The sequence below is a fragment of the Pristiophorus japonicus genome, chromosome 5, assembly GCF_044704955.1.
Source record: "Pristiophorus japonicus isolate sPriJap1 chromosome 5, sPriJap1.hap1, whole genome shotgun sequence".
Lineage (NCBI taxonomy): Eukaryota > Metazoa > Chordata > Chondrichthyes > Pristiophoridae > Pristiophorus > Pristiophorus japonicus.
The window spans coordinates 111,946,285-112,234,642 of NC_091981.1; the positions used below are offsets into that span (position 1 = coordinate 111,946,285).

The 288,358-nt window shown below is 44.8% G+C and overlaps 1 protein-coding gene across 1 annotated transcript; it reads right to left on the reverse strand.

The window, feature by feature from the left end:
* Positions 1 to 41,568: 41,568 nt before the first annotated feature.
* cmc1 (C-x(9)-C motif containing 1) lies at positions 41,569 to 186,187 on the reverse strand. Its single transcript, XM_070879945.1, has 4 exons — positions 186,092 to 186,187; positions 152,670 to 152,762; positions 89,165 to 89,255; positions 41,569 to 41,854 (listed from the first exon to the last, which is right to left on the reverse strand). The coding sequence occupies exons 1-4, from the start codon at positions 186,108 to 186,110 to the stop codon at positions 41,734 to 41,736; spliced, it is 324 nt and encodes a 107-aa protein (XP_070736046.1). The 5' UTR covers positions 186,111 to 186,187; the 3' UTR covers positions 41,569 to 41,733.
* Between the last annotated feature and the right edge of the window lie 102,171 nt (positions 186,188 to 288,358).

Consider the following 288,358-nt stretch of genomic DNA (forward strand, 5'->3'; position numbering starts at 1 on the left):
GAAAGAACAAAATGGATGGTCTGTGATAGGATGGAAGGAAGGAGTGGTTAAATGCTGCAAATGGGAATAGTAGAATTATCAACAGCTGCCAACTGGAAAAAATATGGGCAGAGATTATGGTCTGAAATTGTTGAACTCGATGTTGAGTCCAGAAGGCTGTAAAGTGCCTGATCAAAAGATGAGGTGCTGTTCCTTGAGCTTACATTGAGCTTCATTGGACCAGTGTCAGAGGCTGAGGTCAGAGTGAGAGTGGGATGAAAGGTGAGAACAAAGAGAACCCTATCATGGTTCTGGGAGGGAGAGGAAGGCGTGACTGCAGAAGTGCAGGAAATAGAATGGACACGGTCAAGAGCCATGGTGAAGGAGAATCCTCAGTTGAGGAAAAAGGAAAACATATTGGAAGCAGTAGAGTGGAAGATGGCATCGTCAGAACAAGTACGGCTGAGACAGAGAAACTGGGAGAATGGAATAGAGTCCTGACAGGAAGCAAAGTGAGACGAAGTGTAGTCCAGGTAGCTCTGGGAGTCAGTGGGCTTATACTGGATGTTTGTCGATAGCCTATCCCTAGAAATGGAGACAGAGAATTAGAGGAAGGGAACAGTCAGAGGTGGACCATGTGAAGGTGAGGAAAGGGTGGAAATTGGAAGCAAAGTGAATGAAATTTTCTAGTTCAGTGCGAATTTATAATCTGGTGAATTTATAATGGGGAGCAAAGAAATGGCAGACCAATTGGACAAATACTTTGGTTCTGTCTTCACAAAGGAAGACACAAATAATGTTCCGGAAATACTAGGGAATGAGGGTCTAACGAGAAGGAAGAACTGAAGGAAATCCTTATTCGTAAGGAAATTGTGTTAGGGAAATTGATGGGATTGAAGGCCGATAAATCTGTAGGTCCTGATAGTCTGCATCCCAGAGTACTTAAGGAAGTGGCCCTAGAAATAGTGGATGCATTGGTGATCATTTTCCAACAGTCTATCGACTCTGGATCAGTTCCTATGGACTGGAGGGTAGCTAATGTAACACCACCTTTTAAAAAAGGAAGGAGAGAGAAAACAGGGAATTATAGACCGGTTAGCCTGACATCAGTAGTGGGAAAAATGTTGGAATCAATTGTTAAAGATGAGATAGCAGCGCTTATCGAAAACACTGACCAGATCAGTCCAAGTCAGCATGGATTTATGAAAGGGAAATCATGCTTGACAAATCGAGCATTTTTTTTGAGGATGTAACTCGTAGAGTGGACAAGAGAGAACCAGTAGATGTGGTGTATTTGGACTTTCAAAAGCCTTTTGACAAGGCCCCACACAAGAGATTAGTGTGCAAAATTAAAGCACATGGTATTGGGGGTAATGGATAGAGAACTGGTTGGCGGACAGGAAGCAGAGAGTCGGGATAAACGGGTCCTTTTCAGAATGGCAAGCAGTGACTAGTGGGGTGCTGCAGGGCTCAGTGCTGGGACCCCAGCTATTTTCAATATACATCAATGATTTAGATGAAGGAATTGAGAGTAATATCTCCAAGTTTGCAGATGACATTAAGCTGGGTGGCAGTGTAAGCTGTGAGGAGGATGCTAAGAGGCTGCAGGGTGATTGGACAGGTTAGGTAAGTGGGCAAATGCATGGCAGATGCAGTGTAATGTGGATAAATGTGAGGTTATCCACTTTGGTGGCAAAAACACAAAAGCAGAATTATTATCTGAATGCCGGCAGATTAGGAAAAGAGGAGGTGCAACGAGACCTGGGTGTCATGGTACATCAGTCATTGAAGGTTGGCATGCAGGTGCAGCATGCGGTGAAGAAGGCAAATGGCATGATGGCCTTCATAGCTAGGGGATTTGAGTATAGGAGCAGGGAGGTCTTGCTGCAACTGTACAGGGCCTTGCTGAGGCCTCACCTGGAATATTGTGTTCAGTTTTGGTCTCCTAATCTGAGGAAGGATGTTCTTGCTATTGAGGGAGTGCAGCGAAGGTTCACCAGATTGATTCCCGGGATGACAGGACTGACATATGAGGAGAGACTGGATCGACTGGGCCTGTATTTACTGGAGTTTAGAAGAATGAGAGGGGATCTCATAGAAACATAAAATTCTGACGGGACTGGACAGGTTCGATGCAGGAAGAATGTTCCCGATGTTGGGGGAGTCCAGAACCAGGGGTCATAGTCTAAGGATAAGGTGTAAGCTATTTAGGACAGAGATGAGGAGAAACTTCTTCACTCAGATTTGTTAACCTGTGGAATTCCCTGCCGCAGAGAGTTGTTGATGCCAGTTCATTGGATATATTCAAGAGGGAGTTAGATATGGCCCTTACGGCTAAAGGGATCAAGGCGTATGGAGAGAAAGCAGGAAAGGGGTACTGAAGTGAATGACCAGCCATGATCTTATTGAAGGGCTGAATAGCCTACTCCTACACCTATTTTCTATGGTTCAATGAAAGCAGGAAACTGCACCAATAAATGCAGTCATCAATGTACCGGAAAAAGAGGTGAGGGACCTGAGTAGGACTGCAACAATGAATGTTCCACATATCCCACGGAAGGCAGGCATAGCTATGACCCTTACGGGTTCCCATAGCTACACCTTTTATTTGGAGGAAGTGAGTGGAGTCAAAGGAGAAGTTATTCAATGTGAGAACATGTTCAGCCAGGCGGAGGAGGACTGTGGTGGTGGATGGGGACTGGTTGGATCTCGAATGCCCTCAGGCTATACTCATGGGGGATAGAAGTGTCGAGGGATTGAATGTCCGTAGTGAAAAGGAGACAGTTGGGGCCAGGAAACTGGAAACTATTAAAGTGGTGGAGGGCGTCGGAAGAGTCGCGAATGCAGGTGGGAAGAGTCAGGACAAGGGGAGAAAAGAGTCGAGATCAGAAGAAATCAGTTCTGTGAGGCAAGAACAATGAAAACAATGGGTCTACCAGGGAAGGAGCAGGCTCGAGGAGCCATATGGCCTACTCCTGCTCCTATTTCTTATGTCCTATTTCTTATGAAGACCTGTTTGTTGATTCTTGGGACAGAGGTAGAAACGGGCTGTGTGGTGTTGGGAACTGAGGTTGACAGCTGTGGAGGGAAGATCTCCAGAGGAGATGAGGTCAGTAACAGCCTTGGAAATGATGGCTTGATGTTCGGTAGTGGAGTCATGGTCAGGGGGATATAGGAGGAGGTGTCAGAGAGTTGGCATTCAGCCTCCACAAGGTAGAAGTCGGTTTGCTAAAAGACAACAGCGTCAGCAGGTTTAATGGCAATGTTGGGGTTGGATGTGAGAGAACAGAGTGCTGAACATTCAGAGGGAGGTAGGTTGGAGTGAGTGAAGGGAGCAGAGAAATTGAGATGGCCGATGTCACGTCAGCAGTTCACAATGAAAAGATGTAGAGAGGGTAAGAGGCCAGAGGGAGGGATCCAGGTAGAACAAGAATTTTGAAAGCGGGAGATAGGGTTCACTGTGGGTGGGGGTGAGAAGACTCCTGGCCTAACGTATTTTAGAAAAATCATTGTCTTGAGACTGTAAGGGCTAGAAATTCGTTATAGCCCTGATTATAATTGCTCAACCATTGGTGACTGTACCTTCTATTGCCTAGACCCCAAGCTCTGGAACTGTCTGCCTAATCCTCCTTCAAGAAGCTCCTTAAAACCTACCTTTGACAAAGCTGCACTAATTTCTACTTATGCGGCTCGGCGTCAAAGTTTTTATCTCAATATTCCTGTGAAGCACCTTGGGATGTTTCACTATGTTAAAGGCCCTATATAAATGCAAGTTGTTGTTAAATGGGCAGTGTTTAGACTAAAAATGGTGAATGCGCGCCAAGTGAAAATCGTCTAGACTGCACACACAATTCATCCTCACGTCTCATAAAGTGATTGGAATCATAAATCTTTTCTACATTGTTGGCTGTGCAGCTGCCTTAACAACTAAAAGAAGGACAAGGAGAAGGAACACTTCTTTACAAATCCTGATGGAAGGTCGCTGCCCCAGGGAGAGAGCCTGCAAGTTTTCCCAGGAAGCTTTGGAGGCTTTGGTTTTAGCAGTGGGGAGAAGGCAGCTGATCCTGTACCCACCAATTGGCAGGAGGCCCTCACCATAAGTCTGCTGCACTATGTGGAGGGAGGTGGCACACCATATCACGGACAGCACTGTGGTCCCCCAGGACCCACACCCAGTGCAGGGGGAAGTTGAACAAGCTCACATGGGTGGGCAGGGTGAGTGAAGGCTTCAACAAATACTTCATACCACCCTCTAGACCACAAGCTCACACACTGCTCAATGCACCACACCCCCAGCACTCACCCACCAACACTCACACCTACATCTCACACCTTGCATACAATGACAGCTATTCAACTATGGCTAGCACAAGGGTCATTAGTTATTAGAATATGTGTGATATGTTTATGCATAAATTTATTAAGAGTTTTGGAATATTTTCTGGTCTCTCTCATTTCATCTTTATGCCCAGTAGAATGCTGTGATATGGTTTGACACAGAGATAGTATGTTGGGGCTGTGGTGAGCAATGGGGATCTGGGGCTTCATTCATTCAAATCAGAGTCTGATGAGCTAGTCATGGACCGCCTATCTGGAAGCCCAACTCTTCGGCTGCCTCCTCCCTCCCTCCTGTTCCTCATCTTCTTCCTCCTCCCTCTGCGCACATGCCTTCCTCGTTGCCTCTGCTTCCTCGGCCGTAGATCCTGCAGGGTGAGGTGGACTGATGACCAGTATAGTCCCCATGACTTTTAGCAAGTGTTGTAGGTTGAATCTTTCTCGAATTCATGTTGCCCTTTTTTACTGGACGCAACACTCCTGATACCAAAGAACCTTTAAATCACTAAATTAAACTGTTGCAGTATCAGGAACTAACACACAGGCACTGAAACTTCACTAACCTGTCAGCTGCGAGTGATTGGGGCTGATACCTTTAAATAATGCGCCTGGAGCTGGCTTTCTGGTGCTGAATTTCAGTTCTCCCTGTTGTTGTTAACTCCAGGCGGTGACGTAAGTGGCAAGAAGCAATTTGGCAGATCGGGCGTTGAGTGAGCGTTACACACTAACTGACGTCACGATCTCCATGGCGTTGAAGCTCCCGGCGATCGCTGTTACCGGCAGCGCAATGGGGTTCCGATTTGGCATGCGACACTGGATCTGACGGGAGCTCTCAATGCTGCATTAGTGCCATCTATTGGTGCTAACGGGCAGTGCCAACGGGATGAATTTTTCCCCTTAAGGGCCTACATTTTCAACACTGCAATATCAGAGTCTTGACATTGGTAAAACATGCATAGAACTCAGAGCAATGCGTAGCTCTGGTGAATCCTGTGCATACCCCTATATTAGCTGAACCCCATTGATTATGCTGGTACCTTGTAAACATTTTTCTGGCATTAAATATGTAGCTTCCTTGGTGGTCTGGACGTTCCAGCTAGCAGATGGTCTGGATTGTACCAGTGCCCAGAGAGGTGTTGCTGCCAGTGGTTTTTGTCCCTTGTCTCCTCCTCAACTTGAGCGAAGCTAGGAAGAGTGTCACGTTTTGGCAATTTTTGATAATTTCTTTGGCCTTCACATTACAACAATGACTAGACTTCACAAGTACTTAATTGGCTGTAAAGTGCTTTGGGGCATCTGGTGGTCATGAAAGGCGCTATATAAATGCAAGTCTTTTCTTTCATGAACAGGATTTTAGAATAGATTATATTTAAGTATTGTGCTTTAGAAAAGTGATTTCACACAGTTTAAAAGGCGACGGCTGAAATCACTTAGGCCAAGCTTTATTTGTAATGGACTAGGTACTGAAGATGTGCATTAAAGTTAGAAGAGTGAGATTGTAGAAAGTCACAGCTCTCTATACGGCCAAACCAACTGTAACTGTACCCCAGTATCTAGAGGGAACACTTGTCTATGGTAACTGGAATAAAGAACCAAGGTGCTGATTAAATATGCAAGAGCCAACAAGATATGGTGCCGTCAAGGAGAAAAGACAATGTAACAAGAATTCAACTTTTACCTGTGTTTCAGTTGGTTAGCTTTGCTGTTTGTATCTATTATATGACGAATTGGAAATTTGATGTTTTCAAAGTCATTCAAAATGTTATCATATATTTTTTTTTATTAAGGCTTGTGAAAGTATCCACTTTAACTTGATTATTGCAGACTGGTTTGTGTGTGTTGGGAGAGAATCCACCTCACACTGCCTGAAGAGTAACAACTGTTTCAGGTGTGTCATCTGCTGGGGAAACTGGCTGGTCCCAACAATACAACAATGGTTACATAGCATATACAGAAACCGGCCAATTTGGCCCATGCTGGCATTTATGTTCCACTCGAGCCTCCTCCCATCCTTCCTCATCTAACTGTATCAGCAAACCCTCTATTCTCTTCCCCCGTACATCATCATCATGGGCAGTCCCTCGGAATCGAGGAAGACTTGCTTCCACTCTTAAAATGAGTCCTTAGGTGGCTGAACAGTCCAATACAAGAACCACAGTCCCTGTCACAGGTGGAACAGATAGTCTTTGAGGGTAAGGGAGGGTGGTTCAGGTTTGCTGCACGCTCTTTCCCCTGCCTGTGCTTCATTTCTGCATGCTCTCGCCGATGAGACATAGAAACATAGAAAATAGGTGCAGGAGTAGGCCATTCGGCCCTTCGAGCCTGCACCACCATTCAATAAGATCATGGCTGATCATTCCCTCAGTACCCCTTTCCTGCTTTCTCTCCATACACCTTGATCCCTTTAGCCGTAAGGGCCATATCTAACTCCCTCTTGAATATATCCAATGAACTGGCATCAACAACTCTCGGCGGCAGGGAATTCCACAGGTTAACAACTCTCTGAGTGAAGAAGTTTCTCCTCATCTCAGTCCTAAATGGCTTACCTCTTATCCTTAGACTGTGTCCCCTGGTTCTGGACTTCCCCAACATTGGGAACATTCTTCCTGCATCTAACCTGTCCAGTCCCATCAGAATTGTATATGTTTCTATGAGATCCCCTCTCATCCTTCTAAACACCAGTGAATAAAGGCTCAGTCAATCCAGTCTCTCCTCATATGTCAATCCAGCCATCCCGGGAAACAGTCTGGTGAACCATCGCTGCACTCCCTCAATAGCAAGAATGTCCTTCCTCAGATTAGGAGACCAAAACTGAACACAATATTCCAGGTGAGGCCTCACCAAGGCCCTGTACAACTGCAATAAGACCTCCCTGCTCCTATACTCAAAACCCTTAGCTATGAAGACCAACATACCATTTGCTTTCTTCATCGCCTGCTGTACCTGCATGCCAATTTTCAATGACTGTACTATGACACCCATGGTACAGTCATTGTACCATGACCTCCCCTTTTCCTAATCTGCCGGCATTCAGATAATATTCTGCCTTCGAGACTCAAGGTGCTCAGCGCCCTCCCGGATGCATTTCTTCCACTTCGGGCGGTCTTTGGCCAGGGACTCCCAGGTGTCAGTGGGGATGTTGCACTTTTTCAGGGAGGCTTTGAGGGTGTCCCTTGTAAGGAGGGGGCGGGTGTGTGGGTCTCTATGAGGGGGTCAGGTTCCCTTCTGACCAACTTGAGCAGTTTCAAATCGCTCCCCCTCCCTTGGGTTCTGTACGCTGGATTTATTTGGGGGGTGTGACAAAAGTGCAGAGGACGCTGGTTTGATGCAAAGAACTTCGGTTTTATTACAGTCAAAGTAATACAGACTTTTTACTCTAGTAAGAAAATACAAGGCCAAACTTATAATCACTCTAATAAAGAACAAGACAAGGAAAGATACAAGGTCAAACTTACAATCACTCTAATAAAGTACCATACACTACACATTCAAAGGGGATTGCAGTAAAATTACACCTCCCATCTCCCAATACCTAATTCTAGCTAGGTTAGACTCCAGGGCGGCAGAGATTTATGTTTACCAATGCTTTTGATAGTTAATGGGAGATGGTGATGTTCTTCCTTCCTTCGGGACTTCAAGACGTCGAGGCTGGAGAAGTTAGTTTTACAACTGTCATGTTGGTTTCTCTCCTTGTCTCTCTAACCTTGTCTCTTGTCTCCCCTCTGTTGAAAACAGTGGCCAGTTATACGATTTCCGTGTTCTAATCTCGCCACCAAATCTCTTCGCAATCCTTTGTCTAATTTTGCCAGGCTTGGTTCTTCTTTGTAATATTTTGTCGGGCTCGTTAAAGTTGATATGTCTTGTGTGGGTTGATCTTCGAAAAACTGTTTCCTGATAGAAAAATTAGTTTGGTAATTGCAATGTCCTTTTGTGCTTAGTCTTTCGCATACAGGCTGGATTGGGCCTCTTTGTGATGTATATGCTGAAAATGGTTTGTCCAGACCCATGTTGATGGGGAGCCACTCTGGGTGATTTGTGATGGTGATGTCTCTTGTGGAGGAAGATTTCCAAATACTCATTCTTCCAGACAGGTTACCTCATTCCTCACACCCAGACAGTTCCAATAATCAAGTGGGCTTCCTTTGTTCCCTAGGTCTGTCCACAGGCTTGAATTTGTCTTGTAAAAATTCATAATTCTATTAAAGTTCATAGTTTCTTCCATAAGCACTTTAGAGTTCCAAACTTTCGGTAGATCGTCCCAAATTAAATTTCCTTTCAAATGAGCCCAAGCATGGGGGAGGGGGGGGGGGGGTTCTGGTGAATTTTGCTCACTGCACCTGTAACGTTTCCTCTGCCTACCTTTGGCTCGTTTGCCATGAAGGAGTTCCGAGTAGAGCGCTTGCTTTGGGAGTCTCATGTCTGGCATGCGAACGATGTGACCTGCCCAGTGGAACTGATCAAGTGTGGTCAGTGCTACAATGCTGGGGATGTTGGCCTGGTCGAGGTATTTTTCCAGCGACTTGAGGTGTCTACTGTACATGGTCCATGTCTCTGAGCCATACAGGAGGGCGGGTATTACTACAACCCTGTAGACCATGAGCTTGGTGGCAGTTTTGACGGCCTGGTCTTCACTCTTTTCCTCAGGCGGCCGAAGGCTCCACTGGCGCACTGGAGGCAATGTTGAATCTTGTCGTCAATGTCTGCTCTTGTTGATAAGAGGATCCCGAGGTATGGGAAATGGTCCATGTTGTCTAGGGCCGCGCCGTGGATCTTGATGACTGGGGGGTAGTGCTGTACGGCGAGGACATGCTGGTGGAGGACCTTTGTCTTACAGATGTTTAGCATAAGGCCCATGTTTTCGTACATAAGAACATAATTAGGAACAGGAGTAGGCCATCTAGCCCCTCGAGCCTGCTACGCCTCAGTAAATACGTCAACTATGTCCTGGAGTTCAGTCTCTGTACTTGTGCAGATGCAGGCATCGTCCGCTTACTGTAGCTCGATGACAGAGGTTGGGGTGGTCTTGGACCTGGCCTGGAGACGGCGAAGGTTGAACAGTTTCCCATTGATTCTGTAGTTTAGTTTCACTCCAGCAGGGAGTTTGTTGACTGAGGTGGAGCATGGCAGCGAGGAAGATTGAGAAGAGGGTTGGGGCGATGACACAGCCCTGTTTGACCCCGGTCCGGATGTGGATTGGGTCTGTAATGGATCTGTTGGTAAGGATCACGGCCTGCATGTCATCGTAGAGCAGGCGGAGGATGGTGACGAACTTTTGGGGACATCCGAAACTGAGGAGGATGCACCATAGACCCTCGTGGTTGACAGTGTCAAAGGCCTTTGTAAGGTCAAAGAAGGCCATGTATAAGGGCTGGTGCTGTTCCCTGTATTTTTCCTGCAGCTGTTGCGCTGCAAAAATCCTGTCCGTTGTGCCCCATAAGGGACAAAATCCGCACTGTGTCTCCGGGAGGAACTCCTCAGCCACAGGGAGAAGACAGTTGAGAAGGACTCTAGCGACGACCTTCCCAGTGGCTGATAGGGAGATTCCTCTGTAGTTGCTGCAGTCGGACTTGTCCCCTTTTTTAAAGATGGTCATGATCACTGCATCTCTGAGGGCATTCTGCGTCTCGGGGTCACTAAGGTGCGCCAGGTTAGCTGTGAAGCGCTGGCTGTATAGGGCTCTCTTAGCTGCATCTTTAAATGCCCCGGCATTGACTTTTTTGCGGCACTGCTTCTGCTGCCCCCTCCGCTTTGGGACGATGTTGATGTCAATGATGCATCGGATTAGGCGGTTGTCTGTCCAGCAGTCGTCAGCTCCTGTCGTGGCGCGGGTGATCCTTCCATCCTCCCATCCTTCCTTATCTAACTGTATTAGCATAACCCTCTATTTTCTTCCCCCTCTAATGCTTATCTAACCTCCCCTTAAATGCATCTATACTATTCACTTCAACTACTCCCTATGGTAGTGAGTTCCACATTCTCACTATTCTCTGGGTAAAGAAGTTTCTTCTAAATTCCCTACTTGATTTCTTGTAACTATCTTACATTGATGGCTGTTCGGGTAAAAAGATTTCTCTTCCTCAAGGTGGACACCCTGATATAAGGAATCGACATCTGCCCTCTCGCATAGCGACCACGGAATCACTCAGCCTAAACCTTGCTTCAACCGGTTTTTATTCAAACATGCTCGGGAAGGTTCCGATCAACACTTCTCAGAACAAAGATTTTCAATTACAGTTATACAATTTTCGAGGTGTGCGACCCTCCTACAAAACCACCAATTGGCCGACTGCTTAGCCTGGCTCAGAGTGGTTCTCCCCCCACCTGTCCATCTCCCATCACATGTCACCCTTCTGGAATATGTCATTCAATTTGCCTCAGTTTCTCATGACGCGTTGATTAACTTTGTTTTCCAGGGTGGTGCCTCCCTATCCCTCTCCCAAGAACTCTAGTCAAATCTACCAGTCAATACCATTCTGTTCCCGTGCTGCTATAATCTATGTTCCCAAACATTTGTGTCCTTGTTCTGTACTGAATATGTACGCTTCCATGAGTCTGTATGGTTCATTAATCATCAGGCATTGCTGCTTCCCTCTTCTTAACCCAATGTAAGCAAGTGTATAAGTGTACTTTACATACATATGCGAGTTTTACATATAATCGGTCAATCACAATCCCTACCAGAATACAGAGGAACTCCTGATTCCTCAGAACCTCCTAATATTGATAAGCCCTTTTAATTTGGACCATTTTACGTGTCAGATCAATTCACTACCTTCAGTATCCACGTTCATGACCATCAGTCTGTCTCCACTCTAGTGACCATTTTTTATCCCCTTACAATGGCCTTTAGTTTTTTTCTTTGCCACAAGTGTTTACTCTATCAAAACCTTTCATGATTTTAGCAATCTCTATTAGGTCACCCCTCAGCCTTCTCATTCCAAAAGAAAAGAGACCCAGCCTGTTCATCCTTTCCTAATATGTATAACCTCGCATTTCTGTTATCATCCTTGTAAATCAATTTTGCAACCACCCGCCCTCCTATATGGCTCAGAGATGTGGACCATATACAGCAGACTCCTCAAAGAGCTGGAGAAGTACCACCAGCGCTGCCTCCGCAAGATCCTGCAAATCCACTGGGAGGATAGACGCACCAACATCAGTGTTCTCGATCGGGCCGTCATCCCCAGCATCGAAGCACTGACCACACTCGACCAGCTCCGTTGGGTGGGCTACATCATCTGAATGCCCGACACGAGACTCCCAAAGCAAACGCTCTACTCAGAACTCCTACACGGCAAGTGAGCCCTAGGTGGGCAGAGGAAACGTTTCAAGGACACCCTCAAAGCCTCCTTGATAAAGTGCAACATCCCCACCGGCACCTGGGGATCCCTGGTCCAAGACCGCCCTAATTGGAGGAAGAGCATTCAGGAGGGCGCTGAGCACCTCGAGTCTCGTCACTGAGAGCATGCAGAAATCAAACCGAGACAGCGGAAGGAGTGTGCGGCAAACCAGACTCATCACCCACTCTTTCCTTCAACCACTGTCTGTCCCACCTGTGACAAAGACTCTAATTCCCGATTTGGACTGTAGTCACCTGAGAACTCGCTTTTAGAGTGGAAGCAAGTCTTCCTCGATTTCGAGGGACTGCCTATGATGATGATGATTATCCTTTTTATAATATGGCAACCCGAACTGCACATAGTACTCCAAGTGTGGTCTAACCAAGGTTTGTTACAAGTTCAGCATAACTTCTACTTTTCAATTCTATCCCTTGAAATAACCCCTGGTGCTTGGTTTGCTTTTGTTATGGTCTTATTGACCCGTGTCACAACTTTGTGATTTGTGTATTTGTACTCCCTTTGCTCTTCAACCCCAATTAGATTCTTATTTTCTAAGTAATTTGAGACCTTCTTATTTTTCTTACCAAAATGTAATACATCACACTTATCCACGTTGAAATTCATTTGCCAATTATATGCCCATTCTGCAACTTTATTAAAGGTATTGTAATTTGTTGCAGTCCTCCTCAGTGTTGACTATCCCTCCCAATTTGGTGTCATCCTCAAATTTCGAAATTGTTTTCGATTCCAAAGTCCAAATTGTTAATACAAATTGTGATCAACAGTGGTCCCACCACTGATCCTTGTGGAACACCATTTCCCATCTTCTGCCACTCAGAATAGCTACCCTTAACCCATACTCTCTGCTTTTTGCCTTTCAACCAGCCAGCTATCCATTCTGCTACTTGTCCCCTGACTCCATATGCTCTGACCTTATTCATTAGTCTATGCAGTACCTTAAAAAAGACCTTTTCTAAATCCAGATATATTACATCTACTGCATTACCCTTGTCTACTCTCTGTGTTACCTCATTATCTTTCCTACCACCAATGTTAAGCTGACTGGAGTGTAGTTCCGTGGACATATCTCTCTTAAATATAGATATAACGGTAGCTATACGTCAGTCCTCTGGCACTACACCTTTTTCCAAGGAATTATAAAATACGTGTAATAGTGCGTTTGAAAGGATAGTGCTAAAATATACAAATATTATTAGATGATATCAATGATGCTCTCTCGGGCAGGAATTTGTCATTGTTTCAGCACCTGCTTACAGAGATTGAGCTAATTGCTGAACTGCTAGGGGAGGAAGAGTAGCTTTTGCGTCAGATGTTATTCTGGGTTAGAACTTCTAAGAGAGTTCTGTCAAACTCCCACAATTTCAGCAGAAATCCTAGAGAAATGGCATAAATTCCAGTTTCTCTGGCTTTCTGCTGAAGTTATGGCAGAAGATCGGGAGAACCCTCACGGATATTCTACCCTTGCATGTTTGATTCTTGAGGGACAACCTAAATAATTGCAAAACCAGTACATAAACAACAGGGGTCTTACTGCAGGGGATGTTCTACGAGTTGTCTCTGGGGGAAGTGATTAATATTTTAATTCATTCTTGGGATGTAGGCATTGTTAGCGAGGCCAGCATTTATTGCCTATCTCTAGATGCCCTTGAGAAGGTGGTGGTGAGCCGTTTTCTCAAACTGCTGCAGTCTGTGTGGTGAAGGTACTCTCACAGTGCTGTTAGGGAGGGAGTTCCAGGATTTTGACCCAGCGACAATGAAGGAATGCTGATGTATTTCCAAGTCAGGATGGTGTGTGACTTGGAGGGGAACTTTGCGGTGATGGTGGGCCCATGTGCCTGTTGTCCTTGTCCAAGGTTGATGGTTCTGATTGATGGTGCTGTATCTAGGCCAAGAAATACATGCTGCAGCTTTTAACCAGTTCACATGTTATTCCCATTCCAATGTACTGCAGATTTTGTAGAGGTTAGCATATAAGAAGGAATTGTCCTCACATACAAGTTTTGCGTTACAGATGCTCATCCAAGTTCAGTGTTGCTAAGAAAGTTAGTGAAATGTTGCATTTTTTTTAATTGTTTTTGCCACCAAGAACTGTAAGTTTTGTGTTGCAAGTTAATGAAACAGGCAGTTTCAACATTTTGCTATAGTTTAATTCTTATCTTTTAATTAACTTGATACCTAGATTGTAGTCTAATTCACAGGCTCTGATAGTAATTACTCTTCCATTGTCCAATGACCAGGAGGACACAAAGGAGCTGAAATTGACCCTCGCCAAAAATGCGGCTCACCTACCATGTTTCGACTGTTTTTACCACAGCGATAGATGTGGGGGCCTCTTGTGGGAAATTTCGTTCTGTGGCTTTTTTCCAAGCGGCCCGCAAGTTGGTCATAATGGGGACGGATGTATGGCAGAGAGCGAAAGTTCGGAAGTAGAGGGGCGGAGTGTCCGTCGCTGTCGCTCATGAGCGTAGCCCCGACGTGTCACCATGTCTCTCTCCTTCACTTAAAGGCCAGAGGCGCTGCGAGCTCTGCGATTCTTTAAGTTGGGTCCACTGGGCCACCGGGGAGGGTTTCGGCCAGACTAGCAGCCTGGCGCCCAAGTCGGGGTGCCAAACTGCCTGTTGGCGGCCTGGCCGAACCCGGGGGGTGTAATTGTCGGCCATACTTGGCAGTTGGCCGACAAAAAAAACAAGATGACGGCTGCGGCAGTAGGTACTCCCCTTTAATGGCAGCTACACCGCCATTTTACAAGCACTGCAAGCACAGTGCACCAACAGAAAAAGCTGTTGGTGGCACTGAGTGGCGGGAGCAAGATTTTCAGCAAGGAATTTCACGTTCGGGGTGGGGGGGGGGCCGGGGGACACATTGGTTGTGCGCGCTCTGATGACGCACTCAGGATGGATCGGCAGCAGCGGAGTGGTAGTGGGGGGAGTGGGTCACCGCCAGGGTACCACAGGAGGACAATTTTCAAAATGGCGGCCATTCCACGAAAAATCGGCGGCCACTCCATTCTGCTGTGTGGCCGCCGGTAACAGGCCCTAAGGGAAAGAGCAATCTCGGCCCCAAAGGGTTTAGGTAATGCTATATTATCAGATACTTACTTTTGGTCCTTGGTGCTGACCATGAGAGAAATACATACTACAGCCTGAAAATCATAACCATAAGTGTAGTCTCTATTTCATTGACATGACACGGTACTAGTCATGTGATTGCTTCAGTATAAAGTTGCAAATATTTTGTCTGAAAAGCATTTGTTTTATGACTTTCTTGTTATGTTTGTGTTTTTGTAATTTATTAGATTTTTTAAAGCTAAATAATAATTCTGTTTCTTATACAACTACCTTAATCATGCTGTTAGCTGGCTTTCTGAAAGTTAATGCAAATCATATTATACCCAGGAATTTATCATGACAACTGAATGCAATTGACTCAGGGGAATCCAGTCATCAGGCTCCATAATGGAACCAAACTTAATCTACATATATTTAAAGAAGTCAGAGGTTTGACTTACATAGTAATTTACATACCTGGAACAACAATTAACGCTTTACAGCCAGATTTCTGCACTGAAATGTTACATTTTAAAGCTTATTAAAAGAACATGATTGTTAAAGGGTTTAAAATCTCAATGCCATCATAATCTCTGTTGTATTGGACTAAAACAGAAGTCATATAAAAGAGTGGCAATAATCTACTTTTTATTTGGGTATTATAATCAGATAATATTCCCCAATACAAATGGGCAGCATGATCTCTACTATGTCTAACATTAGATGATGGGAACCATGTTTATTCTATAAACTGGAGCTATCACTGAGTATTCAGTAGGTCAACAAGCTGGTATTCTTTTCACAACCTTGAAATGCTGCAAAAAAAAATATCTACACAGTAACCACCTTTCACATACTCTCACTCAGAAAAGCCATTGCTTTCCCCAAAGAAGACCAGACCAGCTTATGTCTTATTATTCCACGGGCACAATTAGTAATTTCACTGCTCACAAGATTATTTGATGTATGAAAATCTAAAATAATTCGCACATGTGAAATAACAGTTGACAGAGGCAGCATATAGATCTCTAGATTTGAAAAGTTGCCCAGCATTGTACTAGACACTAACTACCTGTAGATTAAACTGAGTAGGGTGAAACTTCAGCTCAGGCCTCCAGTCAGGCAGGAAGTCAGGATTTGCATAATTAGCATTTACTCTCCCTTACTACTGCAGCTGGCCTAATTAGCATTTTGTAGCATTATGTCCTAATCCATGTTAAAACCATTACCCTCTCCCACCCTGACCGTTACTTTGGTACGGCCCTCATCTCCGCTCCCTTAAGTCCAAGGGAGATAGACTTGAAAGGAAATGGTGGGCAACTGGTTGAGCCATTCACCACCAGATCTGGCTGGACCACATAAAGCATTATCGGGTCCTGCTATCGTCTGGCAAAACTGCTCACTATTCCAGGATCACTCTGGAATGCAAATATAACCCCCGACCTCCTTTCTCTACAGCAAACCATCTTCTTAAACCCCTCTCCCCTGTTTCCTCCACCCTCACCTCCAACAAGTGCGAGGAGCTCATGGACATCTTTGTCTCTAAGATTGAGAACATCCGATCAGCTGCCTCTGCCATCTTCCTCACTTCCCTTGCCCACTGGGCCAAACTTCCTCTAAGGATCCCTCCTGCTCTAGCCCTGACCTCCCATCTTTCTCCAGTTTCTCTGATCTCCCCTCATGACCTCTCCGAGCTCATCTTGTTTATGAGACCCACTTCCTTCTTTCTCGACCTTATTCCCACTAAACTGCTGACCATCCAACTTCCCTTTCTGGCTCCCATGTTAGCTGAAACAGTCCTCTCTCCTCAGGTACTGTCCCCCTCTCCTTCAAAAATGTCGGCATCACACCTGTCAAAAAAAACAACTCTTGACCCTCTGTCCTTGCAAATTACTATCCCATCTCCAACCTCCCTTTCTTCTCCAAAGTCCTTGAACATTTTGTCGCCTCTCAAATCCATGCCCATCTTTCCTGGAACTCCATGTTTGAATCCCTCCAATCAGGTATCCCTCCTGTCACAGTACTGAAATGGCTCTCATCAAAATCAAAAGTGACATCCTATGTGAATGTGACAAAGGTAAACTATCCCTCCTCATCCTTCACAAATTCTCTGCAACCTTTGACACAGTTAATCACTCCATCCTCCTCCAATGCCTCTTCACCATCATCTGGCTGGGTGGGACCGCACTCGCCTGGTTCCATTCTTATCTATCTAACCGTAGCCAGAGAATTATCTGCAATGGCTTCTCTTCCCACACCCGCATTATTACCTCTGGTGCCCCCCTAGGATCTATCCTTGGCCCCCTCCTATTTCTCATCTATATGTTGACCTTTGGCGACATCATCTGAAAACACAGCGTTTGTTTCCACATGTACTCTGACAACACCCAGCTTTACCTCACCACCAATTCTCTCATCCTCTCGTGTCTCTAAAGTGTCAGACTGCTTGTCCGACAAACAGTACAGGATGAGCAGAAACTTCCTGCGACTAATTGTCTTTGGTCCCCGCCACAAACCCCATTCCCCAGCCATCGACGCCATCCCTCTCCTTAGCATCTGTCTGAGGCTGAACCAGACTGTTTGCAAACTTGGTGGCATATTTGACTCTGAAATGAAGTTCTGACCACATATCCGCACCATAACTAAGACTGCCTATTTCCACCTCCATAACATCATCCGACTCTGCCCCTGCCTCAACTTATCTGTTGCTGAAATCCTCATCCGTGCCTTTGTTACCTCTAGACTTGACTATTCCAACACAATCCTGGCTGGCCTCCCACATTCTGCCCAAGTTCATCCAAAAGTCTGCTGCCAGTGTCCTAACTTGCACCAAGTCTCGATCACCCATCACTCCTTGCTCGCTGACCTACATTGGCTTCCGGTTAAGCAATGCCTCGATTTCAAAATTCTTATCCTTTTTTCAAATCCCTCCCTGGCTTTGCCTCTCACTATCTCTGTAATCTCCACCAGCCCCACAATCCTCCGAGACGTCTACGCGCCTCTACTTCTGCCCTTCTGAGCAACTCTGATTATAATCATTTAACTATTGGTGGCCGTGCCTACAGCTGCCAAGACCCAAAGCTCTGGAATTCCCTTCCTAAACCTCTTTCCTCCTTTAAGGTGCTCATCTTTGACCAATCTGCCCTAATTTTTCCTATGTGGCTCAGTGTCAAATTTTGTTTTATAACGCTCCTGTGAAACGACTTGGGACATTTTACTATGATAAAGGCACTATATAAATACATGTTGTTGTGACCATCAATGTGCCGACAGTGATAACAGGAGCCGGTTCCTGTTTTCCGGGGGGTCAGCTCACCTCTGTCTTCAGCTAATGAGGACACGGATCCAAAACTAAGGAGACCTGTTTTGGCGGGAAAAAAGCTTTCTTGGCATCAAATACTGCTGCATTAATTGAAGACTGTGCCAAGCACCCGCAACAGATGGCGGTACTATGCATTACCCACATCTGTGCTGTGTTCACGCGGCGCAGGGCAATATCCGCCACATGGCAGAAAGGGGTCGTGCGAGGCGCTAAGGGGGTTACAGCGCATGGTGCTGACATCATCAGCGGTTGTGCGGCGGCCCGGGGCGCTACTGGCAGGGCGTGGCCTTGCCTCCGCACAACCAGCGATGACGCCATCACGTTGCGCGATGACCCCTTTCCGCCCTACGGCGGATATTGTCTTGTGCCACGCGAGACGGCTGTGAACGGTGTCTGCATGGGTCGCAAACCAAACCGACATCAGCTCGCGGAGCAGAAGTTAAATGGGAGGTCGGAAGCGCCTCGCGCCGCCATCTTGATGGTTTTGCCGACTCACCCCCTGGAGGCGCTACTGGGTGTCGCAAAAAGGAGCAATTTCGACCCCATAATCTTTTAGCATTTTAAGTGATAGAGCAAATGTGCGAGAAAGGGAAATCATAATCTTATTGCTATATATGAACAGCAGTTTGGAAATGCACAGATGGAGAATGAGAACATGTAGGTCTTGGGAGCAGGATGAACACTTACTGTATTGTAAATAAAGCATGTAGCCCAATGGCAAAGACTGAAAAGATTATAAACTGAGTAAACACCTAAAAATGCAGCCTAAGCTAAACGCGCAAAGTACGTACGCATATCTACGTATTACGAAAGCACAGGCCAAGCTTGTATTATAGTATAAGATAAGAACCAGATCCCCTTTAACTTCACTGTGTTTTTGGTGGGGGGATCAGGAGTAATACAGCCGTCTGGAGGGCAGGAGCTGGTCACTCCAGGACTTGTGTTGTTGTCTGACATCAGAGAGCGTTCTCGAGGTAGTCGGAGCCTGGGAACATTGCATGTCATTTAATATAAATGGAAGACCAAATCATCACTGTAATAAGATTTGTTATTATAAAAAACACTCATCCGTGAATCATAAGCAGAGTTGTTGTCATCGGACTAACAACCCTTTGTTGCAATGGTAACTGATATGCTCATAATAAATGATGAAACTGAGTACTGTGAGCAATGAGTAAGTGTGACCTTAGCTCCTTTAATAAGACTCCAGAGTGCAGGTACCTTGTGGGTGGTTTGCTTATATACCGTGCTCCCAAGGGATGCTGGGATCCCTTGGGACTCCAACAGGTAGGGCCTCTGGCGGTGGTGGTGTGATACAGGTTACCAAGGGTTAACTACATAACAGTAACCACTAAGAAATTTTCTAACAAATGGTTTCATAACTCTCTAGTGCACTGGAGCATATAGTATCTACAGTGGTAGAGGGCTGAAGTCCAATCATATTAGGGCTAGAATTTGATCAAAATCTGCCACCACCGGATTGCCGCCAAGATTGTTAAATTAACACCGGCGAAAAATTGATCAAAAAATGGAAAAAATTCCGCCTGGTGGGAAAAATCATTCTTACACATGGTTTCTCGACGGAAAATGTGATCCTGGTCAAATTGGGCGGTACTTACTCAAAATTTAGTCTGAGACTGTGAGTTGGGCCAAGGGAGGGGGGAAAACACAAAAAATATTTTTTCAAAAAATACTTTTTCAAAAAACAAACAAAAATCGGTAAACATTCACAGGGCCCTTCTACACTGAATCGCTGCAAAATAATTTTAAAAAAAATCTTTCTTACTTTTTTTGCAGGGTTTCTTATCTACCGTTGATCAAAGGGCTGCTCCGGCTGGTTTCTCGTGGTGGTATTTTTTCCCTCAGCTACGAACACCCCGACCACCAAACTCGGGCGGTGGCATTTTTTCAGTTTTCCACGCCGGCGGTCCGCTCCCCAGCAGTATTTTGAAACTGCTGGCAGATGACTTTAACGAAACTTACAACGGGCGGTTTTCAAGGAAAAAACAGGAATACTGCCGAGAAACCGGGCGGAAATGGTGACCAAATTCCAGCCCTATAGTGTTTCTTGTGAATGATAAGACTGCAAGTGTTGGGCTCCAATGTGCAAAAGTCTCTCTCCTCTAAGGTGGACAGAGTTGGGGATCGCATGCATTGATTGGGTTTCAACAACCTCATTGCTGCCAACTGTTTTGCTGTCGCGCAGATCAGTGGGACGTAGGGAAACAACATTAAGTAAAACAAGAACAGATTTCTCTCAGAACGTCAGGATATCTACGTTCTTCTGCCAGCTTCCTCTGATGATTGCACAAGTGCTAAGCTGTACCACAGCTGTGTCAGTGGTGGTTCGCAGCTGGGATATCTCAGGCACTGCTCACAATTTGAGGACCATATCAATCCCAAGAGACTTTTCACAGGCATACATGAACCGGTCACCTCATATGCTCTGGCCACTGGAGTGTTATGGATTGATTGTGGGCCACATCAGTCACATGCAGTCACTAAGGGGAACAATGGAGACACTAAACACTAGACAATCATCATATTTAGGGAAATAAAACATGGTTACACTGAAGTTGTACTGTGTTCAGTGTTGTTGACATGGTGGTCAATAATGTATCAGCAGGTAAGTAGCTGGCATAGTTGCTTCAAGCGGTGCCACTTCAATCTACACCTGCTCACCTAGGTCATCTCCTTCCTGTTGTTCATTGTATTCCTCCCCCTGGTTTTGCACATTGACACTGTGTTGGATGGCCTGGTTGTGAAACATGATGATCGTGGCCCCTAATCTGTCTGGACATCTCAAATTCTAACTTAACATGCTTATACAGTGTACTATAATGATTCTGGTCAATGCATTCAACTCATGCAAGAGAAGGATTGGGGACAGAGGGAAGAGAGACACATTGAAGGATTGGAGATCTGTAAATGTATTTCTAACACTGGCAGATTAAATTTGATGTGCATTGGAAGGAAAAATGAGTGACACATGTACTCCACAGATAGTTATTTTAGTACAAACGGTGAAGTTAAAAGAGACCTAGGAGTCTTAGTAGACTCGATTCTGAATGGGGTAGATTTTTAACATGCCGCCATTGTAGATTGCCCGAGCTTTATAGAAACTGCCTAAATTTTATAATGGGCAGCCAATCCGCAACGCTGGTTTCACCACCAGCGGCTCCAACCAATGTAGAGTAGGAATCAACAAAGCCAGTAGAATGTTGAACTACATAGCTAAAACAGTAGAATACAAATCAGAGGAAGTTGTGATCAAACTGTAGTTCTCTAATCAGACCACATCTTGTGTACTGTGCCCACTTAGGTCACTGAGACACAGAGACATTCACGTGTTGGATGCCATAGAGAAGAATAACAAGCCTGGTCCCCAGCATGAAAGATATGAATTACTAGGAAAGACTGGAGAAATGTGGGCTTTTCAGTCTTAAAAGGAGGCATCTGACAGTAATCTTATAGAGGTATGTCAGATTGTAAACCGTAAATCCACAAATTATTTTAAAGCAAATTGTGAGAATAGGACAAAGGGACACAGGTTCAAACTAAAGGTAAATTTAGGACTGATGTCAAGAAGTTTGTCATACTAAGTGAATAGACTTTTGGACAGAGCTGTGGGGTGGAAATCCTGGAATCATTTACAGGTCAACTGGATGCGGGAATGTGCAGGTGAGAGGGGGGACTTTCTGAATGGATGAACTGAAATGAGCTGACTGGCCTTCCTCATCTGTAATTATCTTGTAATAAGGGAGAAATGCATTGAAAAAGCGATGGAGGTACTGACCCTTGGGATGGACATTGGCAAGAAACTGGTAACCATATCCCTTGCCAAATTGTTCTTTCCTTTCACTGCTGAACATTACCTCTGGTGTATGGAGGGTAATGAAAACAGAGGGAGAGCCAGATTGATCAGAGACTGTGGGAGAAACTCTCTAAGAAAAAGGGCAGAGTTCTGTTCAATTCATTGTGGAATGCAGAAGATTGGTAGTAATATTAAAGCATTGCACTTTAGCATATTAATCAAACATGGAAATTGTTAAAATACACACTGTACAATTCTGTATTTCTAATCTATCTGATATAAGACACCTACTTAAAACAGAAGGTGAGGTAACTGCATTGTATTTGTTTGTTTTTAATCTTAGTTAATCATGTTTAAATTTCAGTGGTCACAATGGACTGGTTTCAGTGCCAGTGTACAGCTGGAGCTGAGACTGATTTTTTTATTTATGTTTTTGTCTAGTCTTTTACTTCCCTCTCAAGATTGTATTGTACATTGTGTATTATAACTTTAAACTTTTATACACTATTTATTTTTATTCATTCCTGGGATGTGCGTGTCGTTAGCAAGGCCAGCATTTATTGCCCATCCCTAATTGCCCTTGAGAAGATGGTGGTGAGCCGCCTTCTTGAACCGCTGCAGTCCACGTGGTGAAGGTACTCCCACAGTGCTGTTAGGGAGGGAGTTCCAGGATTTTGACCCAGTGACGATTAAGGAACGCCGATATATTTTCAAGTCAGGATGTTGTGTGACTTGGAGGGGAACTTGGAGATGATAGTGTTCCCATGTGCTGGCTGCCCTTGTCCTTCTAGGTGGTAGAGGTCGTGGGTTTGGGATGTGCTGTCAAAGAAGCCTTGGCGTGTTGCTGCAATGACTCTTGTAGATGGTACACACTGCAGCCATGGTGCGCCGATGGTAGATAGAGTGAATGTTTAAGGTCATGGATGAGGTGCCAATCAAGTGGGTTGCTTTGTCCTGGATGGTGTCGAGCTTCTTGAGTGTTGCCTGGATGAGTGCAGCTCCAACAAATGGAGAGTATTCCATCACACTCCTGACTTGTGCCTTGTAGATGGTGGAAAGGCTTTGGGGAGTCAGGAGGTGAAACGCTCATCTAGATGAGTCCAGAATACCCAGTCTCTGACTTACTCTTGTAGCCACAGTATTTATGTGGCTGGTCCAGTTACGTTTCTGATCAATGGCGACCACCAGGTTGTTGATGTTGGGGTATTTGCCAATGGTAATGCCATTGAATGTCAAGGGGCGGTGGTTAGACTCTTGCTTGTTCGAGATAACCATTGCCTGGCACATGTGTGGCTTGAATGTTATTTGCCACTTATCAACCTGGATGTTGTCCAGATCTTGCTGCATGTGGGCATGGACTGCTTCATTATCTGAGGAATTAAACTATTTTTATACATGAGTGAAGACAATAGTGAAGAGAAAGTGAAAGAGGGGGCAAGTAGATTTAGACAAAAACTTAGATCACCAATGATGAGACGTTGTTCAGTGCAGAAATGGAGGACAAAATGGAGAAGACTTTGGCTAGTAAGTTGTTGGTTACCACCCTCCCAAATCTCCCAAGAAATTGAGAGGGCAAAATGGGGAGGGAGAAGAAAGTGAGGTGCTCAAAGTAGAAAATGCCAGAGGTGTAAGGGAACAGGGTAAAGTGAAACCTGTATTGAGAGTCATACCATTGCCACAACAGTGATAATGAGTGAGGTGCTGGAATGAATAGCCAGTCAGGGCACCCTCAAGAGGGAGGAAAGACTCACCCATTTGGCAGCCAAGTTTCATGAAGGCTCAAGATATGGACTCATCTAGATGAGGTCATGGATTATGAGAGCCTTGTCTGTAAGGAAACAAGCACCTTGTAGGGCAATGCAGAATGGATGTGTAGTAGGAGACCTGCAGAGGTAGCCAGAGAGAAGGATGGGGACAGAGAAAAAATTGGGTTTGTTCCCGAGGTAGATGGACAAGCTTTGCACCAATATAGGGAATGAGGCAAATGTAGATTAGAGCTTTAGGAATCATGATGGTTGGGTGAGTGGATGCTAAGAGCAGAGTGAAGGAAAGCTATTGGGAAATTTAAGAAGCACTTGAGGTGTCAGTAAGAAAAGAAGTTAACAGGGGAATAGCAATGTGGATTGAGACATGCAGAAGTAGAGTGATAAATGGTAAGTGATTCATAACGGACCTAGAAAATAGGTGATGGGAGAAGAGGGGACCAGAGCAGCAGAAAAAGCGAGTTCCTCGTCCCTCCCTATCTTGTAACCTCCTCCAGCCCTACAAGCCTTTGAGATCTCTGCACTCCTCCATTCTGGCCTCTTGCGCAGCCTGATTTTAATTGCTCCACCATTTGCGGCTGTGCATTCAGCTGCTAATGCCCTAAGCTCTGGAATTCCCACCATAAACCTCTCTGCCTCTCTCTCCTCCTTTAAGATGCTCCTTAAAACCTACCACTATAACCAAGCTTTTGGTTTTCTGTCTTGATTATCTCTTTCTGTGGCTCGGTGTCAAAAATAATTTTTACATTGTTCATTAAGCACCTTGGAACGTTTTGCTACATTAAATGCGCTATATAAATGTAAGTTATTGTTATTGTTTTGATGCCAGCTAGAATATACATGCAGTGGACAGAGAACTGGCTATGGGTTTTGTACCAAAACTGAGTTTGCAACTAATTGTGCTTTAAAGAAACCCAACAAGGGCTAAGGCCCTATTAAAGGAATCCTAGATGAGTGGTGGTTGAGGAAATCTAGCTTGACGGAGAAAAGAAAAGAATTTGGAGCCTGCTGATGGTTGAAGAGAGTCCAAACTTGAAGCTGGCTGTAGAGTCCAAGCACCTAGTGGAAGTTGTGGAGGGTTCAACGGCTGGTGACAATCAAGGAAGCTCCAGAGTGTGGTTGGTTGGTTGGTTGACCGGTGGGGCTGGTGTCTGGCAGGCAGGCTGGAGTTCTTGACCTAAACCTGGTTGACAAGACTGTGGAATTCTGGCTGGTGCGGTCAGAGGCTGGCTGGCTAGAGATCGATGTCTGCCTGGAGTCTCCTGATAGACCTCTTAAACCATTTCCCCCATAGGAACTTTTTGTTACTTTTCTCTCATATTTAGCTACTCCTTCTTTTTTCCACACTCTCTCTTGGTATATGCAGAGCATCTTGTCCAGTAATCTAGCTGATTAGTGACATTTGCATTTCATGTAGGGAGGACTAGGCCATTAATAGGCCAAGAGTTTGGCCCCAGGATATAAATAAAACTTCAGCCCTCAGATACAATTAGACAGGGAATGAGCCTTGATCAACCTTTGCAACAACTTTAGTTTTCTGTTTGGGAGAGAGAGCAGGGCACCATACGTGTAGCAACTACATACAGGCAGGGAAGGGAGGAGAAATGGCAGGTGGGGGAGGCACTGGATCTACACAAGGTGACTGGAGACCAGATGAGCAAAGCAAATAAACAGGTAAATAGGAAACTCTGAAACTTGCTAGAACATGCAACACAACAAGGAGTTGCATTTATATATCGCCTTAAGTAGAAAAATATCCCGAGGCACTTCAGAGAGGTTTAATTAAAAGAAATACATGCTGAGTCAAAGTAGAAAAGATGATGAAGGATGATCAAAACCTAGTAGAAAGAGGTGTTTTTTTTAGAGGTTCCTAAAGGAGGAGAGGGTGATGGAGAGGTAGAGAGGTTTGGGGAGGGAATTCCAGGGTGTGGGGGCTAGACAGCTGAAGGCTGAATGGTGGGGTGAAGGGAGGGATGATTCAGAGAAGAATGGTTGGGGAGACCATGAAAGAACCTTCAAATGTCAAGGAGGCAACAGACCTTGGACTACTGTCAAGAGCCTCGAACAGCAGCTTGTTGCAGTGCTGCCACCTCTTAAATGTACCGTATAAGTAATCGTGTAATATATCACTTCACTGCATTACAGCAGTCTGTGAGCTGCTGTCATTTTAGGCTGCAGCAGGATCAGAAATTGCACTCCAAGTCCTGGATAACCCGTGAGCAATGTCCCAGGAGATCTATGCATGTATAATTTTCTTCAAAAATACATATTTACATGTGACAGGTACAAGACATAAATGGTTGGAAGTGGATTTTTTACATTAGATTTCCTAAACAATGTGCTGAAGGCTACAATAGTCGAACAATGTGCATGCTCTTTTCATTTGTAAGATTGAGGTCGATTGCAATACCCTTGTGTGTTTTCTTGCATTTGCCTTAAATTTTATGATTAATTAGATAGTGATGTGAACTATCGATAAGTATCCAGTATAACTCTGTTATTGATGTTTTAATTGATACTGATGTGGGCCAGCGCTGTGTAAGATTTAAGGAACCCTTTTGGATGGGGAGAGGGACAAGAAAAGGTTAATGTTTGATGGTGGTTACACCATTTGTCACAATGTTTTGATATTTTTAGCTTTCACGATTTTGCAATATTTAGAGACCATGTGTTATTGCCCGTTACTTAACACTTGTCCAGCCGCCAATGATTACATCACAATCATTAATCCTGCAGTGTAGATGTCATCATGTATCAGCCACATGACTGTTGTTGGCTGCCACAATACTTGTTAGCAGCAAAATAGGCCAAACAGGAAATGGAATAATAGTGTCCTCACAAACTTCACAGTATCACAGCTTTTCCTTAGTAACTACAAGGCAGAGCAAATTGCTAATCTCAATTGATGCTTGTAAACCATTTGATTTTTGATTGCACAGTTGTGCCCTCTCAACTTCTAGATGAGATTGAAGCCTCATAACCACAGTCACTTATCTATTATCCTCTTTCTAATCAGATATGTGGCATGCTTTGATATCAGAATGTTATGATATCATAATGATCACACGATTAAGTAAAAATATATTGTAAAGCTGTTTCATTATATTGATATATTGGGTTATTTATTGTATTGTATCCATGTACTCAAATTATACAGTTAGTAATCAGAATTTAGGTAGTTAATGGCTTCCATACAATGAATCATAATATCTGCATTTGTCATTCAACTCTCTAAATTAACATTCTACATTTATACATAATAAAACACCGCAAGGTGCTTTACAGGGGAACCAAAGAGGAAGTCGGAAATATTGGTGAGTTGACTAAAATTTAGTCTTTCGTCCAAGAACTTTTGCTTTTTCCAATTTCAAATGATTATTTCTATTGAAGGATATACCCAGTGTGAAAAGCACCCTCCCACATAGCTGAAAAACACATAATCTGACTCAATTTATCTCTCATTTTGAAACTACTTCAGATACATATTATTCACCAATAAGGTTGACCAAATTAGTCAATGCATGGGCTTTGTATTAATGATGAAAGTCTTAATTTAAGATTCTTCATAAATATTAAAAGAATGACTAAGAATATTTTCCACACAAATAGCAATGGCAAACATGCTGCACAAATCATAAATGGGGTTTTTAAAGGGAGTTTCTCTACTGTGGATAAAGAGCGACCAGTGTCAATAGTTTACTCACAAAGTGAATCCTCTGCTGACTACACAGGCTGCTGTGTAGAAATCCAATTTATAATATTTTAGATTTTTCACAGGAGGAGAAATACCACTCCTTCGCCTTGATGCTGATTTGGGGTAGGTCCGCATGCATATGGATGCAGTTTTTGATTTCTGAGCCATAAATCTATGGAATTGTATAGCACAATGGGTAACTGAACGTCTGGTATAGTACTGAGTCATACCGAATAGGAAGATCCCAGGTGTGTGCTGTATTGGCTGATCTCAGCCAAAGCAGCAGTAGAAATACTATAATTGCCCTTAGTACTCCTGGGCTTGGGAGGAGAGAAACTCCAGCTAGCGCTCTATGCTCCATTGAAGAGAGAAAAGGGGAAAAAACTGGACAAAAAAGCACAGTAAACTGGCAACTGAGAGGAGTACAGTAAATTTACACTGAACATTAAAAGATTTTTGTAATGTAATTACTATAAATTTGCCAGTAATTTCCCCCTTCCAACCTCTGACTTTCCTTCCCTGGAGCCACTGATTCTTAATGCGATATAATTCCATGACCACTGGATGCCTATCTGTCAACTGATCATTCTTCAATGTAAATCTGGACAATGAATGCCAGCAGACTATTTGACCATGGGAGGACAAAACAATTACTATATTCTATACGCACATTGCACTCTCTAGCAGGCATCACTGGATGGTGATCAGCAGTGGAAACTCTGGTGAATTCTCTCCTTCCTAACTCAGGGGAGCTGAAGTCAATTGTGTCCTTGCCACCACCCTGGACAAAATTGGCTAACTCAGGCTGTACAAGAATTGAACCTGATAATTCTGGTCCACATGGCTGCTATGGGCTGTTCATCAATTAAGCCATCAGGATCAATTTGAGCACAAAAATCTAGGCTGACACACCAGTGCAGTACTGAGGGAGTGCTGCACTGCCGGAGGTGCCATCTTTTGAATGAGACGTTAAACCGGGGCCCTGTCTGCTTTCTCAGGTGGACGTAAAAGATCCCATGGCACTATTTTGAAGAGCAGGGGAGTTATCCCCAGTGACCTGTCCAATATTGATCCCTCAATAAACATCACTAAAACAGATTATCTGGTCATTATCACATTGCTGTTTGTAGGAGCTTGCTTTGCGCAAACTGGCTGTTGACTGCACTTCAAAAGTACTTCATTGGCTGAAAAATGCTTTGGTACATCCGGAAGTTGTGAAAGGCACTATATGAATGCAAGTCTTTCTTTCTTCTTTCTTTCTTGAAGCTGATTAACATTTCAGCTGTCATTAAAGATCGTGCCTGTGTGGATAACAAGTTCAATCCATCACATACTTTAAAATAAACCTAAACAAATAAAAAAAAATAAACCGAAAGGGCTGGAAATTCCATTTTGGATCAAAGCGGTTTTTTGCCGCCAAAAAAATCCGCTATGACTTTGAGGCGGAAAATTCAGGAAAAAATGGGAAAAAATCCACTCTGTTGGAAAAATCGGCGTTGCACGAAAATTGCAATGTAAACCGGAAATTTTCTGCAACTTTTCTCCAAGGCTGATACCCCTGTGAGTTGGGCCTAGAGAGGGGGTAAAACACACAAAATATTTTTCCAAAAAACAAAAAAAATCATAAAACATTCACAAGACCCTTTTCTAGCGAATCGCTGCAAAAGAATTTAAAAATAAACTTGGTAACTTATCTTATTTGCAGGTTTTCATACCTACCATTGTTCCAAGGGCTGCACCGACAGGTTTTTCCTCGCCGTTTTATTTGACCCTAACTATGGGTCACCACTGTGGCCAAAATCAGGCCAATGTGCTATTGCACGCTGGCGGTCCGCTCTCCAGTGGTATTTCAAAACCGCTGGCGGAAGACTTCAGGGAATTTACCGCCAGGCCAATTTCCACCCAAAACAGCCAAATACCGCTGAAAAAAACAGCAGACGGTTGAGGAATTTCCAGCCCTTAGTAATTAATTTTACAAGACTTTTATATAAATAATTTTACCATACTCGTGGAATTACCTCAGTCCTAAAAGTAAAATTTAAAATACACATGGTGTAAAGTCAAATCAGCAATGAGACCAGACGAACAGCTGAAACTCACTTTACTCATGAGACCAATGTCTCATGAACGTAACTCCCGTGGTTACTGCTCAACTGATTCCTTACAGATTACTGAATGTTCCAGCATGTCTAACTCTGCATGTAGCTTCTGCCTACAAAGGAGAAAGTTCCACCTGACAACAATGTCTGAGGGAACCCACAGGCAGATGCAGTTTGTAACTTTGCCATTAGTATTTTATGATGACTTTTTGGATTGCTACTGATGTAGTTCTTTTGATCCTGGTATAAACATGGAGGTCTGGCTTTAAGAACTAGCAACTTTTAGTTGTGTTGCAGTCTTAACCTTGTAAGTTGTAGCTGTCCTCCACTTCTTTACATGCCATAGGAGTATACCAAGACCAGAAAGAAGCTATTTTCTCTGTGAACTACCAATATAGGCTACAAGATTCCATCACTGGAGACACAGATTTTGTAGGACTGCCAACATTAACAAGTAGAACTGTACTTGCTTGAGGATTGCTACATAACTACCTGTTTTTTCAGCCATCTTCACCACTCTGTTTGCCTCATCACAGCTCACAAATGATTCACAAGCCAAAAAGTTCTATGTTTGCAAAAGTTGCTTTATGGAGTAGAGGAGTGTGAGTATGGCCAATCTTTAACAGAATTAGACATTGTGTAATTCTGTCTGCAGTATGTCGTCAATGCTCATCATTCAAAGGGGCGTTAACCACTCTGCTGAAAACAGCAAAGTGAATGACATTACCTTTGATGAAATGCAACAGGCCACTGATGAAGACAAGAAACCAAATGTGGCCAAGCATATTTGTTCTCAGTCAAGACTGCCAATGACATATCCCTTAAAGCAGATGACGTAAAGAGGTATTGGGGTAGATTTATGTCTTCATGGTGGTATTCTGGCAGAGCAGATCACTCACCTGGTTTTCATCCCATTAAAATGAAAAGTAGTAATCTCAGGATTGCTACCAGTGCCACGTGCTAGTCAGAGTAGGAATCGCAGGATAGCTCAGATGAATACGTGGCTTCAGCAGTGGTGCAGAAGGAAGCGATTCAAATTCCTGGGACATTGGAACCGGTTCTGGGGGAGGTGGGACTAGTACAAACCGGACGGTCTGCACCTGGGCAGGACCGGAACCAATGTCCTAGGGGGAGTGTTTGCTTGTGTTGTTGGGGGGGAGTTAAACTAATGTGGCGGGGGATGGGAACTTATGCAGGGAGACAGAGGGAAATAAAATGGAGTCAGAAGCAAAAGATAGAAAGGAGAATAGTAAAAGTGGAGGGCAGAGAAACCTAAGGCAAAAAACAAAAAGGGTCACATTACAGCAAAATTCTAAAGGGGCAAAGTGTGTTAAAAAGACAAGCCTGAAGGCTCTGTGCCTCAATGCGAGGAGTATTCGTAATAAGGTGGACGAATTAACTGCGCAGATAGCAGTTAATGGGTATGATGTAAGTGGCATCACAGAGAGTTGGCTCCAGGGTGACCAAGGCTGGGAACTCAACATCCAAGGGTATTCAGCATTTAGGAAGGATAGACAGAAAGGAAAAGGAGGTGGGGTGGCGTTGCTGGTTAAAGAAGAAATTAATGCAATAGTAAGGAAGGACATTAGCCTGGATGATGTGGAATCGGTATGGGTGGAGCTGCGGAATTCCAAAGGGCAGAAAACGCTAGTGGGAGTTGTATATAGACCACCAAACAGTGGTAGTGAGGTTGGGGACAGCATCAAACAAGAAATAAGGGATGTGTGCAATAAAGGTACAGCAGTTATCATGGGCGACTTTAATCTACATATTGATTGGGCTAACCAAACTGATAGCAATGCGGTGGAGGAGGATTTCCTGGAGTGTATTGGGGATGGTTTTCTCGACCAATATGTCGAGGAACCAACTCGAGAGCTTGCCATCCTAGACTGGGTGATGTGTAATGAGAAGGGACTAATTAGCAATCTTGTTGTGCGAGGCCCCTTGCGGAAGAGTGACCATAATATGGTAGAATTCTTTATTAAGATGGAGAGTGACACAGTTAATTTGGAAACTAGGGTCCTGAACTTAAGGAAAGGTAACTTCGACGGTATGAGGCGTGAATTGGCTAGAATAGACTGGCAAAGGATACTTAAAGGGGTGATGGTGGATAGGCAATGGCAAACATTTAAAGATCACATGGATGAACTTCAGCAATTGCACATCCCTGTCTGGAGTAAAAATAAAACTGGGAAGGTGGCTCAACCGTGGCTAACAAGGGAAATTAAGGATAGTGTAAAAGCCAAGGAAAAGGCATATAATTTGGCTAGAAAAAGCAACAAACCTGAGGACTGGGAGAAGTTTAGAATTCAACAGATGAAGACTAAGGGTTTAATTAAGAGCGGGGAAAATAGAGTACGAAAGGAAGCTTGCAGGAAACATAAAAAATGACTGCAAAAGCTTCTATAAATATGTGAAGAGAAAAAGATTAGTGAAGACAAACGTAGGTCCCTTGCAGTCGGATTCAGGTGAATTTATAATGGGGAACAAAGAAATGGCAGACCAATTGACCAAATACTTCGGTTCTGTCTTCACGAAGGAAGACACAAATAACCTTCCGAATGTACTAGGGGACAGTAGGTCTAGTGAGAAGGAGGAACTGAAGGATATCCGTATCAGGTGGCAAATTATGTTAGGGAAATTGATGGGATTGAAGGCCGATACATCCCCAGGGCCTGATAGTCTGCATCCCAGAGTGCTTAAGGAAGTAGCCATAGAAATAGTGGATGCATTGGTGATCATTTTCCAACAGTCTATTGACTCTGGATCAGTTCCTATGGGCTGGAGGGTAGCTAATGTAACACCACTTTTTAAAAAGGGAGGGAGAGAGAAAACGGGTAGTTATAGACCGGTTAGCCTGACATCGGTAGTGGGGAAAATGTTGGAATCAATTATTAAGCATGAAATAGCAGCGCATTTGGAAAGCAGTGACAGGATTGGACCAAGTCAACATGGATTTATGAAAGGGAAATCATGCTTGACGAATCTTATGGAATTTTTTGAGGATGTAACTAGTAGAGTGGACAAGGGAGAACCAGTGGATGTGGTAATATTTGGACTTTCAAAAGGCTTTTGACAAGGTTCCACACAAGAGATTGGTGTACAAAATCAAACCGCATGGTATTGGGGGTAATGTACTGATGTGGATCGAGAACTGATTGGCAGACAGGAAACAGAGTCGGGATAAACGGGTCCTTTTCAGAATGGCAGGCAGTGACTAATGGAGTGCCGCAGGGCTCAGTGTTGGCACCTCAGCTCTTTACAATATACATTAATGATTTAGATGAAGGAATTGAGTGTAATATCTCCAAGTTTGCAGATGACACTAAGCTAGGTGGTGGTGTGAGCTGTGAGGAGGCCGCTAAGAGGCTGCAGGGTGACTTGGACAGGTTAGGTGAGTGGGCAAATGCATTGCAGATGCAGTATAATGTGGATAACATAGAAACATAGAAAATAGGTGCAGGAGTAGGCCATTCGGCCCTTCTAGCCTGCACACCATTCAATGAGTTCATGGCTGAACATGCAACTTCAGTACCCCATTTCTGCTTTCTCGCCATACCCCTTGATCCCCCTAGGAGTAAGGACTTCATCTAACTCCTTTTTGAATATATTTAGTGAATTGGCCTCAACAACTTTCCGTGGCAGAGAATTCCACAGGTTCACCACTCTCCTCATCTCCTCATCTGAAGTTTCTCCTCATCTCCATCCTAAATGGCTTACCCCTTATCCTCAGACTGTGACCCCTGGTTCTGGACTTCCCCAACATTAGGAACATTCTTCCTGCATTTAACCTGTCTAAACCCGTCAGAATTTTAAACGTTTCCATGAGATCTCCCCTCATTCTTCTGAACTCCAGTGAATACAAGCCCAGTTGATCCAGTCTTTCTTGATATGTCAGTTCCGCCATCCCGGGAATCAGTCTGGTGAACCTTTGCTGCACTCCCTCAATAGCAAGAATGTCCTTCCTCAAGTTAGGACACAATACTTCAGGTACACAATACTTCAGGTGTGGCCTCACCAAGGCCCTGTGCAACACCTCTCTGTACTCAAATCCCCTCGCTATGAAGGCCAACATGCCATTTGCTTTCTTAACCGCCTGCTGTACCTGCATGCCAACCTTCAATGACTGATGTACCATGACACCCAGGTCTTGTTGCACCTCCCCTAAAATGTGAGGTTATCCATTTTGGTGGCAAAAACACGAAGGCAGAATATTATCTGGATGGCGGCAGATTAGGAAAAGGGAAATATTGTGTTCAGTTTTGGTCTCCTAATCTGAGGAAGGACGTTCTTGCTATTGTGGGAGTGCAATGAAGGTTCACCAGACTGATTCCAGAGATGGCTGGGCTGTCATATGAGGAGAGACTGGATCAACTGGGCCTTTATTCACTGGAGTTTAGAAGGATGAGAGGGGATCTCATAGAAACGTATAAGATTCTGACGGGACTGGACAGGTTAGATGCGGTAAGAATGTTCCCGATGTTGGGGAAGTCCAGAACCAGGGGACATAGTCTTATGATAAGGGATAGGCTATTTAGGACTGAGATAAGGAGAAACTTCTTCACTCAGAGAGTTGTTAAATTATGGAATTCCATGCTGCAGAGAGTTGTTGATGCCAGTTCATTGGATATATTCGAGAGGGTATTAGATATGGCCTTTACGGCTAAGGGGATCAAGGGATATGGAGAGAAAGCAGGAAAGGGGAACTAAGGGAATGATCAGCCATGATCTTATTGAATGGCGGTGCAGGCTCGAAGGGCTGAATGGCCTACTCCTGCACCTATTTTCTATGTTTCTATGAATAGAATGAAAATGGGGAAGTTCTATAAAAGACAAGTGATGCACTATAGCAGATCATCGCACAAAACCTCACCTTTCAAAATTCTACATAAAACAGACTTCCATTTGTAACACACCTCATCACATCTTTCAGAAATGCCTCAGTGATTCGCATACAATGAATTACTGAGGTACAGTGACTCATGTAAACAAATGTACACAGACTGAATTGAAACATTTTCTGCCAAGATCTAATTAAAAAATATAGAATTCTGCATGTTTATATGTTGTAAGTAAAATTTGTGGGCAAATTTGGAAGCGTTTATCATGTCATTGCTTACCTCGAGTACATCTTGCAGAAAGCTGCTGAATGTTAAAAGGTTGTTTTGCAGATCTGACTTTTTACAGTTTTAATGTGCAATCTGCCTGGGCCAGCGCAAGCCATACTGTTGCTTTCTCACACTTAGTATGCAGTGGCATAGCTGTACATATTAAAGTTAGAAGCATAACTTGAGAAAGGAAAATTAAGCAGCTTGTAAGTCAATTAATCATCAAATTGTCAGCATTAATGACCAGAACAAATGCAAATACTTCAAAATAATTCACTATTTTTAGTATATTTGTGCCACTGATTCAACCTAGAGCTAGATTTATTAAAATAAAATTTGCATTAAAAAAAAATCAAATTTCACCTGTGAATACTTTTGGAAATGTTATCACGGGTGTTAGTGTGAAAGCTTAGACTTCACATGGAGGTGTTATTTAAGTGTAAATTTATCACTCAGAACAGACTGAACACTCCATGCAGCTGCCATCGATTGCAGAATTACTGTTGGGCTTTTAAGTCGCCCCCAGCACTTCCAGACAAGTAGACAAATGCAGATTTGTAACTTTTACACATACTGGACATGTCAACTTTAAAGTTGACTCATTTTCACTTGATCCTTATGAATTATTGTGATTTTGGCGACAAAAACGAATCATCTTTTTGGGATCTGCAACTTTCCCCATCCCTAAACCCACACTCAGATCAACTTCAGACGAGAGATGGCTGTCCCCATGGGCACACCACTCTATGCTATCATAACGGAGGAGGAGCTACAGTAGCAGTGTTGAGGCCAGGAGAATCAGGCAATATGGCGGAGAACAACAGCCCATCAGGTACCAGCCTCGCCAGCTTGTGTACAGGGCACACCAATCCTACGAGGACTTCTCTGTCTGACTCTTGGGCACTTTTGCCAACTTCATTATGAACATTTGCAGACTTGCTCCATGGCTACAACTGCTCTGTCTGTGCCAGTTAAAATAACAGCAGTCCTCAACTTTTACTGCTCCACATTCTTCAAGGCTGCCACAGGGCATCTGTGTAACATTATCCAGGGAGTGGCAGGGATGGACATCATGCAGATAGAAACATAGAATAGAGGTGCAGGAGTAGGCCATTCGAGCCTGCACCACCATTCAATAAGATCATGGCTGATCATTCACCTCAGTACCCCTTTCCTGCTTTCTCTCCATACTCCTTGATCCCTTTAGCCGTAAGGGCCATATCTAACTCCGTCTTGAATATATCCAATGAACAGGCATCAACAACTCTCTGAGTGAAGAAGTTTCTCCTCATCTCAGTCCTAAATGGCTTACCCCTTATCCTTAGACTATGTCCCCTGGTTCTGCACTTCCCCGGGAACATTCTTCCTGCATCTAACCTGTCCAGTTCCGTCAGAATTTTATATGTTTCTATGAGATCCCCTCTCATCCTTCTAAACTCCAGTGAATACAGGCCCAGTCGATCCAGTTTCTCCTCATATGTCAGTCCTGCCATCCCGGGAATCAGTCTGGTGAACCTTTGCTGCACTCCCTCAATAGCAAGAATGTCCTTCCTCAGATTAGGAGACCAAAACTGAACACAATATTCCAGGTGAGGCCTCACCAAGGCCTTGTACAACTACAGTAAGACCTCCCTTCTCCTATACTCAAATCCCCTAGCTATGAAGGTCAACATACCATTTGCCTTCTTCACCTCCTGCTATACCTGCATGCCAACTTTCAATGACTGACGTACCATGACACCCAGGTCTCGTTGCACCTCCCCTTTTCCTAATCTGCCGCCATTCAGATAATATTCTGCCTTCGTGTTTTTGCCACCAAAGTGGATAACCTCACATTTATCCACGTTATACTGCATCTGCCATGCGTTTGCCCACTCACCTAACCTGTCCAAGTCACCCTGTAGCCTCTTCGTGTCCTCCTCACAGCTCACACCGCCACCCAGCTTAGTGTCATCTGCAAACTTGGAGCTATTACACTCAATTCCTTCATCTAAGTCATTAATGTATATTGTAAATAGCTGGTGTCCCAGCACTGAGCCCTGTGGTACACCACTAGTCACTGCCTGCCATTCTGAAAAGGACCCATTTATCCCGACTCTCTGCTTCCTATCTGCCAACCAGTTATCTATCCACGTCAGTACATTACCCCCAATACCATGTGCTTTAATTTTGCAGACCAATCTCTAGTGTGGGGCCTTGTCAAAAGCCTTTTGAAATTCCAAATACGCCACATCCACTGGTTCTCCCTTGTCCACTCTACCAGTTACATCCTCAATAAATTCTAGAAGATTTGTCAAGCATGATTTCCCTTTCATAAATCCATGCTGACTTGGACCGATCCTGTCACTGCTTTCCAAATGCGCTGCTATTTCATGTTTAATAATTGATTCCAACATATTCCCCATTAATGATGTCAGGCTAACCGGTCTATAATTACCCGTTTTCTCTCTCCTTCCTTTCTTAAAAAGTGGTGTCACATTAGCTACCCTCCAGTCCATAGGAACTAATCCAGAGTCGATAGAAAATGATCACCAATGCATCCACTATTTCTAGGGCCATTTCCTTAAGTACTCTGGGATGCAGACTATCAGACCCCGGGGATTTATCAGCCTTCAATCCCATCAATTTCCCTAACACAATTTCCCGCCTAATAAGGATTTCCTCCAGTTCCTCTTTCTCAATAGACCCCCGGTCCCCTAGTATTTCCGGAAGGTTATTTGTGTCTTCCTTCATGAAGACAGAACCAAAGTATTTGTTCAACTGGTCTGCCATTTCTTTGTTCCCCCTTATAAGTTCACCTGAATCTGACTGCAAGGGACCTACGTTTGCCTTCACTAATCTTTTTCTCTTCACATATCTATAGAAGCTTTTGCAGTCAGTTTTTATGTTCCTGGCAAGCTTCCTCTCATCCTCTAACTCCCCCTCCTAATTAAACCCTTTCTCCCCCTCTGCTGAATTATAAAATACTCCCAGTCCTCAGGTTTGCTGCTTTTTCTAGCCAATTTATATGCCTCTTCCTTGGATTTAACGCTATCTTTAATTTCCCTTGTTAGCCACGGTTGAGCCATCTTTCTCATTTTATTTTTACGCCAGACAGGGATGTACAATTGTTGAAGTTCATCCATGTGATCTTTAAATGCTTGCCATTGCTAAGCACCGTCAACCCTTTAAGTACCATTTGCCAGTCTATTCTAACCAATTCACGCCTCATACCATCGAAGTTACCTTTCCTTAAGTTCAGGACCCTAGTCTCTGAATTAACTGTGTCATTCTCCATCTTAATAAGGAATTTTACCATATTATGGTCACTCTTCCCAAAGGGGCCTCGCACAACAAGATTGCTAATTATTCCTTTCTCATTATACATCACCCAGTCTAGGATGGCTAACTCTCTCGTTGGTTCCTCGACATATTGGTCCAGAAAACCATCCCTAATACACTCCAGGAAATCCTCCTTCAACGCATTGCTACCAGTTTGGTTAGCCCAATCTGTATGTAGATTAAAGTCGCCCATGATAACTGCTGTACCATTATTGCACGCATCCCTAATTTCTTTTTTGATGCTGTCCCCAACCTCACTACTACTGTTTGGTGGTTTGTACACAACTCCCACTAGCTTTTTCTGCCCTTTGGTATTCCGTAGCTCCACCCATACCGATTCCACATCATCCAAGCTAATGTCCTTCCTTACTATTGCGTTAATTTCCCCTTTAACCAGCAACACCACCCCACCTCCTTTTCCTTTCTGTCCATCCTTCCTGAATGTTGAATACCACTGGATGTTGAGTTTCTAGCCTTGGTCACCCTGGAGCCATGTCTGCGTGATGCCAATTATATCATATTTGTTACTTGCTGCCTGCTGAGTTAATTCGTCCACCTTATTACGAATACTCCTCGCATTGAGGCACAGAGCCTTCAGGCTTGTCTTTTTAACACACATGATCGATGCCCTCTTCCATAGAGCAGCCAAATTCCTCTATGTGGGCATTTCCTCCATGCAGCAGAGGCACGGAGCTGGATTCCCTCAGGGTACCGCGATGGCATGCACATGCCACTGAAGACACCAACAGAGCAGCCGCTGGCGAATGTGAATTGGAAGGGGTTCCATTTTCTGAGTGTCCAGCTTCTCTGTGAACAAACCAGGACGTGTCATCACTTGCCACTGAAAGGGGCATCAGAGGGCACATTCTGCAGGATGACTTCATTGACTGATCAACTGCAGCTGCAACACCTCAGCAGTACCACCTTCTAGCCACCCAACCGGATGACACGACAACAGACCTCTTTTGCCCAACATGACTTTGTCATGCAGCATCATCTGAGTTAAAGAATTCCTCACCAAATGAGTACTCCCTTTCCTGAAAAACTATCATGACCATAAGTAACAAAGCACAAGAAAACTGTAATTTCAAATAAAACATTTATTTTATTTACAGAAAATCAATATTTTTGTCCAAATGATGCATCTTCCTACTCTTTCTTAAACTGTGCCTTCCTAATTCCTATCTTAGGCTTTGTCGAAGTACTCTGAGTGCTAGTAACACAGGTGGTTGGCTGCTCAGGTTGTACAAAAGTGTCATGGGACTGAGGTGGCCCTCGGCTCATGGCAGCTAGCTCCTGAGAGGGAGCTGCTGCTAGCTTTATTTCTGGAGGGTGTCGTGGACAGCCTGGTCTCATCTGCACCATATGCTGACAGGGCACTCTGAAGGGGGCAGCTGGAGTCCTGAAATGTGCTGTTGTCGGGAGACACAGCAGTGTGAGAGAGATGGACTTAAGCTGTTGATATTCCACTGGGTCCTTGATGTGCAGCACCACTATCCCACTACAATTTCCCCCTTGCACCGCTGGAGTGAGGGAGCTTGTAATACAAATGCAAGCTTGGAGGGTGTGGTGGTTTAGGGGGAGGCGGCATAGGTAGACAAGGCAGCTACAATCTGGGTTGTTCTTTCTCATCCCCTTCTGCCTTGTTGTCCTCTGGCAGCAGTATGCCCTCAGCTCCTCCTCCTTTTCTTCCTCAGTATGGTACTGCCCAATTGTAGGAACCATTGTAGCAGATCTGCAGGAAAGGATGGCAGAAGGTAGGAAAGAATGAACCTAAGGGGATGGATAGTTGTGCTTATGAGGATAAGGCTGTCAGTTAAGGAGTGTATGGCAACTATGATGGGAGAGGTGAAGCGAGGCATGGGGGGTGGGGGGAGCAGAAGAGATGCTAAAGTGGAGGAAGGTGCTTTGGGTTTGTGTAGGGTAATTGGTGTGTGGTAGGGGAGTTGAAGGTGGCCTTACTCAGAGGGTAGTGTGATGGATTAGTAATGTGTGTGATGTTTTAAGAGGGTGAAAAGTTTGCTGGTACATAGGGTGGGCAGGGAGAGTAGGCAACATGGTACCCTTGTCTGCTTTCATGAATTGTTTAGAGTTCTTTCTGCATCAGTGCTGGCTGTGAGGGAGTTGGGAGTCAGTGCCAGCCCCTGCCGCTCTGCAGGCAGCATGATTGATGTTAGGGTCCAGTTTGGTGAAAGGAAAACCCAGCAGTGTGAGACTCCTGTTTTGTACCTCTTGTGCTTCATCTGCCTGCTACTTGGCATTGTTCCCAGTAGGCACAGCTGGCACCTAACCAGGCATGATGGTGCCAATCTGGACTGATGCTATGGGTGAGAGATGCCGTCAAATGATTTGGTGGAAATTGCCAGCAAAACCACTTGTCAGCTGTTTACCTTGCTGTCGGACAGTGCTCAGCTGGTGCCAGGCAATGTTTTTATAGTTACACCATTGCTGCATGGAAGCTTTCTGGAGGGGAATGTCAGCAAATAAGAGTATCTACACTCAAATTTCACCAGAGCTGCACCAAAAATATTTAAATTAACTTACTCCAGGGAACTTGTGTACTCCCCCCCCCCCCCCCCCCCACCCCACCTCCCTTGCTGGTGTATGGTGTAACTTTATGGTTCAACTATGGTGTAGCAACACCATAACTAACATCAAAGAAATTCAGGGCCAAATATTAAACCCTAATGCAAACTATGAGAACAGGCACAACAGCCTGGCCAGCATCAAAAATAAAAAGATATGCAAGGTGTAATCCTTCATCAGACTAGAAATGGGCTAATTTATATCCTATCTAATGGTTTACTTCTCTTCCTCTCAGATGCTATATTTACAGCTTCATGGACTTTTTGCTTAAAGTTCAGCTAGCGTATGGTACTAACATGATGCACCATTGAGTAACAGGTCAGTTTGTGTCGGTGGTTCTCAATGTGCCAAATTCTCAATCTCAGAGAAACCACTGGAGGAGGGTGGCTTGCTTTCCCACAGGAGGGAAAATTCATGGGGAAAATGAATGACCCACTCATGCTTCTGTGAGCAGTAGTAACATGGCAGTATTGACAAAGCTTTGGTACAGAAAGGCAGGCAATAGCTGGTTATATGTTTGCTGATATAATTGTTAAAAATAGAGGATCAAAGTTTAAAAAATGTAACACTACATCGAGATGGACTTTGACATGGTGTGCTGCAAGTGCATTGACAAGTTGACTCTCCTGTGGGTGGCGACCAATGTTTGACTAATTCAGGGGATCTTGGCAACCAATTGCTTAAAACTTATATTTCGTCGACAAAACTGAAATCTGCCCAGAACTCTGAAGTCAAAACTGTTCTGCAAAAACACAAAAGCAGCCGCCAATTTTGTAGTTGTAATCAGAGGATTCTCAAAATCTACCTTCTGTTCACGATGTTGTCATAGTACCAATTCACAATTTAATTCAAGATAACAAAATGTATCAGCGTAACTAAATACATACAAATCCAGAATTTATAGTTTTTCATTTATAGCTAGTGTATCTGATTAGATTAATAGATAAATAGATATACTTTATTCTGCAAAATATTTGGATCATCTGCTGATTAACATGTTCATTCATCTAACTGGCAGAATCACACTCCTAAGTCTATAATCAGGAGATACTGAATGCAAAAATACCAACATAAAATAAATGCAAGAGATTTTCATGCTGCACTCTATAAAATCTGAAAAAACACCGATTACTGCACAGTAAATAGTAATATGTTTAATTCCACAATTTACAAAGATGCGCATTTCAAACATGATGAATCACTCATCACCTCACGATTAGCAGGTTTCATGTAATTGTTCTCTCTGTTGGTTCCCGGTTCTTGAAGTGGCACCAGGTTTGTATTGAAGAAATTGCAGCCTTCAGCTACATGCTATTAGGCACTTTCTGCTGTCTTTTCTTAGAAGGAATGCCAGTTTGTCGGAATTCTTCCCTTTCCTTCAGATATTCTTGTTTACATTCTTCGTATAATGTTGAATCATTATAACTTAAGATTAAAAGAACAAGACAAATAGCGTTACTTTAGTGCATGATCAATTTATAGTAAAATGTCATAGAAAAAACAAACATTTGGAATATACTATTGTGTACAAGAATTAACTTTTTAAAAAAGCACTTTATATTCTCCCTGCACTAAACAGTTTTCTGTATTATATAAAAAGTAACACTTGCCAGGTATTTTGGAAATTCACACACAATTAAAAAAGATCACCAGTAATCTGACTGCGGAAACGATCGTAACACTCTGCTGTAAATCCGAACATATTTATCACAATCCAGAGGTCAATATCTTAGGAAATTATTTTTTCCTTTTAACAATTTACATGTGTATGCCAATAAGTAAAATATCAGACAGTTATGATGAAGTCGGGGGTACATGTTTTCATATCGCATTGCACAGTAACATAGAAACATAGAAACATAGAAACATAGAAAATAGGTGCAGGAGTAGGCCATTCGGCCCTTCTAGCCTGCACCGCCATTCAATGAGTTCATGGCTGAACATTCAACTTCAGTACCCCATTCCTGCTTTCTCGCCATACCCCTTGATCCCCCTAGCAGTAAGGACCTCATCTAACTCCTTTTTGAATATATTTAGTGAATTGGCCTCAACAACTTTCTGTGGTAGAGAATTCCACAGGTTCACCACTCTCTGGGTGAAGAAGTTCCTCCGCATCTCGGTCCTAAATGGCTTACCCCTTATCCTTAGACTGTGACCCCTGGTTCTGGACTTCCCCAACATTGGGAACATTCTTCCTGCATCTAACCTGTCTAACCCCGTCAGAATTTTATATGTTTCTATGAGGTCCCCTCTCATTCTTCTGAACTCCAGTGAATACAAGCCCAGTTGATCCAGTCTTTCTTGATAGGTCAGTCCCGCCATCCCGGGAATCAGTCTGGTGAACCTTCGCTGCACTCCCTCAATAGCAAGAATGTCCTTCCTCAGGTTAGGAGACCAAAACTGTACACAATACTCCAGGTGTGGCCTCACCAAGGCCCTGTACAACTGTAGCAACACCTCCCTGCCCCTGTACTCAAATCCCCTTGCTATGAAGGCCAACATGCCATTTGCTTTCTTAACCGCCTGCTGCACCTGCATGCCAACCTTCAATGACTGATGTACCATGACACCCAGGTCTCTTTGCACCTCCCCTTTTCCTAATCTGTCACCATTCAGATAATAGTCTGTCTCTCTGTTTTTACCACCAAAGTGGATAACCTCACATTTATCCACATTATACTTCATCTGCCATGCATTTGCCCACTCACCTAACCTATCCAAGTCGCTCTGCAGCCTCACAGCATCCTCCTCGCAGCTCACACTGCCACCCAACTTAGTGTCATCCGCAAACTTGGAGATACTACACTCAATCCCCTCATCTAAATCATTAATGTACAGTGTAAACAGCTGGGGCCCCAGCACAGAACCCTGCGGTACCCCACTAGTCACTGCCTGCCATTCTGAAAAGTACCCATTTACTCCTACTCTTTGCTTCCTGTCTGACAACCAGTTCTCAATCCATGTCAGTACACTACCCCCAATCCCATGTGCTCTAACTTTGCACATCAATCTCTTGTGTGGGACCTTGTCGAACGCCTTCTGAAAGTCCAAATATACCACATCAACTGGTTCTCCCTTATCCACTCTACTGGAAACATCCTCAAAAAATTCCAGAAGATTTGTCAAGCATGATTTCCCTTTCACAAATCCATGCTGACTTGGACCTATCATGTCACCTCTTTCCAAATGCACTGCTATGACATCCTTAATAATTGATTCCATCATTTTACCCACTACCGATGTCAGGCTGACCGGTCTATAATTCCCTGTTTTCTCTCTCCCTCCTTTTTTAAAAAGTGGGGTTACATTGGCTACCCTCCACTCCATAGGAACTGATCCAGAGTCAATGGAATGTTGGAAAATGACTGTCAACGCATCCACTATTTCCAAGGCCACCTCCTTAAGTACTCTGGGATGCAGTCCATCAGGCCCTGGGGATTTATCGGCCTTCAATCCCATCAATTTCCCCAACACAATTTCCCGGCTAATAAGGATTTCCCTCAGTTCCTCCTCCTTACTAGACCCCCCGACCCCTTTTATAACCGGAAGGTTGTTCGTGTCCTCCTTCGTGAATACCGAACCAAAGTACTTGTTCAATTGGTCCGCCATTTCTTTGTTCCCCGTTATGACTTCCCCTGATTCTGACTGCAGGGGACCTACGTTTGTCTTTACTAACCTTTTTCTCTTTACATATCTATAGAAACTTTTGCAATCCGTCTTAATGTTCCCTGCAAGCTTCTTCTCATACTCCATTTTCCCTGCCCTAATCAAACCCTTTGTCCTCCTCTGCTGAGTTCTAAATTTCTCCCAGTCCCCAGGTTCGCTGCTATTTCTGGCCAATTTGTATGCCACTTCCTTGGCTTTAATACTATCCCTGATTTCCCTTGATAGCCACGGTTGAGCCACCTTCCCTTTTTTATTTCTATGCCAGACAGGAATGTACAATTGTTGTAGTTCATCCATGCGGTCTCTAAATGTCTGCCATTGCCCATCCACAGTCAACCCCTTAAGTATCATTCGCCAATCCATCTCAGCCAATTCACGCCTCATACCTTCAAAGTTAGCCTTCTTTAAGTTCTGGACCATGGTCTCTGAATTAACTGTTTCATTCTCCATCCTAATGCAGAATTCCACCATATTATGGTCACTCTTCCCCAAGGGGCCTCGCACAACGAGATTGCTAATTAATCCTTTCTCATTACATAACACCCAGTCTAAGATGGCCTCCCCCCTAGTTGGTTCCTCGACATATTGGTCTAAAAAACCATCCCTTATGCACTCCAGAAAATCCTCCTCCACCGTATTGCTTCCAGTTTGGTTAGCCCAATCTATGTGCATATTAAAGTCACCCATTATAACTGCTGCACCTTTATTGCACGCACCCCTAATTTCCTGTTTGATGCCCTCCCCAACATCACTACTACTGTTTGGAGGTCTGTACACAACTCCCACTAACGTTTTTTGCCCTTTGGTGTTCTGCAGCTCTACCCATATAGATTCCACATCATCCAAGCTAATGTCCTTCCTAACTATTGCCTTAATCTCCTCCTTAACCAGCAATGCTACCCCACCTCCTTTTCCTTTTATTCTATCCTTCCTGAATGTTGAATACCCCTGGATGTTGAGTTCCCAGCCCTGCTCATCCTGGAGCCACGTCTCCGTAATCCCAATCACATCATATTTGTTAACATCTATTTGCACAGTTAATTCATCCACCTTATTGCGGATACTCCTTGCATTAAGACACAAAGCCTTTAGGCTTGTTTTTTTAACACCCTCTGTCCTTTTAGAATTTTGCTGTACAATGGCCCTTTTTGTTCTTTGCCTTGGGTTTCTCTGCCCTCCACTTTTCCTCATCTCCTTTCTGTCTTTTGTTTTTGCCTCCTTTTTGTTTCCCTCTATCTCCCTGCATTGGTTCCCATCCCCCTGCCATATTAGTTTAACTCCTCCCCAACAGCACTAGCAAACACTCCCCCGAGGACATTGGTTCCGATTCTGCCCAGGTGCAGACCGTCCGGATTGTACTGGTCCCACCTCCCCCAGAACCGGTTCCAATGCCCCAGGAATTTGAATCCCTCCCTGCTGCACCATTGCTCAAGCCACGTATTCATCTGAGCTATCCTGCGATTCCTACTCTGACTAGCACGTGGCACTGGTAGCAATCCCGAGATTACTACTTTTGAGGTCCTACTTTTTAATTTAGCTCCTAGCTCCTTAAATTCATTTCGTAGGAACTCATCCCTTTTTTTACCTATGTCATTGGTACCAACGTGCACCACGACAACTGGCTGTTCTCCCTCCCTTTTTAGAATGTCCTCCACCCGCTCCGAGACATCCTTGACCCTTGCACCAGGGAGGCAACATACCATCCTGGAGTCTCGGTTGCGGCCGCAGAAACGCCTATCTATTCCCCTTACAATTGAATCCCCTATCACTATCGCTCTTCCACTCTTTTTCCTGCCCTCCTGTGCAACAGAGCCAGCCACGGTGCCATGAACTTGGCTGCTGCTGCCCTCCCCTGATGAGTCATCCCCCTCAACAGTACTCAAAGCGGTGTATCTGTTTTGCAGGGGGATGACCACAGGGGACCCCTGCACTACCTTCCTTGCACATGCTATACCTTGAATGGCTGTAGTAGATACTATGGGAATGAATGGGTGTTATAAATGTCAGAGCATATTATATAAGAGTACCTGCAAATTAATAGTGTGCACTCATCATGAGCACCTATATTTGGACCCAATGTTGTGGGTTATATCGACAAATGGGCCAGATTTTGGTGTTAAATACTGATGAAGCTAATGGTTCCCGCCGTTATTTCTGAGCAAATGGTACAGCAATGTCAGGCGAGGGGCAGCGTGCGGTTAAATGCGGATATCCAAAAGTTGCTGTTTAAGTTGTGCCGCTCCGCTGTTAGCCTCGCAAAAACGGCATCTCACTGTCTGCCTCAACATTGACAGACACTGAATGGCGTGAAGTTGCTGTATTTGCGCAGCAGATACGAGCTAAACTCACCACAGAAAGTCAAGTCTTGTCATTTCAAGTGTAAGTACACTTTTAATGATGTGATTACTACCAATCAACCTCTCTGGCACTGAAAATTAACTATTACAAGTGTGGAGTCTCATTTCTTCAGGTTTTAATTGTTTTTGGAGATTTAAAAACTATAAAACTTTTCCTTTTTGTCTCTTTTCTCTCTCTTTCTTAATCCAATCTGTCTTTCCCTCCCTTTATTACTCTTTCTGTACTTGATTTGACATTGAATTCACCCACTTCAATTTACACTTCCTTCTCAGTTCTTGTGCTGTTTATTTCTCAATCCTTCAATCTGATTGGTTAACTCACTCAGGTTCCAGATGCCATTTCCCTTGCTGCGCCGTTATCAGCTCACACTTTCAGCAACTCGTCACGCAAATTTTTTAAAACCTAAATGTACATGGGCAGACACCATTAGATGCCCTAGTACAGAAAATTTGGTGCATTATAGTACACCTCTTTATTCACCTACCCATATTCGTAATTTACAATGTACCACATATTTATTGTGGACTCCAAGATGCATTAATACTTCATCACACAGAAAAGTGTGTACACTTTATGGATGAGTCACATGGATTTACTCAGTGGACCATAATATATTTGAGTTTGGCTTGTATTGGAAACAGAGTCCAACTAAACGAAGATTAATTTTCTAAAATTTCTATTTTATTAAACAATCATTATATTTTAAAGTATACATGAAGATTTTCTAAACCTTGAGTTTAATAATGTAACAGCCTTTTCTCTTAGTGGGGAAGAAATTAACAAAGAAAATTATCAACTTTCAAAATTATGGTGTTTACTACTTGCATAAAGTGAATGCGTCGTTTACTGAATCATCTTTGTGTGCATTACAATTTCCACTTACTGGGCCCAAGTTTCCACATGATTTGCGCCTGATTTTTAGGAGCAACTGGTGGAGAACGGACTATCTTAGAAATCGCAATTCTCCACATTTTTCTTTTCTGCAGTTCTAGTCAGGTAGAACAGTTCTACTTTGGAACAGAATTTTTTCTTCAAAAGGGGGCGTGTCCGGCCACTGACGCCTGATTTGAAAGTTTCCACAGTGAAAACGTACTCCAAACTAAGTTAGAATGGAGCAAGTGAAGATTTTTGTAGAACTGAAAAAACCTGTTCTACACATTAAAAAATCAGGCGCAGGTTACAAATTAGGCGTCCGGAACGAGGTGGGGGGGGGGGGGAAGGGAAGTCATTAAATTCTACAATAAATCCTTATTTATACTTCTACAAATATTATACAAATAAATCCAATCTGAATAAACATTTATAAGCAAAGAAAAGATTAAATAAACCATCTTCCTACCTGTGTGAAAGTGCTTCAGGCACAGAGAATGCTGCAGTCAGCCTGAGGCGCCCGTTCTTCCCACGGGGGGGGGGGGAAGGAGGAGGCGCCCGTTCTTCCCGCGGGGTGTGGGGGGGAGGAGAGGAGGCGCCTGTTCTTTCCCGCGGGGGGGGGGGGGGGGGGGGGGGGGGGGAGGTGCCCGTTCTTCCCGCGGGGGGGGGGGAGGGGAGAGGAGGCGCCGTTTCGTTCCCGCGGGGGAGGGGGGAAGGAGACAGTGAGAAGGCTGCAAGTGCTAATGTGCTTTTATTTTAAAAATGTTCAAAAATTAAACAGCTACAAAGAACTACAAAAATGGCCGAGTGCCAATGTTTCTTTCACACTGCGCATGCGCGAACGCTCCAACGCGCACGCGCAGCGTTGCCGGCAGGAAAAAAACTCATTTAAATAGTACCCGCCCCCTCCCACTTACAAAATCGGCGCGAGTGTAGGCTCCGCCCCCCTAGGCGCCGCACCAGGCAGACAAGGAGCTGCAGAACGCTCCAGAATCGCGATTTTTTTTTAGGCGCCGTTTTAGGCGCGAAAAACGGGCACCCAGCTCGGAGGGGCGCCCGTTTTTTATCGTGTGGAAACTTGGGCCCACTATGTTTGAAAAGTTACTTACTTTTAACCACTAAATTAAACTGGTTAAAGAAAACTATCCCCATGTAAGGAAAGTGTTACCACTTTTTAACACCCAACTCAACATTCTCCTAATAGAGAAGATATTGATATTTTAAGAAAATATGATCAAACAAGGCGACAGCTGTTGCATGGAAATTAACTTGAACCTTTATTTACAGTCCGATTAAATATGCATTTGCACAGAAATGGGAGACTTACGAAAACTGAGCATTTAATCCTTGCAGGGCCATATTTTGAACCATATTCAAAATAGTATAGCACAAGTAATGATTAGCAAAGATGACGTGACATAATTTAAAAACATGAAATGTGAGCATGGGGTCTGTTACTAAATGATGCTAGGACTATGGTATTTTCCTGATTTTTTTTTAACTTTTTGAATTGAAGCTAAGACGCATGACTAAATAAAGGGAAAAAATCCCTCATAAGACTTCAAAGCGCAACATTTTTCTGTTTTTATTAACTTTTTGCCCTTTCTCCCCTCTTCTGCTGAGACTAGACAAGCTGGTGTTGTTCTCCTTGGAGCAGAGAAGGTTCAGAGGAGTTTTGATAGAGGTGATTAAAATCATGAAGGATTTAGATAGAGTAAATAAAGAGAACTATTTCCAATGGCTGAAGGGTCGATAATGACAGGGCACAGACTTAAGGTGATTGGCAAAAGAATCATGAGGATAAATTTTTTTACGCAACTTGTGGTTCGGATTTGGAATGCTCAGCCTGATAGGGTGGTGGATACAGTAGCCTTCAAAAGGGAATTGGATAAATATTTGAAGGAGAAAAAACCACAGGGATATGGGAAAGAGCAGGGTAGTGGGAATAATTGGATTACTCTTCAAAAGAGCTAGCGTAGACTCAATGGGCCGAATGGCCTCCTTCTGTGCTGTATTATTGTATGATTCAATGATGTACTTAAAGTGCAAAAGTGTTTAAATCCCAATATTGATGTCTCTCACTCTCACTCTCACTCTCACTCCCACCAGGGCTTGAGGGTGGGAGAGTGCAAAGCCACCCTTCAAAAGGATTGTATGGAAATCCATGTTTCAAAACTCCAGCACATGAAAATTCCTCGAATAGAAAGGGGAAGAAAATCAAATTACAGTAGTTGCCTTTACCATAGCTGGTCCAGGAAGGCCAGGTGTGGGAGAGTGCATCTTTCTTCTGTATTTACACTTGCAAAGTGCAACCTGTCTCTGTGTGGATGGTCCTTGCGGGTCGGGCCGCTACGCCGAATGCCAAGTCAGGACTTTCAAAGGAGCAGCGTGCGGCCCAACGCGGGGCCTTCAAAGGATCATACCACTTCAAGTACAGCGCGTGCTGGGGAATGACAGCTATGAAGAGGGCGACTGGATTGGGCGTCACCAAGGTCCAGGTCACTGATTGGAGCATGGGCAGATACAGCAGGAGTAGCAAGGTTGGGGCGCAGGAGCGGCGACAGATTGGGGAGCGAAGTGATCGGGGCCCAGGAGAGGTGTGAGCACTAGGTCCGTGCAGCAGAGCTGGTCTCTAGTCATCTTGGTTAATCCTTGCCACTGGACCAAGACCTAGCTCTGTTAAGCCCGTGTGGTGGCTGGTGTGCAACGGCCACTACACGTTAAAAAAATTCATGCATAGGCATCTTCCACCCTTCAACATGTAGTTCGGGATCTGGAATATTAGGTCCTTCATTGAAACACCTGTGAACTCATCCTTTTTTGGCGTGGAAGCAAGTCATCTTCGATACGAGGGACACCCTATGATAATGATGATGATGATGTAAATCCAGCAAGAGATTATTTTGGGGTGTATATTTGGCTACACATACATATATACACACACACAAGTAAAAACCTAATGAGAAAACTTTCTCAATACAAAGGCTGGTTCTAGATGGGAAAATTTGATTTCAATAGAAACAAAGGTTTGACCAGAATAAGAGAAAAAACACATGTGCCTGGTTTCACACCATATCAAAGATGCATCACACTCTACGACTTTTTTGACACTAGCAATGCTCCTTTGCTAGGCTCTGTATGCAAAGTGAGAGTTACTCCTTTCTGACCATTTGCAGACAATAGAAATTTCATACATTTTTTATTTAGTGTCTCACACCTGGTTAACCCTTTTACCAGCCTTTATTGTTCATGTAATTGAAAGCGGTTACATTTCCCACCTCATTTTTCTTTTAAAATCTTCACAAAATTTCTGAATTACCCAAGATTTGCAAGTTCAATATTTTTAACCTTTAGCCTGCTGAATTGAACACACAGAAACAAGTATTTAGCAGGTTATACATGAATTAAATGTGCAATCTTATCAGCAAAATAACAGCACTACAGAAACCGAACACAGAAATTAAACATGGAAAAAAAATGTGTAAAAAAGTCTTAATGTAGAAAAAATCCTAATGGGGAACATTACTGTAGAGGGAAGTACTTGGGACTCAATTTTCCTCTTTGCTGATTTTTGGCGCCCAGAGTTTTGCACGGCCGATTTTCTTTGTTCCCGATTGCGCCGAAAAAAAAAGATGCAAATGGCGCTGCGGTACCCGAGGTTAAGTTTTGGGGTGGAGCTTCAAGTGTGTGCCAAAATAAAATCACTTTTTCCACGTGACGGGTGAGTCCGCGCATCCACAATAAAGTTCCTGGTCTGGATCAAGAGCTGTGAGAATCCATTCGGAAGGGAGCTGAATCTGGACATTTAAATTTTAGCTACAAAAGATGGATCCAAGGGAAGGAAAAGGAGAAGGGGAAGGGCCAAGAGATTTCTAGCAGAAGAAATTGAGCCCCTGGTAGACATAATTGAGAGGAGATCGGATGTGCTCGAGAACAAAGGAAGAATGGGACAAAAGAAATTGAAACCCTCTCTACTAGCAAAACTTTGGGACCAAGTTGCGAAGGTCCAAGAGCGGGAGAGTCCGTGAGGTTCGGAGGTCGGGAGGCCACAGAGGTCGGTGAGTACGGGAGGCCAGAGGTCAGTGAGGTGAGTTGGTGAGTAGCTCTCTTTTCTCTATTTCTTTTGAAGTAAATAAGGCTAAGTAGAGGGATGGCAGTACAGCTCAGTCCCGTGGAGTGCACATCCTGCGCCATGTGGGAAGTCCTGGACTTCCATGTGTGCAGGAGGTGTCTCCAGCTTCAACTGCTCGAGCTACACGTTTCGGAGCTGGAACAGCAGGTGGAGTCAATAAGGTGCATCCGTGAGGCTGAGAACTACGTGGATAGCACATTTCAGGAGGTGGTTACCCCGCAGCTTAAAGGCTTGCAGGTGGAGGGGAAGTGGGTGACCACTAGATGTAGTACGTGTGCTAGGCAGGTAGTGCAGAAGTCCCCCCGTTAGTCCATTTCGCTTTCAAACCAATATTTCAATTCTGAGTATCGGTAAGGACGATGGTGCCTCTGGGGAGTGCAGCCAGAGCCAATTCCAAGGCACCACGGGTGGCTCAGCTGCACAGAAGGGAAGGGAGGGGAAAAAAAACCCAGTGATGGGTGATTTTATAGTTAGGGGAACAGACAGGCGTTTCTGCAGCCGTAGACGTGATTCCCGAATGTGCCTCCCTGGTGCCAGAGTCAAAGATGCCACAGAGCGGACGCAGGGCCGCAGGGCATCCTGAGGGGAGGGTAAACAGCTAGAGATCGTGGTCCATATCGGGACCAACGACATAGGTAAAATGAGGGATGAGGTCCAACAGGAAGAATTTAGGGAGCTAGGAAGAAAATTAAAGGTTAGGAGCTCAAAGGTAGTAATCTCCGGGTTACTACCGGTGCCACGTGCTAATGAGTTATAAGAATAGAAGGATAGAGAGGATAAACACATGGCTAGAAAATTGGTGTAGGGGCTTTAAATTCTTAAGGCATTGGGACCGCTTCTGGGGGAGTGGTATCTGTTCAAATCGGACAGGTTGCACCTCAACAGCCCCGGGACTAATATCCTCGCGGGGAGTTTTGCTACTGGTGTTGGGGAGAGTTTAAACTAGCTTGGCAGGGGATGGGAACCTGAGAACAAATTCAAAAGGGAAGGAAGTAAAGCAGAAGTTAGATAGCAGGAATCTAGAAAACAAATCTGTAAGACAGAGGAAACAGGGCTTAGTAAGTAGTACGCAAGGAGGTCTTCCTGCTGAATGGTGTATACTTTAATGCAAGCAGTATAGCGAATAAAGCGGATGAGCTAAGAGCACAGGTAGACACTTGGGAGTGTGACATTATAGCCATTACAGAAACTTGGCTGAAAGAGGGGCAGGTTTGGCAGATCAATATTCCTGGCTACAGGATTTTTAGACACGATAGAGAAGGGGGTAAAAAGGGGGGGGGGGGTTGCGGTACTGATTAAAGAAACTATTACAGCAGTGAGGAGGGATGATATGGTAGCGACATCATCAAATGAGGCCATATGGGTCGAATTGATAAATAAAAAAGGGGTGATCACACTGCTGGGAGTGTATTATAGATCCCCAAACAGTGGGAGGGAGATAGAGGAGCAAATATGTAGGCAAATTGTTGGGAAGTCTATAAATCATAGGGTAGTAATAGTAGGGGATTTTAACTATCCAAATATTGATTGGGACAGATTTAGTGTGAAGGGTATAGAGGGTGTGGAATTCTTGAAATGCATTCAAGAGAACATTTTTAGTCAGTACGTGTAGCAAGCTCAACACGAGGGGCGGGGGGGGGGGGGGGGTGTTCCTGGATTTGGGGAATGAAGCTGGGCAGATTGAAGGGGTATTAGTGGGGGAGCATTTAGGTACCAGTGAACATAATTCAGTCAGATTCAAGTTGGCTATGGATAAGGACAAGTAAATAGGCCTGGAATAAAAGTTCCGAATTGAGGAAAAGCTAATTTTGCTAAGTTAAGGAGTGATTTGGCCATGGTGGACTGGAAACAGCTACTTGTGGGTAAATCAGTGTCGGAACAGTGGGAGGCATTCAAGGAGGAGATCCGGAACGTTCAGGCCAAACATGTGCTCTTAAAGAAAAAGGCTGGTAAAAATAATTCTAGAGCCCCCTGGATGTCTAGGGACTTACAGGGGAGGATTAAGAAAAAAAGGGACGTTTATGTCACATATCAACGGCTAAATACTTTAGAATCTTTAGAGGAATATAGAAAGTTAAGAGGCAAAATTAAAAAGGATATTAGGAATGCTAAGAGAGAGCACGAGAAATTCTTGGCCAGTAAAATTGAGGAAAACCCTAAGATGTTCTATAAATATATTAAGAGTAAGAGGGTACAGCCTATTAGAGACCATGTGGGTAATCTTTGTGTGGAGGCGGAAGATGTTGGAAGGTTTGTTAACGAATACTTCGCATCTGTTTTCACAAAGGAAAGAGGTAATGCAGATACTGCTGTAGAGGAGGAGTGTGATATTCTGGATGAAATAAATATAGTGAGAGAGGAAGTATTAAAGGGTTTAACAGCTTTGAAAGTAGATAAGTCTCTAGGCCCGGATGAAATGCATCCCAGGCTAGGCCGAGTAATTATAGGCCTGTCAGCCTAACCTCAGTGGTGGGAAAATTATTGGAAAAAATCCTGAAAGACAGGATCAATCTGCATTTGGAAAGGCAAGGATTAATTAGGGACAGTCAGCATGGATTTGTTAAGGGAAGATCGTGTTTGACTAACCTGATTGAATTTTTTGAGGAGGTAACCAAGAGGGTCGATGAGGGTAGCGCGTACGATGTAGTATATATGGACTTTAGCAAGGCTTTTGATAAGGTCCCGCATGGTAGACTGGTCATGAAGGTTAAAGCCCATGGGATCCAAGGTAGTGGCAAGTTGGATCCAAAATTGGCTTGGAGGTAGGAAGCAAAGGGTAATGATTGATGGACGCTTTTGTGACTGGAAGGATGTTTCCAGTGGGGTTCCGCAGGGCTCAGTACTGGGTCCCTTGCTTTTTGTGGTATATATCAACGATTTAGATTTGAATGTATGATTAAGAAGTTTGAGGCGACATTAAAATTGGCTGTGTGGTTGATAATAAAGAGGAAAGTCATGGGCTGCAGGAGGATATCAATCTACTGGTCAGGTAGGCAGAGCAGTCGCAAATGGAATTTAATTCAGAGAAGTGTGAGGTGATGCACTTTGGAAAGGCTAATAAGTGTATACACATTAAGCGGTAGACCACTTAATAGTGTAGATGAGCAAAGGGACCTTGTCCACAGATCCCTGAAAGTAGCAGGTCAGGTGGATAAGGTGGTTAAGAAGGCATACGGAATGCTTGCCTTTATCGGCCGAGGCACAGAATATAAGAGCAGGGAGGCTATGCTTAAATTGTACAACACTTTGGTTAGGCTACAGCTGGAATACTGCGTGCAGTTCTGGTCGCTGTATTATAGGAAAGACGTGATTACACTAGAGAGGGTGCAGAGGAGATTTATGAGGATGCTGCCTGGAATGTAGAATCTTAGTTATGAGGACAGACAGCATAGGCTGGGTTTGTTCTCATTGGAACAGAGGAGGTTGAGAGACCTCATCGAGGTGTACAAAATATTGAGGGACCTGGACATAATGGATAGTAAGGGTCTATTTCCATTGGTGGAGAGGTCTATTACGAGAGGGCATAGTTTTAAGGTGGTTGGTGGAAGGTTTAGAGGGGATTTGAGGGGGAGCTTCTTTACACAGAGGATTGTGGGGATCTGGAACTCGCTGCCTGGAAGAGTGGTGGATGCAGAAACCCTCACCACTTTTAAGAGATGGTTGGATGGGCACTTAAAGTGCCGTAACCTGCAGGGTTACGGACCTAGAGCTGGTAATTGGGATTAAATTGGATGACCTTTTGTTGGACAACGCAGATATAATGGTAAGTACTGCAGGGAATAGAATATGGCCAGGGTGATCTCCTGGACTAGTTTCGATCGCCTGGATGGGGTCGGAGAGGAATTTTCCCAGATTTTTCTCCCTAAATTGGCCTGGGTTTTTATCTGGTTTTTGTCTCTCCCAGGAGATCACATGGCTCCGGTTGGGGTGGAGTGTAGATGTTTTTAGTATAAGGGGTGTTGTAGTTGTGTGGGGCGGACTGGTTGGGCTGGGTGCTCTTTGCCTTTCCGTCATTGTTCATTGGTTTATATGTTATCTTTATGCCTGCTGACCAAGGGCCGTGTGGCTCGGTGTTGGCCGGCGCGGACACGATAGGCCGAAATGGCATCCTGCTGCGCTGTAAATTTCTATGTTTCTAAGAGTTCAATGCAGTGGCCATTACCCCGAGAAGCGGCATGCAGGTCAAAAAGAAATGGCAGGACCTTGGCCAAGCAGTTACTGTAAGTAATATTTTTATTTATACACTACAATTATATTTGTAAATGCGACTAATGTGTGTGTGTGTGTGTGTGTGTGTGTGTGGCAACCACAGCAGAAGGGCCCTCTCTTAAAAAGTTCTATTTTCATCTTTGCAGAGGAAGGTGTCACAGATCAACTGAGGTCAAAAACTGGAGGATGTGCGTCAAGTAGGCTGCAACTAACAGCCATGGAACAGAGGATCGCTGATATGATTAAATCTCACAAGAGAAGATCAACCACCAATGTGGACGCTAGGCCCAGGTTACCGAGAGAGGGTAAGCTCTGCAAATTGCACAGTCTGGGTTGGCATCGTGGTCTTTGAAAGGAGCCTGCGCTGTGTGACCCGCGTACACATGTCACCCTGCCCCTCTCCTGCTGCTAACCAAACACCTGCTCAATTATGTTTTGCAGATGTTGTGCATCAGGGAGAGACAGAAGCTGAAGCAGTAGTAAAAGCAGAGCATGATCAGGAAGCCATCAGTCTTTCTTCATCAACATCAGGATGAGGATGAGCTGGAGAATGAAGGGCAGCAGGAAAACTCCAATACTGAGATGGTTATATTGGAATTGGAGTTGGTGAACCCCGAGGGCACCAAGCCCTTTGCTGAGCGATACAACCGACGTGACATTTCATGGTGTACAGTCTGAGGCTGTGGGTCCCAGTGGGTTGCAGCAAGCCACACCTGGGAGACGACTGAGGAGGGTGGTATGGAGAGCTCAACCTAAAATTCAGGATGCAGGGGACATAGGACATCTCATGGGAATGAGTGGGGAGAACATTGAACTAACGAGATCACTCCTGGACACCATGAATGGGGTGAGGGTAAAATTAGCCGGACTGTCAATAGAAGTAGCAATACTGTCTGGAGGAATGGGAACACTATCGGGACAGATGAGGGAGGGGATGTCGGAGATTAAGGAGGGAATGTCGGAGACAGCTGCTGCAATAAATGGACACACCCAGCCTGTCATTGCCCAACAGCAATTGCCAGCATCAATTGCTGACACTCGCATTCCAATCCCCAGACCAACCTCAGGTAGTGTGCCGCGGGTTGGTCCACAGGCTGAAGAAGAGTCTGAAGAGGAACCCGGGCCTTCCACAATGCTGTCTGCTAGGTCTGTCCCTGTCTAAACCCACCAATAACAAATGCGCCTTCACGCAGTAAACAGAAAAGACCTTGTAGACTTCCTCCCCCTGACCCCAACAACAGGCACGGATAGGGGTAGAAGCAACAACAGGGGCAAGAGGGGCACAGAGTATCCTTAAATAAGGGGGAGGAGAGATGGCTGCAGCTAGAGTTTGTTTGTTGCTGCTACTTATTGTTTTATTCATTGAAAAGTTTAAAGTTTGATAGAAAATGTTTTATTAAAGTTAAGTACAACTGTACAATTGTTTAATAAACCTAATTATTTTTTAAATAATCCTGCACATTGTTTTTTAAATTAAAGCAACATAAACCAACATTACGTACATTATTCAGACCAACAGGAGCAGAGTCAACACTATTGGGCTGTTTAGCCTTCAGGCAGCAAAGCGATCACGGATTAGCCGCTGACAAAAGTCTCTAGCTATGGCTATAGGTGCACAAGGCCGCCTCCTCCGCCATTGTCCTGCGGGTTGAGGTGATGGCATGGGTTCATCCTCCTCCTTCTGCTCCTCTTCCTCGTTGCCGGCTGCAGCCTCCCCATCCTCCTCACCCCACCTCCTTCTTCCTTCAGAAGGATCTTCAATGTCCAATACCTGTCCCCTCATGATGGCCAAGTTGTGCAGCATAGAAACATAGAAAATAGGTGCAGGAGTAGGCAATTCGGCCCTTCGAGCCTGCACCAGCATTCGATAAAATCATGGCTGATCATTGCTCAGTACCCCTTTCCTGCTTTCTCTCCATACCCCTTGATCCCCTTAGCTGTAAGGGCCATATCTAACTCCCTCTTGAATATATCCAATGAACTGGCATCAACAACTCTCTGTGGCAGGGAATTCCACAGGTTAACAAATCTCTGAAAGAATAAGTTTCTCCTCATCTCAGTCCTAAATGGCCGACCCCATATCCTACGACTGTGTCCCCTGGTTCTGGACTTCCCCAACATCGGGAATGTAAAGTCCTGTCCCCTCAGTACAGATTCACACGAGGCATGTAGTGAAGTCAAGGTCACGCTGGACCTGCACCTTTTATTTCACAGCTATGGAATGCTGCACTTGCCTGAGACCTGTGCTTATATACCTGTCTCTTGCAAGTGCACCCCCGGTCGTAAGGTATGCTGGTGGTTACAGGTCATATCTTATTACAGTCATGTATAGCATTTTGGGATACAGTTATATATAATAATGTAAAATACATGACATCACCCTCCCCCAAGGTCTTATTGTCTTTATAAGTTCAGTCTCTCAGGTGGGCTACGCTCGCGCGTGGAGCGTCTGAGTTGTGGTTCAGTTGTTTGCCTTGGTTGTCTGTTTTTCTTTGGGTGTGGTTGCTGGTATCTCGCCTGGCCTGTCTGTTTTGATTGGTGTGATTATTGTTGACTCGCCTGGGCTATCTGTTGGAATTGACCTTTCCTCAGGTTGTTTCCTCTGTCTGTCCACCAGGTGTGGTGCGCGTTCCACATTGTAGTCTGCCTCTGGTTCCGCAGTGCTGTTGGTAAATCTGCTTTTGACTTGGTCTACATGCCTCCGGCAGGTTTTGCCATTGTCCATTTGTACTACCAGTAGCCTGTTTACTTCCTTGCCCGTTACTGTCCCTGCAAGCCATTTGGGACCCCTGCCATAGTTTAGTACAAACACTTGTCCCTTATCTCATTCCATCTCCCCCTCGAATTTCTGTCATGGTACTCAGTCAGCTTATGGCGCTTTGCCTCAACGACTTCGTGCATGTCAGGGAGGATTAATGTTTTTAAAGTCCTTTTCATCAACAGTTGCGCGGGGGGGGATCCCAGTCAGTGACAGGCGACCCTGCAGCGTGGGACCTTGGATTTTAAGCATGCCTTGTTTAATGATTTGCACTGCTCTCTCCGCCTGGCCGTTAGAGGCCGGCTTGAACGGTGCCGCCTTGACGTGATTTATGCCATGGTCAATTATAAAGTCTTGGAATTCTGCGCTGGTGAAGCACGGACCATTGTCACTGACTAATATGTCAGGGATTCCGTGCGTTGCAAACATGGTTGCGAGGCTCTCCACAGTGGTGGAGGTTGTGCTCGAGTTTAAAATGGTGCATTCGATCCGCTTTGAAAATGCATTTACGAGGAACATTTTGCCCATGAATGGGCCTGCATAGTTTACGTGCACTCGCGACCACGTTTTGGTAGGCCAGGGGCCCAGTGGAGCCTCCCTGGGGGCATTGCTGAGTTGGGCACAAATGGTGCACCTTCAGACGCAGAGCTCCAAGTCGCGTCAATACCAGGCCACCAGACGTGGGATCTGGCTATTGCCTTCATGAGAACGATCCCCGGGTGCTCGCGGTGGAGCTCCCGGACAAATGCCTCTCTGCCTCGCAGAGGCATGACTACTCGGCTGCCCCACATCAGGCAGTCTGCTTGTAGTGATAGCTCATGCATGTGCCTGTGAAAGGGTTTTAATTCCTCGGGGCAGGCATCGCGAGCCTCTGCCCAGTCACTGGTTTTACGAAGGATAACGTGGGGTCGCTGTCAGTCCAGGCTCTGATTTGGCGAGCCGTCATGGGCGAACCTGTGGACTCAAAGGCATTGATTGCCATAACCATCTCACAGTCCTGTTCGTTAGACCCTTCCGTGGTCGCCAGGGGTAGCCTGCTGAGCGCGTCGGCACAGTTGTCTGTGCCTGATCTGTGCCTTATGGTATTGTCGTAGGACGCCAGCATGAGTGCCTACCGTTGAATTCACGCCAAGGCGTTGCCGTTTATTGCCTTGCTCTCGGATAGGAGGGACGTGAGGGGCTTGTGGTTGGTTTCTAATTCGCGAACTTGGCCCCGAAAAGGTATTGGTGCATCTTTTTGACACCGTACACGCACGCGAGCGCCTCCTTCTCTACCATTCCGTACCCGCGCTCCGCCCGCGAAAGTGACCTGGAGGCATAAGCTATGGGTTGTAATTTGCCCGCACTGTTGACATGTTGCAAAACGCACCCGACCCCATACACAGACGCATCGCATGTGAGAACTAGCTTTTTACCTGGGTCAAAGAAAGTCAAAACACTGTTGGAACACAGAAGGTTGCGTGCCTTATTGAAGGCGCGTTCCTGGGCGTCCCCCCAAAAGCATTCGCACCCCTTCCTGAGTAACACGTGGAGAGGCTCCAGCAGCGTGGTTAAGTTCTGCATAAAGTTCCCAAAGTAATTGAGTAGCCCGAGAAAGGCGCGCAGTTCTGAGACATTCCGGGGCCTGGGTGCCAGGCGAATTGCTTCTGTTTTGGACTCTGTTGGGCGGATTCCATCAGCGGCAATCCTTCTGCCCAAAAATTCAACCTCGGGTGCGAGAAACAGGCACTTGGATTTCTTAACTCGTAGGCCTACCCGATCCAACCACTTTAGTACTTCCTCCAAATTACGGAGATGGGAGTCGGTGTCCCTGCCCGTGATAAGTATGTCGTCTTGAAATACAATCGTCCCCGGGATGGACTTGAGCAGATTCTCCATGTTGCGCTGGAATATGGCAGCTGCCGACCTGATGCTGAATGGGCATCGATTGTACCTGAAAAGGCCTCGATGTGTGTTGATGGTGGTGAGTAGCTTGGATTCTTCGGTCAATTCTTGCGTCATATATGCAGATGTGAGGTCTAATTTTGAGAAAAGTTTACCTCCAGCCAATGTGGCAAATAAGTCCTCCGCTCTGGGCAGCGGGTACTGGTCCTGCAGGAAAACTCTGTTTATGGTAGATTTGTAGTCCCCACAGATTCGTACGGATCCATCAGGCTTCATGACTGGGACGATGGGACTTGCCCAGTCGCTAAATTTCACAGGTGATATAATGCCTTCCCGCAGAAGCCTGTCTAGTTAGTGTTCAATCTTTTCCCTCATCACATAGGGTACAGCTCTGGCCTTGTGATGGACCTGTCGAGCATCCTGTGTGATGTAGATTTTGACTTTGGCCCCTTTGAAAGTGCCCACACCTGGCTGAAAGAGATGTTCAAATCGCTTTATAACTGTTGAGCAGGAGGTCCGTTCCTCTAATGACATGGCATGGACATCATCCCATTTCCAGTTTAGTTTTGCTCTCCGGGGACATTCCACAGGGGAAGTCGGTTCACTGTCCCTCTGTGTGTGACAGAGAGCATGGCGCTGCCGAGGACTGGTACGATTTCTTTGGTATAGGTCCTTAGTTTGGTGTCGACCCTTGTGAGTTTTGGTCTGTCTCTTTTATGCGGCCACAGTTTTCAAATTGTTGAGCGCCCATGAGAGATTGACTCGCTCCTGTATCCAGCTCCATGTTGACAGATATCCCGTTGAGTAGGACCCTCATTATTATAGGAGGCATCCTGTCGTAGGAGCAGCGGCCATTGATCGTGTTGACCCGCTGTACATCGGTGCCCCGGGTACTGTCCCCACCGTCTTCTGGTCCGCTTTCCGACCCATCCGATTCGTATACCAGCCGAGCTGCCGTTTTTTTGCACATGCGGGCCAAATCCGCTGTATATTCACAGTTCCTGCAAACAGCCTGCTGAAATTGATATTCCCTTGACGAGTGCCCACCCCCACACCTCCAGCACAGACTGCTTGCAAAGAATGAGCTGCGTCTGGCTGATCTCTCTTGAGCTTCTCTCAGTTTGTAGTTGATTGCTCGCATTGTGGGTTGATGAGGTGTGAACGGCCGTTCCTGTGGCCCTTGATGGCTTCTGTTGCCACTGCTTGCTGTTGAAAGCCTGTTCTGCCGGTTTTGTCTGTGTGTGGGGGTAGCAGCTTTTCTAATGCTGTGAACTCCTTGTTCCATTATTTCGTTAGTTGTCATACCTGCATTGTAAATCAACCTTGTTTCTTCTTCCCCTCCCAAGAATGTCTGTGCAACCAGTGCTGCTGCGTCTAAGGTCAGGTTCTTGGTCTCTATGAGCTTTCAGAATATGCCTGCGTGGCCTATTCCTTCAATGAAAAAGTCTCTCAGCATTTCTCTCCTCAGTTCATCGGAGAACTCACAAACTAGCCAACCTCTGAAGTTCCGCCACGAAGTCGGGTATGCTCTGGCCCAGCGTCTGTAGTTGTAGAACCTGTGTCTGGCCATGTGTAGGCTGCTCGCTGGCTTCAGGTGGTCTCTTACCAGTGTGCTCCATTCTTCAAACGACTTGCTTGCTGGTTTCTCAGGTGCCAACAGATCTTTCATTAAAGCGTATGTTTTCGAGCCACAGCTGGTCAAGAGATGGGCTCTTCTCTTGTTTGCTTATCGTCGCCTAACCAGTCTTTGGTTACAAAGCTTTGCTGGAGCCTTTCTATAAAGTCCTCCCAATTGTCTTCCGCATTGTACTTTTCATCTGATCCGTTCGCCATTCTGTGGATTCTGTAATCCCGTAACCTGTCGCCACTGTAAAGTCCTGTCCCCTCAGTACAGATTCACACGAGGCATGTAGTGAAGTCAAGGTCACTCTGGACCTGCACCTTTTATTTCACAGCTCTGGAATGCTGCACTTGCCTGAGACCTGTGCTTATATACCTGTCTCTTGCAAGTGCACCCCTAGTGGTAAGGTATGCTGGTGGTTACAGGTCATATCTTAATACAGTCATGTATAGCATGTTGGGATACAGTTATATATAATAATGTAAGATACATGACAGGGAACAATCTACCTGCATTTAACCTGTCCCGTCCTGTCAGAATCTTGTATGTTTCTATGAGATCCCCTCTCATCCTTCTAAACTCCAATGTATAAAGGCCCAGTTGATCCAGTCTCTTCTCATACGTCAGTCTGGCCATCCCGGGAATCAGTCTGGTGAACCTTCGCTGCACTCTCTCAATATCAAGAACGGCCTTCCTCAGATTAGGAGACCAAAACTGAACACAATATTCCAGGTGAGGCCTCACTAAGGCCCTGTAAAACTGCAGTAAGACCTCCCTGCTCCTATACTCAAATCTTCTAGCTATGAAGGCCAACATACCATTTGCCTTCTTTACTGCCTGCTGCACCTGTATGCCAACTTTCAATGACTAATGAACTATGACACCCAGGTCTCGTTGCACCTCTCTTTTCCTAATCTGCCACCATTCAGATAATATTTTGTCTTCGTGTTTTGGCCCCCCAAAGTGGATAACCTCACATTTATCCACATTATACTGCATCTGCCATGCATTTGCCCACTCACCTAATCTGTCTAAGTCACCCTGCAGCCTCTTAGCGTCCCCCTCACAGCTCACACCACCACCCTGTTTAGTATCATCTGCAAACTTGGAGATATTACACTCAATTCCCTCATGCAAATCATTGATGTATATTGTAAAGAGCTGGGGTCCCAGCACTGAGCCCTGTGGCACTCCACTAGTCAGTGCCTGCCATTCTGAAAAGGTCCCGTTTATCCCGACTCTCTGCTTCCTGTCTACCAACCAGTTCTCTATCCACGTCAGTATATTACCCCCAATACCATGTGCTTTGATTTTGCACACCAATCTCTTATGTAGGACCTTGTCAAAAGCTTTTTGAAAGTCCAAATACGCCACATCCACTGGTTCTCCCTTGTCCTCTCTACTAGTTACATCCTCAAAAAATTCCAGAAGATTTGTCAAGCATGATTTCCCCTTCATTAATCCACGCTGACTTGGACCGATCCTGTCGCTGCTTTCCAAATGCACTGCTATTTCATCCTTAATAATTGATTCCAACATTTTCCCCACCACTGATGTCAGGCTAACCGGTCTATAATTACCCGCTTTCTCTCTCTCTCCCTTTTTAAAAAGTGGTGTTACATTAGCGACCCTTCAGTCCATCGGAACTGATCCCGAGTCGATAAGACTGTTGGAAAATGATCACTAATGCATCCACTATTTCTAGGGCCACTTCCTTAAGTACTCTGGGATGCAGACTATCAGGACCCGGAGATTTATCAGCCTTCAATCCCATAAATTTCCCTAACACAATTTCCCGCCTAATAAGGATATCCTTCAGTTCCTCCTTCTCACTAGACCCTCGATCTCCTAATACTTTCGGAAGGTTATTTGTGTCTTCATTCGTTAAGACAGAACCAAAGTATTTGTTCAATTGGTCTGCCATTTCTTTGTTCCCCATTATAAATTCACCTGAATCCGACTGCAAGGGACCTACGTTTGTCTTCACATATCTATAGAAGCTTTTGCAGTCAGCATGCAGCACATGACAGTGAACTGACCGACGTGGAGAGTGGCATATTGCAGGTAGCCTGCAAAGTAGTTCGTTCTAGCATCAGAAACGCTGCTTCAGTATGCCAATTGTCCGCTCTATGATGCTCTGTGTCGTTATGTGCGACATGTTGTACCGATGCTCTGGCTCAGTGCGGGGATTGCGTGGGGAGGGGTCATAAGCCAGGTGGCGAGCCCATAACCTTTGGCCCCGAGCAACCAGCAGTGGCCTTCTAGCAGCTTCTGAAACATCATCTGTCATCTCTGCATGGCATGCATACAAATTAACGTTATGACATGAGGCATAGACAGAGTTGCACCCATAATTATTATTAATTTTGTTATTCTTGTTACTGTGAGACAGTACTTACTGAAGCACACACACCGTTGCTGGGTGACGCCCTAGTAGAACGGACCACACCCTGGTCTGCGCATGCCCAACACTAGGCTCTGTCTCTATGGAAACGCGATGCACAGTGATTTATGGCACTTTAAATGGAGCTTTTGCCAAAATGCGTATGTTTGCTGCTGTGCCGGCTCCGATGCACAGGTCGGAGTGCTGGCCGGCAAGCTCGCACCCTCAGCTGGACAGAAACACAGGAGATCGGCACTCAGCTTGGAAAGAAGCCAGGGTGGTGGAATCCAAGCGCCGAGCTCCTGTGCTTGTGTCCAGCCGAGGGAGCGATCCTGCCGCTGGCCGGCCGGCATTCCTCCGACCCGTGCCTGGAGCCCCGTGAGCAGAGATTCTGTGGTGGGGTAGAGTCGCATTTTGCCTTCTCACATAACATTCCCAAAAACATTCTGTGGGAAAAATTAACTTTGAGTTATTTTCCGAGTTCCCTCTGCAAAAATCATGAATTTGTGTTCTAAATTGTCTTCTTCCCTTGCTCCAAAAACTCAAAGGTACTCAGCAGCGATTTTCTTAAGTTACCGTAGGGTTTTTCTGACCGATACTTAAGGCCACTCTGCGCCGTCCCGAAGAAAATGCATTAATGGCCAAAAACGGCGCTAAAATCAGTTTTCAACCAGACCCGCATCAAAAATTCTGCCGTACAAAAAATCCAGCGCTGACAGTTGTCGCTGGCTTACAAACTTTGAGCAAAGTTGCAAATTCACAAATGCTCCAAAAAAAAAATCAGCGGATTCCAAAATAACGCCGCCCAATGGTGGTGAAAATTGAGCCCAATGAATGTGAAGTACCCTTCCATGGAACCGTACCGTACAGGAGGCCATTCGAACCATCGTGTCTGTGCTGACTCTTTGCTATAGCACTCCAAAACTAATCCTACTGACCTACTCTCCATTGCCTTGTATCTTCTTGTGCTTCAAATATTTATCTAACAGCGTGAGTTCGGGGTGCGTGGAGCGGCCTATAAAAGGCCCAACGTCGGAGGAGGAGCGGCAGTTCGAGCAGCACAAGTCCGGGGTGCGTGGAGCGGCCTATAAAAGGCGTGCTTGTGCAGCTGCAGCGGGGACAAAAGGCAAAAAAGTAGAAAGAAATTGAAAGGTGACGTCACAGCCAAGGGGGTAAGTGATTGGCAAGTAGTTTTTCTTTTTCTTTTCTATTTCAGTAAGTAACCTTTAGCATTGTTGTTGCCAAATTAAGTTAATCTAGGGGTTAAGTCATGGCAGGAGAGCTCGGACACGTGTTATGCTCCTCCCGTACCATGTGGGAAATCAAGGACGCCTCCGGTGTCCCTGACGACTACGTGTGCGGGAAGTGTATCCGCCTGCAGCTCCTGATGAACCACGTTGCGGAACTGGAGCTGCGGGTGGATTCACTCTGGAGCATCCACGATGCTGAAAATGATGTGAATAGCACATTTAGTGAGTTGGTCTTACCGCAGGTAAAGGGTCCACAGCCAGATAGGGAATAGCAGACCAACAGGAAGAGCAGTGCAAGGAAGGTAATGCAGGGGTCCCCTGCGGTCATCCCCTTGCAAAACAGATACACTGCTTTGGGTACTGTTGAGGGGGATGACTCATCAGGGGGGAGCAGCAGCAGCCAAGTTCATGGCACCGTGGCTGGCTCTGCTGCACAGGAGGGCAGAAAAAAAAGAGTGGGAGAGCAATAGTGATAGGGGATTCGATTTTAAGGGGAATAGATAGGCATTTCTGCGGCCGCAATCGAGACTCCAGGATGGTATGTTGCCTCCCTGGTGCAAGGGTCAAGGATGTCTCGGAGCGGGTGCAGGACATTCTGAAAAGGGAGGGTGAACAGCCAGTTGTCGTGGTGCATATAGGTACCAACGAAATAGGTAAAAAACGGGATGAGGTCCTACGAGACGAATTTAGGGAGCTAGGAGTTAAATTAAAAAGTAGGACCTCAAAAGTAGAAATCTCAGGATTGCTACCAGTGCCACGTGCTAGTCAGAGTAGAAATCGCAGGATAGCTCAGATGAATACGTGGCCTGAGCAGTGGTGCAGTAGGGAGGGATTCAAATTACTGGGACATTGGAACTGGTTCTGGGGGAGGTGGGACCAGTACAAACCGGATGGTCTGCACCTGGGCAACACCGGAACCAATGTCCGGTTTGCTAGTGCTGTTTGGGAGGAGTTAAACTAATATGGCAGGGGGATGGGAACCTATACAGGGAGACAGAGGGGAGTAAAATGGAGACAGAAACAAAAGATAGAAGGGAGAATAGTAAAAGTGGAGGGCAGAGAAACCCGAGGCAAAAAACAAAAAGGGCCATTTTACAGCAGAATTCTGAAGTGTCAAAGTGTGTTAAAAAGACAAGCCTGAAGGCTCTGTGCCTCAATGCGAGGAGTATTCGGAATAAGGTGGATGAACTAACTGCGCAGATAGCAGTTAACGGGTATGATGTGATTGGCATCACGGAGACATGGCTCTAGGATGACCAAGGCTGGGAACTCAACATCCAGGGGTATTCAGCATTTAGGAAGGATAGACAGAAAGGAAAAGGAGGCGGGGTGGCGTTGCTGGTTAAAGAGGAAATTAATGCAATTGTAAGGAAGGACATTAGCTTGGATGATGTGGAATCGGTATGGGTGGAGCTACGGAACATCAAAGGGCAGAAAACGCTAGTGGGAGTTGTGTACAGGCCACCAAATAGTGGTAGTGAGGTTGGGGACAGCATCAAACAAGAAATAAGGGATGTGTGCAATAAAGGTACAGCAGTAATCATGGGCGACTTTAATCTACATATTGATTGGGCTAACCTAACTGGTAGCAATGCGGTGGAGGAGGATTTCCTGGAGTGTATTAGGGATGGTTTTCCAGACCAATATGTCGAGGAACCAACCAGAGAGTTGGCCATCCTAGACTGGGTGATGTGTAATGAGAAGGGACTAATTAGCAATCTTGTTGTGCAAGGCCCCTTGGGGAAGAGTGATCATAATATGGTAGAATTCTTTATTAAGATGGAGAGTGACAAAGTTAATTCAGAAACTAGGGTCCTGAACTTAAGGAAAGGTAACTTTGATGGTATGAGGCGTTAATTGGCTGGATTAGACTGGCAAATGATACTTAAAGTGTTGACGGTGGATAGGCAATGGCAAACCTTTAAAGATCACATGGATAAACTTCAGCAATTGTACATCCCTGTCTGGAGTAAAAATGAAACGGGGAAGGTGGCTCAACCGTGGCTAACGAGGGAAATTAAGGATAGTGTTAAATCCATGGAAGAGGCAAATAAATTAGCCAGAAAAAGTAGCAAGCCGAAGGACTTGGAGAAATTTAGAATACAGCAGAGGAGGACAAAGGGTTTAATTAAGAGGGGGAAAATAGAGTACGAGAGGAAGCTTGCCGGAAACATAAAAAAATGACTGCAAAAGCTTCTATAGCTATGTGAAGAGAAAAAGATTAGTGAAGACAAATGTTGGTCCCTTGCAGTTGGATTTGGGGAACAAAGAAATGACGGATCAGTTAAAGAAATACTTTGGTTCTGTCTTCACGAAGGAAGACACAAACAACCTTCCTGATGCACTCTGGGTCCGAAGGTCTAATGAGAAGGAGGAACTGAGGGATATCCTTATTAGGCGGGAAATTGTGTTAGGGAAATTGACGGGATTGAAGGCCGATAAATCCCCAGGGCCTGAGAGTCCATATCCCAGAGTACTTAAGGAAGTGGCCCTAGAAATAGTGGATGCATTGGTGATAATTTTTGAACAGTCTGTCGACTCTGGATCAGTTCCTATGAACTGGACGGTTGCTAATGTAACACCACTTTTTAAAAAAGGAGGGAGCGAGGAATAGCAGCACATTTGGAAAGCAGTGATAGGATTGGTCCAAGTCAGCATGGATTTATGAAGGGGAAATCATCTGGAATTTTTTGAGAATGTAACTAGTAGAGTAGACAGGGGAGAACCAGTGGATGTGGTGTATTTGGACTTTCAAAAGGCTTTTGACAAGGTCCCACACAAGAGATTGGTGTGCAAAATCATAGCACATGGTATTGAGGGTAATGTACGGACGTGGATAGAGAACTGGTTGGCAGACAGGAAGCAGAGAGTCTGGATTAACGGGTCCTTTTCAGAATGGCAGGCAGTGACGAGTGGAGTGCTGCAGGGCTCAGTGCTGGGACCCCAGCTCTTTACAATATATATTAATGATTTGGATGATGGAATTGAGTGTAATAGCTCCAAGTTTGCAGATGACACTAAACTGGGTGGCGTAGTGAGCTGTGAGGAGGACGCTAAGAGGCTGCAGGGTGATTTGGACAGGTTAGGTGAGTGGGCAAGTACATGGCAGATGCAGTATAATGTGGATAAATGTGAGGTTATCCACTTTGGGGGCAAAAACACAAAGGCAGAATATTATCTTAATGGCGGCAGATTAGGAAAAGGGGAGGCGCAGGGAGACCTGGGTGTCATGATTCATCAGTCATTGAAGGTTGATTTCCAGGTACAGCAGGTGATGAAGGCGGCAAAAGGTATGTTGGCCTTCATAGCAAGGGGATTTGAGTATAGGAGCAGGGAAGTCTTACTGCAGTTGTACAGGGCCTAACCTGCAATATTGTGTTCAGTTTTGGTCTCCTAATCTGAGGAAGGACATTCTTGCTATTGAGGGAGTGCAGCGGAGGTTCACCAGACAGATTCCTGGGGTGGCAGGACTGGCATATGAGGAGAGACTGGATCGACTGGGCCTGTATTCACTGGAGTTTAGAAGGATGAGAGGGGATCTCATAGAAACATATAAAATTCTGATGGGACTGGACAAGTTTGATGCGGGAAGAATGTTCCTGATGTTGGGGAAGTCCAGAACCAGGGGACATAGTCTTAGGATAAGTGGTAAGCCATTTAGGACTGAGATGAGGAGGAACTTCTTTACTCAGAGAGTTGTTAACCTATGGAATTCCCTACCGCAGAGAGTTGTTGATGCCAGTGCATTGGATATATTCAAGACAGAGTTAAATATGGCCCTTGCGGCTAAAGGGACCAAGGGGTATGGAGAAAAAGCAGAAACAGGGTACTGAAGGAATGATCAGCCATGATCTTATTGAATGGTGGTGCAGGCTCGAAGGGCCAGATGGCCTACTCCTGCACCTATTTTCTATGTTTCAAAGGATGGACTGGTCTCTGTCTCAACCATTCTCTGTAGCAAAGCATTTCATATGCAGATACCAGTTAATGGATAGGATGTAATTGGCATCACAGAGACATGGCTCCAGGGTGACCCAAGGCTGGGTCAACATCCAGGAGTATTCAACATTTAGGAAGGATAGACAGAAAGGAAAAGAAGGCGGGGTGGCGATGCTGGTTAAAGAGGAAATGAATGCAATAGTAAGGAAGGACATTGGCTTGGATGATGTGGAATCGGTATGGGTGGAGCTACAGAATACCAAAGGGCAGAAAACGCTAGTGGGAGTTGTGTGCAGACCACCAAACAGTAATAGTGAGTTTGGGGACAGCATCAAACAAGAAATAAGGGATGTGTGCAATAAAGGTACAGCAGTTATCATGGGCGACTTTAATTTACATATAGATTGAGCTAACCAAACTGGTAGCAATGCGGTGGAGGAGGATTTCCTGGAGTGTATTAGGGATGGTTTTCTTGACCAATATGTCGAGGAACCAACTAGAGAGCTGGCCATCTTAGACTGGGTGATGTGGAATGAGAAGGGACTAATTAGCAATCTTGTTGTGCGAGGCCCCTTGGGGAAGAGTGACCATAATATGGTGCAGGACATTCTAAAAAGGGAGGGAGAACAGCCAGTTGGTACCAACGACATAGGTAAAAAAAGGGATGAGGTCCTACGAAACTAATTTAAGGAGCTAGGAGCTAAATTAAAAAGTAGGACCTCAAAAGTAGTAATCTCGGGATTGCTACCAGTGCCACGTGCTAGTCAGAGTAGGAATCGCAGGATAGCGCAGATGAATACGTGGCTTGAGCAGTGGTGCAGCAGGGAGGGATTCAAATTCCTGGGGCATTGGAACCGGTTCTGGGGGAGGTGGGACCAGTACAAACCAGATGGTCTGCACCTGGGCAGGACCGGAACCAATGTCCTAGGGGCAGTGTTTTCTAGTGCTGTTGGGGAGGAGTTAAACTAATATGGCAGGGGAATGGGAACCAATGCAGGGAGACAGAGGGAAACAAAAAGGAGACAAAAGCAAAAGACAGAAAGGAGATGAGGAAAAGTGGAGGGCAGAGAAACCCAAGGCAAAGAACAAAAAGGGCCACTGTACAGCAAAATTCTAAAAGGACAAAGGGTGTTGAAAAAACAAGCCTGAAGGCTTTGTGTCTTAATGCAAGGAGTATCCATAATAAGGTGGATGAATTAACTGTGCAAATAGATGTTAACAAATATGATGTGATTGGGATTACGGAGATGTGGCTCCAGGATGATCAGGGCTGGGAACTCAACATCCAGGGATATTCAACATTCAGGAAGGATAGAATAAAAGGAAAAGGAGGTGGGGTAGCGTTGCTGGTTAAAGAGGAGATTAATGCAATAGTTGGGAAGGACATTAGCTTGGATGATGTGGAATCTATATGGGTAGAGCTGCAGAACACCAAAGGGCAAAAAACGTTAGTGGGAGTTGTGTACAGACCTCCAAACAGTAGTAGTGATGTTGGGGAGGGCATCAAACAGGAAATTAGGGGTGCATGCAATCAAGGTGCAGCAGTTATAATGGGTGACTTTAATATGCACATAGATTGGGCTAACCAAACTTGAAGCAATAAGGTGGAGGAGGATTTCCTGGAATGCATAAGGGATGGTTTTCGAGACCAATATGGCGAGGAAACAACTAGGGGGGAGGCCATCTTAGACTGGGTGTTGTGTAATGAGAGACGATTAATTAGCAATCTCGTTGTGCGATGCCCCTTGGGGAAGAGTGACCATAATATGGTGGAATTCTGCATTTGGATGGAAAATGAAACAGTTAATTCAGAGACCATGGTCCAGAACTTAAAGAAGGGTAACTTTGAAGGTATGAGGCGTGAATTGGCTAGGATAGATTGGCGAATGATACTTAAGGGATTGACTTAGAGACCGCATGGATGAACTACAACAATTGTACATTCCTGTCTGGCGTAAAAATAAAAAAGGGAAGGTGGCTCAACCGTGGCTATCAAGGGAAATCAGGGATAGTATTAAAGCCAAGGAAGTGGCATACAAATTGGCCAGAAATAGCAGCGAACCCGGGGACTGGGAGAAATTTAGAACTCAGCAGAGGAGGACAAAGGGTTTGATTAGGGCAGGGAAAATGGAGTACGAGAAGAAGCTTGCAGGGAACATTAAGACGGATTGCAAAAGTTTCTATCGATATGTAAAGAGAAAAAAGGTTAGTAAAGACAAACGTAGGTCCCTTGCAGTCAGAATCAGGGGGAGTCATAACGGGGAACAAAGAAATGGCAGACCAATTGAACAAGTACTTTGGTTCGGTATTCACTGAGGACACAAACAACCTTCCGGATATAAAAGTGGTCAGAGGGTCTAGTAAGAAGGAGGAACTGAGGGAAATCCTTATTAGTCGGGAAATTGTGTTGGGGAAATTGATGGGATTGAAGGCTGATAAATCCCCAGGGCCTGATGGACTGCATCCCAGAGTACTTAGGAGGTGGCCTTGGAAATAGCGGATGCATTGACAGTCATTTTCCAACATTCCATTGACTCTGGATCAGTTCCTATCGAGTGGAGGTAGCCAATGTAACCCCACTTTTTAAAAAAGGAGGGAGAGAGAAAACAGGGAATTATCAGCCTGACCTCAGTAGTGGGTAAAATGATGGAATCAATTATTAAGGATGTCATAGCAGCGCATTTGGAAAGAGGTGACATGATAGGTCCAAGTCAGCATGGATTGTGAAAGGGAAATCATGCTTGACAAATCTTCTGGAATTTTTTGAGGATGTTTCCAGTAGAGTGGACAAGGGAGAACCAGTTGATGTGGTATATTTGGACTTTCAGAAGGCTTTCGACAAGGTCCCACACAAGAGATTAATGTGCAAAGTTAAAGCACATGGGATTGGGGGTAGTGTGCTGACATGGATTGAGAACTGGTTGTCAGACAGGAAGCAAAGAGTAGGAGTAAATGGGTACTTTTCAGAATGGCAGGCAGTGGCTAGTGGGGTACTGCAAGGTTCTGTGCTGGGACCCCAGCTGTTTACACTGTATATTAATGATTTAGACGAGGGGATTAAATGTAGTATCTCCAAATTTGAGGATGACACTAAGTTGGGTGGCAATGTGAGCTGCGAGGAGGATGCTATGAGGTTGCAGAGCGACTTGGATAGGTTAGGTGAGTGGGCAAATGCATGGCAGATGAAGTATAATGTGGATAAATGTGAGGTTATCCACTTTGATGGTAAAAACAGAGAGACAGACTATTATCTGAATGGTGACAGATTAGGAAAAGGGGAGGTGCAACAAGACCTGGGTGTCATGGTACATCAGTCATTGAAGGTTGGCATGCAGGTACAGCAGGCGGTTAAGAAAGCAAATGGCATGTTGGCCTTCATAGCGAGGGGATTTGAGTACAGGGGCAGGGAGGTGTTGCTACAGTTGTACAGGGCCTTGGTGAGGCCACACCTGGAGTATTGTGTACAGTTTTGGTCTCCTAACCTGAGGAAGGACATTCTTGCTTTTGAGGGAGTGCAGCGAAGGTTCACCAGACTGATTCCCGGGATGGCGGGACTGACCTATCAAGAAAGACTGGATCAACTGGGCTTGTATTCACTGGAGTTCAGAAGAATGAGAGGGGACCTCATAGAAACGTTTAAAATTCTGACGGGTTTAGACAGGTTAGATGCAGGAAAAATGTTCCCAATGTTGGGGAAGTCCAGAACCAGGGTCACAGTCTAAGGATAAGGGGTAAGCCATTTAGGACCGAGATGAGGAGAAACTTCTTCACCCAGAGAGTGGTGAATCTGTGGAATTCTCTACCACAAAGTTGTTGAGGCCAATTCACTAAATATGTTCAAAAAGGAGTTAGATGAAGTCCTTACTACTAGGGGGATCAAGGGGTATGGCGAGAAAGCAGGAATGGGGTACTGAAGTTGCATGTTCAGCCATGAACTCATTAAATGGCGGTGCAGGCTAGAAGGGCCGAATGGCCTACTCCTGCACCTATTTTCTATGTTTCTATGAATTCTTTATTAAGATGGAGAGTGACACAGTTAATTCAGAAACTGACGTCCTGAACTTAAGGAAAGCTAACTTCGACGGCATGAGGCGTGAATTGGCTGGAATAGACTGGCAAATGATACTTAAAGGGTTGACGGTGGATAGGCAAAAGCAAACATTGATAGATCACATGGATGAACTTCAACAATTGTACATCCCTGTCTGGAGTAAAAATAAAACAGGGAAGGTGGCTCAACCGTGGCTAACAAGGGAAATTAAAGATAGTATTAGATCCAAGGAAGAGACATATAAATTGGCCAGAAAAAGCAGAAAACCTGAGGACTGGGAGAAATTTAGAATTTAGCAGAGGACAAAGGGTTTAATTAGGAGGGGGAAAATAGAGTACGAGGAAGCTTGCCGGGAACATAAAAACTGACTGCAAAAGCTTCTATAGATATGTGAAGAGAAAAAGATTAGTTAAGACAAACATAGGTCCCTTGCAGTCGGACTCAGGTGAATTTATAATGGGGAACAAATTAATGGCAGACCAAGTGAACAAATACTTTGGTTCTGTCTTCACGAAGGAAGACACAAATAACCTTCCGGATGTACTCGGGACCGAGGGTCTCGTGAGAAGGAGGAACTGAAGGCCGATAAATCCCCGGGGCCTGGTTGTCTGCATCCCAGAGTACTTAAGGAAGTGGCCCTAGAAATGATGCATTGGTGATCATTTTCCAACAGTCTATCGACTCTGGATCAGTTCCTATGGACTGGAGGGTAGCTAATGTAACACCACTTTTTTTAAAAAGAAGGGAGAGAGAAAACGGGTAATTATAGACTGGTTAGCCTGACATCAGTAGTGGGGAAAATGTTGAAATCAATTATTAAGGATGAAATAGCAGCGCATTTGGAAAGCAGTGACAGGATTGGTCCAAGTCAGCATGGATTTATGATAGGGAAATCATGCTTGACAAATCCTCTGGAATTTTTTGAGGATGTAACTAGTAGAGTGGACAAGGGAGAACCAGTGGATGTGGTGTATTTGGACTTTCAAAAGGCCTTTGACAAGGTCCCACATAAGAGATCGGTATGCAAAATCAAAGCACATGGTATTGGGGGTAATGTACTGGTGTGGATAGAAAATTGGTTGGCAGACAGGAAGCAGGGAGTTGGGATAAACGGGTCCTTTTCGGAATGGGAGGCAGTGACTAGTGGAGTGCTGCAGGGCTCAGTGCTGGGACCCCAGCTCTTTACAATATACATTAATGATTTGGATGAAGGAATTGAGTGTAATATCTCCAAGTTTGCAGATGACACTCAACTGGGTGGCGGTGTGAGCTGTGAGGAGGATGCTAAGAGGCTGCAGGGTGATTTGGACAGGTTAGGTGAGTGGGCAAATGCATGGCAGATGCTGTATAATGTGGATAAATGTGATGTTATCCACTTTGGTGGCAAAAACACGAAGGCAGAATATTATCTGAATGGCAGCAGATTAGGAAAAGGGGAGGTGCAACGAGACCTGGGTGTCATGGTTCATCAGTCATTGAAAGTTGGCATGCAGGTACAGCAGGCGGTGAAGAAGGTAAATGGCATGTTGGCCTTCATAGCTAGGGGATTTGAGTATAGGAGCAGGGAGGTCTTACTGCAATTGTACAGGGCCTTAGTGAGGCCTCACCTGGAATATTGTGTTCAGTTTTTGTCTCCTAATCTGAGGAAGGACGTTCTTGCTATTGAGGGAGTGCAGCGAAGGTTCACCAGACTGATTCCAGGGATGGCTGGACTGACATATGAGGATAGACTGGGTCAGCTGGGCCTTTATACACTGGAGTTTAGAAGGATGAGAGGGAATCTCATAGAAATGTATAAGATTCTGACGGGACGGGACAGGTTAGATGCGGGAAGAATGTTCCCGATGTTGGGGAAGTCCAGAACCAGGGGACACAATCTTAGGATAAGGGGTAGGCCATTTAGGACTGAGATGAGGAGAAACTTCTTCACTCAGAGAGTTGTTAACCTGTGGAATTCTCTGCCGCAGAGAGTTGTTGATGCCAGTTCAGTGGATATATTCAAGAGTGAGTTAGATATGGCCCTTACGGATCGAGGAGAGAAAGCAGGAAAGGGGTACTGAGGTGAATAATCAGCCATGATCTTATTGAATGGTGGTGCAGGCTCTAAGGGCCGAATGGCCTACTCCTGCACCTATTTTCTATGTTTTTATGCTCAAACAACACACTCTGTAAAGAGACTTTCTCCTAACATTTGTCCTCACTCTTAATTCTAATTTTAAATTGATGACCAATCACCGACTCTACAAGCAGAGAAAATAGTCTTTCCGCTGTCAGTCTATCAAACCCATTTATAGTTTTAAAAACCTATACTAAATCTCTTCTAAACCTTCCAAGCTGTTCATTATGCTTACACTTGCCCACGTTCTGTGGGCTTTTACTGCGATTGCGGTTATCAGACAGTCAAAACAGCATGGCACCCTCTACAGGGGATCTGGGGCCCCTATGAACAGTGCAAGTAAAGGTGTAGTTCCGCAACCAATCAGATTGAAGAATCCTCACTGCGACACAGCCTAAACCTAGAAATGCAAGTCAGCATTTTTAATTCAATGTAAAATCATGTACAGAAAGCAAAAGAGAGAGAAAGATGGGTTAAGAGATTAAAAAAGGCAAAGGAAAAGTAAAATTTACATTTTTTAAAAAATATTCAGCAATAATTAAAATCTGAAGGAATGAGACTACACACTTGTAAAAGTTAATTTTCAGTGCCAGAGTTGTTGTATGGTAGTAATTAAGGGCTCAATTTTGCCCGAGCCGACTTTCTGGCATATTGGCAGAGTTACGCCCATTTTGCTAGGCCAGAAATGTGCCGGAAATATTTTGCCAAAGTTTCCCAGATCTAGAATTCAAATGCCTTGGGGGGGTGGAGCCTGCTGTCTGCGCCAAAAAAACGATGCCGCACCTTCTGCGAACTCGCGACAAAAAAAATTACGTTTTTGACGTCGTTATAATGGACGTGCATACACAATACAACTCCGAGTTGGCAATCGGCCATGTTTAAAGAGCCAGTTGTGTGTGTGAGAAGGAGTGCTGCGTGAGAGCATTGGAAAAATTGGAGCTGCAGCAGTACAAGATGCAATGCAGTGCAAGGACCAAAAATTTCTTGTAGAGGAGGCACTAGTTACTGTGATTGAGAACAGATGGCAGGAGCTGGACACTAGCAGAGGTCACATAAAAGTTCCACCCAAAGAAATGAAGAAACGCTGGAACCAAGTTGCAGAAGATTACTGCGCAATGGTGACCACCATGCGATCTGGAGGCCAGTGTAAAAAGTGGCAGGACCTTGGTCAAGTAATTAGTGTAAGTAATATTTTCATTTATCAATGCAATTGCAATTGTAAATGTGACCAGCTGTATATGTCCCACCCAGCAGAAAGGCACCCTCTCTAAAAAGTTATGTTTTCATCTTTGCAGAGGAAAGTGGCACACAACAAATGAGAAAGAACTCGAACAGGAGGAGGCCCGGCAAATCTGCAGCCACTGACACCCTTGAAAGAGAGGGTTGCCGGTTTGATGGGTCCTGCCTGGAGAAAAGCAATCACCACTGCACAAGCTGGGCCCACACTTGAGGAAAAGGGTAAGTCCTACAAATTCCACACTCTGGCTTTGCTAAATGTTAAGTACTGCACGGGCTAGCCATGCTTCGGTTCATGGGGATGTCTCATTCAGCTATGCTTCAGTTGATGCAATGTGCTATCATTCATCGTGGTCCTTCGAATCAGCCTGCTGCCTGGCCTGCTCTGTGTGAGCCTACTCATGACACCCATCCTGCCCCCTCCTCTGCTGCTTTTGTCTGTGTTCTGTTATATTTTGCAGAACTTGAGGCTGACCCTGACGATGTAGAAGAAAATTCAGAGAAGGACCAGCCTGAACAGGATAACATCTTCAAATCCAATCCTCCAGATCAAGAACATGGGGGTGAGGGGGAGGGGAAGGGGATGGAGCTGGATGAAGCCCCTACTGTTTTAGTGAATTTGGAGGAGGTGCCGCTCATTGCGGTGACTGCCCCTTCTGTGACGAGTGGTTTGAGTGGTGTGGGACATTCCATAGTTTCCGAATGTCTGAGGCTGCGGGTCCCAGTGGTGTGATGCAGCAGGGCACACCCAGGAACCCATCTTCCGAGGCTGCGGGTCCCAGTGGGGGGGCGGGTGGTGCAGTGAGGCACATGCAGGGCCCCACCGTCCCAGGCTGCAGGTCCCAGTGCTGGGGTGCGAGCCACACCCGTGAGGAGGAGGGGAAGGAGAGCTCGACTGTACTCTCCTGAGGTGCAGGATATAAGAGATGATGTGGTTCACATGATGCCATTGACTACAGAGAGCACTGACCTTTTACGATCACTCCTGGACACCATCAATGGGGCGAGTGATGAGGTAGCGAGACTGTGGGGAGAAGTAACAGCAATGACACGAGAAATGGGAACAATGTCCCAGACCATCAGTGAGGGAATAGTGACCATGAGGGAGGGAATGTCAGAGATAGCTGATGCGCTATCAGTGACCATCAGGGAGGGAATGTCAGAGTGCAAACATTGTCACTGACCATGAGGGAGGGAATGTTGCAGGTCGTTGAGACACTGTCAGGGCGCATGAGGGACGGCATGTTGGAGTTAGCTGCTGCAATAAGGGAACACGCCCAGACCCTGCGCCCAATGACAGAATCAACTGCCACTCCCACTCCAATCCCCAGACCAGCCTCTGAAGAGCCCCAAGCCCGGCCCTCTACATTGCCAAGCTGCCGCCCACCCCCCACTCAACAGGTGCGCACTACCCGAGATCTTACAAAGAATAAGCTTGGTACCAACCCCAGAAACACTGCGCCACCACCTGCGGCATGGGTGTTGGGAGTCACCAAAAACAAGTGCGGCAGGCGGTCTTAGAATAAGGTGGAGGAGAGATGGATGCAGCCTTTCTTTGCTGCTGTTATTATTGTTACTGTTGTAACTGTTCTCAAATTAAAAGTTTTTTTGTAAGTTATGTAAATTTACACATTTATTAGTCAATGATCTTAAAAGTTTTTAAGTGATCTTAAAGTTTGTAAGTGATCATAACAGAAAACATTAATGTTTGATACAAGAATAATTTTATTAAAGTTAAATACAAACTGTTTGTTAAACTTTTGAATAAAATATATTTTACATTAAAACTGAATCATTTCCATTATTTGTTCGATTATTAAAACTTCTCCTCTCTCCCCTCCTCCCCCCCCATCCCCCCAACTAATTGCAGTCTTGGGACTTCTCCCCTTCTCTCTCTCATCCGCCCCCCCCCCCCTCCCAAAAGAAACTTATTGCAGACTTCAGAAGCCTTCTGATCGGCACCTCGCTCCCCGGGCTCAGTACATAAGGCTGCTGATCGGTCGGCTCCTCCCTCTTCCCTCCCCCCCCCACCGGACTTGTTTTCCAGCCAAGCCTCAAACCCGTGTCCAGGCGCGGGGCCGATTCTGCCGGCCAAAGCTACGACCCTCCAGCCCTGCTTGAAGGTGTTCGGTGGTGGCATGTGAGTAAGAAAAAAAATTTTAACTTCTGAAGTCGAAAAAAAATCTATTTACTACATTGACAGGTAAAAAAAAGTTGAACTTTATTATTGATTGATTTTTAAGAGTGTTCTTGACTCCCTCTAAAGTCTTTGATTAAAAACAATGGCGTCTTTCAGCGCCGATTTGTCAATGTACACTGCTTTCTGCTAACTCACCAAAAGATTGTTTGGGAGTGGCCAGATACACCGACCTAGGAGGACATGTTTTTGGCCAAACTGCAAAAAATTATGAAAATCGGCGCAGACATGAGGGAACAACTCACCTAGAAAAATCGTAACTAACTCAGTTACGCCAGCGCAGATCGCAGGGGAAAATTTTGAAAAAAATAAATATGCCAGAAAAAAAGGCGTGTGCCAAAAAAACGGCGCAAATGACTGGGGAAAATTGAGCCCCAAGACTTATGCCTTTACAAAAACTTAAAAATGGACGAGCCCGAACTTTTTCTGGCCTGTGTAGTGAGTATCTAGTGGGTAAAGACCGCAACTTCACATCCTTCATGTGCTTCAATGCCAAGTCTCTCGGCCAGATACTGTTATAGAGTAGCTTGTGGAGCAGCAAGGCTACTGGGACAGCAACTTCCTGATTTCTGCGTTTAATTGCACATGTGGACGCTGGAAGTTGCTGTCTAATTTACTCATTATAAGTGAGTACTGATAGCCTCACCGTTATTCTTAATGTAAAATCTGGGCCAAGTTGTTTACCAACCTTACTGCTAGTCTACACTATTACATCAGATCTCATAGCTGAAAGAAACCCCTCAGCTGACAAATGTAACTAATCCCTGAGTTAGCAGTTCTCACAGCTCCAGTGGGTATGTGCGCACGTCCAGATCCTGGGAGCCGATTCTGGTGCTGTTAGCAATTTTTAAAAAATCAGTTCTAGCTAAGATTGCCTTTCCCTAAATCAGAGTTCTCTATCAGGAAAATTCCCTCACTCTAAGGCCATGTCTTCTTTTCCTAATTAAATATAGGAGGATTACAATCTTCATTCTTCAGAATTCTCATTTGTAATATTTCAATGACAAGTGTTAGTCACTATTTGAAATATAACAGCTGGGTAGTTATAGTAGATTCCTAACTAGGTTTGCAGAGTTTGAATCGCAGTAATGAACATCATCTATCTCAGTAAGGTTAGATGGGACAGCAGGGGGAGACAAAAGCCCCTTCTCACACTGGTGAGACTCACGTCTTCAGGAATTGACCCCAAATAATCTGTAGAAATCTTGGATTAGGGTGGGGAGAGGAGCAAAGGAGAGGTACACCCTAAATGTTACATATCTTCTTCTCGATTTAAAGTGAAATTACTCCTCAATTTCTTTTCCAATTGACATTAGTAGAATCCATCCCACATGAGGACTGGGTGTGTCACTGGATCAGAACAATCTCTTTACTCCTGGGACCTGGATGTGAATTCATGAAACCTTGATAGTTGGATGAAAGTCTACCTATGATGCTACGGTTGTATTTAAAATACGTGGTATTGTCTCAATTCATTTTTAGTCTACAGTACAAAGGTGGCCAAAATTCAGTAGTTCTTCTCACTAAGAGATTGCATAAGACTGGAGAATGATATAGTGGTGGAACAGGAAATGTGGAAATGCACAGAAATGGAAAAGACCAATGGGGTGCATCACTGCTCAGAAGAACCAACTTACTTTAATGCAATTCTCTGTTTCTAAAAAGAAAAGTCATATCTACCACCTACTTTTGGTCGATACAACTCAAAAATAAATACAACATACAAAATAGATGACTTTAGCCTGCTCTGTAAAAAACACAACTAGATCCAATTCATAAGGAATCAAGTGGAACACGTTGTTCCTATTAGCAAAAGATCAGGGGGCCGAAGTTGCCCCTTTCCTTAAGGCTTTTTAACAGCGGAAATCAGCGGTCATGCTGCGAAGTGCAATGGCCGCTTTTCGTGTAATGGCCGCCATTATCAAAATTCCGCTCCTGCGGTATCCCGGCGGTGACCCGCTCCTGCTCCACTGCTGCCAATCCGTGCTAAGTGCCTCGTCACAGTGCGCACCACTGATGTTCCCCGACAGCGAAATTCCGTTGCGAAAATCTTCCTCCCGCTGGGTGGTGCCAAAAGCTGCTTTTTCCTGACGGTGCAATGAGGTTGTGTACAGTGGCGGTGCGGCTCCCATTTAAGGGGAGGACGCACTGCCGCTGCATGTTTTTTTTTGTCGGCCGACTGCTATGTCGGGCCAACAATTATGCCCTCAGGTTCGGCCGGGCCGCGAACAGGTAGTCTGGCACCCCCTCGCGCAGGCTCTCCCCTTTAAGTGAACGGGAGAGCTGTGATGACGTGGAGCCGTGATGACTGACAGTGGCGGCCGCCCTGCACCACACCAACTTCTGCCCCTCGAGTGTACTCACCACCCCACTCCCGCCCCCATTATGAGCGACTTCCGGTCCTCCTGAAAAAAAAAGCCAAAGAGCGGAATTTCGCTCAAAAGGTCACCTCAACCACTGCGGAGGTAGAAATTGTAGAAACGCTGTGCGTTCAACCCATTTCGGATGAAAGGCACTTTCGGCCCCCTGATTTCTCTTAGCATGTAATTTCAGTTTGCTGCTACATAAAACCTTAAATCTGAAGACCCAAATTAGACCTGGTATCAATGAGCACCACCCCACCCCCGGACCAGGTTGATCTGTATGGCCCCCCAGTATACACTGGCAGAGCTTTCAAATTCAGCAGGGCGTAAAACTGGCAGTCTGTTATACACCATGCCCGCTTATAAATAGAACGTAAGACTCGCAAACAAACCATTCAGTCCAACCAGTATCTTTTTCTGTTCATCCTCCACACAACTAGTGGTTCCATGTGCCCGTATTGTTCCCATATCACTTTATTTCCCCTTTCCTTTAACCATCTATCTATACTATTCTTAAATGTTGACATCGTCCCTGCTTCAATTACCAACTCACATAATGTATTTTTACCTCCCTATGTAAAAAGATTTTCTTCTACTCTCTGTCCTAAATCTATTATATTTAATTTTATAATTACATCCCCTCGTTCTAGACCCCTCAATCACTGGAACAGTTTCTTTCCATTTATGTTGTATCATAATTTTAAACATCTCAATCAAATCACCCCATATCTCATTTGTTATAATTTTGTCTCCAATTCTTTTATTGTATTTTTATTTCCTTATATCAGGCAACACACTTGTAATTTTGCAATGTACCCTCTCTAAAGCCTCAACACCCTCCTAGTGTGGAGCCCAAAGCTTCACACAGTACTCCAACTCTTGTGAAGATTTTATATAGATTTACTATTATATCTCTACTTTTATATTCTATACCTCTTGCCATAAAACTCAATATTTAATTAGGCATATCGCGCGGGGTGTATAATAGGCGGCTGATTCAATACTTTTAGTTTTACACCCACGAAGTTGAAAGTTTTGCCCTTGGATTGCGCCTGCCCACTATTGTTTCTAAACTATAGGGAAGGGGAGGGAACCTTTGTATGTGCATAGAATTTTAAAAGTAGTACTGTTTGGAGCTGTTCACTTGCAGTTTTTTTTTAAAAAAGGTCTGGTCTAATTTGGGTCAAATCAAAATGACAAACCAAGATTACAGCACAAAGGCTCAACAAAAATATGCCATAAATCAGTTATAATTATTGTCGTAATTAAGGGAAGAGATGTCAATAATATGGAATGGAAACTTTTCTGCTGTTGAGCTGTCCTTACTTGCATTAAGTGTTCTTGGGTAACAACTTAGGCCAGATATGGAATAATGAACAGAATAAAGCTGACTGCTCTGTCCTGAAAATATGTCTTTATTCCTACTTCAATACATCCCAGATTACAATATTAATTTTTCAATTTCCCATCCTAGCTATCATACGGGTTTTCAAATGAGATTGCAAATTTTGTACCAATTTGTAGCCAGTTCTGTGCTATGTAGGGTGCCAAACTGGCAACTGGATTGAGACTGATCAAACTCAATTCACTTAGATTCCACACAGCTCGCCAAGCAAGGAGACTCTGATCTCAGACTGGCCTAGGCTCATCATCAAAAGCCAGTCACTCAGAATCGAGGAAGATTAGCTTCCACTCTTAACATGAGTTCTTAGGTGGCTGTACAGTCCAATACGAGAACCACAGTCTCTGTCACAGGTGGGACAGATAGTCGTTGAGGGAAGGGGTGGGTAGGACTGGTTTGCCACACGCTCTTTCCGCTGCCTGCACTTGATTTCTGTATGCTCTCGGCGACGAGACTCGAGGTGCTCAGCGTCCTCCCGGATGCACTTCCTCCACTTAGGGCGGTCTTTGGCCAGGGGCTCCCAGGTGTCAGTGGGGGTGTTGCACTTTATCAGGGAGGCTTTGAGGGTGTCCGTGTAACATTTCTGCTGCCCACCTTTGGCTCGTTTGCCGTGAAGGAGTTCCGAGTAGAGCGCTTGCTTTGGGAGTCTCGTGTCTGGCATGCGAACTATGTGACCTGCCCAGCGGAGCTGATCAAGTGTGATCAGTGCTTCAATGCTGGGGATGTTGGCCTGGTCGAGGACGCTAACGTTGGTGCATCTGTCCTCCCAGGAGATTTGTAGGATCTTGCGAAGACATCGTTAGTGGTATTTCTCCAGCGACTTGAGGTGTCCTACTGTACATGGTCCATGTTTTTGAGTCATTCAGGAGGGCAGGTATTACTACAGCCATGTAGACCACGTGGCAGTTTTGAGGGCCTGGTTTTCAAACACTCTTTTCCTCAAGCGGCCGAAGGCTGCACTGGCGCACTGGAGGCAGTGTTGGATCTCAACGTCAATGCCTACTCTTGTTGATAGGAGGCTCCCGAGATAGGGGAAGTGGTCCACGTTGGCCTAGGCTAAAACCCCTATCAAAGCCCTCAAATATTTTTCTTAAATTAAACTTTCCAGAGTTTACATTCATAGTTATGAAGCCATTTTACATTTTTATTATACTATGCTTATTGTTGGACTACATTGATGCATGGAGATTTCTTGGTATGGCTATCCTTGCACTGGGAGCAATGAAGGTTTATGGGTTTTGGCAATTTGCTTGTTCTTGACCTCTAGGGCTCAGTTGCATCATGGAACAAAGGGGAGGTCCTTCCAAATAGTCATTGTCTCTCTCTCTCTCTGAGTGGAACTCTATCCTTGGGGGTAAGGGATTTAAGTTAAGTGGGCTTCCAAGAATGGGTGCCATTCTTCAGTACCAGATGAAGGAAGAACATAATTTGTTCTGATCTGGATATGTCCCACATGCACGTCAGCCTTGGAGTTGCACTCCACCACAGATTAGTAACAGCTCTGCTAGCCTGCTTGCACTAGCACTTAGCCTCAGCAAGCAATATGTTGGCTCTTCCAGAATTGCAAGGTGAGTCATGGTTGTCAGGTTTCCCAGATCACTGTCTAGAATAGTTGAATCCAGAGGCATAACCAGAACATATGCAGAACATATCCAGCTTCTGGCCTTAGCTCCCACGGCACTGTTCTGGTATCTTGTACTTGTGTGGCATGTGTGATGCATGACCATAAGTTGAGCCTCTCGCTTTCTAATGCTGGTGGTGGTGTTGAGGGGCTCCGTTTCCATGCCTCTTGCTGTTGCTCCTCAACTAACTAACTGCCCAAGTTTCATTCCCAGATCCCCTTTGGGTTTGCTCTACTAGTGTACAGGGCCATGATCTATCTTGTTAGGTCTGTTGGGGAATGGAGGTAGGGATCTATGAGTGTTGGCTCATGCCAGAGTTTGCAAGCATTGCTGGTTTCTGGGGGAAATTATTGGCCAAGCTGATAAAAATCTGGTCTTTGTGCAAGATGGCCTAATTTGATCCCTTTTACATGCAAAGCTCGGAGCCCAACTGAGGTAAGTACTCACAGGAGTTCCCCATTAGAGAGAGGCCTGCTGGGGCCAAAGAGTTGTTCGGGGGATTGTAGATCGTTTTCTGAGCAACACTGTGACACTTCTGGATCCATGCAGTCTCTCCTGAGGACATATAAGGGCCAAAATTCGGTAGCACCGCGTTTGGAGTGCAAAGTTTTAAAAGATTGATCATTTAATGCCTGGCGAGATGGTCTGCATAAATGTGGGAAATTGGGCACTTTTCCCTCAGAAATGCAGCGGGGTGGTATCGGAGGCGCTAATGGCCTCAGTAGGGCGCTGCAGGAGGCAGCACTCAACTTCAGCTGACTTTCATTCATTGATAATAAGGCTGATTTTCATTCCAGTTCTTAAAGGGGATGTCGTTTCAGGCATTCTCATTCTCATCATTTCTTCAGTTGACTGAGCTGCAAGGAAGGTGTGCGAAGGCTGCTGCAAGACCTTATGCAAGGGCTACTCTGTTCAGCGACCTGACGTTGGAGACATTGGTGGGGGCAGTCAAGGGAAGGAGGGTGGTACTGTTCCCTCCATCTGGGTGAAAGCCAACTTCATAGATTTTTAGGGCCATTTAGTCAGAGCTGGCTGTGGAGGTGTCGGACAGCACGGTTGTGGATAGAACCCCTGCACAGTATCTCAAAAATTTCAATGACCTCACTCGGGTGGTCTAAGTGAGTACATGTTTCCACAACTCTTCAGTCTCTGAACCTCTGTCTGTACACACTCTGAAAACCAGCACTTAACCCAGCTGGTTAACCAACCATCTGTGCCTACTCACAGTCACAGCCATCTCCCCAGAAGTTCTGCTGCACAGGACTCAGGTGAGGAACTTGATGGGGAGGCATTCAGACAAAGGGTGGTGGCCATGCACTCCGACATGAAAAGTGCAATGGCAAGGGTGCCCGAAAGCCTGTCGCAAGTGGTAAGGAGCGTAGAGGAGTCCGCCTCCCGCATTGTTGACAGCTATGCACGCACCATGGAGCCCATCATCGCTAGTGTGCAGACGATGGACTCCCAGACAAACCGTACAGATCCAGACCTCATGACGCGTGTCATGGGCGATGTGGCAGCTTCCATTGCGGCACAGGTGGAAGCAATGCAACGTTTTGGTACTGCTATAGAGTCAATGGTTGCTTGCATGATGCTCAGATTGTCTTCATGCAGTCTCAACTGGATGCCACACAAGCCCTGACTGCTTCCATCACCGCTAGGTCCACCACAGTCGACCAGGGGTCACACGGTGTCACAGCAGCCCAGCAATCTGTGCTTCATCAGATTGGTGGGAATGCTGAGGTGCTGCCCTGGGGAAGTGGCACTGGGTCAGTGGAGTAGGAACCTGCTGTCCTCTCTCTGGATGATAGTATTGCTGATCCCACCACTGCCACTCCGCCATTGCACTTGTTCATGCCCGTCGCTCAGCCAGCCCAGACTGTTGCCTCCCAGCCTGAGGTGGTGCAGTCTGCGGCCGGGCCTTCCAGACCCAGAGCTAGTCGAGGGCGTCCTACAAGGCCATCTGTAGGCTCTGGCCCTGACACAGAGCAGCCTTCCACCAGCCATGCTGCAGCCACAGGGGAGACAAAGCAGAGAAGTTGTAGAATACGTTGCCGAAAAAGTGGCTGTAAGGAAATGCACAAGGGTGATAATTCAATGCACAGTTACAGATTTTATTGCTGTTTCATAAATGGTGATTGGAATGTTTAATGTTTGCTGTTGTCTCTCATTTCAGTTTTGGTGATTTGGTATGGAATGGCAAATGGATGTGGTGATAGGGTCGTCCACAGGAACCGGGAAGTGGGATGTAAATCACTGAGCTCTGATGAGATGGTCGCGGACCTCCCTTGCAGGATCGTGATGGACTCATTGCCACCTCCGTCGCGACTGTTGCTGCTCCTGCTCCTCCTCATCCTCCTCCTGGTCCTCCTCTTCCTCCTCCTGAGGTGGTACGGCTATGCCTGGTGACAATGGCTGTGCCCTCATGATGGCCAGATTGTGCAGCATGCAACAGACGAGGACAAATCGGGACAACCGATCAGGCGAGTACTGCAGGACTCCTCCCAAGCGGTCAAGGCAGCGGAACCGTTGCATCAGCACTCCGATTGTCTGCTCAATGATGGCAGGAGTGTTGGGGTTGCGGAGGTGAATCATGAGCCAGGTGCATAGACATATCCCTTGTCGCGAGCTTCATTTGGGGGCTGGAACAACGCTGGCGCAGGATGAAGGTATTGTGGCTGCTGCCAGGATAGCAGCTATCGACGGTCAGTATTTCCACGTATGTGGTCGCACACCAACTGGACATTCAGTGAGTGGTAGCCTTTGCGATTACGGAAGATCTCAGGATCGTAATGCGGTGCCCGCAAAGCGACGTGTGTGCAGTCAATGGCCCCCTGCACCATGGGGAAGCCCGCTATTCTGGCAAAGCCACATGCACAGTCATGCTGCTTCTCTCTGCTCATGGGGAAGGAGATCTAGTCCCTCCTCCTTCGTACAGAGCGTCTGTGACCTCGCGGATGGAGCAATGGACGCCAGACTGGGAGATGTTGAAGATGTCTTCTGTTGCTCCCTGGAAAGATCAATTGGCATACAAATTGAGAGCGGTTGTGACCTTGACTACCACTGAGAGGGCCGTCTTCACCCTGGTGAGAGTCGAGGTCTCATTGCAGCAGATGGTAGAGCTCTGTGACCAAGTCCTTCCCGAAATGCCTTCGCGCACACTGCTCCTCAGTGAAATTGATGCAGGAGAACTGCTGACGCAATACCCGGGGAGAGTAAGGCCTTCTGTTGCCACCCCTGTGGTGCCTTCTTCCTCTGGTAACACCTTGATGTGCTTCTCCCTGTGCTGCTGGATGTGGTTCTCTGTGTCTGACCCTGTGCCTCTCCTTTTCCTTCTCCCTGTGATGTGCTCCATGGGCCTCTCCAAATCATAGCCTTTCTCTCCCTCTCTCGAATCCTTTCCCTCTGCAGTTGTCTTCGGCGAAGCATCCTCGGACGGTGAAGTCAGAGTAGCCGATCGACTGCCAGCGCAGGCCCCATGAAGGGACAGAAATGGTACAACATCGAAAGTGCCGTGAGTGATACGGGGTAAAGGTAGGAGGCAGAGCAAAAAAAAAATCTCTGCTATGGTTCCACCAGCCACAATGACTAACTGTTGCAAACCAGAAATAAATAATGGGCGACAAAAAAAAACTTTGCAAGTTGGCGTCTTTAAATAGCGCTGGTGCATCCGGTTCCCGACTGCAACTCGACAGCTCAAGCTGTCGTTGTCATTGCCAGGCGCGAAGGTAGGTTGAGCAGAGCAATTTCACTTTCGGGGCGGTATGGGGGTGATGTGCATGCTGATGATGTCATCATCGCCACGTTCCACCGAGTGGTGAGCTCGCGCCAGGAGCGAGGCGTTAACGTGTAGGGCCTACGCAAAACCACTGCCCAATTCCATGCCGGGCAATTTTCTCACCGCGCCCGGGCAAAATCTATTTTGCGCACGTTAGCCCCTCCCGGAGGCGCTAACGGCCGTTGCTAAAGGGGGCAATTTCTGCCCCATAAAAGTATAAGCTGTATAGACATTAAGACAACCTGAATCTCTTGGATCTGGGATGCCCAGTAATGTCTGAAGTTTGGGAGGCCGAGTAACCTTTCTTACTTTGGAAGCTGGAAGTGCATCTGGTGTATTCTTATCCAGAAGAACTTAAGAGATGCAACTGTCCAGATCTTAGAATTTCTGGGCTATCAGTTCTGAAATCAAATGGCTTTTCAAGATTCTAACTGAAGATAACAAACAGTAATTTCTAAATAATTTCTGTTCCGCAACATTGTTTTGAGGAAGATTTATTTTTTAAAAGCTGATACTTCCAAATAGTATCACTAGAACAGTGATTTCTGGAGTCCTGCAGCCACTCAGCAGCATGTTAAGCACTAGGCTGTACGTCACCGTCATTTAAATTAACGGGCGGCACCAAGTTTGCATGCTGCCTGCCTTACTTTGAACGGGCACGGGATAGTTCGCATTGCTATTCCTGTGCTTGTTTTCGGGGGCTATCAAACTTTTATCCCATTGCCTTGTCTGGATTTGTTCTGCCCAGAGCATAATGCTGAATGGCTTCAAAAAGTTACAAAGACTTAGATGTAAATGCTAGAAATGCAGCATATATATTGACTATGATGGTAATTCACATTGAAACAGAGCTCTTGATATACTGTTTAACATTAATCCTTCATGGCACTGTACAATACTCACTGGTCAGTTAGACAGTCTTTTAGTGCAGCATTTTCTTCTCTGCATTTTATAACCATTAAAAAGCCACTTTTCTGGCAGCATTTGGAAAAGGCTGTAATGACAGAGATAGTTTTAGTCAGTCAAAAGTTATTAGTGCACTGGTTCTTGTGAATATCACAACAGAGGCAAATTAAGATATTTTACTTGCGCTTCACAATGTGTGTGGTTGGATCCCTTAAAGGGGTTGACTGATCAAAGGCATACATAAAAGTATTAAAATCAGGAGCAAGGGAACACATGGAAACCTTCTTCGCTATCTAAATGAACCCAGAAGGCAATTAAGTCCTTATTTAGGATAATAATTAATTCAGAGAAAGTATCCGTTTGGTTTAGCTATTTGACTATACAATTTAATTTTCTAAATAAAAAAACATAGGCTCACATATATTACTGCCACATTCTTCAGCCAGCAGCAGCGAGCAATGTCACATTATCTGGGGACCGTGATTTCAAAGAACTTTACCAAAGCAATAAATGGCTGTCATAGCTGTCACTAGGCCTGAAAATCTCGTCATAATTGGGCATCACTCAGTGCACTTCAGCACGATGCTATTATCTGTCATCTGTTAGTGCTGCAGGCTAAAGCTGTTTCACTGTAATGGAGCCAGCACATACCCATATTGCTCATCAAAACTGAAACTATTTTATAACCTATGTTGTCATTTGGCCAAATAAGGGAGAAAAGTGAGAAAGGAATAGGTAAAAGGGAAACAAAACAAGGGAAAAGAATCAAAGGGAATCAATGCAAGAAAAACAATCAAAATGAAAAAAGTAAATGGGAAACAAAGTACAATACACCCAACATTCCACTATTCAAATCCTAGTCTTCGGCAGCACCTCCCAAACCAGCGATCTTTACCACCTCGGAGGCCAAGGGCAGCAGGCACATGGGAACACCATCACCTCCAAGTTTCTCTCCAGACCATCCTGACTTGAAAATATAGCACCGTTCCTTCAAAGTCGCTGGGTCAAAATTCTGGAACTCTCTCCCTAACAACACTGTGGGAGTACTTCACCAAACGGACTGCAGCGACCTTGCCAGTGATGGATGCTCACATCGCTTGAACGAATAAAAAAAAAACTGGGCTGCTCTCAGCAAAATGAAAATATTCACTTTGAAACTGCTGTGTTGAAGAAATGATTAAAATAAATTACTGCTAGGAACTAGTGCTCTGCTCAAATGGGAGATACATACCTGGATTACAGTCTACTCAGCCTTATCTAGTCTAAGAATTCCTCCAATCTTCTAACTTTATCAAATCTGCTATTTAAATAAACTTATTGTGAACTGCTAAACATTTTAAAATTCTGGATATTGTAAACTACTGTAAAAAAATGTTACTTCCATTAACACAGTGCCAGCAAATCATGGAATCTAGTTGCTTTTTTGGGTCAAATTTTATGTGTTAAACACAGACTTTATACTTTCATTTTAAAATTCAAAGTTTACAAAGAAAGGATCATTAGTAACTTTATGAACTGAGAATGTAACTTTCCCATTGAAACGGGTTACTCCACAATTCCAACAAGCAGTTTCTGGAACTGGCTTTTTGTAATGGAAATTCTTAAAAGTGGCCAAAAACAATCTTAAATCACTCAGGTGAGTCCCTTATTCTTGAAGGTAGGAGGAAAATTAAGAATTCTGACATGATTTAATTGAATTTTTTTTTTAATGCTCTTTTTTTGTACCACTGAATGCTAAACAAAACTATCCTAGTGCTTCAAAGGACATTAGACTTAAAAAAAAAATGTTGCCTTCCCAAGTCACTTTTTAGCTCAGAGTACAAGCCTACTAAAATGGAGTGCAATTGGCTGCGATATGTAGAATTAAGGAATTCAAATTTACAGTTGCATCATACAGCTAAAATATTTACTACATTTCCACTATATGATTACAGACTGAGCTTGGAACTAATATAGTTTTACAACAATATAGTTTGAAGCTCCATTACATCTTTGTATTTTTAAATAAATGAAAGTATTAGTAATATTAGTGTTCAATCAAATGCAAAAACTGCATTAAGCGTTATATTTTATATATTTCTAATTCTCTATTATCTTGCTGGGAAAATGTATTAAGTCAATTCATGTGGTTAGTTAGAAAGTCACTAGTCACAGCTCATAAGTACAGAAGTTACATAATTTGAATTATCTGTTAACTCAAATTGGAATTGTGCAAAAAAAAGCTTCCTGTGCTGTTTTATCAAAATTGTTTAACTTGAACTACTGAATAATTCAAATTATTTTTCAAGCAAAAAACAACTTTGAATTAACAGGAATAGATTATATAATGTACCTCTAACTTCATTGCTTTAGTATATTTGTTCCCAATGTCATATTTGTGTTGCAAGTGTACCAGCATTAATTTACTAGTCTGATTCAATTTTCATACTCAAAAAGACAATATGGTAAAACTTTTAAATGACCTATTTAAAACTGTACTGTACATATGCCAACAGTAGGTTTTAAGCCTTAAATTAGCTATTATCAATGTTTTGTCACTTGTTTAACAACCAGGTTTTAATTAGATTTTTTTTCAGTAATCTGATAATTTGTTTGCTGAGAAGATGCAGCAATACTGCAAACCAATTACCAAGATCACACACCGCATGCTAATCCAATTTAAACTCCAGCAAATTAATTGCTGCCAAAACTGAATAATAAAGAATTTTAACAAATCCTGTAGCTCCATGTCATTTACGAAATTATTCTTCCTACTTCCTTCCTCCTTATGCTTCTCCTACCCCATCCAAATTTACCTGAACAAGAAGACGGACAACTTATTCTCGGCCCTTGGCATTGAAACTGGCGGATGGTGGAGTAATAAACATTGCAGAACTGTACTGACAAAAGGTCATCCACCTGAAACGTTTGCCTTGGTTTCTCTTTCCACAGATGCTGCCTCACCTGCTGAGTATTTCCAGCACTTTCTGTTTTTATTTTACTGTTCCCCCTATTTTTTTAGGGTGCGAAGTGCCTTTAAGGGGTTGCACAGGTCCTCCAGACAACTGCGTGGCTGCGCAGCTTAGCGAGTACCAGGGTAATGGGTGAATGGGACTACTGCATTGTTGGGATACGTGCAGTGGAGCTTTGGATCGGCTCAAGTTCATTCAGGGTGGAAGATGAGAGGCTGGCCAGGAAAACATTGGAATAGTCAAGTCCGGCAAATAACACATAATTGTAATGTTATGCTGAGGGCAGACGAGGTGCAAGTGTAAAGGAGATGAAGGTGGAAGAACATGATCCAGGCCTAACCAAGGGCAAGACAATAAGAACATAAGAAATAGGAGCAGGAGTAGGCCTTACAGCCCCTCGAGCCTGCTCCGCCATTCAATGGGCCCAAAATTGCCCAGGAGTTGCTCTTTTTTTTGGAGCAACTTGATTTTTCTGGAGTAGCTTAAAAATCCCCATTTTGCACAGTGTAAGTGAGTTAGTTAGGATTTTTTTTAGTTTGGTTTAGTTTTTTTCAAAAGGGGGCATTACCAGCCACCTACACCCGTTTTGGCCATTTAGGCCACTTTGGACAGCTAATAGTTACTCCAAACTAAGTTAGGCCAGCGCATGTGGCCACTTGTGGCTGCATAGAAAACCCTTGCAAAGAGTTAAGAAATCAGCGCAGGTAGGTACTAATGACTTGATTAAAGAATGTGAATAGGATCAAACAGTTATACAGGACATCATATGACAAACTTCGCAAAGTTAATTTACTATACAACAGAAGCGTTCATGGAAGCTTAAACTACAAAAATAAAAGTAGTAAAGAGACAAAGCATATTTACATAATTTTTTCAAAATATCCAAATAAAAAATAGAGGTACCTCCTGCTCATAATTCTTATGTTCCTATGTAGGAAAGTATTTTCATCAACAGGGTTAAGGAAAGTCTTGAGTAAGCTCATTAAAATTACTGGCTACACAGTTATCACCCCCCCCCACGCCCCCCACCCCCATCAAAACTCCCTCCTGGATCAAAACTCCCCTCCCCACCCCCCGATTTAACTTTTGAGATGGATTTTAAAATAGACAATTCTACCTGAACTTTTGCATGGCAATGTCCTCAAGTCTCCAAGTTGTGTGTAGAATATTGACATAAAGTGGCAATAATGCAGGCAGCCAATAAAAGAACCAAGTGCTTTAGAAGAAGGCAGGCTTCTCTCATTACTGAGCGTCAGGCCACTCAGCCCGGGATAGGGGCGGGATGCATCGGATCCCACGCTGCAGTACGCATCATCATCATCGGCAAGAGCTACTGCGCATGCGCGAACGCTCCAATGCGCATGTGCAGCGCTACCAGCACTCTTTCACGCGCAGGGGCCTAGCTCAGCCCCCAATCCACCTGCCATGCCGCACCAAGTCTCGGGAGAGTTAACAGAGAGGCCAGAATCCGGAGAGATCTTTTTGGTGCCGAAAAAACAGGCGGGCCAAATTTGGGCCCAATAAGATCATGTCTGATCATCGACCTCAACTCCACTTTCCCACACGATCTCCATATCCCTTTATTCCCCAAGACTCCAAAAATCTATCTATCTCAACCTTGAATATATTTAGAGACTCAGCATCCACAGTCCTCTGGGGCAGAGAATTCCAAAGATTCACAACCCTCTGAGTGAAGAAATTCCTCCTCATCTCTGTGTTAAATGGCATACCCCTTGTCCTGAGACTGTGTCCCCTAGTTCTAGACACTCCAGCCAGGGGAAACAACCTCTCAGCATCTACCCTGTCAAACCCCTTCAGAACCTTGTATGTTTCAATGAGATCACCCCTAATTCTTCTAAACTCCAGAGTATAGTCCCATTCTACACAATCTCTCATCATAAGACATTCCTCTCATCCCAGAAATCAATCTTGTGAACCTCTGTTGCACCGTCTCCAAGGCAAGTATATCCTTCCTTAGATAAGGAGACCAAAACTGTGCACAGTACTTCAGGTGTGGTCTCATCAAGGCCCTGTACAATTGTAGCAAAACTTCCTTATTCCTATACTTCAACCCCCTTGCATTAAAGGAAAACATGCCATTTGCCTTCCTTATTGCTTGCTGTACCTACATGCTAGCTTTCCGTGTTTCTTGCACAAGGACACCCAAATCTCTCTGAACACCAACATTTAAAAGTTTCTCACCATTTAAAAAATATTCTGTTTTTCTATTCTTGCTACCAAACCTCACATTTCCCCACATTATACTCCATCTGCCACCTGACTGCCCACTCACTATCTATATCCCTTTGCAGATAGTTTGTGTTCTCCTCATAGCTTACTGTCCCACCTAGCTTTGAATCATCCGCAAACTTGGATAAATTACACTCGGTCCCTTCATCTAAGTCATTAATATAGATTGTAAATAGCTGAGGCCCCAGCACTGATCCTTGCGGCACCCCACTAGTTACAGCTTGCCAACCTGAAAAAGACCCGTTTATCCCTACTCTCTGTTTTCTGTCCGTTAACCAATCCCCTATCCATGTTAATACATTACCTCCAATACCATGAGCCCTTATCTTGTGTAATAACCTTTTGTGTGGCATCTTATCGAATGCCTTTTGGAAATCCAAGTATACTATATCCACTGGTTCCCTTTTATGTACCCTGCTAGTTACATCCTCAAAAAACTCGAATAAATTTGTCAAACACAATTTCGCTTTCATAAAACCATGTTGACTCAGCTTGGTCATGTTATGATTATCTAAGTGCCCGGATATCACTTCCTTAACAATGGATTCCAGCATTTTCTCAACAACTGATGTCAGGCTAACTGGCCTGTAAGTTCCATGTTTTCTCTCCCTCCCGCTTTCTTGAATAGCGGTGTTAGATTTGCTACCTTTCAATCCGCTGGGACTGTTCTAGAACCTAGGGAATTTTGAAAGATCAAAACCAATGCACCCACGATCTCTGCAGCCACCTCTTTTAGAACTCTAGGATATAGGCCGTCAGGTCCAGGGGATTTGTCGGCTTTTAGTCCCATTAGTTTCTCTCATACTTTTTTTCTACTTACATTGATTACATTAAGTTCCTCACCCTCATTAGACCCTTGGTTCCCCACTATTTTAGGAATGCTTTTTGCATCTTCTACTGTAAAGACAGATACAAAATATTTGTTTAACATTTCTGCCATTTCCTTATTCCCCATCATTATTCCTCTTGCCTCAGTCTCTAGACCAATGTTTACTTTTGCTACTGTCTTTTTACATACTTGTAGAAACTCTTACAATCTGTTTTTATATTTCTTGCTAGTTTTCTCTCATTGTCTATTTTTTATCAATTTTTTGGTCATCCTTTGCTGGTTTCTGAAACTCTCCTAATCCTCAGGCTTACTACTATTTTTTGCAACATTATAAGCTTCTTCTTTCAATCTAATGCCATCCTTAACTTCTTTAATTAGCCACGGATGAATCACTTTTCCTGTGGAGTTTTTGTTTCTCAATGGAATGTATTTTTGTTGTGAAATATGAAATATTTCTTGATACGCTAGCTGCTGCTTATCTATTGCCATACCTTTTAATCTATTTTTCCAATCTACCTTAGCCAACTCGCCCTTCATAGCAATGTTTATTTAAGTTTAAGACTCTAGTTTCGGACTAAGGCAAGTCATTCTCAAATGTAATGTGAAATTCTATATTATGATCACTCTGCCCCAGAGGATCCTTTACTATGAGATTGCTAATTAACTCTGTCTCATTACACAATACGAGATCTAATATAGCCTGTTCCCTGGTTGATTCTATGACATATTGTTCTAGGAAACTGTCCCGAATGCATTCCATGAACTCGTCCTCCAGAATACCTTTACCAATTTGATTTGTCCAGTCTATATGAAGATTAAAGCTCCCACGATTATTGCACGACCTTTGTTACAAGCTCCTACTATTTCTTGATTACTATTCTATCCAACGGTATAGCCACTGTTAATATACTACTTCCACCAGTGTTTTCTGCCCCTTGTTATTCCTTATCTCCACCCATACTGATTCTACTTCCTGATCTTCTGAGCCAACATCCTTTCTCTCTACTGTCCTTATGTTATTTTTTAATATCAGGGCCAACCCCCTCATTTATCATTCAGCCTGTCTTTTCAAAACGTCAAGTACCCTGGAACATTTAGGTCCCAACCTTGGTCACCTTGCAACCACGTCTCTGTAATGGCTATTAGATCAAACCCTATTTATCTCCATTTGTGCCATTAGTTCATTTATCTTATTAAGAATGTTCCATGCATTCAGATAAAGAGCCTTTAATTTTTTATTACTATTATTCCTTGCTTTGACCTTATTATCTACTGCACTGTTACCATTTAACACTCTGTCCCTTTCTGTCACACTCTGCTTATGTTTACCCAAATCGCAATAGTGCTCTATTGCATTGATCTTTCTCTTTAGATATCTAAATTTCCCCTCACCTGACCTCTTCCCTGCCAACTCCCCCCCGCCATCTTTTAGTTTAAAGCCCTATCTACAGCCCTAGTTTTTCGATTCTCCAGGATGCTGGTCTCAGCCCGGTTTAAGTGAAGCCTGTCCCGACGGAACAGCTCCCTCTTTCCCCAGTACTGGTGCCAGTGCCCCATGAATTGAAACCCCTTCTTCCCCTTTCTCAATGCTAATTACAGAATGTGATCTATCTAATTACAGAAGGTGGCTCAACCGTGGCTATCTAGGGACATCAGGGATAGTATTAAAACCAAGGAAATGGCATACAAATTGGCCAGAAATAGCAGCGAACCCGGGGACTGGGAGAAATTTAGAACTCAGCAGAGGAGGACAAAGGGTTTGATTAGGGCAGGGAAAATGGAGTACGAGAAGAAGCTTGCAGGGAACATTAAGGCGCATTGCAAAAGTTTCTATAGGTATGTAAAGAGAAAAAGGTTAGTAAAGACAAACGTAGTTCCCCTGCAGTCAGAATCAGGGGAAGTCATAACGGGGTACAAAGAAATGGCAGACCAATTGAACAAGTACTTTGGTTCGTTATTCACTAAGGAGGATACAAACAACCTTCCGGATATAAAAGGGGTCAGATGGTCTAGTAAGGAGGGGGAACTGAGGGAAATCTTTATTAGTCGGGAAATTGTGTTGGGGAAATTGATGGGATTGAAGGCCGATAAATCCCCAGGGCCTGATGGACTGCATCCCAGAGTACTTAAGGAGGTGGCCTTGGAAATAGCGGATGCATTGACAGTCATTTTCCAACATTCCATTGACTCTGGATCAGTTCCTATGGAGTGGAGGGTAGCCAATGTAACCCCACTTTTTAAAAAAGGAGGGAGAGAGAAAACAGGGAATTATAGACCGGTCAGCCTGACCTCAGTAGTGGGTAAAATGATGGAATCAATTATTAAGGATGTCATAGCAGTGCATCTGGAAAATGGTGACATGATAGGTCCAAGTCAGCATGGATTTGTGAAAGGGAAATCATGCTTAACAAATCTTCTGGAATTTTTTGAGGATGTTTCCAGTAAAGTGGACAAAGGAGAACCAGTTGATGTGGTATATTTGGACTTTCAGAAGGCTTTCGACAAGGTCCCACACAAGAGATTAATGTGCAAAGTTAAAGCACATGGGATGGGGGTAGTGTGCTGACGTGGATTGAGAACTGGTTGTCAGACAGGAAGCAAAGAGTAGGAGTAAACGGGTACTTTTCAGAATGGCAGGCAGTGACTAGTGGGGTGCCGCAAGGTTCTGTGCTGGGGCCCCAGCTGTTTACATTGTACATTAATGATTTAGACGAGGGGATTAAATTTGCGGATGACACTAAGTTGGTTGGCAGTGTGAGCTGCGAGGAGGATGCTAGTAGGCTGCAGAGTGACTTGGATAGGTTAGGTGAGTGGGCAAATGCATGGCAGATGAGTATAATGTGGATAAATGTGAGGTTATCCACTTTGGTGGTAAAAACAGAGAGACAGACTATTATCTGAATGGTGACAGATTAGGAAAAGGGAAGGTGCAACGAGACCTGGGTGTCATGGTACATCAGTCATTGAAGATTGGCATGCAGGTACAGCAGGCGGTTAAGAAAGCAAATGGCATGTTGGCCTTCATAGCGAGGGGATTTGAATACAGGGGCAGGGAGGTATTGCTACAGTTGTACAGGGCCTTGGTGAGGCCACACCTGGAGTATTGTGTACAGTTTTGGTCTCCTAACTTGAGGAAGGACATTCTTGCTATTGAGGGAGTGCAGCAAAGATTCACCAGACTGATTCCCGGGATGGCGGGACTGACCTATCAAGAAAGACTGGATCAACTGGGCTTGTATTCACTGGAGTTCAGAAGAATGAGAGGGGACCTCATGGAAATGTTTAAAATTCTGACGGGTTTAGACAGGTTCGATGCAGGAAGAATGTTCCCAATGTTGGGGAAGTCCAGAACCAGGGGTCACAGTCTGAGGATAAGGGGTAAGCCATTTAGGACCGAGATGAGGAGAAACTTCTTCACCCAGAGAGTGGTGAACCTGTGGAATTCTCTACCACAGAAAGTAGTTGAGGCCAATTCACTAAATATATTCAAAAGGGAGTTAGATGAAGTCCTTACTACTCGGGGGGTCAAGGGTTATGGCGAGAAAGCAGGAAGGGGGTACTGAAGTTTCATGTTCAGCCATGAACTCATTGAATGGCGGTGCAGGCTAGAAGGGCTGAATGGCCTGCTCCTGCACCTATTTTCTATGTTTCTATGTTTCCCATCTGGATCACCTTCTTGCTCTCATCCCCCCTCATTTCGACCTGGATCATGTTTCCCCACCCCCCCCCCCACTGTTCTCACCGTGCTCCCCCCCACAAGTCCCTGACCATCTCTCCCTTCTCCGAGCTACTCTCCCCCACTCTGATCTCGTCTCTCTTCCCCGCCGCCCCCCCCCCCACCCGCCACCTCTGATCGCATCTCTCTCCCCAACCCCACCCCCTCCCCCCCATCTCCTCTTTCTCCCCTCCCCCCACTCCCCAGCCAATCCCCTGACCTTCTCTACGTGGAGCCTAGGTGCAGTATGGCCGCTGTACCGTTTGGTACTGCGCATGCACAACCAGATCGAGTGTGCATGCGTGGTACCAAACGGGCGCAGAGAGTCAAAAGTGCATTACAAATAATCACACTGTTCTTCTACCAACATTACTTACAAAAGGAAACTCAGTTCAATAAATACATCAGAGGAAAAAGTTCTCACATTGGGATACTGATGATGAACAGTCTTCAAATCTATTGTCCCCTGGTGACATTTATTGCTAATTACATTGCAGAATCGTGAAACTATATATATTTCTTAGAATACATTTCCCATTCTTTGTTTTAGGCCTCATCGGCAACTGATGATATTACACACCAAAATTATGAGTTGCAAGAACACCAGGTTGAGCAACTTGGTATTCAGAAAGTCTCAAATTTGGGAGATTTAATTAAAAAATCCACAAATCCCTAATTTAAAATACAATTTTTAACATACATGGGCCAGAAAAGTATACAATTTACATTTATTACTTTTAGTGTGCGAAATGTGGAATTTATTTCCATGGACGGTAACAACGTGACGAAAATTAATTTCCTGCATGACACTGACAGTTTAAAAATAACAGCTGCAAGTAAATTATTAACAATGGGGGGATGGGGGGAATCCTTGACCTTGAAAAGGTAAAACTTTATATTCTTCTTTTTGTACTTAGAGGGAACCAAATACTCCAGCAAATGCACTTATTTTCACGTGGTTTATTACTAAGGTGATCTGACAGAATATGAAAGTGAATAAAACCAAAGCTTTGTATCTATTAGATCGTATTGAAACCTTGGAAATCTGGGCTGAACTACTGGAAGTTCAGGTCCGGGACTAACATTATGTTAATTGCATTTCGGTTGACTCTAAATTATAGGATGCTGGTGAAAAGCCGACGGTATATTTAGTACTTCTCATGTGCGCAGACGCAAGCGTCGTCCACGTACTGTAGTTCGACGACAGAGGTTGGGACGGTCTTGGATCTGGCCTGGAAAGATGATGAAGGTTGATCAGGTTCCCACTGGTTCTGTAGTTTAGTTCCAATCCAGTGGCGAGCTTGTTGAGTGTGAGGTGGGGCATTGCAGCGAGGAAGATCGAGAAGGGGGTTGGCGCGATGACGCAGCCCTGCTTGACCCCGGTCCGGACGTGGATTGGGTCTGTGATGGATCCGTTGGTCAGGATCACGGCTTGCATGTCATCGTGGAGCAGGTGGAGGATGGCGACAAACTTTTGGGGGCAGCCGAAATGGAGGAGGACGCTCCATCGTCCCTTGCAGTTGACAGTAAAGTCTGCGCATATTCAGAGACTGAACTCCAAGCCATAATCAACATCTTCACTGAGGCGTACGAAAGTATGGGCCTTACACTAAACATCAGTAAGACAAAGGTCCTCCACCAACTTGACCCCGCCACATAGCACTACCCTCCAGTCATCAAGATCCACGGCGCGGTCCTGGACAACGTGGACCACTTTCCATACCTCGGGAGCTATTATCCGCTCATCATCATCATCATCATCATCATAGGCAGTCCTTCGGAATCAAGGAAGACTTGCTTCCACTCCTGAAGTGAGTTCTTTGGTGGCTGAACAGTCCAATACGAGAGCCACAGACTCTGTCACAGGTGGGACAGATAGTCATTGAGGGAAGGGATGGGTGGGACTGGTTTGCTGCACGCTCTTTCTGCTGTCTGTGCTTGATTTCTGCACGCTCTCGTTGTTGAGACTCGAGGTGCTCAGCGCCCTCTTGGATGCACTTTCTTCACTTAGGGAGGTCTTGGGCCAGGGACTCCCAGGTGTCAGTGGGGATGTTGCACTTAATCAGGGAGTCCTTGTAGCATTTCCGCTGCCCACCTCTGGCTCGTTATCAGTTAGGGCAGACATTGACAACGAGGGTTCAACACCGACTCCAGTGCGCCAGCACAGCCTTTGGTTGCCTGAGGAAGAGAGTGTTCGAAAATCAGGCCCTCAAATCTGCCACCAAGCTCATGGTCTACAGGGCTGTAGTGATACCCGGCCTCCTGTATGGCTCAGAGACATGGACCATATACAGTAGACACCTCAAATTGCTGTGGAAATATCATCAACGATGTCTCTGCAAGATCCTGCAAATCCCCTGGGAGGACAGACGCACCAACATTAGTGTCCTCGATCAGGCCAACATCCCCAGCATCGAAGCACTGACCACACTCGGCCAGCTCTGTTGGGTGGGCCACACTGTTCGCATGCCTGACACAAGACTCCCAAAACAAGCGCTCTACTCAGAATTCCTGCACGGCAAGCGAGCCCCAGGTGGGCAGAGGAAACGTTTCAAGGACACCCTCAAAGCCTCCTTGATGAAATGCAACATCCCCACTGACCCTGGCCAAAGACCGCCCTAAGTGGAGGAAGAGCATCCGGAGGGTGCTGAGCACCTCGAGTCTCGTCGCCGAGAGCATGCAGAAAACAAGCGCAGGCAGCGGAAGAAGCGTGTGGCAAACCAGTCCCACCCACCCTTTCCTTCAACCACTGTCTGTCCTACCTGTGACAGAGACTGTAATTCCCATATTGGACTGTTCAGTCACTTAAGAACTCACTTTTAGAGTGGAAGCAAGTCTTCCTCGATTTCGAGAGACTGCCTATGATGATGAGTACTTCTCATGTAAAAGCACATCAGAGAACTTTACAAGGGGGAAAGGTGAACACCAAACATTAAGTGAAGACATTTAGGAGAAGACATAAGGCACAATCAAAGAGATAGGTTTTTAGAAAGTTTTTAAGGAACAGAGGGAGAGGTTGTGTGTGGTTGGAAAAGACTATCAAAATGAGGCAGAGTGGAGAGATTTGAAAGCAAGGATCTTGAAGTTGATTCACTGGGACACAGACGCCGGCATAGACAAGATGGGTCGAATGGCCTTCTTCTGTGCTGTAAATTTCTATGATTCCATGACCCAATAGAGGTAGACAAGGATGGGTGTGTGGGACTTTAGGCAACAATGGGTATGCAGGACTTTATACACGAGACCCTGGATTATCTTACGTCTGTGAAGGGTGGAGGCTGACAAACAGTGTATTTCAGATCCTCAAGGTTAGTGAAGGCACAGTAAGGGTTTCAGCAGTCGAAGAAATGTTCCCCTTAATTTTCTTTTTTTGGGCGCGTGGTCCCTTTAATGGGCTGCACAGCCCAAAGTTTTGAGCATCGACAAAATTTCACGTTGGATAAGCCTGTCCCAGACAATATTTCAAAAGTGGAAAGAGGCAGTCTTGGTGTTGGACTGGATTAAGAGGTAGAAACCTTTACTCAGGGTTCAACACTCCATGCCACTGAAGCTAGCCCTCATGTGCACGAAGAAGGTTAATGGAGTTGATGCTAGAGGCACAAGGTTGGTGGCAGTAGCTTCAGCTTTTCCAGCTTTGAACTGTTGACAAAACTGCTTGTCGAAGTTTAGGTATGACGATTCAGTTCTAGTAATCCTTGCCTATCTATGCTCTTCAACCTAAATACGTGAAATATTTAGAATGGTTTACAAAAGTGACAAAAGACAGGATGATTATTTTAAAAAAATCGAAGAACTGATGGGCTCTAACAGCACTGAAGCTTCCTGGAAACAGAACAATTCTTAGATTATGTTCATACCCAGATGCAGACTCTGGGTATGAAGCATTTGCAGGCCCCAACGTTAGTTCATGTTTTGTGGAGTGGTTTCGCAAGCCACAAGAGTGAAAGAATAAAGTTACAGCCGTGCAAAAAAGGCTGTCACTCACTTGCTTGCTTCCTGCACACTGGAACTGAAGCTTCTGTTCTTATGATTGTAAATGTTAAAAAGTTAAGATAACAGAGAGAATTCAAAAATCATGGGTGCAATATGTGCAGCATGCAGTGACACCCATGAAAAAATTCAGTTTAATGACATGACAAGAGTGGCAGCATGGGCACACTTGGATGAACTCCAAGATTAAGTCAAACTTGAAACTAAAGAAGCATTTAGTGCTTACAGGAACAATAATAAAAATAAAATCCAGGACAAATATAAAAAATAAAGAAATGCTACAAAAAATAGAAAGATTAGGGAGCATGAGAAAAAGCTAGCAAAAACAGAAAGGGCAATAAAAAGGCACATTATGACAACAGTTTTAGTGTAAAAAAAACAAGGCATTTCACAGATAGGCCAAAGGAAAAGGAACACTAAGCCAGGAAAGGAAGATATTCAGAGTGATGACTGTAAGCTTGGCCAAGGAGATGGGTTTTGACAAAGTTTTTAAACAGAGAGAGAAGAGAGCGGTTGAGGGAGGGCATTACAGACAATAAGATCAAGGCAACAGAAGGATCTGCCACCAATGATGAGACAGTGAGAGGACTGAAGTACATGCTGGAGTCAGAGGAACAATGTATTTGAGAGCGATATATGGATGATGGAGATTGCAATGATAGGATGAGATAAGGTCGTAAACAGATTTTAAAATGAGAATGAGGATTTTAAAGTAATGGGTGAAGGATGTAATTCAGTGGGGAGGGAAGTGACAGTTGAAAGACACAATACATGTGGCAAAGTTTTAGACAAGTTGGAGCTTATGGAGAGTAGAAGTGGCATGAGAGGAGATAGGAGGGAAGCTAGAGGAAGATGCTAGGGCTGAGGGAAACTCTGGGGAGGTTTGGCTTGGTGGCCAAAGGGAAGGGGATGCAGCAACGACAATTGAACAGATGGTCTCAATTTTAGTGACAAAGTTGTTCATGAGCTCTTTACACTAGTTGCTGAAGGTAAGGAATTTAAGGAGACAATTTGTAGCAGAGAAAATAAGTTTATCTTTGCATTCAGGATTATCCTGGAGTAGGTTTTAGCAGAAGAGAACACGGCCCTACAGTGCTTGATGTGGCCAAACCAGATCTGGTGATGAATGGTTAAGCCAATTTTGCGGCAGATGAGTTTAGTCTACACTCCCTGGACATGACAGAGGCCATACTTGGGGAAGAACCAAAGTGGGAGAGAGTAAGAGTTTTGCTGGGGACAAGGGCATCAAAGGTGGAGTGAGGCAAATGTATTGTGGAAAATGAAGGACCAAAGGTTAGACAGTTGGGAGCTTGAAAGTGCAATTGCAAGTGACTTGGGGGAAAGTTTTTTCCAGGAGCGGACTTAGGTGGCAGTGAGGTTAGAAGGGAGAAGGGGTTGTGAGCGAGGAGGGATGCAAGGAAGTGATTGGAGATGGCCTTATCTGTGATCAAAACGATGGGAGTAGAGAGGTCTCATAAGATGGCAAGGTCGAGGAGTGGCCGTAAATATGGGTAGGAGAGTTAATATGGAAGAAGAGGGTGAGAGAGGACAGCAAAATTACAGGAGGGTAAAGTAAGTTGAGATGGAGATTGAAATCACGACAAAGGAGAACAGGGCGACTACATTCAACATCACAGGAAGGCAGGGAAGTGATTGGTTGGTGAGTTTTTCTCTCTTTTCTTGCTTTAAATTAATGGCCTTAAATTAGGGGTTGGGATTAATAACTAAAAACTAAATCTAATTAATTAACTACATTAGAAATGGCAGGGCAGACAATACATTACTGCTGCAACATGTGGAAGCTGGTGGATGTCATTGAGGTCCACAGCGACCACATCTGCAGCAAGTGTCTGCAGCTCGAGGAACTTCGGCTTTGTGTTGATGAGCTGGAGTCCGAGCTGCAGACACTACGACACATCAGGGAGGGGGAGAGTCACCTGGACACCGCGATCCAGGAGCTAGTCACACCAATTAGAGTAATGAATTCAAATTCAATCCATGGTCGGGGACAGGAGGGTGTGACTACGAGTGAGGAAGGTATAGGGACTCAGAATGGAGTGATTGAGGAGCCTGAGCGCTTGCTCTTGTCCAACAGGTACGAGGCTCTTACTCCCTGTGTGGACGAGAGCAGGGACTGCAGGGAGGATGAGCAAACTGACCACACACCTATGATACAGGGGGCCATTCAAGTGGGGGGAGTAAAAATAAATGTTGCAGTGGTAGGGGACAGTATAGTTAGAGGGATAGATACGGTTCTCTGCAGCCGAGAGCGTGAGTCCCGAAGGCTGTGTTGCCTGCCCGGTGCCAGGGTTAAGGACATTTCCTCAGGGCTAGAGAGAAACTTGGAATGGGAGGGGGAAGATCCAGTTGTCATGGTCCAATGACTTAGATAAGACAAAGAAAGAGGTTCTGCTGAGGGAGTATGAGCAGCTAGGGGCCAAATTAAAAAGCAGAACCACAAAGGTAATAATCTCTGGATTATTGCCACGAGCAAATTTGCATAGTGTAAATAAGATCAGAGACATGTGGCACAAAGACTGGTGTGGGAGAAATGGGTTTTGATTTGTGGGACACCGACACTAGTACTGGGGTAAGAGGGAGCTGTTCCATTTGGACGGGCTCCACTTAGACCGTGCTGGGTCTAGGGTTCTGATGAATCAAATACTAGGGCTGCAAAGAGGGCTTTAAACTAATTCGGGGGGGAGTGGATTCAGGCGAGTGAAAATTTAAAAAGTCAAAGAATAAGGAGAAGGCAATAGAGCAGGGTAGCACTGGGGGAAATGAAAACAGAACGTGCCAGGAAGGGACAATGTATCAACATAAAGATGAATCAGGAAGTGGGGTCAAAGCAGGAAAAAATGGTAAAAATACAAACTTAAAAGCTCTTTATCTAAATGCACGTAGCATTCGTAACAAAATAGATGAGCTGACGGCACAAATTGATACAAATGGGTATGATCATTACAGAGACGTGGTTGCATGGTGACCAGGATTGAAACTAAATATTCAGGTGTATTTGATAACTCAGTAGGACAGACAGAAAGGAAAAGGAGGTGGGGTAGCACTGTTAATAAAAGATGAGATTCAGTGTGTTGGTGAGAAACGATATTGGCTAAGATATTGAATCAGTTTGAATGGAGATAACGAATAATAAGGGGAAAAAGTCACTGGTGGGCATAGTCTAAAGGCCCCCTAGCAGTAGCTACACTGTTGGACAGAGTATAAATCAAGAAATAATGGAGGCTTGTAAAAAAGGAACAGCAATAATCCTGGGCGATTTTAACCTTCATATTGATTGGACAAAGCAAATTGTCCAAGGTAGCTTTGAGGAAGAGTTCAAAGAGTATATCTGGGATAGTTTCCTTGAACAGTTAAGTTTCCTTGAACAGTACGTTGCGGAACCAACCAGGGAGCAGGCTATCTTAGATCTGGTACTGTGTATTGCGACAGGATTAATAAATGATCTTCTAGCAAAGGATCCTCCAGGAATGAGTGACCATACGTGGTTGAATTTCAAATTCAGTTGGAGGGTGAGAAAGTTGGATCTCAAACCAGTGTCCTAAGCTTAAATAAAGGAGACTACAAAGGTATGAAGGCAGAGTTGGCTAAAGTGGACTGGGAAAATAAATTAAAGGATGGGACGGTTGATGAGCAGTGGCAGACATTTAAGAAGATATTTCATAACTCTCAATAAAAGTATATCCCAATGAGAAGGAAAGACTGTAAGAGAAGGGATAACCATCCGTGGATAACTAAGGAAATAAGGGATGGTATCAAATTGAAAACGGGGGCATACAATGTGGCCAAGACTAGTGTGAGGCCAGAGGATTGGGAAACTTTTAAAAGCTAGCAAAGAAAGACTAAAAAGTGATAAAGAGAGGGGAGATAGATTATGAAAGTAAACTAGCACGAAATATAAAAACAGATAGTAAAAGTTTCTACAGGAACATAAAAAGGAAAAGAGTGGCTAAAGTAAATGTTGGTCCCCTAGATGATGAGACTGGGGAATTAATAATGGAAAACAGGGAAATGGCAGAGACGCTGAACAAATATTTTGTATCGGTCTTCACGGTAGAAGACACAAAAAACATCCCAATAGTGGATAATCAATGGGCTATAAAGAGGAAGGAACTTAATACAATCACTATCACTAATGAAGTAGTACTTGGTAAAATAATGGGACAAAAGGCTGACAAGTTCCCTGGACCTGATGGCTTACATCCTACATTCTTAAGAGAAGTGGATGCATTGGTTGTAATCTACCAAATTCCCTGGATTCTGGGGCGGTCCCAGCGGATTGGAAAACACAAATGTAACGCCCCTACTTAAAAAAGGAGGCAGACAAAAGGCAGGAAAACTATAGACCATTTAGCCTAACACCTGTCGTTGGGAAAATGCTGGAGTCCATTATTAAGGAAGCAGTAGTGGGACATTTTGAAAAGCATAATTCAATCAAGCAGTCAGCATGGTTTTATGAAAGGGAAATCATGTTTGACAAATTTGCTGGAGTTCTTTGAGGATGTAATGAGCAGGGTGGATAAGGGGGAAATCCAGTGAATTTGGTGTATTTGGATTTTCAAAGGGCATTCGATAAGGTGCCACATTAAAGGTTACTGCACAAGATAAAAGTTCATGGGGTTAGGGGTAATACATTAGCATGGATAGAGGATTGGCTAACTAACAGAAAGCAGAGAGTCGGGATATATGGGTCATTTTCCGGTTGGCAAACAGTAACTAGTCGTGTGCTGCAGGGATTGGTGCTGGGTCCTCAACTATTTACAATCTATATTAATGACTTGGATGAAGGGACCGAGTGTAATGTAACCAAGTTTGCTGATGATACAAAGATGGGTGGGAAAGTAAATTGTGAGGAGAACACAAAAAATCTGCAAAGGAATATAGACAGGCTAAATGAGTGGGCAAAAATTTGGCAGATGGAGTATAATGTGAGAAAATGTGAGGTTATCCACTTTGGCAGAAAAAATAGAAAAGCAAATTATAATTTAAATGGAGAAAAATTGCAAAGTGCTGCAGTACAGACGGACCTGCGGGTCCTTGTGCATGAAACACAAAAAGTTAGTATGCAGGTACAGCAAGTAATCAGGAAGGAAAATGGAATGTTGCAAGGGGATAGAGTATAAAAGCAGAGAAGTCCAGCTACAAATGTACAGGGTATTGGTGAGGCCACACCTAGAGTACTGCATACAGTTTTGGTCTCTGTATTTAAGGATATACTTGCATTGGAGGCTGTGCAGAGAAGGTTCACTAGGTTGATTCCGGAGTTGAAGTGGTTGACTTATGAAGACAGGTTGAGTAGGTGGGCCTATACTCATTGGAGTTCAGAAGAAGTGATCTTATCGAAACATTTAAGATAATGAGGGGGCTCGACAAGGTGGATGCAGAGAGGATATTTCCACTCATAGGGGAAGCTAAAATTAGGGAACATAGTCTTAGAATAAGGGGCCGCCCATTTAAAACGGAGATGCGGAGGAATTTCTTCTCTCAGAGGGTTGTAAATCTATGGAATTCTCTGCCCCAGGAGGCTGGGTCATTGAATATATTTAAGGCGGAGATAGACAGAATTTTGAGCGATAAGGGAATAAAGCGTTATGTGGAGTGGGCAGGGAAGTGGAACTGAGTCCATGATCAGATCAGCCATGATCTTATTAAATGTCGGAGCAGGCTCGAGGGGCCAAATGGCCTACTCTTGCTTCTATTTCTTATGTTCTAAGATGAGGAGTCGACCAGTGCAGAGACTAAGGAGGAAAGGATGACATCTTGGTTAGAAACTCGTGGTGGAGCTTGGGGGGTGGGGGGTTCGTAGAGATTGAGGATTTTAAAGGAGAGGCGAGAGAGGTGGAACAATGTGAGGCGCTTGAAGGAAGAGACAATGCCAAAGAAATTGGGGGAGAGGCCAAAGTACGATTTGATGCTAAGGACCACAACGTTTCCAGTGGCTATAGGTGGTGGAGTGTACAGGAAGGCTTCAGTAAATGGCAAGGTGTCGCCACCTATGAGCCAGCTTCATTCCAAGACAGGATATCAATCCACAATAAGATTGTGGGTGGCAAGGGCTTGTTTGCAAGTGGATGGACATTCTTGAGGGAATTGCCGAGACGAAAGAAGAAAGACTTGCATTTATCTTGTGGCTTTCACGACCTCAGAATGTCCCAAAGAGCTTTACAGCCATTGAAGTACTTTTTGAAGTGTAGTAGCTGTTGTAATGTAGGAAACGTGGCAGCCAGTTTGCATACAGCAAGCTTCCACAAGCAGCAATGTGATAATGATCAGACAATCTGTTTTTATGATGGTGATTGAGGGCTAATTAATGGCCAGGACACCGGGGATAACTCCCTTGCTCTTCTTTAAAATAGTGCCATGGGACCTTTTACGTCCACCGTCGAAAGTAGACAGGGCCTCTGTTTAATGTTGCTTCTAAAAGACTGCATCTCCGACAATGCAGCACTCCCTCAGCACAGCACTAGAGTGGCAGCCTAGATTTTCGTGCTCTAGAGTGGGACTTGAACCCACAACCTTGTGACTCAGAGGCAAGAGTGTTACCACTGAGCCATGGCTGACACTCTAGATTGATTGTTGTTCCACATAGAGTCCAAGGCAGCAGTTGGGGAGTGGGGATGAGTGAGATGGGAAGAAACATAGAAAATAGGTAAAGAAGGAGGCCATTCGGCCCTTCAAGCCTGCACCACCATTCAATAAGATCATGGCTGATCATTCACCTCAGTACCCCTTTCCTGCTTTCTCTTCATACCCCTTGATCCCTTTAGCCGTAAGGGCCATATCTAACTCCCTCTTGAATATATCTAACGAACTGGCATCAACAACTTTCTGTGGCAGAGAATTCCACAGGTTCACAATTCTCTGAGTGAAGAAGTTTCTCCTCATCTCGGTCCTAAATGGCTTACCCCTTATCCTTAGACTGTGACCCCTGGTTCTGGACTTCCCCAACATCGGGAACATTCTTCCTACATCTAACCTGTCCAGTCCCGTCGGAATTTTGTTTCTATGAAATCCCCTCTCATTCTTTTAAACTCCAGTGATTAAGGCCTAATCAATCCAGTCTCTCCTCATATGTCAGTCCTACCATCCCGGGAGTCAGTCTGGTGAACCTTCGCTGCACTCACTCAATAACAAGAACGTCCTTACTCAGATTAGGAGACCAAAACTGAACACAATATTTCCAGGTGAGGCCTCACCAAGGCCCTGTAAAACTGCATTAAGACCTCCCTGCTCATATACTAAAATCCTCTAGCTATGAAGGCCAACATGCCATTTATCTTCTTCACCGCCTGCTGCACCTGCATGCCAACTTTCAATGACTGATGTACAAAGACATCCAAGTCTCGTTGCATCTCCCCTTTTCCTAATCTGACGCCATTCAGATAATATTCTGCCTTCATGTTTTGGCCACCAAAGTGGATAACCTCACATTTATCCACATTATATTGCATCTGCCATGCATTTGCCCACTCACCTAATCTGTCCAAGTCACCAATCAGCCTCTTAGCATCCTCCTCATAGCTCACACTGCCACCAAGCTTAGTGTCATCTGCAAACTTGGAGATATTACACTCAATTCCTTCATCTAAATCATTGATGTATATTGCAAGAAGGTTAGCCTCCGAGGACATGCTGGGTGGAAAGGTCAGCAAGAGAGGAGGATGGGGCAGTTTGGATTGCAGTTCGTAAAGAGATAGAGATGGCTGCCTTGCTGGGCACTTCGGAGAATGCCAAGAGAGGGATAGAGGGCAACTGTGGGTTTATCCAAGGGGAGTTTAAGCCAGGATCAACCGCAGGTGAGTAGGAAGGCAGAGGAGTAGTGATAGATTAGGATAGGGATTACCCCAAGAGGATCTTGAATCAGTTTAATTGACCATTTTAACCCTGATTACTATTTCTTTCACAAGAGTCTTGCAGCTGTTCTGCCTAAGTAGCCTCACAAGTCTAGAAATACATTTTTAGATCATGCTGTTTGATTCGCTAATCACAACTGCATGGGAGAAAATAAATGCTTGTCGTAGCAACTTAAATTCTACACATCTAACTGTAAACTACCATCTTAAAAAGCTTAAAGTAAATGAGTTGACGGTACAAATCATTACAAATGGGTACGATTTGGTGGCCATTACTGAAATGTGGTTGCAGGGTGGCCAAGACTGGGAATTAAACATACAGGGGTATCTGACAATTCGGAAAGATAGACAAGAAGGGAAAGGAGGCGGGGTAGCTCTGTTAATAAAGGATGATATCAGGGCAGTTGTGAGAGACGATATTGGCTCTAATGAACAAAATGTTGAATCATTGTGGGTGGAGATTCGAGATAGTATGGGTTAAAAGTCACTGGTGGGCGTAGTTTATAGGCCCCCAAATAATAACTTCACGGTGGGGCGGACAATAATCAAGGGAATAATGGAGGCATGTGAAAAAGGAATGGCAGTAATCATGAGGGAATTTAACTTACATATCGATTGGTCAAATCAAATCGCACGGGGTAGCCTTGAGGAGGAATTCATAGAATGCATACGGGATTGTTTCTTAGAACAGTATGTTACAGAACCTACAAGGGAGCAAGCTATCTTAGATCTGGTCCTGTGTAACGAGACAGGAATAATAAACGATCTCCTAGTAAAAGATCCTCTCAGAATGAGTGATCACAGTATGGTTGAATTTGTAATACAGATTGAGGGTGAGGAAGTAGTGTCTCAAACGAGCATACTATGCTTAAACAAAGGGGACTACAGTGGGATGAGGGCAGAATTGGCTAAAGTAGTCAGGGAACACAGACTAAACTGTGACACAATTGAGGAACAGTGGAGTACTTTTAAGGAGCTCTTTCATAGTGCTCAACAAAAATATATTCCAGTGAAAAAGGGCGGTAAGAGAAGGGATAACCAGCCATGGATAACCAAGGAAATAAAGGAGAGTATCAAATTAAAAACCAATGCGTATAAGGTGGCTAAGGTTAGTGGGAAACTAGAAGATTGGGAAAATTTTAAACGACAACAAAGAATGACTAAGAAAGCAATAAAGGAAAGATAGATTACGAAGGTAAACTTGCGCAAAACATAAAAACAGATAGTAAAAGCTTTTACCGAGATATAAAACGGAAAAGAGTGACTAAAGTAAATGTTGGTCCCTTAGAAGATGAGAAGGGGGATTTAACAATGAGAATTGTGGAAATGGCTGAGACCTTAAACAATTATTTTGCTTCGGTCTTCACAGTGGAAGACACAAAAACCATGCCAAAAATTGCTGGTCACGGGAATGTGGGAAGGGAGGACCTTGAGACAATCACTATCACTAGGGGGGGTAGTGCTGGACAGGCTAATGGATCTCAAGGTAGACAAGCCTCCTTGTCCTGATGAAATGCATCCCAGGGTATTAAAAGAGATGGCGGAAGTTATAGCAGATGCATTCGTTATAATCTACCAAAATTCTCTGGACTCTGGGGAGGTACCAGCGGATTGGAAAGCAGCTAATGTAACGCCTCTGTTTAAAAAAGGGAGCAGACAAAAGGCAGGTAACTATAGGCCGGTTAGTTTAACATCTGTAGTGGGGAAAATGCTTGAAGCTATCATTAAGGAAGAAATAGCGGGACATCTAGATAGGAATAGTGCAATCAAGCAGACGCAACATGGATTCATGAAGGGGAAATCATGTTTAATTAATTTACTGGAATTCTTTGAGGATATAACGAGCATGGTGGATAGAGGTGTACCGATGGATGTGGTGTATTTAGATTTCCAAAAGGCATTCGATAAGGTGCCACACAAAAGGTTACTGCAGAAGATAAAGGTACGCGGAGTCAGAGGAAATGTATTAGCATGGATAGAGAATTGGCTGGCTAACAGAAAGCAGAGAGTCGGGATAAATGGGTCCTTTTCGGGTTGGAATTCGGTGGTTAGTGGTGTGCCACAGGGATCGGTGCTGGGACCACAGCTGTTTACAATATAGATAGATGACCTGGAAGAGGGGACAGAATGTAGTGTAACAAAATTTGCAGATGATACAAAGATTAGTGGGAAAGCGGGTTGTGTAGAGGAGACAGAGGCTGCAAAGAGATTTAGATAGGTTAAGCGAATGGGCTAAGGTTTGGCAGATGGAATACAATGTCGGAAAATATGTGAGGTCATCCACCTTGGAAAAAAAAAACAGTAAAAGGGAATATTATTTGAATGGGGAGAAATTACAACATGCTGCGGTGCAGAGGGACCTGGGGGTCCTTGTGCATGAATCCCAAAAAGTTAGTTTGCAGGTGCAGCAGGTAATCAGGAAGGCAAATGGAATGTTGGCCTTCATTGCGAGAGGGATGGAGTACAAAATCAGGGAGGTCCTGCTGCAACTGTACAGGGTATTGGTGAGGCCGCACCTGGAGTACTGCTTGCAGTTTTGGTCACCTTACTTAAGGAAGGATATACTAGCTTTGGAGGGTGTACAGAGACGATTCACTAGGCTGATTCCGGAGATGAGGGGGTTACCTTATGATGACAGATTGAGTAGACTGGGTCTTTACTCATTGGAGTTCAGAAGGATGAGGGGTGATCTTATAGAAACATTTAAAATAATGAAAGGGATAGACAAGATAGAGGCAGAGAGCTTGTTTCCACTTGTCGGGGAGACTAGAATTAGGGGGCACAGCCACAAAATACGGGGGAGCCAATTTAAAACCGAGTTGAGAAGGAATTTCTTCTCCCAGAGGGTTGTGAATCTGTGGAATTCTCTGCCCAAGGAAGCAGTTGAGGCTAGCTCATTGAATGTATTCAAATCACAGATAGATAGATTTTTATCCAATAAGGGAATTAAGGGTTATGGGGAGCGGGCGGGTAAGTGGAGCTGAGTCCATGGCCAGATCAGCCATGATCTTGTTGAGTGGTGGAGCAGGCTCGAGGGGCTAGATGGCCTACTCCTGTTCTTAATGCTTATGTTCTTATGTTGAGCACACATCATTTGCACTTTTTAAAGTAAATTGTGAATTTCAGTACAATTAGCGAAATATGTTGCGCTGGAATACCTCACTTATCAGCAGTCTCATAAATTTACAAACATTCTATTTTGGTGTTGAAACCCTCCGAAACTACAAAGAGATATACTTCACTGAATTATGAACTCATTGGGGTTAAAACAATCCAAATTACAAAGACTACATTATGGGCCCAAGTTTCGAGCCGCGCCTAGAACAGCGGAGTCCTGACCTGGACGCCCATTTTTCGCACCACAAAGTGTGCCTAAAAAAAACCTCCGTATTTTCCACCTCCCTGCAGCTCCTCTGGCCCTCGGCGCAGCGCAGCAGAAGCTGTCGGGGGCAGAGCCAGGTCCTTGCGCTGGAAACAGTGCCGGGACCTCTGCACATGCGCGCTACAGTGGGCGCGCAAGTGCAGTAGCTCCTGGCGCCCGAAACTGTGTGGGAGGGGCCGAAGCACGCAGCCCCTAGCCCTGGCCCAATGGCCTCACTGGGGCTGCGTAAATAAGGCTCCTCCCACGGCCAGCTCCTGCTTCCTCCTGACCCGACTCGACTCCCGCTTCCCGCCTCTGGACCCGACCCGACTCCCGCTCCCCCCCGCCCCCGGACCGGACCCGACCCCCCGGACCGGACACCGACTCCCGCTCGCCCCCGCCCCCGGACTGGATCCGACCTGACCTCCCTCTCCCTCCCTCCCCCCGACCCGACCCAACGCCACCTACCTGTAAATCTGGTGCTGGAGACGGGCCCTGCCCGAGGTCTCGGGCCCGGCCCGTTCAGCCCCCCCCCCCCCCCCCCCCCCCCATCTCCTTCTCCCCCCCATATCTCCTTCCTTCCCCCCCATTTCCTTTCTCCCCTTCCCCTCCTCCCCTTCCCCTCCTCCCATCCCTCCACCTTCCCTCCCTCTGCTCCCTCTACCCCCCTCGCTGTCAGAAATACAGACACTGACAGACGGAGAATGAGACACACACACAGACAGAGAGATAGAGACACTGACGGAGACACACTGGGGGGGGGGGGGGGCATCCCAGCACGCTGTTGAAGGGCTCCCGGTGCTGCAGTCGGTAAGTAGAAAATGTTTTATTTATTGATTTTTAAAAAATAAAATTCTTTTTAATTTTTTTTGATTGATTTATTGGTTGATTTATTGATGTATTTATCATTTATTATTGATGATGGCTCTTTATTTGTAAAACTGAAGTGTTTAATGTTTGTAAACTTCCCTTTAAACCCCCCCCACCCCCCCATTCCCTTCGCCTGATTTGTAACCTACGCCTGATTTTCTAAAGTGTAGACAAGGTTTTTTCGAGCGTACAAAAATCTTCACTTACTCCATTCTAAGTTAGTTTGGAGTAAGTTTTCACTCACGAAACTTTGAAATCAGGCGTACGTGGCCGGACACGCCTCCTTTTGAAAAAAAAATTCCGTTCCAAAGTGAAACTGTTCTAACTGACTAGAACTGGAGGAAACTAAATGACGAGAATTCCGATTTCTAAGATACTCCATTCTACACCAGTTGCTCCTAAAAATCAGGAGCAAATCATGTGGAAACTTGGGGCCTACACTTCAAAAGTATTCCATTTGCTGTAAAGAGCTTTGGGATGTCCTGAGGTCATCAAAGATGCTATATAAATGCTAGCCATTCTTCTTTCTTGCATAGAAACATAGAAAATAGGTGCAGGAGCAGGCCATTCAGCCCTTCGAGCCTGCACCGCCATTCAATAAGATCATGGCTGATCATTCCCTCAGTGCCCCTTTCCTGTTTTCTCTCCATACCCCTTGATTCCCTTAGCCGTAAGGGTCATATCTAACTCCCTCTTGAATATATCCAATGAACTGGAATTAACAACTCTCTGTGGCAGGGAATTCCACAGGTTAACAACTCTCTGAGTGAAGAAGTTTCTCCTCATCTCAGTCCTAAATGACCTACCTCTTATCCTAAGACTATGTCCCTTGGTTCTGGACTTCCCCAACATCGGGAACATTCTTCCCGCATCTAACCTGTCCAGTCTCGTCAGAATTTTATACATTTCTATGAAATCCCCTCTCATCCTTCTCAACTCCAGTGAAATCTTATCAATCTTATCACTTGAAATCTTATCAATAGCAGCAAATGGAGCCAAATAAAAATACACCTGCATATTTTAAACTGCATAAAGCAATCTTTTGGGTGGTTACTGAATGTCCAAGACAACAGACACACCTTGAATTTTGCTTTTCCCCTCCACTGTAAACTACAGCTGTGTCAAAGGCAAAGGCTGCCAAAGAACATGGTTGCTGTCAGCAATTTATTGGCAGCCTCGCCTTGTCGACCGATACCAGCAGTGTTATGATTCTACTCGTGGACTGATATTATGTCTCGTCTATCACTGAGAAAAGTCTGGGGTCTGAGTGAAGGCTAAAAAAAGATTGAACTCCTGCCCCATTGGTAGCAATTTCACACATTGAGGGATAGGACATAGTACTAGTGAATGGATATATCTGTTGCATTATAGGGTGGGAGTACTAAATGGCTTTGCCCATCAGCCTGGCAGAAGCCACATTTATTATACTGTCATTCCCTACTGATTAAACCACCCACGATAAATGGGGTGGTTTTATCAGCAATAAATCAGATACCCCAAAAGTCCAGATACTTTTGAAAATATCTCTGTACTGTTTAGAGTGTTTGATATATACAGCGTTACACAAGTCCTTAAAATGACGTACCACTTTTAAACCAAATTAACAGTTATTTCAAAAATGGGGTTGCAGTATCTCGAAATGCAGTCTGTTCTTGAACTAACAACTTAATTCTTATTCCCATCAGTGACACCCGAATGCTGTGAAAGCTGCAGTAATGATCCTGTCTTTTGAAAGCTGTTTATAGCAAAACCTCCACATGACAGGAGGTCCCTTTTGCTTGTTAAGTGGAACTGGACCACCTCCCCAGATTTGATTGGTGATGGAAGCACGGTTCCTACAAACAAGGCTCAAGATACAATACATTGACTCTTCAGCTCCAGAAGGCACTGCCTGTTGGTACATAACCAAAACTGTATAGAAGCTGGTCACCCAATGAGCTTCAGATCATTAAAACATGATAAAATGGCTCCAAGCTATAAAGGAAAATAATAATCAATGTCTCCTTAAAAAAAAGGATGCATGCTGCAGCATATAAACACCCTGCTGCTTTAATTACTCATTTCATTTCTTCTCTGTTACGGGTCTGCTTAATCCATCAGATGGTGGCTTAGGAACAATCATTGTAAAACAAGCTCATTAACAAATGGTAATCAGTAAGAGGCTAGGGGCATCTCACCGAAATATCACATGGTAGAAGAGATTTTATCTAATATTTTTATATTTAATTAATAAACAAAATCATAACTGCTCACAATTTGAAATCTACCCAATGTCTTTTTACTCTGCTGATTCATCACCAAGTATGAATTTAAATGATACGGGGAGGGGAGGAGGGAAACCAAACTCTAGATCAAATTTTAAAATTCAGTTAATTCACTCTGCATTTAATTAAAATACTCATTCAGCAGTAAAATGTTTCCATTTGATGCCCTATATATAAAAAATATTGACACTTCATTCACCAAAATGCAATAAATGAATACTACTAGTTCATAACTTTGTCTGCATGCTTCCATTAAGTTATGTATTTCAACATTTCCTTACCCGCGAGAGTTTGTACTGCTATTGCGAATGCAATCAAATAGCGGTTAAACAAGTCAGAAATCATTTTCAGCACAATATTCCAATAGGGAGACATTAATTTACAATGCAAACCATTTATTTGGAGATCACCTGTTAGAGATTGAAAACCAAAGTTTTAAAATAAGAACTTATGCTCACAAGTCTCTAAATGTTAGATGCATTGGTGAAAAGATTTAAATTAACAATAACCTTTCAATGAAGTTCCAGAATATTTTTAAAGAAAAGTTTACCTGCTAATTTAAAAGTAACTTTGCACTTACTGAAGAAATACAATTGAAAAGAATTAGTGCTGGTCATATAGTACATGGAAGATTATTACATACTACACAGCACAAGCTATTTGACATTTATAGTGCAATCATACACTACAATCAGCTTTTAGATTGATCAAGGTTCACTTAACATCACTGAATATCTAATACTCCGAGTCTATTAATTCTTACCTGATGAAGAACAAGAAGATATTCAAACTAAATCAACTCTCCAGTCAAGCAGAAAAGGATATTTCTGATCTCGCTTTTAAATTAACAAATAATATAATATCTGCGTGTTTGGTATGGCTTAAGTGGTGTTTTCTATTCTAACTTATCATAGCATGCATAAAGCTTCTTATTACAAGACTCAAGATTAATTTAAAACAGAATGAAAGACCAGAACAGCAGATTAATTTGATTGAATACAAAAACAGAATTAAGTTATTACATTCATCCAACAAACAGCCAATGCAGAAAATTAATAATGAATTCAACACCATGCATATGAGAAATAAATTAAAACTACCACAGTATGTATATATACTGATTGTCGTTTAATATGTTTCTGAACAGAATTGAGTCAATGCTGACACTATTTTAAAAGTGCAATGTCATATAATAATTGCTTAAGAAATCAGTTTAATACTGAATCACAACCAAAATTAATATGGAGCCCTTCTGCTCCACGGGAGGTTTCTGTCCTCCCTGAGCTTGCCTTAGGACACCTGCGTTACAGTACTTTTTGCACCACTTTTTAGACATTTTTAAAGCATCTTTCGGTTACCTCAACCCAGCACAAGAGGGCAGGTGGGCACGTTGCTGCAATGCCTCTGCTGCTCGAACCAATTATACAAGATATGTGCAAATGTGCAAGGCTTGCACTGCTCAGATTTCACCTCAGTTTTTAATGGAAAACAACCTGTATATTCCCCCCTTGCAAAAACAAAGTTCAGCCAAGATTAGAAACTGGTCATATAAATAATCTGGGATGAATGCGGTCCTGCTACTTCCTTTCTTAAAAAGATTAATTTTACCTTCCTATATGTCATGTTCCTATTTCTTTTCATACTGCTTAAAATAATGTAATTTATTTTCTATCGAATCTTCACATCATGTGATTATTTCTCATCTTTTGCCAAAATGTCCAGTGGCATTTATGTAAAACAATAATGGATAATAAGCGGGCACATCATTATGATAACTTGTTATCTGGTTGCCTTTCAAATTCATTTATCTCAGAATCTTAGCATTTTTGGATTAAATCAATACACAGCACATTGCTTCATGTTGCAGCCTTCAAGACTTCTAGCGGTTTCAATAAAGTAGGACATAACTGATGAGCTGCTGCCTTAGATACACAACTTCATCTGAGGGCACAGACATCAAGTTATGATAAAAAGACATTTGGTCTCCTTACCAGAAAATCTATGCAGAGATTCCTGGGCCCTGACCCTGGTAGAAGCTAAGTTCCGCCCAAAGGACCGCTGAAATCCTGACGGTACTTTAGGTAGGAAGTTTCTTGAAAAAGTCCTGGAAAGATCGTCCGGTGGCAAAAAAGCGACTTACGCCCTGAATATGGGCGGCAGCGGGCAAGAGCTCCCAATCTCGGTGGCAAATGCAATCCACAGCAAAGTACCACCAAGGATTGAGTCGGGCCCAGGGAAGGGGAACTGATAAAAATAAAAATTTCCATTAAAAAAAACACTGGAAAACCTTCAGGGGACCCCATCCACCTGAATCGCTGGAAAAAAATAAAGAAAAGCAGTTTACTAACCTTTTTTTGCAGGTCTTCTTATTTACCGTTGAGGTTAGACCTGCCTCCACATGGCAGTCCTTTCCCCCCCTGCTGCAGCGGAGGACCGCCCAGACCAAACTAGCAGCTCGGCAAGCGGGAGGACACTTACGCGCGTTGCACGCCAGCAGATGTCAGCAGATGGTCCCCAGCGGTCTTCTCTCCCCGCTGGCGGGAGGCCTCCACCAAATTCGCTTGGAGGGGAGACCGCCCAGAAAACTCGGTGGCAGCAGGCACTGAGTCCACCAAGTTCGGCCCCCTTGAGTGTTTTGTTAAAGGAGCACGAGCAGTATGATGTGACTATAAGGACAGCTAACAGGGCTTTAGCTTGTGTTGCTGGGATCAGAGTATGAAACAAACAGTACTATACAAAGGATTTAAACAGCAGGGTACGTGGCCTGAGTATTGTACCCAATTTTGGCCCCGCACATGGTGAAGGATATCAAGGTCCGGAGAAGGTAGAGTACAGTGACCAGGAGGTTACCAAATCTGAGAGCCTTTAGTTGTGTGGATAGGCTCCAACAGTTTAGGTTATATCATAGGAAGAAACACAGGCTTAGAGGGAATATGATTATAAAATAGGGTGACCATACGGATGAGGTACTGTGTCCCCAGGCAAACAATATCCACGGAAGAGTCCACGGTTCACGAAACTTGTCCCCGAAGTGTACCCCTGGACAGAGAGTGTATACCCTCCGGCTGGCAGTTTGCAGCTCTAAGGCTAAATTAAACAACAACTTGCACAATGGCCAGTGAGTCATTGCACATGCGCGACCGGGCGGTCTTTCTTTGCATGTACCAGTTGTCGTTTCTGAGTGATTACATGTCTAAAGACCTAAGTCACTGAGGGGTAGGGGTCAGGTGTTACCTCAGTCATGGGGGGGGGGGGGGGGGGTGGTCCAGGTGTGACCTCAGTCGCGGAGGGGTCGTCAGATGTGACCTCAGTCACTTGGGTGGGGTCAGGTGTCTTAAATAGTGTGACAGTAATTATATGTACATTGGCATTGTATTTGTAGTATAGATGTGCAACTGTTAAAATATAGGCTGTCAAAATGTTTTGCCTCGCTACGTTGCGCAATCTACATTTTCCATCCTGGCTACTTTGTTGTGCTCCCACCCTGTGTGTCCCTGGATTCAGTTTAGAAAATATGGTCACTGAATTTTAAAATAAGCTAAAGGGATCAAGGGGTATGGAGAGAAAGCAGGAATGGGGTACTGAAGTTGCATGATCATATTGAATGGTGGTGCAGGCTCTAAGGGCTGAATGGCCTACTCCTGCACCTACTTTCTATGGCCCCAAGTTTCCGGCCGCGCCGAAAACGGCGCAGCCCCGAGCTGGACGCCTGTTCTTCGCGCCTAAAAGTGCACATGAAAAAAACTGCGACATTCTCCGGCTCCTCGGAGCTCGATCTCTGCTTGGCGCGGCGCGCTCTTCACAGCGGGGGGTGGAGCCAAACACTCGCGCCGATTCTGTCAGCAGTGGGGGGCGGGTCTAATTTAAATGAGCCAACGTCGTGCCGGCAACCCTGCGCGTGCGCGTTGGGAGTGTGCGCGCACACACAGTGTCAAACAAACATTGGCACTCGGCCATTTTTAAAGGGACTGGAGAAAAAGTGAAGATTTGTCTCTTGGACCCCTGGAAAGGCTTGTAATTTAATTTGTGTGATATTTTTGTGTGTGAGGGAGTGCTTTTAGCAGCACTGTTGAATAAATCACCTGCTGAAATCAGTGAGTTCAGCTTTTCACTGCTAAACTTGCAGAACCGGTGCTGCATTGGTGCATGCAAATTAAGGACTGTGTGTTTTGAGAAATGAGTGCCAATTCAACTTTGCAATGGATCAACGTCCACCAAGAACAAAGAATTTCTTGCATGAGGAAGTAGAGATATTAGTCAACGTAATTGAGCAGAGATGGCAGGAGCTAGATACCTGCAACAGAGGTCGCATAAAAATGCCACCAAAAGAAATGAAGAAACGGTGGAACCAAGTTGCAGAAGATTACTGCGCAGTGGTGCATACCAGGAGATCTGGAAGCCAGTGTAAAAAGAAATGGCACGACCTTGGTCAAGTAGTTAGTGTAAGTAATATTTCCCATTTTTAATTTAAATCGTAATTGTAACCTGGCTATCTGTATGTCCCACCTTGCAGACTGACACACTCTGTAAAAAGTTATATTTTACTCTTTGCAGAAGAAATTGGCCCACAACAAAAGGGAGGCAACTCGGACAGGAGGAGGCGTGCCCAATCTGCATCCACTGACACCCTTGGAACAAAGGGTAGCTGCTATGATGAGTTGTACATGGAGTAAAGCAATCGGTACAGCACAAACTTGGCCCGCACGCGAGGAAGAGGGCAAGTTCTGAAAATGCATCGTGGCCCTTTAAATCAACCTGCTGCCTAACCTGCTATGTGTGAGAGTACTCATGCTACCCACCCGGCCCCCTCCCTTGCTGTTAAGCATTTGACTGTTCTGATGTATTTTGCAGAACATGATGATGATGATGATGATGATGCTGCTGCTGCTGCCAACCCTGAGGATCCTGAGGGTACAGAACAAGAACCAGTACAACCAGCTGCGGACGAACCAGGCTGGATGATGGCGGTGATGACTGAAATGTCTGCAGGGGAGAGCTTCCAAATTAATGTTGATGAGCCCCCATCAAGGGGCATCAGAGTTTCAACCCCTAGCACAGGTTTTGGTTCCACCTTCCACGCTTTCGCTTCCGATGTTGCGGGTCCCAGTGGTGCTGCTGGTATAATGCAGCATTCTACAGTCAGTGCACTACCGTCCAAACCTGCACCTCCCTCTCGCATAGATTCTGGTTCCACCTACTATGGTTTTGATTCCAACACTGCGGGTCCCAGTGCTGCTGCTGATATCATGGAGCAGTTTACACCCATTCGTCCAACATCCCAGCCCACGGCTCGCACTCGAGTGCTGTCGTCTGGAACACCGAGCGCCCCACCATCCCAGCCCGAGCCTCTCCCTCTAGTTCTGCCGTCTGCAACACAGAGCATCCCACCGTTCCAGCCCGAGCCTCCCTGTGTAGTGATGCCGCTTGCAACACCGAGCGTCCCACCGTCCGTGCCCGCGCCTCCCAGTGTAGTGGTGCCACAAGGCAGACCCAGGCAGAGGAGAAGGAGATTGGAGACACACTCTCCTGAGATGCAGCGTGCAACAGATGCGGCTCAGGTTGTGGCATTGGGTATGGAGACCAATGAGCTTACCCGATCACTCATCGGTGGCGTCAGTGCAGTAGGCAAAGAGTTGACGGTCCTGATGGGAGAAATAGCAGTAATGACACGGGAACTTAGGGAGGGAATATCCGAGGGAGTGCAATCGAAGGCACAGGCAGTCAGGGAGGCATGCAAGTGTTGGCATAGGCCATCAGGGAGGGCCTGGTTGAGGTAGCTGCTGCAATAAGGGCACACAGCCCAGCCAATCAAATGACACCCCCATGAGGAAGTGAACATTCACTGAGATATGGATGAGACATGGTTGCAGCCTTTCTTTGCTGCTTTTGTTGTTCTTGATGTAGCTGTAATAGCGTTTTTCAAATTGAAATTGTTTTGTAACTTTACAACATATAAGTGATCTTAGGGTTTTCAAGTGATCTTATAGTGTAAATGCTCTCACATTCTGTAAGTTATTTAATTTTGCATCTAAAAAGTGATCTTGAAGTGTAAGTGATCTTAGAGTGTAAAATTTTTCACATAGAAATTGTTTTGTAACTTTACAAGTTTTTAAGTGATCTTCAAGAGTCATATTAAAAAGTATAGTTTGATACAAATATTTTATTACAGTGACGTTAACTTTTCAATAAAATATTTTTTCATTAAAACTGTTTCATATTCCATTAACACAACACAACGTAGGAACAACTGCAAAGAATAAACATGTCCATGCGCAAAAGTGCTCGCAGAGACCTCAGGCATCAGTAATTGAAGCATTCACGGATGAGCTGCTGGCGCAAGGCTCGAGCAATCGTTAAAGGGGCACGATGGACGGCCCTCCTCCGACCTCATGCTCCGGCATCAGGCACTTGCATGCTTTCCTGATTGTCGTTATCATCCACATCCTGCTCTTCCGTAATACTATCATGCACTGGACCCTCACGTAGGTCTTCTGGTTCCACTACCAGCTCCTGCTGCCTCATGATGGCTAAGTTATGAAGCATGCAGCACTCAACAGTGAAGCGACTGACAATCTGAGGAGAGTATAGCAACTGTCCTCCGGAATGGTCCAGGCATCGGAATCGCTGTTTCAATATGCCAATGGTCCTCTCAATGATGCTGTGCGTCGCAATGTGCGCCATGTTGTATTGACAGTCAGCTTCTGTCCGTGTCACGCGTAGGGGCGTCATGAGCCAGGTGGTCAGGCCGTATCCTTTGTCTCCCAGTAGCCAGCTCTGCCCTTCTGGCTGCTGCTCAAACATGTCAGATATAACGCTGTCGCGTAGGATGAACGCATCGTGGGTGCTGCCAGGGTATCTCGCATCGACTGACATGATGCGCTGCTTGTCGTCACACACGAGCTGCACATTGATAGAGTGGAAACCTTTCCTATTTCGGTACTGCTCAGAATCCTCCAGAGGTGCTCGCAAGGCTATGTGGGTACAATCAATGCAGCCCTGTACCTTTGGGAAGCCGGCAATCCTGAAGAAGCCCACAGCCCTCTCATGGATCGCTTGTGCGATTATTTGGAAATTGATGAAGTCATTCCTTCGCGCATACAGTGCACGCATGTATTGCACATTGAGAGATGGCACACACATCTCCAGTTGTAGCCTGAAACGATCCCGAGGCATAGAAAGAAAATGCAGCTGTTACCTTCACTGCAACAGACAGGGCACTTGGCGTTCTGCTTCTGGGCTGCAAATCTGCTCTCACCATATCACAGATCTGTGACAACTTCTCTGCGAAAACGCAGCCCTTTCACACAATCAGCCTCGCTCATGTCCAGGTACGAGCGCCTGGCTCGATATTGTCGACGTGGGTAAAGATCTCCTGCCCATCAACCTACGGGCTACAACGTTCCTGGTGCGGTGAGCTCTAATCTATTCTCTCCTATGCAGTGAATTGATGGCGAACCATTGCATAATATGTGGTGTTGACAATGCAGCACCCATTCTGCAAATTTAAGTATAAAACTGTCTATGTGGCTGCCTCTCCCTGTCCAAATGGCCTGAGTCCCCCTCACAGCTTGAAGGCTGCTGCTGTATCTTCGGCTGCCGTTGAGCCACTGACGCCACCCATCAAGCGTGGCCGAATGGCCTCAAGAACCTTAAAGAGCTGCGTGCGTCCGGTGTTGATTCTTCCACTGCCAGCCAGCCACTGACGCCACTGCTATCCCATGGCCGAATGGCCTCGCGTCCGTCCAGTGTTGATTCTTCGCGGCCAGCCACTAAGAGAATGACGGCCTGCCTGAAACACCGCAGCTCAGCTCGAAGACTGCTTGCTGCCGCTGTTGGGGCTGCCGCCGAGACACTGACGCCACACTCCTGCCTGTCTCCAACATGAAAGGCCTGCCTGAAGCACAGCAGCTCGAAGGCTGCTGCTGTTTCACACAGGTAGGAACATGGTTTATTTAATCTTTTCTTTGCTTATAAATTTTTATTCAGGTTGGATTTATTTGTATAATATTTGTATAAGTATAACTAAGGATTGATTGTAGAATTTAATGACTTCCCTCCCCCCCCCCCGCTCTCGTTCCCTACGCCTAATTTGTAACCTGCGCCTGATTTTCTAAAGTGTAGACAAGGTTTTTTCGAACGTACAAAAATCTTCACTTACTCCATTCCAAGTTAGCTTGGAGTAAGTTTTCACTGCCTAAACTTTGAAAACAGGCGTAAGTGGCCGGACACGCCCCCTTTTGAAAAAAAAATTATGTTCCAAAGTGAAACTGTTCTAACTGACTAGAACTGGAGCAAACTAAATGCCGAGAATTCAAATTTCTAAGATACTCCGTTCTAAACCAGTTGCTCCAAAAAAAACAGGAGCAAGTCAGGCCGAAACTTGGCCCCTATGTTTCTATGTTACTTGATAGATTCTGAACAGATCCAGCAGCTCAAAACTAGGCATTCAAGAGGCATTGTGGGTCATCAGCAGCAGCAGAATTGTATTCCACTACAATCTGTAACTTCATGGCCTGGCATATCCCTCACTCTATCATCACCATCAAGCCAAGGGACCAACCCTGGTTCAATGAGGAGGTTGGCAGGAGCAGCACCAGGTGTACCTAAAAATGAGGTGCCAACCTGGGGAAGCTGCAACACAAGACTACATGCAGGTTAAAAAGCAGAAGCTGCATGCTATAAGACAGAGCTAAGCGATCCCACAATCACCGGATCAGATCAAAGCTCTGCAGTCCTGCCACATCCAGTCGTAAATGGTGGTGCACCATTAAACAACTAACAGGAGGAGGCTCCATGAATATCCCCATGCTCAATGATGGCAGAGTCCAGCACGAATGCAAAAGACAAGGCTGAAACTCTTGCAACCATCTTCAGCCAGAAGTGCCGAGTGGATGATCCATTTCGGCCTCCTCCTGAATTCCCCACTATCACAGAAGCCAGTCTTCAGCCAATTCGATTCATTCCACGTGATATCAAGAAACGGCCGAGCGCACTGGATACAGCAAAGGCTATGGGCCTCAACAACATCCCAGCTGTCGTGCTGAAGACTTGCGCTCCAGAACTAGCTGCGCCTCTAGCCAAGCTGTTCCAGTACAACTACAACACTGGCATCTATCCGACAATGTGGAAAACTGCCCAGGTATGTCCTGTCCACAAAAAACAGGACAAATCCAATCTGACCAATTACCGCCCCATCAGTCTACAATCATCAGCAACGGTATAGTCGACAGTGCTATTAAGCGGCGCTTATTCACCAATAACTTGCTCACCGATGCCCAGGACCACTTGGCTCCAGACCTCATTACAGCCTTAGTCCAAACATGGGCAAAAGAGCTGAATGCCAGAGGTGAGGTGAGAGCGACTGCCTTGACATCAGGGCAGGATTTGACCAAGTATCAAGCAGCCCTAGTAAAACTGAAGTCAATAGGAATCAGGGGTAAAACTCTCCACTGGCTGGAGTCAACCTAGCACAAATGACGTTGGTTGTGGTGGTTGGAGGTCAATCATCACAGCCTCAAGACATCGCTGCAGGAGTTCCTCAGAGCAATGTCCTAGGCCCAACCATCTTCAGCTGCTTCATCAATGATCTTCACTCCATCATAAGGTCAGAAGTCGGGATGCTCGCTGATAATTGCACAGTGTTCAGTGCCATTCGCAACACCTCAGATAATGAAACAGTCCATTTCCGCATGCAGCAAGACCTGGACGATATTCAGGCTTGGGCTGATAAGTGGCACGTAACATTCGTGCCACAAAAATGCCAGGCCAAGACTATCTCCAACCAACGAGAGTTTAACCACTGCCCCGTGACATTCAACAGCATTACCATCACTGAATCCCCCACCATCAACATCCTGCGGGTCACCATTGACCAGAAACTTAACTGGACCAGCCACATAAATACTGGGGCAACCAGAGCAGGTCAGAGGCTGGGTATTCTACGGCAAGTGTCTCACCTCCTGACTCCCCAAAGCCTTTCCACCATCTACAAGGCACGAGTCAGGAGTGTGATGGAATACTGTACATTTGCTGGATGAGTGCAGCTCCAACAACATTCAAGAAGCTCGACACCATCCAGGACAAAGCAACCCGCTTGATTAGCACCCCATCCACCACCTTAAACAATCACTCCCTCCACCACCGGCGTACCGTGGCTGCAGTGTGTACCATCTACATGATGCACTGCAGCAACCCGCCAATGCTTTTTCGGTAGCATCTCCCAAACCCACGACCTTTACCACCTAGAATGACAAGGGCAGCAGGCACATGGGAACATCACCACCTCCACGTTCCCCTCCAAGTCACACCATCCTGACTTGGAAGTATATCGCTGTTCCTTCATCGTCACTGGGTCAAAATCCTGGAATTCTCTCCCTAACAGCACAGTGGGAGTACAGCAGTCCAAGAAGGCGGCTCACCTTCTTCTCAAGTGAAATTAGGGATGGGCAATAAATGCTGGCCTTGCCAGCGATGCCCACATCCCAGGAATTAATAAAATAAAACCATTGTCCAGCTCAGTGACTGCTCTCCCTTGGCTCCAGACTATCTATCCGATTGTAACTAGAAGATCTCCAATAATGACATGCTTCATTTAACGTCTCATCCAAAGGGGGCACTTCCTAAAATGCAACTCTTCTCAATCACTGCACTTCAAATGCCAACCTAATTAAATGCTCAAGTCCTTAGAGGGGCTTGAAAGCACATCTTTCTGACTCAGAAGAAGCTGTCCAACTGAGCCAAGCTGAATTAGTAGTGATTTAATCTGCATGGTTTACTGTGACCTCCTGTAGCTTGCTTGATTGCCTGAGGGAGCTGGAATAGAATTTTCCAGAGTTTTTCCTGAATTGGCTCCAGGCTTTTGCCTCGCTTTAGATATAGCAGAATATGGAAAGGTCTGAATGGTGCATGTAGTTACAGAATTCACTGGGTGGCGTAGACTTGATGGTCTTTTTTCACCCTTCTTTTCATATGCTCTTAAATGTTGACCAGGACACTGGATGAACTCTCCTGCTCTTCTTCGAATAGTGCCATGGGATCTTTTATGTCTACCCGAGAGAACAGGCAGGGGCCTCAGTTTAACATCGTCTCTGAAGGATAGTGCCTTTGACAGTGCAGCACTCTCTCAAGATTACACTGAAGTGTCAGTTTAGATTATGTGCTCAAGTCTCGAGTGCGGCTGGAACCCACGACCTTCTGACTCGAGGCAAAAGTGCTATCACTCTCACCAAAGACTGACAGTTACCTGGGTGAAATTAAGGGAGATAAGCAGGCCCTTCAGAGGAGTTTACCTGAAATCCTGGTCAACATTCATCCCTCAATCAGTCGTTATTCTGGTCATTTATCGTATTGCTGTTTGTGGGACCTTGGTGTCAAATTGGATGCTGTTTTTGCCTATACTTTAATATACTTTAAAGTACTTAATTTTACTGTGAAAGGCTTTGGATATCCCAAGGACATGAAAGGCATTATATAAATACAAATTATTTTCTTAAAATTATCTACACGGGTGCGTGCATCACAATCTGCATCAAATAGTTTGTGTAAACCACATTGTAAGTACTCATTTAGTGATAGATGCAGTTTGCCTGAAACCAGGAAAGCAAGTCTGCTGTGTATAGAAATGCTGTTTTAAATCCGAGACTAGCAGATGACTAGAAGCTTACTGTAGAGCTTTCCAAGTGATCAAATTAAATGATACAAAATAATGGATTATATTGACAGATACTTGAACAGCCACTTGGATCAGTTCCCAGGAATGTGAATAATTTTTCAACATGAGCAAATAGTAAGGGTTTCCGATCACTGGTTATACTGCCCTTAATTGACAATGACTTTGAAGGCCTAAAGAGCCTAATTTCAGCAAGTGCAGGTGGCCACAGATTGCACCACTTTAAGCGACTTGTGTGTTACGTTATCAACAGGAATTTGATAGGCGCTTAAGCATTCAACCCACTGCTCTGACACACATCCTTATCTCACAGCATTTGGCCCATCAAGTGTTTTCCTCCATATGACCCACCCAGTCTAATCCCACTTACCTGCTCGCATGTTCTTTTGTGGAGTGAAAGATAATTATTTGACTCTTATTCAGAATGAACGGAAGAGGCGAGAAGTTACTTCCCCACAGGGAGAAAAGCCAGTGGGATCACATCAACATTTAGTGTCCCTGAAACATGTGAATACTTGTGAGTTTGAGTAATGTGATGTGCAAGGGACTGTAATGGAGAGAATCTCAAATTCTTCACTACCACTAATGCTATTAAGAACATAAGAAATAAGAGCAGAAGTAGGCAATTTGGCTCTTCAAGCCTGCTCTGCCATTCAATAAGATCACGGCTGATCTTCGACCTCTTTGCTGCCCGATACCCATATCTCTTGATTCGCTTAGAGCCTTGAATATATTCAACGACTGGGCATCCAGAGGCCTTTGGGAAAGAGAATTCCCAAGATTTACAACCAATGTTCCCTCTAAGCTGCGTGGCCATGTCCTCTGCCAGTCCCGTGCAGCCCAGGACCAGCTTTTCCAATGTTAAGTTTCGCGATGCTCGAAACTGTGAATGGGCCGCACAGCCCCTTAAAGGGGCCACACACGCATTAGGGGAACATTGTTCACAACCCTCCTGAGTGAAGAAATTTCTCCTCATCTCAGTCCTAAATGGCCAACCCCTTATCCTGAGAATATGCCTCCTATTTCTAGACTCTCCAGCCAGGAGAAACAACCTCTCAGCATCTAGCCTGTCAAGCCTTCTCAGAATCTTATACGTTTCAAAGAGATCACCTCTCATTCTAAACTACAGAGAGCATAGGCCTATTTTACTCAATCTCTCCTCATAGGACAACCCTCTCATCCCAGGAATCAATCTAGTGAACCTTTGTTGCACCTCCTCCAAGGCAAGCATATTCTTCCTTAGGTACGGTTATCAAAACTGTATAGAGTACTCCAGCTGTAGTCTCACCTAAGCCCTGTACATTTGCAGCAAGACTTCCTTACTCTTGTACTCCAAACCCCTTGAAATAAAGGCCAACATACCTTCCTAACTGCTTGTTGTACCTACATGTTAACTTTGTGTTTCAAGTACAAGGACACCCATATCCCTCCAACACCAAAATTTAATAGTTTCTCACCATTTAAAAAATATTGTTTTGTTTTTCTATTCTTCCTACCAAAGTAAATAACCTCACAGTTCCCCACATTATACTCCATCTTCCACCTTACTGCCCATTCACTTAGTCTATCTATATCCCTTTGCAGATAGTTTGTGTTCTCCTCACAGCTTACTGTCCCACCTAGCTTTGTATCGTCCGCAAACTTGGATAAATTACACTCGGTCCCTTCATCTAAGTCATTAATATAGATTGTAAATAGTTGAGGCTATATCCTATCGCTGCCTCTTTGCATCCTCGTCACAGCTTACTTTCCCACCTAGCTTTGTATCGTCAGCAAACTTGGATACATTACACTCAGTCCCTTCATTATTATTTTTCCATCCGAAAATAGAATGCCTTTTATTATCGAAGCTGTCTAGAAATAGTAATTTAATGATGCCCATGAATGTACAATGAAAGCATTGCTCATTGATGGTGTGGCTCAAACCAACTAGTTGGGTGAGGAACCCAAAATCAAAGCCTTAGTAGGCCCAGAATCTGGGGACTACAAAGTAGAAGGAATAAAACTCTCAGTTATTGACCTTTCAGTTTCAATTGAAGCATCGAAAATTTCTCACTGTTTTTAAATAAACTGCTGACAATTTAAAATAAATTAAAGTACAATCCTCTTCAACTTGTGATACGACTCTTCAAAGCATAAAGAATATCCTCTACATTACCAATGGCAAAAAGTACCCAGAACTGAAGTAAGTTTTTTTATGATACTACACCTTCCCCACACATCAGTATAGATTACCTCAGAAGGATCCTTTTAATTGCTTTTGGTCTCAGCTAGTCATACAAATATAAAGGAATTGGTCACTGCATTTTTTTATTTTATGGTGGAAGACTGCATGGATTTTACATGAACCAGTGTTATAGTTAAAGAGATGGTACATGAAAAAACGTGATAGTCAGTACAAGAGGAAGGTTTCTATTCATCTCTACATCTGGCATGATCTAAAAAATGTTTAAACAATTCAAAATTTATAGCAACAGAGCGTGATCGACAAAGTGCTCATTATAGAGCAGTCAGTGCAATTAGTAATGATGGCAAGTGATAATGAATCTAAGACCATTCAGAGAACACTCTTTACAGTAAGATAAGGAAAAATGCACAAACCCATCAGTCTCCCTGGAAATTTTCCTAGTTGAATATAAAATACCTCTGAGCTAGGAGAGTAATGAAGGGAGAATAGTTTAAATTTAAATAGAAAACATGATTTTTAAATATATTTTATAGCTTTAAAAGGAATCACTGCTTTCTAGTCAGCAATTTTTCAAAGAAAAAAGTCTCAATAACCATGCATAGAGTTTATAAATAATAGTGCAGTCTCATGTACTTTGGGGGGAAACCAGGTACTGTACTGCACATTATAAAGGCTAAAATTTAAGTCCCTGTCTTCTCTGAGATAGCAGATTTTTTTAAATCTACAAAGAAAATCATATCCTGTAACTGTTATATGAAATAAAAAACTAAAATTTGGTATCTTTCCAAGTGTTTTTCTAAAATGACAATATACTGACACGAAAGAATTCTCATTATGACTTTCTGACATCAATGTTTTCTTCTGAGGTAAAGGGTGGAGATTTCCTGTATATCATAAATGCTTATGTCAATGACTGCACAACGTGCACATCAGTGCAAACTAGGTTTTAGGTTAACTTGATTTTATTCTTTGAACGGCTAGTGTTTAGTTTTCTCTTTCCCAGTACGTAATAACATTTTCTACGGTCATTTGCAGCTGCAGACATGCTATCTGTGATAAGTATAGGAACAGCAACAGACATAAGCTTCATTTTATCATTTTTTTCCCCTTTAGATTCCCCTACATGATCCACAATTGCCTAATCAAGAAGTCAGCAGTCAACCCATGTTCAAGCCTCTGTCAAATGTTTGAGCTGGCATCTCAAAGGGCATGGAAACATTCAGGGTTAACTCAACCTTCAACCATGTTTCCTAACTGGAAAAGCACCAAGTATCCACTTGCCAACTCCCCATAATTTCTCCCTCATCTTCCAAAAAACCAAATCTGAAATCACAACTTGTGTGTGCATATTTAAAAAATACTGCTGGACAAAATTCACATTGCGCACCAGTAAAACAAACACGCGAGAAGAAAACTAATGATGTCAGCACTGCAAAGTAATCAACAACAACTTGTATTTTAAGACAAAGCAAATAAATTTGACACCGAGCCACATAAGAAGAAATTACGGCAGATGACCAAAAGCTTGATCAAAGAGGTATGTTTTAAGGAGCGTCTTAAAGGAGGAAAGAGAGGTAGAGAGGCGGAGAGATTTAGGGAGGGAGTTCCGGAGCTTGGGGGCCTAGGCAGCTGAAAGCACGGCCACCAATGGTTCAGCAGTGACAATCAGGGATGCACAAAGGGCAGAATTTGAGGGGCACAGACATCTCGGGGTGGGGGGGGGGGGGGGGTTGTGAGGCTGAAGGAGATTACAGAGATAAGGAGGGGCAAGACCATGGAGGAATTTGTAAACAAGGATGAGAATTTTGAAATCGAGGCGTTGCTTAACCGGGAGTCAATGTAGGTCGGCGAGCAAGAGGTGAGGCGTGAGTGGGACTTGGTGCGAATTAGGACACGGGCTGCCAAGTTTTGGATGACCTCAAGTTTAGAGTAAAATGTGGGAAGCCAGCCAAGAGTGCATTGGAGTAGTCAAGTTTCAGCAGATGAGGGTTTCAGCAGATGAGCTGAAGCAGGGGTAGAGATGGAAAAAGGCGGTTTTAGTAATGCAGTGGATATGTGGCCGGAAGCTCATTTCAGTGTCAAATATGACACCTAGGTTGCGAACAGTCTGGTTCAGCCTCAGACAGATGCTAGGGAGGGGGATGGAGTCGGTGGCTAGGGAACGCAATTGTGGCGGGGATCAAACACAATGGCTTCTGTCTTCCCAACGTTTAATTGGAGAGAATTTCTGCTCATCCTGTATTCTATTTCGGACAAGCAGTCTGACAATTTAGAGACCATAGAGGGGTTGAGTGAAGTGGTGGGTGTCATCAGCATACATGTGGAAACTGATGCCATATTTTCGGATGATATCATCAAGGGGCAGCATATAGATGAGAAATAGGAGGGGGCCAAGGATAGATCCTTGGAGTCACCAGAGGTAACGATGCGGGGGCGGGAAGAGAAGCCATCGCAGGTGATTTTCTGGCTACAATTAGATAGATAAGAATGGAACCTGTTTTTGAATCACCTGTTTTTACACTAGCTGTTTTTATTTAATGCTAATAAAACAATGTATTCTTTTAAAATTAGCTCAAACTTAAATTTTTTAAAAGCAAATGATGATGTGCGAGTCAATAATCTAAAATATATCTGCAGCTGCACTTTGGCACAGCAAATGCTATTGCACCTCTGTGCCTCTAGGGGGCAATTGAGTTTCAACTGTTTGTGTTCTTCAGTTTCTCAAATTTTACTTCTGGACTGTACTGAGCCTTAGCTTCAGCAATTAAATGTTGCACGAGTTATTGAAATTAACATCTCTAATGTAAATTCTCGAACATTATAAACACCTTCCTGTAAGTGTGTATATGGTACCTTGCAGACAACCTTCTAATAAACAATACCCTACCTGCACACAGTCACACATCTATCTCAATCGACTGGCTAAAGACTGACAACATATTCAGTGTTTCTTCTGTTATTCAAAGATTACTGCCTTCTGGAGTATTTGGGGAGCAGAATCAAGTGTATGACATAGTACCATGCCTGTGCGAGATCTATCTGACAATTACAAATCAGAAAACTATCTTCTAAAATGCACTGCTCTCAATTACAGAAAATAAACATACAGGTTGAACCACACCCTCGGGACCTGACCGGTACCGGAACAGAGAATTTTCCGAACTATGGGAGGTCAAGTTTTTTTGGGGAGTTATCAATAATCGTCTCTTTATTTCCAGTTATGGTAGTTCAGTTTGTGCACACAAATCACCCAAATGGTAATTTGACAAATTCACGGAGTTGAGGAAATCTCTGGGGAGCCAGGCTGTGTACAGTGCTGGGAATTGCACCAAGTCCTCAAGGACCCTTTTAGCTCACCGTCCCCAAACTTGGCACCTGGGCTGCACCAGTTACCGTCCAACATCGTCGCGTGTATACTTTACTCTGTTGTCTTCAACTCAACTGCTCCATGATTTCGTACTCTTTCATTCCATGTTCGCCACCTTTCCACCTTTCCTTTTCTTGCCTCCGCCCTCCTCCACCTTGTCAGACGGCCGGATCCTCGATGGAGCAGGTTCAATGTCCATTACAGATCTCTCCCTCTGGCTGTGCTGGATCTGCTTCTGTAGCTTCCTCTTCTGCTTCCCTGAGAACGTGATATTCACTCTCTTACTCGAGCATCGCTCCTTCAGGTGATGGATGGTGGTCAGCCCCTCGACAATCATTAGGTGCTTTTTCCTTTTCTCTTTCCCCAGCACTCTGTCTTTTGAAAAGATTTCTCTGTAACTCGGTCTTGGGCCAATGCTGGTGATCGCTGAGTGAGGGAGGAGAGGTGGGGAATGTTGGCGATTGGTCATTTCTCTGTCTGTCTCAGGTCTGACGCCCCTTCACTGTGCCGTCAAGTCCCACAATTCCACAATGAGGAAGCAGAGTGAGATGCGGAGCTTTAAGGGAGCGCTTAACCTTGAGCTCCAAGCCCAGACCCAGGAAAGCGGCAGTTCTGCCACGGATGCCGAATCACGGATGTTTCCGGACCAGAGACCCGGACTAAAGAGGTTCAACTGTACTAAACTCTGTATTGTGGTCCGCATCACCTGGTTCAAAATCATTTAAGGAAATTCAAAGTACCCAGATTTAATTCCCCTACTTACAAATATAGAAATTCTAAAAATAGAAAACTAAGCCCTTTCAGCTCTCAGCATCAAAAACAAAAAACTATCCTTCAAACCAAGGAAGTCTGCACTTTATCAAGAATTTCTGTGGGTAGTTTTGATGCATTCCAGGGATTAATATTTCAACAATAGTAGAAAAAAAAGTGGAAAGTGCAATTCTGACCTCACTGCAGGTATAAGTACACTGAAGCAAACCATTACCAATGATCAGAGCCACTGGTTTATGGTAACTAAGTCAAATACCCTTGTAATAAATGGAATTTTTAAGTAATAGCATTCTCCAATTACACCCATTCCTTTTGTGAAAACTGAAAACCAATACGTAGTTGCAGTCTATGACAAAGTACCACCAGCACTGCCTCCGCAAGATCCTGCAAATCCACTGGAAGGATAGTCGCACCAACGTCAGTGTCCTCGCCCAGGCCAACATCCCCAGCATCGAAGTGCTGACCACACTTGACCAGCTCCGTTGGGCGGGCCACATCGTCCGCATGCCCGACACGAAACTCCCTAAGCAAGTGCTCTACTCGGAACTCCTACATGGCAAGCGAGCCCCAGGTGGGCAGAGGAAATGCTTCAAGGACACCCTCAAAGCCTCCTTGATAAAGTGTAACATCCCCACTGGCACCTGGGAATCCCTGGCCCAAGACTGCCCAAAGTGGAGGAAGAGCATCCGGGAGGGCGCTGAGCACCTCGAGTCTCGTCGGCGAGAGTGTGCAGAAAACAAGCGCAGACAGTGGAAGGAGCATGCAGCAAACCAGGCTCCCTACCCACCCTTTCCTTCAACCACTGTCTGCCCCACCTGTGACAGAAACTGTAATTCCCGCATTGGACTGTACAGCCACCTGAGAACTCACTTTTAGAGTGGAAGCAAGTCTTCTTCGATTTCAAGGGACTGCCTATGATGATGATGACATTCAAAACTATTGTTTCTCCCTACAGTTGCTGATGGACCTGCAGAATCAAAGTTGATTAGGTATGATGCTATGCAGGGCACATTTATATAATTGTCTTTCTTGGGGGCGATTTCCGGCAGCGTGTTCAGGCATAAAAGGTGGCCAAGATGGGGTCTTGAGCTGAAGCACCGGTTTAGCCCACGTTTAGTGCAAGATGCCATCTTAGGAACAGCCATCCAGAGACTCGTGAAGGGGCTGATTGCCACTTAAAATGCATGCTAGCATTCATTAAAGACGCTGTATAGAATTTTGGTGGCGAGCACTTGTTCTTTCGCCCTCTCCTAACAGCAACCAGCAGTTTGGGAGTAAACACGGCATTTGATGTAGATTTCAAGCACTACTTAAATGGATACACACCATTTCATGTTCCCTTGCAGCTGGAGCTCTGAAACACATCAGGAGTCTTTCTGGGACACTATCTCAAGATTTCACCAACACTCCAATAACATTTATTCTGGAAATTCTCTGAGGACTTCAGCTAAGAAGAGTAACTACTGTGCTACTCCACCTTATTGAATACCTTATAGGAGTCACCAGGAGAAAGGGTGTGCTTGCTCATGGGCATCTTGCTAGAGGACACATTGTCTGGACGAGGAATAGGAGGAGGACATGAGGCCAGGCAGAGCAGCACCAGCTGCTGCAGGAAAAAGGGATAGGAGGGCAAGGTGGCGGCTTTCCCTCTGCGGGTACATGACATCCCTCCTCCACCAGGGCCTCCAATGCCACGTCCGAGAATCTATGCGGCCTCTCACTTGGTCCCTGAGCCATCTTGCAATGTGCCACCGTGTGCCAGCCAGAGCACTTCACACCTTCAATGGAACCGGGTGCAAGGAGCCCACATATACTGATCCATGAAAATTGCATCTAATCAATTCTTTAGTGCTAAGCCTGCAGATGTCTGTTTTGGCACCTTCAGGCAAGTTCAAATTATGGCAATCAGCAATTAGGACCAAAAATTGTGTGCTAAATCTAGATTCTCAAACAGGCGGTCTTATTAGCACAGCACCCATTTAGCGTCTGTTTTCAACCTTTGGCAAAATAACCCCCATTGTGTAAACACAGAGCATAAAATTCTTAAAAGGCAGAGGTGCATAACTTCTGTTATTGTCAATTTTAATGTTTGATTCATGTTTGTATACAGCTGTGTTACAAATATTATTGTTTTGAAATGCAGAAGTCCAGATTGTTCGCAAAAAGTTCTCAATTTCCTAAACCTTGTGCCCAATTTCTGCTTGTTCATTTAGATAGATTAAAGCTATAAGGACTGCAGCCTTGGTTGTAAGGTGTAATTACTCTATAGATCCAACGGTACAGACAAGAGGTTTCAGAGTTAAATTTCTGTTCTGCGCAAGTTAGCTGATCTCAGCCAAGGCATTGCTGTGATTAGTTTCACCGTCCTTGGACCTGGGGTTCAGAAACAGCCATCGTTTTGCTCCTAATTGCCATCCAATGGCACCTGCAAGAAAGGTTTTTTTAAATTGAGAAACCAAGGAGAAGTGTCAAAATCCATAAAACAGGACAGCACTAGGGTTGAAAACAGTAAAGGACGACAGGTAAACTAGTTTATTAAGTTTTGAAGCCTGAAGATAGTAGTAAGCCAGAAAGACTGAGGGAAGTAAGGAGTTCCACAATTCTGAGGGAGAGAGTGTAGGATTGTATTTACTGTTTAGGAGAAATGAGAGGAAAGTTCCCAGGAGGAGAAAGAGAGAGAATGAGTGACAGAGAGGCTGGAATTTTCTGGGGTCCGTATGGACACAATCGGAGGCAGGTCGGGTGGGAAATTTGAAAAAGGTTGCAACGCATCCAGAACCCGCCATCATCCTGCCCCCACGCGCCTTTCCCTCGGGTGCGTTTGCCGGTGCGGCAGCAACCTGACCGGCAGAAGCAGACTATCTAATTCAAATAATTATCAGGTAGTTTACAAACACTTATGCCCCGCCACCTTTCAAATTTCTCTGCATGGCCACGGGATTCACGCAGCTCAGGAACCATGTCTGCCAAACTGAGGCGGGAGTTGAGTGGCCATTGATCCAGCATCAAATGTACTATAAAAGCTCCGACCTCACAGCTGATCACTTTCCTCAGGAAGAAGCTGTTACTGACTGCATTGCCAGCACACATTTCCATCCAGTGTCACCTCATTGACCTCACCTCGCTCACCGTTGACAGAATGCTTGTATCAACTCTACTTGACCTGCTATTCCATCAGCATGTGTGCTGTTTATACTCTCGCCTTGGTCCTCAGAACCTGACCACGATCAGCCCCAACACCAGCAGCACCAAGTACGTCAGCAGCACCAACAACATCATCAACTTTCTCCGCAACCACTTGATGCTGCACAGGACAGAGGGCATCAATACCTGGGCACATTGCTGCTGTACACCCATATGGCTGCCACATGCTGCGCCAGGTTGGCACTATCCCACAGAAACACTATAAACCATCCCTACAATACCCAAGCACTTCCTTTCACACAGATCACCATTGGTGGAGGTACTGTTATGTCTCACCATTCACTGCAACTCACTAAGCCACTTCCAAAGGTGGACAAAAATTTCTCCAAGACAAGTAGTAAAAATAAAGAATTTTATGGTTGACATCACATTAACGGAAACGTAACAAGTGGCTACCCTGGTGTGGTTCATCTTTCTCTTATGCATGCTTCGACGAGGTGCTACCTTTGTGGTTTCAGCAGAGGTAGAGGCAGCCTACTCACTTCCCTGCTGAGACTGCTTAGCAGACATCCTCTGAGTTTTGGAGCCTGTGATGGCCCCGCCAAAGTCTGCTCCTCCTGCGACAGTGCAGGGGCAGACTCAGCCATCACTGTCCAAGGAGGCATCTGGGGCTCTGAGTGAGAGGGTGGCAACGGGGGAGGTGTAAGCGCTTTGAGAGGAGTCCACACTTCACTTTCCCAGTCATCCCTCTCATGGGCTACCCGCACTTCCCTGCTAGCAAGGAGTCATGTGACATCCCTCCTAGAGAGGAGGTCTATGCGTGACTGCCATCTATTCTCCATAGATAGCATGTGCTCATGTGAGTGGCCATCCTTTCCGACAGTCGCCATCGCCTATGACACGGTGGTGCTCATGGTGGAGATCCTCCATTCTCTGAACATTTGCAGTCACTGCGGTCGCAAAACCTGTCCGAGCCTCCTGCACTTCTTCCTGCACCTCCAGGATCGTCCTCTTTCTTGATGGCGCCCGAGGCTCAGCATCTGCATGCAGCTGAACAGAGCTGGGAGCATCCAGTGAGGAGTCGCCACTGCTGTCCCTATCTCCATCATCTGCTCTTGCTCACTTGTGCCACACCGGGTAACAATACTATATCTCACGTGTGACCAACCGAGGTGTGCGTTTCAGCGCTGGTGCTGGGTGTGCATATGTCTACTGACGGTGCGCCCTCAGAGGTTAGAGACTCCTCGGAGCATTAGAAAAATCTAGAATTCCAAAAACACAATGCTAACATGCAAATTGGGAATCCCTTTTAAAATCTATGCACTTTTTTCATGTTTACTTTATCCTCTCTCTCCCCCACCCCGCACCCCCACTCTCACTCCCCGCCATTCCAATCCCATAGTCTCCCAGTTTCATTCATTTGCCAAAGCCATGAGGTCAGATAGGAGATCTAGGGGCCGAAATTCAGGCACGTCAGAAAACTGGCGCACCTATGATTTTTTATCTCGTTTTTCTGCCAGGAGCGATGAGGCAGCTGTCCAATCTTAGAAGATTTATTAACATTGGACCGGAAGTCTGTCATAGTGGGAGGGGAAGTGCGGCGGTAAGTCACACTAAGGGAGGAAGTTGGGACGGCATCGAGTCTCCGCCGCCGTCACTCAGCGGTGGAACGGTGGTGACGTCACAGTGGGTGTGTCACCACGCTCTCTCCCCTCCATTAAAGGGGAGAGAATTGGGGATTCTTTAGTTTCAGCCACTGGGCCACCAGGGAGAGTTTCAGCTGGGCCAGTGGCCTGGCACCCAAGAGGAGGTGCCAGGCTGTCTGTTAGCGGCCCGGCTGATCTCGGGAGAACAATAGTCCGGCCGACTGCAAAAAAAATAAAATGGCGGCCGCGGCATTCGGACCTCGCCTTTAATGGCCGCCGCACCGCCAGGGCAGAGAGAGAAGCAAAGATGCACCGTCAGAAAAAGCTATTGTGGCACCATCCAACGGCTCATGGATTTCTTCAACTAAATTTGGGACGGATTAAAATGGAGGTGCGTGCTTTGATGACTCGCTTACGGCGGTTGGCAGGAGCGGGGCGGAAGTGGGAACGGGACGAAAAACCCCCGACCTAAATTTGGGTCAGGGCGGCCATTGGATTGCAACATGGCAGCCACTCGATTCCACTGCATGGCTACTGCAAAACGGCGGAAACGGGCCTTAAAGGGACCCGGAATTTCAGCCCCCTACTCTCAGGTCTCTGACAATGACGCTTTTTAGCCAGTTATTAGAAAATCCAAAGAGTTGGGTTTCCTTCTCTGTGGAAGGACACTTGCTTGGCACCATTTTACTGCAATGCATTTAAGAATGTAAACTCGCCCATGTGGGGAATTGACAGTGTGAATGCCCTACCATCCAAAGCACAGCATGTCAGTGTTCTAATACATTGCACCATTCTGCCGCCAATTGAACGATACCATTTATTTTTCTGCACAAAGGTAGCATGTGCTTTTGTCCAATAATTGTATTAAGGTACTGTACAATTATTTTTCACGTCATTTCAAAAAAAAGGAGAAAATCTTATCACCAAGGTTAGAGTCTTTCATTAAAAAATAATACAAAGCGGGCAGATTGTTAAAATATGGCTAAAATCGTCACATATGTATTCATTAGGACACTCTCAGAGCGTGAAAGGGTTGCATTTGGTCTTTACCAGCTGGGGTTCTGTGAAGCAGTGAAGGTTAATGCTTTACCTAGTTTCGTCCTCCAAATTCAATCCTAATTAGTCTATCCCATCTATGACTGTGAGCACCAACAGTCTGGGTTACAAAGAAATGAATTAATGCTAACAAATTAGATCAAGTCAAAATCAACAGCAGCCAGAGTTAAATGTTCCTTGGTAACCAAAGGTTTGTGAAATAAGTAATTGCTGTTGAATACTGTAATGAGGCCTCCTTCCTTTGAATTAAAGTCATTTTACTTGCTTTTCCTGGGAAGCCCATTGTAGCTTCTGTAACAATGTAACATGAGAACTAGGATTGACATTTGTGTAATGCATAGGCTGTGAAAATATCCCAACTAAGTGTAGAAAGCTTTGGAAACTCGGGGCAGATGGGGTGAGAGTGGTAGCATTCGGGGGGGGCGGGGTGATATATGTGGGGGAGAGGGCAGAGAGGGAGAAAGGGTGCTAGGGGGCAGGGAAAGAGAGAGAGAGGGTGTTCGAGGGAGTTGGGGTGGGGGGACAAGAGAAACAGAACGGTCGGCAGGGGGAGGAAGGGTAGAGACAGCGCTTCGGTATCTCTGCAAATATCAAATTTAGTCTTTTTGATTGGTGCTTCAGTGTTTCTGTGCCTGTCTGTACGTCTCTCCCTCTGTCTTTGCAGATCCATAATGTTAACTTTTACATTTTCTATCACAAAACACACTTAATAATCCGGTGATTATTAAAGGCTGACGAAAGGTCATCGACCTGAAACGTTAACTCTGTTTCTCTCTCCACAGATGCTGCCTGACCTGCTGAGTATTTCCAGCATTTTCTGTTTTTATTTCAGATTTCCAACATCCGCAGAATTTGATGGTTTTTTAAAAATTGAGATTGAGGAAAGGCACACATACTCTGCTTAAAATACCTTCTGAATTTAATAGAGTATTAATAATTCAAAACCAAAAGAAGCAACAGGGGAGAGAGGCATGCGCATTTTTTTCAATTTGAAAGTCGGCTCACCGCCTACGTAGGACCCCTGGAGTGATGCGCAGCCACACAGCTTAAAGGGAAGATTGGTAAGCACACTATATGGTCTTGGAGAGGGGAGAGGGAAAAGAAAGAAAATTTCCATTCTCTGGGCCTGCGGCATGGCCGTCATAATCGAGATCCTATGTGACTCGCTCCTTCAATGTCTTCAGGCTGAATTAATAAAATAGCTATTTGTGTCACAATTTTCCCCATACCTCAGACTCAGAGCTTTATATTCATTGCCAAGTGCTTCTCTGACGGAAGGATAGGCCTAGTCTGGGTGCTGATTGTTAAAGGGTTGGGGAGGAAGAAAGCCACTAAAGGATTTATGGTAATGAGGTCGGGTGGGTGAAAATCACTCAGGGCCCTGTTTATTTCTCTCTTGTGCCATCCATCGCCACCATTACTGGTGCTGTTAATTCAAGTCGCTTTCACCGCCATGTTGGGGATTGGCCGGAGAGAAGCCGGAATAGCACATTTATCGAAGGTATAAGTGCACCTGTAAGTAGCTAGGACAAGGGGAGAATGTCACAAATAAGAACATACTGTAAGGGCAAACAGTTCAGGGCTACAAATAGAGCTGGAGCGCCGGGCCCTGGGACATAGTGGGTGAAGGTGCGGCGAATGAGGGTACGGGGTCCAGAAGAGTCGAGGGCCCAGAGGCAGCACAGGCCTGCCCACACTGCGATGTGTGTGTGCACTAGGCCCGTGCAGCAGAGCAAGTCTCCAGTCGTCCTGGTTCAAACCTTACCACTGGACAAAGGCCCGTGTTGTGGCTGGTGTGTACCGGTCATCACACGTTAAAAAATCCACGCACAGGCATCTTCCACCCCTCAATTGGAGTTCAGGACTGGAACATCAGGTCCTTCATTGAAACATCTGTGAACTCTCGTGGAAGCAAGTCATCCTCGTTCGAGGGACTGCCTATAATGATGATGATGTTGGGGGTTTGGTATCGAAATAAGAGGGAAGTTCTGTTTCTGAAATGGACCTGAAATTTTAGTCCAGTTTGAGTGAGTGTGCACAAAGCAATGCACTTGTTGCTCCTGGTTCAGTTCCTGTTAAGCAAATGGTTGATGGGGTGGAACAGACCTTGGGCAGCTAATCCGCACATAATGGAAATTTAGATAAAAACAGAAAATGCTGCAAATACTCAGCAGGTCAGCCAACAGCTGTGGAAAGAGAAACAAGAGTTAATGTTTCAGGTCGATGACATTTCATCATATCTAAAAAAGTTAACTCTGTTTCTCGTGCCACAGATGCTGCCTGATCTGCTGAGTATTTCCAGCATTTTGTATTTTTATTTCAGATTTTCAGCATCCGCAGTATTTTGCTTATGTAAATTTAGGACTTAAAATAAATTCTTTTTTTTTACATAGGTGTAAAAGAGCCAATAACTAATTTTTATATACAGAAAAAAAATACTTGTGTTGTGTTACAGGGTGACCTCAGAATTTTTATAATATGGAGGGGGACCACAGAAGCAAAAAGGTTGAGAATCCCTGCTCTAACTGTACGTAATAAAATACGTAAAAGTAATGTCCTGTACTGGGTGCTCTTGTTTCAGCACCGCAATTAACATGTACTGTTCAAAATTGGTGTTTGATCAAAATTTTAAAAGTGGATCAATGATTATGGCAGCATGTGATTGAAAGTATACACAGGTATTCTAAGCATAACGCCGAAAAGGTGGTGTGCAGAGTGGCTTTTTGCAGAGAGAGCTTAAGTAGCTTTTTCACTCTTTGTTTCATTTTGGTAGGTGTCGTTATCTTTAAGTTTGTTAGGAGAAAGGCTGCGATGGCATCTGCCAAGCCAGTGGAGCAGGTTCCAGGGTTTCCTGCTGGAGTGCAAGAAATACAGGTTTTCGGTGGTTTCTCACTCACGAGCTAATCGGCCTTTGCACAGAGAATCCATAAGTGCTGTTGCTGAGTCCAGGTCTTGAGCGACGTTGAATTGCGTCAGCAGTCTCTCGCTGTCCTCGAACCAGCATGGTACGTATTCTTTCCTGTAGCTGCACGGGATGCTTCTGACGGCCCCCACTTTTAGTAGTCGAGCAAAACTGTCAGTGTTGTTTGGGAACGGTAGTATTCTCTGGATTGTATCCTCGACAATGCTCGTGAAGGTGGGTCATGAAGCCTTACGGATGTTCCATCTTGGTATTGGGACTGAGGTGACGATCGACACCTCGATACCTACATGTACGATCCTGGGTCAGTGTTGTGAGCGGGGGAGGTACTTAAGAATCTTCCGGGAGCGGATGAGCGGCTGTGCTTTGCAGTCACCGGTCGTGAAGCAGAGGTCCGAAGAGCATTCCTTCTGCCAGTGGGCAAAAATAAAGATGCCTGGCTGTATAGCATCGTAAACGAGATGGATATTGGAGGCCAGTGCCCAGTCTTCTAGTTGTTCACCTGCTTGGTCTGCTTTTTGGTAGCCCCACATGTAGTGGTGGCCATTCAAATTGCTGATGCAGCTGGCTGGGTGGTTAGTGGTTGGTAGGGCGATGGAAGGTGGAAAGGCAGCCGGGATCGATGGCATCTACCCTGGATATCTCAAGAACCAGGGCTTAAATGGATCGATGTGGCTTGCCAAACTTGCCTCCAACAACCCTGACACTGGGATAATCCCAGAAGTTTAGCGCCATTCCAAGTCGGTAAGCACCTACCGCTCAGTCGGGGTGGAGGTGCTGACATTTGAGAAATTGCCCTCCTTTACATTTGTGGCGGTGCACGCTACCGCCTTGCCCATGTTCCCGCCCCGTCGGGCAGACGCAGACCCTTTACCAACCAGCAGCGACCCCCCTTCCACCCAGCGTGGGAAATTGCCCCGTGGGAGCAGATCAGCTGCCGCTCAGTGCCCCCGACAATTTCCCCCGGTGGGATGCTGCTAGTGGTTGGGCGGCGCGCCCACCCCTAAAAGGGAGGGTGCACTGCCGCGGCCGGCATTTTATTTTAATGGTCGTCCGACTCTGACAAGGATGGGTTCGACCAGGCCGCCGACAGGCCAAAACCCTCCCTGGTGGCTTTGTGCAAAGCTCGCAGCGGCCCTCCCCCTTTAACTTAAGGGGAGGGACGCTGACGTCATAGGCGTCGCCGCGCTGACCGCCCACCCCGCTACCGAACAACTTCTGCCCCTCATCTGCCCCAAACACCGCCCAGAGAAAAAAAAACTTTTAAGACCTCAATATCGTTCGACTCTGCACCCCATGGATTGGGGCGGAGAAAAATCATTTATATCGGTAGGTGCGCCCCGTTTCATTCAGGGAACAATTTTGGCCCCAGTATGCCATGCTTAACCTTCATCAACACATCTTCAAAATACATACCCTTAGTAAAATTTCTGCTGTGCATGTTCCTGGTGTATGCTTGGAGCACATATCACACAATATGTGCTCTCAGTACATGCCAAAAGCAGGCTCAGCATGTCTTATTCACATTATTTTATACATTTTGTATACAGTCTTCATTACATTCTATGCTTAATCCTCATTGACCTATAGGCCATAATATTATGACATAATTTCTTCCCTTTATAAACTTGAGCATTATTAATGCAGGTTGATAAGAAAGCCCTAACTTTTTATCGCATGGAAAATTATCATGGTACATAAATTAAACTATCTCCATCTATTGATCAAACCTAGCAATTGATTGAAGTGCATCTCTCTTTTAAATATCAGCCTCCTTGGAAGGCAAATCAGTCATTTGAGTTTTTCTTTAGATTAAACTATATAGCATTGTTCAGTCAGGTACCAGACACGGTTTTAATTTTAACTTACCACTAATTTGAAGGGTTCACACTAATGAAAGTATAGAATAATTATACAATATGATGAATGATAAAGGGAAATGACAATAGAAGAGCATTTCTCATCTCAGACCACTAAATCCTTCTCTCAATATTTTCCAGGCACAAGAAAATGTCTAACAGGAAAAAAGTGTCAAAAAATTGTATATTATTTTGCTAATGGATTACTACAATATACATGATCCACCATTATATAGTTATATTCTGTCCAACTATCTCACATGAAGTAGCAGATGTATTACAAAAGTAATGACAACAACTTACATTTCTATGGATGCATTTATTTGTACTAACCGAATTGCAGCCGTTTCTCTGATTGGCTCTCCATTATCATATGACCTATTGCTGATTGGTCCCCTTGGAGGATAAGTCACACCCTGAAGTTTCTTGGATATGGAACCGCCCAGCCTAACTTTTCACATTGTAGCATGATCCATTTGGACTACAGAAGTCAGAAAGGACACATCCCTCCCCCAGCCGAAGTCCCTCCTTACCCCAGCGCAAGTGCATCCTCCCCCAGCCAAAGTCCCATACCCCAGTGCAAGTGCATCCCTCCCCCAGCTGAAATCCCTTACCCCAAATAGCCACTGACCCAAATGAACGGAAATAATGTAAAAAAAAATGTCATGAAATTTACTGACAATAAAAGACAATCAAGTTGCATTGTACAAAACTCTCCAAACATGATTAACAGGTGGCTCGAGGCCCGGTCGAAGACTTGGGGCTCAGCGCTGCAGGTGGCTCGGGACTCAGGGCCTGATCGGAAGCTCGGGGCTGCTCAGGGCCTGATGGATCAGAGGCTTGGGGCCTGATGGATCAGAGGCTCGGGGCTGTCGACTGAGCGGAGGGTCGGGGCTTGGGGCCTGATGGATCGGAGACTCTGGGCTGCCGACTGAGCGGAGGGTCTGGACTCGGGGCTGCCGACTGAGTGGAGGGTCCGGACTCGGGGCTGCCGACTGAGCGGTGGGTCGGGGCTCGGGGCCGAATGGATCGGAGACTCGATGCTGCGGATGATCAGCGGCTCAGCCAACACAGTGGAGGATGCGTTCGGAGGCTCATTTGGCACAATGGAGGCAACATGGTGCTCGGGGCCAGTTCCGGTTTCAGTTTTTGTGAGGGAGGGGGGGAGTGGCAGAGGGAGGACGCATGCGCAAAAAATGGTTAGTGGAAATTGCACTCGGCGGGGGGGGGCGGGGGGGGAAACGGGGGGGGGGGGACGGAGTCTGAAGACGCATGCGCAGAAGCGAGTTAAGATAAATAGTCACTCTGCATTTATAATAACATTTTAATGTAGAAAAACCTCCCATGGCACTTCACAGAGGCATTATCAAACAAAATTTGATGGCAAGCCAAATAAGGAGATATTAGTATGAGTGACCAAAAGCTTAGCTAAAGAGATATGTTTTAAGGAGAGAGAGGTTAAGAGGCAGAGAGCCTTAGGGAGGGAATTCCAGAGCTTCGAGCCTATACGGCTGAAGACACGGCCACCAATGATGGCGTGATGGGAGTGGGGAATGCACTACAGGCCAGAATTGGAGGAGTGCATAGTTTTTCAAGGGCTGGAAGAGGTTCCAGAGATAAGGAGGGGCGAGAAGGGATTTCAGCACGTAGAGATGCTTGGAAGAACTGTGACATACGGAATTGGATTCCTTATAGAAGACCCCACGGTACAACCTGAAGGATCAAATAGTGAACAACCATCAACCGCCTCAGAACTGGTCATGGTAGATGCTGCCACCTTCTACATAGATGGAAGATTAAAGCATCCCCATCATGTGACTGTGAAGCTCCTAACCAGACCCGCTGCTCTCAAAGAAAATTCACAGGTAGCCTATAAGATATCCATGCTGGTATGTTGGAAGATTTGGCCTGGATATCCAACTTAGGTATTGACATTTGATTTGCTTTGCTACTACAATAGAAAAGAAGCAGCTCGTAGACGAGAATTTTTAAATCAAGGTGTTGGTGGACCTGAAGTCAATGTAGGCCAGCGAGCACAAGGGCGATAGGTGAACAGGACTTGCTGTAGGTTAGGAAATGGGCAGCAGCGTTTTGGATGAAGTCAAGTTTATGGAGGGTGCAAGATTGAAGTCCGGCCAGGAGGGCATTGAAATAGTCGAGCCTAGTGGTAACAAAAGCATGGATGTGGGTTTTAGCAGCTGATAAGCTGAGGCAGGAGCTGAGATAGGTCTTTATGATAGAGAGAATTTGGGATCGGAGGCTCAGCTCAGGTTCAAATAGGACGCCAAGGTTGAGAATTGTAAGAATAAAAGTGTTTAGTAATGATAAAATTGATATAAATAAATGTTAAAAGGGTAGATTATATGGAAAGGCTGTAGTGTTGAAAGAAACAAAATGGATGACTTCCCCAAGTTCATGTCAGCATGGCTTTGAAACTCACCAAACTAGAACAGGTGTTAATTGGAAAGCCAATAACCTAATCAAGAAATGGCACCGGCCCTCCAGACAGACACATGTATAAGGAGACGTCAATCAGGAATGGCCCTGGAACCAAGATCCAATCCTGAGGCTTTCTGAGAAACAATGGCCTTATGGGGTATAATAAGTCAAGTCAAAGATTGCTGGGTTTCCTCTTCTTCTCTCTTTTCTTAAGCACATGGCAAAAGCAGGACCTTCCTCTACAGACAAAGAAGCAGGCCAGAAGGAAGTGACGTATACATTTTTTATACCTTTTTATAAATCATTATTGTAACATCATTGTATCTGTTGTAACTAAGTAGATCCGTAGGATGGCTGGCGACTGATGATGGCTGTGCATGTGTGTGTGTTTAATCAACTATTCCAAATTGTTTTAAAAGAATCGGTCTTGCTGTCAATTTAATGCCAGAGATTTAGAAATCTTACAGAACAGTGATTTAGCCTGAGATAGTGGCAAGGGAATGGAGTTTGTGGCAGTGACTGAAAGTGATGATTTCAATCTTCTCGATGTTTAATTGGAGGAAATTTCTGCTCATGTAATACTGGATGTCAGACAACACCGAGAAAGTGGAGGGATAGAGAGAGGTGGTGATGCAGTAGAACTAAGTGTCGTCAGATTACATGTGGAACCTTACATCATGATGATGTCACTGAGGGGCAGCATGTAAATGAGAAATAAGACAGGCCACAGAATAGATGCTTGAGGAACTCCAGAGATAATGGTATGGGGCGAGAAGAGAAGCCATTGCAGGAGATTCCCTGGCTAGGATTGGCTAGGTGAGAGTGGAACCAGGTGTGGGTTGTACCACTCAGCTGGACAACGGAGAAGAAGCATTGGAGGAGGATGGTATGATCAGCTACATCAAAGACTGCACAGAGATCGAGAAGGATTAGTACAATACGGTCACAGACACAGAGAATGTCATTTAAGAGCTATAACAAGGGTGGAAAACCTGATTGGAGAGGTGCAAACATGGAATTGCAGGAAAGACGTGCATGGATTCGGGAGGCAACATGTCCAATAACTTTGGAAAGGAAAAAATGGTTGGAGAAGTGGTAGTAGTTTGCAAGGTAAAAGGGGGCAAGGGGGTGTATTTTGAGGAAGGGGGTGATGATAATAGATTTTAAAGAGAAGGGGACAGTACCGGAGGAGAGGGAACAGTTAGTGAACGCAAAGGAGAGTGGGCAAGGTGAGTTGAGATAGATGTTGAAACCACCGGGAATGAGAAGTCGCTCAGTGCCGAGGCTAAGAAAGGAAAGCAGTAAGGGTGTCTCAGTGAGAAACTGGGGTGGGGCTTGGTGGTCAGTAGAGAATGAGCATTTTAAACTGGAAGCGAGAGAGGTGGAACAAAGTAAGGTGCTCAAAGTAGAAGGTATCAGAGGAGTATTGGGACAGACCAAGGTGAGATTTGGTGATCATGGCCACACCATCACTGTGGCGGTTTAGGCAAGGTCATGTGATAGAAGGTAAAGCTGAGCGTGGAGGGTTCAGTAACGGCAAGATGTCATCACCCATGATTCAAGTTTGAGTCAGGCCGTGATCTCAGTGCACACATCCACAATAAGATCATGAATAACGAGGGCCTTGCTCGCAAGTTAATGGACATCCTGGAGGGAGTACAGAGTGGGTTAAAGATTGTTCATCACTGGTGAAGTCCATGGGGACAGCAATGGGGGGAGTGAACTGGACAGAAAAGGGGTATGCAAGATTAGCGCCACACCCCAAGCAGCGCATATATGTATGTAGAGAGAGAGAGAGAGAATCATATTTAAATATATCTTTATATGTCTAATCTGTTGGAAAATGCATTAATGTGCTAAAGATCTATATTTCCCAGCGAACATGCCCCTTAACCACTTAGAAAATGAAAGTAGTGCATGATGTGTGGAATACCCATTTATAAAATTGTTACCTGTCCACAAAATGGTTCCATGGATGCCAGCTGTACCCTGCAGTTGTGCAAGACAGTGATGTTCAGCAAGCTATTTTGTAACTCCAGAATTGTAGTCCAACATAAACTTCGAGCAGGGGTTACTGGTGATCAGGAAACAGAATCCTGTGTGATTTCCCTCCCGCTCCCTAATCGAAGGCTTGGGAGCAACACTGGGCGGGGGGCGGGGGGGTCAGTGAGGATCGGGGGCAGAGAGCGTCACGGGGCGGGGGTCAGTGAGGATCGGGGGCAGGGAGCAGCACTGGGCAGGGGTCAGTGAGGATCGGGGGCAGGGAGCGTCACGGGGCGGAGGTCAGTCAGGATCGGAGGCAGGGAGCGTCACAGGGCGGGGGTCAGTGAGTATCGGGAGCAGGGAGCAGCACGGGGCGGGGGTCAGTGAGTATTGGGGGCTGGGAGCGTCACGGGGCGGGGTTCAGTGAGGATCGGGGACAGGGAGCAGCACGGGGCGGGGGTCAGTGAGTATTGTGGGTCGGGAGCAGCACGGGGCGGGGGTCAGTTAGGATCGGGGACAGGGAGCGTCATGGGGCGGGGGTCAGTGAGTATTGGGGGCCGGGAGCAGCACGGGGCGGGGGTCAGTGAGGATCGGGGGCAGGGAGCAGCACGGGGCGGGGGTCAGTGAGTATTGGGGGCAGGGATCAGCACGGGGCGGGGGTCAGTGAGTATTGGGGGCTGGGAGCGTCACGGGGCGGGGTTCAGTGAGGATCGGGGACAGGGAGCAGCACGGGGTGGGGGTCAGTGAGGATCGGGGGCAGGGAGCAGCACGGGGCGGGGGTCAGTGAGTATTGGGGGCTGGGAGCGTCACGGGGCGGGGTTCAGTGAGGATCGGGGACAGGGAGCAGCACGGGGCGGGGGTCAGTGAGTATTGTGGGTCGGGAGCAGCACGGGGCGGGGGTCAGTGAGGATCGGGGGCAGGGAGCGTCACAGGGCGGGGGTCAGTGAGGATCGGGGGCAGGGATCAGCACGGGGCGAGGGTCAGTGAGTATTGGGGGCAGGGAGCAGCACGGGTCGGGGGTCAGTGAGGATTGGGGGCCGGGAGCAGCACGGGGTGGGGGTCAGTGAGTATTGGGGGCAGGGAGCAGCACGGGGCGGGGGTCAGTGAGGATCGGGGGCAGGGAGCAGCACGGGTCGGGGGTCAGTGAGGATTGGGGGCCGGGAGCAGCACGGGGCGGGGGTCAGTGAGGATCGGGGGCAGGGAGCAGCACGGGGCGGGGGTCAGTGAGTATTGGGGGCTGGGAGCGTCACGGGGTGGGGGTCAGTGAGGATCGGGGGCAGGGAGCAGCACGGGGTGGGGGTCAGTGAGGATCGGGGGCAGGGAGCAGCACGGGGCAGGGGTCAGTGAGGATCGGTGGCAGGGAGCAGCACGGGACGGGGGTCAGTGAGTATTGGGAGCTGGGAGCGTCACGGGGCGGGGGTCAGTGAGGATCGGGGGCAGGGAGCAGCACGGGGCGGGGGTCAGTGAGGATCGGGGGCAGGGAGCGTCACGGGGCGAGGGTCAGTGAGGATCGGGGGCAGGGAGCAGCACAGGGCGGGGGTCAGTAAGGATCGGGGGCAGGGAGCAGCACTGGTCAGGGGTCAGTGAGGATCGGGGGCAGGGAGCGTCACGGGGCGAGGTTCAGTGAGGATCGGGGGCAGGGCACAGCACGGGGTGGGGATTAAGGAATGATCGGCGGCCAGAGGAGCGGTGAGGGTGGTCAGAGGGGCAGATCCGAGGGCCGGAGGGGAAGGGGGGGCTCCGCATGGGTGGGGGGGTGGGGGGGGAAGGAAAGTGTAAAGGTGCTTAACTCCAGGATCCAGCAGTCCTCGTCTTACTTTAGCTGCTGGGTTTCACGAGGCCTGCAAAACCCTACCAGCTCAAGTTACATTCAGAATGGAATTTAAGTCAGAGCCTTCCAGCCTCATTATAATATTGAAATGGACGACCTGCCTGCCACCCGCTCACCCCATCCCGCCGCTGTTAAAACCGGAAATGGTGGGTTAGAGGCGGGTTCTGGTCGGGATTCAGATTTTTAACACTTTAGCTTTTCAACACTTTAGCTTTTCATACATCTCCTACCATTTTTTTAGGTTAAAATTCCCGCTATAGCGTCCCAGCTGTCACTCTGGTTGAGAGCAGCTCGCAGCACATACCAGGAACTGAATCTGCAACTTTTTAATCTGTGTGGTTCAGTACAACACAGTGTGCATTTATAAACTTGGTCATACAACTTTCTAATGTTCTTGTTGAATAATGTAGTGTTGAATTACAGTAATATAATGAATATTGCATCTTTCGTCACAAGCACTACTGCTTGAATGCACTGCATACATCTAACACTGCTGCAGAAATACTGCCACCAAAGAGTACATCATTACCTTCCACTTTATCTGAACAGAGTTCCTTGGCCTTCTCCCTCACCATTTTGGGGATAAGAACATCTTTCTCCACATGCCGAAGTAGATTCACCTCTGTAAGATATAAAAGTGGAAATGTTATTGCTAGCTTAGCAGAGAGCAGAAAGCAGAGAGTGGATGAATGTTAGGATCTTTCCCTTACACTCAGATTTGCTGATTAGGATAGTGTGTGACTCAGCGAATCATAGACCAGGTATTTACATATAGTGTCACCACCACTTTTTCAAAATAAAAGCCCTAACAATCCGTTACTGGATTGTTTTTCCAACCCACTCCCATTTCACCCACCAAAAAAAAACAACAACCTACGAGGAGCGCTTGTGCCCGAAAAGTGCAAAGTATTTTTTAAGTAAGTAGTCATCTGAACTCTAATTTACAGTTTTTACTATATAATACGTTCAGGTGTAGGACAAAGAGCGACTTTTAAAACATATTAAGTAAACATAATAAATTAAAGAGTAAATCATTCAATAAACAATAACTTTTACAAATCTGTCGGAGTCTGGAGCGTTGTATGTGGCATGCATGATGTGGAACTGCCTGGACTCGCGTATCAGGCAGGGGGAATACATAAGCATAAAGTGCATGAAGGATGCACTCCTCAAGCAGAAAGTTGCAAAGCTTGAGAGTCAACTAGATAGATATTCCGGAGGGAGAACGTTATCTCGAGCTGACATTCCAGAGCGTGGTTGCCCCACAGGTTACTTGGAGTAGAGAAGCTGCTAACCGAGGACAGTGCGGCTCTTTGTCGGCCGGCGCGGACACGATGGGCCGAAATGGCCTCCTTCTGTGCTGTAAATTTCTATGTTTCTAAGAGAGACTGGTGACTACCAGTAGATAAGGCAGGAAGTGGCAGATAAGGGTAGAAAGGGCATCATCTGTAGAGCTGGATTTGCCCAATATGTATACCTATTTATATACCAGTGATGTGGACAAAAAAGGTGACATAGAGGAGAGTTACCATGAGTTACTAAAAGGCACTGAGGAGCCAGTGGTTAGCTGTGGGGGAAAGAGTACGGGTGGCATGAATAGGAGTGGTGATTGTAGGAGATTCTATAGTCAGTTTCTTCTGTAGACGTGATCCAGTGTCCCAAATGGTATGTTGCTTCCCAGGTGCCAGAACATCACAAAGTCAATACAAAAATTCTGGAATGGGAGGGTGAGCAGCGAGAGAATGTGGTTCAAGTGGGAACCAATGACATAGATAGGAGTAGATTTGAAGTTCTGCAAGATTTTAATTTCTAGATTAAAAAGCTGAACCTCCAGGGTAGTAATATCTAGGTTATGGACCAGTCAGGGAGAGAAAGATTAGGATTGTCAAAACATGGCTTGAAGAATGGTGTAGAAGGGAGGGTTTCAGATTCCTAGAACACTATGACCACATTTGGGGCCAAGGGAAGGCTGCTTTCAGATACACGTGTCTCCCTGCGAGAAGGATATATAGGGCAGTGGTGAAAGATTTAAATGGGGGGAAATCCACACTAAGTCAGAATGTGTGAGAAAAAGACTAGCAGGACATATGGGCAGAGTGGGGACAGTTACCCGGATAAGAGTTCCGTAAAGGAATGCAAGCTGCAAAAGAAGTAGTGTGAGTAAGATGTACAAATTCAGCTCAGATGGTATGATGTAGTAGCCATTACAGAGACTTGGCCAAAAGCTGAGCACGATTGGAAGCTAAATATTCCAGGCTACAGGGTCTTTAGAACGGAAAGGGAAATTGGGAAAGGAGAGGGAGTAGCAATATTGATAAAATACACAATTACAGCAGTGGAAAGAAGGGATTTTATTAAAGGTAATCAGGCATTGGGAACACTATGGGTTTAATTTAAAGAACAACGAAGGATACAAGATTTTGGTAAAAGTTGTCTAGACCTCCTGATAGTACTGATGTAGTGGGTGGGTGGGGGTGGGGATGAGATATATTAATACAGAGATATGGGAAACATGGAGCAAAAACATTTAGTTAGAACACGAGATTTTAATTTTCACATAGACTGGGAGAAGCAGAACAGCTCAAGTAGTAAAGACAATAACATTTTTAGAATGTATTAGGGACAGATTTCTAAACAATGGGCAGTAGAAATAATGGTGAGGCTCATAGCGCTCACCGTTATTTATGTGGAAATCAGACAGCAACTTCTGGCGACTACACATGCAGTTAAATGCAGAAATCTAGAAGTTGCTGTCCCAGATGGGACGTTGCTCCAAAAGCTTCCCGAAAACAGTATCTTGTCGTCTGGCTCCCCATTAAAATACATTGAATGGCAAGCGGTTCCTGTACTTATCTCATAGATATAAACTAAACTTGCCAGAAGTTAGGGCTTGTCCATTTCAATGCAAGTACCTTTTTAATAGCATGGTAAGACTTGCTTACTGCCAAACAACCTCTTTGGCACTGAAAATTAACTTTTACAAATATGGAGTCTCATTCCTTCAGATTTTAATTAGTGTTGGAGATTTAAAAAAAGATGAGTAACTAAAGATTTTTAAATTTTATTTTATCTTTCTCTCTTAAAACAACCTTTCTTTCCTTCTTTATTTTTCTTTCAGTACCTGATTAGACATTAAATTAAATAATCTAACTGACGCTTCCGAGTTTAGACTTGTGCTGCTAATTATCGATTCTTCAATCTGATTGGTTAAGGAGATACACAATTGCTTTTACAGGTTCCAGGTGCTTTGTAGAGAGTGCTACGCTTTTTGGATAGTTGGCTGATAGGAACTCGAAGTAAAAAAGCCCACAGAAAAACTAACAGCTGACACCAATTCATATGTTGACCGCAAAATCCACCCAGAAACAGGCCATACTGGAATTAGTAATGAACCACAATTCGTTAACAGTCTGACAGTGAGGGAACATCTTACAAATAGTGACCATAATATGACTAAATTGCCCCTTTTTGCAATGCCTGTTAGTGCCTCCGGGAGGTGTAACAGGGCGCAAAATGGGTTTTGCCCAGGCATGGCGCAAAAATCACCCCCCACGTAATTGGATGGGCGTTTTGCAGAGGTGCTACAAGGTAGCACTTCACTCCTGCCGGGAGCGCCCTGCTCAGCTGCGCGCAGTGATGATGAAGTCTTAGGGAAAGTGTTATGAGAGGAGAGGGGATAAAGATATGTTGTTGCCCCCAGCGGGGTTGACGTCTCCGCCGGCCACAGCGCCCACCAGCTGAGGGCCCATGAGCCACAGTACTCCCTCCTCAAGATCGGAGAGGGTTCGCAGGTCAGATAACCCCTCCTCCAGTCCTTTGCTGCTCCTGTCTCTTATGTGTCATTTTGGCATGCAAAAGAATTGGTGTAAGAGTCCAGCAATGTATGTGGAAGATATGCCTACCGTGGTTGAATAGATGTGAGTGTGAGTATCTGCAGCTGCTTGGTGGCTCAATGGTGTGGAAGTGGTGGTTTGCACAGTGTGCGCAGACAGAGGTTGAGAAGCTGGTATGGAGGAGGTATGGAAGCTTGGTCTTCTCTGTTGGCCGACACCTCCCGGGCTACCTTTTGCCACATGGCACGGAACACCTGCGGTGATAGCTGACTTCCCTAGGCAGGGAAGAGGGAGTTCCTCCTGGTCTCTAGTGCCCCCACCAATGCCTCCAGAGCCACATTGCTGAATCTCGTGGTCCTCTCCCTTGAAGGGGGTTTGCAGCAGCCATTTCAGTTCCTTCTCGAACTCCACAGATGAGTGAAGGAGTTGAGCAATGCTGAAAACGAGCATCAGCAGGTTCAAATAACTATCCCTTTAAGAGCCAGACGGAGCTGGAGTTAGGATTGAAGGCTGATTGATTATAATGGAACTCAGCTGAAATTGGGTAAGTGGCTGTGAATAGCGCCCCTGCAGTGCCTAGCTGAGGCCATTAGCACCTTTACTGCCCCCTCGCTCCTGGGGTGAAAACGCCCAAGTAGCTACAATTTGGCAACCCATCTTGTGGGCGCTAACTTTTCTCCGAGAAAAAAATTACCATCCCAAATGGGCGCTGGGCAATTTCACGCCCAAAGGCTTCACATATAATTAAGTAACCATGGTCAACAAATGAAGTAAGAGACAGTATCAAGCTAAAAGAAAAGGCATACACAAGTGCATGGAAAAAGTGAAAATCTAGTGTACTGGGGAAAAGCAAGGGATGCAAAGGTAGTAATAAGTGGCGCAAATGGGAATATGAAGAAAACATGCAAGGGATATCAAAGCTAACAGCAAAAGTTTTAACAAATATATTAGAAGAAAAAGAGAATTAAGGGTAAAAGGGAATAGCCTATTAAATACAGATGCAGGCAAGACGAGATTAGATAATAAGGAAATGGCAGACTTGCTAAATGAGTGCTACCTCTGTTTTCATAATGGAGAAAGAGAACAAAATACCAGCAATAGAAGGGAACCTAAGTCAATGGGAGGAACTTAGTGGATTAATGGTAACGGAGAAAACAATATGACTTAAGATAGACACATTTCCAGGACTAAATGGTTTCCACCCCAGCCTATGAAAAAAAATTGGGGAAGAAATTGCAGATGCATTACTCATAATTTTCCAAAGCTCTCTAGATTTAGGAATTGTGCCCTTCAATTCGAAGAGTGCAAATGTCACTTAATTATTTAATAAGGGAGAGAGGGAGGGAGAAACCTGCTAACTACATACCTATCAGTTTATCATTAATTGTAGGGAAGTTACTGGACACTATCACAAGGGACAGAGTCACTGAGCTCTTGGCCAAGTATTAGCTGGTCAAAGAGAGTCATCGTGGATTTGTGAGGGGAGGTTATGTCTGAGTAATTGAGTTGAATTTTTTGAGCTGGTCGCTAACATGGTGGCTAGGGGGGTGTCTATAGATGTCGTGTATATGGACTTCCAAAGGCATTTGATGAGGATCCACACAAGAGCAATAATGAAAGTGTACAGAATTGGAGGTAACCTTGTGATGGGGGCAGTAATTAATTGGGAGGTAGGAGACAAAGAGTAGAGATAATGGGTCAATTTTCTGATTGGCGGGATGTGACAGGTGGTGTTCCCCAGGGATCTGTATTGTGGCTGCAGCTTTTCACCGTATATATTAATGAGTTGAATGAGGATTAGAGAGTTGCATATCCAAGTTTGCAGATGGCACTAAGTTAGGAGGGACTAAGTTAGTTGTCTGAGCGGTAGCAGAAAATTACAAAGTGGTTAAGCATGTGGGCAAAACTATGGCAGATGGAGTTCAATGGGGGAAGTGTCAGGTCACCCACTTTGGACCTGGGAAAGACAAATGTTTTCTTAAATGGTGAGAGACTAGAAGTTGTGGAGGAGCAAAGGGATTTAGGTGACTATGTACACAAATCACTAAAAGCTAGAGCTTAGTACAAAAAGGCTAATGGAATGTTGGCCTTTATCTCAAGAGGATTGGAATACAAAAATGAGGAAGTGATGCTTCAGTTGTACAGAGCCTTGGTTAGACCCCATCTACAGTACTGCAACCAGTTTTGAGCACAACACCTCACCTGAGAAAAGGTATATTGGTCTTGGAAGAGGTACAGCACAGATTCTTCAGAATGATACCACAGCTTAAAAAGCATAATTATGAGGACAAACTGTATAAACTTGGCTTGTATTTCCCTTGAGTTTAGAAGGTTTAGGGTGATCTAATTAGATGTTTAACATGACAAAGGGATTCGATTGGGTAGATACAGAGATATTATTTTCTCTGGTGGGCTAAGAAAGAGGGCATAATAAAATTAGAGCTAAGCCATTTAGGAGTGAAATCAGGAAGCATTTTTTCCCACACAAGTGGAAATCTGAAACTCATTCCATCAAAAGGTTGTGGATGCTGGGTCAATTGAATTTTTCAAGTCTGAGATCAATTGATTTTTGTTGGATGATGATATCAAAATGGTAAATGGAGTTGATGTATAGATCAACCATTATCCAATTGAAAGGCAGAACAGGCTCGAGGGGCTAAATGGTCTACTCCTGTTCCTATGTATGCATGAAAACCAGTAAACTGCTTAAAAACAAAATCTTTCTAATTGCATATTAGCATAAATATTACAGTTTATTTTTCCCTTCTACCGCTGTTGGAACTTTATAGTATTAAAAAAAACGAAATAATTCAGTTAATGCATGCTTTATCAGTTGCACTAAAACTTATCAGCACTTTCAATATTTTATTAAAAAAATATTAAGAACATTAAGTATACTTGTTACTCCAATATTAGCTGTTGGTCAAAACCGTAAAAATGTAAAGGATAAAAAAATTAATAACTTGTATTTATAAAGCGCCTTTAATGTAGTGAAACGTCCCAAGGTGCTTCACAGGAGTATTATGCAAAATAATTTGACACTGAGCCGCTAAGTAGAAATTAGCACAGGTGACCAAAAGTTTGGTCAAAGAGGTAGGTTTTAAGAAGCATCTTGAAAGAGGAAAGAGGTAGAGAGGCGGAGAGTTTAGGCAGAGAATACCAGAGCTTAGGGCCTAGGCAACATCAAGGCACGGCCACCAATGGTTGAGCGATTATAATCAGGCATGCTCAGGAGGGCAGAATTAGAGGGCAGCATAACAGTTCCTTTAAATCTTTCAGAACTTCATTAATAGAGCTGAGTATGTGTGCATGGTACTACTATGCTAATAGCATTCAAAGTTATATATGTCTGATTATAACAACTGATTACAGAAATCCCAGCCCTTTAATCTAATAACTGAATAAAATGTCCTACAAATAAAAGCAATAAAACACTTATGGGGCCCGAAATTAGTTATTACATGAGGTCCGCCATTTCTCGACGGTATGCCGGTGGTGTGTCGTTTCAAACCGCCGCCATACCGCCTAGATCGAAGAGAGCAATTTTGGTCGCTCTTTTTTCGACGGTATGCGAGCGGTGTGCAGCGGGTGGTAACATTGTAGTCGATCCAGATCGACTTTCTTTTTGATGAAAAGTGCGGCACTGAACTGCGCATGCGTGATTTTATCCCCCTCGTTTTTTTCAGAAAAGCTTTTTACCCACGATTTTGGGGGTCAGGGGTCATCCGCGCATGCGCAGTGAGTTGAAGCCGAAGGAGAGAGTGAGAAGGTGCAGCAAGCTAGTCGAGGGTTCGTTGGTTTAATAACAGATTGCAGAGTTAAAAAATATTCATAACAAATAATAATTATACAGTTTGAATAATAAGACATATTTTACAAATCAAAAATCATAACAACATAAATATAATGGAAATGTTAAAAAAAAAAAGTCGAAGCGCAGGAACATTGAAAAGGACGGGAGGTTGAGGGCGCCCACCTTCGACAAGACGGAGTTATCTGCCCTTCTCGAGAATATTACGGAGAGGTACTCCGACCTAACGAAGGGCAGTCGTGGAAAGCCCCCCGCCCCCAAAGAAGTATAAGATATGGGACGAGATCGGGGAGGCTGTGTCATCCACAAGTACCATGGTACAGACCGGGGAAAGGTGCTGTAAGAGGTGAAATGACCTGGTGAGGGTAGCACGAGTAAGTAATGATTTTATTTATGCAGCCCCCCATGTGCCATGTACCATGTAAATGTAGGTTCAGTGTCACACGGATGATGTTATTTATCTTAAGGTTACGGCAATGTATTTGTGCTTTTAGGCATTGCCAAGAGGATCAACGCATGTTTTGATGTGGGTGTGTCAGAACCTGTGTGTCTGCGATGTTAAATGGACTGAATATTTTTTATTTCATTTACTTCATCTGCAATAGCAGCCAATCAGCAGTGTACGGTGGGGGGAGGACCCACAACCCAAGAGCCATTGACAGAAATAGAGATCCGTGCCCTGTCCTTGGTCGGGGATAGCAACCGTGCCACCACTGGCATTGGAGCTGACCCACTCACACAGGATGGTAAATTGAATACAATCCCCAGTCTGTGTTGCGGTCCTGTCATGTCATATAATGGAACTGGAACTGTAATGTTGGCCTCATGTAATGTAATGTAAGTATATTGCACTGTAATGTTGGGTTCATGTGATGTACTGCAATGTTGGGGGCATGTAACGCAATGCATATATATATGGTCTGTTTGCGATATGTAATGCAGTAATACAGCAGTGGTGGACATTTAAGTAAGACTGTGCTGAGTCACTATACTCATGTAACCCTGACCCCTCTCCTGATGCCAAGCATTTTTAAATGTTGTTTTGTACTTCCAGTCTCAGACGATTCAGACCACACCTCCACAGAGAGACCAGATGAGAGACCCACTGCCTCCACCTCTGACGTCACCCAGCCCTATCCCGACATCACCACTGGTAGAGACGAAGACGAAGAGGAAGGGGAAGAGCCGCTGATCCTGGAGCCATTGGAGGTGGGGGTGGGGGTGGAGATGGAGGAGGATACACCAGTTCCATGTGGACCAGCTGGAACATCCTCCACCACCGAGTCTGTATTCAGGGGATTCTCCCGTGGCTCCTCTGATTCTGTGGGACCAAGTGGTGTGCAGCAATGCACCCCCAGTGTTGAAGCGCTTTTGCCGCAGCGATGGAGGTTGGTGCAGGAAAGGTCGGTTGCTGTAGGTGTGTACCAGGACATGGTGTGTCTGTCACAGGCCAGCATCAACATAGGTCGAGAGCTACACAAGGCCATGGCTACGATAGCCGCAAACATCGTGGCTCTATCAGAACGGCAGTCAGAGGATATGCCGCATCTGATCACCGCGATGGAGTGAACCGCCGACTCCGTTGATGCCATGCGGCAATCGACGGGATCGGGACATGGCGCGAAATCCCCATGTGCCATAGTAGTCAGGTCGACAGCACCTGAGGGTGAGGAGCTGCCAGCAGATTCCGTCCCTGAAGCCGTGCCTTCCACATCACGAGCTTCTCCTGTGACCCCATTTAATGGGCCCAAGTTTCCACACGCGCCTAGAACGGCGCAGTCCCGACCTGGACGCCCGTTTTTCGCGCCACGTGCGCCTAAAAAAATCCTCGGTATTCTCCACCTACTTGCAGGTCCTCTGGCCCTCGGCGCAGCCAGCACGAGCTGTGGAGGGGGGGCCCCGAAGCACGCAGCCCCTAGCCCTGGCTGAATGGCCTCACTGAGGCTGCATGAATAAGGCTCCTCCCACGGCCAGCTCCTGCTCCCCCCCACCCCCGACCAGACCCGACACCCGCTCCCCGCCCCCCCCCTGCCTCCGGACCAGACCCGACACCTGCTCCCCCCCCCCCACCTCCGGACCGGACCAGACCAGACCCGACACCTGCTCCCCCCCCCCCCCCACCTCCGGACCGGACCAGACCAGACCCGACACCCGCTCCCCGCCTCCCCCCTGCCTCCGGACCAGACCCGACACCCGCGCCCCCCCAGCCTCCGGACCAGACTCGACACCTGCTCCCCGCACCCCTCTGCCTCCGGCCCAGACCCGACACCCGCTCCCCCCCCCCCCGCCTCCGGACCAGACCAGACCCAACACCCGCTCCCCGCCCCGCCCCCCCCCCCTGCCTCCGGACCAGACCCGACACCCGCGCCCCCCCAGCCTCCGGACCAGATCCGACACCCGCGCCCCCCGCCCCCCCCGACTGACCCGACCCGCGCTCCTGTTCCCGCTCCCCGCCCCCCCGACTGGACCCAACCCGACCCGCGCTCCCGCCCTCCGACCCGACCTCCCCCCCACTGGACCTGACCCGACTCCCGCTCCCGGACTGGATCTGACCTCCCTACCTCTCTCTCACTCCTCCCTCTCCGCACCCCCGACCCCCCCCCACCCCCCGACCCGACCCAACCCAACGCCACCTACCTGTAAATCTGGTGCTGGGGACTGGCCGGCAGCCTTCGGTCCCGAAAGGCCTGCCTGAAGCACTTTCACACAGGTAGGAAGATGATTTATTTAATCTTTTCTTTGCTTATAAATGTTTATTCAGGTTGGATTTATTTGTATAATATTTGTATAAGTATAAATAAGGATTTATTATAGAATTTAATGACTTCCCTTCCCCCCCCCCCCCCCCCACCTCGTTCTGGACGCCTAATTTGTAACCTGCACCTGATTTTTTAATGTGTAGAACAGGTTTTTTCAGTTCTACAAAAATCTTCACTTGCTCCATTCTACTTTAGTTTGGAGTACGTTTTCACTGTGGAAACTTTCAAATCAGGCGTCAGTGGCCGGACACGCCCCCTTTTGAAGAAAAAATTCTGTTCCAAAGTAGAACTGTTCTACCTGACGAGAACTGCAGAAAAAAAAATGTGGAGAATTGCGATTTCTAAGATAGTCCTTTCTCCACCAGTTGCTCCTAAAAATCAGGCGCAAATCATGTGGAAACTTGGGCCCATTGTGCCTGCAATGTCTGACCCCCAACGACAGCAACAGCACTCGGGGTGCGCTGCTGCATGCTAGCTTGGTACCACCCCGGGGAGGTTCGGGCTCAGGGGCAGTGGGAAAGGGAAGGGCAGGAGTAAGAAATGGGGGAATAGTCCCAAGGGTGGTGTAGCACGCGACCGAGGTCGAGGACAGTAAAGGGTCTTTTGTTTTACTTGTTCATTTAATAATTGAAGTTTCAAGTTGTTAAAGTTTTGTTAAAGTTGTTACAGTTGTTTTATAGTTATGTTTTACAAAGTTTTAAAATTGTTGTTTTTTTTACATAAATGTTGGAATTGAATTTAAGCACTCTCTTGTACAGTGTCAAATTTTTGGGGTAACAGTCATCAGGGTTCCAAAATGCAGCTCTCCACATTCAAGCAAAGCGTTCATTTATGAGCTGCTGACATAACAATTTTGCAGTGGCATACGCTCCGCATGCCCTCTGCTGTGATGTTGGGAGGGGTGGTGCCATGGGTTCACCTGGAAGCTCCTCGTCATCCTCCTCCCCCTCATTTTTCTTTCGTTCCTCCTCCGTCTCCTGCACTCTCTCCTCAGGTGGTCCTGTAGTCCACTGTGGCAATTCTTGTCCCCGCATGATTGCTACATTATGCAACATGCAACACACCACTGTGAACTGAGCAACCTGCTCAGGATGGTATTGCAGCCTGCCTCTCAGGTGGTCCAAGCATCTAAAGCATTGCTTCATAATATTACATGTGCTATATGGCTCTTATTATATCGTTGCTCAGCTTCTGTCTGAGCGTTCCACAGCGGGGGCAAGAGCCAGGTGGCTCTTTGTACCCCAGCATCAAGCATTTACCTTGTGGCTCAGACTTCAACAGGTCAGACACAGTGCTCTCATGCATGTGCGCATCATGAATGCTCCCTGGAAAGTTGGTATTCACTGCCATTATGCGCTGTGTATGGTCGTATACGAGCTGCACGTTAAGGGAGTGGAATCCCTTACGGTTTCGGTACACCTCCGCCTCCTGTAATGGTGCTCGCAGGACAATATGGGTACAGTCAACAGCATCCTGCACCTTGAGGAAGCTGGCAATGCATGCAAATCCCAAAGCAGTCATTCTATGCCTCCCTGGTCATTGGGAAGTTTATAAATTCCATCCAGCGTGCATACAGTGCTTCGGTTACCTGTCGAATGCACCGATGAGTAGCGTACTGAGAAATACAACATATGTCCCCAACTGATGCCTGAAAAGAGCCACATACATAAAAGGAAAGTGCCGCTCTCGACAGAGAGTGCAATAATATTGGTAATACTGGGCTGCAGGTCTGCCTTAATGAGCTGGCAAATCTCAGTGATGACCTCTTTTCGGAAGCGCATCCTTCGAACACACTGTCGATCGGTCAGGTCCAAGTATGAGTGCTTCTCTTTGAAAATCCTTTGCGGGTAAGGCCTCCTCATCAGTCTTGCAACCTCCTCTATTACCTTGATAACTCTGCTTAATAAACCTTCTCACATCTGAATCCTCCATTAGACAGGTAGTCAGCAATACAGGCTGAGATAGTACAGGTCCCATTCTTTTTAAATCTCCAGAATATTTTTCAATTAAAAAATATAATTAAAATGCCTTTGATCTTAATAATTTACTCAGTACCAATAAAAATACCTTTTCCACTGTCAATTGCACTGTAAAGTCATTATCACCTCAGAAATACAGAGGTGCTGCTTTAGCTGAGTGTTCCCGATTTAGAAATGGTGGCTCCAAGCACTACCGCCCACTTAACATTGCATAAAACCACCTTTTCCAGGACAGTATGCAGCTCCAGTGGTATGTCGGCGGTATGCCATGAAAATCGGACTTTTTGGGTGATATGCGGAAGGTTCTGCATGGCGGACCTGTGCAGACTGCTCAGCGGTATGTCAATGATGAATATTCCACCGAATGGTATGTCCACGGTATGTAGATGTCTTTTCACCAAAATTGCATTTTTGGTAAGCGGGCGGTAGGTCGATGAATAATTACATATTCAACTAAATCTGCCTGGAAAAATAACGGCGAGTTCACAACATTACTAATGTGCAAACCGGCTAACAAGTTTAAGGGAAGAAGAGATACAATGCGAGTTGCAAATCTCCAGAAATTGCTGATCGAGTTACGCCGCTCCCCTTGCGCAAACAGCATCTCGTCGTTAGGCTCCCATTACTTTTAAGAACTTGCTGGATTTGCGCATTAATTGCCCATTAAACTCAACAACAACTTGTATTTATATAGCACATTTAACATAGTAAAACATTCCAAGGCACTTCACAGGAGTGTTATAAAACAAAATTTAATACCGAGACACACAAGGAAACATTAGGACAGATGACCAAAAGCTTGGCCGAAGGGGTAGGTTTTAAGGAGCATCTTCAAGGAGGAAAGAGATGGAGAGGTTTACGGAAGGAATTCTGACAATTTAGAGACACTGGAGGGGCCGAGAAGTGGTGGTGAGGTAGAGCTGGGTGTCGTCAGTGTACATGTGGAAACTGATGCTGTGTTTTCGGATGATGTTGCCAAGGGGCAGCATGTAATTGAGAAATAGGAGGGGGCCAATGATAGACCTTTGGGGGAACACCTGAGATAATGGTGTGGCAACAGGAAGAGAAGCCATTGCAGGTGATTCTCTGGCTACGATTAGATAGATAATAATGGAACCAGGCGAGTACAGTCCCACCCAGCTGGACGATGGTGGAAGCGTTAGAGAAGAATGGAGCGGTCGACCGTGTGAAAGGCTACAAACAGGTCAAGAAGGACATGGAGGATTAGTTTACCTTTGTCACATTCACAAAGGATGTCACTTGTAACTTTGGTGAGAGCCGTTACGACACTGTGGTGGGGCGGGAAACTCGCCGCAGAAAGTCAGGGCTCATAATTAATAGTGTACTGAAGTGATAACTGTTAATGCAATGCCTACCAATCTCTCTGGCCGAGAAAGGGAAGAATTTAAACTGTTAAGTCTCAGTCCAACATGTGGTAAAATGCAGACATTTTTTTTTAATTTGATTTGTTTTTCTTACTTTTCCTTTCTCTCTCTTATCTCTCTCGCTCTTAATCCAATCTTTCTTTCCCTGTCTTTATTTCTCTTTCTGTACCTGATGTAATTCTAATTCACTCTCCTTCGCCTTGTTCATTCGTTTTTTTCAATCTCAATCCTTAAATCTCATTGGTTAAGGAGATAAGACTGTTTGTCCCATCATTCATCGAGGTGCCAGATGCCCCATTGTCCTTGCCACGCCGCTTTCAGTTCACACTTTCAGCAAGTTACGGTAGAAATTATACACCAGCTGAAGGGTGCAGGAAATCGTCTAATTGTGCATGCCGAAAGATGCCCCACTCCAGCAAGATTTGGCCTGTTATCTTAAGCTACGGACTGCAACAATCAAATACAAAGTATCTGTGCTTCCCTATCCACCCTAATATTAAACATATTCAGTGTACAAGTTAGATTTTTTTTGATACAATTCTCCCCCACTAGGCACTAACTATGGAATGGTTCATAGGCAACCAAGTGGCCATTATTTACGTGTGTGTTTAGTCAGTGAAAACTGGCAAACTATTCAACTGTGTGGTGCATCATAGCCAGTCCTGATTCTTTGTTAATCCTAATGTACCCTTGTATGCACTTTTTAAAACTGGAAAACTACACACTAGTTAGCCTGATATCAGTCATCAGGAAAAAGCTAGAATCCATTATTAAGGAAGTGGTATCAGGGCACTTAGAAAATCATAACATGATTAGGCCGAGTCAACATGATTTTATGAAAGGGAAATCATGTTTGACAAATTTATTAAGAGTTTTTTGAGGATGTAACTAGCAGGGTAGATAAAGGGGAACCAGTGGATGTAATATATTTAGATTTCCAAAAGGCATTCAATAAGGTGCCATATAAAAGGTTATTGCTCAAGATAAGGGATCATAGGATTGGAGGTAATGTATTAGCATGGATAGATAAGAACATAAGAACATAAGAAATTGGAGCAGGAGTAGGCCATATGGCCCCTCGGGCCTGCTCCGCCATTCAATACCATCATGGCTGATCCGATCATGGACTCAGGTCCACTTCCCTGCACATTCCCCATAACCCCGTATCGTTTAAGAAACTGTTTATTTCCACAAATTTATAACCCTCTGAGAGAAGAAATTTCTCCTCATCTCAGTTTTAAATGGACAGCCCCTTAGTCTAAGATTATGCCCTCTAGTTCTAGTCTCCCCCATCAGCGGAAACATCCTCTCTGCATCCACTTTGTCAAGCCCCCTCATAATCTTATACAGATAATTGGTTAACAGACAGAAAACAGAGAGTAGGGATAAATAGGTGGGCAGTTAGGTGGCAGACAAAGTCTAATGTAGGGACATGTGAGGTTATTAACATGGTAGGAAGAATTAAAAAACAGAATATTTTTTAAATGGTGAGAAACTTTTAAATGTTGGTGTTGAGAGAAATTTGGGTGTCCTCATGCAAGAAACACATACAGCTAGCATGCTGGTACAGCAAGCAATAAGGCAAATGGCATGTTGTCGTTTATTGCAAGGGGGTTGGAGTATAAGAGTAAGAAAGTCTTGCTACAATTGTACAGGGTCTTGGTGAGACCACACCTGGAGTACTGTGCACAGTTTTGGCCTCCTTATCTAAAGGAAGAATATACTTACCTTGGAGATGGTGCAACGAAGGTTGATTCCTGGGATGAAAAGGCTGTCTTCTGACAAGAGATTGAGTTGAGAAGAATGAGAGGTGATCTCATTAAAACATACAAGATTCTGAAGGGGATTGACAGGGTAGATGCAGAGAGGTTGTTTCCCCTAGCTGGAATGTCTAGAACTACAGGGCACAGTCTCAGGATAAGAGATAGGCCATTTAGGTCAGAGATGAGGAGGAATTTCTTCATTCAGAGGGTTGTGAATCTTTGGAATTCTCTGCCGCAGAGGGCAGTGGATGCCTAGTCTCTGAATGTATTCAAGGCCGAGATAGATAGATTTTTGGAGTCGAGGGCAATCAAGGAATAAGGAGATTGGGTAGGAAAGTGGAGTTGAGGTCGATGATCAGTGATGATCTTATTGAATGGCGGAGCAGGTTCGAGGGGCCGTATGGCCTACTCCTGCTCCTATTTTTTATGTTCTTCCCGACTGCTGATTCTAATAAGCATGTCAACTGCTGCCACTACTGAGATCAGCAAATTCAAAGCAGATCAAGTATCAAAACTAGGTCTTTCCTGGATTGCTGAGAACAACACTGGGCAATGGATATGACATACTAAGTCATTAGGAAGGAAGGTACAATTTTAAAGAAACATTCCTAATAAAACTGTAATAAAGTTTGTCAATGTTTTTTTAAATGGCACAATAAAGCATTACCATATTTGAAGAATTCAAAAGGTATTGAATTAACCCAAATACATGAAATGGAAGTGTAATGTACCCCATTTAGAAAGAGAATAGAAACCCATTCTGAGTTACTAATTAATATCAGGCATACAAACAAAAGCTGCAGTTATTAATTTCAGGTCACCAAAATTTAGAATAAAGCACACAGAACCTATTATATTAACCCCATAACCTAATGAGTGGCAGGGCAATAGTGCTTACACCATCTTTCTCATTATATTGACAGGCTGTCTAATTTGAACTGATTGGCCTCTTTCCAATATGTACAACTTAAATGTATCCAGTGGATTCCTGATTATATTCACAATCTGATGCTACTGTTGATGTGCGTCTATCATAACATTGTTCTCCCTTTATTCCCAAACTTTACTCTCAAACCACCCTCCCTGCATCCCCCTCCTTCACCTCCAATAATAAATGTGAGGTGCTCCTGGACTTCTTTGTTAAAAAGATCGACAACATCTACTTCTGCTTTCAATTCCCTTCTTTCCTCTAGCCCACCAGACCGTACTTCCTCTCCGCTTCCCCCTGCCCTAACCTTAAATTTGTATATTTCTCTAATTTCTCTCCTATCTCCTCTTACCGTGGCTGAGTGAGTAACAAACTCACCTCTGAATCAGAAGGTTGTGGGTTCAAGTCCCACTCCAGGAACTTGAGCACATAAAAAAAATCTAGGCTAATACTCCAGTGTAGTGCTGAGGGAGCGCTGCCCTGCCAGAGGTGCCGTCTTTCGGATGAGACGTTAAACCAAGGCCCGGCATGGCGGCCGATGGTTGAGCAGTTATAATCAAGGATGCTCAAGAGAGCAGAATTTGAGGAGTGCAGACAGCCCGTGGGGCCATGAGGCTGAAAGAGATTACAGAGATAGGGAGGAACGAGGCCCTGGAGGGATTTGTAAACAAGGATGAGAATTTTTAAATCAAGGCTTTGCTTAACCAGGAGCCAATGTAGGTCACCGAGCACAGGGGTGATGGGTGAGCAGGACTTGATGCGAGTTAGGACACGGGCTGCCGAGTTTTGGATGACCTCAAGTTTACGTGGGGTAGAATGAGGGAGGCCAGCCAGGAGTGCGTTGAGAGTCGTCAAGTCTAGAGGTAACAAAGGCATGGATGAGGGTTTCAGCAGCAGATATGCTGAGGCAGGAGCAGAGGTGGGTAATAGGCGGTTTTAGTTATGCCACAGATATGTGGCTGGAAGCTCATTTCAGAGTCAAATATGACGCCTAGTTTGCGAACAGTCTGGTTCAGCCTCAGATAGATGCTAGAAAGAGGGATGGAATCAGTGGCTAGGGAACGCAGTTTGAGGCGGGGACCAAAGACAATGGCTTCGGTCTTCCCAATATTTAATTGGAGAAAATTTCTGCTCATCAGTACTGGATGTCGGACAAGCAGTCTGACAATTTAGAGACCATGGAGAAGCCGAGAGACGTGGTGGCGAGGTAGAGCTGGGTGTTGTCAGGGTACATGTAGAAACTGATTCCGTGTTTTCGATACAGATGAGAAATAGGAGGGGGCCAAGGATAGATTCTTGGGGACACCAGAGGTAACGATGTGGGATTGGGAAGAGAAGCCATTGCAGGAGATTTTCTGGCTACGAGTAGACAGATAAGAATGGAACCAGGCGATTGCAGTCCCACCGAGCTGGATGATGGTGGAGAGGCATTGGAGGAGGATGGAGTGGTCAACTGTGTCAAAGGCTGCAGACAAGTCGAGGAGGACGAGGAGGACGAGGAGGGATAGTTTATCTTTGTCACAGTCACAAAATGCAAGTTGTTGCTCTATAGAAAAAAGATTATTTGAATAATAAACAGCAAAATTTTTTTTAGAAAACTAAGTTGTGTAGCGTTTAAATTGTTAGGTTTTAATGAACAGAAGTGATATAGGCGGCAGTTACAGTGTGGTGGTTCTCAGAGGAAGAGATTTGTGTTTGCTGCTCACAGTTGGTTGTTTATTATTCAGAACAATGGTAGTCGTATTTTTAATTTAGACAGCTAATGCAAAGAATGCTCAAAGTCCAGCAGGGATGGTAGACAAACTGATCTTCACTTCATTTAGCAGTATGAAAATGGATTCAATACTGGGAGGTTGGGAAGTGAGGGATCAAAAACAGAACACACAGTCTCAAACAGAAAAGTAACTGGTCGCTTCAGGCACGACTTAAAAATAGTCACTGTATTCGTCATTGAGGTATAATTTTGTTAATTAGAACAACTTGGTAATCTTGTCACTCAATCTATCAAATTAACTAAAGGCTCTAGTGATAATGGACAGCCTCTCACCCTCCTTTTAAAGCAACTCACCAGTGAGAAACACTAAATAATTAACAAATTAAATGAAAAATGACAAAAATTGGAAATCTGAAACACAGAAAATGCTCGAAATGCACAGGTGGTTGGCAACCACCTGAAAGATAAAGATATGTTCATATTTCATCAGCTGTACACCTGAATTCAATTGAAGAGTTCTACTTAAATATTCACGGTTCTCTTTCATATGTTGACTGACTTGTTGTGCATTTCCAGAAAACTTCAAAGAGTATGTGTATACCAAGATTTGTTCTACTTTTTATATTCTGTGAGCATTCATTATAATTGCATCTCCAGTACAGGTATACTACTAAATTCACTTTGTGAATATAAAAACAATAATCCATAAGTGTTAATGTTATCATTTAACAGTCTGCAGCATTTCCAATGTTCTGGAATTAATTTATACATAATCTGAACAATTCCCATGATAAAAACAGAATATTGCAACTGATGAGGTTACTTGATGGATGTTCATTAAGATAAATATTATCTTTGTGAAATAATAGACCACCCTACAATAGTTATTTTTGAAATATATTTATGACAAATGTTAAATACCCAAGTGAATATTGAGCTCAGTGCCTTAATTATTCTAAAATTTTAAGAATAAAAGGGAGGATCAGTGGCCTGAAGGAACATTACAAAGTTTAGCACCACTTAATCAGTGCTCTTAATCAAATTTTCACCTTTCTCAGTACTGAATTTATTGCACATCTTGTTCTGAAGGAGATCCGCAATCTGGTTAGAAATAGATTCTGACTATCCTCAGCCCATCTGAATGCTCAGCTTTGTATAAAATGTTTCAAAAGAATAAGATTTAAGTCACAGTATAAGAATCAAATTCATTTGATATGGATAATTATTTCAAGTTACAACTGGGCTGGAGTAAATTTCCTCACAAACAGAATAAATTAATAGCCAAGGTAAAAATGTATTGCAAAAAAATAGTAACTCCTAGGCAAGAGAATGGAGACAAGTACAATACAAGTAAGAAAAGAAACATGAGCTATATTCACTAACCCAGAATTAAATGCAATCACAAAAGGAGCTTTGCCATGAGAGCATGTCTCACACAAAATTCTGATCTGCATAGCGCTACTATGCAAAGGTTCTAGTGAATACAGATGGCAGACTGGATAATGCAAAGGATGAACTTGCATTTATATCACCTTCTCAGGACTGCCTAAAGCACTTCACAGCCCAAAAATATTCTTTGAAGTGTAGTTACTGTTGTTATGTAGGTAAACATGGCAGCCAATCTATGCGCAGCAAGGTCCCACAAACAGCAATGAGATAAATTAACAATTAATCCATTTTATTTGTCCATGTTTTCACACTGTACTAATTACTGTAGACCTACGTATTATTGGAACTGAATAAAAGGAATACAATGTAATGGAGGCTTAAGGTGCAAGAACTACATTTAGTATTCAACACTAACTCATAATATCATGAGGTTTTGTTATAGTGACATCATCAAGAACCCAGAGCCCAATGTTCCAATTCACAATATCACTTGAACAAAACCATATATTGCCAGGAGAATTCCTCACAAAACTTCTCATTTCATTACATAAAATACAGAATCCACATGTCCTTCTGCTATGATTTTTTCTCTTCTGTTGAATTTATGGGCATTTTATGCAGCGTCATAAAACTAACATTTTAAAAAAAATGTATTCACTGTTCAAAGACTATCTCTTTACATACATTATGGTGGAAAGACTTTTGCCAGATCAGCCAAAGTGGAATACCATTTTAACCATTATATCATAAAGCTATTACAATATTAGCTTTTGATTTTCCGGAGTAATCCTGGCCAACAATCAATTTCCAATCAAAGATGGCAAAGATCAGTGTCTGAGGGTGTAGCAGATCTATTAAAGGGAGTACCTCAAAAATGTGCTAAGTGCTACTATTTAAAAGCATCAACTTGAGAACACAATAGGTTAGTAATTTTACCACAAATTTTAAGACTCCAGTAAAAAAACAATTTTAACAATAGACAGAGCTTTCTGTGGCTTAGCTTGACATTTCGTGATCTGACTTCACATCGAACTGTCACGAACCCAGCAAGAATATTTTTAAGTCTATTCCTCCTTTTGCTCTACGTTAGTCACACACACAGCTTTCTATGAATCTTCTCAGAAACACTTCTTCCCTGGAGAGAAGGCACAATGATCAGACTGAGCAACTGATTTGTGCTGTGCATCCAATATGTTGCTAGCACAAGCTACTGAACTGAAAAACACTCACAATTTATTCAAATGTTTCTCAACACATTATATATTTATAATGAACATTTCCAACAGTAGAAAACCTGTTTTAAAACACGTTAAAAGCCGAAGAGGAAAACTTTAAAAAGATGTCTATCCATAAGAACATAAGAATTGGGAGCAGGAGTAGGCCATATGGCCCCTCGAGCCTACTCCGCCATTCAATAAGATCATGGCTGATCTTCAACCTCAACTCCACTTTCCTGCCCGATTCCCAAATCCCTTATTTCCTCTAGAGTCCAAAAATCTATCTATGTAGGCCTTGAATATACTCAACAACTGAGCATCCACTGCCCTTTGGGGTAGAGAATGCCAAAAAGTCAGAGTGAAGAAATTCCTCCTCATCTCAGTCTTAAAAAGTCGACCCCTTATCCTGAGACTAAGACCCCTAGTTCTCGACTCTTCAGCCATGATCTATCCTGTCAATCCCCCTCAGAATCTTATATGTTTCAATGAGATCACCTCTCATTCTTTTAAACTCCAGAGATTATAAGTCCAATCTACTCCATCTCTCCTCACAGAACCACCCTCTCATCCCAGGAATCAATCTAGTGAACCTTCATTGCACTGTCTCCAAGGCAAATATATCCTTCCTTAGGTAAGGAGACCAAAACTGCGCACAGTACTCCAAGAGGCTGAAATTGATCAACTTACTGCCCACTGCCGCCGACGTTCCTCTGCAACATCCGCCCAGTGCCACTTTCAACGTGGCCTGGAGTGGGCGAGAGGGGTGAACGCCGGGAAGCGCCCGCTGACGCCAGCGGACGGCCGAGTGGCGTAAGTAGACTCCCGCCCGCTGAGATGCTAGATTGGTGCGGGCAGGAGTCGGCGGCAGAACAGGGGTGGACCGCTGGCTGGAGGCTGGTCTGTCCCCAACGGTAAATAGGAAGTTCGTGGAAAAAAGGTTAGTGAACATTTTTTATTTGTTTTTTCCACAGCGACTTACCTTGATGGGATCCACTGAAGGTCTTCTGATAGTTTTTTTATTTTTTGTTAATCATTTTTATTTTTAAGTCTTCGACCCTTCGTGGGACCGACTCCATCTTCGGCGGCACTTGGTGGCAAGCGCCTCTGCCGCCGAGAATGAGGTGTCCCACTGGCTGCCACCCAGATTGGTGGCGTAAGTCCCTCATTTGCTGCCCGCCGACCTTTGAGGGATCTTGGGAATGAAAACCCCGCCGAAAGTACCGTCCGGTACCTCGGCGGCCATTGGCGGCACTTGGGCGGACGGAGGCCTTGAAGAATTCGGCCCCCAGTGTGGTCTCACCAAGGCCCTGTACAATTATAGCAAGACTTCCTTACTTTTGTACTCCAATCTTCTAGCAATAAAGGCCAGCATGTTATTTGCTTTCCTAATTGCTTGCTGTACATGCATGCTAACTCTGTGTTTCTTGTAAAAGGTCACTAAATCTCTCTGAACACCAACATTTAATAGTTTCTCACCATTTAAAAAAATATTCTACTTTTCTATTCTTCTTACCAAAGTGGATAATGTCGCATTTCCCCACAATATACTCCATCTTCCATCTTATTGCCCCCTCACTTAACCTATCTATATCCCTTTGCAGACTCTTTGCGTCCTCCTCACAGCTTACTTTCCCACCTAACTTCGTTTTGTCAACAAACTTGAATACATTACACTCGGTCCCTTCATCTAAGTCATTAATATAGATTGTGAATAGCTGAGGCCCAGCACTGATCCTTGTGGCACCCCACTAGTTACAGCCTGCCGATCTGAAAATAACCTGTTTATCCCGACTCTCTGCTTTCTGTCCGTTAAGCAATCCTCTATCCATGCTAATACATTACCCCCAGCCCCATGTGCCCTTATGTTGCATAATAACAACCTTTTATGTGGCACCTTATCGAATGCCTTTTGGAAATCCAAATATACTACATCCATTGGTTCCCCTTTATCTAACCTGCTAGATACATCCTCAAAAAACTCTGAATAAATTTGTTAAACACAATTTTCCTTTCATAAAACCATGTTGATTCTACCTAAACACATTATGATTTTCTAAGTGCCCTCTTACCACTTCCTTAATAACAGATTCCAGCTTTTTCTCGAATGCCGATGTCAGGTTAACTGGCCTGTACTTCCTGTTTTCTCTCTCCCTCTTTTCTTGAATAGTAGGGTTACATTTGCTACCTTCTAATCCACTGGTACCATTCCTGAATCTAGAGAATTTTGGAAGATCACAACCAATGCATCCACTATCTCTGCAACCACCTCTTTTAGAGCCCCAGGATGTAGACCATCAGGTTCAGGGGATTTGTAGGCTTTTAGCCCCATTAGTTTCTCTAGTATTTTTTCTCTACTGATATTAATTAATTTAAATTCCTTACTTTCATTAGTCCCTTGGTTCCCCACTAATTTTAGTATACTGTTTGTGTTTCCCACTGTGAAGACAAATACAAAATATTTGTTTAAAGTCGCTAGCATTTCCTTGCTCCCCAATATAATTTCTCCTGTCTCAGTCTCTAAGGGACCAACATGTGCTTTTGCTACTCGTTTATTTTTACATACTTGTAGAAGCTCTTACAATCTCTTTTTATATTTCTTGCTAATTTACTCTCATATTCTATTCTCTCCCTTTTTATAAATATTTTGGTCATCCAAAAAATAAATGCTTATGGCATCATTAAAACAAGAGTAACTAATTTTAAATCTTTCAGGTTTGCTATTCGTTACGTGATTTCAAACATAACATTCTGAATAGAAAATGTTAAAGAGTGGTGCTTAAAAAGATAGGATGTAATTAAATTCCCAAAGCTAATTTGCTAACAGGTGATGGCTCCTTATTAAGATGCATCTTCCAGAAGTTTCAGACTATTAACTAGAATGTTATATATAGTCAAACACATTGATCACCTTACTACCAATGTACTACATAAGAATTAGGAGCAGGAGTAGGTGACATGGTCCTTCGAGCCGGCTCCGCCATTCAATAAGATCATGGCTGATCTTCAACCTCAATTACACTTTCCCGCCCAATCTCCATATCCGTTGATTCCCTAGAGTCCAAAAATCTATCTATCCCAGCCTTGAATACACTCAATGACTGAGCTTCCACAGCCCTTTGGGGTAGAGAATTCCAAAGATTCACAACCCTCTGAGTGAAGAAATTGCTCCTCATCTTAGTCTTAAATGGCCAACCCCTTATCCTGAGACTGTGCCCCCTAGTTCTAGACTCTCCAGCCAGTGGAAACAACCTCTCAGCATCTACTCTGTCAACCCCCCTCAGAATCTTTTATGTTTCAATAAGACCTCTCATTCTTCTAAACTCCAGAGTATAGGCCCAATCTATTCACCCTCTCCTCCTAGGACAACCCTCTCATCCTAAGAGTCAATCTAGTGAACCTTTGTTGCACCGCCTCTAAGGCATGTATGTCCTTTCTCAGATAAGGAGACCAAAACTGTACACAGTACTCCAGGTATGGTCTCACCAAAACCCTGATCCACTGAAAAAACTATAGGCTCAATTGCAAACATACTCGTCATGTTCTCAAGCTGTCGCCACAAATTTTCAATAGAATATGGAAAAATTGTGGATGCTCCAAGGTTAGCTTTGAAGATCTGACAGCATGTGACACTTGCTTCCTAATAGCTCTCCTCTAATAGCCATTTTATTTGGCTATGTTTTTACACTATTAATTACTGTCGAATTCTACTATTGGAAGTGGTTGAAAGGAATGGAATATAATGGAGGCTTAAGGTGCAAGAATTAAATTTGAATGGTCAATGGATCTCAACTCAAACGTTGAGGTTAAAATGCAGCCTTATGACTTACTTTTTGTAATTTATAGTTTGATTCTTGTATAATACATATTACAAAAAAATGGAATGTTGCAATTTGATTTAAAGAATACATGTAACATTGATTGATAATGGGATAATCAACTGTGAGGATGGATGGGACTATGGGCGAGGGTTATCATATCTGAACCACTCCTGTTCATAGTAAATACAATAAAATATCCTGAAAACAATGAAATTAGATCATTTAACAGTTAAGATTTCTGATCTAGTACAATTTACAACATTTATAGGCACCACTGTTTTGGGACACCATGTGAAACAAATTATAATCGCCTAGAAATCCCGGTCGGCTGCTTCCCACAGGCAATCGGCTAAAAAAGGGAAAAAAGATGCGCACTTGCCAGAACCTGCTGCACCCACGAGCAATCCCGATCCTGAGGCCTCCTCTCACTGTGCATCGCAGCGTGTGCATGTCAGGACACCCACAGAGCTGGAGCTGCAGTCACATGGCTCTGGGCAACCAATCAAGGTACAATATTTTCTCATATATTTCTCATAATATATGGAGTTCCCATTATTATGACTGAGAAACCCCCCAAAACCCCCCAAAACATCCAAAACACTAATAAAAAATAGAAAAAATACACCACATTAATTTAAATTAAAGTTATTTATGTCTTATTTTTTTAAAATTCCCGATTTTTAAAAAGGTTTTTTAATTATGGTTTAAAACAAATTTACCATAGTGGGGAGGGTTTTTAAACAATAAAATGTGTTTTTAAATGTTATTTTATGATGTTTTTGTGTGTTTTAAAACTCTTACGGTACGCCTGTAAAATCAGGCTATGAAGCTGCTTTTGTCAGGCGCAAGAGTTTTCAGGACATTTGCTGGGCAAGATATGGGTAAATACTGCAATCTTGCCCTTACAAATGACCTCGCTCCTGAGATGCGGAGAATCTGTCAGCTGGAGCTTGACCGTTCGGAAAAGCCGATTTTCAGCACATGCACATTGTGCGCTGAAAAACGGCTTTTGTGATGCCTTCCTGGGTCCATACACACTCCGTACAGACCTGGGGAGGCGGGATTTCTGGGCCAATATTGTCCCTTTAATCAAAAAATACACAAAAACGTTTAACATTATTTAGTAGAACAGTGATATGCAAAAGAAAAACTTGTTATAATTTTCATAATAAAACTTAAACTGTAGGTTTAGCATTAAAAGAACAATCTGCATAAGAACGAGCAAGAGGGTTCCTTCAACAGCTCGCTGAATAAATGCAGTCAATTGTGCGTTACTGAGCCACATGACCAGGTATGTCCCAGATTCAATTCCTGCGCTGTGCTAAGTTAACTGGTCTCAGGCAAAGAAGTGGTACAAGCACTACAACTGGCCTCACTCTCTTATACTTCTATTAGTTCTCAATAAGGACTATAGCCCACATTTTTGAAATCTTTTGTTATAATGGTAATCTCTCATGCCTGGAAACATACCATCGAATCTGTGTTGCAATTTTCCATGGTCCCAATATTCTTTTTATGGTGAGATTCCCAAAACTGCATAGTACTCCAACTGTGCCCTAACCAAAGTCGCACAGATTAATCATCACCTCCTTCTTTTTGTATTCAATATTCCCACATATAAACAACAAAAACTTGTATTTATATGGCACTTTTAAAATATCCCAAGGTGCTTCAAAAGAGTGTTATAAAATAAAATTTGACGCCGAGCCACATAAGGAGAAATTAGGACAGATGACCAAAAGCTGGTCAAAGTAGGTTTTAAGGAGCGTCTTAAAGGAGGAAAGAGAGACAGAGAGGCGGACAAATTTAGGGAGGGATTTCCTGAACTTAGGGCCTTGGCAGCTGAAGGCACGGCCACGAGTGCTTGAGCAATTAAAATCAGGGGTGCGCAAGAGGCCAAAATTAGAGGAGCGCAGACAACGAGGAGGGTTGTGGGGCTGGAGGAAGCTACAGAAATAGGGAGGGGCAAGGCTATGGAGGGATTTGAAAACAAAGGTGAGAATTTTAAAGCCGAGGCTTTGCTTAACCAGGAGCCAATGTAGGTCAGCGAGCACAGAGGTGATGGGTGAGCGGGGGACTTGGTGAGAGTTAGGACACGGGCAGCCAAGTTTACATAGGGTAGAACATGGGAGGCGAGTCAGAAGTGTGTTAGATTAGTCAAATCTAGAGGTAACATAGGAATGGATGACGGTTTCAGCAGCAGATGGGCAGAAGCAGGGGGTGGAGTCAGGCGATGTTACTGAAGTGGAAATATGTGGTCTTAGTTATGTCGTGGATATGTGGTCAGAAGCTCATTTCAGGGTCAAATGTGACACCAAAGTTGTGAACAGTCTGGTTCAGCCTCAGACACATGCTAGGGAGAGGGACAGAGTCAGTGGCGAGGGAACAGAGTTTGTTCAATGGGAACAATGGCTTTGGTCTTCCCAGTATTTAATTGGAGAAAATTTCTGCTCATCCAGTACTGGATGTCGGACAAGCAGTCTGACAATTTAGATAATTTGGAGGGTCGAGAGAAGTGATGGTGAGGTAGAGCTGGATATCATCAGCGTACATGTGGGAACTGACACTGTGTTTTCGGATGATGTCGCTGAGCGGCAGCATGTAGATGAGAAATGGAGGAGGCCAAGGATAGATTCTTGGAGGAACACCAGAGGTAACGATGTGGGAGTGGGAAGAGAAGCCATTGCAGGTGATTCTCTGTCTACGATTAGATAGATAAGAATGGAACCAAGCAAGTGCAGTCCCACCCAGCTGGATGATGGTGGAAAGGCATTGGAGGAGGATGGAGTGGTCAACCCTGTCAAAGGCTGCAGACAAGTCGAGAAGGACAAGGAGGAATAGTTTACCTTCGTCACTGTCATATAGGATGTCATTTGTAACTTTGATAAAAGCTGTTTCGGTACTGTGGCAGGAGCGGAAACCCGATTTGAGGGATTCAAACATGGGGTTCTGGGAAAGACAACACCTTCAGAGGAGAGCGAGGTTGGAGGTGGGACGGTAGTTTGCAAAGACGAAGGGGTCAAGAGATGGTTTGTTGAGGACAGGGGTGATGTCGGCAGATTTGAAGGCGAGGGAGATGAGTGAACCGTTAACAATACCAGCTAACATGGGAGCCAACAAAGGAAGTTGGGTAGTCAGCAGTTTAGTGGGAATAGGGTCAAGGGAGCAGGAAGTGGATCTCATGGACAAGATGAGCTCGGAGAGGACATGAGGGGAAATCGGAGAGAAACTGGAGGAAGATGCAAGTTCAGGGCTAAGGCACGGGGAACCTTAGAGAAAGTTTGGCTTGCTGGCCTAGGAGAAGGGAGGGAAGTGGCAGAGGCAGCTGATTGGATGGTTTCAATCTTAAGAGACAAAGAAGTCCATGAGCTCCTCTCACATGTTGTTTGGGGTAAGGGTGGAAGAGACGGGAGAGGAGTTGAAGAAGACGGTTTGCAGTAGAGAAAAGAAGCCAAGGTTAACTTTGGATTCCAGAATGATCCTGGAATAGTGAGCAGTTTTGACAGACGAGAACAGGATCCGATAATGCTTTATTTGGTCCAGCCAGATCTGGCGGTGAATGGCTTAAACCAGTTGACCGTCATATCCGTTCAAGTCTGCGTCCCTTGGAGTTAAGGGAGCTGAGATGAGGTCCGTATTCGGGGGAATGACTATGGTGAGAGAGAGTAATAGTTTTAACAGAGACTAGGGCATCAAAGGTGGCGGCGAGGGAGTGGTTGAGCAGATCGGTAGCTGCAGAAATGTCGTGGTAAATGAGAGGGCCAAAGGCTGGACAGTTGGGATTTTATAACTGCAGTTGTAAGTGAGTTGGGAGAGTTTTTTCCAGGGACTGACACAGAAGGAAGTATGGTTTGGAGGGGGGAAGGAGGACGTGGGTGGCCAGTAATTCAAGGAATTTGTCCGAGATGGCTTCATATGTGATTGACACAATGGGAGTAGTGAGGCCACATGAGATGACAAGGCCAAGGAGGTGGCTGTGAATACGGGTTGGGGTGTTTACATGGAGGGAGAGATTAAAGGATAAAAATAAATACAGCACAAGTATTTACTTATTATAACATTGAGCAGTTTTTTTATTCGTTCATGGGATGAGGACATCGCTGGCAAGGTCTGCATTTATTGCCCATCCCCAATAGCCCTTGAGAACGTAGTGAAACGCTTTCTTGAACTGCTGTAATCTTTGTAGCAGTTTGTTATAATTGTGTGTCTTGCTAGGCCATTTCAGAGGGGAGTTGGGCATTTCAGAAGGCATTGCTGTGGGTCTGGAGTCACATATAGGCCAGACCAGGTAAGGACAGCAGCTTTCCTTCCCGAAAAGACATGAGTGAACCAGATGGGTTGCTACGGCAATCTGGTGGTTTCATGGTCACCATTACTGATACTGTTTTTAAATTCCATATTTATTTAATTAACTGAATTTTTAATTCCCCAGCTGCCGTGGTGGGATTTGAACTTGAACTCATGTCTCTGAATCATTAGTCCAGGCCTCCGGATTACTAGTCCAATAACATAACCATTATGCTACCATACCAAACTATTGGACTTAAAGGAGCTGAGATGAGGTCTGTTTTCCTACTTTTGACCTTATCATCATCAGGGTCTAAACTTTTAAAAATTAACTTACCCTTCAGCCTTTAGCCTGTCTCTAGGACAGTGATGTCCCAGAAAAATGAGACAGTCAGAATACACTCTTCTCCCTCATTAGCATGCCTCCAATGGACCTGCACCTATTGCAGGTTCAGGCCTACCTCCAACCCCAGGAAATTTTGAAAATCCCATGGCAATGTAAAAGGGGTAGAGACTCAGCGAAATGATTTTTCTTCCCTTTCTGCCAAGAAATGGGCTCCGTAGGAGCGAGAGATCGGTCTTTATCGCCCTGAAATCCGGGCCTCCCTGGGTCCATACGGAGTTTGTATGGACCCGGGAAGGCATTGCAAAAGCCGGTTTTCGGTGTGCGATGCACATGTGCCGAAAACCAGCTTTTCTGATCAATCGCACGCATCTCGGCAGCAAGGACATTCGCATGGGCAACATTGCGGTATATGCCCATCTCTTGCCCAGCGAATGTCCTGAAAACTCCTGTGCCTGGTAAAAGCAAGCGCAGAGCCTACTTTTACCAGCATAAGAGTTTTAAAACATACAAAAGCATATAAAAATAAAATGTAAAAAACACATTTTAATGTTTAAAAACCCTGCCCACTAAGGCAAGTTTATTTTAAACCATAATTTAAAAACTTAAAAAATTAAGCGGAAAAATGTATTTTTTTCTGAGACATTTATTAACTTTAATTTAAGTAAATGTGTGATTTCCCCCTCCCCCTATTTTTTATTGGTGTTTTGGTGAGGGGGGGGGGCGGGGGAAGTGTTTCTCAATCATAATGAGAATTCCTATTTACGGAATTCCCATTATTATGAATGAGAAATACTTTATCTGGATTGGCTGCCCAGTGCCACGTGACTCCAGTCCAGCTCTATGTCCGTCCAGACGTGCACGCGCTCCGATGCGCAGGGAGGAGGCCTCAGGACCAGGATCTCTGGTGTGCGCAGCAGGAAAAGGTAGGTGCGGATCTTTTTAGCCATTTATTTTTTATTTGCTGATTTGAATTTTGTATGCCTGGTGTTTTAGAAAAGATTGCTTTTAGTACAAATACAAAAGCAAAAAAAAGCGGATACTGGAATCTGAAATAAAAATAGAAAATGCTGGAAATAATCAGCAGGTCAGAAAATCGGTTTCTCTCTGCACAGATGCTGCCTAATCTGCTGAGTATTTCCAGCATTTTCTGTTTTTCTTTTTAGTACTGTTGCCTCATTGTCGGGACAGAGCAGAGGGATCTTTACTCTAAATTAAACTATGTCTGATCTGGGAGTACTGGATCGCTAAACCATATTATCTGGTCATGATCTCATAACTGTTTGTGGGAGCTTGCTGTGCACAAATTGGCTGCCGCATTTCCTACATTACAATAGTGACTACACTTCAAAAGTACTTCATTAGCTGTAAAGTGCTTTGCAACATCCTGAGGTTGTGAACTTAAGAACATAAGAAGTAGGAACTGGAGTAGGTCATTTGGCCCCTCGAGCCTGCTCCGCCATTCAACAAGATCATGGCTGATCTATCTCAACTCCACCTTGGTGGTAAAAACAGAGAGACAGACTATTATCTGAATGGTGACAGATTAGGAAAAGGGAAGGTGCAACGAGACCTGAGTGTCATGGTACATCAGTCATTGAAGGTTGGCATGCAGGTACAGCAGGCGGTTAAGAAAGCAAATGGCATGTTGGCCTTCATAGCGAGGGGATTTGAGTACAGGGGCAGGGAGGTGTTGCTACAGTTGTACAGGACCTTGGTGAGGCCACACCCTGGAGTATTGTGTACAATTTTGGTCTTCTAACTTGAGGAAGGACATTCTTGCTATTGAGGGAGTGCAGCGAAGATTCACCAGACTGATTCCCGGGATGGTGGGACTGACCTATCAAGAAAGACTGGATCAACTGGGCTTGTATTCACTGGAGTTCAGAAGAATGAGAGGGGACCTCATAGAAACGTTTAAAATCCTGACGGGTTTAGACAGGTTAGATGCAGGAAGAATGTTCCCAATGTTGGGGAAGTCCAGAACCAGGGGTCACAGTCTGAGGATAAGGGGTAAGCCATTTAGGACCGAGATGAGGAGAGACTTCTTCACCCAGAGAGTGGTGAACCTGTGGACTTCTTCACAGAAAGTGGTTGGGGCCAATTCACTAAATATATTCAAAAGGGAGTTAGATGAAGTCTTTACTACTCGGGGGATCAAGGGTATGGCGAGAAAGCAGGAAGGGGGTACTGAAGTTTCATGTTCAGCCATGAACTCATTGAATGGCGGTGCAGGCTAGAAGGGCTGAATGGCCTGCTCCTGCACCTATTTTCTATGTTTCTATGTTTTCCTGCATTATCCCAATATCCCTTAATTCCCCAAAATTTAGCGACCTCTGTCTTGAATATACTCAATGACTGAGCAGCCACAGCTCTCTGGGGTAGAGAATTCCAAAGATTCACAACCCTTTGAGTGAAGACATTTTTCCTCATCTCAGTCCTAAATAGCCGACCTCTTATTCGGAGACTTTGACCCCGTGTTCTAGATTCCCCAGCCAGGGAAACATTTTTTCAGCATTAACCCTGTCAATCCCCTTAAGAATTTTATATGTTTCAATTCAATCACCTCTCATTCTTCTAAACTCTAGGGAATATTGACCTAGTCTGCTCAATCTGTCCTCATAGGGCGATTGCCAAATGCACTATATAAATGCAAATCTTTCTTCTTTCTTATTGGTGAGTAAATCCTAATTAGGGAGTTCCAAAATCTGATTGTATCAGTAACTTGATATTCATGTAAGTTAATATAAACATGGATTTAAATTTTATGGTACCCAAAGATACACAGTATCCATTTATGCACCTACAGAGAGCCCAGAGAAAGAAGAATGAACATCCCTGTTGCAAGAGCAGTGGTTCTAATTATAAACCAGTGATATTTGTCAGCTGGTGTGTGAATTTTGGGCTCATTGCATTGAATGATAATACTGGGGATTGGCACACCTTCCAGTATTACCAGATCAGGCATAGTTGAATTCAGAATAAAGCTCCCTCTGCTCTGCCCTAACAATATGCACTACTTGATAGTAGGAAAAAGAGGCATAGATCATGTTTGACAAATTTGCTGGAGTTCTTTGAGGATGTAACGAGCAGGGAGGATAAGGGGGAACCAGTGGATGTGGTGTATTTGGATTTCCAGAAGGCATTCGATAAGGTGCCACATAAGAGGTTACTGCACAAGATAAAAGTTCACGGAGTTGGGGGTAATATATTAGCATGGATAGAGGATTGGCTAACTAACAGAAAACAGAGAGTCGGGATAAATGGGTCATTTTCCGGTTGGCAAATAGTGACTAGTGGGGTGCTGCAGAGATTGATGCTGGGTCCTCAACTATTTACAATCTATATTAATGACTTGGATGAAGGGACCAAGTATAATGTTGCCAAGTTTGCTGATGAATACAAAGATGTGTGGGAAAGCAAATTGTGAGGACACAAAAAATCTGCAAAGGAATATAGACAGGCTAAGTGTGGGCAAAATATTTAGCAGATGGAGTATAATGTGGGAAAATGTGAGGTTATCTACTTTGGCAGAAATAATAGAAAAGCAAATTATAATTTAAATGGAGAAAAATTGCAAAGTGCTGCAGTACAGAGGGACCTGGGGGCCCTTGTGCATAAAACACAAAAAGTTAGTATACAGGTACAGCAAGTAATCAGGAAGGCAAATGGAATGTTGGCCTTTATTGCAAGGGGGATAGAGTACAAAAGCAGAGAAGTCCTGCTACAACTGTACAGGGTATTGGTGAGGCCACACCTGGAGTACTGCGAACAGTTTTGGTCTCTGTATTTAAGGAGGGATATACTTGTATTGGAGGCTGTTCAGAGAAGGTTCACTCGGTTGATTTCGGAGATGAGGGCGTTGACTTATGAGGGTAGGTTGGCCCTATACTCACTGGAGTTCAGAAGAATGAGAGGTGATCTTATCAAAACATAAGATAATGAGGGGGCTAGACAAGGTGGATGCAGAGAGGATACTTCCACTCATAGGGGAAACTAAAACTAGGGGACATAGTCTCAGGATAAGGGGCCGCCCATTTAAAATTGAGGTGAGGAGAAATTTCTTCTCTCAGAGGGTTGTAAATCTATGGAATTCTCTGCCCCAGAGAGCTGTGGAGGCTGGGTCATTGAATATATTTAAGGCGGAGATATATGGATTTTTGAGTGATAAGGGCTATAGGGAGCGAGCAGGGAAGTGGAGCTGAGTCCATGATCAGATCAGCCATGATTTTATTAAATGGTGGAGCAGGCTCGAGGGACCAAATGGCCTACTTCTGCTCCTATTTCTTATGTAGGTCCAGAAGTGAAATCAGGAAGCTCTTCACACAAAGACTGATCGACGCTTTGGGGTAATGGAGTGAAATATGTAGGAAGTATTTCAGATGCAATTGGACAATGCAATGGGGGAAGAGGTCCAGTCGGATTTTTCGAGCCAATAGAATTTCCTGGTCAGTACTGGTCGTGTGTTTCACCAATTCATAGCAACACTTACAGGGATGGTTGCGTGCAGTTCCTGAGCACCACACACACCGATGATAGTTACAGATTCGAAAACATTTTAAAGATCCGGGGCTCTCCTTATCTCGAAGGGTGAAACAGCAAAATGATCCCATTAATACAACACAACATGACTGACAGCTTATTCCCGCGGTAACCATTAATCTGAGTGGTAACATGCCCATGCCCCCGCCCCCTGACCCTGCCAGGCCTACCCGCTCATTCTACCTTTACTGCCGGAATCCATGCTGCTCCTCGTGCTGGAACTGACCCCTCGCAATAGGCTCCGCCCCTTCACCTTTCACCCTGGCAACCGAGTCGCTGCTTCCGGTGCAGTGCCCGGCCCGCTATTGCTGGCAACGGTTTCGGTCTATTACTAGTTTTCCGATTCTGCTGTGTTTGCATTTTTTTTAAACTGCTCAGTTCATTCCTTCTCTCTGTTGGTGGCGCAGCTTTAGTGGATATTCCTCGCGCCGGCAGACGTTATCCAGAGCCAGGGTTTGCTCCAGCTGCAACTCCCCGCCCCTTCCGCGCTCACCAGACCTGGGGGTCCAAATACAGAATTAATTCTTTAAAAGTGCAAATGCAGGTAGACAAAGCCCTAAAAAGGTCAACAGCATTTTGGATTTTATAAATAGTGGTATAAAGTACAAGAGCGATTTGTACAAGGCAATGCTTATGCCACAACACTCTGCGTGCAGTTTTAAACGATCTGTTATAACCATAGAAAACATACAGCAAAGGTTCACCAAAATGGATACCAGGGATGAGAAACTAGTTGTGTATAATTTTAAAACCATTTTCAATCTCCTTGGCCTTCTCTGTTCCAGTGAAATAATCACTATCACAAGAGGATGGACTTTCGATACTGTGAGAACAGGCTAACAGGAAAGGAGCTTAAAAACATGAAGAGTTTTGATCGGGTGAATATGGAAAGACTATTTCCCCTGGTTGGGGCCAATGATCATGTGTATGGAGAAAGAGTCAGACTGAACACTGTGAGCTCAAAGAAAGGTGTGACCTTAATCTTTTATTGCAGGTCTCCAGAGTACCTCTCCAACCTGTGAAGCCTCCTTAAATACCTGTTCTCCCAAGGGATTATGGGATCCCTTGGGACTCCAGGGGATGAGCCCTCTGGTACAGAGTAAATACAAGTCCACATATATAACACTTCTTCCCCCCCCCCCCCCCCCCCCCGGCACCAAAGTCAATAACTATTTACAATGTGAGTCGATCTGGGGCCCTTCTTGCTCTGGTTGATCGTCTCGGTGTGAAAGCTGGTGTTGTTGAATCATTTGTTGGGCCCTCGCTGGGCTGCTGTGCAGCTGGCCTTGCTGGGCTGCCTGGTGTGTTGGGCCCTGCAGGGCTGTTGTGGATGATGGGCTCTGCTTCGTGGTCAACCATGGTGTCGGTTGCCACTGGTGTGTCTGTTGGGGGATCAAAAAAGGTAGGGTCCAAGCTGGGTGGCTCAGGATAGTCCGTGAATCTGAGTTTGATTTGGTCCAATTGTTTCCGGTGAAGGAGTCCATTTGAAAGTTTGACCCAAAACATCTTTGGCCACGACAGTGCCGGGAAGCCACTTTGGACCTTGTCCATAATTTAATATAAATACAGGATAATTGATTTCAATCTCGCGTGACACATTTGCGCTATCATAGTATGCACTTTGCTGAAACCACCTGCTCTCTACCTTTTCATGTAGATCAGGGTGAACTAACGAGAGTCTTGTCTTAAGTGCTCTTTTCATGAACAGTTCAGCAGGTGGGATCCCAGTGAGCGAGTGAGGTCTCATGCGGTAGCTAAGCAGGACTCGGGATAGGCGAGTCTGCAGTGAACCTTCAGTTATCCTCTTCAAGCCTTGCTCGATGGTTTTCACTGCTCTCTCTGCCTGACCATTGGACGCTGATTTAAACGGGGCAGATGTGACATGTTTGATCCCGTTACAGGTCATGAAATCTTTGAACTCAGCACTGGTCAAACGTGGCCCGTTGTCACTCATCAGGACATTGGGTAAGCCGTAAGTGGCAAACATGGCCCTGCAGGCTTTCAGTAGTGGCAGCGGACGTGCTAGCCGACATTATCTCACATTGAATCCACTTGGAGTATGCGTCTACAACCACAAGGAACATTTTACCCAAGAACGGGCCTGCATAGTCGACGTGTACCCTAGACCATTGTTTGGAGGGCCAAGACCATAAACTTAGTGGCGCCTCCCTGGGTAAATTGCTTAACTGCGAGCATGTATTACATCTGTGAACACAGGACTCTAAGTCCGCATCAATACCGGACCACCACACATGGGATCTGGCTATCGCTTTCATCATTACGATGCTAGGGTGGGTACTGTGGAAGTCATTGATGAAGGTGTCTCTGCCCTTCTTGCGGACCACTACTCGATTGCCCCTCAGAAGGCAGTCTGCCTGGATAGACATTTCATCTTTGCGCCGCTGGAACGGCTTTATCTCTTCCTGCATTTCCATGGGACACTGGACCAGCTCCCGTGAAGCACACAGCTTTTTACTAGAGATAATAAGGTGTCCTGACTTGTCCAGGTTTTGATCTGCCGGGCAGTAACGGGTGATTGCTCACTCTCAAATGCTTCCATAACCATGGCTAGATCTGTGGGCTGCGCCATTTCCACCCCCTTGGTGGGCAATGGCAGCCTACTGAGAGCATCGGCGCAGATTTCTGTGGCGGATGGCGTAGTTGTATGCGGACAACGTGAGCGCCCATCTCTGAAGGCGGACCAATGCATTGATATTTATCCTTTTACTCTCGGAAAACAGGGATATAAGTGGCTTATGGTCAGTTTCCAATTCGAATTTTAGCCCAAACAGGTATTGATGCATTTTCTTTACCCCATAGACACTCGCTAGCGCTTCTTTCTCAATCATGCTATAGGCTCTCTCAGCCTTAGACAGACTCCTGGATGCATAAGCAACCGGTTGCAATTTCCCGAAATCATTAGCTTGTTACAATACACACCCAACATCATATGATGACTCATCACATGCTATTACCAAATGCTTACATGGATCATACAACACAAGCAATCTATGAGCATAACAATTTTCTCACTTTTACAAAGGCATTTTCTTGACTTTTGCCCCAAACCCATTCGCCCCCTTTTCGTAGTAAGACATGTAGTGGTTCTAGCAGTGTGCTGAGACCCGGTAAAAAGTTACCAAAGTAGTTCAAGAGTCTCAGGAACGACCGCAGCTCCGTCACGTTCTGTGGCCTCGGTGCGTTCTTGATTGTCTCCGTCTTCGTGTTGGTGTGCCTGACGCCGTCCGCCGCAATGCTCCTTCCCAACAACTCCACTTCAGGTGCCAGGAAAACGCACTTCAAGCATTTTAACCTGAGCCCTACGTGGTTGAGTCGACTAAGAACCTTCTCCAGGTTCTGCAGGTGTTCGACTGTGTTCCGACCTGTGACCAAGATGTCGTCCTGGAAGACCACAGTGTGCAGGACCGACTTCAGTAAACTTGCCATGTTTCTCCCAAATATCGCCGCCGCTGATCGAATTCCAAACGGGCATCTGTTATAAACAAAAAGACTTTTGTGCGTGTTGATGCAGGTGAGGGCCCTCGATGATTCCTCCAGTTCCTGCGTCATATAGGCTGAAGTCAGATCCAGCTTCGTGAACGTCTTTCCTCCCGCTAGCGTTGCAAAGTGGTCGTCGGCCTTTGGTAGTGGTGAGGACTGGGACAATGGGGACTGGCCCGCTTGCTGAACTCAATCGGTGAAATGATGCCCTCGCTTTGCAGCCGGTCTAACTCGATCTCTACGCTTTCTCTCATCATGTACGGTACTGCTCTCGCCTTGTGTTGGATGGGTCGTGCCCCCAGAATTAAGTGGATCTGTACTTTTGCTCCTTGAAATTTCCCGATTCCTGGTTCGAACAGCAAAGGAAATTTGTTTAAGACCTGGGCACACGAAGTGTCATCAGCGGGCGATAGCGTTCGGACATCGTCCCAGTTCCAGCGTATCTTTCCCAGTCAGTTCCTGCCGAGCAGCGTGGGACCATCGTCCGGTACCACCCAGAGTGGTAGCTTGTGCACCGCTCCATTGTAGGAGACCTTTACGGTAGCACTGCCGATTACAGGAATCAGTTCTTTTGTGTAAGTTCTTAGTTTCGTGTGAACTGGAGTTAAGACTGGCCTTGAGGCCTTTTTGCACCACAACTTTTCAAAAGTCTTTTTGCCCATGATGGACTGGCTCGCGCCCGTATCCAACTCCATTGACACCGGGAATCCATTCAGTTCAACATTCAGCATTATCGGGGGACAATTCGCAGTGAATGTGTGCACCCCATGTACCACTACCTCCTCGATCTGAGGCTCTGGTTCGTTGTGATCCTCTGTGGATCTGTCCTGCTCTGCAACATGGTGGTTTGCAGGTTTAACAGGCTTTGCAGCTCACCTGCACACTCGTTGGAGGTGTCCCATTGTTCCACAGCCCTTGCAAACGTACTCTTTGAATCGGCATGAATGGAAACGATGATCACCCCCACAGCGCCAACAAGGTGTTAATGGCCTTGCATTCATCACCCTTGATGGTGGACTCTGCGACATCTGTGGACGTGCAGCTGCAGGTATGTGTGACCTGCCCTGTACGTTACGATTCGAAAACAACATCATTTTATTCACAGTACTTGTAGCAGCACTTGTGTGCTGATAAATTTGCTTTGTATTGTCACTGGTGGCAATGAATGCCTGGGCTATCGCTGTGGCCTTACTCCAGGTTGGGATCTCTACAGTCAAAAGTTTGCGAAGTATGGTTTCGTGACCAATGCCAAGTACGAAAAAGTCTCTGAGCATGTGCTCCAACTGTTCTTCAAATTCGCAATGTCCTGCAAGGCGCCTTAGCTCGGTGACATAATTTGCCACTTCCTGGCCTTCAGACCTTTTGTGGGTGTAGAACCGGTATCGCTATCAAAACGCTTTCCTTCAGGTTCAAATGCTCTTGGACTAGTGTGCACAAATCGTCGTACGATTTCTCCGTGGGTTTCGCTGGAGTGAGCAGATTCTTCATGAGGCCATTCGTCAGTGCCCCACAGACGATGAGGAGGATTGCCCTTCATTTGGCAGTGCTCTCTTCCCCATCTAGCTCGTTGGCCACGAAGTATTGGTCGAGTCGCTCCATATAGCCGAGGAGGAGCATGACATGGGTCTGGGCTCTCCTGCCATGACTTAATCCTTAGATTAACTTAATTTGACAACAGTGCCAAAGGTTTCTTACTGATGAGAAAAAGATAAAGAAAAAAGAAAAACTACTCACCAATCCACCAGCCAATCACTTACCCGCTTGGCTGTGACGTCACACTTCAATTTCTTTTTACTTCTTTGTTTTATCTTCGGCTCAATCTCCCGGCGTGTGTTATTCCTCCGACTCCCAGTGCCCTTTTATCTTAGCCTCGATCTCCCGGCGTGTGTTGCTCCTCCTACTCCCTGCGCCTTTTTATCAGGGCCTTGATCTCCTGGCGTGTGTTGCTCCTCCGACTCCCCGCGCCCTTTTATCAGGGCCTCGATCTCCTGGCGTGTGTTGCTCCTCCGACTCCCCGCGCCTTTTTATCAGGGCCTCGATCTCCTGGCGTGTGTTGCTCCTCCAACTCCCCGCGCCCTTTTATCAGGGCCTCGATCTCCTGGCGTGTATTGCTCCTCCGACTCTCCACGCCCTTTTATCAGGGCCTCGATCTCCCGGCGTGTGTACTTAATATATCACTATCACTAATGAAGTACTACTAGGTAAAATAATGGGACTACAAGCGGACAAATCGCCTGGACCTGATGGCTTACATCCTAGGGTCTTAAGAAAAGTGGCAGCAGAGATAGTGGATGCATTGGTTGTAATCTACCACAATTCCTTGGATTCAGGGGCAGTCCCAGCGGATTGGAAAAACGCAAATGTAATGCCCCTATTTAAAAAAGGAGGCAGACAAAAAACAAGAAACTATAGACCGATTAGCCTAACGTCTGTCATTGGGAAAATGCTGGAGTCCATTATTAAGGAAGCAGTAGCGGGACATTTGGAAAAGCATGATTCAATCAAGCAGAGTCAGCATGGTTTTATGAAAGGGAAATCATGTTTGACAAATTTCCTGGAGTTCCTTGAGGATGTAACAAGCAGGATAAGGAGGAGCCAGTGGATGTGGTGTATTTGGATTTTCAGAATGCATTCGTAAAGGTGCCACATAAGAGGTTACTGCACAAGATAAAAGCTCATGGTTGAGGGTTGGGAGTAATATATTAGCATGTATAGAGGATTGGCTAACTAACAGAAAACAGCGAGTGGGGATGAATGGGTCATTTTCTGGTTAGCAAACCATGGGGTGCTGCATGGATCGGTGCTGGGTCCTCAACTATTTACAATCTATATTAATGACTTGGATGAAGGGACCGAAGTGTAATGTAGCCAAGTTTGTTGATGATACAAAGATGGGTGGGAAAGCAAGTTGTGAGGAGGATGCAAAAAATCTACAAAGGGATATAGACAAGCTAAGTGAATGGGCAAAAATTTGGCAGATAAACTATAATGTGGGAAAATGTGAGGTTAGACACTTTGGCAGAAATAATAGAAAAGCAAGTTATAATTTAAATGGAGAAAAATTGCAAAGTGCTGCAGTACAGAGAATATATTGCTGGGTCATTGAATATATTTAAGGCAGAGATAGACAGATTTGTGAGCGATAAGTGAGTAAAGGATTATGGGGAGCGTGCACGGAAGTGGAGCTGAGTCCATGATCAGATCAGCCATAATCTTATTGAATAGCGGAGCACGTTCGAGGGGCCAAATGGCCTACTCCTGCTCCTATTTATTATGTTCTTGTGTTATGCTACTGGACTAGCAATCCAGAGATTTAGTGAATCCAGAGATTTAGTGAATCCAGAGACTTGGACTAATGATCCGGACACATGAGTTCAAATCCCACCACGGCAGCAGTGGAATTTAAATGCAATTAAATAATCTGGAATTAAAAAGCTAGCATCAGTAATGGTGACCATGAAACTACCGGATTGTTCATCTGGTTCACTAATGTCCTTTCGGGAAGGAAATCTGCCATCCTTGCCTGGTCTGGCCTATATGTGACCAGGCAATTTGGGTAATTCTTAACTGCTCTCTGAATTGGCCTAGCAAGCCACTCAGCATTATTCAGCACCACTTTCTCAAGGGCAATTAGAGTTGGACAATAAACGCACGGCCGCATCCCGTGAATGAATTAAAAAAAATCTCTGCTAGTCTGCTGCAGGAGACATCACAAACTGCTATCCTGTGAGGTCGAAGTAGGAAAGGGGATAAAACATACAGGAGAAACTTTGCCAAATACCACTGTAAACAGTAGATTTTAATTGGTTTGCAATCAATGTTCCAGTATGAGGAGTCCTTCAAAATACAGCATTGATTCAGGGCTACTTAGTGAAAAATGAAAAGTTCAATCCTCTTGTGGAGGCTGGAAATCCCACTTCTTGTCTTTAGTCCTTCACACTCACCTGCACGGTTGGCAAGATTATGTGGCGTTGAGCCAACTGTTTCAACAACGTTTCTTGGTGTCCATTCCTCCAAAGAGGGCCACTGTCACAAATTGTTCTTTCCCCAACTTCTGTCTGAGGCTGAATCAGACTGTTTGCAACCTTGGTGTCATATTTGACCCTGAAATGAGCTTTCGACTACATATCCACAGCATAACTAAGACCGCCGTTTCCACCTCTGTAACATCGCCCATCTCCGTCATAGCCTCAGCTGATCTGCTGCTGAAGCCCTCATTCATGCCTTTGTTACCTCGACTTGACTATTCTAACGCACTCCTGTCTGGCTTCCCACATTCTCCCCTACGTAAACTAGAGGTAATCCAAAACTTGGCTGCCCATATCCTAACTCACACCAAGTCCTGCTCACCCCTGTGCTCGCTGACCTACATTGGCTCCCGATTAAGCAGCGTCTCGATTGCAAAATTCTCATTCTTATTTTCAGAACCCTCCATGGCCTTGCCCCTCCCTATCTCTGTAATCTCCTCCAGCTCAACAAACCCCCCCAAGATGTCTGCGCTCCTCTAATTCTGCCCTCTTGAGCATCCCTAATTATAATCGCTCAACCATTGGTGACCGTGCCTTCTGTTGCCTCGGCCCTAAGCTCTGGAATTCCCTGCCTAAACCTCTCCGCCTCTCTACCTCTCTTTCCTCCTTCAAGACACTCCTTAAATCCTACCTCTTTGACCAAGCTTTTGGTCACCTGTCCTAATTTCTCCTTATGCGGCTCGGTGTCAAAATGATTAAATCTGATAATACTCCTTTGAAGCGCCTTGGGATGTTTCACTACGTTAAAGGCGCTATATAAATACAAATTGTTGTTCTCAGTCAATTATGTTGAACTTGTGCATGTGCAACCAGAACCTCCCCTCTAGAACCAGAAGTGACATGCATACCTCTAACCCAAGGTCATCAAAGCATGCCAATCTCCCAAATGAATCAGCACAGAAGCTGAATACTTGGTTTCAACTAAATATAGAACACATTGTGCATGTGATTCTCTATTGAAATCGATTCAAGGGTGTTTACAATTGGTGCCTTACCTCAGAAAGTTCCCAGGATAAGTTGCCTGACACCTAGGGTAAAAATCCAGACCTGGTCCCCTGTGTAGCTGATAGACATGGACTAATTCATGCTTGATAAATTTGCTACCAGGCATAAAAGTGTTGATAATCACAGACTACTTCCTGAAGAACACTTTGGCATTGCCAACCAAGAACCAGATGGTCATGAGCAGAGCCAAAGGCCAGTGGTAACACTTCTTTCAACCATATGGTTGCCCAGTGAAGCTGAATTCTGACTGGCACAAAATTGAAATCAAGGACCATCATAGATTTCTGCTGGCTGTACTATAAAGAAACTAAAACCCACACCACCCACCCACTCAACCAGGAATGGTAAGTGTCAGCAGTTAAACAGAACTGTGTTGGACCAGAACAGGTATTGGACTTAGTATTTATAGGAATTAGTCAAAATCTGTAATGGGCCTACACGATACAAAATAATTTGTGCCATTCTTAACTAAGTATTAACTGAGAGGTGAGAATATTATCTATCAAGGGCTTACAGCAACTTGAAGGACCCACATATGCTAATAACATTGTAGATACATCATGCCCGATAACTCTAAGAAACAGTTGGGAAATAGCCATCAAAATCCTCTGATAAACAGAAGTGCCAATTTGACAAGAAGGCCTGTAGAAGCCAAACTATTACCCTGAGACTATATCCAAATCCCTAACAAGATTCCCTGAGATCCAGCCAACCCAAAGAACGGTTGTAACTGATTTCATATATTAACAGTTTGGGCAATAAAACTATGATATATTAAAATAGATTACATAACTTGAGCAACAAAAGCCAATTTTCAGTGCACTGCCAATGTCCTTGGTCCATTGAGTTATTACTTTCCCCTTTATACTATACTTATAGCCCTAAATCTACCGTAGCACAGGGTCTGACGGACACTAATGCTGGGTGTGCATTTTTTAACGGTAAAAATACCCAATTATCATTCAACATCCCAGATGTTCTGTTTCCCTCACTGCGTCCTTTTCAGCTTGCATTTTCAGCAACTTTGTGGGCAACATTTTTTTGAGCTGAAGGGTGCAGAAGCAAATCTAACTGATGTCAGATATCATTAGATGCCCTGTTACAGCAAATTCTGGCCTTTTAAAAATGTGGGAAATTTGTTTATACAATCTGAAATTAGAGATGTATCTTTAAAGTTCCAGAATTGATTTGTAGTTCACAGCAAGACTGGATATTCAGAGTGAGGCACAACTTCCTGTTTATAAACTGCATCCTAACTGCCTAGTTCTGTGTTATACTGGGGAGGAAAAGGTAACTTCAGTCTGCATTGTTGGAGTTATAGTCTATCAGAGTGCCATGCACTAGTGTATTCTAGGAGTTGCAGATCAGCAGTGCGAAATGTACAGTGATATTGGTACATTCTGATTGAAGCTTCTTCACTCAGGGATCTAGAGAATGCAGCAGAATTCAAATTTGAGATAGGGACATACCTCCGAATGGAATCTTTCATGGTGATGTTTGAAACTATTTTTTTGAGTTGGAAACCTTATTTTTAGTATTACATTCTCTAGTTATTGACAAAATAAGATGGTGGCTGAATGGATTTTCAAAAAATGGGTAATTTATGAATATACGAAAAGGGCAGGAAAAGAGTAACAAGGCCACTCCAGCCAGACAACGGAGCGCTACTAACCCAATCTCCTGGGCAGCCAAAAAGAGAAAAAAATCTGTAGCCAATTCAGAAAAAACTCTGGGGAATTTTGTCTAGACGACCTAACACAATCAAAAAAAGCTTCAGGAAACTTTGGTGGACCAGAACTCATATTAGCCTTCACTGCACCTTCTGCAGATCCTTATCCATCATCATGTGCAGGGACTAAAACTCAATATAATACTTCTACTGAACATTTACTGAAGTTTAATACAGCCTAAGTATAGTGCTCTTTGTATTGCAGCCAATGTTCCTAGCAATACAACCAAAAATCCTGTATGCTTTCTTTTTAGCCACCTCATACTGCTTATGTACCTTTTAATGAGTGATCATCTATTATTCTGTAAAGTGCTATGGAATGCCCTGAGGCTCTAAAAGATGCTATATAATGCAAGTGTTTTCTATGTACTTGATCTGTAACCCTTAACTCATAACCCTGAATGGTTTCCCAACTTCAAATTCATTTGTCCATATTAAAAGGTTAGTTGCCAAACACAGGCCCATTCCCTTAACTTGTCTACTAACTGCTGTGCACATTTTCATGAACTGTTCTAGTTATGCCCACATCTAAATAATCCCAACACAGAGTCTGTGAAACTCCACTCATGACCAGGCCCTATTTAGATTCATTTCCATTAATGACAACTGTTAAGTATGTAACTATGTAATACTTGCCACTAGAGGGCACGACTGTTGGAGTCCTAATGGTCACCTGCACACACATGCAGGGCCAGTATGAAAGGTTGGCTGCCATGTTGTTTAGCCACTCTGGCGTTGTAATAAAGAAGACTACAGTCACACTATGTTTAGCTCACAGTACTCAGCCTTGTGAAGTTTTTCTATGCACAACAATTGGTGACGACTAACAGAATACGAACCTTCACGCAACCATGGTTGCCATTGGAATATTAGAGAGATTCATAGAGGGTGATGATCGGGACGCCTTCGTCGAGTGTCTCAACCAGTACTTCGTGGCCAATGAGCTGGAAGGAGACACTAATGTGGCCAAGCACAGGGCAGTTTTCCTCACTGTCTGTGGGTCTAAAATATACGGCCTCATCGCACCGACAAACCAACGGAGAAGGAATATACAGAGTTGTGCATGCTGGTTCGGGACCAGCTCAAGCCAAAGAAGAGCATCCTCATGGCCAGATATCGTTTTTACACGCACCATCGCTCTGAGGGCCAGGATGTGGCGGATTATGTCGCTGACCTCAGACGCCTCGCGAGACCTTGCAATTTTAGAGCTGCTTTGGGGCAAATGCTGTGGGACTTTTTCATGCTGGGCATCAGCCACGAGGTCATTCTTCGAAAGCTGCTGGCTGCCGAAACCCTAGACCTGAGCAGGGCCATCATGATCGCCCAGACATGCATGGCCACGGACGATAACACCAAACAGATATCTTCTTAACATCGAAGCTCACCGGCAAGTACTGTGCATAAAATGACGTCGCTAGCAGGCCGAACTGCATATGGCAGGGCCCATATGTCTGCGGCTGCAAGACCTGTGATGACTCAGAATCAGCCATCGGGGGTGAATGTGAATCCATAGTACCGTGTTGGCGCTGTGGGAGTAATCATCTAGCCCATCAATGTCGATTCAAGCACTATGTGTGCAAAGGCTGCGCAATGATGGGGCACCTCCAGCGAATGTGCAAACGTGCTGCGACATACCACGTGGCAGAGGATGATCGATCCGGCGCAGATCACGCAGCACAGGCAACTCAACCCAAGGAAGAAGTGTATGGGGTACATACCTTCACCCCCACGAGCCCTCCTATAACGCTGAAAGTCAAATTAAATGGAGTTCCAGTATCCATGGAGTTGGACATGGGTGCATCAGTCAATAATAAGCCAGAAGGCTTTTGAGAAACTGTGGGGCAATAAAGCACAAAGGCCCAAACTGAGTTCGATTAATGCAAAGCTGCGTACCTACACCAAAGAGCTGATACAAGTCATTGGAAGTGCGGCAGTGAAGGTATCGTATGATGGAGCTGTGCATGATCTATCATTGTGGATTGTTCCAGGCAATAGCTCAACGCTGTTCGGCAGAAGCTGGCTAGAAAAGATTAGATGGAATTGGAACAATATCAAAGCACTATCTTCAGTGGATGACGCCTTGTGTGCTCAAGTGCTGTGCAAGTTTCCGTCGCTATTCGAACCAGGCATCGGCAACTTCACAGGTGCCAAGGTACAGATCCATCTCGGCCCTGATGCATGACCCACCCATCACAAGGCTTGGGCGGTTCCGTACATGATGAGGGAGAAAGTCGAGATCGAACTGGACAGACTCCAATGCGAAGGAATCATATCGCCAGCCGAGTTCAACGAGTGGGCCTGTCCAATTGTTCCAGTGTTGAAAAGCGATGGCACGATCAAGGTAATGATTAACCGAGTCTCACTACAGGACCAGTACCCGCTGCCCAAGGCGGATGACCTGTTCGCAACGTTAGCGGGGGGGAAGTCGTTGACCAAGTTGGACCTAACCTCCGCCTACATGACATTGGAGCTGGCTGAATCTTCGAAAAGACTGACGTGCATCAACACACACAAAGGGCTGTTTATATACTACAGGTGCCCTTTCGGGATTCGCTCGGCTGCAGCCATTTTCCAGAGAAACACGGAGAGTTTGCTGAAATCTGCTCCGTGCACCGTTGTGTTTCAAGACGACATCCTGATCACTGGTCATGTCACCATTGAACATCTACACAACCTGGAAGAGGTTCTAAGTCGCCTAGACAGAGTGGGACTCAGGCTGAAATGTTCCAAGTGTGTTTTCCTGGCACCAGAAGTCGAATTTTTGGGGAGAAAGATTGCAGCAGACGGCATCAGGCCCACGGACTCAAAGACAGAGGCCATCGAGAATGCGCCCAGACCACAGAATGCGACGGAGCTGCGTTCGTTCCTGGGATTTCTCAGCTATTTTAGTAACTTTCTACCCGCGTTGAGCATGTTGTTAGAGCCTTTGCACATGTTGCTACATAAGGGTGGCGACTGGGTTTGGGGCAAATCTCAAGACACAGCCTTTGAGAAGGCCAGGAACCTGCTATGTTCAAATAAGTTACTTGTACACTAAGACCCATGTAAACGTTTAGTGCTAGCTTGTGACGCCTCATCGTATGCCAATGTATCAGGCAACCTCCAACCGCTGCATATGCGTCTAGAAGTCTGTCTAAGGCTGAAAGAGCCCATAGTATGGTCAAGAAAGAGGCGTTAGCATGTGTATATGGGGTTAAGAAAATGCACCAATACCTACTTGGATATCGGTTTGAGCTTGAAACTGACCAGAAGCCGCTCATTTCGCTGTTTTCAGAGAGCAAAGGTATAAATACAAATGCTTTGTCCCACATCCAAAGATGGGCACTAACATTATCCGCTTATGATTATGTTATCCGCCACAGACCAGGCACTGAAAACTGTGCCGATGCTCTCAGCCGGCTACCATTATCCACCACTGCGGTTGAAATGGCGCAGCCCGCAGTCTTGCTACTGGTCATGGATGCTTTTGAGAGCGAGGGGTCATCCGTCACAGCTCACCAGATCAGGACCTAGACCAGCCAGGATCCTGTGCTATCATTAGTAAAGAGTTGCGTCCTAAATGGGAACTGGTCGGCCGTTCCTGGGAAAATGCAAGATGAAATTAAGTCATTTCACTGATGCAAAGAAGAAATGTCCATCCAGCCAGATTGTCTCTTATGGAGTAATCGCATGGTTTTGCCAAAAAAAGGCAGGGAAACATTTATACGCGACATACACAGTACCCACTCAGGCATTGTCATGATGAAGGCAATTGCCAGGCCGCATGTTTGGTGACCCGACATTGACTCAGACTTGGAGTCATGTGTGCATCAGTGAAACACTGGTTCGCAACTGAGCAATGCACCAAGGGAGGCTCCACTGTGTCTGTGGTCATGGCCCTCCAAACCGTGGTCCAGGATCCACATAGATTTTGCCGGCCCCTTTCTAGGAAAGATGGTTTTAGTATTTGTGAACACTTACTCCAAATGGATTGAATGCGTAATCATATCATCCAGCATGTCCACAGCCACCATTGAAAGCCTCCGGGCCATGTTCGCCACTCATGGCTTGCCCGACGTCTTTGTCAGCAACAATGGACTGTGTTTCACCAGCTCGGAATTCAATGAGTTTATGACCCGCAATGGCAACAAGCATGTCAGGTCTGCTCCGTTTAAGCCGCGTCTAATGGTCAAGCGGAGCAGGCAGTCCAAACAATCAAGCAGAGCATGAAACGCGTGACGGACGGCTCCCTGCAGACCCGCTTGTCTCGCATTCTGCTCAGTTAGCGAACGCGACCCCACTCACTCACGGGGTTCCCCCAGCAGAATTGTTAATGAAGAGAGCCCTAAAAACCAGACTCTCCCTGGTCCACCCGGATCTTAATGATCACATGGAAATCCGGCGACACCGGCAGAACATATACCACGATCATGTGGCTGTTTCACGTGACATTGATGTTAACAACCGTATGTTTGTCCTGAATTACGGTCATGGTCCCAAGTGGGTTACTGGCACTGTTTTAGCCAAGGAAGGGAATAGGGTATTTATAATCAAACTGTTAAATGGCCAAATGTGCAGAAAGCATTTAGATCAGACCAAATTGCAATTTACTGACAACCAGGAACGACTTGAAGAGGACATCACCATCGACGATCCACCAACACACACCCAACCAGCAATCGACCTCGCTGTCAATCACAAGGATGAACCCACCATTCCTGATAGTCCTGTCAGACCAGCCACGGTGCAGTGCAGCAATGGTCCAGCCAACTCACACATACCAGTGTTTGAACTTAGACGAATGACCAGGAGCGAAGGGTTCTGGATCACGTCAACTTGTAAATAACTTGTACCGAAGACTTTGGGGGGTGGGGGGGGCGGTGTGCGTGGTGAGTGATGTTATGTATGTAACTATGTAATACTTGCCACCAGAGGGCGTGACTGTTGGAGTCCTAATGGTCACCTGCACACACGTGCAGGGCCAGTATAAAAGGTTGGCTGCCATGTTGTTTCGGCACTCTGGAGTTGTAATAAAGAAGACTAAGGTCACACTAACTTTAGCTCACAGTACTCAGCCTTATGGAGTTCTTCTTTACACAACAACAACCTTCTGCCTGTGAGATTTCAATTAGCTACCTAGTGAGTATAACATTTATCCAATAATTGCATGTGATTTGGATTTACCTAATTGCTTCTATCCACTAATTTATTGAATTCATTTTGGGAATCAGAGTGGATAACATTAACAGCACTTCCATCATTCACCATACTTGTCTCAAAGAACTCAATCCAATTAGTTCCTGAGGTTATGCTGGGGTGTCCCTAATAAGTGCCAAATTCTCCAAGTGTTCTTAAATCACATACCATATAATGCTTTTCAACAGATTTCCTACAAAGGATGTCAAACTCACTGATCTATAATTTCCAAGATTCAATTTCATCCTCCTTTTAAATAATGGGAGCCTCCCTCCAATCCATGGGAACCATGGGAGTGTGGGCCTTCTGCATCCATATTTAATTTGTGATCTTGCAAATAAAGTAAACTCAGATTCACTGGCTCTTTACTGTAAACCGTGTGTAAAGAAAGAGTTAACCAGACTGTCCTGAATTCTGCTAATGTTATACTGCTATTGATTTCTCTTTCTCTTGTAGTAATACTTGCCTTTACCCTTTGCCTGTTAAGCAGGGAAGTTACGTCAATTTAAAGTACCACTGAGCTATTGAGCCAGGGTTAACCTTAAAATAATGGTCAGTTTAGTCACTTCAGTAAACCTAATTAAAGAACCTGGGAACGGTAGCATAGTGGTTATGTTACTGAACAACATAGACCACTTTCCATACCCCAAGAGCCTATTATCAGCGAGGGCAGACATCGACGATGAGGTTCAACAGCGCCTCCAGTGTGCCAGCGCAGCCTTCGGCCGCCTGAGGAAGAGAGTGTTCGAAGATCAGGCCCTCAAATCTGGCACCAAGCTTATGGTCTACAGGGCTGTAGTGATACCCGCCCTCCTGTAAGGCTCAGAGACGTGGACCATATATAGTAGACACCTCAAATCACTGGATTAATACCACCAACGATGTCTCCGCAAGATCCTGTAAAACCCCTGGGAGGACAGACGCACCAACATAGAAACATAGAAATTTACAGTGCAGAAGGAGACCATTTCGGCCCATCGTGTCCGCGCCAGCCGACAAAGAGCCATATGGCCCTTGGTCAGCAGCCCTAAAGGTTACATATAAACCTATGAACAATGACGGAAAGGCAAAGAGCACCCACCCCAACCAGTCCACCTCACACATCTGCGACACCCCTTATACTTAAAAAAATCTACACTCCACCCCAACCAGAGCCATGTGATCTCCTGAGAGAGGCAAAAACTAGATAAAAACCCAGGCCAATTTAGGGAGAAAAAATCTGGGAAAATTCCTCTCCGACCCATCCAGGCGATCAACATTAGTCCAGGAGATCACCCTGGCCATATTCTATTCCCGGCAGTACTTACCATTATATCTGTGTCATCCAACAAAAGGTCATCCAGTCTAATCCGAATTAGCAGCTCTAGGTCCGTAACCCTGCAGGTTACTGCACTTTAAGTGCCCATCCAACCATCTCTTAAAAGTGGTGAGGGTTTCTGCATCCACCACTCTTCCAGGCAGCGAGTTCCAGATCCCCAGAACCCTCTGTGTAAAGAAGCCCCCCCCCCGCCCTCAATTCCCCTCTAAACCTTCCACCAACCACCTTAAAACTATGCCCCCTCGGTATAGACCCCTCCACCAATGGAAATAGACCCTTACTATCCACTATGTCCAGGCCCCTCAATATTTTGTACACCTCGATGAGGTCTCCTCTCAACCTCCTCTGTTCTAATGAGAACAAACCCAGCCTATCCAATCTGTCCTCATAACTAAGAGTCTCCATTCCAGGCAGCATCCTAGTAAATCGCCTCTGCACCTTCTAGTCAATCACATCCTTCCTATAATACGGCGACCAGAACTGCATGCAGTACTCCAGCTGTGGCCTAACCAAAGTATTATACAATATAAGCATAACCTCCCTAATCTTATATTCTATGCCTCGGCCAATAAAGGCAAGCATTCCATATGCCTCCTTAACCACTTTATCCACCTGGCCTGCTACTTTCAGGGATCTGTGGACAAGCACACCAAGGTCCCTTTGTTCATCTACACTATTAAGTGGCCTACCGCTTAATGTGTATACCCTTTCCTTATTAGACCTCCCAAAGTGCATCACATCACACTTCTCTGAATTAAATTCCATTTGCGACTGCTCTGCCCACCTGACCAGTAGAATGATATCCTCCTGCAGCCCGTGAGTTTCCTCTTCATTATCAACCACACAGCCAATTTTAATGTCATCTGCAAACTTCTTAATCATACTCCCTATATTCAAATCTAAATTATTGATATATACCGCAAAAAGCAAGGGACCCAGTACTGAGCCCTGCGGAATCCCACTGGAAACATCCTTCCGGTCACAAATACATCCATCAATCATTACCCTTTGCTTCCTACTGCCAAGCCAATTTTGGATCCAACTTGCCACTTTGCCCTGTATCTCATGGGCTTTAACCTTCATGACCAGTCTACCATGTGGGACCTTAGCAAAAGCCTTGCTAAAGTCCATATATACTACATCGGATGCACTAGCCTCATTGACCCTCTTGGTTACCTCCTCAAAAAATTCAATCAGGTTAGTCAAACACAACCTTCCCTTAACAAATCCGTGCTGACTGTCCCTAATTAATCCTTGCCTTTCCAAATGCAGATTGATCCTGTCTTTCAGGATTTTTTCCAATAATTTTCCCACCACTGAGGTTAGGCTGACAGGCCTGTAACTACTCGGCCCATCCCTTTTTCCCTTCTTAAAAAAGGGTACTACATTAGCAGTCCTCCAATCCTCCGGCACCATGCCCAGATCCAAAGAGGACTGGAAAATGATGGTCAAGGCCTCTGCTATTTCCTGCTTTACTTCGCTCAGCAGCCTGGGATTCATTTCATCCGGGCCTGGGGACTTAGCTACTTTCAAAGCTGCTAAACACCTTAATACTTCCTCTCTCACTATATTTATTTCATCTAGAATATCATACTCCTCCTCGATAGCAGAATCTGCATTACCCCTTTCCGTTGTGAAAACAGATGCAAAGTATTCGTTAAGAACCCTACCAACATCTTCCGCCTCCATACAAAGATTAGCCTCATGGTCTCTAATAGGCCCTATCCTTTCTTTAGTTATCCTCTTACTCTTCATATATTTAGAGAACATCTTAGGGTTTTCCTTAATTTTACTGGCCAAGAATTTCTCGTGCTCTCTCTTAGCACTCCTAATATCCTTTTTAATTTTGCCTATTAACTTTCTATATTCCTCTAAAGATTCGAAAGTATTTAGCCGTTGGTATATGACATAAGCGTCCCTTTTTTTCTTAATCCTCCCCTGTAAGTCCCTAGACATCCAGGGGGCTCTAGATTTATTTTTCCCAGCCTTTTTCTTTAAGGGCACATGTTTGGCCTGAGCCTTTTGGATCTCCTCCTTGAATGCCTCCCACTGTTCCGACACTGATTTACCCACCAGTAGCTGTTTCCAGTCCACTATGGCCAAATCACTCCTTAACTGAGCAAAATTAGTTTTTCCCCAATTTGGAACTTTTATTCCAGGCCTATTCTTGCCCTTATCCATAACCAACTTGAATCTGACTGAATTATGGTCACTGGCACCCAAGTGCTCCCCCACTCCCCCCGCTTCAACCTGCCCAGCTTCATTCCCCAAAACTAAATCTAAGACCGCCCCCTCTCATGTTGGGTTTGCTACATACTCACTAAAAAAGTTCTCTTGAATGCATTTCAAGAATTCCACACCCTCTATACCCTTCACACTAAATTTGTCCCAATTAATATCTGGATAGTTAAAATCCCCTGCTATTACTATCTTATGGTTTTTAGACTTCACTGTAATTTGCCTACATATTTGCTCCTCTATCTCCCTCCCATTGTTTGGGGGTCTATAATACATGCTCAGCAGTGTGATCACCCCTTTTTTATTTTTCAATTCAACCCATATGGCCTCATTTGATGATGTCGCTACCATATCATCCCTCCTCACTGCTGTAATAGTTTCTTTAATCAGTACCGCAACCCCCCCCCCACCCCCCATTTTTACCCCCCTCTCTATCTTGTCTAAAAATCCTGTAGCCAGGAATATTGATCTGCCAAACCTGCCGCTCTTTCAGCCATGTTTCTGTAATGGCTATAATGTCATACTCCCAAGTGTCTACCTGTGCTCTTAGCTCATCCACCTTATTCGCTATACTCCTTGCATTAAAGTATATACCATTCAGCACAGGAAGACCTCCTTGCTTACTACATACTAAGTCCTGTTTCCTCTGTCTTACAGATTCACTTTCTAGATTCTTGCTATCAAATTTCTGCTTTACTTCCTTCCCTTTTGAATTCGTTCTCAGGTTCCCATCCCCCTGCCAAGCTAGTTTAAACTCTCCCCAACAGCACTAGCAAAACTCCCCACGAGGATATTGGTCCCAGTGCTGTTGAGATGCAATCTGTCTGGTTTGTACAGATCCCATCTCCTGCAGAAGCGGTCCCAATGCCTCAAGAATTCAAAACCCTCCCTCCTACACCAACTTTCCAGCCATGTGTACATCCTCTCTATCCTTCTATTCTTATACTCATTAGCACGTGGCACTGATAGTAACCCAGAGATTACTACCTTTTGAGGTCCTACCCTTTAATTTTCTTCCTGGCTCCCTGAACTCTTCCTGTCGGACCTCATCCCTCATTTTACCTATGTTGTTGGTCTCGATATAGACCATGACCTCTAGTTGTTTATCCTCCCCCGCCCCCGCCCCCCGCCCCCGGCCAGGATGCCCTGCGTCTGCTCTGTGACATCTTTGACCCTGGCACCAGGGAGGCACAAAACCATTCGGGAGTCACGTCTTAGGCCGCAGAAACGCCCGTCTGTTCCCCTAACTATAGAATCCCCGATCACTAGGGCTCTTTTGTTCTTCGTCCCTCCCCCCTGTGCAGCTGAGCCACCCATGGTGCCTTGGAATTGGCTCTGGCTGCACTCCCCAGAGGCAGCATCATCCTTACCGATACTCAGAAGTGAACATCGGTTTGAAAGCAAGATGGACTCACGCGCTACCTGCCTAGCACACTTACTACGTTTGGTGGTCACCCTCTTCCCCTCTACCTGCACGCCTTTAATCTGCGGGATGACCACCTCCTGAAACGTGCTATCCACATAGCTCTCAGCCTCAGGGATGCATCATATTGACTCCACCCGCTGCTCCAGCTCCAAAACGCGGAGCTTGAGCAGTTGAAGCTGGAGACATCTCCTGCACACATGGTTGTCTGCATGAAGCGTCCAGGACTTCCCAAATGCCGCAGTGCTGTGTCCTTACACACGACAGCAAATCAACACGAGGCACATACTGGAGACAAGGTCATTCTGTGACCTGTACCTTTATTCACAGGACCAAGAAGTGTTGACCCTGCGTGGGACCTCCCTTTATATACCTGGATGACCAGGTGAGGAGTGTCTCCCACAAGTTCACCCCCTGTGGTCAAGGTGTGCATTTCTCAGGTGTATACAGTGTACAGTGTTGTTACATAAAGGTTACAGTTATGTGAGGTTACAAACATGACATCACCTCCCCCCAACGTCTTTGGGTCAAAGATTAAGTCTTTCAGGCGGTCGACGCTCTCTCGTAGAGCGCCGCAGTTAGGGCTCTGGTTGTTGAGCCTTGGCATGCGTCTTTGTCACCTGTGGTAATTCCGGCTCATCCGGGCTGACCGCAGGGACTGTGCATGCTGCTGCGGTTCTTATTGCTCATTCACTGGCAGTGGTGTGGGCGGCATCTCATGATTTTCCTCAGGTTCCTCAGTGTCCATGCTGAACCTTTTTTTTACTTGGTCCAGATGTTTGCGGCATATCTGCCCATTGTTGAGTCTGACCACTATGACCCTATTCCCCTCTTTACCAATTACAGTACCCTCGAGCCCCTGGGCCCCACAGCGTGATTAAGAACAAATACAGGGTCATCAATTTTTATCCATCTCCCCTTTGAGTTACGGTCGATGCACTCATTTTGGGACTGGCGCTTGCCCTCAACAATGTCTGACAAGACTGGATGAATGAGGGACAGTTGAGTTTTTAGTGTACGCTTCATGAATAGTTCCGCTGGCAGGACTCCCATGAGCGAGTGCGGTCGGGACCTGTAGGCCAGCAGGAGACGCGATAGACGGTATTGAAGGGAGGGTCCTTGAATCCAGAGCATGCCTTGCTTTATGATTTGGACTGCACGTTCCACCTGGCCATTGGAAGCCGGTTTGAACGGTGCTGTCTTGACATGTTTGATGCCATTACCTGACATGAACTCCCGGAATTCATAGCTAGTGAAACACGGGCCGTTGTCGCTAGCCAAGATGTCCGGCAAGCCGTGGGTCGCAAAGACCGCACGCAGACTCTCCACTGTGGTGGATGTCATGCACGAATTCAATGTGATGCACTCGATCCATTTCGAGTATGCATCAACAACAATGAGGAACATTTTTCCCATGAACGGGCCCGCGTAGTCCACGTGAATACAGGGCCATGGGCTGAGTGGGGCCTCCCTGGGGGCATTGCCCAGCTGGGCACACGTCGTACACCTGCGAACACAGTGTTCCAGGTCTGCATCAATTCCCGGCCACCATACATGTGACCGGGCAATGGCCTTCATAAGCACGATGCCTGAGTGCTCGCTGTGGAGTTCCCTGATGAATGCTTCCCTACCTCTCTGGGGCATGACTACCCGGCTGCCCCATAGTAGGCAGTCGGCTTGGATGGAGAGTTCATCCATCCGTCTGTGAAACGGTCTGACCTCTTCAGGGCAAGCTCCGTGTGATGGCGCCCAATCCCCAGTCAGGACACATTTCTTAATCAGGGATAGGAGGGGATCTCTGTTTATCCAGGTTTTGATCTGGTGGGCTGTGATGGGGGAGCCTGTGCTGTCAAAGGCATCGACAGCCATGACCATCTTGGTGCTTTGCTCCGCTGCCCCCTCAGTGGTGGCCAGTGGAAGTCTGCTGAGTGCATCAGCGCAATATTCGGTGCCTGGCCGGTGCTGTATGGTGTAGTCATATGTAGCCAGCGTGAGAGCCCATCGCTGTATGCGAACTGACGCATTGGCATTGACAGCTTTGCTGTCGGACAACAGGGATGTAAACTGCTTGTGGTCCGGTTCTAGCTCGAACCTCCTGCCAAAAAGGTACTGGTGCATCTTTTTCACCCCGTAGACACATGCAAGTGCTTCCTTTTCAACCATCCCATACCCCCTTTCTGCCTGGGAGAGCGACCTGGAGGCATAAGCCACAGGTTGGAGTTGGCCCTTATCATTACTCTGCTGCAACACGCACCCAACCCCATAGGATGATGCATCGCATGTCAAAACCAATTTCTTACAGGGGTCGTACAGGGTCAATAACTTATTAGAACAAAGCAGGCTCTACGCCCGATTGAAAGCCGGTTCCTGATAGTCCCCCCAAAACCAATCGTAACCCTTACGCAGAAGCATGTGTAGCGGCTCCAGCAATGTACTTAAGTTCGGTAGAAAGTTCCTGAAATAGTTCAATCGTCCCAGAAATGAACGCAACTCCGATGTGTTGCCAGGCCTGGTCGCACGACGGATCGCCTCCGTTTTGGATTCGGTGGGCCGGATCCCGTCTGTGGCAACTCTCTTGCCCAAAAACTCAACCTCTGGGGTCAAAAACACACACTTGGACTTCTTTAGTCGCAGGCCTACCCGGTCCAGTCAGCGTAGCACCTCCTCCAGGTTGTGGAGGTGTTCCTCGGTGTCTCGACCCATGATAAGGATGTCATCCTGAAATACGATTGTTCCGGGGATGGATTTTAGCAGGCTTTCCATGTTCCTCTGAAAGATAGCGGCTGCTGAACGAATGGCAAACGGACACCTGTTGTAGACAAACAGCCCCTTGTGTGTGGTGATGGTGGTCAGTCGCTTGGATTCTTCGGCCAGTTCCTGGGTCATATAGGTCGAAGTGAGGTCCAACTTGGTGAACAGCTTGCCGCCTGCCAGCGTAGCAAAAAGATCCTCCGCTCTCGGAAGCGGGTATTGGTCCTGAAGGGACACTCGCTTAATGGTAGCCTTGTAGTAGCCACAGATCTGACCGAGCCATCCGTTTTTAAAACAGGGACAATGGGGCTTACCCAGTCGGTGAATTCAACGGGCGAAATTATGCCCTCTCTTAGCAACCTGTCCAACTCACTCTCAATTTTCTCCCGCATCGCGTACGGCACAGCTCTGGCTTTGTGATGCACTGGTGTGGCGTCCGGGGTGATGCGTATCCTTACTTTGGTGCCTTTGAAAGTCCCGACACCAGATTGAAATAATGACTCGAACTTTAGTAGGAACTGTGAGCATGAACTTCGCTCCACAGATGAAATGGCGTGCACATCCCCACATTTCCAGTTCATCTCGGCTCGCCAGCTCGTCCCCAAAAGCGCGGGACAATTTCCCAGGACAATCCAGAGTGGCAGCCGGTTCTGAGATCCATTATGTGTGACCACCAACATTGCACTGCCTAGCACTGGGATGATCTCTTTGGTGTCCGTCCGTAATTGCGTGTCAATGCATTCTAGTTTGGGTCTGCTAGCTCTGAGTGGCCACAGTTTCTCGAATTGTTGGACACTCATAAGTGACTGGCTGGCTCCTGTGTCCAGCTCCATGTGTACCGGGATGCCGTTTAACAGTATTCTCATCATCATAGATGGCGTTTTTGTGTATGAGCTGTGGATGTTTGCCACCTGGACCCACTGAACTTCAGCGTCCTTTGCTGTGTCCCAGGCATATCCCTGCCTTGCAGACCCCTCTTGTGGTTCATCCACTTCATAAACCAGCTTCGCTGCGGGCTTCCTGCACATCCTGGCTAAATGTCCACTCAAGTTACAATTTCTGCAGATGAATTGTTGAAACCGGCAGGTCTTCGCAGCATGTTTGCCCTCGCACCTCCAGCATGAGCTGAGATTGTTGTGAACAAAAGAGCTGTCACCAGGCATTCCTCTCTGATTGTCTCTTTGATTACTCTTGAGCACTCTGTTTGTGGGTGTCAATGGTCCCATCCCGGGATGTATTGTCCCTTGTGATGGTGTAAATGTCCGTTCGACCTGCCATTGTCTCTGTTTCGGACCCAGTCTAGAGTCTGTTACTGCCTAGTTGGTGTCGAATTGCCCTTGCCTGCCTGCGGGGTTCTGAGTCGCCTTTACCATGTTAACTCCCTGCTCCATCGCCACGTTGGGAGCAGAGTTGCGCGCGTATATGATCTTGGTTTCCACCTCCCCCGCCATGAAGGTTTGAGCCATCAACGTCGCTGCTTCCAAGGTCAAGTCCTTGGTCTCAATTAGCTTCCTAAAAATCCCGGCATGACCAATGCCCTCAATGAAGTAATCCCATAACATCTCCCCTCTGCAGGTGTCTGTGAACTTAGAGGCTGGCCAAGCGCCGAAGGTCCGCAACGAAGTCTAGTATGCTCTGCCCTTCCCGACGTCGGTGCGTATAGAATTGGTGTCGGGCCATGTGTATACTACTCGCCGGTTTGAGGTGCTCACCGATCAGTTTGCTGAGCTCCTCGAAGGTCTTGTCCGCCGGCTTCTCGGGTGCGAGCAAGTCTTTCATCAGGGCGTACGTCTTAGGTCCACAGCTGGTCAGTAGATGCGCCCTTCGCTTGTCAGCCACTGCCGCTCCCAGCCAGTCCCTCGTGACAAAGCTCTGCTGGAGCCTCTCAATGAAATTGTCCCAGTCCTCACCAACACAGTACAGTTCCTCCGTGCTACCGGTGGCCATTCTCTTGAGTCGTTGATTCCCATTTCTCGTCGCCAAATGTTGTGTCCTTACACACTACAGCAAATCAACATGAGGCACATACTGAAGACAAGGTCACTCTGTGACCTGTACCTTTATTCACAGGACCAAGAAGTGATGACCCTGCGTGGGACCTCCCTTTACATACCTGGATGACCAGGTGAGGAGTATCTCCCACAAGTTCACCCCCTGTGGTCAAGGTGTGCATTTCTCAGATGTATACAGTGTACAGTGTTGTTACATAAAGGTTACAGTTATGTGAAGTTACAAACATGACACGCAGGATGTGCACTCCATGGGACTGAGCTACACTGCCATCCCTCTAGTTAGCCTTATCTAGTTTAAAATCTACTTAAAAGGAAATAGAGAAAAGAGAGCTACTCACCAACTCATCTCACCGACCTCTTTGGCCTCCCGAACTCACCGACCTCTATGGCCTCCCGACCTCTTGGCCTCCAAACTCCTGACCTACTTAAAAAAAAAATAGAGAAAAGAGAGCTACTTACCAACTCACCTCACCGACCTCCAAGGCCTCCAAACTCCCTGCCTCCGAAATCCCGACGAGCCAACCTCACAGGGCCTACCTACTCGCCGACCTCGGGGCCTACCGACTCGGCGACCTCACAGGGCCTACCTACTCGCCAATCTCTGCGGCCTCCCGAAGTCACCGACCTCTGCGGCCTCTGAAGTCACCGACCGCTGCGGCCTCCCGAATCACCGACCTCTGCGACCTACCAAACTCACCGACCTCCCGAACTCGGACTTCCCCGGAACTCGGACTCTCCTAGTCTCCGACTTTCTCGGAACTCCCGGACTCGCGACGTCAGTGTTCTCGATCAGGCCAACATCCCCAACATCCAAGCACTTACCACACTCGACCAGCTCCGTTGGGCGAGCCACATTGTCCGCAATCCGGACTCCCAAAGCAAGCGCTCTACTCAGAACTCCTATACGGCAAGCGAGCCCCAGGTGGGCAGAGGAAATGTTTCAAAGATCCCCACAAAGCCTCCTTGATAAGGTGCAACAACCCCACAGACACCTGGGAATCCCTGGCCAAAGACCGTCCTAAATGTAGGAAGAGCATCCGGGAGGGCGCTGAGCACCTTGAGTCTTGTCGCTGAGCGCATGCAGAAAAGAAGTGCAGGCAGCGGAAGGAGCATGCAACAAACCAGACTCCCCACCCACCCTTTCCTCCAACGACTGTCTGTCCCACCTGCGACAGAGACAGTAATCCCATATTGGACTGTTCAGTCACCTGAGAACTCACTTTTGGAATGGAAGCAAGTCTTCCTTGCTTTCAAGGACTGCCTATGACTAGTAATCCAGAGGCCTGTATTAATGATTCAGAAACATGAGTTAAAATCCCAAAGTTAACTGAATATAAATTTCGAATTAAAAAGCTAGTATCAGTAATGACCATGAAACCACCGGATTGTCGGAAAAACCGTGGTTCACAAATGTTCTTTATGGAAGGAAATCTGCCGACCTGACTCGGACTGGCCTATCTGTGACTCCAGACCCTTAACTGCCCTCTGAAATGAAAGCGAGCCACTCAGTTACATCAATCCACTACAACAAAGTCAGTACTGTGGGAGTACCTTCACCACATGGACTGCAGTTTTTCAAGAAGGCGGCTCACCACCACCTTCTCAAGGGTTATTAGGGATTGCCAGCAATACCCACATCCCGTGAAAGAATTAAAAAACGACATGCTGGTGCATACCATAGAGTTAATAACAAGTGCAGGAAAAACAGTTTGTTATGCCAAGGAAAACATCTGGGTTGACTAGTATGAAGTGGGACTGAATCAAAAAGAGACTTACAATTCAAAGTTTCATTTTGAATAGTAATTATATATAACAAGAGTGAAACTATCAATAAAGTAACAAATATGCCGATCAAAAGGGATGATGGTGCCAGGCAAAAGGGGATGGTAATGGGACAAGTAAAGGAACATAGGAACATAAGAATTAGGAGCAGGAGTAGGTATTACAGCCCTTGAGCCTGCTCCACCATTCAATAAGATCATGGCTGATCATCGTCCTCAACTCCACTTTCCCGCCCGATCTCCATATCCCTCATTTTCCCTAGACTCCAAAAATGTATCTCAGCCTTGAATATGCTCAAAGACTCAGCATCCGAGCCCTCTAGGGCAGAGAATTCCAAAGATTCACAACCATCCAGGTGAAGAAATTCCTCCTCTTAAATGGCCCACCTAGTATCCTGAGACGATGCCCCCTAGTTCTAGACATTCCATCCAGGGGAAACAACCTCTCAGCATCTACTCTGTCAATCCCCTTCAGAATCTTGTATGTTTCAATAAGATCACCTCTCATTCCACTAAACTCCATAGAGTATCGGCTCATTTTACACAATCTCTCATCATAGGACAGCCGTCTCATCCAGGAATCAATCTTGTCATGTATCTTACATTATTATGTATTACTGTATCACAACATGCTATACATGACTGTAATAAGATATGACCTGTAACCACCAGCAAACCTTACCACCGGGGGTGCACTTGCAAGAGACAGGTATATAAGCACAGGTCTCAGGCAAGTGCAGCATTCCAGAGCTGTGAAATAAAAGGTGCAGGTCCAGAGTGACCTTGACTTCACTACATGCCTCGTGTGAATTTGTACTGAGGGGACAGGACTTCACAGTGGCGACGGGTTACGGGATTACAGAATCCACAGAATGGCGAACAACGGATCAGATGAAAAGTACAATGTGGGAGACAATTTGGAGGACTTTATAGAAAGGCTCCAGCAAAGCTTTGTAACCAAAGACTGGTTAGGCGACGATACGGCAGACAAGAGAAGAGCGCATCTCTTGACCAGCTGTGGCTCGAAAACATACGCTTTAATGAAGGATCTGTTGGCACCTGAGAAACCAGCAAGCAAGTCGTTTGAAGAATTGAGCACACTGGTAAGAGACCACCTGAAGCCAGCGAGCAGCCTACACATGGTTCTACAACTACAGACGCTGTGTGGGCCAGAGCATACTCGACGCCGTGGCGGAACTTCGGAGGTTGGTTAGTTTATGTGAGTTCTCCGATGAACTGAGGAGAGAAATGCTGAGAGACTTTTTCATTGAAGGAATAGGCCACACAGGCATATTCTGAAAGCTCATAGAGACCAAGAACCTGACCTTAGAGGCAGCAGCACTGGTTGCACAGACATTCTTGGTAGGGGAAGAAGAAACGAGGTTGATTTACAATGCAGGTACGACAACTAACGAAATAATGGAACAAGGAGTTCACAGCATTAGAAAAGCTGCTACCCCCACACAAGACAAAACTGGCAGAACAGGCTTTCGACAGCAAGCAGTGGCAACAGAAGCCATTAAGGGCCACAGGAACGGCCGTTCACACCTCATCAACCCACAATGAGAGCAATCAACTACAAACTGAGAGAAGCTTCAAGAGAGATCAGCAGTCTGTGCTGGAGGTGTGGGGCTGGGCACTCGTCAAGGGAATGTCGATTTCAGCATGCTGTTTGCAGGAACTGTGAATATACAGGGCAGTTGGCCTGCATGTGCAAAAAAAACGGCAGCTCAGCTGATATACGAATCGGATGGGTCGGAAAGCAGACCAGAAGATGGTGGGGACAGTACCCGGGACACCGATGTACAGCGGGTCAACACGATCAATGGCCGCTGCTCCTACGACAGGACGCCTCCTATAATGATGAGGGTCCTACTCAACGGGATATCTGTCAACATGGAGCTGGATACAGGAGCGAGTCAATCTCTCATGGGTGCTCAACAATTTGAACAACTGTGGCCGCATAAAAGAGACGGACCAAAACTCACAAGGGTCGACACCAAACTAAGGACCCATACCAAAGAAATCGTACCATTCCTCGGCAGCGCCATGCTCTCTGTCACACACAAAGGGACAGTGAACCGGCTTCCCCTGTGGATTGTCCCCGGAGAACCCCCAGCACTGCTGGGGAGAAGCTGGCTGGCAAAACTAAACTGGAAATGGGATGATGTCCATGCCATGTCATTAGTCGAATGGACCTCCTGCTCAACAGTTATAAAGCGATTTGAACATCTCTTTCAGCCAGGTGTGGGCACTTTCAAAGGGGCCAAAGTCAAAATCTACATCACACAGGATGCTAGGCCGGTCCATCACAAGGCCAGAGCTGTACCCTATGTGATGAGGGAAAAGATTGAACACGAACTAGACAGGCTTCTGCGGGAGGCATTATATCACCTGTGGAATTTAGCGACTGGGCAAGTCCCATCATCCCAGTCATGAAGCCTGATGGATCCGTACGAATCTGTGGTGACCAAAAATCTACCATAAACAGAGTCTCGCTACAGGACCAGTACCCGCTGCCCAGAGCGGAGGACTTATTGCCACATTGGCTGGAGGTAAACTTTTCTCAAAATTAGACCTCACATCTGCGTATATGACGCAAGAATTGACCGAGGAATCCAAGCTACTCACCACCATCAACACACATCGAGGACTTTTCATGTACAATCGATGCCCATTCGGCATCAGGTCGGCAGCTGCCATATTCCAGCACAACATAGAGAGTCTGCTCAAGTCCATCCCGGAGACGGTTGTATTACAAGACGACATACTTATCACGGGCAGAGACACCGACTCCCATCTCCGTAATTTGGAGGAAGTACTAAAGCAGTTGGATCGGGTAGGCCTACGAATCAAGAAATCCAAGTGCCTGTTTCTCTCACCCGAGGTTGAATTTTTGGGCAGAAGGATTGCCGCTGATGGAATCCGCCCAACAGAGTCCAAAACAGAAGCAATTCGCCTGGCACCCAGGCCCCGGAATGTCTCAGAACTGTGCGCCTTTCTCGGGCTACTCAATTACTTTGGGAACTTTATGCAGAACTTAAGCACGCTGCTGGAGCCTCTCCATGTGCTACTCAGGAAGGGGTGCGATTGGTTTTGGGGGGACGCCCAGGAATGCGCCTTCAATAAGGCACGCAACCTTCTGTGTTCCAACAGTGTTTTGACTTTCTTTGACCCAGGTAAAAAGCTAGTTCTCACATGCGATGTGTCAGCATATGGGGTCGGGTGCGTTTTGCAACATATCAATAGTGCGGGCAAATTACAACCCATAGCTTATGCCTCCAGGTCACTTTCGCGGGCGGAGCGCGGGTACGGAATGGTAGAGAAGGAGGCGCTCGCGTGTGTGTACGGTGTCAAAAAGATGCATCAATACCTTTTCGGGGCCAAGTTCACGTTAGAAACCGACCACAAGCCCCTCACGTCCCTCCTATCTGAGAGCAAGGCAATAAACGCCAACGCCTCGGCGCGAATTCAACGGTGGGCACTCATGCTGGCGTCCTACGACTATACCATAAGGCACAGACCAGGCACAGACAACTGTGCCGACGCGCTCAGCAGGCTACCCCTGGCGACCACGGAAGGGTCTGACGAACAGGACTGTGAGATAGTCATGGCAATCAATGCCTTTGAGTCCACAGATTCGCCCATGACGGCTCGCCAAATCAGAGCCTGGACGGCCAGCGACCCCACGTTATCCTCAGTAAAACGATGTGTCCTAACCGGTGACTGGGCAGAGGCTCGCGATGCCTGCCCCGAGGAATTAAAACCCTTTCACAGGCGCATGCATGAGCTATCACTACAAACAGACTGCCTGATGTGGGTCAGCCGAGTAGTCATGCCTCTGCGAAGCAGAGAGGCATTTGTCCGGGAGCTCCACCGCGAGCACCTTGGGATCGTTCTCATGAATGCCATAGCCAGATCCCACGTCTGGTGGCCTGGTATTGACGCGGACTTGGAGTTCTGCGTCCGAAGGTGCACCATTGGTGCCCAACTCAGCAATGCCCCCAGGGAGGCTCCACTGAGCCCCTGGCCTACCAAACTGTGGTCGCGGGTGCACGAAGACTACGCGGGCCCATTCATGGGCAAAATGTTCCTCGTAGTTGTAGATGCATTTCCAAAGTGGATCGAATGCATCATTTTAAACTCAAGCACAACCTCCACCACTGTGGAGAGCCTCGCAACCATGTTTGCAACGCACGGAATCCCTGACATATTAGTCAGTGACAATGGTCCATGCTTCACCAGCGCAGAATTCCAAGACTTTATAATTGACCATGGCATAAATCACGTCAAGACGGCACCGTTCAAGCCGGCCTCCAACGGCCATGTGGAGAGAGCAGTGCAAATCATTAAACAAGGCATGCTTAAAATCCAAGGTCCCACGCTGCAGGGTCGCCTGTCGCGACTGCTGTTGGCATACAGATCTCGTCCGCACTTACTGACTGGGATCCCCCCAGCGCAACTGTTGATGAAAAGGACTTTAAAAACAAGGCTCTCATTAATCCTCCCAGACATGCACGAAATCATTGAGGCAAAGCGCTGTAAGCTGACTGAGTACCATGACAGAAATTCGAGGGGGAGATGGAATGAGATAGGGGACAAAGTGTTTGTACTAAACTATGACAGGGGTCCCAAATGGCTTGCAGGGACAGTAACGGGCAAGGAAGGAAACAGGCTACTGGTAGTACAAATGGACAATAGCAAAACCTGCCGGAGGCATGTAGACCAAGTCAAAAGCAGATTTACCAACAGCACTGCGGAACCAGAGGCAGACTACAATGTGGAACTCGCACCACACCTGGTGGACAGACAGAGGGAACAACCTAAGGAAAGGGCAATCCCAACAGATAGCCCAGGCGAGTCAACAACAATCACACCAATCGAAACAGACAGCCCAGGCGAGATACCAGCACCCACATCTAAAGAAAAACAGACACCAAGGCAAACAACTGAACCACAACTCAGACGCTCCACGCGAGAGTGTAGACCACCTGAGAGACTGAACTTATAAAGACAATAAGACCTTGGGGGAGGTTGATGTCATGTATCTTACGTTATTATATATAACTGTATCCCAACATGCTATACATGACTGTAATAAGATATGACCTGTAACCACCAGCATACCTGACCAGCGGGGGTGCACTTGCAAGAGACAGGTATATAAGCACAGGTCTCAGGCAAGTGCAGCATTCCAGAGCTGTGAAATAAAAGGTGCAGGTCCAGAGTGACCTTGACTTCACTAGATGCCTCGTGTGAATCTGTACTGAGGGGACAGGAATTTACAAATCTAGTGATCCTTTGTTACACCACCTCCAAGACAAGTAGATCCTTCCTTAGATAAGGAGACCAAAATTGTGCACAGTACTTATCAAGGTCCTGTACAATTGTGGCAAGATTTCCTTATTCTTATACTCTAACCCCCTTGCAATAAAGGACAACATGCCATTTGCCTTCCTTATTGCTTGCTGTACCTGCATGCTACCTTTATGTGTTTCTTGCACGAGGACACCCAAACCTCTCTCAACACCAACATTTAAAAGTTTTTCACCATTTAAAAAATAGTCTGTTTAATATTCTTTCTACCCAAGTGAATAATCTCACATTTCCCTACATTATACTCTATATGCCACCTTATTGCCCACTCACTTGGTCTATCTATATCCTTTTGCAGTCCCTTTGTGTTCTCCTCACAGCTAGCTTTGTATTGTCAGAAAACTTGGATACATTATACTCGGTCCCTTCATCTAGGTCATTAATATAGATTCTAAATAGCTGAGGCCCCAGCACTGATTCTTGCGGCACCCCACTAGTTATAGCCTGCTAAACTGAAAATGATCCATTTATCCCTACTCTCTGCTTTCTGTCCATTAACCAATCCTCTATCCATGCTAATACATTACTTCCAATCCCATGAGCCCTTACCATGTGTAGTAACCTTTTATGTGGCATCTTATCGAATACCTTTTGGAAATCCAAATATACTACATCACTAGCCTGCTAGTTACATCCTCAAAAAACTCTAATAAATTTGTCAAACATGATTTCCCTTTCAAAAACCATGGTGGCTCTGTCTAATCATGTTCTGACTTTCTAAGTGCCCTGATACCACTTCGTTAACAATGGATTGCAGTATTTTCCTGACAACTGATGTCAGGCTAACTGGCCTGTAGCTCCCTATTTTCTCTCCCCATCTTTTCTTAAATAGTGGTATTACATTTACTACCTTCCAATCCATTGGGACTGTTTTGGAAGATCAAAACCAATGCATCCACTATCTCAGCAGCCACCTCTTTTAGAAACCCTGGATGTAGGCCGTCGGGTCCAGGGGATTTGTCGGCTTTTAGTCCCATTAGTTTCTCTTGTACTTTTTCTCTACTTATATTAATTACGTTAAGTTCCTCGCTCTCATTAGACCCTTGGTTCCCTACCATTTCTGGTGTGCTTTTTGTGTCTTCTACTGTGAAGTCAGATACAAAATATTTGTTTAACCTTTCTGCCATTTCCTTATTCCCCATAATAAGTTCTCCTGCCTCAGCCTCTAAGGGCCCAACAATTACTTTCGCTACTCTCTTCCTTTTGACATACTTGTAGAAGCTCTTACAATCTGTTTTTATATTTTTTGCTAGTTTTCTCTCATTCTATTTTTTCCTCTTTTATCAATTTTTTGGTCATCCTATGCTGGTTTCTGAAGCTCTCCCAATCCTCAGGCTTACTACTAATCTTCGCAACATTATAAGCTTTTTCTTTCAATCTAATGCTAGCTTTAACTTCTTTAGTTAGCCATGAATGGATCACTTTTCCCATGGAGCTTTTGTTTCCCAATGAAATGTATTTTTGTTGAGAATTATGAAATATTTCTTTAAATGCTAGCCACTACTTATCTACTGCCATACCTTTTAATCTATTTTTCCAATCTACCTCAGCCATTCGCCCTTCATACCTATGTAATTGACTTTATTTAAGTTTAAGACTCTCGTTTTGGACTTAGGCATGTCACTCTCAAACTTAACGTAAAATGATCACTCTGCCCCAGTGATCCTTTACAATGATACACTGTCTTAATTAACCCTGTCTCCTTACACAGTACAAGATCTAAAATAGCCTGTTCCCTGGCTAGTTCCAGGAAACTGCCCCGAATGCAGACTACCTTTGCCAATTTGATTTGTCCAGTCTATATGTAGATTAAAGTAGCCCACGATTATTGTATTAACTTTGTTACAAGCTCCTACTATTTCTTGATTAATATTCTGTCCAATGGTATAGTTACTGTTAGGGGGCCAATATACTACTCCCACCAGTGTTTTCTGCCCCTTGTTATTCCTTATCGCCACCCATACTGATTCTACTGCCTGATCTTCCGAGCTGAGATCCTTATTCTCTACTGTCTATATGTCATCCTTTATTATAAGGGCGAAACCCAACCCCCACCTCATTTTCCATTCCACCTGTATTTTCGAAAGGTCAAGTACCCTGGAACATTAAGTTCCCAACCTTGATCGTCTTGCAACCACGTCTCTGTAATGGCTATTAGATCAAACCCATTTATCTCTATTTGTGCCACTAGTTCATCTATCCTGTTCCGAATACTTTGTGCATTCAGGTAATGAGCTTTTAATTTAATTTTTTACCATTATTCTCTGCTTTGACCTTATTCTCCGCTGCACTGCTATCGTTAAACTCTCTGGGCTAGAAGTTCAGATGAGATCGCTGACACTGGGTCCTTAGCGATATTCCGGTGGTTGGATCTTTTGAACCGTCGGAATACCGCTGGTGCGCGGTTTTCAGTTCTTCAATCTTGGCGGTGACAAAGCGTTGTGATAGCGTGCGGGAGCAGGCAGTGGCAGAGGCCTAAAAGTCGGCAATCTGCTTGCCTTACTAAAGGCAAGCAGAGCCAGTGCAAAAATGGGTGGTTTGGCTTCTCTGCGAATGCGCAATCATTCTCCCGTGATTTCGAGGTCAAGAGTGACCCTGCGCATGCGCAGAGAAGACTGAGACACCAGTGGACATTTTCAAACTGCAGAGGTGGGTGGATCTCAGAGAGCAGCTGTTAAATGATTTTCAGGAGTATATTGAGTATATTGACTAATATAATTGATGTAATATAACTAGTAATAATTATAATAATAAGAATAATAAATAATAAATAATGATTTAAATTCAAATATATAAATAAGTATCAAGAACATGGAAAATCAAGCCATGGAAATGGAGAGGGAGGTAGGTGGAAGGAAACAGGCCGCTCGTTTCTCAGAAGAAGCCCAGGAGTCATTGGTTGACGAAGTGGAGACCCGCTGGAATCAGTTAACACTGGACAAGAGAAACCATCACCATATGTTTATTAGCGGCTATGGCGAGAGATCACTGAGGCGGTGTCCTCCGTCGCGCCCATGATGCGGGGGCCGAACTCGTGCTGCAAACAGTGGAATGACATCTTTGGGTCTGCGAGAGTAAGTAATAACTTTTATCATGCATTGACGAATTATTTTTAAGTAGTGCCACGTTTTATTATGTCGTAAAGCTTGGTGACATTTTTTATTACCCATCATTGACCTTAAACAATTATTTTGCTTCGGTCTTCACAGTGGAAGACACAAAAACCATGCCAAAAATTGCTGGTCACGGGAAGGGAGGACCTTGAGATAATCACTATCACTAGGGGGGTAGGGCTGCACAGGCTAATGGGACTCAAGGTAGACAAGTCCCCTGGTCCTGATGAAATGCATCCCAGGGTATTAAAAGAGATGGCGGAAGTTATAGCAGATGCATTCGTTATAATCTACCAAAATTCTCTGGACTCTGGGGAGGTACCAGCGGATTGGAAAGCAGCTAATGTAACGCCTCTGTTTAAAAAAGGGGGCAGACAAAAGGCAGGTAACTATAGGCCGGTTAGTTTAACATCTGTGGTGGGGAAAATGCTTGAAGCTATCATTAAGGAAGAAATAGCGGGACATCTAGATAGGAATAATGCAATCAAGCAGACACAACATGGATTCATGAAGGGGAAATCATGTTTAACTAACTTGCTGGAATTCTTTGGGGATATAACGAGCATGGTGGATAGGTGTACCGATGGATGTGGTGTATTTAGATTTCCAAAAGGCATTCGATAAGGTGTCACACAAAAGGTTACTGCAGAAGATAAAGGTACGCGGAGTCAGAGGAAATGTATTAGCATGGATAGAGAATTGGCTGGCTCACAGAAAGCAGAGAGTCGGAATAAATGGGTCCTTTTCAGGTTGGAAATCGGTGATTAGTGGTGTGCCACAGGGATCGGTGCTGGGACCACAACTATTTACAATATAGATAGATGACCTGGAAGATGGGACAGAGTGTAGTGTAACAAAATTTTCAGATGACACAAAGATTAGTGGGAAAGCGGGTTGTGTAGAGGACACAGAGAGGCTGCAAAGAGATTTAGATAGGTTAAGCGTTTGGCAGATGGAATACAATGTCGGAAAGTGTGAGGTCATCCATCTTGGGAAAAAAAACAGTAAAAGGGAATATTATTTGAATGGGGAGAAATTACAACATGCTGTGGTGCAGAGGGACCTGGGGGTCCTTGTGCATGAATCCCAAAAAGTTAGTTTGCAGGTGCAGCAGGTAATCAGGAAGGCAAATGGAATGTTGGCCTTCATTGCGAGAGGGATGGAGTACAAAAGCAGGGAGGTCCTGCTGCAACTGTAGAGGGTATTGGTGAGGCCGCACCTGGAGTACTGCATGCAGTTTTGGTCACCTTACTTAAGGAAGGATATACTAGCTTTGGAGGGGGTACAGAGACGATTCACTAGGCTGATTCCGGAGATGAGGGGGTTACCTTATGATGATAGATTGAGTAGACTGGGTCTTTACTCGTTGGAGTTCCAAAGGATGAGGGGTGATCTTATAGAAACATTTAAAATAATGAAAGGGATAGACAAGATAGAGGCAGAGAGGTTGTTTCCACTGGTCGGGGAGACTAGAACTGGAGGGCACAGCCTCAAAATACGGGTGAGACAATTTAAAACTGAGTTGAGAAGGAATTTCTTCTCCCAGAGGGTTGTGAATCTGTGGAATTCTCTGCCCAAGGAAGCAGTTGAGGCTAGTTCATTGAATGTAGTCAAATCACAGATAGATAGATTTTTAACCAATAAGGGAATTAAGGGTTACAGGGAGCGGGTGGGTAAGTGGAGCTGAGTCCACGACCAGATCAGCCATGATCTTGTTGAATGGCGGAGCAGGCTCGAGGGGCTAGATGGCCTACTCCTGTTCCTAATTCTTATGTTCTTATGTTCTTATGGTTCTCATATTGTATTAGTCATCTGTATTTTCATGTGTTCATCACGCAACACTTGCATGCTAACGGAACTTAAATGGTGCACTCGTTGACGAAAATACTGGGGCCAATTAATTGGGGATGTGTACCTATGTGTATGTATGTATGTGTGTGTTCCGTATTAGTAGCTGTGAAATTAGTTGACACATTTTTTGTCACCTTTGCAGAGAAAATTAGCCGTCAATAGTGCGGAGCTCTGCAAAATGGGCGGTGGTCCACCTTAAATATATTCAAAGACATAGCCTCCACAGCTCTCTGGAGCAGAGAATTCCATAGATTTACAATCCTCTGAGAGAAGAAATTCCTCCTCATCTCAGTATTAAATGAGCGGCCCCTTATTCCGAGACTATGTACCCTAGTTTTAGTTTCCCCTATCAGTGGAAATATCCTCGCTGCATCCACGTTGTCGAGCCCCTTCATTATCTTATATGTTTCAATAAGATCACCTCTCATTCTTCTGAGGAAGGATATACTTGCATTGGAGGCTGTTCAGAGAAGGTTCACTAGGTTGATTCCGGAGATGAGGGGGTTGACTTCTGAAGATAGGTTGAGTAGGTTGGGCCTATACACATTGGAGTTCAGAAGAATGAGAGATGATCTTATTGAAACATATAAGATAATGGGGGGGCTCGACAAGTTGGATGCAGAAAGGATATTTCCACTCATACGGGAAACTAAAACTAAGGGACATAGTCTCAGAGTAAGGGGCCGCTCATTTAAAACTGAGATGAGGAAGAATTTCTTCTCTCAGAGGGTTGTAAATCTCTGCCCCAGAAAGCTGTGGAGGCTGGGTCTTTGAATATATTTAAGGCGGAGATGGACAGATTTTTGAGCGATAAGGGAGTAAAGGGTTTTGGGGAGTGGGCAGGGAAGTGGAACTGAGTCGATGATCAGAATGGCCGAATCCTGCTCCTTTTTCTTATGTTATGTTCTTATGTACTTTTACTGATGTCTAACAGATGCGGAGGTTTTGTTGATTATCAATGGTCTTCTGGGCCACTTTAAATACCTTCAATGCTAAAACAAAATGGAGGGAGGCATAATGCTGGGCCCAAGTCAGGTAAGTACATAAAAAAATGGGCGATTTTGATCAGAGTGATAATGGTTGGTAGCGGGCGATAAAAAATATTTTTTGTGCAAATTAGCGCTGGGGGGGAATTTTGCACGATTTCTGGGCAGCAAATGTGCGCGGGAGATTTTCCGCAATGCCGGCGATAATCATAGGCCGAAATTACCGCTGGCGATAAGTGGGAGATGAAACGAGTGGTATAGGATGGTAATTTACATTTTTGTCCAAAACGGGCGGCAACTGGGCCTTAAATGGGCAATCCCAGAGGAAATTCTAGCACTCTGTCCCTTCCTGCAACACTTTGCTTAATTTTACACAAATTTCTACATTGCTCTATTGGCTTGACTTTTCTCTGTAGATTACTAATTTCTCCTCACCTGATCCTTCCCCCTGCTTGTTTAGTTTAAAACCCTATCTACAGCCCTAGTTATTCGATTCGCCAGGACACTGGTCCCAGTCTGGTTTAAGTGGAGCCCGTCCCGACGGAACAACTCCCTCTTTCACCAGTACTGGTGCCAGTGCCCCATGAATTGAAATCCCTTTTTCCCACACCACTCTTTGAGCCACGCTTTTAACTCTCTGATCTGCTTGACCCTATGCCAATGTGCGCGTGGCTCAGTTAGTAATCCAGAGATTATTACCCTTGATGTTCTGCTTATTAATGTAATAATGGATGCAAGACTATCATGTGTAAGCGCTTGCACATTGTTATCACAAATGATCATTTCCAGGCAGTGATGACTTCTACATGCTAGAAGAAAAAATATCAGTTCTGTCATTTTTGTACTGTAATATGAACTCACATTTGTTTAGGTTTCCTGTTCATTGAGGATAAAGCGGTTGCTCTCACATTTTTTATAGGGTCTGGGTAAAGAGAAAAAATTGTTGTAAACTGCAGGTGTGTCTCTTTTGCTCTTAAGTGGAATGAAAATAGTTTAACGTAATTGGAGCTGATCATTTGTTCTCTTGTGGGCTAAACTTGGGCTAATCAGTTCTACACCACTAGCAATCAGCTGCAGATACCTATCCCAATACCACATGCAAACATCAGGCTGGAAACAGCATCAGAGAAACAGAGACCAGAAAGTAAGGTGAGTCACCCCAGAGCATTCCTGTGTTGTTCCCAACACTAGCAGTAAGTAGCCTGCTCACTCAGTCAGTGAGGATTGTATGGCATGAGGAAAAAGTAGTAAGAATATTTTACTTTGAAATAGGAAAGGAAAAAACAAAATACAGTAGTTACATTTGATAAATATGATGTCTAAGAAGTATAGATTAATAAAATCAAATAATTTACTCATTGAAACATCTCATTGCTATATTTAAAGAGTACTGTCTTGGCAAATCATTTTTCGCTTGTATCCAAACACATAATGCAATAATGTAAATTGCATCAAATACATTGCTGTGCCCACAAATGATATATGGTTATTCTAGCTCTTCTCCCCTCAAAGATTAAAAAAAGATTTGTTCAACACATTTTCACTTAGACACTCTTTCTTTTAATTGTAAAAATAAATATAAGCCACTTCCCAGAAAGCAGAATGTAAAATGTAGATGGGTTATCGCTAAACCACTACTCTAACACCTTGGGTTGGTTAGTAACAGGCTTTTCTTGTCGGAGAACTGCCTCGCTTAGAGACTTGTCTGCAAACTTAGAAACAGTGTAAACAACTACCAAAACATTGCTGTTGATGGAATTACCCCAGATAGTTATACACTAAAGAGCTATCAGGTGGGATGAGAGTTTGGATTAATTAGACTTCAGATTTAGATTTTTATCATCTGAAATGAAGACAGTGCCAAATCGATGCCATGTATAGGTTGTCCAGTAGATTGACACCAAAACTGATAGGGCAATTGTAGACAAAACACTAAAACAAAACAACAACAAACACATTTTATTACCTACATAATGAAAGATGCAATATATTTTGGTGTGCAACTTCCCAAATGGTGATTTACATTTATGGAATAGACACCAGCTGAAAAAATGGTCCAACTGTATGTGTGGATCTCACTGTTTTCTTAAAGTGACAGGTGTATTTGGGTGCTGTGGGAGCTAAACTAGCCAAATTTCAAATATTCACAAACCAATTCCGATCACTTCCAATTCCATAATCAGTTTAGAAATTACCCATAGAGTCACTTTGGTGTTTCAATACACTGTAGTTCTCTCCACTTGAACAACTGCTTAAGTTCAGAGTTTAATTCAGAACTAACAAGGTGAGCATATTACACCAATATTGTCCATGGAGTATAATTAGCAAACATTGATGGAAAATATATCCTGACTAGCATTAAGTACGTTTATTGGACATTGCAATCCATTTTAACAACCAAAGTACTGTGAAATTACACAGCATGACATCTGCAGACAGATCAATGAGGAGTATACTCATTAAATCAGTCCTGCATTCGCACAAGGATATTGTTTCCAATAGAGAGGCTTGCTATGATAAAATTACAAATTTAGCTTTCTCTTTCTGTTGAAAATATGTATACATTGATGCTTATTTATTTTTCTGAAATTTTGGATTATTTGATTTGTCATACCATTCTTATATTTGCAAGAATAGCAAAATAGTCTTACCTATACACACTTCAATATTCGGTGTTATTACTGAGTGTACGTTAATCAACAAATCTTCAAAGATTATGGTGAAATTGGGGAAAAAAGCACAGGGTTATATATCTTTCAGCACTTGTTGGGTCAGCTGGTAATTGTATTCCCAATGTAAAACTGATCCATACAACAACAGCAACAACTTGCATTTAAGGCACTTCACAGGAGTGTGATCAAACAAAATTTGACACCGAGCCACATAAAGAGATATTTGGACAGTTGAGGTAGGTTTTAAGGAGAGGCCTAAAGGAGTAGAGAGGCAGAGAGGTTTAGGGAGGGAATTCGTGAGCAGCGGAAGGCACGACCACCAATGGTAGAACAATAAAAATAGGGGCAGGGCAAGAGACATTAATTAGAGGAACGCAGAGATCCTGGGTGGTTGCGGGGGGGCGGGGGTTGTGGGGATGGAGGAGATACAGAGATATGGAGGGGCGATGTGATTGAGGGATTTGAAAACAAAGGATGAGAATTTTTAAATCAAGATGTTGTTGGACCAGGAGCCAATGTAGGTCAGTGAGCCCAGAAGAGATGGGTGAACAGGACTAGGTGCAAGTTAGACTATGGGCAGTAGAGTTTTGTATGAGCTCAAATTTAGGAAGGGTGTAAGGTCAGCCAGGAGAGCATTGGAATAGTTGTGTCTAGAAGTAAGAAAACCATAGCAGAAGTGTTGAGGCAGGGGCAGAGACGGACAATGTTATGGAGGTGAAAGTAGGCTGTCCTAATGATGAAGTGGATATGGGGTTGGAATCTCATCTCAAGGTCAAATAGGACTCCAAGGTTGCAAGCAAATTGTTCAGCCTCAGGCAGTGACCAGGGAGAAAGATGGAGTTGGTGGCTAGGGAATGAAGTTTGTGATGGGAACCGAAATCAATGACTTCAACTTGTTCAACAACAACTTGCAGTTGTATAGTGCTTCACAGTACCATGCCAAAGAATGAGATATCATGAGGGGTGACCAAAAGCTGGTCAAAGGTTTTAAGGAGGGTTTTAATGCAGATGAGGGTTATGGAGAGATGTAGGGATTGGGGGGTGGGCCTGGTCGGTGGGGGGGGGGGGGTAATTCCAAAAGGAGCTGGCCTAGGCAATGAAAGAGGGGGATTTGGATTTGTTGATATGCTATAGCATTGCTGTATATCATGTCTCAAGCTTCCCCTTAAATGCATCCATGCTATTCGCTTCAACTACTCCTTGTGGTAGTTTGAGAATTAAGGAAATTTCAGCACTTATGGTCTAGACTGTTGAAGGCACGACTGCCAGTGATGAAGTGAAGGGAGTGGAGAATGCACAAGAGTTGGAGGAATGCAGGATTTTTGGAAGGCTGTAGAGATGGAGAAGTTTACAGAGATGGGGAGCAGTGAGGCCATGGAGGGATTTGAACACAAGGATGAAGATTTTAAAGTTGAGACATTGGTGGACTGGAAACCAATGTAGGCCAGTGAGCACAGGAGTGATGGGTGAGTGGGACTTGGTGCAGGTTAGAATACAGGCAGCAGAGTTTTGGGTGGTGGAAGATGGGAGGCTGGCCAGGAGATTATTTGAATAGTAAAGCTTGGAGGTAACAAAAGCATGGGTGAGGATTGAACACAGATAAGCTGAGGCAGGGTCTGAGACAGATAATGATAGAGTTGGAAGTAGGTGGTCTTTGGGATGGAGAGGATATGTGCTCAGAAGTTCAGCTCAAGGATGCTGAGATTGCAAACAATCTGGGTCAACCTGAGACAGTGGCCAGAGAGGGAGATGGAATTGGTTGCGAGGGAAGGGACTATATGGCTGGGGCCCAAAGGTGATTGTTTTGGTCTTCCCAAGTTTAACTGGAGGAAATTGCAGCTCATCCAACACTGGATGTTGGACGTGCAGTCTGATAATGCAGAGGCAATGGAGGGGTCGAGGGCAGTCATAGTGAGGGTGTCGTCAGTGTACTTGTAGAACTTGATGTCATATTTTCAAATTATGCCAGTAATCTTTTTTCTTTTTCTTATCAGTAAGAAACCTTTGGTGTTGTTACCAATTAAGTTAATCTAAGGGTTAAGTCATGGCAGGAGAGCCCAGATCCATGTCATGTTCCTCCTGTGCTATGTGGGAAATCAGGGACACTGGTACAACTACATGTGCAGGAAGTGTATCCAGCTGCTGCTCCTGACAGAGCGCATTGCGGCACTGGAGCTGCGCATGGACTCACTCTGGAGCATCTGCGACTCTGAGGATGTCGTAAATAGCATGTTTGGTGAGTTGGTCACACCGCAGGTAAAGGATACACAGCCAGATAGGGAATGGGTGACCATCAGGCAGAGTAGTGGAAGGAAGATAGTGCAGGGGTCCTCTGCGGTCATTTCCCACCAAAACATATACAACACCTTGAGAGGCAGGAGCGGCCTATAAAAGGCCCAGCGGGAGATCGAGAGCCAGCGGCAGTTGGTGAGAGGCGGGAGCGGCCTATAAAAGGCCCAGCGGGAGATCGAGAGCCAGCGGCAGTTGGTGAGAGGCGGGAGCGGCCTATAAAAGGCCCAGCGGGAGATCGAGAGCCAGCGGCAGTTGGTGAGAGGCGGGAGCGGCCTATAAAAGGCCCAGCGGGAGATCGAGAGCCAGCGGCAGTTGGTGAGAGGCGGGAGCGGCCTATAAAAGGCCCAGCGGGAGATCGAGAGCCAGCGGCAGTTGGTGAGAGGCGGGAGCGGCCTATAAAAGGCCCAGCGGGAGATCGAGAGCCAGCGACAGTTGGTGAGAGGCGGGAGCGGCTGATAAAAGGCATACCGGTGCAGCTACAGCGGGAGAGAAAGCAAAATAGAAGTAGAAAGGAATCAAAAGGTGACGTCACAGCCAATGGGGTAAGTGATTGGCTGGTGATTGGTGAGTAGCTTTTCTTTTTATTTTTTATATCAGTAAGTGAACTGTAACATTGTTATTACCAATTTAAGGGTATCTAAGGGTTAAGGCATGGCAGGAGAGCTCGGTCACGTGATATGCTCCTCCTGTGCCATGTGGGAACTCAGGGACGCTTCCGGTGTCACTGAGGACTACGTGTGTGAGAAGTGTATCCGCCTCCATCTCCTGATGGACCGCGTTGCGGAATTGGAGCTGAGGGTGGATTCACTCTGGAGCATCCACGATGCTGAGAATGACATAAGTGGCACGTGTAGTGAGTTGGTCTTACCGCATGAGAAGGATCCACAGCCAGCTAGGGAATGGAAGACCAGCAGGAAGAGTAGTACAAAGAAAGTAGTGCAAGGGTCCCACCTGGTCATCCCCCTGCAAAACAGATACACTGCTTTGAGTGCTGTTGAGGGAGATGACTCATCAGGGGAGAGCAGCAGCAGCCAAGTTAATGGCACCGTGGCTGGCTCTGTTGTACAGGAGGGCATAAAAAAGAGTGGGAGAGCGATAGTGATAGGGGATTCAATCATAAGGGGAATAGATAAACATTTCTGCAGCTGCAATCGAGACTCCAGGATGGTATGTTGCCTCCCTGGTGCAAGGGTCAAGGATGTCTCCGAGCGAGTGCAGGACATTCTAAAAAGGGAGGGAGAACAGCCAGTTGTCATGGTGCACATTGGTACCAATGACATAGGTAAAAATAGGGATGAGATCCTACGAGATGAATTCAAGGAGCTAGGAGTTAAATTAAAAAGTAGGACCTCAAAAGTAATAATCTCGGGATTGCTACCAGTGCCAGGTGCTAGTCAGAGTAGGAATCGCAGGATAGCACAGATGAATACGTGGCTTGAGCAGTGGTGCAGCAGGGAGGGATTCAAATTCGTGGGGCATTGGAACAGGTTCTGGGGGAGGTGGGACCAGTACAAACTGGACGGTCTGCACTTGGGCAGGAACGGAACCAATGTCCTAGGGGGAGTGTTTGCTCGTGCTGTTGGTGAGGAGTTAAACTAATATGGCAGGGGGATGGGAACCAATACAGGGAGACAGAGGGAAACAAAAAGGAGACAAAAACAAAAAACGGAAAAGAGATGAGTAAAAATGAAGGGCAGAGAAACCAAAGGAAAGAAACAAAAAGGGCCACTGAATATAAAAGGGTTGCAGGAGGGGTAAAAACTAAAAATCATGGTTTAAAAACGAGGATGAAAACACTCTACCTAAATGCACGCAGCATTCGAAATAAAGTAAATGAGTTGACGGCACAAATCATTACAAATGGATATGATTTGGTGGCCATTGCAGAAACATGGTTGCAAGGTGGCCAAGACTGGGAATTAAACATACAGGGGTATCTGACGATTCAGAAAGATAGGCAAGAAGGGAAAGGAGGTGGGGTAGCTCTGTTAATAAAGGATGATATCAGGGCAGTTGTGAGGGATGATATTGGCTCCAATGAACAAAATGTTGAATCATTGTGGGTGGAGATTAGAGATAGTAAGGGGAAAAAGTCACTGGTCGGCGTAGTTTATAGGCCCCCAAATAATAACTTCATGATGGGGCGGGCAATAATCAAGGGAATAATGGAGGCATGTGAAAAAGGAACGACAGTAGTCATGGGGGATTTTAACCTACATATCGACTGGTCAAATCAAATCGCAGGGGGTAGCCTGGAGGAGGAATTCATAGAATGCATACGGGACTGTTTCTTAGAACAGTATGTAACAGAGCCTACAAGGGAGCAAGCCATCTTGGATCTGGTCCTGTGTAATGAGACAGGAAAAATAAACGATCTCCTCGTAAAAGATCCTCTCGGAATGAGTGATCACAATATGGTTGAATTTGTAATACAGATTGAGGATGAGGAAGTTGTATCAGAAACGAGGGGACTATGCTTAAACAAAGGGGACTACAGTGGGATGAGGGCAGAGTTGGCTAAAGTAGACTGGAAACAAGGACTAAACGGTGGCACAATTGAGGAACAGTGGAGGACTTTTAAGGAGCTCTTTCATAGTGCGCAAAAAAAATATATTCCAGTGAAAAAGAAGGGTGGTAAGAGAAGTGATAACCAGCCGTGGATAACCAAGGAAATAAAGGAGAGTATCAAATTAAAAACCAATGCGTATAAGGTGGCCAAGGTTAGTGGGAAACTAGAAGATTGGGAAAATTTTAAACGACAGCAAAGAATGACTAAGAAAGCAATAAAGAAAGGAAAGATAGATTACGAAAGTAAACTGGCGCAAAACATAAAAACAGATAGTAAAAGCTTTTACCGATATATAAAACGGAAGAGAGTGACTAAAGTAAATGTTGGTCCCTGAGAAGATGAGAAGGGAGATTTAATAATGGGAAATGTGGAAATGGCTGAGACCTTAAACAATTATTTTGCTTCCGTCTTCACAGTGGAAGACACAAAAACAATGCCAAAATTTGCAGGCCACAGGAATGTGGGAAGGGAGGACCTTGAGACAATCACTATCACTAGGGGAGTAGTGCTGGACAGGCTAATGGGACTGAAGGTAGACAAGTCCCCTGGTCCTGATGAAATACATCCCAGGGTATTAAAAGAGATGGCGGAAGTTATAGCAGATGCATTCGTTATAATCTACCAAAATTCTCTGGACTCTGGGGAGGTACCAGCGGATTGGAGAGCAGCTAATTTAACGCCTCTGTTTAAAAAAGGGGGCAGGCAAAAGGCAGGTAACTATAGGCCGGTTAGTTTAACATCTGTAGTGGGGAAAATGCTTGAAACTATCATTAAGGAAGAAATAGCGGGACATCTGGATAGGAATAGTGCAATCAAGCAGACGCAGCATGGATTCATGAAAGGGAAATCATGTTTAACTAACTTACTGGAATTCTTTGAGGATATAACGAGCATGGTGGATAGAGGTGTACGGATGGATGTGGTGTATTTAGATTTCCAAAAGGCATTCAATAAGGTGCCACACAAAAGGTTACTGCAGAAGATAAAGGTACGCGGAGTCAGAGGAAATGTATTAGCATGGATAGAGAATTGGCTGGCGAACAGAAAGCAGAGAGTCGGGATAAATGGGTCCTTTTCCGGTTGGAAATCAGTGGTTAGTGGTGTGCCACAGGGATCAGTGCTGGGACCACAACTGTTTACAATATACATAGATGACCTAGAAGAGGGGACAGAGTGTAGTGCAACAAAATTTGCAGATGACACTAAGATCAGTGGGAAAGCGGGTTGTGTAGAGGACTCAGAGAGACTGCAAGGAGATTTGGATAGGTTAAGCGAATGGGCTAAGGTTTGGCAGATGGAATACAATGTCGGAAAGTGTGAGGTCATCCACCTTGGGGAAAAAAAACAGTAAAAGGGAATATTATTTGAATGGGGAGAAATTACAACATGCTGTGGTGCAAAGGGACCTGGGGGTCCTTGTGCATGAATCCCAAAAGGTTAGTTTGCAGGTGCAGCAGGTAATCAGGAAGGCAAATGGAATATTGGCCTTCATTGCGAAAGGGATGGAGTACAAAAGCAGGGAGGTCTTGCTGCAACTGTATAAGGTATTGGTAAGGCCGCACCTGGAGTACTGCGTGCAGTTTTGGTCACTTTACTTAAGGAAGGATATACTAGCTTTGGAAGGGATACAGAGACGATTCACTAGGCTGATTCCAGAAATGAGGGGGTTACCTTATGATGATAGATTGAGTAGACTGGGTCTTTACTCCTTGGAGTTCAGCAGGATGAGGGGTGATCTTATAGAAACATTTAAAATCATGAAAAGGATAGACAAGATAGAGGCAGAGAGCTTGTTTCCATTGGTGGGGAGACTAGAACTAGGGGGCACAGCCTCAAAATATGGAGGAGCCAATTTAAAACCGAGTTGAGAAAAAATTTCTTCTCCCAGAGGGTTGTGAATCTGTGGAATTCTCTGCCCAAGGAAGCAGTTGAGGCTAGCTCATTGAATGTTTTCAAGTCAAAGATAGATAGATTTTTAAGCAATAAGGGAATTAAGGGTTACGGGGAGAGGGTGGGTAAGTGGAGCTGAGTCCACGACCAGATCAGCCATGATCTTATTAAATGGCGGGGCAGGCTCGAGGGGCTAGATGGCTTACTCCTGTTCCTAATTCTTATGTTCTTATGTTCTTATCAGGGGAAGGCAGCAGCAGCCAAGTCCATGGCACCAGGGGTGGCTCTGCTGCACAGGAGGGCAGGAAAAAGAGTGGGAGAGTTACAGTGATAGGGGATTCGATTGTAAGGGGAATAGATAGGCATTTTTGCGGCCGTAAACGAGACTCCAGGATGGTATGTTGCCTCCCTGGTGCAAGGGTCAAGGATGTCTCGGAGCGGCTGCAGCGCATAATGGAGGGGGAGGGTGAACAGTCAGCTGTCGTGGTACATATAGGTACCAACGATATAGGTAAAAAAACAGGATGATGTCCTACAAGCTGAATTTAGGGAGCTAGGAGTTAAATTAAGAAGTATGACCTCAAAGGTAGTAATCTCAGGATTGCTACAAGTGCCTTGTGTTAGACAGAGTATGAATTGCAGGATAGTTCAGATGAATACGTGGCTTGAGGAATGGTGCAAGGGGGAGGGATTCAAATTCCTGGGACATTGGAACCGGTTCTGGGGGAGGTGGGACCAGTACAAACCGGACGGTCTGCACCTGGGCAGGACCGGAACCGATGTCCTATGGGGAGTGTTTGCTCTTGCTGTTGGGGAGGGTGTAAACTAAAATGGCAGAGAGTTGGGAATCTATGCAGAGAGACAGAGGGAAGTAAAAAGGGGGCAGAAGCAAAAGGTAGGAGGAGAAAAGCAAGAGTGGAGGGCAGAGAAATCAAAAAGGGCCACATTACAACATAATTCAAAAAGGACAAAGGGTGTTAAAAAAACAAGCCTGAAGGCTCTGAGTCTCAATGTGAGGAGCATTTGTAATAAGGTGGATGAATTGACTGCGCAGATAGCTATTAACGGGTATGATGTAATTGGGATTACGGAGATATGGCTCCAGAGTAACCAAGACTGGGAACTCAACATCCAGAGGTATTCAATATTCAGGAAGGACAGACAGGAAGGAAAAGGAGGTGGGGTAGTGTTACTGGTTAAAGAGGAGAATTATGCAATAGAAAGGAAGGACATTAGCGTGGATGATGTGGAATCTATATGGGTAGAGCTGCGAAACACCAAATGGCAGAAAACGTCAGTGGGAGTTGTGTACAGACCACCAAACAGTAGTAGGGAGGTTGGGGATGGCATCAAACAGAAAATTTGGGATGTATGCAATAAGGGTTCAGCAGTTATCATGGGTGACTTTAATCTACATATTGAATGGGCTAACCAAACTGGTAGCAATACTGTGGAAGAGGATTTCCTGGAGTGTATAAGGGATGGTTTTCTAGACCAATATATCGAGGAACCAACTAGAGAGCAGGCCATCCAAGACTGGGTGTTGTGTAACGAGAGAGGATTAATTAGCAATCTGGTTGTGCGGGGCCCCTTAGAGAAGAGTGACCATAATATGGTAGAATTCTTCATTAAGATGGAGAATGACACAATTAATTCAGAGACTAAGGTCCTGAACTTAAAGAAAGGAAACTTCGACGGTATGAGACGTGAATTGGCTAGGATAGACTGGAGAATGATACTTAAAGGGCTGACGGTGGATAGGCAATGGCAGACATTTAAAGATCACATGGATGAACGACAACAATTGTATATTCCTGTGTGGCGTAAGACTAAAAAAGTGAAGGTGGCTCAACAGTGGCTAACAAGGAAATTAAGGATAGTGTTAAATCCAAGGAAGAGGCATATAAATTGGCCAGAAAAAGCATCAAACCTGAGAACTGGGAGAAATTTAGAATTCAGCAGAGGAGGACTAAGGGTTTAATCAGGAGGGGGAAACTAGAGTATGAGAGTAAGCTTGCAGGGAACATAAAAACTGACTGCAAAAGCTTCTGTAGATATGTGAAGAGAAAAATATTAGTGAAGACTAATGTAGGTCCCTTACAGTCAGAATCAGGTGAATTCATAATGGGGAACAAGGAAATGGCAGACCAACTGAACAAATACTTTGGTTCTGTCTTCACTAAGGAAGACACGAATAACCTCCCGAAAATACTCGGGGACCGAGGGTCTAGCGAGAAGGGGGAACTGAGGGAAATCCTTATTAGAAAATGGTGTTAGGGAAATTGAAGGGACTGAAGGCCGATAAATCCCCAGGGCATGATAATCTGCATCCCAGAGTACTTAAGGAAGTGGTCCTAGAAATAGTAACATAGAAACATAGAAAATAATTGCACGAGTAGGCCATTCAGTCCTTCGAGCCTGCACCACCACTCAATAAGATCATGGCTGATCATTCACCTCAGTACCCCTTTCCTGCTTTCTCTACATACCCCTTGATCCCTTTAGCCGTAAGGGTCAAATCTAACTCCCTCTTGAATATATCCAACGACCTGGCATCAACAACTCTCTGCGGTAGGGAATTCCACAGGTTAACAGCTCTCTGAGTGAAGAAGTTTCTCCTCATCTCAGTCCTAAATGGCTTACCCCTTATCCTTAGACTGTGTCCCCTGGTTCTGGACTTCCCCAACATCGGGAACATTCTTCCTGCATCTAATCTGTCCAGTCCTGTCAGAATTGTATATGTTTCTATGAGATCCCCTCTCATCCTTCTAAACTCAAGTGAATGGAGGCCCAGTTGATCCAGTCTATCCTCATATGTCAGTCCAGCCAACCCGGGAATCAGTCTGGTGAACCTTCGCTGCACTCTCTCAATAGCAAGCACGTTCTTCCTCAGATTAGGAACACAATATTCCAGGTGAGGCCTCACCAAGGCCCTGTACAACTGCAGTAAGACCTCCCTGCTCCGATACTCAAATCCCCTAGCTATGAAGGCCAACATACCATTTGCATCCTTCAACGCCTGCTGTACCTGCACGCCAACTTTCAATGACTGATGTACCATGACACCCAGGCCTCGTTGCACATCCCCTTTTCCTAATCTGCCGCCATTCAGATAATATTCTGCCATCATGTTTTTGCCCCCAAAGTGGATAACCTCACATTTATCCACATTATACTGCATCTGCTATGCATTTGCCCACTCACCTAACCTGTCCAAGTCACCCTGCAGCTTCTTAGTGTCCTCCTCACAGCTCACACCACCACCCAGCTTAGTGTCATCTGCAAACTTGGAGATATTATACTCAATTCCTTCATCTAAATCATTAATGTATATTGTCAATAGCTGGGGTCCCAACACTGAGCCCTGTGGCACCCAACTAGTCACTGATTGCCATTCTGAAAAGGACCCGTTTATCCCGACTCTCTGCTTCCTGTCTGCCAACCCAGTTCTCTATCCACATGAGTATATTACCCCCAATACCATGTGCTTTAGTTTTGCACACCAATCTCTTGTGTGGGACTTTGTCAAAAGCCTTTTGAAAGTCCAAATACACCACATCCACTGGTTCTCCCTTGTCCACTCTACTAGTTACATCCTCAAAAAATTCCAGAAGATTTGTCAGCATGATTTCCCTTTCATAAATCCATGTTGATTTGGACCGATCCTGTCATTGCTTTCCAAATGCGCTGTTATTTCATCTTTAGTAATTGATTCCAACATTTTCCCCACTACTGATGTCAGACTAACCGGTCTATAATTACGCATTTTCTCTCTCCCTCCTTTTTAAAAAAAGTCATGTTACATTAGCTACCATACGAACTGATCCAGAGTCGATAGACTGTTGGAAACTGATCACCAATGCATCCACTATTTCTAGGGCCACTTCTGGGATGCAGACTATCAGGCCCCAGGGATTTATCGGCCTTCAATCCCATCAATTTTCCTAACACAATTTCCTGACTAATAAGGATTTCCTTCAGGACCTCCTTCTCACTAAAACCTCGGTCCCCTAGTATTTCCGGAAGGTTAATTGTGTCTTCCTTATTGAAGACAGAACCAAAGTATTTGTTCAACTGGTCTGCCATTTCTTTGTTCCCCATTATAAATTCACCTGGATCTGACTGCAAGGGACCTACGTTTGTCTTCATTAATCTTTTTCTCTTCACATATCTATGGAAGCTTTTGCAGTCAGTTTTTATGTTCTCGGCAAGCTTCCTCTCATACTCTATTTTCTCCCTCCTAATTAAACCCTTTGTCCTCCTCTGCTGAATTCTACATTTCTCCCAGTCCTCAGGTTTGCTGCATTTTCTGGCCAATTTATATGCCTCTTCCTTGGATTTAACACTATCCTTAATTTCCCTTGTTAGCCACTTTTGAGCCACCTTCCCTGTTTTATTTTTACTCCAGACAGGGATGTACAATTGTCGAAGTTCATCCATGTGATCTTTAAATGTTTGCCATTGCCTATTCACCGTCAACCCTCTAAGTATCATTTGCCAGTATATTCTAGCCAATTCACGTCTCATACCATCGAAGTTACCTTTCCCCAAGTTCAGGACCCTCGTCTCTGAATTAACTGTGTCACTCTCCATCTTAATAAGGATTTCTACCATATTATGATCACTCTTCCCCAAGGGGCCTCGCACAGCAAGACTGCTAATTAGTCCTTTCTCATTACACATCACCCAGTCTATGATGGCCAGCCCTCTAGTTGGTTCCTCGACATATTGGTCCAGAAAACCATCCCTAATACACTCCAGGAAATCCTCCTCCACCGTATTGCTACCAGTTTGATTAGTAGACGCATTGGTGGTCATTTTCCAACATTCCATGGACTCTGGATCATTTCCTATGGATTGGGGGGTAGGTAATGTAACCCTACTTTTTATAAAAGGAGGGAGAGAGAAAACAGGGAATTGTACACCAGTTAGCCTAACATCAGTGGTGGGGAAAATGCTGGAATCAATTATTAAAGACATAATAGCAGTGCATCTGGAAAGCAGTGACAGGATCGGTCCAAGTCAGCATGGATTTATGAAAGGGAAATCATGCTTGACAAATCTTCTCGAGTTTTTTCAGGATGTAACTAGTAGAGTGGATAAGGGAGGACCAGTGGATGTGGTGTATTTGGACTTTCAAAAGGCTTTTGACAAGGTCCCATACAAGAGATTGGTGTGCAAAATTAAGGCACATGGTATTGGGGGTAATGTATTGACGTGGATAGAGAACTGGTTGGCAGACAGGAAGCAAAGAGTGAAAATAAACGCGTCCTTTTCAGAATGGCAGGCTGTGACTCGTGGTGTGCCTCAGGGTTCAGTGCTTGAACCCCAGCTATTTACAATATACATTAATGATTTAGATGAAGGAATTGAGTGTAATATTGCCGAGTTTGCAGATGACACTACGCTGGGTGGCGGTGTGAGCTGTGAGGAGGACGCTAAGAGGCTGCAGGGTGACTTGGACAGGTTAGGTGAGTGGGTAAATGCATGGCAGGTGCAGTATAATGTGGATAAATGTGAGGTTATCCACTTTGGTTGCAAAAACACGAAGGCAGATTATTATCTGAATGGTGACAGATTAGTAAAAGGGGAGGTGTCATGGTACATCAGTCGTTGAAGGTAGGCATGCAGGTACAGCAGGCAGTAAACAAATGGCATGCTGGCCTTCATAGTGAGGGGATTGGAGTATCGGAGCAGGGATGTCTTACTGCAGTTGTACAGAACCTTGGTGAGACCACACCTTGAGTATTGTGTGCAGTTTTGGTCTCCTAATCTGAGGAAGGACATGCTTGCTATTGAGGGAGTGCAGCGAAGGTTCACCAGACTGTTTCCCGGGATGGCAGTACTGACATATGAGGAAAGACTGGATCAGCTAGGCTTATACTCACTAGAATTTAGAAGAATGAGAGGGGATCTCATAGAAACTTAGAAAATTCTGACGGGACTGGACAGGTTCGATGCAGGAAGAATGTTCCTGATGTTGGGGAAGTCCAGAACCAGGGGTCACAGTCTAAGGATAAGGGATAAGCCATATAGGACTGAGATGAGGAGAAACTTTTTCACCCGGAGAGTTTTGAACCTGTGGAATTCTCTGCCACAGAAAGTTGTTGAGTCCAGTTCGTTGGACATATTCAAAAGGGAGTTAGATGTGACCCTTACGGCTAAAGGGATCAGGGGTATGGAGGAGAATGCAGGTGTGGGGTACTAAGGTTGCATGATCAGCCATGATCACATTGAATGGTGGTGCATGCTCGAAGGGCCGAATGGCCTGCTCCTGCACCTGTTTTCTATTTTTCTATGTTTCAATGTTAAGGGGTAACATGTAGATGACAATTAGAAGGGGGCCATAGCCAGATGCTTGAGGCGCTCCAGAGGTAATTGAGTGGCGTGAGAAGATAAGCTATTGCAGGCGATTCTGTAGGTATAGGTATAGGTATTGGTAGAACCAGGCAGTCCCACTTAACTAGGTAACGGAGGCATTGGCAGACGATAGTGTGATTAAACATGCCAAAGGTTGCTGCGAAGTCAAGAAGGATGAGGATGGGTTGTGCCCGATGGTCACAGTCAGAGGATGTCATTTATGATTCTAATTAGGACCATTTTAGTACCGTGGTAGCAGAAAAAACTTGATTGGAAAGTTTCAAACATGGAGTTGTGGGAAAGATGGGCACAGATTTGGGAGGCGACAGCATGCACGAGGACTTTGAATAGGAAAGGGAGTTTGGAGAGGGGGCAGGAGTTTGCAAGGAAAATGCACAAGTCATCTGCTTAAAGGAGCTGTGGACTGCAGGCTGACTGATGGTGCTGATAACTGCTGCAGCAGTCTGGAAAGAGTGGAGGTGATAAAATTCAGGGCTGAAGTGACCTTGATGACCACTGGAATTTGGCTGGAGCTCCACTTGAAGCATGTGGCAAAACACTTGTCGCTGCCTCCATGGTTAATCTAAACCTTAGCATATGTTCCTCAGAACAATTGGATAACTTTTCTGTTACTGTAAAGTCCTTACTCTACAGTATGAAACCACACGAGGCGCCTTCTGGGGACAAGGTCACTCTGTGACCTGAACTCTTTATTCACAGGACTCTAAAAGACGATGACCCTGTGTGGGACCTCCCTTTTTATACCTGTGTGATCAGGTAAGGAGTATCTCCCACAAGTTCATCCCTTGTGGTCAAGGTGTGTATCTAGGTTGAGTGTATACAGTAATACAGTGGTGTTACATTGTGGTTACATACATGACATCACCTCCCCCCCCACAAAGTCTTGTTGGGATCATTTATTTCTATACATCTCCCCCTCGCATTACGGTCATGGTACTCATTTTGTGACTTGTGCTTGCCCTCAACTATGTCGGTCAGGACTGGGTGAATGAGGGACAACCGAGTTTTGAGTGTCCGTTTCATTAATAGCTCTGCGGGCGGGACCCCCGTGAGCGAGTGCAGTCGGGGTCTATAGGCCAGCAGGAGACACGATAGGTGGCATTGTAGGGAGGGTCCTTGAATCCTGAGCATACCTTGCTTAATGATTTGGGCCGCACGTTCCACCTGGCCATTGGTGGCCGGCTTGAACGGCGCAGTCCTGACGTGGTTGATGCCATTGCCCGACATAAACTCTCGGAATTCGTAGCTTGTGAAACATGGGCCATTATCACTAACTAGGATGTCCGGCAAGCCGTGGGTTGCAAAGATCGCATGTAGGCTTTCCGCGGTGGTGGATGACATGCATGAATTCCGGATGATGCACTTGATCCATTTCAAGTACGCATCTACCACAATAAGGAACATCTTACCCATGAACGGGCCCGTGTAGTCAACATGAATGCGTGACCATGGCCTGGTGGGCCAGGGCTGAGTGGGGCCTCCCTGGGGGCATTATCCAGCTGGGCACACGTTGTGCACCTGCAAACACAGTGTTCCAGGTCTGAATCAATTCCAGGTCACCAAACGTGTGACCGGGCAATGGCCTTCATCAGCACAATGCCTGGGTGCTCGCTGTGGAATTCCCTGATGAATGCCTCCCTGCCCTTCTGGGGCATAACTACCCAGCTGCCCCATAGTAGGCAGTCAGCTTGGATGGAGAGCTCATCCATCCATCTGTGGAACGGTCTGACCTGCTCAGGGCGCCCAATCCCAAGTCAGGATACATTTCTTAATCAGCGATAGGAGGGGATCTCTGTTTGTCCAGATTTTGATCTGGCGGGCTGTGATGGGGGAGCCTGCACTGTCAAAGGCATCGACAGCCATGACTATCTCGGTGCTTTGCTCCGCTGCCCCCTCAGTGGTGGCCAGTGGAAACCTGCTGAGCACGTCAGCGCAATTTTCAGTGCCGGACTGGTGCCGGATGGTGTAGTCATAAGCAGCTAGCGTGAGAGCCCATCGCTGTATGCGAGCTGATGCGTTGGCATTGATAGCCTTGCTGTCTGACAACAGGGATGTTAATGGCTTGTGGTCCGTCTCTAATTCAAACTTCCTACCAAAGAGGTACTGATGCATTTTTTTTACACCATAGACACATGCAAGCGCTTCCTTTTCGACCATCCCATATCCCCGATCTGCTTGAGAGAGCGACCTGGAGGCATAAGCCACAAGTTGTAGTTGACCCTCAGCATTGCCCTGCTACAACACGCACCCAACCCCATAGGACGATGCATTACATGTCAGAACCAATTTTTACAGGGGTTCTTTCAGGGTCAACAACTTGTTTGAACAAAGTAGGTTTCGCGCCCGATCAAAAGCCCGTTCCTGACAGTCCCCCCAAAACCAATCGCAACCCTTACGCAGGAGCACATGTAGCGGCTTCAAAAACGTGCTCAAGTTCGGCAGAAAGTTCCTGAAATAGTTCAACAGTCCCAGGAATGAACGCAACTCCGATGTGTTGCAGAGCCTGGGTGCTCGTCGAAACACCTGTTTTGGATTCGGTGGGCCGAATCCCATCTGCATCAACCCTCCTGCCCAGAAACTCAACCTTAGGAGCTAAGAACACACATTTAGACTTCTTGAGTCGCAGGCCTACCCGGTCCAGTCAGGTTGTGGAGGTGTTCCTCGGTGTCTCGACCCGTGATGTCGTCCTGGAATACGATTGTTCCAGGAATGTATTCAAGCAGGCTTTCCATGTTTCGTTGAAAAATCACGGCCGCTGATCGAATGCCAAACGGGCACCTGTTACAAACGAACAGTCCCTTGTGCGTGGTGATGGTGGTCAGTAGTTTAAATTCGTCGGCCAGTTCCTGGGTCATATAGGCTGAAGTGAGGTCCAACTTGGTGAACAGCTTGCCGCCTGCCAGCGTGGCGTAGAGGTCCTCCGCTCTCGGGAGCGGGTATTGATCTTGTAGGGACACCCGATTGATGGTGGCCTTATAGTCGCCACAGATCCTGACAGAGCCATCCGCTTTTAGGACGGGAACGATGGGGCTCGCCCAGTCGTTGAATTCAACAGGCGAGATGATGCCCTCTCTCAACAGCCGGTCCAATTCGCTCTCGATCTTTTCCTGCATCACATACTGCACCGCTCTGGCTTTGTGGTGCACTGGCCTGGCGTCCAGGGTGATGTGTATCACTACTTTAGTGCCTTTGAAAGTCCCGACGCTAGGTTGGAATAGTGAATCGCATTGTTGTCGGACTAGTGAGCACAAACTTCGCTCTACAGATGACATTGCGTGAACATCCCCCCATTTCCAGTTCATCTCGGCTAACCAGCTCCTCCCCAACAATGCGGGACCATTGCCCGGGACAATCCAGAGCGGCAGCCGCTTCACTAACCCATTGTGTGTGACAGCCAACATTGCACTGTCTAGCACTGGAATGATTTCTTTAGTGTAAGTCCATAATTGTGTCTCAATATGTGCTAATTTGGGTCTACTGGCTTTAAGTGGCCATAGCTTGTCAAATTGCTGAACGTCCATGAGTGACTGGCTGGCCCCAATGTCCAGCTCCATGCGTACAGGGATACCGTTTAATAAAACCCTCATCATCATTGGTGGCGTTTTGGTGTATTCGCCACATGGACCCGCTGAACCTTGGCGTCCATCGATTTGCCCCAAAAGTCATCCTGCCTCAAAGAACCCTCTTCTGGTCCATATGCCTCATATATTAGTCTGGTTGCAGACTATCTGCACATTCGAGCTAAGTGGCCACTGAGGTTTCAGTTCCTGCAGACAAACTGTTGAAATCTGCAAGATCTGGCTGAGTGTTTTCCCCCACACCTCCAGCATGAGTTAAAGTTTCCATTGTTGGGAACAAAGGGACTATGGCCAGGCATACCGCGCTGACTGTTCCTTTGACTGCTCTTAAGTACCCTCTTAGTGGGTGTCAATGGCCCCATCCCGGGCCGCATTGTCCACTGTGATGGCGTGAATGTCCGTTCAGCCTGCCGTTGTCTCTGCTCTGGGGTCTATTGCTGCCTGGGGAGTGTCAGATTGCCCCTGCCTGCCTGCGGGGCTCTGAATCGCATTAATGATGTTGACTCCCTGATCCATCGCTGCGTTAGAGGCAGAATTGCGTGCGTATATTATTTTCATCTCTTCCTCCCCCGCCATGAAAGTTTGAGCCATCAACGCCGCCGCTTCCAAGGTCAAATCCTTGGTCTCAATTAATTTGCGGAAAATTCCCGCATGACCGATGCCCTTGATAAAGAAGTCCCTTAGCATCTCCCCCCTGCATGCGTCTGTGAACTTACAGAGGCTGGCCAAACGCCGGAGGTCCGCTACGAAGTCGGTATGCTCTGTCCTTCATGACGTCGGTGGGTGTAGAATCTGTGTTGGGCCATATATATGCTACTCGCCGGTTTGAGATGCTCCCCGATCAATTTGCTCAGTTCTTCAAAGGTTTTGTCCACCGGCTTTTCGGGTGCTAGTAAGTCCTTCATGAGCGTGTAAGTTTTTGGTCTGCAGCTGGTCAAAAGATGAGCCCTTTGCTTGTCGGCCGCTGCATCCCCCAGTCAGTCTTTCGTAACGAAGCTTTGCTGAAGCCTCTCGACAAAATCGTCCCAGTGTTCCCCAACACAGTACCATTCCTCTGTGCTACCGGGGCCATTCTCGTGGGTCGTGAATTCACGTTTCTCGTCGCCAATGTAAAGTCCTTACTCTACAGTATGAAACCACATGAGGCACATTCTGGGGACAAGGTCACTCTGTGACCTTAACTCTTTATTCACAGGACTCCAAAAGACGATGACCCTGCGTGGGACCTCCCTTTTTATACCTGTATGATCAGGTAAGGAGTGTCTCCCACAAGTTCACCCCTTGTGGTCAAGGTGTGCATCTAGGTTGAGTGTATACAGTAATACAGTGGTGTTACATTGTGGTTACATACATGACAGTTACCATCTCAACTTTTACTTGACAATGATCTACAGCCTTTTAAGAGCTTCCACCTGCTAAATGTGGTGATTCTCCAACCATGTGTGCTGCAGGCCAAGCACATTAGGCAAGCTTTTCTTGTGCATGTAGTCCATATGGCCTGCCCCAGCACTACGGCTATGGGTGTGTCCATACAGACATACATACGCAGGAGCGGCGAGGTCGGGGCGAAGGAGCGGGGTGAGAATGTAGAGGGATATGATCGGGGCCCAGGAGAGGTGTGAGTTCGGGGCCAGAAGAGGCGAGGGCCCAGGGGAAGCATGGGCCAGCCCACACTGCGATATGTTTGCGTACTAGGCTCATGCAGCAGAGCTGGTCTCCAGTCGTCTTGGGAAATCCTTGCTACTGGACCAAGACCTAGCTCTGTCAAGCCCATGTGGTGGCTGATGTGCAACGGCCACCACACATTAAAAAAATCCACGCACTGGCATCTTCCACCCTTCAGGATATAGTTCAGGACCTGGAATATTATGTCCTTTATTGCTTCCTTTTTGGCGTGGAAGCAAGTCATCCTCATTTCGATGGATTGCCTATGATGATGATGTATTTGGAAGAAAAGCAACATCATCTTACAGTTATGAGTATACAATCATTAACTCTTCAACAATTATCGTAAAATTGGGGGAAAAACAGGATTATATATCTTTCAGCATTTTGATAGCTCAGCTGGTAAATGCACATCTGTGTGGAATGGATTATTACAACAACAACTTGCATTATGTAGTTCCTTTCACAAAGAAAAACATCCCAATGTGCTGCACAGAGTCATTATCAAAAATATGGGCGTTGAGCCAAAGAAGGAGATATCAGGAAAGGTGACTAAAAGCTTTGTCAAAGAGGTGGGTTTTACGGAGGGTCTTATGGAGCAGCTGGAGATATGGAGAGGTTTAAGGAGGACATTTCAAATCTTAGCGCGAAGATGGCTGAGGGCACGGATGCCAATGGTGGGGAGAAAAGGGGAATGCACAATGCCAGAGTCATGGAACGAAGAGATGGGGGTGGGAGTGTAAGGCTGGAGGAGGATAAAAGATAAGGAGGGGTGAGACCATGAATGGATTGAAACATAATGATGAGAATTTTACTTTTGAGACAATGAGGAACTGGGATCCAATGTAGCAATGAGGACAGGGGTGGTGAAGGGTATTGGATGAGTGAATGGGACTTAATGTAGGATATGACATGGGCAGCAAAGTTTTGGATGGACTGAGGTTTATGGATGGGAGAAGATGGGAGGCTGAATAGGAGAACCTTGGAATAGTTCAGTCTGAAGGTGACAAAGGTGTATGAAGGCTGAGCAAGGGGTCAGACACAGGCAATGTTGCAGAGGTGAAAGTCTGATGCTCTTTGTGATGGAGTCAATATAGGTTTAGAAGCTCAGCTCAGGGATGCAAGCAGTCTGTTTCAGCCTGAGACAGTAGCCTGAAAAAGCAAAGAATCGGTGACAAGGCTATGGCCATTGTTGCAAGGACCGAGGACAATAGCTTTGGTCTTCCCAATGTTTAACTGGATGAAATTGCTGTTCATTCCAAGACTGGATGTTGCACAAGCAGCACAGAGGCATTGGAAGGGTTGGGAGATGTAGAGTTGGGTGGTGTACATGTGAAAGCTGACCCCATGTCTGCAGATAATGTCCCCAAAGGGCAGCCTGTAAATGAGGAAGAAGTGAGAGCCAAGGATAGACCCTTGCGGGACTTCAGAGGTAACAGTGTGGGAGTGGAAAGAGATGCTCTGACTCGGAGTAGGTAGATAAAAGTGGAACCATTTAAGGGTAGTCCCCCTAAACTGGACAATAGAGGAGAGGCATTGGAGGAGAATGGTATAGTCAACTGTGTCAAAGGCTGCAGGAAGGTTAAGAAGAATGAAGAGGGATAGTGCACCACTACCAAAGTCACAGAGGATGACATTTGTGACTTTGGTTCAGAGCATTTTGGTCCTGTGTCAGGATGGAAACCTGAATGGAGAGATTCAAATGTGGAGATGTAGAACAGCATCACATTCAAGGAGAGTCACAGGTTCTGTCCCCAGTATATGTTGAGTTAGTGAATCTCAGCCATAACTGTGGTGGGAGCATTTAAAGCCAAGGATGAGAAAAGTCAATTCAGCTCACCAAACCTCACCCCTGATCTAGCAACCAATAACATTTTCAATGCCCTTAATGTTGTAGTTTCTAAGAGCCCAAGTTTCCCAAAATAAAAATGATGGTGCTCACTCACCTGGACTCCCATTTTCTTTTAGGCCCCACAGGCGCTGAAAATAAAAATCCTAAGTTTTCTTAATCCTACGGACCTTCTGGCATCGGTGCTACCCAATTCCATCTGGCAGGGTGGGGCTTCGAGCGTGTGCCTGAAACACACAGTGCATGCTCTTCAAAAAAAATCAGCCACCTAAATGCGCATGCGTAAAAAGAATGAAGAAGAAAATCAAAAAACACCCCAACCAACTTATTGCGCAGAAAAAAAAACTTTGCGCCCTTTTAGGGGACCTCCCTTGGCTGATACTCCAGCTGCAGTCACTCCAGCTTTGGCTTTCTTTTATTTGGATTTCTTTTATTTTCCTACCGTCACTCCAGCAACAGTCAACTCAGGCTTTGGATTTCTTTTATTTGGATTTCGGAGCAATAATGGTGAGTTTTATTTTATCTGATTTATTTTTAAGATGCATAAAGTGTACATAAAATAGCAGGGGTGGCCCTTCGGTCAGGGATAGGAGCGGGCCAGTGTGGATTTCTGTAACTGAAGGTAAGGGTTTTTTCTATGGTGCTTCGAGGATCTGTGTGGCGGTTTAAACAATTTTTTTCAGGAGAAAACTTGGCCTTATGCCCAGAAATGGTGCAGGAGCCTTCTTTACAGGTACATTCTGGCGCTGGTAATAGACGCCAGCGCCCTAACTTTGGGGAATCTTCAAACTGAGCTTCAGCGCCAGAAATATCACTGGGTGCCGAAAAAATAGCGCCCAATGTGTATGTGGGGTTTGCTTTGTGTGTGGTGGTCTCTATGAGGGGGTCAGGTTCCCTTCTGGCCAACTTGAGCGTTTTGAATCACTCCCCTTCCCTTGGGTTCTGTACTCTGGATTTATTTGGGGGGTGTGACAAAAGTGCAGAGGACACTGGTTTGATGCAAAGAACTTTGGTTTTTATTACAGTCAAGGTAATACAGGGATAGTATTAAAGCCAAGGAAGTGGCATACAAATTGGCCAGAAATAGCAGCGAACCTGGGGACTGGGAGAAATTTAGAACTCAGCAGAGGAGGACAAAGGGTTTGATTAGGGCAGGGAAAATGGAGTATGAGAAGAAGCTTGCAGGGAACATTAAGACGGATTGCAAAAGTTTCTATAGATATGTAAAGAGAAAAAGGTTAGTAAAGACAAACGTAGGTCCTCTGCAGTCAGAATCAGGGGAAGTCATAACGGGGAACAAAGAAATGGCGGACCAATTGAACAAGTACTTTGGTTCGGTATTCACGAAGGAGGACACGAACAACCTTCCGGTTATAAAAGGGGTCGGGGGGTCTAGTAAGGAGGAGGAACTGAGGGAAATCCTTATTAGCCGGGAAATTGTGTTGGGGAAATTGATGGGATTGAAGGCCGATAAATCCCCAGGGCCTGATGGACTGCATCCCAGAGTACTTAAGGAGGTGGCCTTGGAAATAGTGGATGCGTTGACAGTCATTTTCCAACATTCCATTGACTCTGGATCAGTTCCTATGGAGTGGAGGGTAGCCAATGTAACCCCACTTTTTAAAAAAGGAGGGAGAGAGAAAACAGGGAATTATAGACCGGTCAGCCTGACATCGGTAGTGGGTAAAATGATGGAATCAATTATTAAGGATGTCATAGCAGTGCATTTGGAAAGAGGTGACATGATAGGTCCAAGTCAGCATGGATTTGTGAAAGGGAAATCATGCTTGACAAATCTTCTGGAATTTTTTGAGGATGTTTCCAGTAGAGTGGATAAGGGAGAACCAGTTGATGTGGTATATTTGGACTTTCAGAAGGCGTTCGACAAGGTCCCACACAAGAGATTGATGTGCAAAGTTAAAGCACATGGGATTGGGGGTAGTGTGCTGACATGGATTGAGAACTGGTTGTCAGACAGGAAGCAAAGAGTAGGAGTAAATGGGTACTTTTCAGAATGGCAGGCAGTGACTAGTGGGGTACCGCAAGGTTCTGTGCTGGGGCCTCAGCTGTTTACACTGTACATTAATGATTTAGATGAGGGGATTAAATGTAGTATCTCCAAATTTGCGGATGACACTAAGTTGGGTGGCAGTGTGAGCTGCGAGGAGGATGCTGTGAGGCTGCAGAGCGACTTGGATAGGTTAGGTGAGTGGGCAAATGCATGGCAGATGAAGTATAATGTGGATAAATGTGAGGTTATCCACTTTGGTGGTAAAAACAGAGAGACAGACTATTATCTGAATGGTGACAGATTAGGAAAAGGGGAGGTGCAAAGAGACCTGGGTGTCATGGTACATCAGTCATTGAAGGTTGGCATGCAAGTGCAGCAGGCGGTTAAGAAAGCAAATGGCATGTTGGCCTTCATAGCAAGGGGATTTGAGTACAGGGGCAGGGAGGTGTTGCTACAGTTGTACAGGGCATTGGTGAGGCCACACCTGAAGTATTGTGTACAGTTTTGGTCTCCTAACCTGAGGAAGGACATTCTTGCTATTGAGGGAGTGCAGCGAAGGTTCACCAGACTGATTCCCGGGATGGCGGGACTGACCTATCAAGAACGACTGGATCAACTGGGCTTGTATTCACTGGAGTTCAGAAGAATGAGAGGGGACCTCATAGAAACATTTAAAATTCTGACGGGGTTAGACAGGTTAGATGCAGGAAGAATGTTCCCAATGTTGGGGAAGTCCAGAACCAGAGGTCACAGTCTAAGGATAAGGGGTAAGCCATTTAGGACCGAGATGCGGAGGAACTTCTTCACCCAGAGAGTGGTGAACCTGTGGAATTCTCTACCACAGAAAGTTGTTGAGGCCAATTCACTAAATATATTCAAAAAGGAGTTAGATGAGGTCCTTACTCCTAGGGGGATCAAGGGGTATGGCGAGAAAGCAGGAATGGGGTACTGAAGTTGAATGTTCAGCCATGAACTCATTGAATGGCGGTGCAGGCTAGAAGGGCCGAATGGCCTACTCCTGCACCTATTTTCTATGTTTCTATGTTTCTATTACTCCAGTAAGAAAATACACAGCCAAACTTACAATCTCTCTAATAAAGAACAATACAAGGAAGGGTACAAGGTCAAACTTAAAATCACTCGAATAAAGAACAGTACAAGGAAAGGTACAAGGTCAAACTTAAAATCACTCTAATAAAGTACCATACACTACACATTCAAAGAGGGTTGCAGTAAAATTATACCTTCCACCTCCCAATACCTAATTCTAGCTCGGTTAGACTCCAGGGCAGGCAGGGACTTATGCTTACCAATCCTTTTGATAGTTAATGGTAGATGGTGATGTTCTTTCTTCCTTCAGGACTTCAAGACTTCGAGGCTGGAGAAGTTAGTTTCCGACTGTCACGTTGGTTTCTCTCCTTGTCTTGATGAGGTAGTAGCAACCACCTCTCTCCTCTCTCTCTCTCTCTCTCCTCTCTCCAACCTCTGTTGAAAACAGTGGCCAGTTATACAATTTCAGTGTTCTAATCTTGCCGCCCAATCTGTTCACAATCCTTTGTATAATTTTGGTGGGCTTGGTTCTTCTTTGTAATATTTTGTCGGGCTCGTTAAAGTTGATATGTCTTGGGTGGGTTGATGTTCGAAAACTGTTTCCTGATGGAAATATTAGTTTGGTAATTGCAATGTCCTTTTGTGCTTAGTCTTTCACATGCAGGCTGGATTGGACCTCTTTGTGATGTATATGCTGAAATGGTTTGTCGAGACCCATGTTGATGGAGAGCTATCTCTGAGTGATACTCATTCTTTCAAACAGGTTAACTCAGTCCTCACAACCAGACAGTTCCAATAATCAAGTGGACTTCTGTTGTTCCCTAGGTCCGCCCACAGGCTTGAATTTGTCTTGTAAAAGTTCATAATTCTATTAAAGTTCGTAGTTTCTTCCATAAGCACTTTAGAGTTCCAAACTTTTTGGTAGATAGTCCCAAATTAAATTTCCTTTTGAATGAGCCCAAACACAGCGGGGGTTTCTTGTGAATTTTGCTCTCTGCAAATGCTGGGGAAAATTTGGGCCAAGTTCTAAAGACAGATTATTCCAAACATTTACTGCCTTTTGAGTGAAGAAATTCGAATATTGGTCACAAATTACTGCTAATAGATTTGAATTTATATGCTCTGCTTTTACTATTCTGACATATTTGAAGTAATATTCTGGGTTTACCTTAGTTACCTATATAATTACGTTATGTGTCTGGCATATGTCACACCAAGGGTATCAGCAACGTAATACATCATCCATTACACTTCAATGATTGGCTTAAATAAGCACCATCTGTTCGGTTAACCACGCTGACCTGCTCAAATATCTGATTGTCACTCTACAGGTAGGTGAAGCAATCATTACCATTCAGGAACCAGTCACTCACAAAACCAACCAATAGCACAAAACTAGTAATACAGAGCCTGCAACTACCTGTACCACAAAAGAAATACATTCCTCAAACAGTTTTTCCCCTATTTCTTTGAACAACACAGTTGTTTCCTCAGCTAGCCAACTATATAACATTTATAAATGTGACACATAAAAACTGAAATATTGCACAAGAAAAATCTTTAAATTTACCCATAAGATTGCTCGACCGAAAATCATTCTAAATGCTTTTCCCCCAGAGGCCTACCTCTTCCAAGGGCCAGTTGAGTTTTTTTTTTCTGAAGGTTGCTTTCTTCATCTGGGGCTTCCCTACTGATTTTCTTGAGGCTTCTGCATGTGTAATCAGCCCTGAACCCCTATCTGATCATTCCCTGTGGAACTTGGCACAGAGCTGTCTCTCCTGGCAATGTGGCAGACGGAAATACTTCCAACTTAAAAATACTTCAAGGTCCCAGGCGGTCATTTTATTTTTGGCTGTGGAATGTTCTTTTGCTTGCAACATTCTGTTTTTTTATGCAAGAACATTTTTGTTCACTTGGCTATTAATAGCTCTTGGGCAAATCCAACTTGCAATAGGTTACTGTGCTATTCAGAACAGGTTCAGTCTGCTCAGTTCAGCTGATCTCAGTGTTAAGGGTGCTACAATTGTGCAAGTGTGCATGTCAGGTGAAACATAGAAACATAGAAACATAGAAAATAGGTGCAGGAGTAGGTCATTCAGCCCTTCTAGCCTGCACCGCCATTCAATGAGTTCATGGCAGAACATGCAACTTCAGTACCCCATTCCTACTTTCTTACCATACCCCTTGATCCCCTTAGTAGTAAGAACTACATCTAACTCTTTTTTGAATATATTTAGTGAATTGGCCTCAACAACTTTCTGTGGTAGAGAATTCCACAGGTTCACAATTCTCTGAGTGAAGAAGTTTCTCCTAATCTCGGTCCTAAATGGCTTACCCCTTATCCTTAGATTGTGACCACTGGTTCTGGACTTCCCCAACATTGGGAACATTCTTCCTGCATCTAACCTGTCCAATCCTGTCAGAATTTTATATGTTTTGATGAGATCCCCTCTCATTCTTCTAAATTCCAGTGAATATAAGCCTAGTCGATCCAGTCTCTCCTCATATGTCAGTCCTGCCATCCTGGCAATCAGTCTGGTGAACCTTCGCTGCACTCCCTCAATAGCAAGAACGCCCTTCCTCAGATTAGGAGACCAAAACTGTACACAATATTCAAGGTGTGGCCTCACCAAGGCCCTGTACAACTGTAGTAAGACCTCCCTGCTCCTATACTCAAATCCTCTCGCTATGAAGGCCAACATGCCATTTGCCTTCTTCACCGCCTGCTGTATCTGCATGCCAACTTTCAATGACTGATGTACCATGAAACCCAGGTCTCGTTGCACCTCCCCTTTTACTCTGTCACCATTCAGATAATATTCTGCCTCCCTGTTTTTCCCACCAAAGTCACATTTATCGACACAAACCTCACATTTAGCTACATTATACTGCATCTGCCATGCATTTGCCCACTCACCTAACCTGTCCAAGTCACCCTGCAGCCTCTTAGCATCCTCCTCACAGCTCACACTGCCACCCAGCTTAGTGTTATCTGCAAACTTGGAGATATTACATTCAATTTCTTCATCAAAATCATTAATGTATATTGTAAATAGCTGGGATCCTAGCACTGAACCTTGCGGTACCCCACTAGTCACTGCCTGCCATTCTGAAAAGGACCCGTTTATTCCTACTCTTTGCTTCCTGTCAGCAAACAGTTCTCTATCCACGTCAATACTTTCCCCCAATACCATGTGCTTTAATTTTGCATACTAATCTCTTGTGTGGGACCTTGTCAAAAGCCTTTTGAAAGTCCAAATACACTACATCCAATGGTTCTCCCTTGTCCACTCTACTACATCCTCAAAAAATTCTTGAAGATTTGCCAAGCATGATTTCCCTTTCATAAATCCATGCTGACTTGGACCGATCCTATCACTGCTTTCCAAATGCACTGCTATTACATCTTTAATAATTGATTCCCACATTTCCCCCACTACCGATATGAGGCTAACTGGTCTATAATTCCCTGTTTTCTCTCCCTCCTTTTTTAAAAATTGGGGTTACATTAGCTACTGTCCAATCCATCGGAACTGATCCAGAGTCTATAGAATGTTGGAAAATGATCACCAATGCATCCACTATTTATAGGGCCACTTCCTTAAGTACTCCGCAATGCAGACTATCAGACCCTGGGGATTTATTGGCCTTTAATCCCATCAATTTCTCTAACACAATTTCCTGACTAATAAGGATTTTCTTCAGTTCCTCCTTCTCACTAGACCCTCGGTCCTTTAGTATTTCCGGAAGGTTATTTGTGTCTTCCTTAGTGAAGACGGAACCAAAGTATTTGTTCAATTTGTCTGCCATTTCTTTGTTCCCCATTATAAATTCACCTGATTCTGACTGCAAGGGACCTACGTGTGTCTTCACTCATCTTTTTTTCTTCACATATCTATAGAAGCTTTTGCATTCAGTTTTTATGTTCTCTGCAAGCTTACTCTCATACTCTATTTCCCCCCTCCTAATTAAATCCTTTGTCCTCATCTGCTGAATTCTAAATTTCTCCCAGTCCTCAGGTTTGCTGCTTTTTCTGGCTAATTTATATGCCTCTTCCTTGGATTTAACACTATCCTTAATTTCCTTGTTAGCCACTGTTGAGCCACCTAACCCGTTTTATTTTTACGCTAGACAGGGATGTACAATTGTTGAAGTTCATCCATGTGATCTTTAAACGTTTGCCATTGCCTATCCATCGTCAACCCTTTAAGTATCATTTGCTAGTCTATCCTAGCCAATTCACGTCATACCATCGAAGTTACCTTTCTTTAAGTTCAGGGCCCTAGTCTCTGAATTAACTGTGTCACTCTCCATCTTAATGAAGAATTCTATCATATTATGGTCACTCTTCCCCAAGGAGCCTCGCACAACAAGATTGCTAATTAATCCTCTCTCGTTACACAACACCCAGTCTAGGATGGCTAGCTCTCTAGTTGGTTCCTCGACAGATTGGTCTAGAAAGCCATCCCTTATACACTCTAGGAAATCCTCCTCCATCGTATTGCTACCAGTTTGGTTAGCCAAATCTATATGTAGATTAAAGTCACCCATGATAACTTCTGTACCTTTATTGCACACATGCCTAATTTCCTGTTTGACGCCATCCCCAACCTCACTACCACTGTTTGGTGGTCTGTACACAACTCCCACTAGCATTTTCCGCCATTTGGTGTTCCGCAGCTCTACCCATACAGATTCCACATCATCCAAGCCAACATCCTTCTTTACTATTGAGTTAATCTGCTTTTTAATCAGCAACGCTACCCCACCTCCTTTTCCTTTCTGTCTATCCTTCCTGAATATTGAATACCCCTGGAAGTTGAGTTCCCAGCCTCGGTCACCCTGGAGCCATGTCTCCGTAATCCCAATTACATCATATCCATTAAGAGCTATCTGCGCAGTTAATTCATTCACCTTATTACGAATGCCCCTTGCATTGAGACACAGAGGCTTCAGGCTTGTTTTTTTTAACACTTTTTGTCCTTTTAGAATTATGTTGTAATGTGGCCCTGTTTGATTTTTGCTTTTGATTTCTCTGCCCTCCACTTTTCCTTATCTCCTTTCTACTTTTTGCTTCTGCCCCCATTTTACTTCCCTCTGTCTCCCTGCATAGATTCCCATCCCCCTGCCATATTAGTTTAAACCCTCCCCAACAGCACTAGCAAACACTCCCCTCAGAAATTGATTCTGGTCCTGCCCAGGTGCAGACCGTCCAGTTTGTGAGAATAAGAGCCTGTCAACAATAACTGTCTGGGCTCACATGTGAAGAGCCATGTGGGGAGGGGCGGGGGAGGGTGTAAAGGGATGCTATTGTCCATGAAATTCTACCCCAGTCTGATCTACTGCCTTCAGAAGAGGAAGTGTAATGAAAGACAAGGTGAATCTTGTTGCTTGCAACAGATAGGGGCATTGAGACAATAGAGAAACTTGCCAATGGGTATAAATGTAAATGAATTGCAACTGATTTCCTGAAAGAAAGCTACTTGAATTGTCCCTTTGGGATATAGCTACCCAACCGAGCCCTGCTCCACCCCCTGCTTCCCCATCAAAAACATTAGCTTTTCTTTTGGAGTTACTCACATCCTTGCATCTCAGGCTTCCTATAACTTTTTTTTCTAATTGCAAGATCACTGCATTGGTCAAATACTGCTTCCTTCATTGAACATAGAAACTCTGTGCAACTTATCTTAATACCACGGAGACTGCTGAACTCTTCAAAATTGCTTTTATGGTAGATTTGAGGAAGACTTTGGAAATTAAAAACAGTGTATTGAACTTAAAAGTCTGTACAATCCAAAGTGGAATCTATCCTAATTTCTAACTTTCTGTAGGAATGAAACTATTGCAGTCCTCAAAGATACGAAGGATGACCCCCACAGCATTGTATCACAATTAGTGGAATGTTACACTGCTCACTGTTTGTCGATGCACACAAATACAGAACTCTTATTACTATTGCATATTATCATAGCGGACAGGCATGGTGAAAGCAATCTGGAAAAGGAGACACCGGTGTTTCTATTTCATTTGGGGAGTCTTAAAAGCTTAATCTATGTCGGGGGCTCTAAGTTACAATGAAAGTCATATTTCTTTAGTTTGGGTTACCTGAAAATTTGATTTGTTGATCTAAAGCCCATACATGACTAATGTTATTGAGTCATATCTTACAAACTATAATCCACATTTAATGTGAAATTCCTCCTGTCAATACTTTTAGTGAAAAACTCAGCACAAAAACAAACTTTGTATTTCTAATGGGATTTTGTCTCCCTTCAGTGAAAACATCACTTTTGGTTTGCAAATGTAATATTAAGTAATAATATTTGCACTTATATATTGACATATCATGTTAAAAATTTAAGCGCGTCAACAATTAATTACTTTTTGAAAGCACTGACATTTTTACAGCTTTAAGCAAGAGACCCTGTTGAGCCGATAAAGCCATAGCAGAAACACTATGTTTTGGGATGTGTAATATCTATATAATTGAAAGTCTTGCATTTAGCACACATCCATACCATCACACCTGAATGTGTAGCCTCAGAGGCATCACACCTCAGAGTGTCACATGTCTGTAGTACAAAAAATTGTGATTAACTGAAATAACCACATCTGTTAAGTTCATAAACATCTGATTGATTAAAGGTGAACAAATTAAAAAGTATTAATAAAGACTAGCAGAAAATAAACAATCACATTATTTTCCCAAACAATTCCTGAGCCAACATTTGCCACACGCCAATCTAATTTGCTCAGATTTCATCACATGGTTTTTAGCTGACATTTTCCATTTTCAGTCAATCAGTGTATAGAGATAGGGCTAGACTTGCGGCTTCATTGTTGGCGATTTTCTCTGCGGTACAGCTGTTTTTCCACCCGCCAAAAGTTTCCACTTAAGTTTCTTCATGGCATCGCCCACATTTGAAGATGCCCGCCAGGACCAAACTGTCCATGTGCAACGCTGAGAACAATCGGCAGGGCGTAAGTTTGGCCTCAACCGTCGACGTCCAGATCGCCGAGAGAACCACCCTGTAAAAGTTTCTTAAACAGGGCGGTAGGTGAGTACCCTGCAAAGAAAGTTAAGTTAAAGATTCTTTATTTATTTTCTTTTAATTTTAAAATGGCGATTAGGTTTAAAACTGTCCTGGGAATGCTTTGTATGCTTTTATTTATTTTTTATTGAAATTTAAAAAAAAAACTTTTCCCCCTCCCTAGGCCCAACTGCAGCCTCAGACTAAATTTTAGTAATTACCATCCATTCCGGTAATGACTGTCCATGTTGCTAACTTTCCACTTACCCGCCGAGAAAACCGCCGACAATGAGTGTGCAACATCCATTTTTTCACCAGGCAATTAGTTTTACTTACTTTAAACATAAAAATGGAAATTCTCGCCAGCTTTTCTCACCGAACGTTAGCGGTTCTTCTCAGTGGGCAATCAGGCGTTGAGGGCCTTTAGGGAAAGTCTAGCCCATGGAAATAACAGTTACACACAAGATAGTGTACAATTCTGAAGAAAAAATATCACACAGTTGTCAAAGTCTAGCCCATGGAAATAACAGTTACACACAAGATAGTGTACAATTCTGAAGAAAAAATATCACACAGTTGTCCCTAATATTCGTAATTTAATATTAGAAAAAGCTTACAAGAGGTCTTTCCCTTATAGACTTATGCTTCTATGTAGGGGCTGGAACCCGAGTTGGAAATTTCATCTGGGCTTTGGGTCATACAGATTTCTAGCTGCAGTGGACAAAGTCTGTATGTGTAAAGGAGAGCAATGAATCATGCGAGTTGTAGTTTTCACCTGAGAAAATAATGTTCAGACTGTACTGTGACAACCAGGCAAACAAATTACAAGCTACAACAGTGATGTCTGAGTAGCAGGAGAGAACACCACCTTTCATTTTTTATCCTTCATCACCAATTTCCATTTTTTGGCATATTTTACATCATTAAGTAAAAATTCTGACAATAAACAAATAACTGAAGTATTTGCATCTTAAGCAAATGCTGAAAATCTACTGTAGCTGATAAAGCACAGATGATATATTGGGTCAAAAATTGTGGCCTCGCTGGGTCCGTACGAAGGGCGCACAGACCCATGAGGCCTCGCAAAAGCCGGTTTTCAGGGCACGATTCGCATGCGCCAATAAACGGCTTTTACGATCTGTCAAGACTTCTCCATACAGATCCTCCGCATTCCTGGGAGAAGGACATCTGTGCGGGAGAGATTGGGCTATTTGCCCAACTTATGCCCAGTGAATGTCCTTCAAACTTTTACACCTGGTAAAAGCAGGCGCATAGCTTACTTTTACCAGCGTAACACTTTTAAAACATAAAAATGTAATTTAAACATTCATTTTTATATTAAAAACCCTGTCCATTAAGGTAAGTTTATTTTTAACCCTATTAAAACACACAAAAAAAGTCAAAAAATATTTTGTTTTTCTAAAAAATGTAATTACATTTAATTTCAATTAATTTTAAATATATGAGGTGTTTTATTTATTATATATAAAGTTTTGAGGTGACAATTTTTCAACTTGTTGGAACTGCAGTCAAACATAAGAATAGGAGGGCCATTCAGCTTGTTTGTTTGTCTATGTCCTCCTTCAGGATCTCCAGCAATGGCTTCTCTTCCCACTGCCTCCTTGCCCTCCTCCTCTTTCTCATTTACATGCTGCCCCTTGGAGTCAGGTTCCATATTTACGTTAACGAAATCCGGTTAAATCTCACCACCATCTCTCTCAACCCATCCACCATCTCTGTATTGTTAGATTGCTTGTCTGACATCCAAACATGGATGAGCCACAATTTTCTCCAGTTAAACATTAGGAAGACCAAACCTATCATTGCACCCCCCGCACAAACTCCATACCCTTGCAACTGATTCCAACACCTTGCCCAGTCATTGTCTCAGGTTGGACCAGATTGTTTGCTACCTCAGCATTCCAATTGATCTTGAGCTCAATTTCCAACCCCAGGAGTTAAAATGGCTAGAGCTCACGTTGACGAACTGGGGCAAGTCTGACACACACCCCGCTGGCTCAACGCTCAACCTTCGTCCGCAGTTAAAATCGGGGCATAGACTAAAAGTTAACATATACCTCAGCTGTTGTTTAACAATACGTTAGTGGTGCTTGGATTCTTTGAATCATATACTAGATTGAAAACATTAAAACATTTGGGGGAGAAATTGGCCTCCGTTGCACCTCCTATTAGCACCTCCGGGGGCGGTAACGGGGCACAAGGGTTTACCGACCAGGTGCAGCAAAATTATCGATACCCATGAACTTTCCTAGTGGGTTAGCGCTGGCGCTAAAACTTATCGCCTCAATCCCTTGCGCCCCGGAGATTGTGATGTCATCCGGTGTGCAGTGCCCCGTTATCGCCCTGGAAATAAAATTTGCTTCCGCCCTCTGCAGCATCGCATTGTAATCGTGGCTAGCCGCTTGGGGAGCACCAATTAAAGGCAGTGGTGGTCAGGTAGGCCAAAATTTAATAATGTCCCCAGTGTGCTATATTTTGATGATTTTCCAGCCCATGATTGCTCAGCCCTGCACTCTTAAGAGTGCTTGGGGCTGCTATACGCATATACCAGGTGTCATCAACGACCATACACGGCCTTAGGCTTCAATGATTTCAGCTTTGGCCCTTCCCTTTAAGGGAGGGTAGGAGCCTGTGAAACTGACAGCGCTGCACGGAACATTGTGCAGTGCTCTCCCAATACCACCTCTCTCATTCCCTTTAGTGCTCTAAGGAAAGTGATAGCATTTGATTTAGTGCTCCACTTCCCTCATGGAGAGCTAAACTGGAAGTTCCCATTGGAATCAATTGTGTAGCGCCTGGCGATACTTTTGCGCTCCCACAAAAGTTATTGACCCAAACGAGGAGCTACGCAATTTCTAGCCCATTGACTTCTGTAATCGAGGGATAAGATCCACTTTTATCATGTAATTTGGAGCGGGAATTATATATAACTGCTCAAAGCATGAATGGTGATAGCGGAAATGAATCATAAGATTTTAGGAAGCACATGTGTTTATTCGTAAAAAGGTCAATAGCCTATGATTACAAAAGTTCAAGAACCCATCAGCAAAGGTGTAAACAAAATCCACCACAGAGACAGATCTCCAGCTAATATCAGCATAAGCTGGCAGCTGGATGTGGGCCCAGAGATTCGGCTGAGCAGCTGTGGTTTGCCCAATATATTTGCTCAGTTTGTGGGTGGTGGGGGAGTCGGGGAGGTTGGATTCCTGGCTATTATCTCTGCACACGGGAGGATGGTTGTTGGTCACTATCTTTACTCAATGAGTTCTTGTCTGCCATCTCCGCTCAGTGTGGGATGTGGTGGTGGTGGATGTTGGAATCAAATAGCTTAAGTGGCGGCTGGAAGAAGAACCCCAACTTGAAATGGTGGGGAGAGCAGAGAAAAGAAGATTGTCAGGTTGAATTGGAGGTGCAGAAACCCCAAACGTCACTTGTTTTTTATTCTTTTATTGAAGTTTCAAATTCTAGCAATTATGAAGTATAAAGGTGTTTAATACCAGAATACACCACTTGAAGACAGGTGGGGAGGAAGCAACATTCAGGAGTCAGCTGTGCAATTCTAAAATTGCTGTCTACAACCCTTATTGAATTGATCCTATAATCAATAAAATCAATGCGCCGAAATTGCCTACTGCCCCGTGACCTATATTCGGCTTACCGCATCCGAGAACAAGTGTAGCTCTTGATTTACCGCCCCCGAGAGCTTCATTAAAGGGGAGGGTCAAGCTGCCGACTCTGCGGGTGGGAAATGGGGCCATCACCAGCAAGTGGGGTGCCGTGGCAACAGCCCGGCACACAAGCGGAGTGCCAGGCTGTACGATTGCGGCACGGACCCTGCGATTGAGGAAGAAGGTCGCGACCGGTAAGTCAGCCATTTTAAAAAAAAGATTCCCCACCTCCCCATTAATTTTTGCCCTGCGAGTGGCCTACAGCCCGTTACCCGTCCCCTGAAGCTGTTGCGGGAATCCAGTTGGTGCTACCAAATTTTCGCACTGGGGCAAAAACGGGTCGTTGCGCACAGCGATGGCATCATCATTGCCGGCGCAGTGGAGCGGGTGCTACCGGTAAGTATGAGGCACTATCGATAACCGTCGCCTCTAAACTCCTGCGGAATGTCGCCTGAGTGTGCTAATACCCTGAATTTCTGCCCAAAATTATAATAATCTGTTCGCTATTAGGCAATTATTTTTTCAAAGATAAATTAAACATTTTCTACCAATAATAGATTACCTGCTACCACTGGAAGAAAGATGTTTTGAAATATAAGGGTGTATTTTACCAATTTGTATCCCTGGTATGAAGGGTTACACAACTTCATCACATAGCAAAAACTCAGGCATGGAGGTTAGTGGGAACTGCAGGATTTTCCATTGAATTCCACCCCCACATTTCTTTTATGCACATTCCCACTGTGGGAGGGGAAACTGGTACAATTTAACCTGTAAGGAAAATAATTAATTGCCAACTGGCAGAGAGCAGATTTCAAATTGAGAACTTATTCCTTTTTTAGTTAAAATGGAAATGGAATATCCAAGTTTGTTGTACACACCAAAATATAGGTTATGCACCAAATAAAGTATTAAAAATTAAATATTGCGCCTTTAACATTTCTATCCTCCTTCAGGCTTTTATTTGCTTATGGTTTATTTTCACCAACACAAGTTAAGGTATGTTGAGTATAACCAATAGTGTAAACCCGTGCCCCTCTACACTTACACTGTAATTTTTCTTTTTGTTTTACTACTTTGAATATAGTGCAAAAATCTAAGATTGCAAAAATCCAGATTCAAGGTTGCTCCAACCTCTGTCATCGAATTACAATATGCAGATGACGCTTGCGTTTGTGCACACTCGCAGGCCAAACTCCAAACCATCGTTGACACCTTCACTGAAGCGTTCGAGAGTTTGGGCCTCACATTAAACATCAGTAGGACACAAGTCCTCTACCAACTGCCCCACCACACAGGTTACTGCTCCCTGGTTATCAAGATCCGCAATGAGACGTTGGACAATGTGGACCTCTTCCCATACCTTGGGAGCCTACTATAAGCAAGGGCAGACATCGATGATGATGTCCAACACTGCCTTTAGTGTGCCAGTACTGCCTTCAGCCGTCTGAGGAAAAGAATGTTCGAAGACCAGGATCTCAAACCCGGCACCAAGCTCATGGTTTACAGAACAGGAGTGATACCTGCCCTCCTATATGCTTCAGACACGTGGACTATGTACAGTAGGCACCTCAAAGCACTGGAGAAGTACCACCAATGCTGCCCCACAAAATCCTGCAAATTCATTGGCAGGATAGACGCACCAACGTCAGTGTTCTCTCTCAGGCCAACATCTCCAGCATCGAGGCATTGACCATGCTCGACTAGCTCTAGTGGGCGGGCCACATAGTCCACATGCCCGATGCTAGTCTCCCGAAACAAGCACTCTACTCCGAGCTACGTCACGACAGGCGAGCCCCAGGAGGGCAGAGAAAACGCTTCAAGGACACCCTCAAAGCCTCCTTGAAAACTGCAACATCCACACCGACTCTTGGGAATCATTGGCCCAAGACTGCTCAAAGTGGAGGAGAAGCATCCGAGAAGGCACCAAACACTTCGAGTCTCTTTGCCGGGAGCACGCAGAAACCAAGCACAAAAAGCGGAAGGAGCATACAACAAATCAAGCACCCCACCCACCCGGCCCTCCAACCACCGTCTGCCCCACCTGTGACAGAGACTGTAGATGCCGGATTGGTTTCATCAGTCATCATAGAACTCATTTTTAGTGTGGAAGCAAGTCATCCTCGACTCCGGGGGACTGCCTAAGAAGAAGAATGTAAAAATATAATCTGGTAAAATTGTACTGCAGTGCAATGTTTAATATAGAAAATAACAGTTTTTGTTTAACTGGCAGGCAGATTTAACCCTGCTGTTCGGTTCAAAAGTTCTGAATTATGCACAAAGATTTGGGACCCAAAACTATCATGTGACAATATGGAACTAACTCAGGAATATCTGAGGTAATTCTATATTTACTGCTTTTTACCAATGGAGCCAAATAAGGAGTATAACTTTTTAAAGGTTCTTGGACAAGACACTAATTAGGCAGTGTTGTAAGGCTGTCTTGCTCTTTTCGTTTTATTGCTTTAAATGTCAAATTACGCACACACTCAGTTGTAGTAAAGGCAGGATTGGGTCTTTTATTTAGACATTCATACTAAACAAACTCTCTGCTTGCAAAGGCAGCTCTCCAAGCAGTGACACACCTTTCGAGATTCCAGTGTCACTGGTGTCCGTGTGTGTGTGTGTGACAAAAGCCAGTTCCATCCCTTATACCTAAAAAGCCTTTGAACTCTTATTTCTTTGCATTTAGACAATCACGGCTAACTGCTTTCTGAATTGTTTAACATACAGATGATGTCATCAAATAGTAACAAGGTACACTCAAATACAGTCAACGTCAAGAATTACTATTATTATTCGCATAGTAACAAGGTATACTCAAATACAAACAATATCATGAATTACTATTACTATTCGCATAGTAACAAGTTACACTCAAATACAGATAATATCGTGAATTACTATTATTCGCATAGTAACAAGGTACACTCAAATACAGACAATGACATGAATTACTATTATTGTTCACATAGTAACAAGTTACACTCAAATACTTAACATACAGTCAATGACCAGCTACTCATTATCCCAAAGTCAAGTCTCACTGCCATAAATAGACTCCCACCATGAAGTACTGTAAACATCCAGGTGATCAGAACGTCACATTTGAATGGCTAGGTGGCTCCGATCCTCGAACAGCCTCTTTCGATCTTCCTGTTTTTTAATCCAAACTTCAATCTTCCAACTTTTAACCCTTTCGATCTCCAGACCGTGCTGAAGCAAAGAGTTCAGAAATGTGGACTTGCGCTCCCACATTCCCCCACTTCTCCTTGCCTCTCTGCAGGTCTTATCTGGGTAACATTTGGGCTCGTTCAACAGCATTCTCCAATTGTAGGCCTTGTTTTTGAACACGACATCCGTAGTAAATCAAAATGACCAGCACAATCAACTGAAACAGCACCAGCGTAAGGACAGGGTGTATCATTGTGTTCATCAGGCCTGTTGCCATTGGGCTCCATCCCAACAATGACACCCACCAGCTTACATGTCCAATCTGGTCCAAAGTTGTGCGAATGTTCTCGATTTCCACAGTGTGATGGTTAGTGTCCACAACAATTGCTTGATTCAAACTCTGTAGCTGTTGAAATTTTGTACTCCGTTTCTGCATTTCCTTCTTCCAAATAGCAGCACGATTAGGGTCAAAGTAGGGTTGATGCAGATTCAGATTCTCAGGATGCCATTTTAAAGTCTGTTGGTCTGTGATCACCATATCCATTTTCGCTTAAAAGTCAACTTTCAATTTTTGATGTTTTCGACTGAATTCCGTGCTGTTTACATTCAGAAATGTAAACTTGCAATCTGTGTCTTCGACTAAATCTGTTGCCCTCTGCACAGGTTTTAACAATTTCCTCTGCTTTGTGGGAGAAGTGAACAGCGTAGAGTAAAGGATGATGGAAATGCTGAATAGTCAGTTGAGAGACCCAGTCCTTCTCTCAGTTCATCCTTCGGAACTGCTGTAATTTTCTCTCTCGGCATTTGCAACGCTCCAACTTCTATTTCGCATCCTTTAAGATCATATTTATAACTCCCACATTTGAGCTTTTCACTGAACATCTCATCAGTTCTGAGACAGACCATTCCTGCAGAAACTTTAAATACTTTTGAGCAAGCTTCTCCCACTGCTTTCATCTCTGACTGTTCAGTAACTGCCCCTCATGCATCTGGGGTGTTGGGATACTGACTCTGAAGAGGGGAATCCCCTTCCTCCAGGAGCACCTCAACCTTCATTTGTCCAGCAGAGCCATGTGTCCATTACCCACTGCCCTTCCACATATGCCTCGATAAGGGTATGGCCACCCCTATCCTGAAGTAAGGGTCCGAAAGAAACGACGTGTGTGGTTGAGGCGCGGCATCCCTATAGGAATCCTCCCTCACCTGTGGAATCTACCCCCAACCTCAGCAACTGAACAGAGGTATCATTCCTGTCTGTGACTCTAGCTTCTCTTTCCTGATCCTTCAGCTTTTCTTTTAACTTTTCCAATTCTTTAGCCAGTCTATCCCTGTCCTCTATCAACTGATGGGTCGGGATCCAGGCATCACCTGGTCCTGCTCCTTTGATGTGACTCCTCGCGGGATTCATCCACTCAGGCCCTTCTGCCTTCCATTGCTGTAACCCCTGTCTCACTTCCATGACTGAAATTCCTGCAGCTCTCTGATACAAGCTTTCTACCCTTGCCAACCATTTATCAAAACTATCGACCCCGCAACACAATTACAATTAAAGTTACAATTCGGTCTCACAGTCACTAGTACGTCAATTAAGTACATATATTTTGAGCGACAATGATATAGACAAAGAAAACAGACATTGTAAAGAAAGCTGAAGTTTAACATCTAATCAACAAGTCATGGACTTAAAAGATTCTCCCGATCTCACTTTTACTCGTATCCATCTTGTGGATAATTCTTGCTCAATTTCAATCCCTCTAACAGGTACCAGTATGTTTAACTGTATCATAGTTTTGTCATTAAATAGATAGTTTCTCGATGGAGTATATACCAATGCATTAAAACTTGTCTCACTTCCTGAGCCACATTAACCATTTCATATCTTGCTGTTGTCAAGTAACTGAGCGTATCTGAGACCCGTTTTTCAGTGCAAATTCACCATGCATTTCCATATGCTAATTGCAAATCACGTCTGCACATTCACACTGTATCTCGATGCCATCCGATACAAGCCATCTCGGGCTTTCAGGAGATCTTTGCTCACCTTCCACTGCATGATCCCAATGTCTTGGGTAGTGGCCAGGCTATCAATGTGGTTTTCTTACACAAGTTCATAGACAAGGACACAAATGTCTCCAAGAGAAAGCTATCGATTTACTATCCTTAACTACACTTCCCTGGCTTTCACTTGAATGTTAGAAAAATTCCCATTTGGTGGTGTACTTTTCCTGTTTCTATCTTGCATCCTAAGTGGGGCTTCCCATTAATTACTATTCATATCTCATGAGCTCTGGAGTAACCTTACTGTCCAATACAATATTAAAGATAGAAAACATATATCAAACGTTCCCACTTGATCCAAGTTGTTAACACATTTTTAAAAATTATTTATAAACAGCTATATTGTTTCAAACTCATCACAAATCCAAACAGCAGCATTGTTGCACTGACAGGTTTTGTCAATGTTCAATTTTATTTCCCCACAAACTTTTCTCTTTATACACAGCAATTATGTCCAATATCTTTAAAATGTCATTCAGCAATTCAAAAATGGCTCCTTGCTGAATTAAGAAAACACCTGTCAGCAGAAAGGGTTAACTTCCTTCTAGGTTTATAAGAAGGTGGAGCAAAACATTGTCTGATATCATTACATCACCTCAGTAATTTTACATATCAATTTCAATAACAAGTGATAGTTTACATAGTGTCTTAACATTAGAGACACAAGTGCTCGCAATTGATTTACAAGGCTACTTCGCTCTTTTGTCTCTCATCAGAGAAAACGGTATTTTAGATTGTTTCCAAAATTTTTAGTATTATTTCTAATCTGTTTAGTGTTTATATTTAAAAGGTTTCCAAACCCAACATTTTCCAATACAACCAAAATGTTTAACAAAGAGAATCACTTCAAATGTCTCAAGATTCCAATTCAAATGCTGCCAATCTTTTATTTTTCCAATCAAAAATTATCAACGTAGGGTGTCTTTCATTTTTTTTCCAATGTGAAAGTCTCATGTCCGGAACTAGGGACAGTCACACTGAAATAACCAGAATTTCACCGTGGTCACAATGAAAGTCGGGTTTTCATTGACCCTAATAATTTCAATCAAATTCATAGCCAATATGTTATTAACTAAACGCAATACAGAGCAGATAAAATAAAACAAAATAACACAGTTAGTTATGTCACTTTCCATATTCTTCTTTCTGCAGATGTCTTTCCAATTGACTGTAAAAATACTGAATATAACTGGAGAAACATTAATTTTTGTATCTAACAAACATCACACACATTCCACACAAAAGGAAAAAAAGGCCGGAGCTTCCCTGAGCTTGTAGCTTCGAGAAATTCATGCAGGCTTTTTTTAAAAAGGCATTTTTTAATATTTCAACCCCAATGTAATCAATGATTACGTTTTTTGACAAGTAAGCGGGTGTCTCGGGCTTGCAATAACGAAACTGAAAAGACAGTGCTTTGTTTACAATTTTAAAAACTTTTAGCTCTCTGTCCGAAAAGGTGGGCGGAGCTAAAACAAATATAAAGACACACCGTTTTTCTTTTAAAAGACAGGCTTTCAGACAAATGAAAAATTCTTTAACTTCCCAAACATTCACAGTCAGGAAAACTTCCACACAAACACACACATTTTCATACAAACTGAAAACTTTTAAACAACATACTTTAAGGTTCCTTTCACTCAATAAAGCTTATCTTTCTTTTTCTCAGCACAAAAGCTGAAGCTTCTGTGTCTGTTTTATTTTCTCTTTTTTCGTCTCTTGAACAATTGTGTCAGCAGCTTAGTCATTAATTCCCTATTTTTTTCCCTTCCTTTGCTGAGTTCTCAAATGTGTTAGCATGTATCTGAGTTCATTTTGCCTCTGTATCTCCCACTCCTCTATCTCCCACTCTTTATGCTTCTCAGAAGAGGTTTTCACCCCTTTGTCATCATTTGCCTAGGTGCTAATTATGACACTCACAGGGGCCTGCCCTTTACTATTGTCGGGAGACACTCTGGGATCTCCCCAACCCTCCTGCCGGCGTGCTGATATGTCTTTTCTAGCAGTGCGTCCAGGTCTATTTCTCCTCCCCCTGCTGTTCCGACTGCTGAATCATATGATCTGGCAGTAACGGCAGCCACCACATCCTCCCGCTTTCCCAGCTTTCCCCCCAGTTCATATATCTTTAAACTACATTGAGTGTGATCCGTCTCTTTATAAGGGCGCTGACGAGCTTCCCTCAAGGCGCCTCTGGCATCTTGTAGATCACACGTAAGGTTCTCCCTCTCTATCTCACAAGATTGTAATGCCTGTCTGGTTTCTTCTAGTTCACATATAGCGCTTCCAGCATGGATCACGCACATGCTCTGTTGTTGCAGAACTACCGCAGCTTGAGAGATCTGGCTCTCTAAGTCGGTAATTCGCCTTTTCAAATCTCCCATTTGCCTTCCACCTCCTGACTATGTTTTCCTTTTAGCTCTTCTATCTCTTTACTTTGTTTCTTACAGTACTCGTCATCTCTTTGAGCACAATAAAATACCACATAAGCAAGTAGCCTAGTAGCCTTATCACCTTTACCCTTTTTTAAACTCACATGTTTCTGAATAAAGTTTATCACTTCTTCGAAGGGAGTTCGGAATCTTTGGTGCTTCTTCCTGAAGCTGGGCTTCAGCGGCGAGAGTCAGTGAATTGAATTAGGTCTGGTTTTGGTTTTATTATTTATATAAGTTGCCATGTATTGTAAAAAGTCATAAAATTTTATGAAAACTTTAGTTAGAAGTTACTTTTATCAATTATGTTTTTGTTGAATCAGCGGTATTTGTGATCGATACTGTAGAAACATTACGGAAGTAGTTTTTATTTAAGCATTACTCATCCTTAAATGTTTCTATTCTTTTGTGTTCTTTTTTTGATTCATAAATTATGCTATTCATTTCACTATAAAATAAAATGTCATATTTTATTTGGGGCTTGACACACTCAACTAAGGTAAATGCAGTAATATTTGCAAATAGTGGACAAATGTCATGTCATCAAATGTCATGAGATTATGCATTACATGAGCGGTGTCATGTGACTGAATGTCATGTCACATGATCAAATCTCCAGGAATATGTCAAGCCAGAGTTGACAACCCTAGTTGAGGGAGGAAATTGCAGAGACCCTAGAAAGTCATTTTCAAGGCTCTATTGAGAGTTTATGTGTGTTGGAGGACTGGGGAGTAGCCAATGTCAAACCCATTTTTAAAAAGGGAGGCAGTGCTAAATGTGAATAATTACAGTCTGGTTAGCTTGACATCCGCAGTGAGGATAATTTTAGAGGGGTCGATTTTTTTTTTTAGTGTGCTTGTTTAAAACTTTAGTAAGACTTCAGTTAGAATATATAAGAACATAAGAAATAGGAGCAGGAGTAGGCCATCTGGCCCCTTGAGCCTGCTCCACCATTTAATAAGATCATGGCTGATCTCATCATGGACTCAGCTCCACTTCCCTGCCCACTCCCCATAACCCTTTATTCCGTTATCGCTCAAAAATCTGTCTAACTCCGCCTTAAATATATTCAATGACACAGCCTCCACAGCTCTCTTGGGCAAAGAATTCCATAGATTTACAACACTCTGAGAGAAGAAATTCCTCATCTCAGTTTTAAATAGGCGGCCCCTTATTCTGAGACTATGTCCCCTAGTTTTAGTTTCCCCTATGAGTGGAAATATCCTCTCTGCATCCAACTTGTCAAGCCCCCTCATTATCTTAGACGTTTCAATACGATCACCTCTCATTCTCCTGAACTCCAATGAGTGTAAGCCCAACTTACTCAACCTATCTTCATAAGTCAACCCCCTCATCTCCGGAATCAACCTAGTGAACCTTCTCTGAACAGCCTCCAATGCAAGTATATCCCTCCTTAAATACGAGACCAAAACTGTACGCAGTACTCTAGGTGTGGACTCACCAATACCCTGTACAGTTGTAGCAGGACTTCTCTGCTTTTATACACTATCCCTCTTGCAATAAAGATCAACATTCCATTTGCCTTCCTGATTACATGCTGTACCTACATACTAACCTTTTGTGTTTCATGCACAAGAACCCCCAGGTCCCTCTGTACTGCAGCACTTTGCAATTTTTCTCTATTTAAATTATAATTTGCTTTTCTATTTTTTCTGCCAAAGTGGATAACCTTACGTTTTCCTACAATATACTCCACCTGCCAAATTTTTGTCCATTCACTTAGCCTGTCTATGTCCTTTGCAGATTTTTTGTGTCCTCCTCACAATTTGCTGAGACAATATGGTGAGAGCTAACTCCCACCCCCAATTTGTAAGAGCTCCACGCTATTGGAGGGATATTGAGGCTTCAGAGAGGATACATTACAAAATCACGAGGATGCTGCCTGGTATGAGGAAATATAAATACAAAGGTAGACGGTAAAATATGTTTCTTTCATTAGAATAGCACAGATTATGGGGCAATTGAATAGAAGTTTTTAAAATGACGATAGGATAAGGCAGGGATGGTACAGCCAGTGCTTTTCCAGTAGTTTCCTACATTACAACAGTGACTACACTCCAAAAAGTACTTCATTGGCTGTAAAACACTTTGAGATGTCTGGTGGTCGTGAAAGGCGCTATATAAATCCAAGTCTTTCATTATTTTGAGGGGTCAAGAACAAGGAGCTACAGATACAAGATTAAATGTAACAGATTTAGAACAGAGCGCAGGGAAACTTGTTTACACAGAGTTGTGAGCCTGTGAAATTTACTGCCAGGGTTAGTGCCTGAGGCAGAAACTATGTCAACATTAAAGATTAGAAAAAGCCACACTCACCAGAGCACCAGCTGTCATTACAAAAGCAAAATTCTGCGGATGCTGGAATCTGAAATGAAAACAGAAAATGCTGGAAATCTCAGCGGGTCAGGCAGCATCTGTGGAGAGAAAAGCAGAGTTAATGTTTCGGATCGACGACCCTTCATCAGAAATGGAGAGTGTTCGAATTGAACACGTACTTCAGAAATACTGAAAGGAGGAGGCGAAGAAAGAACAAAAGGGAAGGTCTGTGATAAGTGGAAGGCAGCAGAGATTAGAGAGACAAAAGGGATGATGGGTAGATTTGAAATGGTAATGCCAGGAGTTAGAAAAACATTAGTCAAGATAGGGTGTGAATGGCGGAATAATGATCAGCTGCCATTAGAGACAAGGCGAAAAAAAACATAGGCTTGAGGTGGGGGGAAGGGAACCAAAGATGGGCAGTGGTTACGCTCTGAAATTGTTGAACTCGATGTTGATTCCAGAAGGCTGAAAATGCCTAAATGAAAGATAAGGTGCTGTTGATCGAACTTGTGTTAAGCTTCATTGGAACAGCATAGGAGACCAAGGACAGAGATGCCAGAGTGAAAGTGGAGTGAAGAATTAAGGTGACAGGCGACTGGAAGCTTAGGGTCACACTTGCTAACTGAACGGAGGTGTTCTACAAAGCGGTCACCCAATCTACGCTTGGTCTCCCCAATGTAGAGGAGACCACATTGTTAGCAGTGAATACAGTGTACTAAATTGAAAGAAGTACAAGTAAATCACTGTCAATATCCACATTTGCATTTAGCACCAGTATGTAGAGATAAAGGAAAAACTTGTATTTATATAGTGCCTTTCACCACCTCAAGACTTTCCAAAGTGCGTTATAGTCAATGTTGTAGTGTCGCTAAGGTAGATACTTTGCAAGAATTAGATAGCGATTTAGCTGTGGAAGCAGAGTGGCGTTAAACACCAGTGATGAAAAGATGGCAGTGATGGTTGGTAAAAAGGCAGTTAATGCCCTTCACAAATTACAGGAAGATACAGAGCTGAGTAGGCCCACTTTGTAAATGAAGCTGCCACAGCAGCAGGGCCAAACTGAAGTCACCTGAAAAATTGCCATTGTAGCTGTATTTTCAGATATATGTTGATTCATAACACAATATTTATTAGATAGCATTCTACAGCACAGTAACAGGCCATTCAGCCCAAATGGTCCATGCCATTGTATATGCTCCACCCAAGCCTCCTTCCACCTTACTTCATCTCACACTTTCAATGTATCCTGTTCCTTTCTCCCTCATACATCTAGCTTCCTCTTCAATGCATCTCTGCTATTCGCCTCAACCACTCCACGTGTTAGCGAGTTCCACATTCTCAACACTCAACTCATTTATGAGTTATTCCTTCATAACTTTTTTAATCCAGAGGCCCTAAGGTCCAGTGAGGGTAGGAGTTTTATTAGAGTTGGATAAGATAGCTCTGGACAGTAATGACACAATTTGGTTGCAAATTTTACCGCTAACAGCTTGTATGAGCGCTAAAGCAAGGACAACGCAACCGCTACTGTGGTCAGGGTACCACATCATAAAGTTTCAGTTACTAGCGTGATGGTGGTTTCCTGTCTTACCCACCCCATTTTTTATATTGACCACATTCATTCAACAGGTAAGGTAAAAACACAAATACTTATTAGGTACAATGATTACACTTCGACATTACGTACAGTTTCACTTTGTATTGTTGCAAATGACTGGGACAATTTTGGAGATGGGAGTAGAAAAGACTGGGATTTGAAATGAATAGACATGAGTCAAAATTAACAGCAACAAACACAAAATTCTGGAAATGTACATTAGCGGCTGAAATAGTAATAAAATGATTAACATTTTGGGCAAGAACCTATATCAGAACTCAGGATGAAGGTGTTAGCTTTCTGGTTTTTTCTCTCCCTAAAAGCTTTATTCATGTTCACAGTTAGTCAGAAGTGTCCATAAACCGACTGGGGCCTAGAAACTGGATATGGCCCAAAATCGGGCAGTGTCATGGCCCAGCAGAATTTAGCTGCGACAGGTCAAAGTGATCCAGGCAGCAATGCAAATTTGCATGATTATAGTGCTGATCTCAGAGCTAAACACGCTGCTGATTGGCTTACCGCTCAACAGGTGGGCCAATATCGGGTGCAGTCTAATGGTGCCAGTAATGATTGGCTTTGACTTTCTCTACTATTTAAAGGGAAGGTGCTTTGAAGCAGCAGCACCTCATTGTCATTGTGGTTGGAGCTCGAATTGGAATCACTCTTGAAGTTGGAAGACATTACAGAGCACCAGCAAAGAGAACGAGACAACAGATTCTCCGATGCGGCTCTGGAGACAATGGTGGTGGCTGTGGAGAGGTGCCAGGCTGTCCTCTCCACAGGAAGCCATCTTCCCCTACAGTGAGAAGGCTCTGGCAAGAGATATCTGGATACGTGACGGCCAACGAAATATAAAAACAGATAGTAAGAGTTTCTACAGGTATATAAAAAGGAAAAGAGTGGCTAAAGTAAATGTTGGTCCCTTACGGCTAAAGAATGAGACTGGGGAATTAATAATGGGGAACAGGGAAATGGCAGAGACGTTGAAACAAATATTTTGTATTGGTCTTCACGGTAGAAGACACTAAAAACATCCCAATAGTGGATAATCAAGGGGCTATAGCGAGGGAGAAACTTAATATACTCACTATCACTAAAGAAGTAGTACTCGGTAAAATAATGGGACTAAAGGCAAACAAGTCCTCTGGACCTGATGGCTTACATCCTAAGGTCTTAAAAGAAGTGGCTTCAGAGATAGTGGATGCATTGGTTGTAATCTACCAAAATTCCCTGGATTCTGGGGCGGTCCCAGCAGATTGGAAAACCACAAATGTAACGCCCCTATTAAAAAAAAAAGGCAGACAGAAAGCAGGAAACTATAGACCAGTTAGCCTAACATTTGTCGTTGGGCAAATGATGGAGTCCACTATTAAGGAAGCAGTAGCGGGACATTTGAAAAAGCATAATTCAATCAAGCAGAGTCAGCATGGTTTTATGAAAGGGAAATCATGTTTGACAAATTTGCCGGAGTTCTTTGAGGATGTAATGAGCATGGTGGTAAAAGGGAAACCAGTGGATGTGGTGTATTTGGATTTCCAGAAGGCATTCGATAAGATGCCACATAAAAGGTTATTGCACAAGATAAAAGTTCACGGGGTTGGGGGTAATATATTAGCATGGATAGAGGATTGGCTAACTAACAGAAAACAGAGAGTCGGGATAAATGGGTCATTTCCCAGTTGGCAAACAGTAACTAGTGAGGTGCCGCAGGGATTTGTGCTGCGGCCTCAACTAATTACATAGAAACATAGAAACATAGAAAATAGGTGCGGGAGTAGGCCATTCGGCCCTTCGAGCCTGCACCACCATTCAATAAGATCATGGCTGATCATTCACCTCAGTACCCCTTTCCCGCTTTCTCTCCATACCGCTTGATCCCTTTAGCCGTAAGGGTCATATCTAACACCCTCTTGAATATATCCAATGAACTGGCTCAACAACTCTCTGCGGTAGGGAATTCCACAGGTTAACAACTCTCTGAGTGAAGAAGTTTCTCCTCATCTCAGTCCTAAATGGCTTACCCCTTATCCTTAGATTATGTCCCCTGGTTCTGGACTTCCCCAACATCAGGAACATTCTTCCTGCATCTAACCTGTCCAGTCCCGTCAGAATTTTATATGTTTCTATGAGATCCCCTCTCATCCTTCTAAACCAGTGGATGTGGTGTATATGGTGAATAAAGGCCCAGTCGATCCAATCTCTCCTCATATGTCAGTCCAGCCATCCCGGGAATCAGTCTGGTGAACCTTCGCTGCACTTCCTCATAGAAAGGATGTCCTTCCTTAAATTAGGAGACCAAAACTGAACACAATATTCCAGGTGAGGCCTCACTAAGGCCCTGTACAACTGCATTAAGACCTTCCTGCTCCTATATTCAAATCCCCTAGCTATGAAGGCCAACATACCATTTGCCTTCTTCACCACCTGCTGTACCTGCATGCCAATTTTCAATGACTGATGTACCATGACACCCAGGTCTCGTTGCACCTCCCCTTTTCCTAATCAGCTGCCACTCAGAAAATATTCTGCCTTCGTGTTTTTGCCACCAAAGTGGATAACCTCACATTTATCCACATTATACTGCATCTGCCACATGTTTGTCCACTCACCTAACCTGTCCAAGTCACCCTGCAGCCTTATATTAATGACTTGGATGAAGGGACCGAGTGTCATGTAGCCAAGTTTGCTGATGATACACAGATGGGTGGGAAAGCAAATTGTGAGGAGAACACAAAAAATCTGCAAAGAGATATAGACAGGCTAAGTGAGGGGGCAAAAAGTTGGCAGATGGAGTATAATGTGGGAAAATGTGAGATTATCCATTTTGGCAGAAAAATTGAAAAGGAAATTATAATTTAAATGGAGAAAAATTGCAATGTGCTGCAGTACAGAGGGACCTGTGGGTCCTTGTGCATGAAACACAAAAGGATAGTATGTAGGTATAGCATGTAATCAGGAAGGCAAATGGAATGTTGATCTTTATTGCAAGGGGGAAAGAGTATAAACGCAGAGAAGTCCTGCTACAACTGTACAGGGTATTGGTGAGGCCACACCGAGAGTACTGCATACAGTGTTAGTCTCCTTATTTAAGGAAGGATATATTTGCATTGGAGGCTGTTCAGAGAAGGTTCACTATGTTGATTCCGGAGAAGAGGGGATTGACTTATGAAGATTGGTTGAGTAGGTTGGGCCTGCACTCATTGGAGTTCAGAAGAATGAGAGGTAATCTTATCGAAACATATAAGATAATGAGGGGGCTCAACAAGTGGATTCAGAGAGGATATTTCCACTCAAAGGGGAAACTAAAACTTGGGGATATAGTCTCAGAATAAGGGGACCCCATTTAAAATTGAGATGAAGAGGAACTTCTTCTCTGAGGGTTGTAAATCTGTGGAATTCTCTGTCCCAGAGAGCTGTGGCGGCTGGGTTATTGAATATATTTAAGGCGGCGATATACAGATTTTTGAGTGATAAGGAATAAATGGTTATGGGGAGCGGGCAGGGAAGTGGAGCTGAGTCCATGATCTTATTAAATGGCGGAGCAAGTTCGAGGGGCCAGGTGGCCTACTCCTGCTCCTATTTCGTATGTTCTTATGTTCTTATATAATAGTGTGGTCCACAGAACATGGATCCAGTGCTGCAAGAAGTTTAATGACCTCACACGGCTGGTCGAGATAAGTGAATGCTTCAGCAAATGGCATTTTCCACCATATACACCACAAGCCTCACACACTGCTCAATGCACCAGACCCCATTATTCACCTACCAACAATCTCTATCTTTTTCCACTCATACCTCACAATCATAGCTTCACTTCACCCTTACCCACAACTGCAACACACACATACACATATCACACCGTGACAGCTATTCAACTATGGCAGGCACATCACCCAAACACATTGCACTACACTCACTGACAAACTTATAATTTCTCTTGCAGGCCAAGCTGGCTCACAATCACTGGGGGCAGCGACGGAAAAGTGGCAGCCAAGACACAATGTAGATCTTGAACCAACTGGAGAAGCGCATCCTCAACATCATTCGAGGGGAAGTCACTGGGAACGGATGAAGTTGAAGGCCTTGGGGACAATAATGGTATGCTCGTTCCTAATCCCTCTTTTCACATCCTACTTTCCCCTCATCCCATAATCTCATTTATAAGCTGCTGATGCTGTATGCATGGATATCTGGCTTCCCTCCTTCCTCTCACCAGAATTCCTTCCCTCACCGACTCTTGTGCCTTTCTGCTTTCAGATGACTAAGATCTGCCACCCACACAGCCTGTCCCCAAAACAATGGTGGAGAGTGATAGAGAAGAAGATGGTATACCCTCACTGCATCTGACACGTGCAGACACCAGCTCAGAAACTGGCACTGCAAGGTATTTAGAGGGTGGTATTGGTGCGAGTTCTGCACAAGGTGAGGCACCGGGCATGAGTGGGCATCTGCAAGGCCAGGGGAAAGGTAGCTCAGGGGCCAGCTCCCTGGAGGGTGAGTTCACACACAAATACTGCTGCCCACGACTCTGATAAGGACCTCAATGGGGTGGCCTTTAGAAGAAGGGTGATGGGCATACACACTGAATTGCTCGGTGTAATGACAAGCCTGCCAGAAAGCCTCTTGGCAATGTCAAGGAGCATGGAGGAGTCTGCTCCAATATTGGATGGGACTTTGCGCAGAGTTTGAAGCCCATGTTTTCCAGGCTGGAAATGATGGACAACTCCACGAAAGACCTTGTCGACCCAGACATGATTCTGTGTGTGCTGGGTGATGTCATGGCTTCCATTGTTGAACAGGCAGAAGCGACCCACCGATTCAGTGCTGCAGACTGCACTGTCAACTTGCTGTCATCTCCTGCACTGTCAGCTTGCTGCCATCCAAGCTCAGACTGCAGCCATCGTGGCTGGATTTATCAATTTTAAAAGGGGCTTGCAGGGAATTGCAGCAGGCCAGCACCATTCCCCAGGGAGTGGCAGTGGATCTGTGCAACAGGAATCTGCTGTCCTTTCTCAGAATGACCGCATTCCTATTCCCACCGCTGCCACTCTGCCATTGCCCTTGCCGCTGCCTGAGAGCCAGCCAGCCCAGACAGCTGCCGCCCATGGCGAGGTGGTGCAGCTGGGCCTTCTAGGTCCACAACCAGTTGAGATCATCCTGCAAGGCCATGTGGAGTCTCACCCACGGAAACTCAGCAGCATCCCTCCAGCCATGCTGCAGCCACTGGGGGAGCACTGAGTAGGAGCACCAGAGCAGGAAAAGGCACACTAAGGGAATGCACAAGGGTGATTAGTTGATATTGTAATGTAAATTGAATAGTGATAAATTTATTAATTTTGTTTTTTGGTGATTCTCATTTCAGCTTTGTGCCTTTGTCACAGAGGATGGTATAATGGGAATGTGGTGAGCAACGGTGATTTGAGGTTTCATTCACTGGAATCGGAATCTGATGAGGCATTCACAGACAGCCCGTGCCGAAGTGGGATTTGCTGCCTGCTTCCTCCCTTCCTCCTCATTGTCCTCCTCAGAATTTGGATAAACTTCTGACAGACACGGATTAATAAAAGACAATCAGCAGGGATTTGTTAAGGGAAGTTCGTATCTGACTAACTTGATGGAATTTTTTGAGGAGGTAACAAGGAGAGTCGATGAGAGTAATGCTTTTGAGGTAGTGTATATGGATTTTAGCAAGGCTTCTGATAAGGTCCCACATGGCAGACTGGTCATGAAAGTAAAAGCCCATGGGATACAAGGCAAAGTGACAAGTGGGAATCAAAATTGGCTCAGAGGCAGGAAAGGGGCTTGCTCAGAGGCTGCCACGGGAGCCACTAGCAGCGGGTGGAAGTGAGGCGACAGCCACTTTTGTTTTGCTGTAATGAGCCTTAACGGTCAGTGCAAACACTACGAATTTCGAGGCCATGGTTTCTTATGAACTAAAACCTGTATCTTTGACTCATGCCTTATACAAGTTAGCATCCTCATGTTTAACAATTAAGCTTTAATCGTGGTAAATTGCTTACTGGGGAACTGGTGGGCTGCTCATCATGCTCATCTGTCACCTCAGAAGGTGGAATATAATTACTGAACACATGTGTACAAGTCAACATAACATGGTCATGAGAGAAGTAATGCAGAAAAACAAAAGATACAGAGAGATAATAAGGAATATAATAATCAATATTAGACAATACATAAATTGGTCTCTTTAAAAAAAAAGCCGAAGTCCAAGGCTCTTGCAGACTTTTTCTGCTAACACAGACTTTGATGATATGTTAGACGTGAAAAATTCCTCATGGAACCCCTAGTGACTTGTATTAGTGGTGAAGTAAATAAGGAACTAAAGTTTACGAAAACACCTGTGGGTTATAAGGCAGCTTTGCTTTCAAAGATCAAATGATCTCTTCTCAATAGCCAGGAAATGAAAATCTTAAACCATTTTTAACACTTAGGTGGACCAGGTGAAAACACATGAACCAAAGATTCTTAGTCGGCCAACAATCACCCAGCAATAATTGAAAAACATAGGCTAGATTTTTCACTTCACATCGCCCATCTAAGGCCCATCTATTGCCCAAAATGGACCTCTATCGCCCATTTTCATGAAAAAGTGGAAACTATGCCCAAAAGATCGACGGAAAATCAGGTGCCCAAGTTTCCACTCACATCGCCGAAATGATCGCCCACACAAGGCCCATCCCAAGTTTCGGCACCTAGCATGCACTTCCCCGGGGTGATGCAGGGCCCAAAAGAGTGCTGAGAAATAGTTGCTTTTACTGGGCTTAACAGAAGGAAATGGGCACTACGGACGTCATTTTGAAGATAGGAGGAAAGGTGGAGGCAACAGAAAAGAAGGAGCTAAATAGTTGTGAGTTATTTAGAGAGTTAATTTAAAGATAATTCTACTCAAAATATTAGATCAGGGTATATAAAGTAGGTATTATAAAATTATTTTGGAAATAGCTTTTACATAGTGAAATTATTTTATGATATTGTTGGGGCCTATTAAACTGACTGGTATACAGCATAGAGAGTACAGAGTACAGTGATTAGAGAGTAGAGAGATTATTTTAAATTAGTGAAAGTAATTATTGATAATGATATGGGGCCTATGCTTCCCCTGCCATTACTTGTAACTGCTTACACGTTGGTTACTGAAAGGATCAATCGAAGAGTTGGCACAGTAATGCGTAGACAGAGAGGAAGACAGAGGAGGCGACCATACAGCCAACGAAGGTACTTGGAAAAGCAATCTTACCCGAACTTGTCTGAAAACGCTTGTCTTAGGAGGCTGCGATTCTGGAAGGAGGTCATCGATGAGATATGCCAACTTGTCAAGGGTGATTTGCAGCCTTCTAGCACCATCAGAACTGCACTGTCCGTTGAGGTGAAGGTTACTGCTGCCCTAGCCTTCTACGCATCGGGATCTTTTCAGGCTTCAGCTGGCGACATCTGCCATATCTCTCAGCACGCTACACACTGCTGCATTCGACAGGTGACTGAAGCCCTTTACACTTGCAGGATGGATTTCATAAGCTTCCCAATGACCAAGGAGGCACAGACCAAGAGGGCTTTGGGTTTCTACAGGATATCACACTTCCCCAAGGTACAGGGAGCAAGAGACTGCACGCACATTACCCTGAAATCACCCTTAAAGAACGCGGAGGTGTTTCGTAACAGAAAGAGGTTCCACTCCCTAAATGCGCAGCTTGTTGTCGACCACAATCAAACAATTCTGACAGTAAATGCTACATTTCCTGGCAGCATCCATGATGCGCACATCCTTTGTGAAAGTGCTATCCCTGACCTGTTTGTCAATCAGCCAGAAATTCACAGTTGGATGCTGGGGGATAAAGGATATGGCCTTGCCAGTTGGCTCATGACCCCTCGGCATAATCCCATCACTGAAGCACAGAAACGTTATAATGAAAGTCACATAGCGACATGCAACATCGTTGAAAAGACAGTTGGAGTCCTAAAGCAATGCTTCAGATGCCTGGATCATTCTGGAGGCAGCCTACAGTACCACACTGACCAGGTTGCAGAGTTTGTTGTGGTGTGTTGCATGCTGCATAACCTAGCTATAAGGAGAGGACAAGTAATGCCAGATCGGGCTGCGGGTCCACCTCCAGAGGAGGGAGACAGAAGAGCCAGCCGGCGAGGAGGAAGAGCAGGCGAGGACATGGGGAGCTCAATCAGCCTGGCGATCTAGCACCAGTACCACCACCCCACTCCCGAAGACCAGTAGCCAGGGGCAGTTACACGGCCGCTAAGCTGTTGCATCAGCAGCTCATTAATGAACGCTTTCCATGAACTATCATTGTGGATATTCAAATTTTCATTTACAATTAGGGTTAATCAAAAGTTTCATTTGCGTGGGGTTTCATTGTTGTCTTGCCTATCATCGGCATTAATGCTTACTTTAAGTAAAGTTTAAGTAAAGTACTCCTACAATAAAAGAATAAATAAATAAGGATGAACAACTGTAAATTTGTTAACGAATGTAACTAAGAGAGAAGGCACAAAATTTGTTGAATTAAATATTTTTTTTTTATTAACAAAGACAACTAATGAATTAATTTTTAAAAAACTATTTAACAACACCCTCCCTCCACCAGCCACCCCCCCACCCCCCCCCCCCCCCCGCCCCTCAACCCACCCTTCCCTCAAATCCCAATGAACATTGAACATTGAACTGTGTCCTCCGTACTCGCTTGCATGCTCGGGGTCTCGCTGCAAGCTGACATGACACCTTGGGGTGCAGCGCCGTGTGCAGCCATCAACGCATGCCGAAGGGCATTGGTTGCGGCGGTTTGCTCATGAATGGCCTCCAACGTCTCTTGTGCTGTCTGTGTTTGCACGGAAGACCAGTTGGAGAAGTTTGTGCTGAATTCGCTCCAGTTTGCTGGAAACTGGCTCCAGTTCACGGAGAACTGGCTCCAGTTTGTGGAGAACTGGCTCCAGTTTGTGGAGAAACCTGCGAAACCCTGGATAAGGTCACGACCAATCGCGACCGTCTCCCTGCACAGGGTCATCAAGCTCTCCGTCTGGCCCTCCATGATAGGCAATTGCTCACCCCGCTAACCCGACCTCCGCGGGGTCGGTGTTTGCAATATTTTCGCGCTTTGGCGTCACCACCTTGGTCCCGATGCCTCATCCATCTCAATTGAGATGGCCGCAGGTTGTTGCCCCCACAAAAACAATATCGTCCTCTTCCTCCTTCTCCTCCTCCTCCTCCTCCTCCTGCTCTTGCTCCACATTTGGCAGCTGTTCCTCCTCTTCCTCATGTGAGGTTATTGACGGTGCAGGAGGAGTGGATGAGTCCATTGATTCTAATGACACTTGACCTTAAAAAGATGAATGACATTTCTGAACAACTTATTAGGACATTAACGGTGCTCATTATTAGTAAACATACATATCAATACATATAAATTTTTCAATAACCCATAACATAATATTTTTCAATACCTCATATGCACAAGGGTTCACCAGGGCTGACATGACCTCATTCGTAAATCAAGAGTACATCAAATTGCATTATAATTGCAGGACATTACATGCGTAACTAAGATATTTTTAACAATGTTTGACACATTGCACAGTTCCCATTACTCACGAGAGTCAAGGATGGGTTCGGCCACACCACGGGTCATGACCGAACGGCTGTCAGGCCCCAATAAGGCAAGCTCCTCGTATTCGATAAAATCTGAACCTGAGCAGAGCCGACGCCCGTCCTCCTCTGCTCGGCTCGATTGATAGATATCTTCTTCTGTCAATGATAAGATAACATTGCATGGCATAAGCTAATAGACTTGGTAATAAACATTTAAGATGGACAGATTTAAATGTTCGATTAGAACTTTGCATTGCATTGCATATGAACAATATGAACAATATTCCATAATATAAAATTCAACTTAGTGTTAGGAAGCATAAATTAATTCATAATTTAATTAATTAATTAATATTATTACAAAATGACATTCAAGATTCCAATTCAAATTTGCATGCATCATTTAAATATTACATATGTAAAATTTTAAATATAAAATGCAACTTACTCTGGCTGCTGCCAACAAGCTGTTCCATCTTTTCCTGCACTGGTCAGGTGTACGTACTTCCTTTGAGGCTCAGGTTACGACATCGGCAATCTCGGCCCATATTTTCAGATCTGCATGGGGTGGAGGTTTCCCATGCCCACCCCGTGTCAAGTCATCCCACCTGCCACTCACTATGTTCACAAGTACCTCGTTGGCCTCCTTGCTAAAGGGTTTAACCCATTATCTTTTGCTATCTCCCTCCATATTTCAATATATTTCAATATATTTATCAATATATTAGATAATATATTATATTGTATTTTTTTTCCAATATTGAGCAAAAAAAAATAATTAAAAGTCAATCAGACTGATTAATTTTCAATACGAATTCAAATATCAATACCAGCAAACATAAACAGCTCCTTATCCCTTCCTTCCTCTCTCTCTCTCTCTCTGACCCTCCCTGTGCTTCTGAGCATGTGTGATGACCCCTGACCCCTCAAAACGTAGCAAAGAAACTCAACCACAAAAAAAAATCCCACACATGCGCAGAATAGCGTTGCTAGGGAAGCTTCTTTTTTTACTTCTGTTTTCAGTGGGCAATCGTGAGATCGCCGAAAAATCACTCATTTGAAATCGCCGGGGTAAGGCCGAGTGGAAAATTGCAACAAAAAAAAATGGGCCTTGTGCCGGCGATCAGCAAGGCCGAGACGTCCCACATCGCTGGAACATGGCCCATTTTTGGGGGCCTTAGCCACTTAGTGGAAAGTCTAGCCCATAATTCCAGTTACTTCAATACAGCAGAAAAGATCAAAGTAACAGGTCTCAGTTGATCACAGAATACTCTAGCCACAAGCTAGATGAAGTATCTCTGAATATCAGAGACCCCCAATTTAAAAATAAAATACTGCTCGGAATTCATCGGAAGCTAACATAACTCTAATCCTTTCTAACTCTTGGCCCATAGCCTTGTAGGTTACAGCACTTCAAGTGCATATCCAAGTACTTTGCAAATGTGGTGAGGGTTTCTGCCTCCATCACCCTTTCAGGCAGTGAGCTCCAGGCCCTGACCACCCTCTGGGTGAAGAAATTTCCCCTCATATCTCCTCTAAACATCCTACCAATTACTTTAAATCTATGCCCCCTGATTGTTGACCCCTCTGCTAAGGAAAATAGCTCCTTCCTATCCACTCTATCTAGGCCCCTCATAATTTTACACACCTCAAGAAGATTTTTCCTCAGCCTCTTCTGTTCCAAAGAAAACAAACCCAGCCTATCCAATCTTTCCTCATAGTTAAAATTTTCCAGTCCAGGAACATTCTTGTAAACCTCCTTGTATCAGAGAGGGTACAAATCACAAACTCGTGTCCTGAACTTAAGTAAAGGTAATTACAAAGGTATGAAGACAGAGCTGGTTAAAGTGGACTGGGAAAATATATTAAAGGGTAAGACTGTAGAAAAGCAGTGGCAAACATGTAAGGAGATATTTCATAACTCTCAGCAAAGATACATTCCAGTGAGAAAGAAAGACTCTAAGAGAAGGATGAATCATCCCTGGCCAACTAAGGAAGTAAAGGATGGTTGAAAACAAAGGCATACAATGTTGCAAAGAACAGTGGAAGGCCAGAGGATTGGGAAATTTTTAGAAACCTGCAAAGGATGACTAAAAAAATTATAAAGCGTGGGAAGATAGCATATGAGAGTAAACTAGCAAGAAATATAAAAACAGACAGTAAGAGCTTCTACAGGTATATAAAAAGGAAGTGAATAGCTAAAGTAAACATTGGTCCTTTAGAGGATGAGACTGGGGAGTTGTTAATGGGAAATAGAGAAATGGCGGAGGCTTTGAACAAATATTTTGTATCGGTCTTCACGGTATAAGACACTAAAAGCATCCAAATAATTGATAATTGGGGCTATTGGGGGGGGGGAAATTAAAACAATCACAATCACTAGAGAAAAAGTACAAGGCAAACTAATGGGATTAAAGATGGACAAGTCCCCTTGACCTGATGGCCTGCATCCAAGGATCTTAAAAGAGGTGGCTTCAGAGATAGTGGTATTATGTTGTAATCTACCCAAATTCCCTGGATTCTAGAGAGGTCCCAGCGGACTGGAAAACCACAAATGTAATGCCCCTATTTTAGAAAGGATGGAGACAGAAAGCAGGAACGATAGACCAGTTAGCCTAACATCTGTCATTGGGAAAATGTTGGAGTCCATCATTAAGGAAGTAGTAGCAGGATATTTAGAAAATTATAATGGAGTCAAGCAGTCAGCATTGTTTTATGAAAGGGAAATCATGTTTGAAAAATTTGCTGGAGTTCTTTGAGGATGTAATGAGCAGAGTGGATAAAGAGGAAACCAGTAGATGTGTATTTGGATTTCCCGAAAGCATTTGATAAGGTGTCACATAAAAGGTTACTACACAAGATAAGAGCTCACGGGGTTCGGGGTAATATATTAACGTGGATAGAGGATTGGCTAACTAAAATAAAGCAGAGAGTTGGGATAAGTAGGCCATTTTCAGATTATCAAACTTTAACTAGTGGGGTGCCACAGGGATCAGTACTGGGGCCTCAACTATTTACAATTTATATTAATGACTTGGATGAAGGGACCGAATGTAATGTAGCCAAATTTGCTGATGATACAAACATAGGTGGGAAAGCAAGTTGTGAGTAGGACGCAAAGAATCTATAAAGGGAAGATAGGCTAAGTGAATGGGCAAAAATTTGGCAGATGGAATATAATGTGGGAAAATGTGAGGTTGTCCACTTTGGTAGGAAAAATAAAAAAGCTAATTATTATTTAAATGAAGCGAGATTACAAAATGCAGTGGTACAGAGGGATCTGGGGATCCTTGTACATGATACACAAAAAATTAGCATTTAATTAGGAAGGCAAATGGAATGTTGGCCTTTATTGCAAGGGGGATGGAGAATAAAAGTAAGGAAGTCCTGCTACAACTGTACAGAGCATTGGTAAGACCACACCTGGAGTACCGCGTACAGTTTGGGTCTCCTTTCTTAAGAAAGGATATACGTGCGCTGGAGGCAGTTCAGAGAAGCTTCACAAGATTGATTCCTGAGATGAAGGGGCTGTCATATGAAGAAAGGTTGAGCAGGTTGGGCCGATACTCATTAGAGTTTAGAAGACTTAGGGGTGATCTTATTGAAATGTTTAAGATTCTGAGGAGGCTTGATAGGGTAGATGCAGAGAGGATGTTTCCCCTTGTGGGGGAATCTAGAACTAGGGAGCATAGTTTCAGAATAAGGAGTCGCCCATTTAAAATGGAAATGAGGAGGAATTTCTTCCTTCAGAGGGTCGTGAATCTTTGGAATTCTCTACCATGGAGAGCTGTAGAATGTATTTAAGCTGGAGAGAGACGGATTTTTGAAAGATAAGGGAGTCAGGGGTTAAATAAGAACATAAGAACAAAAGAAATAAGAGCAGGATAGGCCATACGGCCCCTCGAGCCTGCTCCACCATTTAATACGATCATGGCTGATCCGATCGTGGACTCAGCTCCACTTCCCTGCCCGCTCTCCATAACCCCTTATTGCCTTATTGCTTAAGAAACTGTCTATTTCTGTCTTAAATTTAATCAATGTTCCAGCTTCCACAGCTCTCTGAGACAGCGAATTCCTCAGATCCACAACCCTCTGAGAGAAGAAATTTCTCCTCATCTCAGTTTTAAATGGGCGGCCCCTTATTCTAAGATCATGCCCTCTAGTTCTAGTCTCCCCTATCAGTGAAAATATCCTCTCTACATCCACCTTGTCAAGCCCCCTCATAATTTTATACGTTTCAATAAGATCACCTCTAATTCTTCTGAATTCCAATGAGTAGAGGCCCAAACTATTCAACTTCCTCATAAGTCAATCCCCTCATCTCCGGAATCAACCTTGTGAACCTTCTCTGAACTGCCTATAAAGCAAGTATATCCTTTCATAAATATGGAAACCAAAATTGCATGCAGTATTTCATGTGTGGCCTCACCAAAACCCTATAAAATTGTAACAAGACTTCCCTGCTTTTATACTCCATCCCCTTTGCAATAAAGGCCAAGATTCCATTGGCCTTCCTGATCACTTGCTGTACCTGCATACTAACCTTTTGTGTTTCATGCACAAGGACCCCCAGGTCCTGCTGTACTGCAGCACTTTGCAATCTTTCTCCATTTAAATCGTAACTTGCACTTTTAATTTTTTCTGCCAACGTGCATGACCTCACACATTCCAACATTATACTCCATCTGCCAAATTTTTGCCCACTCACTTAGCCTGTCTATGTTCTTTTACAGATTTTTTGTGTCCCCCTCACACATTGCTTTTCCTCCCATCTTTGTATCGTCAGAAAACTTGGCTACGTTACACTCGGTCCCTTCCTTCAAGTCATTAATATAGATTGTAAATAGTTGGGGTCCCAGCAGTGATCCCTGCGGCATCCCACTGGTTACTGATTGCCAATCCTCCATCCATGCTAATACATTACCCCTAACCCCGTGAACTTTTATCTTGTGCAGTAACCTTTTATGTGGCACCTTGTCAAATGCCTTCTGGAAGTCCAAATATACCACATCCACTGGTTCTCCTTTATCTACCCTGTTTGTTACATCCTCAAAGAATGCTAGCAAATTTGTCAAACATGACTTTCCCTTCATAAATCCATGCTGACTCTGCCTGACCGAATTTTGCTTTTCCAAATGACCTGCTACTGCTTCTTTAATAATGGACTCCAACATCTTCCCAACCACAGATGTTAGGCTAACTGGTCTATAGTTTCCTGCTTTTTGTCTGCCTCCTTTTTTAAATAGTGGCATTACATTTGCAGTTTTCCAATATGCTGGGACCTCCCCAGAATCCAGGGAATTCTGGTAAATTACAACCAATGCATCCATTATCCCTGCTGCTTCTTCTCTTAAGACCCTAGGCTGCAAGCCATCAGGACCAGGGGATTTATCTGCCTTTAGTCCCATTATCTTACGAGTACCACCTCCTTAGTGATTGTGATTGTGTTAAGTTCCTACCCCCCTATTGCCCCTTGACTATCCACCGTTGGAATATTGTTCGTGTCTTCGACTATAAAGACTGACACAAAATATTTGTTCTGAGTTTCTGCCTCATGTGGCGGACTGCAATGCATTAGTCAAGTATTCATAGTCGTAAGAAAGCAGCCTAATCTCATGGGGAGTTACTAGTGTCCATGTACCATTGAAAAATTGCATTACAATTATCATGATATGATAGAATCGAATTACGTGAGTTCTAAGTAGTATCTATGGCTCAATTTTCCCCAGTTATCTGCGCCGTTTTCTGGCACACGCTGCTTTTTTTGGTCTAAATTAAAATATTCAAGTTTCCCCAAAGATTGTGTGCCAACGTAACTCAGTTACAATTTTTTTAGGTTAGTTTTTTTTTGCATCAAAGGGATGTCTGCCCCACTTTTCACATTTATGCAAGTTTGGCCAACTTACATTTTTCCTAATGTTATGTATGCAATAAACGTACAAACTGAGTACTGTTCAACTGAACAAGGTAGAACCTTGGCTCTGCTTTATTACGGCCCAAAGTGTCTGACTCACAAAATGGCTGGCCTTTTATAGCAGAGCAGCACCATGTGCATGCTGCTCAGTGGCCTCCAACAATGACACCATCTGGTGGCTACAAACATCATGTACATACATGGAAATACCCTTCTCTGAGATCTTATCACAGTCTTTCACAGGTTGAAACGGTCTGGTGCTTTATGCTCCCGGGTTGACCGTCTCAGTTCAATTCCAGCCTTGGTTGAATGTGCGGAGTCTGTTGTGGCTGGTGGCTGGATGGCTGACTTGTTGGGGGTGGCA

Bases quoted from the DNA above. Each gene is read 5' to 3' on its own strand.
- cmc1 (XM_070879945.1), bottom strand. The intron at 89,256-152,669 runs GTAATGATGTAC...CTGTCATTACAG, and splicing joins CTGTTCAGATAAAGTGGAAG to CCTTTTCCAAATGCTGCCAG. The intron at 41,855-89,164 runs GTGAGTATTGTA...TTTAATCTTAAG, and splicing joins AAAGACTGTCTAACTGACCA to TTATAATGATTCAACATTAT.